At 37.8% G+C, this 264,244-nt stretch overlaps 2 protein-coding genes and 1 non-coding gene across 11 annotated transcripts; all 3 read right to left on the bottom strand.

Annotated features, from left to right (window-relative positions):
• Positions 1 to 4,996: 4,996 nt before the first annotated feature.
• Positions 4,997 to 217,475, bottom strand: PTPN13 (protein tyrosine phosphatase non-receptor type 13). Of its 9 annotated transcripts, XM_061145595.1 has the most exons (48): positions 217,389 to 217,475; positions 168,684 to 168,803; positions 144,141 to 144,322; positions 130,198 to 130,263; positions 127,799 to 127,984; positions 122,600 to 122,687; positions 111,093 to 111,659; positions 95,813 to 95,908; positions 93,434 to 93,527; positions 85,722 to 85,941; positions 82,270 to 82,344; positions 81,977 to 82,151; positions 79,639 to 79,792; positions 79,242 to 79,380; positions 78,359 to 78,511; positions 74,579 to 74,761; positions 71,483 to 71,645; positions 66,434 to 66,851; positions 66,197 to 66,294; positions 64,530 to 64,586; positions 50,567 to 50,656; positions 49,926 to 50,033; positions 49,396 to 49,527; positions 47,876 to 48,339; positions 46,666 to 46,812; positions 45,346 to 45,439; positions 44,427 to 44,512; positions 43,348 to 43,501; positions 41,767 to 41,981; positions 41,563 to 41,661; positions 39,872 to 40,236; positions 38,923 to 39,106; positions 37,027 to 37,185; positions 35,877 to 36,048; positions 35,565 to 35,775; positions 33,576 to 33,646; positions 30,851 to 30,912; positions 27,446 to 27,539; positions 26,612 to 26,749; positions 26,428 to 26,516; positions 18,651 to 18,706; positions 17,307 to 17,410; positions 14,077 to 14,225; positions 13,358 to 13,448; positions 10,987 to 11,324; positions 8,555 to 8,770; positions 7,515 to 7,577; positions 4,998 to 5,680 (listed from the first exon to the last, which is right to left on the bottom strand). In XM_061145595.1, the coding sequence occupies exons 2-48, from the start codon at positions 168,796 to 168,798 to the stop codon at positions 5,585 to 5,587; spliced, it is 7,476 nt and encodes a 2,491-aa protein (XP_061001578.1). In that variant the 5' UTR covers positions 168,799 to 168,803; positions 217,389 to 217,475; the 3' UTR covers positions 4,998 to 5,584. The 9 variants fall into 9 exon arrangements, with proteins under 9 accessions (XP_061001581.1, XP_061001578.1, XP_061001577.1 ...); XM_061145594.1 differs by lacking the exon at positions 217,389 to 217,475 and having other exon boundaries at positions 46,681 to 46,812; positions 144,141 to 144,319; XM_061145592.1 differs by lacking the exon at positions 217,389 to 217,475 and having other exon boundaries at positions 144,141 to 144,319.
• LOC133058942 (U6 spliceosomal RNA) lies at positions 12,264 to 12,370 on the bottom strand. Its single transcript, XR_009693450.1, has one exon. It is a non-coding gene; the product is annotated as a U6 spliceosomal RNA (small nuclear RNA).
• Positions 176,107 to 176,611, bottom strand: LOC133058728 (uncharacterized protein C15orf61 homolog). The gene is given in 2 exon segments (XM_061145602.1): positions 176,107 to 176,377; positions 176,380 to 176,611. Coding segments are annotated over 2 exon segments (471 nt in total). The 3' UTR covers positions 176,107 to 176,138.
• Positions 217,476 to 264,244: the final 46,769 nt, after the last annotated feature.

Here is a 264,244-nt window from a genome sequence, read left to right on the forward strand (position 1 = left end):
AATGAATATCAAAGACCCCACATACTGAGACTAAGACCCGGCACAGCCAAATAAATAAATATTAAAAAAAAAAAAAAAATGGATGAACACGGTGAGAAGTTTAACAGAGAGCTAGAAAATATAAAGAACCAAACAGAGCTGAAGACTACAATAAAAGAAATAAACATATACACTAGAAGGAATCAGCAGTAGATTAGATGATATGGAGGAATGGATCAGTGAACTAGAAGACAGCAGAGGAATTCACTCAAGCTGAAAAAAACAAAAATCAGTACATTCAGGTCCAGGAATCACAGAGTCCCAAACAAGATAAACCTACTAAAGAGAATCACATTAAGACACACTGTAATTAAAATGGCAAAAATTAAAAATAAAGTGAGAATTTAAAAGAAGCAAGGGAAAAGCAACTAGTTATGTACAAGGAAATTCCCATAAGATTATCAGCTGACTTTTTAGTGGGTTGCAGGCCAGACGGGAGTAGCATGATATATTCAAAGTGACGGAAAAAAATGTACACCAATACCCTACCCAACAAGGCTATCATTCGGGTTTGAAGGAGAGAGAGAATTTTACAGAGAAGCAAAAGCTAACAGAGTTCGGCACAACTAAATCAACTGTATAAGAAATGTTAAAGAGATGTCTCTGGAAAAGAAAAGGCCAACAATAGAAGTATGAAAATTGTGAAAGAAGTCTCATTGGTAAAGGCAAATATACATAAAGGTAGTAGATCAAAGTTTAAGTTTGAGAAACTTAAAAAGATCAAGTTTAGTTATAAAGCTAGTAGGAAAGGTAAAAGACAGAAGTAGTAAAATCATCTATATCTAAAATAATTAGTTAAGGATAGACAAAACAAAAAGATGTAAAATATGTCAAACACATGAAATGTGGGGAGAGGGAACAAAAATGCAGGGTTGTTACAAATGCACTTGAACTTAAGAAATCAACTTAAATATACACACACAAAAGAGAAAGGAGTCCAAACATAACACTAAAGATAATCATCAAATCATAAGGGAGGAAAGCAAAAGATGAAGGAACAGGACTTCCCTGGTGGGAATACCTCAGTGCTTAAGACTTCACGCTTTCACTGCAGGGGGACATGTTCAATGCCTGACTGGGGAACTAGGATTCCACATTTGCACAGTAAAAACACAGTAAAAAGCACAGTAAAAGCAAACAAACAAACAAACAAAAAAACAAAATAGAGCTTCAAAACAACCAGGAAACAATGAACAAAATGCCAATAAATATATACCAATTATCACGAAGTGACTAAATGGATTAAAAAAAAAAAAAAAAAAAAGACACACATATATGCTACCTACAAGAAACTCACTTCAGATCTAAAGACATACACAGACTGAAAGCGAGGAGTGGAAAACAACAGAAAGCTGGGGCACCAGTACTTTGAAATCAAACAGGATAGACTTTAAAACAAAGATTGTAACAAGAGAAGGACATTACATAATGATTACATAAGATATCAATCCAACATAAAGATATAACAATTGTAAATATATATGCACCCAACATAGTGGCAGAAAGTGAAGAGGAATGAAGAGCCTCTTGAGTGAGGACAGTGAAAAAGCTGGCTTAAAACTCAACATTCTAAAACTAAGATCATGGTATCCGGTCCCATCATTTCATGGCAAAGAGAAGGGGAAAAAATGGAAACAGTAACAGATCTTATTTTCTTGGGCTCCAAAATTACTGCAGACAGTGACTGCAGCCATAAAATTAAAAGACGCTTGCTCCTTGGAAGAAAAGCTATGACAAACCTAGACAGCATATTAAAAAGAAGAGACATTACTTTGCTGACAAAGGTCCGTCTAGTCAAAGCTATGGTTTTCCCAGTAGTCATGTACGGATGTGAGAGTTGGACCATAAAGAAGGGTGAGTGCCAGAGAACTGACGCTTTCAAATTGTGGTGCTGGAGAAGACTCTTCAGAGTCCCTTGGACTGCAAGGAAATCAAACCAGACATCCTAAAGTAGATCAACCCTGAATATTCACTGGAAGGACTGATGCTGAAGCTGAAGCTTCAATACTTTGGCCACCTGATGTGAACAGCTGACTCTGGAAAAGACCCTGATGCTGGGGAAGACTGAAGGCAGGAGGAGAAAGGGAGGCAGAGGATAAGATGATTAGATAGCATCACCAACTCAATGGACATGAACCTGAGCAAACTCCGGGAGATAGTGAAGGACAGGGAATCTGGATAGGCATGCTGCACTTCACGGGGTCACAAAGAGTCAGACACGACTTAGTGACTGAACAACAACAACAAATAAGACCTGAAATCATAAAGCTTCTAGAAGAAAACATAGGTGGTATGTTTTTTGACACTGGTCTTAGCAATAATGTTTTGGATATGTCTCCTCAGGAAAGGGAAACAAAACCAAAAATACACAAATGGGACTACATCTGACATCATCACACTGTAGAATCAATCCCGGCAACTGTCTACTTCTGAACTTGTTTTCTTAAAGAAAAAAATCTCTAAATTGTGTAAGCCTGTTGATTTAGTTTTTGGTTGGTTGCAGTCAAGTGCAACTCCAAATTGATATATTAAAATTTAAATTGACTTTAAAATATTATGCAGGTCAATGCATAATTTGTTACATTTATCTCGACCATAACAAAGTACCTTGAATTATATAAAATGGGAATACATTCTTTCACTATCAAGATATCTGACTGAAGGGAAGCTTTTGTAAGTTGTTAATTTCTTGGATGTATTGCATTGCATTTAGGTAACTAGATATTTTAAAACCAAGAGATCTAACAGGCAACCTGGAACCACAGATGTGAACACCTGTCCTTTTCTCAATAACCATTTCTCTCCTTTTTATCGTAATACAGAAATAGTTCTACTAATACATATAACAAACTTGGGGACAAAAATGATACATCCAATCTTATAGTGCTCAGGATCATACTAAGATATACTTTGTAGAATATGCAACTTTAGTTCAGTTTTATAGATTCCATCACTACTTGTGCTTCTCCTTTTGTGTAGAGTTGTCCTGTCACTGGGATCAGCTGCTCAGCCAACTCATTTCGCAGCTTCTTTGTGCTCAGGGATGCTGTTTGACCAGTTCTTGCTGATAGAATGAGTGGCAGAAATGTGCTTTGCTTCCAGGCTGCCCAGCTCAAAAGATCCCCCATAGGCGTCCCTCCATAGCCTTTCCCCCTTTTCTGGCTGGGGGTATGGAGATGATTCTCACGATGACCTTGGAAACTCTGTGTTGATTACAGAAACTCCATCAGCCTGGGCTCCTACCAACTGGAGGGAGGAGAGGTAGTCTGCCGAGCTCTTCGCCTACCCAGAACTCTTAGATAAACTTCGGTTGTGTCTGAGCCATTCTGTTTGGGTGTATGTGTTCTGGTACTTAGCTATCTAACGTGTGTTAGGAGCCGCGTTGTAGTTATTCATTCGTTTGCTGAGTGCTTCCACGTGCCGCCCTGGTTCTGTGGCCTCAGCATGCTTTCTAAAGTGAAACTCACATTATCTTCCCCCAGTTTGCATTTCCTAGCTACGTTCTTTCCAGAAAAAGCATCCTTCTCCAGCTTTCCCCCGCCCATCTCTGTGGACTTCGGATGGGAGCTAATCACCGCCAGCTGTCCTGGCTCCCGGACCCCGCTGGCCTCCTTTCCTGTGCTTATTATGACCGGAAAACAAGGTCTCATGATTCCAGCCCACTCAGGAGTTTCCAAATAGCTTTTAAAGCAACAGAAACCCCCCCAACCCCCGACTCCAAATCTTTTACTACGACCCAGTCTGTAGAAACTGTTCTGATGGAAGTGGGAATGATGGTGATGAAGTATGCTTCTCTTGCTAGATTCAGAGCTACTTTCAAAAAGTGAAAGTGAGCTGAAAGTGTTCACTTTCAGGACTCTTTGTGACCCCATGGACTGCAGCCCACCAGGCTCCACTGTCCATGGGATTCTCCAGGGACGAATACTGGAATGGGTTGCATTCCCTTCTCCAGGGGATCTTCCTGACCCAGGGCTCGAACCTCGATCTCCTGCATTGCAGGCAGATTCTTTACCTTCTGAGTCACCAGGGTAGTCCTGCCACTTGTGAGGTAGGACTCAAACCTGCTGCTTGGTGAGGACTCAGCCATATCCCTGTGGACTTTCGCGCACTTCCTGATGTTGTCTTCTGCCTTTAAATAGCCTCAGCTCTTCAGGAGTAGTTCCCAGTAGATCTTGGGTAAGATCAGACATTCCAGTTAATTAGCTCAGAATCGGTCAATCCTATGAAGAGGAACCAGTTTCCAGGGTCTTGGGATGCTGTCACTCATGGCAGAGTGGAGGAATGCTGTCAGAACTAGGAGTTAGTGAAACACGTTCGGTAGCGAGAATCGGAAGTGGGTCCTTCAAAGCCGATCTCTTCCCTTTGTGCAGCATGCTAAGTCGCTTCAGTCATGTCTGACTCTTTGCGACCCTATGGACTATAGCCTCCCAGGCTTCTCTGTCCACGGGATTCTTCAGGCAGGAATACTGGAGTGGGTTGCTATGCCGTCCCTCTTGGGGGATCTTCCCCACTCAGGGGTCAAACCCAAGTCTCTTATGTCTCCTGCAATGGCAGGCAGGTTCTTTTCCACTAGCGCCGCCTGGGAAGCTGCTTCCTTCAGGCAGAATCAATATCAACCTCCCAGGAAGCATGATACTGTTTTCTTTCATTACCCCTTGTCAGCAAAATATTCTGAGTTTTGCAACAACTAGGACTTGAAAATTCTGATTCAGGTATCAGTTAGGCTTATGGGGAGGAGGCAGGAAGGGAGACTGAATTTCTTAGCCACTTTTAGTCAGTACCTGACTCTCACATCAGAAGCCTGCAGAAGATCTCCAGGGGTTCCAACAATAATCCCAGTCTCTGTGGTTGGCATGACTGGGACCAAATGGGGAGATGGGAAGTTGGAGTCCAGAAGTTCCTGCCTTCACAGGGTCCTAGATGTTGTTAAAAAACAGCACACTGAAAATGTTAGACTTGTTTGCACACACTTTTGGCTTGTTCATGTTTTAAGGTGTATTTTTATTTACAAAGTGAGCTGATGTATAACATGATGCAGTTACAAACATATTTGGTATCTCTATATTCATGGAAAAGTATATAAATATATTACAGGAAGTTCTAGATAGTAAACATTAGAAATTGATACAGTAAACGTTTGCTACCTTTTTTTCTATGCCAATATTACTGTCATTTAAAGCTTAAATACTGGCTTCAAGTATCCCCTATAAAATAGCTCTAGTTTTTAAAAAAATACTGGAAAATAATTTTGCTATAAACAAGATTGGTGCATGAAAAATAGACTGGATATGTCTATAATCAAATGCTGCCTTAATCATCCCTAAGATCTGCATTATTTAGTTAGTGTTAAAAAAATCTCTGATACTTATCACAGGTTGAAGCAGCTGTAAAAATACAGCATGTCACCATTATTTACTGTTATTAAGAACACCCCTCTAAGGTAGAGGAGAATAAGCATAATGAGGTTCTATGGACTTGCTGTCCTGTGACCTTTAAGTAGAGAGCAAAGAAAGGGACAGACATCCAGAAGGCTGTTCTTCTCATGTCATTTCAGAGGCTGGGGCTGCTCTTTTTGCTCTTCTTCAGCTTGAAGACGTGTCAGGACATAAAGGATGACTTGATAGCAGAAAATATATTGATCCTAGAGCCAAAAAAAAAAAAAAAAGAGAAGGAGAGCAGACTTTAGCTAAATAGTCTGAATAGATGATATATAGCTTCACCACTGTTGGAAGCGATGTTTGAGTAATTTTGAAAATATGGAAAAGCTGTGTTATAAGGTTGAAAGTAAAAGCAGGATACAGAATTGTGCAGTGTCATGAAAATGCCAAGGAACAGAAACCCGACTGACAAAATGTGGAAGGAAGAAGCCTGGGGGGCGGGTTGGGTGAGTGCTAACTGACGTTGTCTCTGATGGGTGGGCCACCTCTATTTTTTGTGCTTTGGTGATACTTGCGGTCCTCTGGTTTCTAACCCTGCACCCTCCTTCCCAGCAGCAGCCGGAGTGGTCCTTTAAGATGGGAGTTAGCTCACATCATTCCATACTGACAATCCGGTGATGCCTCCATCTCACTCAGACTTCGGAAGCCCCAAGCTCTGGCCCCATCACCTCCTCTCACACCTCCCCTCCTGCTCCCTCTGCCTCAGCCACACGGGTTGTGACTACTCTTGAACACAGAAGACACGCTCTGGAAGGTGATTCTGTCTGCCTGCAAGGTTTTTTCTCCCAGACATCCACATGACCGCCTGCTTCACGTCCTTCACATCTTTGCTCAAGGGGTTACATCCTCAGTGGTACCACTCTATGTAAAATATCACCCAGCCTGCCATGACTCATCCTCTACTCCACCCTTTTTCCTTCTAAAGCACTTATCACTTTCAAAGATCTTATATCATAACTTATATCTTAACTGAGTACAGTTAATGGATTTATTATCTGCCTTGTTCATCACCATCCACTAGAAGATCTTTTATTCTGGCAGAAGATCTTTGTTATTCATCTTATTCACTGACATGCTCCAAGCACCTAGAAGAGTGCCTGGCGTATAGTAGGCACTTAATAAATATCTGCTGAACAACTGAACTTCCTGGATCTAAAGAACAATTTTTTTAATATGTTTTTTTACCTAAAAAAAGTGACTATGAATCAGCTTAATATTTAGAAGAACTAATTTGAATTTAAAAGGTATATGAAAGGAAAGGTGGCAAGTTTTAATTTTAAAAATAGTAAACTTTTGTATTCTTTGGGAGGTAGAGAAATATAAATTAATAGATATATGAACACAGCTTCCACACCAGACCGGAAAAAAAAAAAAAAAGAGGAAAAAGAGAGAGAGGAAGAGAAGACCAGATGTATAGTGTGAATATATGTTGATATATATAGCTTCACCACTACTGGAAGTGATGTTTGAGCAATTTTGAAAATATGGAAAAATTGTTATAGGGTTGAATGTAAGACATGGGATACAGAATTGTGCAATGTATTCCCCTCCCAATATAAACAAAAAGGATAGTGGAACTACACAAGTGGACAGACACTCTACGTCATGTAGTCCCTGGGAAGGACCCATGTCTGCAGGTCAGTGGGTGATATAACCTATCTTTTGACTTTAGGTAAGAGAAATGAAAATGACCAAAGCACAGGATAAATGAACTCTTTTCCAAGCTAAGAACTCCAGACCTCCTTTCTGCCTTCAAGTCAATGGGGCTGAATCTATTCCCTCAGGAAAATTCTGTAGTAAAAATATTACCTTCTTTCTCTTTTTTAGGTTGGAATGGGGGAGGAAACGCCACTAATTACATGCTATTTTGTCCCACCTCAAATTTTTGCCCCCAATGTGCCATCCTATTCTCTGTAATCTATTCATTGTTGGTATTGCATTTTCTTGTTTTTTAAACTAAAAGGCTACATTGAAAATAGACAGCCCTAGAAATACTTTCACAAAAATCTTCATCAGAAGGTACGAGACGACACTCACCTCTGTCTGAACCATTCCGTGTCTCTGTAGTCTCATGCAGCGCACTAAGTCAGAGATGTCAAACTGCCAAAGGAAACAGTGTCTGTATGTTATATAAAAATGATAACTGACTTTGAACCCCAAAGATTCACCAAGGAGTGGCTTATATAGATTTCTTCAACCCAATCTCCTTTCCCTTCTATTAGTCTTGAGAAACTCTTCCAGACAAAATAAGTTGGTGAACTGACTTTGCCATCATTTGATAATTTTATTTATGATCTTTCTAAGAATCAGGAAGTTTATTCTATTAGAAAATCCCCAATAGGAATTCTCTTTCCTTTGGAACGTTACTTTCTAGTGTCTCCATTAACTATTTTTCCTATATTTTGCTGCTCAGAATAAAATACCTGATCTTTTTATATTCCCAAGGGAGAAACAGACTATTTTGCTTTGTCCTACTTAAATTATCATGAGAGTGTGAAGAGCAAGATAGTACGGTTCTTGGCAAATTCTTTAAGAGATAATGATTAGTTACACTTTATGTATAGGAAGATATCATAACATTTTAAGCATGACTTATACTAATTTAGGTTTTAAGTAAGATTATACTTATTAACTTTGCTTATTTAGTAGTAATTTGAAAAATCAGGAGTAATTGCTTATAGATAGACAATTCAGTATCAATTTGTATAATAAAGTATGTGTTTCTCACCTATAGGTAACAATAACAACAACAAAATAAAACTTTTTCATTTCAAAGATACACTTTCTTTGGCGCTTCAGTATTTCTGTCTCTAAAAGTGTGATAACAGCAACGAATATCTTACACAAGTCTAAAGACTATACAGAGTAAAAATGCAATACCACATAAGGGGCTTTAAATACATGGTTAAAAAAATCCCAGTAAAACAAATGTAAGTTTGGAATATTATTTTCTTCTTGATTATGCCCTATGCAGTTTTGAAAGTTTACTAAAATACAATTCTATGTAGTAAGAAAACTGTCATTCATACAAACTAATGAATAAAAAATTCTGAGATCACAACACATCCTGTACTCACTTCAAGATCTTGACTGATTAGTCCTAGAACCACATCTATGCATATCAGGGTCCCTGAACGTCCAATGCCCGCGCTGCAGTGTGTGATGATTGGGCCCGATCTGTGAACATGTCTCATGTAGGAGATAAACGTCAACAAGTCGTCTGGCTGGGAAGGTGTATCGTGGTCTGGCCAGGCAGTAAAATTCAGATGAGAAATATGTCGTACTTCTCCTGTCTGAAATTGTACAACAGAATAAGTAGATAAAGGTGTACTATGTCGTTCACATATAATTAATTCTTATTATTTTGTCCTTTTAAATTTTGCCTGGTCTGTTGGATTAGATCCAGATAAAAATGGAAGAGACAAAGAGACTCCATCAGACAACACATGGAGGACCTTTATAAAGGAGGTTACTAGATTGTGGTATGGCAGAAACCCACACAACATTGTAAAGCAATTATCCTCCAATGAAAAATAAAAAAGGTTACTAGATCCATACTTTAAATATTGGTAAAAACTACTTTTTGGAAACCCTAAAAGCAAATTATGTTTTGTTATGAATAACAACCTTTTTTTAAAAAAAAATGACCCCTTTTCAAATTCACTCAGGTAAAAGCCACAGTCATTGCAGGGGCTTAAAAGCCCTACAGATGTGGTCCGGCTTCCTCTCACACCTAACCTCTTTCTCCTGGCCACTTTGCTCCAGCATAGGGCCCTCTTGGTTCTTTAAAAACACTAGGCACAGTCTTGTCTCAGGGCCTTTGCACTTGCTCTTTCTGACTGAAACGGTTCATTCCCCACAATGTCCCCGTGATGGTGTTTTTCTCATAGCATCAGTATCAGTATCATAACATCAGTATCTTATTAGAAATTACTTTCCATGAGGTCAGCAATTTCCTTTGGTTGTATGATTAACTTCTGAATCCCCAGATTCTATAAAAAAGTCTAAGCTCTATAAACGTGTTGATTAAATAAGTCGTTTAAGAAATATCAAACAATTGTGCTAGCATACTGGAGTGGAAGCCTGGAGTGCTGCAGTCCATGGAGTTGCAAAGTCAGACATGACTGAGAGACTGAACTGAACTGGAGTCGATAGCGAATGATTCCCTTCTCCACGGGATCTTCCTGACCCAGGGATCAAACCTGGGTCTCCCACACGGCAGGCAGGTTCTTTACCATCTCAGGCACCAGGCATTACCCCAAGTAATGAGTTCAGTTCAGCTCAGTTCAGTTGCTCAGTCATGTCCAACTCTTTGCGACCCCATGAACCACAGCACGCCAGGCCTCCCTGTCCATCACAAACTCCCGGAGTTTACTCAAACTCATGCCCATCGAGTCGGTGATGCCATCCAGCCATCTCATCCTCTGTCGTCCCCTTCTCCTCCTGCCCCCAATCCCTCCCAGCATCAGGGTCTTTTCCAATGAGTCAACTCTTCGCATGAGGTGGCCAAAGTATTGGAGTTTCAGCTTCAACATCAGTCCTTCTAATCAAATAGGCTGGTGTAAATGAATACAGAGGTATAATCTTTGTAAAATCACGAATTAGAAATCATGAAGGAAATTCTCAGGCTCTGTTTACATGCCACCAACATGAGTCAATAAACTTTGTTTCTATGAAAATAAAATTATTCTTTAACAAAGTTAAAACTCCAATAGGAGACAAATTACTCAAACCAAGTTAGCATTACTGGGTGGAGGAAGGAAAAAATGTGAGGGTGTGTGGAGGTGAAGAAGGAGTAGAAGCTTAACTTCAGGTATAACCACTTATCTAACTCAAGATAATTTGTTCAGTGCTTAGGTGGAGCAATCGGAATTACCTGATTAACAAACACGTATGCTACAATTGTCCCTATATTAAAAGATGTTGTCTTTGTAGGGGATTATTTTCCATGTGGAGATTTTTTTTAAAAAAGTTTTCTTGAGCATACTTAGAGGTTTGACCTTTAAAAAAAAAAACAGAGTTTCTAGCACATAGTTTCTGAGCTGTTCTGTGCTATCACACCAAGCAAAGGATGATGGTTGATTCTGTAAAAGTCCTGCATTTCCATTTTCATTTTAATACAGTATATACTGGAGGAAGGGCTTCCCTGGGGGTTCAGTGGTAAAGAATCCACCTGCCAATGCAGGACATGTGAGTTTGATCCCTGGGTTAGGAAGATCCCCTGGTGAAGGAAATGGCAACCCTCTGCAGTATTCCTGCCTGGGAGATCCCATGGACAGAGGAGTCTGGCAGGCTACAGTCCAGGGGGTTGCAAAAGAGTTGGACATGACTTAGTCACTAAACAACTTATTGGAGGAAACTTGCAGAATTCATGATGAGGGTCACAGTAAAGTTTCTGTTAGATTAAAAATAATAGGTGGAATTAGTTCCACTGAAATGGGACTCAAATCATTAGCTTTTATTCAGAGAAAGACACTGATGTAATCATGGAGAGACTGAACCCACGCACCTGAATGTCTTCCAGGGTCATTGCCCTCACCACGAAGCCCTTCAGCTGCTGCACTCTCATGAGAGCCAGTCGAAGTCTGTCGCTGACCATGGTCGATTTGCCTAGGACGTTAGGCCAATAGCGCTGGCATTTGACTTTTTCCCCTTCTACTTCTTGGGTCATCATGGCTATCACTGTGGAGTTCTGTTCCCAAATCATCTGCCAGAAATCTCCAACGGTTGTTGGGAGAGGTCCTTGGCAGGCGATGTAGACAAACTCTTCTCTCCCCACTGGTATCTTGATGAAGCTGGCGTTGATATATCCACCTTCATCTCCCAGAGGCACTCTGGTAGCATCATCTGTGAATTTCCCATCACAATACACAGTCATCTATATCATGCATTTCTAAACAAGAGCCTCATAGACTAGGTGAGTCAAAGATTGAGACTTTCCTCATAACCATAGATGAAATCACAAACATATTTTACTAAAGGCATATTTTCAACATGTAGGACAATGAAATAATTTTGTACATTTCCCTCATGTTGCAAGTATATTTAAGATGTAACTCAGTGAGTTTCCCCCCAAAGTACTTATTACAAATATGATTGGCACAATTAATGCTTGCTTATCTAATTTTATTCCTTTAAATAAGCAGCCAAAATAATAAACTAATGCAATAAATAAAAAGGTAGGCTGCTTCATTCTCCAGGCATTGTAATTTCATATAGTCAAAACATAAATTTTCAAAGCAGGTTCCCCAGTGAGAAGTTTATATAAGCCATGTTCTTTTTAAAATTTATCTTTTATTGAAGGATAATTGCTTTGCAGAATTTTGCTATTTTCTGTCAAACCTCATCATGAAGCAGCCATAGGTATACATACATCCCCTCCGTTTTGAACTCCCTCCCGTCTCCCTCCCCATCCCACCCCCTAGGTTGATGCAGAGCCCCTGTCTGAGTTTCCTGAGCCAGACAGCAAATTCCTGTTGGCCATTTATTTTACATATGGTGATGTAAGTTTCCATGTTACTTTTTCCATACATCTCACCTTCTCCTGCCCTCTCCCCATGTCCATAAGTCTATTCTCTATGTCTGTTTCTCTATTGTTGCCCTGTAAATAACTTCTTCAGTACCATTTTTCTAGATTCCGTTTGTATGTGTCAGAATACAGATAAATAAGATAAATATCTTTCTCTTTCTGACTCACTTCACTCTGTATAATAGGTTCTAGGTTCATCCACCTCATTAGAACAGACTCAAATGCGTTCCTTTTTATGGCTGAGTAATAGTCCATTAAAAAACAGGGAATGCTTCACGAATTTGCATGTCATCCTTGCTCAGGGGCCATGCCAATCTTCTCTGTATCGTTCCAATTTTAGTATATGTGCTGCTGAAGTGAGCACTATATAAGCCATCTTATCCAAGAGAATTAATTTGTATGTACTTAACATTGGAAGTAATTTCTAGTTTAAATATTCACAAATTTAACTGGTTATTTCTGTGATTGCCAAATTGTACTTTACGTCAAACCATGCTCTATTCCATTTTTATTTTATTTATTCTATTTAAAAATTTTGTCTAAGATTCATTCTTTTTAAAAAAATTTTCTTGAAATGCATTTGATTTATAAGAAATTAAACTCTTAAAGGAAGTTTTTCTAAATGAATTTTGTATCTTCTACCCTGACTGAAAAAATTCAATTGTGTTACCTTTATTGCATGTTTGTCATGATTGGTTCTGTTATTTATCTTTGAAGTTATAACTTCCTGGCAAAGATAAGGTCAATGTGTCATGTGATATAATTAAATATGCCAATATATGTAAACATGACTCCTGATTATTATAAGAAGTTGCTAGATGTTAGTATTTTAGTTATATACACATATTCATATATATTTTTAAAAAGTCACATGTTGATTGGTGAAATGGGATGTGTAAAAAGGATCACTAGTTTTTCCATGTGGTATGTGAAACAATTCACAGGACAATGCAACTTGGTAGTCCCACACTGGCCACATGCACATACACAACTGTTATGGACCACAGACATTTCTCTGTGCTTAAAATGTGGAATATATAGATCTGACTATGATACATGAACTAAGAAATTGCTTATCCAGAAGCCATTTAATACTTTTAGAAAGACCTTAAAAATTCATGAATGTCTGAAGATACATTTAAGATTCCCCTAATCAGTTTTCAGAATACATAGAAACTTTTAAAAGAGTTCACACTATATATATAAATTTATTTGTTACTGATGTAAATCTCTGGATGTATGTCTCTGTGTGTGTGCACACTTATGTGAGTGATAAACTAGCACGTTAAGTTTTAAACTGGTTAAAATTATATTACACATACATTTTATTTGAAACCAAATTGGAACTTACAGGGCAGTATATTTTTATATCGGTTCTTCCTTCTGTTTTCCTTCGTCTGTCCAATTAGACATTGATCCAAAGGTTTTAATTCTTGAAGATTCTGTTAAAAATAGAAATAAAATTAAATTTGAGATAAACAGTAATTCATTGTAACGATTGCAAATGCTTTAAATGTACAGGCAGCAAAACTGACTATTGATTAGGGCAAACTTTGTTTAGAAATTTGTCCTGTTAATACAAATCAGCCTAAAATCCCAGTACTAAATCAATAAACTGTTGCAAATGATGCATTACATCTATAGTGTATTAACTATGAAGTTTAGTGGATGGTTAGAATTGATACTTGGCTTTTTAAAAAAACTCTTCATCTTAATATAAGGATATTCTTCAAGGAGATTTATCAAGCTCCAAAATGTCTAAAGAGATTCCTTTAAATTATTCTATTAGGATTCTAATCAGAAAAATTAATTTACGGCTAGAAATGAATGGCAACCCACTCCAGTATTCTTGCCTGGAAAATCCCATGGACAGAGGAGCTTGGCAGGGTTACAGTTCATGCGGTCGCAAAGACTCAGACACGATTGAGTGACTGAGGATGCTAGAAATGACTAGATGGTGTTTTATAGTTGGAGGTTGTAAAGAAGCAGACATTTTCAAATTTTTCAAAATTTCTCTTAACCTTGCATAAAACTTCGTCTGAGAAAGAACCACTGTCAGAAGCTCATTACCTCCAGCTCCTTAGATGGGATTCCTTGGTCGAGTAAACCCCGCAACATTCGAATGACTGACTTCAGCTTGGCACCAGTGTATTTCCCGGAGGGAAGCACTTTGACGATGGGGAGTGTGGTGAGTTCCTCATTTGTCAGAAAGGGATGCTCTAAAAAGAAGACACCAGTTAATTAAAAAAAATTCCCCCAGAACTAATTTAGCCAATAAGAGAACTAATTTGAGCTTATCCTCACCTCATCTGGTTTTTACAAAAGTTGAGAGTATTGGAATTAATAAGGCAATAGAATTAGCAGGTAGGCAGATATCTACAATAAACAAAGGGAAATCCTGGTCATAGCAAGATCCTTGTACCCAACTTTCAAGGGAACTCCTTGCTGAATGTTTGGAGTTCTTCAGGGCTCTTGACTCTCAATTACTTAAACGTTTCTAAAGGAGTTTAAACTGTTTCTGTTTCTCTGGATTCAAATGGCACTGTTTACTTGATAAAAATGTATTTAGTCCTGTTTTTACTTTGCATTTAAATCGGCTTCCAAGCACATGGAAGAAAAATGAAGAAGGGATGCTCCAGAAATTCCTTACAAGGGAACACTGCCCTGGAAACACTGATTTTTCCTCCTCTACCCATCCCTGGTACTCGGTGCCACTATCTCTGGCATTTGATAGTGTTCTCCGCGCAAATGAAATCCTTAGGGTCTTTAGAAGTTTATCAAACAAGTGATATCAGCGTCTAAGGAAGTGGTGTGTGTCTAATTTAGTATCTGCACTGTCTATGGAAACTGCTGATAACAGAAGACAACTGTTATCTGGGAAAAAATGTAGGAGAGACTTCTTGCTATAGTCTGCACAAGTGTAGCTTTAATTACATCAATCAGTTGATAGGAGGATTTTGATGATGCAGCTACTATGCAAGCAACAGTAATTCCAGGCACTGCCGGGGGATACTCAAGAAGCTTAACGTCTGTCTAGGGTGCAGGCTAGTTGTGAATACAAAATTCAATCATACGAAATAACTGCGAACTTTTACAAGACTGAGTGTGAATGCAACAGGAGCTCAGAGGCTGGAGGGATGAACCTGTGCTACAGGATTTTAGCATTTCCTTTGATACCAACAATCTACCTAAATCAAAAAAGTATTAATTCAACTTCTTTAGTTTCTTTCAACAATGACTTCAAATTATAAAACCATGCTGTTATAACATTTCCTTACATGATAAAAGAGAAGTTTAACACTAGATGAAACTTTATTGCTCTGTTAGCTCAGATTAAAAGAAAGAGGCAGTAAGAATGAGGACAGACCAATTGATTTTTGCTCTTAAACATTTTCCTGTCTTTCAGCTGTTCTTCCTACTTTGCTATAAATAAAAGGTGGTCCTTGACTTCTTATTCCAAGATGGCAAAATTTTGATTTTGTATTTCTATGTGTCTATACAAAAGATCAGTTTTCATTCCAATCCCAAAGAAAGGCAGTGCCAAAGAATGCTCAAACTACTGCACAATTGCACTCATCTCACACGCTAGTAAAGTAATGCTCAAAATTCTCCAAGCCAGGCTTCAGCAATATGTGAACTGTGAACTTCCAGATGTTCAAGCTGGTTTTAGAAAAGGCAAAGGAACCAGAGATCAAATTGCCAACATCCGCTGGATCATCGAAAAAGCAAGAGAGTTCCAGAAAAACATCTATTTCTGCTTTATTGACTATGCCAAAGCCTTTGACTGTGTGGATCACAATAAACGGTGGAAAATTCTGAAAGAGATGGGAATACCAGACCATCTGACCCACCTCTTGAGAAACCTATATGCAGGTCAGGAAGCAACAGTTTGAACTGGAGATGGAACAACAGACTGGTTCTAAATAGGAAATGGAGTACATCAAGGCTGTATATTGTCACCCTGCTTATTTAACTTATATGCAGAGTATATCATGAGAAACGCTGGGCTGGAAGAAGCACAAGCTGGAATCAAGATTGCTGGGAGAAATATCAATAACCTCAGATATGCAGATGACACCATCCTTATGGCAGAAAGTGAAGAGGAACTAAAAAGACTCTTGATGAAAGTGAAAGAGGAGAGTGAAAAAGTTGGCTTAAAACTCAACATTCAGAAAACTAAGATCATGGCATCTGGTCCCATCACTTCATGGCAAATAGATGGGCAAACAGTGGAAACAGTGTCAGACTTTATTTTTGTGTGCTCCAAAATCACTGCAGATGGTGATTGCAGCCATGAAATTAAAAGATGCTTACTCCTTGGAAGGAAAGTTATGACCAACCTAGATAGCATGCTAAAAAGCACAGACACTACTTTGTCAACAAAGGTCCGTCTGGTCAAGGCTGTGGTTTTTCCAGTGGTCATGTATGGATGTGAGAGTTGGACTGTGAAGAAAGCTGAGAGGTGAAAAATGGATGCTTTTGAACTGTGGTGTTGGAGAAGACTCTTTTTTTTTTTTTTTCCATTTATTTTTTATTAGTTGGAGGCTAATTACTTTACAATATTGTAGTGGTTTTTGCCATACATTGACATGAATCAGCCATGGACTTACATGTGTTCCCCATCCTGATCCCTCTTCCCACCTCCCTCCCCACCCCATCCCTCTGGGTCTTCCCAGTGCACCAGCCCCAAGCACTTGTCTCATGTATCCAACCTGGGCTGGTGATCCCTTGGACTGCAAGGAGATCCAACCAGTCCATCCTAAAGGAGATCAGTCCTGTGTGTTCATTGGAAGGACTGATGCTGAAGCTGAAACTCCAATACTTTGGCAACCTCATGCGAAGAGCTGACTCATTGGAAAAGACCTTGATGCTGGGAGGGACTGGGGGCAGGATGAGAAGGGGACGACAGAGGATGAGATGGCTGGATGGCATCACCGACTCGATGGACATGAGTTTGGGTAAACTCCGGGAGTTGGTGATGGACAGGGAGGCCTGGCGTGCTGCGATTCATGGGGTTGCAAAGAGTCGGACACAACTGAGTGACTGAACTGAACTGAACTGATACATCTATTTACATGTATTATTCCAAGCCACTGACAGTTTTATTCTAATAACTGTGCAAAAAATCTGGTCATATAAATGAACGTTGATGTTTGTGTATGTGATTTAACTTTATGTATAGAATCTAATAATGTAGACCTATGGTGAAATAACATATCTATATATTCTGAAAACTAATTCTCAAACACTTATTTTTTCTATCTATTGTTTTGATTAAAAGCTGCTAATAAATTTCTTGCCTTTATTGGAATCTTCATGTTCTGTTGTTTCTATTGGCAATTCATCACTTCCCCATGTTATTTCATCATCCTCAGTCTTCTTTTCTTCTGACTTTTGAATTAAGCTATGACAACAAAAACAAATTTATAATATATTCTTCAGTTTCCGCACCAAAATAAATTTAAATACTATGTCCTTGAACCACACATTTCCACCACAATTATTACTGTATTTAATAATTTTAATAATTAAAAATAATCCCTGGGTTGGGAAGATCCCCTGGAGAAGGAAATGGCAACCCACTCCAGTACTCTTGCCTAGAAAATCCAATGGATGGAGGAGTCTGGTGGGCTACAGTCCATGGAGTCGCAAAGAGTTGGACATGACTGAGCGACTTTACTTTTCACTATTACTTAGTTTACATTAAGAAAGAAATAATATCAGTGACTATGATTTTATAATCCTTCATGATTTCAGAGATTTTAAAATTTCAAAAGTGTTTCCAAGAATTGGGAACATGTTAAAAAAATCTATATGTTAATAATGTTTTCAGTTGCCACTTGAAGAAATTATATACTAATTTACTGTTGTTCCCCCTTCCCTGCCAAACAGGGAAAAGCCTGTGTCTTCTAAATACTGGTAGTTGGCCCAGATATTTGCTAATCTTTTAAGTATAAAACCATGCACTTCTACATTAATAGGGTCAAGAGTCAGATACCACTGAAGTGACTTAGCATGCATTGACTTTACTTAGTGAAAAATTCACTGTCAATTTGCAAATAACTCCCTTCGACTGCTTGGTTATCATTTAACACGAAGTAAAATTCACATACAACCGCTCTGCTGGCCAACAATATATATAACTTTTCCTGATACATCATTTAGTGTTACAAAAAAAAAGATCTTACATTAGAAACTGTTTTCAACAGGAAAAACATTTGTGGGGGTTACTTCTTTTATTTTCTTACCTGCTCTGGTTTTATTAAGGAATGAAATTTGTGAGGTATAGAAAAATAGAGAAGTAGAAAAATAAGCTGCCTATAAATATACCAGGAGAAGATACTATTATCACTGTATCTTCTTGTAGACCCTTCTTGAATTCTTTCTGATGGTGAAGAGAATATATTGCTTTTTTTGGGAGCAATGTTATAATAAACACATTGTCACATGTCACTAGAACCGCCTTGTAACAACATTTTTAAAACATTAAAAATTTTCAACTGTAGTTTCATAATTTACTCAACAAGTCTCATTTTATAGGAGAAGATAAATTGACTTAAAAATCAACATCTAAATGGAAATCTTCAGAGTGCTTCTAAAAAAAGAATGAAATTGTTACAGATACTTGAAAATTATTTTCTTACCTTTCACTTTTACCTTTTTCTTCACAATGCTCTTCACAGCCATTCATTTTGGTAGACTACGATAAAGAGAAATCAGTATCAAAATAGCCTACTATAAAAAAAAAAACTATCTTATATAATGTTCAATTTTTCCCTATTATTTCCAATGTTTCCTGTTATTGTTCATCCTCATGTTACAAAGACAACATGATATTCAGTTAACACATTCCAAACTGCGGCTGAGGCATCCACAGTGGCTCAAGAATTATTGCTAGTTCCATTTACCCATGTTCACATTCATTTTGGTTTTTCATTTCTTACATGGGCGCTATGAATGTACAGAGGTAAGGAAAAAGAAAAAGGAAAACCTAAGGTAATGATTGTTTACATGTGCACTTGTGACATGTTTTTAAACAGTGACCAAAACTATCCTAAAGAAAAAGAAATGCAAGAAGGCAAAGTGGTTGTCTAAGGAGGCTTTACAAACAGCTTAGGAAAGAAGAAAAGTGAAAGGCAAGGGAGAAAAGGAAAGATATAACCAATTGAATGTAGAGTTCTAGAGGACAGCAAGGAGAGATAAGAAGGTGTTCTTAAATGAACAATACAAAGAAACAGAGGAAAACAATCAAATGGGAAAGATTAGAGATCTCTCAAGAAAACTGGAGACATCAAGGGAACATTTCATGCAAGGATGGGCATGATAAAGAACAGAAACAGCAAGGACCTAACAGAAGCAGAAGAGATTAAGAAGGGATGATAAGAATACACAGAAGAACTATACAAAAAAGATCTTAATGACCCAGATAACCACCATGGTATGGTCACTCACCTACAGCCAGACATCCTGGAGTGTGACGTCAAGTGGGCCTTAGGAAGCATTACTATGAATAAAGCTAGTGGAGGTGATGGGATTTCAGCTGAGCTATTTAAAATTCTAAAAGATGATGCTGTTTATGTGCTGTACTCAATACTCAGCAAATATGGAAAACTCAGCAGTGGCCACAGGACTAGGAAAGGTCAATTTTCATTCTAATCCCAAAGAAGGGCAATGCCAAAGAATGTTCGAACTACTGTACTATTATTGTGCTCATTTCACATGATAGTAAGGTTATGCTTAAAATCCTTCAAACTAGGCTTCAGCAGTATGTGAACTGAGCTCTTCCAGATGTACAGGTTGGATTTAGAAAAGGCAGAGAGCCAGAGATCAAATTGCCAACATTTTGGATCACAGCGAAAGCAAGAGAATTCCAGAAAAACACCTACTTCTGCTTCATTGACTACGTGAAAGCCTTTAACTGTGTGGATCAAAACAAACTGTGGAATATTCTTGAAGAGATGGGAATACCAGATCACTTTATCTGTCTCCTGAGAAACCTGTATGTGGGTCAAGAAGCAACAGTTAGAACCGGATGTGGAACAACAGACTGGTTCCAAATTGGGAAAGCAGTATGTCAAGGCTGTATACTGCCACCCTGCTTATTTAATTTATATGCAGAGCACATTATGAGAAATGCCAGGATGGATGGATTACAATTAGAATCAAGACTGCCTGGAGAAATATCAACAACTTCAGATATGCAGATGATATCACTCCAACGGCAGAAAGTAAAGAGGAACCAGAGAGCCTCTTGATGAGGGTGAAAGAGGAGTGAAAACTGACTTGAAACTCAACATTCAAAACTCTAAGAGTTCATTTCATGGCAAATAGAATGGGAAAGAGTGGAAACAGTGACAGACTTTATTTTCTTGGGTTCCAAAATCACTGTAGATGGTGACTGCAGCCATGAAATTAAAAGATGCTTGCCCCATGGGAGGAAAGCTATGACAAACCTAGGCAGCGTATTAAAAAGCAGGGACATCACTTTGACAACAAAGGTCTATATAGTCAAAGCTATGTTTTTTCCAGCAGTCATGTACAGATAGATGTAAGAGTTGGACCATAAAGAAAGCAAAGTGCCGAAGAACTGATACTTTCAAACTGTGGTGCTGGAGAAGATTCTTGAGAGTCCTTTGGACTGCAAAGAGATCAAACTAGTCAATCTTAAAGGAAATCAACCCTGAATATACATTAGAAGGACTGATGCTGAAGTTGAAGCTCCAATACTTTGGCCACTTGATGTGAAGAGCCGACTCACTGGAAAACACCCTGATGCTGGCAAAGATTGAAGGCAGGAGGAGAAGGGGATGACAGAAGATGAGATCGTTGGATAGCTTCACTAACTAAGTGGACATGAGTTTGAGCAAACTCTGGGAGACAGTGGAGGACAGAGGAGCCTGGCATGCTGCAGTCTATGCAGTTGCAGAGTCAGACATGACTTAGCAACTGAACAACAGTTTAAAATCTAAAATTTTCAATGTGTTAAATTACCTTGCCCATTTATTTATTAAAAAATATTTTTTAAATTGAAGTTCAGTTGATTTGCAATGTTGTGTTAGTTTTTGATGTGCAACAAAGTGATTCAGTTATATACATACAAAAATATATATATCTATAAACACATACAAAACTACACTTTTACATATTATTTTCCATTATAGTTTATTACATGATACTGAATACAGTTCCTTGTGCTATATAATAGGTCTTTGTTGTTATGTATTCTATATATAAAAGTCAGTATCTGTCCATCTTAAACTAAGTAATCCCAACTCCCAACCCCTTTCTCCTTTGGTAACCATAAGTTTATTTTATCTGTGAGTTTGTTTCTATCTTGTAAGTTCACTTGTATCATACTTCAGATTGCACACATAAGTGATACCACATTCGCCCTTTTAGTTTTAAAGTAAGGGGTATCTCTCTAGGGAACACAAATTAATTAGTTCATAGCTAGTCCCAGAGACCCAAGTCTTGAAGAAGCATTTTGCTACACTCAGAAGAAGATGCCAAGTGGCATTTTTACATGGTTAATCTTACATCTCAATCTTCATCAGAACAATCTTAAATGGGAAATTCCTTTCATTTCAAGACTTTGCATTGTCTGACTTCTGTCTACCTCTATATTCCATCTGGTTTTACTCTCGCCTTCCCTAACTAGACTTAACTGATGGGCCTTTCTTGAGCTCTTCAAAATCACTCATCTTTTTTCACTTTTTCCTTACTAATGTAAGTGTCTTTATCTTCTGAGGATGTTTCCTACCACCCAGGCTAAACATAGTTCTCCTTGGTTATTCTCTTTTCAAGCAGTTTCTTTTTTAAACTTCATAGACTTTATCACAACTTGTAGTTGCACTGTTACAGACATTGTAGAGTTAAAAAGTATCTATAATTAAGTTACTCTGATATCATTTTCAATTGATCTGAGGGAAACACAGAACTTCTATGGAGAAGAAAAAGATTAGATTGTTTTAAATCCACTGACAGCTAAAAAAAAACAAAGCTTCTTAGATCTTATCTGTTTTTAAGAGTTGAAAATTTTAGTCTGGTCTAAAACTTGTATTTCCAAGTAAAGTCATTTGGATTTCTTATTCCCTACTATAATCCTGATCTAGGAATCTACCATGCGTGCAATCATTTTGCAAAGTATAAAGTCTTTTATAAGAGTAAAGTGTTATTATCAACATTAAAATAACTAAATAAAGCCCAATTTGACATACACTATATTAATACTTGCATTAACTGATTTCTCACTAATTTTGCAAAGTTCATCTATGTATGGTTTGTGTGTGCATGCGTGCCTGCTCAGTCGTGTCTGACTGAGCAACCCCGTGGACTGTAGCCCTCCAGGCTGCTCTGTCCATGGAATTGTCTCGGCAAGAATACTAGAGTAGGTTGGCATTTCCTCCTCCAGGGAATCTTCCTGACCCAGGGATTAAACCTGCGTCCCCTGCACCGGCAGGCGGATTCTTTACCCCTGAGCCATCTGCATGTATACATCTCCCAAACTGACCGCTAGACTGTACAAGCAAAAATTGACAGAAGCCCTGACGCCCCTTCTAACCCTGTTATCCCCCAAATAATCCAACAAGTTCAGTAACAGCTGAAGTGAAGAGTTTTGAAACATTAAATGATAATTTACAGTGAGGCCTATGATTGACATTCATTCCTTCTTTCATAAATAAGACACAGACACTGGCCTGAAGTACTTTACGAAGAGTCACAGTAATCCCCACCTCATCTGAGCAGGATTTGTTCCAAAACCCCCAGTGAATGACGGAAACTGCAGACAGTTTTTCACTCACAAACTGAATGCCTTTTCCATCTTAACTAAGCACTTTTCACGCACTGTGGCCATAACATCTGTAGTCTGAAGTGCAACAACAGACCTAGCACAAATTTCTTTTTCCTTTTTCACTATTTCACAGATTTGTTTGTACTACAGAACTAACCTTGGCATATGATTTTTTTCTTCCTTTATGAAGTCGAGAACTTTCATCTTAAAGGAAGCACTTATGATTTCTTTTTGGTGAATTCAAACTGCCAGCATCACTACTCTGGCACTTCAGGGCCATTATTAAGTGCAATAAGTTATAGAAACACAAATAAGTTACATCACACACTTTGATGCTGTAATGGCTGCTCCAATAACCGAGATGGCTACTAACTGACTTATGGGCAAAGTGATGATTTGTGTTCTGGGTGGGTGGGAGCAAGAATGTACAAAATTTCATCTCACTACCTAAAATGGTGTGCAGTTTAAAATTTATGAATTGTTTATTTCTGGAATTTTCCATTTAACATTTTCTAACTGAGGTTGCCTGTGGGTAACTGAAACCTCTGAAAGTGGAACTGTGGACGGGGGACAGGGAGAGACTACAGTAGTCAAGGGTTGTTTTTGTTCTGTCAGTAACTGGTGTTCGACTCTTTCTGACCCCATAGACTGCAATATGCCAGGCTCCCCTGTCCTTCACTATTTCCCAGAGTTTGCTCAAACTCAAGGCCATTGATTCAGTAATGCCATCCAACCATCTCATCCTCTCTTGCCCCATTCTCCTCCTGCCCTCAATGTTTCCCAGCATCAGGGTCTGTTCCAATGAATCATATCTTTGCAACAGGTGGCCAAAGTATTGGAGCTTCAGCATCAGTCCTTCCAAAGAATGTTCAGGGTTGATTTTTTTTGGAATTGACTGGTTTGATTTCCTTGCAGTCGAAGGGACTCTTAAGAATCTTCTCTAGCACCACAATTTGAAAACATCTTCAGTCTTCAGCCTTCTTTACGGTCCAACTCTCACATCCATACATGACTACTGGAAAAACCATAACTCTGACTATAGGAGCTTTGTCAGTAAAGTAATGTCTCTGCTTTTTAATATGCTGTCTAGAGAGATGTGTCATTATGGCCTTAGTTAAGAGACTTCAGAACATACATTGCAAGGCGTATTTTAAATAGTATTATTAATAAAATATGATTAAGTCAGTATGATTTAAAATATTCAGAAAACCTTTTACAAAGAGCTTATTGCTGTAATTATTAATCTTTTGATAGTACAAAAGAACAGCATCTTATGTAAAAAACACTACAGCATGATATATTGTAAGCTATTCAATATTTGTGTAGCCATTTTTTTAAGGTTAGGAAATACATACCAAACAGATAAATGCTTCCTTTTATTTACACACATTAATTATTTGTAAGTTTTTCATGAAAATAATCAAGTGTCTATGAGACTGTGTGTGGATACATGCATGATAAGAATCCAAAGCAGCTTGGTTTTGACAATTTTGAAGATACTCATTAGGAAGATTAAGAAGACCTGTGAGGGAAATTATCCTCAAACAATGAGCAAGATCAGATTCATATAGATACAATGATGCCTAATTTGAGCAGGCTTACCTATTATTTTGACTATGCTAAAGCCTTTGACTGTGTGGATCACAACAAACTGTGGAAAATTCTTCAAGAGACGGGAATACCAGGCCACCTGACCTGCCTTCTGAGAAATCTGTATGCAGGTCAAGAAGCAAGTTAGAACTGGACATGGAACAATGAACTGGTTCCAAATTGGGAAAAGAGTATGTCAAGGCAGTATATTTTCACCCTGCTTATTTAACTTTGTGTAGAGTACATCATGTGAAATGCCAGGATGGGTGAAGCACAAGCTGGAATCAAGATTTCCGGGAGAAGTAGCAATAACCTCAGATGCAGGTGACACCACCCTTATGGCAGAAAGAGAAGAGGAACTAAAGAGTCTCTTGATGAAAGTGAAAGAGGAGAGTGAAAAAGCTGGCTTAAAACTTAACATTCAAAAAACGAAGGTCATGGCATCCAGTTCCATTACTTCATGGCTAACAGATGGGGAAACAACTGCAACCATGAAAGACTTTATTTTCTCGGGCTCCACAATCACTGCAGATGATGACTGCAGCCATCAATTAAAAGATGCCTGCACCTTGGAAGAAAAGCTATCACAAACCTTGGCAGCGTATTAAAAAGCAGAGACATTACTTTGCCAACAAAGGTCCTTATGGTCAAAGCTATGGTTTTTCCAGTAGTCATGTATGGATGTGAGAGCTGGACCATAAAGAAGGCTAAGCACTGAAGAATTGATGCTTTCAAATTGTGGTGCTGGAGAAGACTATTGAGAGTCCCTTGGACTGCAAGGAGATCAAACCAGCCAATCCTAAAGGAAATCAACCCTGAATATTCATTGGAAGGACTGATGCTGAAGCTCCAATACTCTGGCCACCCGATGCGAAGAGCCAACTCATTGGAAAAGACCTTGAGGCTGGGAAAGATTGAGGGCAGGAGGAGAAGGGGGTAACATAGGATGAGATGGTTGGATGGCATCATCCACTCAATGGACATGAATTTGAGCAAGCTCTGGGAGATGGTGAAGGACGGGAAAGCCTGTCATGCTGCAGTCCATGGGGTTGCAAAGAGTCAGACACAACTGAGAGACTATTTCATGTTTTTTTCTTAGTCAGCTCAATACCCCAGAAGATATGAAGCCTTAGTCTTAAATAAGTTTATCATTACATTTTGAAAATTGTTTCTTTCTCTTTTTCTTCTTCTGGCTTAAGGAAATTTGGATAGTAATACTTTCTCTGGAATGGGATGACTTTTTGTTTGAAACATTCTTTTTTTAAATATTCTTCTCCAGTATGGTTACAGGATATTGAAAACGATTCCCTGTGCTACACATTAGGACCCTGTTGTTTATTCATTCTAAATGTAATTGTTTGGCCTAGGATGACTCTCAAATGCAACAAGAAAATGAATTTAAGATGATTCCAACTTTTGAGTTTTATTTTCTTAAAAATTTTGACAAATTTATATATGTTGAACACTAATTCTTGGACAGCTTATTTTTATTAGTTTGGATCCAACTAATTAATCTAATGTATTATGAATGAGCTAGCAGCCCAAATCTATTAAAACATGTTTCAACTGAAATTGCAGGCCAATCACAGCAAAAGCCATGGAATAACTGAAAAAATATGTTTTCATGATAATTAAGAACAAGAATTCAAGAAAGACAGAAGAAAATAAGCATTCAAGGATAAAAATCAAATTTTCTACCTAGGTTAGGTATTAACTGGAATGGGATCTTGGAATTACCAACTTTTATTTGGTGCAACAATAATAAAGATACCAAAAAAAAAAAAATCAAGATTTTCAGGCACTTTTTTCCTGAATGGAAACCTTCACCAAAAGAGGTTAAATGATTTAAAGGTAAGTTCTTTCTGCAAAATGAGTAAAAGATATCAGTTCTAACTCTGAAGTTACTGAGGTAACCAGCCATCAGAATATTATCTCTAATATTTAGAAGGGAAACTGGTAGGCTGGGAGAGGTAAGACCTTATCAGAGAATTCTAACAAGATACAGCATCACAGAGTGTCTACCTAGGTATTATCCTTACCTCTGTAAAATCTTCAGGTAAAGGGGAACCATCACAGTATGTATCTTCTGCTCTCTCTTCAGATAACTTCCCATTGGCTTTCAATGCACCTGGGCAAGAGAAATAGGCCAAGAGGAATTAAAATGCTCTGTAGAGGCTTCCGGTATCCTTTAGGGTACCAACTTACTCATTCTGGTTCATCTACCTGGAACACAGGCATCTCCTGCTGCATTATTTTGGTTTAAAAGATTCTGAGCTTCCTCATCCACAACATCCAGCAAAGACTGGATAACTTCAGCTTCTTGAGGATCATCATAGTTCTCATCTTCTTGTCCATCAGATTCTTGAAAAACAGTAATCAACATGGGGTTTTACTTTAAAAAATATTGATAGGAGAAAGAGACCATGTGGCATATATAACATGGCAGACACTTCAAATTTTAAGCATTTACTCTGAAAAAGCAGCAATGACAGGGAAAACTTTTTACTTCTAGAACTATTCTGACTCTTAAGACAAAAGGCCACACAAATGCAACTGAATAAACCAAAATCAATGTGTGTGATACACCTTTTCATGAAATATTAATAATTTAATGTTTTATTTCCCTAAACTAGTCCTAAATTATTAATTTATAAAAGAAACTAAAGAAGTTCAACCAAAGAAGTTACAAAGATTATGGATATATAATGTATAATAATAGGGCAGCCCAAACATCTTTAAGAAAAAATTTCTCAGTTATTAGGTAGCTTGTGAATGGCTGCTTCAAAGAATACAAGAAACATTATCAAATAAGGCTGCTCTCTCTTCAAGCAATTAAAAATTGTTTTAATTTTAGAGGTGAGAATGAATACTGGAAATTTGTACAGTAGTATAGCTAATAATATTAATTTTATGCTATTCTTTTATTTCTTTGAACAACAATCTTTCCTTGTAAAATACAGGAGCATGTAAGGCAAATAAGAAAGGCTACCAATATTTCTTTAAAACTTAAATTATTAGGGCACTTAGAGTAATTGGATGGCTGATTTGGAAAATTACCTTTGTACAGAATCAGGTTTGCTGATTCCTTTGTCTGATAAGTAGAACATTTTCCTTCAGGGTACAAAATTTCAATGATTTCCTCTCCATTAACCTAAAGTATAAAAAAAACAAAGCAATCATTAGTTTCCTATTTTACTAACTTCTAGGATTAGGTAGAGACTGCACATTGCCTCTCCATGTCCGTCTCCCTGTCTTTCTCAGTAGAAAATCCTTCTTCTATCTCCCCACATTGCATCAGCGCTTCTAGGAAATACCAATGCAATGATACATGCAAAGGGGATGGGCCCTTCCATCATCAAATATGTCTAGAAACACTAGATTAAACAACATTTTTATTTCACGAATTCTCATAATGCTTACTAATATAAACTGTGAGTTGTCAAAAGATAAATGCATTGTGTACTATTTCCTAAACTTACTTGACTACAGAAATCTCTTTTTAAAGCATATTTTATGGGACTTATCTTCCATAGAATTTTTCAGAAAAGTTAAATAGTAAAAAAAAAAACAAGTTAAATAGTACTACTAATCTTAGAAGTTGAGGGAAATGGAAAAAAAAGTCAATCTTTTAAGTATCTGTGAAGTTGTTTCATGGACACAGTCTTCGATTTAGTGACCTGATCAACTGTTGGCTGTAAAGATTTTCAAATCTAATCTAAATCTCATCTTGGCTCCAGGAAAAGAGCAATGGATTTGTATCTATAAAGTAATTATTAAGTGGAATGTAACTTTTAAAATTTGATGGTTAATTGTGAAGCACTTCATGGCATGCAACCTATAAAAAGAAAGATGATTAGGGGAAAAAATGCAAAATTAAGTGATTTGAATAAATGAAAATAATTTATACAAATAAAAGGTGGTTTGCTCTAAAGATTTTACCTTTTAAATTAAAATGAAAAGGATAGTAGATGCAAGGATAAAGTTATTTCTATAAATAGTGGTTGCTGCTGTTCTTTAGTCACCCAGCTGTGCTGGACTCTTTGCGACCCCATGGACAGTAGCCTGGCAGGTTCCTTAGTCAGCTGGATTCTCCAGGCAAGAATACTGGAGTGGGTTGCCATTTCTTCCTCCAGGGGATCTTCCCAATCCAGGGACTGAACCCTCATCTCCTGCTTGGCAGGCAGATTCTTTACCACTGAGCCATATGAGAAGCCTCAAATAGTGGTTACATAAAGTCAAAAATTTCACTGGATTGTAAAACTCTGTTCTACATGAGAAATTCACAGTACAGACGTTAGTATGCAAGGACAGAATATTGTTTGGGAGCCTTCCTGGAAGATTTTAATTCCAACAAGAAAGTTTGCAATCACAAATAACAAAAGTTCTAATTTCTAGAGTTTTATGTTAATTTAAACAGAAACTCTACCCTTTCTCCCTTTCAACAACATGGTGATATTTACAAAGAAAATAAGCACTACACGGCATGACTAACATTAGAAATACATGGAAATTCATTTGCTTCAGCTATGTGAAATTGGAGACCTTCTGAATAAACAGAACATAATGTGTAGCCATGTCTTAATCTATCAACATACAGACACTAAGAAAGTTTTACTTTTGTGTCCTAATCATATGACATGCTAAACCATATCATAAGTTCGAGACAATGCAGTGAGATGAAAGGCATGGAATTTGGGGCTTCTGGTCAGTAAATTCATTTTCTCTTCCTGCACTAAACCCAGCTCACTGCCAGAAATCTTGTCAAGCTGATAAGATTTTCAGATTACTAGGAGGGAAATGCCTCAGGTCTGGATTTTACAAGGAAAAACATTCAAGTACTGAGGTTCAGAAGAAACTGTACGAGATGTGTCTGAGATAAAACAATTCCACAAAATAAAGATGCAGCTGTGAGCTGTGTACATTACACGTGTGCATGCCTGCTTAGCCGTGTCTTGACTCTTTGCGACCCCATGGACTATAGCCTGCCAGGTTCTTCTGTACATGGAAGTTCCCAGGCAAGAATACTGAAGCAGGTTGCCATTTCCTACTCCAGGGGATCTTCCCTACCCAGGGTTTGAATCCACATCTCTTGCATCTCCTGCATGAGCAGGCGGATTCTTTACCATGCCACCCAGGAAGTCCCATACACTACATGCCAGAAAGTCAAAAGAAATGTTAACCAGACAAATGGGCATACATGTAGCCTTAAATAAAAAGCTGGAAAGTGGAATTTAATTACATATTAAAATATTTTGTTAAATCACCTCCAGATATCTCTATCCTAATCTTAAATGATTTAGGTTCTTTCATTTTACTATGTAGTGAAGCATTTTCTATGTCTTTCAAAAAGCAAGTTTTGCCTCATTAGTAGCAGAGATTCGTCATTTGAGAGTCACTGCTGGTCAACGCTAACCCACTGTTAACTACATTCTTCTCTTCTGGATATCTAGGAGCCAACCAAAAGAACTGTGCACGTTAATCAAAAAATCCCAGGGCTAAAGCTATAGATAAGTAATTAGCCTATTTAAGAGCTGAATGTGTGCCCGATGATGAAGGATTACTTGTGTGTGGGTTTCCACTGTGTGAGTTACTTACTAAATCCTATTGTTGTTCAGTTGCTAAGTCATGTCTGACTCTTTGTGACCACATGGACTGCAACACGCCAGGCTTCCCCGTTCTTCACTATCTTCTGGAGTTTGTGCAAGTTCATGTCCATTGAATTGGTAATGCTATCTAACCATCTCATCTTCTCCTGCCCCCTTCTCCTCCTGCCCTCAATCTTTCCCAGCATCAGGGTCTTTTCCAATGAGTTGGCTCTTCACATCAGGTGGCCAAAGTATTGGAGCTTCAGCATCAGTCCTTCCAATGAATATTCAGAGTTGTTTCCTTTAGGATTGACTGGTTTGATCTCCTTGCATTCCAAGAGACTCTCAAGAGTCTTCTCTAGCACCACAATTTGAAATCACTAATTCTTTGGTGTTCAGCCTTCTATACGATACAACTGTCACATCCACGGGCTCCCCTTGTAGCTCAGCTGGTAAAGAATCTGCCTGTAATGTGGGAGACCTGGGTTCGATCCCTGGGTTGGGAAGATCCCCTGGAGAAGGGAAAGGCTACCCACTCCAGTATTCTGGCCTGGAAAATTCCATGGACTGTATAGTCCATGGGGTTGCAAAGAGTTGGACACGACTGAGTGACTTTCACTTTTTAACATCCATACACAGTTACTGGAATAACCACAGCTTTGACAACACGGACCTTTGTCGGCTAAGTGATGTCTCTGCTTTTTAACACATTGTCTAGGTTTGTCTAGCTTTCTTTCCAAGGAGCAAGTGTCTTTTAATTTCATGGCTGCAGTCACCATCTGCAGTGATTTTGGGGCCCAAGAAAATAAAATCTGCTTACTAAGTACATGTATCTAAAATCAATACATGTATCTAAAGAAGGTGGTCTTTCACTTACCTTGGAGAATGAGTTATTAGGTGTGAGTGAAGGTTTGCCACAAGGCTCCATGATGTGAGGGCCTGAAGGAGGAACAGAAAGAAAAAGATGAGCCACTCAGAACCACATTAGGGACAATAGTGAAAGAAGACCCACAATTTCTATGCATGTTTATTTTTATTAATATACTGAGAGGTCATAACATCATGTGGTTTAAAATCAACTAGATGGGATTAAATGTTAGAGGAGGGTTTAGTCCAAGGACAAAGTCAACTATTTTTCTTAAAAAAAAAATAAATAAATAAAGCTGGTATAAAAGCTCAGTTTGGTCTAAATGTTTCTAGTATTTGAAACTGAAAATAGATTTTCCCAACTAAATGGGAGAGAAATCATAGGTGCTGAACTACAGTCACCAGAAAGATAGCAGATCCTTTATCTCATTTCACAAAGACTATCGAATTACACAGGGAAATAAGTACGGATACAACTGGAGACTATGTTTCTAAACCAAATGCTGACTTTAACTCTTAGCCCTCAGCACAAAAATTCAATACATATATTATAAATGAGATTGTTTCTTCCACAGTTAAAAATGTACGTATTTTAAAAAATTAGATTCATTATTTCTGGGAGATACTTTATTAAACTGCCAGGAAAAATAATTAAACAGGGTACCAAAATTGAACCACTCATTCAAAGGAATCATATTGCAATAGTATGAAACAAATAGTCTATTCGCTGTCACGCCCTCTGTCCTCAGTCAACCACTGATCTGCTTTGTCACTACAGATAAACTTGCATTTTTGTACAATGTTTTATAAACTGAATAATACAATATGAATTCTTTTTGTCTGGATTCTTTAATTCAGCGTACCTATTTTGAGTTTATTTTAATTTTGTTGTTGCATGTATCAACAGCCTATTCATTTTTATTGCTGAGTAATATTCTACTGTTCGAATAAATTATTGGGTTGGCCTAAAAGTTCATTAGGGTTTTTCCATAGGCTGCTTATACAAATGGTTATTCATTCAACAGTTCTTGGTCATTTGAGCGGTTTCTGATTTTGGTAGTTACAAAGAAAGCTGCTAAAAAAAATTCCTGGACAAGTTTTTGTGTCTGAAAATATGCTTTATTTTCTTCTGAGTAAACAAAGAAGAGGAAGGGCTGGATCACACAGTAGGTATGCTTAAATTTTTAAGAAATTGGCAAACTGCTTTCCAAAATGGTTGTACCATTGTACATATTCATCACTGCAAGAGAATTCCTATGAATGATACTATATGATTTTTCAGAATTCATAAAGAAATTAGGTCAGAGAATCCCAGAAAGACAGATTACTAGGTAGTTTCTACAAGGAGGGCAGGGCACAGCTACTTTCCTCAGTCTTGAAAGTTATGAACGAGTCACTAGTCCCAGAGGTCACTAGACAAGTGCTCTCCTGACTGTTGTGTGAAGTAGTCTGACTCTGCTGTGAACCAGAATTATCAGAGAGCAGCAGGAAGAACCCCTAAGGCATCCAAGATAACAACAGAGAAGAAGAGAAACAGATGTGCTTTAGCTTTCAGAAGATAAACCATGGCTGCAACTGAGATTTCTGAGCTGTTTTGGTACTTAGATACTACTACTGGGCTTCCCTCGTGGCTCAGTTGGTAAAGAATCTGCCTGCAAAGCAAGAGACCCAGATTCGATCCTTGGGTAGGGAAGACACCCTGGAGAACGAAATGGCAACCCACTCCAGTATTCTTGTCTGGACAATCCCATGGACAGAGGAGCCTGGTGGGCTACAGTCCATGGGGTTGCAAAGAGTTGGACACAACTGAGCTTCTGAGCATGGTGGTGGCCAAATACCCTAAAAGTCTAGCTCTATTAAAAAGTACTGGATTTACATTTCAAACACTCTAAGTTTGACCACGTTCCCCTGTGCCTAACATTCTTATATGATATGAATACTGCCAATAAAAGCTACATTTACCGAGCCTGATTATGTGAATACAAGCATGGAGTCAGACATCCTAGGTTTAAATTCTGCTTTGACTATTTATTTACCCTTTGAGCTTGGGCAAGCTATCAGACTTTGCAGTCCCTCGGTTTTTGCTTCTATAAAAGGAGGATATAACAGTCTCACAGGGTTGCTGTGAGTATCTGAGCACCTGGAAGAATGCTTAGTCCATAAAAAGCATTAAATTAATCTTAACTGCTGCCACCACTATTAATACTATAATTTCTATTACTAGGCTAGATTATAAGACAGATACTTTGTTTACTCATTGCTATACTCACAGTGCCCAGAACTCTGCCTGGCACAGAAAAGAAATTCAGTAATTGCCTGAATAAATTCCTATGTGACAATCATTCTAATAAATTGACATATTATTGTATTTATGCCTCATTATAACCTTATAAGGTAGATACTTATATAATAACCTTTTCATCTCTCTGGTAGAAAAGAGAGGGTTAGATATGGATCAGGTAACTTGCTAAGGTTACATTGGACCTAATGAACTCAGGTCTGTCTGGCTTTAAATCCCAGGGTCCATGCCGCTCCACTCTTTCCTATCATGCACTGAATTTTAGACAAGCTTTTATTTAAATGTCACTTTTTCACTTAGATCCTGCAAAATAGTCTGGAAGGGCAACAGAACACTTTAGTGATAGTAGCCAAATTTGCTTTTGGGAAAAGATAGTTACCTCTCCATAACTACTTGTATCATAAAAAAAAAAAAAAAAAAATCACTGTATCCTTACCATTGGCTTTGGCTGACTTTGAAGCTGAAAGAGAAGACCTCTTGGAACTGGGAACCACCGGATGACCATCTCTGTGTTGTTTAAAACAGAAAAAGAAAGAAAACAATATTGCAAATTATTTAAGATATTTGCTTAAGTATCCTTCAAACTATCTGTTAACCATTTAGCCTCGAGTTTTATTTTGGATGGGCTTCAGGGGTCTAGGTACTTTCTGAAGCTGTAGACAAGATTTTATCAGTCTTCATCTATATATGCTGGAAGGAGATATTCATGACTGAAAAAAGATTAAGAATCACTTCTTTAAATAATAAAATAATAACTGGCTAGTTTGTAGCTGAAGCAGGATGAAGGGGAAGGTAATTGGGACTACTACTATATCTTTAGTGACTTCAGCAAAGATGAAAGTAGAAAGATGAAAAAAACTGATATTAGATCTGGGGAAAGGGATTTTCTGGTGGTGCAGATGGTAAAGAATCTATCTGCAATGCGGGAGACCTGGGTTTGATCCCTGGGTTGGGAAGATCCCTTGGAGCAGGAAATGGCAACCTACTCCAGTATTCTTGCCTGGAGAATTCTGTGGACAAAGGAGCCTGGCAGGCTACAGTCCATGGGGTCGCAAAGAGTTGGACACAACAGAGTGACCAACACTTCCACTTTCTTTTTCAAGAGATACTCTAGTAATTTGGAGGCAAAAAATTCTAGAATCAGAAAAACATTTTCCCAAGTTGTCCGAACACTTCTCTCCTTCATTAATTAACATTCGGCTATATTTATGAAAATAACACTAGGCAATCAAATTTTTATAAATATTGAGGGAAACTGGTCAGGAATTATGTTCAAGGGGAAAAGTATACAATCTAACTTAAAGGTTCAGAGGAGAAATAGGCTTATGATAAAATGATTTATTAACTGTTTGTACATGGTGGGATACATACTATGTAAAGTCCACCCTGTGTCACAAACACAAATGTGAAGTTTTCTCTTATATAATGTAAGACTGTAATCTAGAAAGCCTGGGTTCATGTGCATGTGGAAGGCAGAGTAACGGCTCAAAAGATGTCTGCATTATAATCCCCAGAACTTTTGAATATGTTATCTTGCATGGCAAAAGGAATTTTGCAGGAGTGAGTAAATTAATGACCTAGAGATGAAGAGATTATCCTGGATTATCTAATGTAATCACAAGGGTCCTTATAAATTAAACAGGAAGGTAGGAATGTCAGAGTCAGACAGATACGATGCCCAAGGGTGCTGTGATCGCTGGCTTTAAAGATGACTGAGGGTTATGAGCCAAGAAAGATGGCCAATGTCTAAAAGGAGGAAAAGGCAAGGAGATGATCTTCTCCTTTGGAAGGGATGCAGCTCTGCTAACACTTCGATTTTTAACCCAATGAGACTATTTTATATTTCTGGCTTCCAGAACTGTTAAGATAATTAACTTGTATTGGTTTAAGCCACTAAATTTGTAGTCATTTGATAGCAAGACACTAATACATACATTAAAAAAAATTATTTCCATTATTAAGTGAAAGAAAAGTTGCTATTAGCATTTCTTGTAATGGGAAATGGTCAGGAGGTATAGTGGATGCGACAGTCTATGCCCCCATTGGTTGTAGACATGAGGTTCTGGTAGGACGGACTGTGTTCCAACTCTGGGAATCGGCCAGGATTGGCCAGGGCCAACCAATATATTCTCATTCCTTTGGCTCATCAGGACTCGCCTGAATTTAGGTCTAAGGCAATTGACATACAGTCCTTGCTTTACTACTATGATCAGTGAGACTTGTCTGAAGATTGGTCTGGACAGTGTGGGATGCACATGAGTCATGAAATTGACACAGCCATTTGACTATGATGAAGGAAACATGTAATCTTTACTAATTCCCCATCCAATTAGTCTGTGAATTACTCATTCAGGAATATCTTTAAGAGAATCTAATGGCCTGAAATGCATGTGTGCAGAAAAATCCATGAATAACTATGGTGTACCTTGTAGCTTTCAGTACCACTGAAGGAAGTGACAGGTCCAATGTTCGCTTAGCTTCCTCCAGAGTCATGCCTTGTGTGCTGACTCCGTTCACATAGTGGATGATGTCTAAGAGCTGGAGATTACCCTCCGTGGCTGCAATTGACCTTGGGTTGATATCACTAACATACACCACTTGATGAAGGCTGTCATGACCTCCAGATAAGGAAAAACCTTCAGGAAGTAGAAAAATATTTGTTTCTTTAGGCTTAACAGTATGTAGTTTTAATCTATCCAAGAAAAGTCACAGTGCCCAAAGTCTGAATTTGCATTACCCAGCTCCTCTCTGTTGCACGTAAATGTGACATCAGGTAGCAAATGAGGCAGCACTGGCATCCCGGGTAATTCCAGAACTCGGCCAAGAACTAATCTGACTGTCCTGGGCGCAGCTCGGAGTAGGTTCACTGCATCTGTGTGAGTCATGTTTGTAACATCTGTATCATTAACCTACGGAAACGAGAAAGGGCCAAAGTGGGATTACAGTTTTTGGAATACAGGAGTTGCCAACAAAATACAGTAATTTCTCTAACTTTTCATACAATCTATTTTAGCCAGTAGGAGATTCACAATGAAGAGTGGTCTCTCGGGACACTTCCCTGGTGGTCCAGTGGTTAAGAATCTGCCTTGCAATGTAGAGGACATGGGTTCCATCCCTGGTGGGGGAACTAAGATCCCACATGCCATGGGGCAACGAAATCCACGCACTGCCACTAGAGAACTTGCACACTGCAATGAGAAGAAGCCCGTGTGCCACAACATGAAAAGCCTGCACACTGCACTGAGCAAAGCCCCACATGTGCTGCAACAAACACCCCAGTGCAGCCAAAAAAAAAAAAAGAGGCTAGTCTCTCGTTTACTTATAATCTTCTTTACTGTGGAAATCATGAGCACAATGACCACGAAATTATAAATGAAATAATAATGTTATTACTATTGCTAATACAGATGATATTACTTTGCCAATACAGAAAATTTACTCTTAGAGCAATTTAAGAAATTTTCTCTTTCTGAGACTCAAGATTGCTTGTTTAAAGTCTTTCCAAACTATGACTGTATAAAGGCATTTATTTTTAAGAGGTGGAGAAGGAAAACATAAACGAAATGGAGAAACAGAGCATTATATCGACTCAACCTTCTAGCTGTTCCTTCTGCAGCACTGGCTTGATCTCTGGCCCTGCTGCAATGCTGTCACCTCAGTCGTGTCTGACTCTTTGTGACCCTGTGGACTGTAGCCCGTCAGGCTCTTGTGTCCATGGGATTCTCCAGGCAAGAACACTGGAGTGGGTTGCCATGCCCTGCTCCAGGGGGTCTTCCCCACCCAGGGATCGTGAATGTGCGTCTCCTGCACTGGCGGGCGGGTTCTTTACCACGAGCACCACCTGTCCAGCCACATTGGCACAAACACAGTCTGCTTAAATGTCTTACCTTGATGAGCCGGTCCCCGGGTCTCAGCCTCCCATCACTTTTGGCTGGATCCTGAATGACATCATGAACGTAACAACCAATGCTCTGATTGCCTTTGGTTACTGTGAAGCCCAGGCTTCCTTTTTCCGACTTATTTAGGGTAATCAGGAGTTCTACCTCCTAAGGAAAGAAACAGTGATTCTATTTTGCTGCACAAAGAGAAAGACAACTATTCTTTCCATTGATTAACACAGGAGAAAACTAAACCTTAAAAGGTTGCTTAACTTGCTCAAGTGAAGAATGCAGGTAAGTATGTCCAGTTCTAGACAGAAGGTACCCCTCCAACCTCCTGCCTGCCAATGTAAAATAAAAGTTGGGTTTAAATTCAACATTATGTGCTTGTCTGGTGATAGCTGACCCACAACTTACTAAAGCTTCCATTCTTATATTTTCAGAATAAACAAGAACAAAAACCCATGCCAAGAGCAACAGAAGAAAGCTTTTCTTGGGTAAAAACATGAAGTCTGGGTGATTAAATATCACAACTTGATGTATTTAGTTGTATGAAAAATTTTTCTTTAAGATTTCAACTGAGGCACAAGGGTTCCTTAGGGCTTATAGGCGTGATGACAGATTTCTAAGGAAATCATCCAAAGATTATTTTCACTCTACTGCTGAGAATGAAATTGAAGATGTAGATGCTACACACACACACACACAATTACAGGGAAACAAAGTGCCTGGAAAGATTAAAGTGTTTATGGGTTTTGACTGGTGATGGTTTTAATCTGTTCCTTTGTTTTCTAACTTTTCTATAATAAGTATTTATTACTTAGATAACAAAAAAAAGTATTAAAAGGGTGACTTTGAATCAGTGTTAAGGATATTATTCTTTTTCTTCAAATTCAAAAAATATTATATCAAAAATTGGAACTACCAAAAAATTTAGAATTCGTAAAATTTTTTTCAAACAATTTTTTTTCACCTTTTACATTTGAAATTAAAAACTCCAAGTGGTCAGACAGAATGACAGAAATGACAAAACTCAGATTCTCTTTTTCTTCAGATGACTGTGCTATCACTGTTTATGTGCAAGGGATATTAGTTTTATTAGAAATGTGACTTCCAAAATGAATTTGTAAGTTTAGATGTTCTAGGGTTATTAGTATAATACAAATGAAAAGGATTCCATTTCAGTTCAGTTCAGTTCAGTTGCTCAGCCGTGTCCGACTCTTTGCAACCCCATGAACCGCAGCACGCCAGGCCTTCCTGTCCATCACCAACTCCCGGAGTTTACTCAAACTCAGGTCCATCGAGTAGATGATGCCATCCAGCCATCTCATCCTCTGTCATCCACTTCTCTTCCTGCCCCCAACCCCTCCCAGCATCAGGGTCTTTCCCAATGAGTCAACTCTTTGCATGAGGTGGCCAAAGTATTGGAGTTTCAGCTTCAGCATCCGTGATTCCATTTAGGCACCCACAAAACAGTGTGGAAGAGAATGAAATTACATTCAAACTTGATTAAAGAGTAAACAGGTAACTCGTCAATTTGGGAAATAATAGGTACTGGGTTAGGTGCTCTACATATGTTATTTCATTTAATCCTAACCAAAATACCATGAGGTTACTAGTCCCATTTTACAGCTGAAACTACTAAAACTCAGAAGAATTAAGTAATTCATTCATAGCATCTGCCAAATTACAGCAAGTCACTGGGAGAGTCAGGACGTGTACCCAGGTCTTTTTGTCTTTTCCCTGAATTCTTAGCAGAGAAACATGGCAGATATGTTGTCTATTTACTGAGCACAGGTATGAGGCTGATCTAAAGGACAGCAATTTCCCTAAAGGGAAGCTGTGTATAACTACATTTCACTTGAGAAAATATAGAATGTTCTTCATACAAAGGAAATAACTCACCAGTTCAAAGTCTTCAAGGTGGTTTTCCAAGTCATTTTTCAAAGATGTCAAGCTTTCTTGTCTAGTTGGTTCAGAAGTGTGATGTGTATGATATTTATCCATTGCATTTATGGAAACAGATTCTGATTGAGATTGACAGCTCTGCCCAGGAGTTACATCCAGTGGTTGAGGGGAAGGAGGGTTACTGCAGAGACAAAGCAAGACTATTTTCAAACACATTGCAATGCCAGTATAGTAAGTTTGTACCACAGATAGAAAATGCTTAACAAACATTTACATCTGCTTTTTAGTGAGGTCATTTTTAGTCTGATTCTGGACTATAAATTTATTTCACATCTGTTATATGCTAATATTACTGAGTTTTATTCTCTGTCAATCGCTTTAAGCTGCACAAATCAGTGAAAAAAGTTAAATATATTTTTGATTCCCAGTTGTTAATTTTGGAGCTGAGGCTGGAGCTAATGTTATCTGAAGCTTAATGTGTGTTTCAACATAATAAGAAAAAAGAAATAAAGAGCCTTACTCTTGTAGTTATTTTGGGTGACATGATAGAAACAAACAAACAAACAATAAAAAACTTGAACAAATACAGTTGGACCCGAATATACACAAAGTGAAAGAAAGTGAAAGTCACTCAGCTGTGTCCAACTCTCTGCGACCCCATGACTGTAGCCCGCCAGGCTCCTCTGTCCATGGGGATACTCCAGGCAGCAATACTGGAGTGGGTTGCCATGCCCTTTTCCAGGGGATCTTCCCAACCCAGGGATCAAACCCAGGTCTCCCGCATTGCAGGCAGTTGAGTCACAAGGGAAGCCCAAGAATACTGGAGTGGGTAGGCTATCCCTTCTCCAGGGGATCTTCCCAACCCAGGAATTGAACCATGGTCTCCTGCATGGCAGGCGGATTCTTTACCAGCTGAGCTACCAGGGAAGCCCAATATCGACAATACCTGCCCTCATGTTCTGACTTATTAGGTATTTTCTGAGGATAGTAAAACATGGTACAAATGGGGTCTTCGTGACTCCTGAGTGTGTCGTGACGATGCTGCGCCTGTGACATCATGCTGCTTAGAGTCTGATGCAAAGCTGAACCCCAGCCAATATCTGGTATCTTTGCCGGAGCCTCCGCTAAGTCGTCCTCTCCACCCCGACTGCTGCCGCTGGAACTGTCTCTCCTGGGTGCGGACGTGCACGGGCTCCTGGTTTTGTCAGGCATCTCATTTTCATCTGAGCTGGTGCCTTGCTCCGCACACGCTGTCTGAGGAGGGTCTTTGCTGTTGTTCAGGGGTACTTGGGCTGGAGAGTGCAGGGGGGTCTGTAACAGACACATTTAAAAAGACCAGAGTGACAACTTATATTAACATATTTTCACTTAGGTGAAAATGAAAAAATTAAACATCAGTACTTCCTGTTAAAATATTTAATTTTTTGATAAAAGTAATTTATGCTCATTAGAGAAAAAAAATCGTATGTAAAAGTAACAACTATTTATATTGTACAACTTGTACTTTCATTCAGAATTAAGAGTCATAGTATATATTGTACTTTGTATCTTGTTTTCAAAATTTAGGTTTCTACCATGAGTATTTTCTGAGATCCTTAAACATGCTTTGCAAACAGCTACATAAACTGTATAATAATCTTACAATTGGCTACAGGTTTTTATTGGATACAGATTTCTTTCTAGCTTTTCACTATTAATAGAAATCTAGAACTTCTTTGTATGTAGGTTTTCACCTGAGTTTCTCATTATTTCCTTGCAATTTTCTGTAACAGAAATAGAATTTTCTATATTCAGAACATAAGATGTTTTTAAAAGCCTTGTTAAATATTTCCAGAAAGATTGTATCAACTTATATCCTCAAGAACTGAAAGAATTTCTCAGTTCTTCCTATCTGATGCCTAAAACCAATGAAGTCTCTTAAAATGCCATTGACAATGCACCTTACAGAAATGTTAGTTTCCTGTTAATGTCTTTATAATACTCCCTCCTTCTCCCCAATATAAGGGTTAAAGTTTCTGGGGCCAGACACTACCGTCTTTGACACCCAGTGATCATGTTCATTGGTAATGGAACACTATTTTTAGTAGACAGGCCAAAGGCTTTCAATTAGATTATTATTCACTTATGTCTGGGTTCCTAACTACCAGTATGCAATTTATAAATAACCACCAAAATAGATTTTGGGCCTTTTAGCTATTCCTTCACACAAGAGAGGGAAATGGATAAACATATTGCCTACTCTGTGATTCCCAGTATTAAAAATTAAGGCAAAAAAAAATCTTAAATAATTCTCATTTTCATCTAAACTAACTCAGAATGAGGATTATATTTTAAAATTCGATTCAAAGAAATGGACAAAAGGTTTTTGTAACCAATATTTAATGTCTTTTTCTACTTATGTTTGGAAAATTAATTCCCCAAATCCTAGAATCAGAAGAGAAAGAAGAGAAAGTGAATTACTTTATATTATAAACATCAAATACACTCACAGGTTATGTGACCCATGTAAGATAATACTCCTAGCTAAAGAATTAACTAGGAAACCCAGGAGATCAATCAACAATGAAACCACTACAACTGAGTTAATCACTCTGTTGACATGCTACAATAGTGTGAAATACTTTTTCTCAGTCTCACCGAAAGAGCAGGGTCAATTTCTGGAAGCACCCCAGGTGGAGGTCTACAGAGGAGCAAGGATACTTCTGGAGACGTTCCCCTGAGAGCAGATATGACCTCCTGGGGGAACCATGAATGAGAAATGAAGACACGGTTAAACCATTTCATTCTGAAAGGCTGATCTGTCTCATTAAAAATGCTGCACTCCACATGCTGGGGGCTCACCTGTTGAGACAGTCCTTTCAAAGAGGCTCCATTCACTTTCAAGATAACATCTCCCACATCAATTTGTCCACTTTCTGCTGCTGGCTGTCCAGGAAAGAGCTTTTTAACCCTTACTATGCTGGTGTTCATTTGCTCGGGTATAAGATTATCCTCTCGAGAAAAACTGAATCCTAGGCCTGAGCTATTTTTCAGCAATTTCACCTCAAATGTATTCTCTGGAAAAAAAGGTATCAAAAAATGTAAATATTCTTAACAGGCTCTCACTATATATGCATGTATAAACATATATACTTTTGAATACATTTTTAAAAAGCCCATTTCCACCATACTCACAGCTTTTTATGTACTTATTGCACTCTTATTCTATATTCAAATCCTAATTCACACTCTGTTATTAAGAAAATTTAACTTATTGAACTGAGCTGCATAAACTAATAGGCTGCTTGATTAGAAAAGTGGGTTCTGAAAAGAAGGTTCTAAAAATGAAACTGTGTCTTAATTCTGTATCTTTTATAAGACTGCAGAATGACAGAGAAAAAGAGAGAAAAATCCAAGAAAGGAGACAGAGAAATTCAGGCATAAAAGGGACAGGTATGATAAGAAGAACAAATGACAGAGAAGGGTTATGGGGAAGTGGATAGGTGACCTAGTATTTAGGTGAGATATAATTTAATTCAGTAAAACTGTAAGGCATGATGATAAAATTCTCATCAACAGAATAATAACCAGGAAAGCATGAAGAAACATATTTAAAGACAAAGTAATGGAAGAAATAATGGAAGAACAGAAGGCAGTAAGATTAAGTGGATAAGCTAATCTTATTTTCATAATCAGGAAAGATGATATAGGTTGGGCTAATATTTTCTTCTTATTTTGGGGATTAATTCAGTGTTGCTGAAAGTTGTATAAGCAAAGAAAAATCTAAAATAAAGACAAAACAATGCTTATGTGCCACCACCACCGTTTATAAAGGACATTTATATCCATCAAAAGGAAGACAGATAAACTTAGAATGAAAAGTACTTCTGTATTATGAATACATTTAACCTTATGAAAAATTCACTACATTAGTCTTGATTTCCTTTTTTCATTATGAGTTAGTGACATACCCAATTTTACTACCAGTTAGCTGGCAAAGTTTGTAAGGAAAACCAGTATCTGGGAACTGTTAGCGACTTTCTATTCAGACTTAGCTTCACAAGTCCATAAAATCAAACAGAAAAATAGAAAATATAAGAGTCAAGGTTTCATATGTGTTTGAAGTCATTCTCAGCAATTATTTATATTTACTTTTTTCTCTTACAAATTTTATTTTGAATTTTACAACTATTTTAGGCACCACTAAATGACCATTATCTGTTTTGTGCCTGATTTCATTAGCCAAAGCCTTTCAGACTTCAAGAGCTACAACTGTGTGTGTTTTTTCCCCCCTAAATTCAGTACAGTGCTGCCTTACATTATTATTTATACTTGACAAGAATAAAGAGATCCAGTATGAATTATGATCCAACATGTAAAGTTCAAATTTTGAATAACCCAGGAATAAGTTTAAAGTGAGATGACAGCCTCCCAAGGTCTGACCTTCAGTAACAAAGCTGTAGTCTTTGACATGAGTCATTTTCTTCATCATTTTTTCTGGGGCTTGACCTTGGGTATCCGGATCTGAGAGGGTACACTGGGGGACATGTTCTTTGGATGCTGGAGACTGTCCTTTTTCTAACAACAGATGAACCACCTGTATAAATAGAAGAGTGCCTTATTAACTGAGAAGAAAGTTACATAAGAAAATAAATAAGTTTTTAGGACTTTGTACAGTTTGTGGTATAAAATCATTTAAAGTAACTCTCTGGTCTACCAAAACACAAGTAGAGGCAGGAAAAAACAGACAAAAGCAAGGGACTGAGAATGTCAAAATCAAGTTTTTTATTATTTTCTGTATAAAGAAGATAAATGACTAGAAAGAAAAAATTCCATTATAAAAATAATATAAACACATTTTAGAAAATTCAGATCCTAATATAAAATCAGATAGCCATTGGGAAGCTGCTCTATGGGCACAGGGAGCTTAACCCAGAGCTCTGTGACAACCTAGAGGGTGGGATGGGGTAGGAGGTGGAAGGGAGGGTCAGGAGGGAAGGGACACACGTGTACCTGTGACCGATTCATGATGTTGTACGGCAGAAGCCAACACAATATTGTAAAGCAATTATCCTCCAATTAAAGATGGGAAAAAAGTCATTATTATCCTAATAGTATAAAGACCATTATAAGTAATTTGGTAAACTCCCTGACTGAAAAATTTATTAGAACAACGTGAATTTATCCTTTGGGCTGAAGGATACCTAGAAGTGAAAACCACTAGGTATCTGTGGATGTTTATGAAAAAAAAATGTTAAGGCAATCTTTCCCCTTCCTCCTGGCAGATCTCTGCTGATATTAGGACTAAACATGATATAGAAAGCCTGCTTCCACAATAAAAATCTTCGTCATGATATTTGCTTCCCAATTTGGAAGGAAAAAAATACAAGTATGTTTACTTACATTAATTAGGCTTTGTTTCTTGACTAATAAATTTGGAGATCTCAGTGAAATTGGTATTATTCACACATTATTATATTCTTCTGAGGTATCTAGAAAACGCTGGTATAATGATCTCTTACCTGTCCTGTATTTCTCAGTGTTTCCACAGCTTGCTTGTGGGTAGCCCCTTCTAGACTAACTCCATTCACAGCGAGGACACGATCACCTATAAATTAGGCAGTAAAGATGAAAGAAGCAAGTCATAAAATGAGGATTCTACATGTTCTTTAATACCTTAAGGTCTTGTTTTGTAGTAATTTGCTTGAGAGAGACTCAGACAAATTCTGGACAAAAGTCTGTCACAGAGTTTCTTTAACATGTACTTAATTCCTTTCGCTATTCTACAGCTAATCTTAGATATATTTTCAAACTGGATATTATATATACTATAAAATCAATTTTAATTATGAAAAAAAATGACCCACTGAGCTACAAATGTAGAGAGATGGGAGGGAACTAACCTAGTTAGTTCTTATTAGAAATGCAGATGTCACTGTTTTTAGAAGGGCACTACCCCTTTCCAATTCTCTGGAAATTTTCTTCTTAAAAAGTACAAAGCATGAACTAAAACAAAATATTTTCTGATACTAGATAGAGGATGGGCTTTCCTGGTAGCTCAGATGGTAAATAATCTGCCTGCAGTGCCTGAGACCTGGGTTCGATCCCGGGGTTAGGAAGATCCCTTGGAGGAGGCCAAGGCAACCCACTCCAGTATTCTGGCCTGAAAAATCCCCATGGACAGAGGAGCCTGGTGGGTTACAGTCCATGGGATTGCCAAGAATCAGAAACGACTGAGCGACTAAGCCCAGCACAGAGGATAAGCTGGAAATAAGAGTTTCTGGAATCATATCAAGGAGATTTTTCATGTTGTAGTCTTAAAATAATATGTTCTTATTTTATATTATGAATAATTTGAATGTCTTCATCAACTTTCCCATTTCTTCTTTATTTGTTGACATGATAATCCTTATGTAATTCCCATACCTACAAACACTCTACCTTTGTGAATTCTGCCATCAGACTCTGCTGCTCCCTTGGGAATAACAGCTTTCACATAAATGCCACCATGTCTGACACTGGTATTCACACCTCCCTAAGTAGAAAAAGACAAATAACGTTTTGTCACATGAAAAATGTCACACTCCATCTTTCAGGTCTGAGACCTAGAAAGTATTTCATTCATCAGCCAAAGCAGCAGCACCACATTAGCACATGCAATTACTTCAACACCCAAGAATATTTCTAGTAAGTTTTCCAAATGTGAATGCAGCTACTTTTTAGGAACATTCTTTATACAGAAAATAATGACATGCCAGATCTTTGCCTGGATGAGCAGGTACTCTTCCTTTTAGAGGTCTATACCATGCATTAGGTACAAACGGCAAGCAAAATCCAGCTGTGCGATATTAGTGTGAGAATATAACTGTCAGAAATAAACAGCATAGGAAGTAATATACTTCAGATCATATTTGCTAATCTGAAAGCAAATCTCATGAGTCAATGGAAAATGTTCTTTTCATTTTAAAAGGTTTTGGTATAGAGGTTGTGCTAGAGAGTAGGTGAGATCTAATGAGTAGATGCTACATCTCTTGTGGATATCCAGCTTTTATTTCCCTTCACAGTAGGAAGATAATAAAATTCTAAAGAAGTTAGGACAAGATAAAAAGGATTACAGTATTGAAAACTGATAGAAAATCAGGTTTTCTTTTGGATCTCTATATGTTAAGAGTGCTATTTCTACCTTATTTCTAAATGGCTTTTCATAACAAACAACATCCTTCAAATATAAATGATAATATTACAGTTTAGGGTATAGTATATTAATAGAATTCTAAAGCAGTTTCATCAAATAGCATATGCTTATATTTTAACTTCTTTAAAAGTATTACACATATTTTTGGGAACTTCTAATATTAAGCTACTAATCATATTTACATGCCAAGATGTATTATGAAGTGAAGGGCCTATAAATATATATTAGACTTTAATTATTTATGATGTAGGTTAAAATTATTCCATGCTGATGTAGAAGCTGCCAAGTATATACAAGACATACTTCTCAATTTTATATTTTTCAAGTCTTGTATTCAGATTAAACAAATATGAAATCTCTGGGGGAAAACAGCATTTGTCTAATTTCTTTTAAACCACAGGAAAAAGTGACTAGAACACGTAAGTTTTTAAAAAAAAGTCTTAAGATATAATTCAATTTAAAATTCTGCAAATATTTGACAAGTCTCCCTTTTGAAGCAAAATAATTCAAAATAAATTGGCATACAATAGGTTGCTGGAAATGGAGAAGAGAAAACATTTGAAAACCTTGTCAAACAGTACCGTGACACTTATCCCCAAGCTGTTATCATTTTTAGCCAGTTCAACCTCAAAGATATCTCCAGGTTTAGGAGGTGATGAAGGAAAAGTTTTAAAATTCATTTTGTTGGATGTATTCATGGAGGAGGAAGATTCCTTAACAAAGAAAAACAAACAAAAGCATTTCTTGTTAGAGTCAAACTGAATTATTAATGGAAGATCTTTCTCTGTTTGAAAAATTAAGTAAAAGCAAGATATTAAAGGATAGAGTAGACTCAAAAATGATGAAGGCTGGAAAAGATCTTAACAGTCATCTAAGCCAGTGCCTTCAGAGTTTAAAACTGAGGAAATTGAGACCTAGAGCTTAAAGGGCTGGCTTCAGGTAAAAAGACATGGCTGAGGGAAGCCCAGAATCCAGTTCAAACCTTGGCTTTTACATAATCCTTATCCAGTGCTTTTTATACACTCAAACTTAGAAAGCATTTCTATTTCCTTTTAAAAAAAATCCATATATATCATATAGTAGCTTTTAACTTGGGCCTTTAGATGAGTAGGCCTCAAGTTTATTTTGCTAATGTTTAAATCCAATACAAACATAGGCACAACAGCTAAGCCCAATCTATAAGAACATAACTCTCTCAGGAGGAATGCTGGAGACATTAATGAGGAATGTTTTTCAGTGAACAAAGGGCTTAAGGTTCTTTTCTGAAACCACTTGTGAAAATGGGTCTAAATTATATCATGTCTAATATTTCTAGGAAATAGTCAATTTTCTATGTTATTGTTCTTATTATCATACATTCAGAACTTCAGAGTAATTTAGGTTGTTAATAGTAAAGTCAACTGTCCATTATATGAATTACTTAGGAACAATTTTTTCAGATATTAAGTTCTCTTATTAATATAAATATTAAGTATGCAAGAGAGAAACAATTTATAGAAAACAATCATAATCTGGTTATTCATTCTTTTGTGTAATCACGAAGCAAGTTTCCAGAATAATAGCCATTTTGGAATTAGTATTCAAAGCTGCTAATTTCTCTGAAAGTTAGCATCAAATGCAGTAGCAGTTAGTAGCATCATACATAAACGATTTCTCCTTTCCAGAATAATGTACTCTGTTCATAGTAGATTATTCTGCTCTATAATACATTTGCTGTTGTTTGTTTTGTTAAGTGGGGGAAAAAAAATAAAAACCAAGATTCAAATTAAACGGTGCCTTTTGTGCAATGTGATGATCCTGACTGCTGGAATAAGTGGCTTCATCCATGTCTGAATCTCCACGGTCAGAGTAATCCGGTGCATCAGAAACGCCTGTATTTTTAGCTTTGCTTCGGTTATTGTCAGTAGAAGTCCACTTTTTCTCCGTAGCTTTGGATATCACAGATGGGGAAGGGCTGCCACGCTGTGAGTCCTGCCAGCTGCGGTCACCTGCATGGCTGGCAAAGAACCCATTGACCTGGCTCTGTGACAAGCTGGCACTCTCAGTCCTGGAATCCTGAGAGCTCAGGCTTCCCTCCCGCAGGCCGCCAGACAGCCCAAACGAGCTCTCTGAGATGTGCCTCGGGGTGCCCCGTGGCCAGCAGTGATCCTCAGAAGAATTTGCAGTGTTGTCTTGCAGGTGGGAAGGCTTTTTCATGTAGCTTTTCATGCCGTTGGCCACGTGCACAGGAGGGGAAGGCACTGCAAAGTCAAAATCCATCCATGAGAATGACAGGTTAGTGACACACGCCTGGGCTTACATACATGTATGATGTTCCCTGTAGCTGCTGGGAGGATTTTACGCAGGGTAACATGTGCACAACACCCGACCCAGGGCTTGGAACCATGACAAGGTCCCACAAACACTGAAGATGCTTTCCGTTTCCTTTGCTTCCTCTTTTGGTCGTTCTTTGGGCAGCTTCTATGGGAATGTATACCCATTTCATCTGAACTCATTTCCATTCCCCAAGACCTGTTTCAAGTTAAGTCTCCTCTGTGAAGACTTTCTTAATTCCCTATTCAAAAATAACTTGAATCTCTAAAAATCCTTGATCCTTGTTGATTGGTTATTTATATACTTGTTTTATACTGTCTTAACAAACTGCATGTTTTAGACTCCAAGTAATTATCAAAGAAGGTAATTCCATACTCCTTACATACATAGTTCTTTTAAAAAGCCACTTAGGAAAGCTTTCCTAAAACAAAAATCACAGGTGACATGTGTAAAAAAATTATAGATAATACATATACGTGGAATCTAGAAAAATGGTACAAAATTATATGGTCTTTTACATATATGCATATTTTACATACATATATCTTTTACATATGTGCCTTTTACATACATGTCTTTCACATTTCTGATATGTTGGCATCCTTTCCCTTTTATAAACAGGTTCAAGACAGGATTTCATAGATAACTGTTATATAAATATATTAATTGGGCAATGATTAAGAATTTTATTTCTGATTTGGCCTAAGATGTGATAGAACACACCAAGTACTTGGAGTTTACTCAAGTGATACTGATTCTGCACAACAAATCATTTTTATGTGTGTAAAGAGGAATGCAACAGAAAATCTTAGAAGTGATGAATGAAAGACTTATACTGATGCATAAAATTAAAGCAATCAGAACTACACATATTAAATTTCCAGAAAGGAAATAAAAGCTTAAATCTAATTTATATGTCAAGGTTCTCAATTTTTGTGGGAACTGGAACAGAATCCATAGCTCAGAGACATCCACAGTGTTACCTTTGGATAGCTTTTCTTTTGGCTGAGAGATAACAAGGGTCACATCTTCAGGTGCATTTTGCAAAATTTCAACTGCGGCATGGTGGCTGACCCCCTCCAGACTGACACTATTCACAGATATCAAACGGTCTCCTGTGAAAACAGACAACCCAGGTCTTCTACAGCAAAGAGAAATTCAGGCTAAATCTTAGAAATGTTACCTCCCCCTCATTATTTTTGTTTTACCCAACTTCTACTTTTGCCATCTGTGCAAATTCACTGTCAATAAATACTTCAAAGTGAAAGTGTTAGTCACCCAGTTGTGTGTCTGACTCTTTGTGACCCCATGGACTGTAGCCTGCCAGGCTCCTCTGTCCATGGAGTTCTCCAGGCAAGAATACTGGAGTGGGTAGCCATTCCCTTCTCCAGGGGATCTTCCCGACCCAGGGATCGAATCTGATCTCCCACAATGCAGGCAGCTTTACCATCTAAGCCACTAGGGAAGCCAGTAAATACTTACAAAATTCCCTAAATTACCTAAAAATAAATACCTGGCTTTAAGCATCCATCCAAGTCAGCTGGTCCTCCAGGAGTAACTGAACTAATAAATACACCTAGATCCAGTCTTCCCATCTTTTCTCCACCAATAATTTGAAATCCTGTGAATCAGCACATTAAAATAAAATGTTCATGGGGAGGGGCAAGATACGGATTAGGAGACTAAAAGGTATAAACTACTATATATAAAATAAATAAGCTATAAGAATATATTACATAGCACAGGAATATAGCCAATATTTTGCAATAACTATAGAAGGAATATAACCTTTAAAAATTGTGAATTACTATGTTGTACACCTGAAACTTACACAGCATTATAAATCAACTGTCTCAATAAAAAAGTAAAAATGAAAATGTCTCATGATATTGGTGCTTTCAAGGACTAATGATGAGTCTGCTGGACACACAGAAGTGTACAGACTCATACTGAATATGACTTAATAGGTAACACATGTGAGACGGGACTTAAATCTGTTGGAAACATTGCTTGTAAGCATTTCATCTTTGGCATTTCCTGACTGGGCAAGTGGGAGAAGGGGACTCAGGTAGGCAGGTTCCTCAATGCCAATGTTATGCAATCAACCTTTTCGTTCTGAATTCTCACAGAGCTTGAAGAATCTCAGTGACTTACCTAAGCCATACTGTGCATCTTTTTTCAGGTTAACCAGGGTGATCTCCCTTTCTGGTGAAGATGCTATGCTCCATCTTTTGTGTAGCACATCTATGGGGAAATTTTAAGATACAATTAACATAACATGGTTAGGCACTGAGACTGTCTGCTTGTTCCAATTTAAATAATAAAGCTCACTATTAGATTGCTCAGTCACTTTAAAATCATGTTTTAAATAAGATGCTATGAAAATAAATAAATAAATAAATAAGATGCTATGATCTATCTGCTGATAATGAGTTACAGTTTACCAAATGATTATGTTATTCATTTATTCCTTATAAATGGTTCCCTGTGAAATCAGTATATTTCAGTTACAAACGCATAAATAGATCTCAAGAAATTTAATGATTTGAGCAGGTTTACTCAGTTAGTACAGGTAAGAACTGAACCTTAAACTTAGGTTGTTATACTCTATGCCTTTTTGTCACATCATAGCTGACCTCCTGAATTTGACAACGCTCAATATGTTATAAAAATCTTCTACTAGTAAGTGGCTGGCATTTCTACTTGTATGAGTAAAAAACATTCATGGTAAATTCTAAGGTTTACGAAGAGACAGGATTAATTCTTTTAAATCTAATGACTTGGCTGCACATTTATATTCTCAAAGGGCTTCAATTTATTTCTTATTTTATTTATGGAACAATCTCACAAGGTAGGCAAAGAGATTTTTAGTCACTTTTTAGCAGATAAGGAATAATAGCTCATGACTTGCTCAAGATTATAGTGGGCATCACTGCCCAGCAAAACACCTTAGGGACTTGATAAATGCTAAATACACTGAGTGAATGTTGGCATCAAAACTAAAATTTATTTTTTCTTATTTCCACCTTTTTTTTTTAAGCAAGTGGATCACTGAAAAGTATCTCCTAAATTAAACCAATAAATATGCCACATAACTGTCATATTATTAAAATTACTTCATTTAGTTAGCAATCAGAGCATGTGAAAACACAGAAATACACACACACACTTCTTGTTATGAGTTAAAATGTGTTCCTCCACCCTTTCCACAAATAAATGTGCTGAACCAATAACTCCTAGTACCGCAGAATTCATAATCATGTTTAGAGACAGGTTTTTAAAAAGATAATTAAGTTAAAATGAGGTGTTTAGGGTGGCCTAATCCAATATGACTTCTTCCTTATAAAGAGGGGGGCTTCCCTGTTGGTTCAGACGGTAAAGCGCCTGCCTGCAATGAGGGAGACCTGGGTTTGATCGCTGGGTTGGGAAGATCCCCTGGAGAAGGAAATGGCAACCCATTTCCAGTACTCTTGCCTGGAAAACTCCATGGACGGAGGAGCCTGGTGGGCTACAGTCCACAGGGTCGCAAAGAGTTAAACACGATGAGCGACTTCACTTTATAAAGAGGGAACGTGGATATAGACATGTGTGCACAGAGAGAAAATCATGTGAAGACAGAATACCTCCATCTGCAAAGTCAAGCAGTGGTCTCAAGAAATCAATGCTGCTGACACTTTGATCTCAGACTTCTAACCTCTAGAAGCATGAGAACAAATCCATGTTGTTTAAGCCTCCCAATCTGTGGGACCGTGTTATGGCAGCTCGAGTAAACTAGTGCATTTCTTAACATCAACTGTAATTTAATAGTTGACACTTGTCTGTGTGTGAGGAGGTGGTAGTGGCCACAAATGAATTCAACACACTCAGAAAGACATCTGCTTAAATCTGCAAATTTATCTCTAAATAGTTTTTAGGCATATTGAAACTTTTTGAAAATTAGAGGTTATTTGCCAACATATGACTACCCGTGGATTTCAAATTGCATTATTATGTTATTAATAATAACATGTTACACAACATGTACTAATGCTTAAACGATGCAAATGTGATAGTTCATATTCTAGAAATAGACTCCTTTAATTTCAGAAAACCACCACCACCATCAGAAGCTCTCTGAAGTGAATTAACCTTGTCCCTTAAACACCAAGGACTAGTGCAAGCTTGATAGCTTCCTCTAGTATACATGTCTCTATTGTGTTGTTTCTTTTTGGCCAAAACTTAGTTATAAACTCAGCTATAATCAACAGAAGTAGTAGTAGTTCAATATTTCTAACTAATGAGATATCAAAAAAAGGAAGAAGATCCCTGGACAATGGTGTGAAGAGCCTTATATATTGGGTTTATACAAATAAAGTTCATGAGTTAGTTATTGTATAAATTAATATTATCTAAGTGGCTGATATGCTGCTACTGCGGCTAAGTCGCTTTAGTTGTGTCCGACTCTACTTTCATCCTAAAATAGATGACTAATTTTCAGCTAGAGTTGAATAAAAAATACAACAGAATGAAACTGATAAAATGAAACAAATACAGGATGAAGTCATGTTAGGTATTAAATGTAAACTTTTATCATCAACATTGTGAAGACAGAGTCCATTTCCTTTATGCAGTGTGTTTCTGCCTTTGATTATAAAAGGGATCAATATTCTGAATGTTTTTAAGCAGTATCTGCTACAAGTCAAAGGTACTGATTCAAAGAATAAAAATGCCATTTCTTTATTTTCATTTCCAACAATATGTACTTACAAGATTGGTTATTTACACTACTTATTTGGCTAAACAATATGTGTGTGCATGTATATAAAACATTTCCTAGGTAAACAATATTGGGATATAAGTACACACATACATACACTAATTATGCATTTTTTTTGGTATTTATTTCTCTAACTAGAAGCAACACATTAGGCTCTCTATATTCAAGGATTCATCAATGAGATTTGAATATTCATTCACTCAGTTATACTTTCAAATTTCAAATATTGTGTTGGCCAAAAAGTTCGTTTGGGATTTTCCAAAACAACAGAAAAACCCAAGTTAACTTTTTGTTTTTTGTTTTTTTTTAAAGTGTAGAGTTAATATTTTATTGTCACTTATCAGATGGCAGTAAGGTATATAATCTTCATACTTGATCTTTCCTTTGTGTAAATAAAAAAAATTACAAGTTTAAACAGCCAATGGCTGGCCATGTCTTCAGAAAACATGATTAGATTAATTCATTAATGGTGGCTTCAAGTTCTTCCTTATTAGCTCCAGAAAATTCACCCACCTTCTGTCCCTTTTTAAAAAACTGGAAGGTTGGCATGCATTTGACTTCACCCAAGTGAACTTTTTGGCTAACCCAACATCTGCTGAATAATATTCCTGTGAAAGTCCCTCATTAGGCAATTGGAGAAAATAAAAAGAGATAATATAAAAAAGTGATAATATATATGAAAACTGCTAGCATAATAAAGTTGGCTCAGATCAGAGCTCAATCTGATCAGGCTAGAAGAACAAAGATTTAGTCTGATTGATTAACAGAATGTTAACCACTCAAAGAAATATTTGTATCACAAAAGTATGAGTCGGACCTGTAAGAGCAGAGAGATTTCTTTCTGCCAGAAATAAAAGACTTCAGGGACAAGTGTGTGCATGTGCACATGTGCACAGTCATGTCCGACTCTTCATAATTCCATGGGCTGCAGCCCACCAGGCTCCTCTGTCCATGGAATTTTCTAGGAAAAATACTGGAGCAGGTTGCCATTTCCTTCTCCAGGGGATCTTCCTGACCTGGGGATCAAACCCACGTCTCTTGCATCTTCTGCATTAGCAGGCAGTTTCTTTACTACTGCGCCATCTGGGAAGCTCCTCAAGGACATGAGGTACAATTTAATAAGTGGATTATGTAGATGGTATACATGTACAACACGTAGAAAGAAAAGAAAGTGAAGTTGCTCAGTTGTGTCCGACTCTTTGCGACCCCATGGACTGTAACCTACCAGGCTTCTCCGTCCATGGGGTTCTCCTGGCAAGACTACTGGAGTGGGTTGCCATTTCCTTCTCCAGGAGATCTTCCCGACCCGGGGATTGAACCTGGGTCTCCCGCATTGCAGGCAGATGCTTTACCGTCTGAGCCACCCTGGACCATCAGGTAAGGCATTAACAAAAGCTGAGATGGATAAAAGGTGGAAAAGCTTCTGGGAAGATGGCACAGATCAGCTTGGCTAAAATACAAGATGAGTCAGGTGGAGTTGAATATTATTTTGGAAAGTGAAGCTTTGCTAACCTACTCTTTATAACAAGGAACCACCCCCGTCGTCCTGACTTATTAACGTGGGGACAGAGGAAGGATGTCAGTGTAGAGCTACATGTTAGTAGCAGTACTGTGCACATACTGAATTTATATTTATCTTGTATTCTATTCACATAGATGTTCAAAATACTTTTCTGTTGGCTTAAAAAAAAAAAAAAAGACAAGTATCTGGAGGTATATAGTACATAAGAACCCAACTAAATTTAAAGATACAGAATTCAATGAGGATTAAATAGAATTTATCAATCACTGAAAGTGAAGAGCCAGACATTTCAAGTACCAAGACATTTCTGAGTTATTTTAATTACTGTATGGAAATAAGCATTAATATTCAAGGTAAATATTTTTTATATCTTTAAAATAATTTTCTTTTTCTGTGGCCACAGCAAATTCTGCAAATATTTTAATGTGAAAAAGAGGCTCAAATAGAAATTTCCACTTCTTTAAGTAATACATGCTGGTGTTATTCCCAATAATGTTTACCTGTGAAATATCTTAAGAACTGATACATGTATAATTTAGAAATTAAAGGTACACTCTCTGCATTAGAGACTGTTTCAGTGTTGCCTTTCTCATCTCTCAAAAGGTTCATGAGGATCTATCAGTTCCCAAGTAGAATAATTGTGGATACTAATGATAGATACATATATGAGTAAGCTATCTGAATTTCCTAGTAAAAACACTTTTCAGATAAGGCCAAGGCCATCTAATTGATTTAAGTGAATCAATAATTCTTTTTCTAAGGAAAATTATTTTTTTCTGGTTACAGATACAGACCCTTGTCAATTATCAAGCAGCTCCACAAAATTGGTTCTAAGAGGAAACGGACAAAAGGTAGAGGATAAATTCATCACTCACTCTAGGGAAAAAAAGATCCATTTCAAACCTGGAGGTGACAGACCAGCAACACTACATTGGTATAAAAACAGAGAGGGGTATTATTCATTGTTATATCACCGTATACACTAACTGCTCTGGTGGTAGAAGCAGAAAATCATGATGGAAACTTTGGTGTTTTGTTTCTGTGACAGCACAAATTAGCTATGTGAAACAGAGCCACATAACACTTCAGGGACATATTTAACCCATTCACAGACTGAAAGGCTTGGATTAGATAAAACTTTTTATATTTTTTTCAGATAAACTTTTAAGTTACTTTCAGTTCTCAATTCATCTGACTCTATATTTTGTTTCTGGTTAATTCTCCTATGTGTTGAATTCTCTGTGAGCACTTTGGACTTTTATTTTTCATAATCTTCAACTATGTACGTATCCTAATTAAACTTTAGGTGGAAAAAAAAACCCCTAGCATTTAAATTATACTGGTCCTTGATATCTGACTAAAAAGTAATCTTTTAATCTCAAATAAACAACGTAATCTACCAGATTAAGAAAAAAAATTCCCCTAACCTACTAGCTAAAGGGAACAGAAAAATAACAAAGCCCAAAGTCAGCCTAAGGAAGAAAATAATAAGGATCAGAGAGGAAGTTAAAAGAGGAGAAGCAACTAACACTGTGCGTGCTCAGTTGTACCTGACCCCTTGGCAGTATCTGAATCTACGGTCCTGTGGACTGCAGCCTGCCAGGCTCCTCTGTCCATGGGATTCTCCAGGTAAGAATACTGGAGTGGAATACTGGACGATCCTTCAGGGGATCGTCCTGATCCAGGGACTGAACCTGCATTCCTTAATGTGTCTCCTGCTTTGGTAGGTGGATTCTCTACCACATGCCACCTGGGAAGCCCACCAGAGAGATACAAAAAAATCAGAAGGGAATATTACAGTTAAGTGCCAACAAGCTAGACAACGTAGAATAAATGGAGCAATTTCTAGAAACATACAGACTGCCAAAATTGAGTCAAGAAGAAATGGATACTTTGAGCAGACCTACCACTAGCAGGAAAATTGAATTTGTCATTAAAAAATTCCCAGCAAAAAAAGTCAAGTGAACTGGAGAGTTCACAGGAAAATTCTATCAACACATAAAGAAGAAATTACACCTATGCTTTTCAAAGGATTCCCTCAAAATGAAGATGACAAAATACTGGCAAATTCATTCTAGGAGGCCACCATGCATTATTACGGTATGAACCAGATAAAGACACTACAAAATAAAGAAAATTACAAGCCAATATCTTTGATAAATACAGATGCAAGCATCCTCAACAAAACATTAGCAAGTCAAATGCAAAACTATATAAAAAGGATCATACACCATGATTTATTCCAGGGACACAGGGATTGTTCAACTTTCACAAAACAGTCTGTGATATACCACATAAACAAAGGGAAGGATAAAAAGCACATGATCATCTCAATAGACACAGAAAAGCATCTGACAAAATTCAACATCTATTCATGATAAAAACTCTCCAGAAAGTGGGTATAGGAAGAACATATCTCAACATAATAAAGTGTGTGACCAACACGCTGGTCACAGCTAACACCATATTCAACAGTGAAAAGCTGAAAACCTTTCCTCTAAATTCAGAAACAACACAAGGATGCCCAAATCTTCCTACTTCTATTCAACATAGTACTGAAGTCAGTAAAGTTGCAGGATATGAGATTAACATATAGAAATCTGTTGTGGACGTCCCTGGTGGCAAAGTGGATAAGAATCTGCCTGCCAAAGCAAGAGACACAGGTTTGATTCCTGGTCTGAGAAGATTCCACATGCTGCGGAGCAACTAAGCCAGTGCGCCACAAATACTGCGCCCACGCTCTAGACCCTGTGAGCCGGAACTATAAGGCCAGTGTGTCACAACTACTGAAGCTCAGGTGCCCCAGAACCTGTGTTCTGCAACAAGAAAAGCCACCACAATGAGAAGATTGGGCACTGAATCCAAGAGTATCCCTTGATTGCTGCAACCAGAGAAAGCCTGCACACAGCAGTGAAGACCTAGTGCAGCAAAAAAAAAAAAAAGAAAAAATTTTGCTTTTCTATGTACTACTAAGGAACTATCAGAAAGAGAAAGTTAAAAAGAAAGCATGCAAACAACAACAAAATTCTCCTTAAAATCACATCAAAAAGAATAAAATACCTAGGAACAAGCTTAACCAGGGATGTAAAAGATCTTCACTCTGAAAACTACAGTGGCCATACTGCTCAAAGCACTTTACAGATTTAATGTAAAAATACGCATGACATTTTTCACAGAACTAGAAGAAATAATCCTAAAATTTATATGGAACCACAAAAGACCCTGAATTGCCAAAGCAATTTTGGAAAAAAAAAGGATAAAGTTATCATCACCTCAGACTTCAGATTATATCACAAAGCTACAGTAATAAAAACACCATGGTACTGGCACAAAAGCAGACACATAGATCAATGGGACAGAGAACCTAGAAATAAATTTATGCACCTATGGTTACTTAGGGCAAAGGCTAACAGAGTTTTGCCAAGAGAACACACTGGTCATAGCAAACACACTTTTTCAACAACACAAGAGACGACTCTACACATGGACATCACCAGATGGTCAATACCAAAATCTGATTGATTATATTCTTCAGCCAAAGACGGAGTAGCTCTATACAGTCAGCAAAAACAAGACCAGGAGCTGACTGCGGTTCAGATCATGAACTCCTTACTGCAAAATCAAACTGAAAATGAAGAAAGTAGAGAAAACCATTAGGCCATTCAGGTAGGACCTAAATAAAATCCCTTATAATTATACAGTGGAAATGCCAAATAGATTAAAGGGATTAGATCTGACATTACCTGAAGAACCATGGATGGAGATTTTTAATGTACAGGAGGCGGTAATCAAAACCATCCCCAAGAAAAAGAAATGCAAAAAGGCAAAAGGGTTGTCTGAGGAGGCCTTACAAATAGCTGAGAAAAGAAGAGAAGATAAAGGCAAAGGAGAAAGGGAAAGATACACCCATCTGAAGTTCCAAAGAACAGCAAGGAGAGATAAGAAAGCCTTCCTAAGTGATCAATGCAAAGAAATAGAGGAAAACAACAGAATAGGAAAGACTAGAGATCTCTTCAAGAAAATCAGAGATACTAAGGGAACATTTCATGCAAAGATGGGCACAATAAAGGACAGAAATGGTATGGCCCTAACAGGAGCAGAAGATATAAAGAAGAGGTGGCAAAAATACACAGAAGAACCATACAAAAAAAGATCTTAATGACTCAGATAACCACAATGCTGTGATCACTCACCTAGAGCTAGACATCCTGGAATGTGAAGTTAAGTGGGCCTTAGGAAGCATCACTAAAAACAAAGTTAGTGGAGGTGATGGAATTCCAATTGAGCTATTTCAAATCCTAAAAGATGATGCTGTTGAAGTGCGGCACTCAATATGCCAGCAAATTTGCAAACTCAGAAGTGGCCACAGAACTGGAAAAGGTCAGTTTTCATTCCAATCCCAACGAAAGGCAATGCCAAAGAATGTTCAAACTACCGCACAATTGCACTCATTTCACACACTAGCAAGTGAAAGTTGCTCAGTAGTGTCCGACTCTTTGCAACCCCATGGACTATACAGTCCATGGAATTCTCCAGGGCCAGAATACTGGAGAGGGTCACCTTTCCCTTCTCCAGGGGATCTTCCCAACCCAGGGATGGAACCTAGGTCTCCCACATTGCAGGCAGATTCTTTACCAACTGAGCCACAAGGGAAGCCCAAGAATACTGGAGTGGGTAGCCTGTCCTTCCTTCAGCGGATCTTCCCAACCCAGGAAATGAACCGGGGTCTCCTGCATTGCAGGTGGTTTCTTTACCAGCTGAGCTAGCAGGGAAGCCCTTGCCAAACACTAACAAAGTAATGCTCAAAACTCTCCAAGCTAGGCTTCAACAGTTTGTGAACTGAGAACTTCCAGATGTACAAGCTGGATTTAGAAAAGGCAGAGGAACAAGAGATCAAATTGCTGACACCTGTTGGATCACAGAAAAAGTTACAGAATTTTAGAAAACCATCTGCTTCTGCTGCAATGACTATGCTAAAGCCTTTGACTGTGTGGATCACAACAAACTGTGGAAAATTCTGAAAGAGATGGGAATACCAGACCACCTGACCTGCCTCTTGAGAAACGTGTATGCAGGTCAAGAAGCAACAGTCAGAACTGGACATTGGCCATCAGACTGGTTCCAAATAGGAAAAGGAGAACGTCAAGGCTGTATATTGTCACCCTGCCTATTTAACTTATATGCAGAGTACATCATGAGAAACGCTTGGCTGGAGGAAGCACAAATTGGAATCAAGATTGCCAGGAGAAATAACAGTAAGCTCAGAGATGCAGATGACATCACCCTTATGGCAGAAAGGGAAGAGTAACTAAAGAACCTCTTGATGAAGGTGAAAGAGGAGAGTAAAAAGCTGGCTGAAAACTCAACATTCAGAAAACGAAGATCATGGCTTCTGGTCCCATCACTTCATGCCAAATAGATGGGGAAACAACAGAAACAGTGAGAGACTTTATTTTCTTGTGCTCCAAAATCACTGCAGATGGTGACTGCAGCCATGAAACTAAAAGACGCTTGTTCCTTTGAAGAAAAGCTATGACAAACCTAGACAGCATATTAAAAAGCAGAGACATTACTTTGCCGACAAAGATCTGTCTAGTCAAAGCTACGGTTTTTCCATTAGTCATGTATGGGTATGAAAGTTGGACCATAAAGAAGGCTGAGTGCTAAAGAATTGAAGCTGTTGAACTGTGGTGTTGGAGAAGACTCGTGATAGTCCCTTGGACTGCAAGGAGATCCAACCAGTCCATCCTAAAGGAAATCAATCCTGAATATTCATTGGAAGGACTGATACTGAAGCTGCAGCTGCAATACTTTGTCCACCCGATGAGAAGAGCCAACTCATTAGAAATGACCCTGATGCTGGGAAAGATTGAAGGCAGGAGGGGAAGGGGACGACAGAGGATGAGATGGTTGGATGGCATCATTGACTCAATGAAGATGAGTTTGAGCAAGTTCTAGGAGTTGGTGAAGGACAGGGCGCCCTGGCATGCTGCAGTTCATGGGGTCACAAAGAGTGGGACACAACTGAGTGACTGAATAAGAACATGTCAATTATTGTATAGCAAAGGAAGTAAAATATACAATTGAGAAAAGACAGTCTCTTCAATAACTGATGCTTAAAAAAACTGGAATAGTACATGTCAAATAATGAGATTAGAACACTTCCTCATACCATGTACAAAAATAAACCCCAAATGGATAAAAAACCCAAAACCATAAAAGTCCTGGATGAGAAGATAGGCAGAACCACACCTTGACATAAACTGTAGTAATAGTTTTTCTGGATATGTCTTCTCAGGCAAACGACATAAAAGCAAAAATGAACAAATAAGACCTAATTAAATTTAAAAACTTCTGCAAAGGAAACCACTGACAAAATGAAAAGATAATCTACTGAATGAGAGAAGGTATTTTGTAAATATGACCATCAAGGGATAATATCCCAAATATATAACTCATACAACTCAATATAAAAAACACAACCAAAAAAAAAAAGACCCAAAGGCCTGAAAAGACATTTTTCCAAAAAAGACATACAAATGGTCAACAGGCACATAAAAAGATACTTGAAATCAGTAATCATCAGAAATGCAGACTAAAACCACAATGAGCTATCACCTCACACCTGTCAGAATGGCTACATACAATAAAAGTCTACAAAAATCAAATGTTATTGGGGGTGTGGAGAAAAGAGAATCCTTGTACACTGTTGGTGGGAATGTAAAATGGTGCAGCCACTATGGAAAACAATATGGATGTTTCTCAAAAACCTAAAAACAGAACTATCACATGACCCAGCAATTCCACTCCTGGGTATACATCCAAGAAAAACAAAATCACTAATTCAAAAATACACATGTACCCCAAAGTTCATAGCAGCACAATTTACAAATATCTAAGATACAGAAGCAACCCAAGTGTCCATCAACAGAATGAATGGATAAAGAAGATGTGATACACACACACACACACATACACAAATACACAATGGAATATCACTCAGTTATAAATAGGAATGAAATTCTGTTATTTGCAGCAATTGTGGATGAACCTAGAGAATAAGAATACTGGGTTTAGGGAAATAACTCTGACAGAAAATACATATACTATATGATATCAGTTATACGTGGAATCTAAAATATAAAACAAATGGATATATATAGCAAAACAGATTCACAGGTATAGGAAACAAACCAGTGGTCATCAGTGGGAAGATGGAATCAAGGAGGGTTGGTAGGGGTATGGGATTAAGAAACACAAACTATCATGTATAAAGTAGATAAGCAACAAGATATATTGTACAGTACAGGGAATTATTGCTTTGTAATAACAATAGACATTGCTTCATAATAACTTTTAATGAAATATAAAATACTCTTTACTATGTTGTACTCTAGAAACTAATATATTATAAATCAACTCATAATTTTTAAAAAAGAAAAAAAGGGCTATTGTATGGTGTATCTTTTTGACAGGTTAAGCAACCTTCTTTTGGCGAGGTGGTAGAAATTACAGTTAATCAAAGGACTAGAATCCTTTCCATATTTGTTTCATGAGATTGGAAGACTCTTGCCTTTTTTCTTTTATCCTCTAAGTTTCACACTCTTTATGGGGCTCTGAAAGTTGTGAAAGGTTAAGATTAAATTTTATTCATTGGTTCTTATATTAAGTAATAAATAATTCAGTATTAGTTAATGCTCATTTCTAATTTTCTCCTAACAGTCTTGATGAGCAAAGAAAAACACTGAAATTAGAATCAAAAAGTCCTATATTTGACCAATGGGCAAGTAACTTCTTAATTTTCAGTTACCTTAATTGGAAAAACATGTTTGCCATGCTCTATTATGTAAAAACTCAATTCTTGACATTAATTAATTCAGGGCTACTTGGAGAGATTCAAGGAGAATCTTAAAGAAAATATAAACTTGTCTGTAAGCCAACACGGGAATGCCTCCATGGGAAGGTGGATTGGCCCTGCTATAGGGGGCAGGTGGGAAAATAAAGGTGCCCAGAGCTTTAAACATAGACCCTACTGTCCACAGGCTGTTCATTTGGTATTCAGAATGTAAGTTCACATTCTTTTCTGTTAGAATCTAAGTAAAGAACACATTTCAGGTTCTCATCCTTGAATAGATTATTATCCAGCTTCTTTCAAAAGTTTAGCTGGGAAAAATAATACCTACAAATAATTAGGCATTATTTTTCTAGGAGACAGTCTAAAGGGTGGTTTAGAGTGTGGGCTCTGGAAACAGACACCCTGCATTCGCATCACAGCACCAGCTTTTGCCAGCTCCATGACATACTGTGCACCTCAACCTCTTTGTTCTTTGGCGTCTCATATGTGAAAAGAAAATAACATTAGACCCACCTCACAGGACTGTTGTGGGGACTGAGAACTAAACATAACACACTTAGAAAAGTGTTTGGCACATAGTAAGCACTAAGGAACTGTCAGACAATAAGTACAACCATTATGGACATGTTAATAATTGAGCTCTTTTAGGTATAGAGGTATTCTAACTTTAGTCCATGAAAAACAAAGAAAGAAAGCTATATAATAGATTTTTGGTTACCAAAAAGCTATACAACAAGGTCTTAGTAACTTAGGCCCAAGTATAAGTTGACCAACTTTTTCTTTAATCGTATACACTCAGATTTTTTGAGGATTGATACATTTAAAACTATGAAATGAAAAAAATCTTTATTTGTTCTGAGTATTTAAGATATTATAAAAGTAAAAAGAGCTACTTTGGGACACAATTTTGCTTCCAAGAAAAATGTTCTCTTGCATGTGTATTTGTATTTCTATTACAGAATGAGAATTATACAAAATAATTTACTGGGGTCTGACAGTTTTGGCCTACAAAAACACGTTTCATATGGTTCAACCAATATTCATGCCTTTATTTTTGCCTTGGCTCTCAGGAAAATGAGAACAAAACTTAAAAGTTTCATCAAGTTTAACTATATTAACACTTTTTTTTTATATTAACACTTTTGATTAGCATATTTGCTTCCTTCTCATCAGGCTTCTGATTATTTCAACCTTAAGAATTTAAGGGTAAAACGTAAACATTTTTGGAGAAAATATAGTGTATACATAGTGATAATAATATTCTTTAGACCCATGAAAGTTGTTAGAAAAATAAAAATAATGTACATGAAAGTAAGCTAAATTCTAAACATTCTGAACCTGAATTCTGAATGACTTTCAAATAATTGCACAAAGTTTTTTTTCTTACAATTCTGTTTCTTCTCAGATTCTTTCTAAACTCTTTACCTCAACATTTAAAGTCTTCAGATTCTTTCCAAAAGATTTATGGTAAGATTCAATGACAGTCCACATTTAGTTCTTGACCTTCACCTTGACCCCAACACACCCCCAGTCTGAGATTCGTACATTTCCTTGAATCTGGTTATCTTCTCCCATGTCTGCATGTCTTTGATCACACTATGTCCTTGCTCTGAAATACTCATCTATATCATTCTGCCTGAATAAATACTCCTTTTATTTCAAGATTCAGCAGAAGCATCCCTTTCAAATAACTACCTCAGTTAAAGCTCTTTTCAATCAAAATTATCTCCCATCTAAGCTATCTTAGCTCCCCAATTAGTGTCCTTATCTCGAATTTGTCACTTCATAGTAGTCTACATTACAGGTCCCTTCACATCATCAAAATGCTGAAAACCAAAACTCTCCTTTGACTCCAATGTAAGGCAAGGCCTAAAATCCTTGGCAGGGAATTGAAAACTATTTATTAGTAGGTCCATGACGCTCTTACAAGGTACAAGAGAAAAAATATGATGGCAATGAGGGGAAAAACATTTTGTAAACCTACCATTTTCTTTTAAGGGTACTTGGGATGAAGAATTTCCAGAACTATGCAAAGTCATTCCTGTAGTATAAATTAAATTATTAGACAGTTTAAAAATGGTCAGATATTATATATAGAAGAAATTTCTTCTGATAAGATAATAAAAATCAATAAAACATCAAGGCAGCAACAATTTCTGTTATTTACACTTGAAAAACATGTCTTCCCACAATGAACTTTTAAAAAAACACTACTTTTAATGTCCAAGTTAAGCACATCAACTTGTTCTGCAGAATAAATTGAAACACAAATGTATTGTTTCTGACAATGACATTTTGACATGTCATATATGAAATGATGAAACTAAAATGATTTTTAAAGGTGTCTGTTCAAATTTTAAAAGGAAGTTCAATATTCAAAAAGAATGAATAATCAATCAAAAACAAATACAGCAATTTTCTTTCATGGTTGAATTTTACTTGTGCTTTTCTATGGAATATTTACTACTCAGCACCTGATATGTGATGAATTTTTATGATGAACAAAGCCTTCCTAAAGAAAATAAGAGTCTGTAAGAGATCTCATTATACATGAATACACTTCAAAAATTACTTTCTAAAAGATTGAATTGGTGGCTTTTTAGGCTATTTTCAATGCATAGGGTAACCTATAAGATGGAGTCTTGTCTTTCAGCTATTTAAAGTTCTTTTTTAACCAATTCAATTTAAATTATTGATAGTATAATCTCTGAAAGTTGTAGAAATCTATATTAATGAAGTAATGTGACTTTCTATAAATATTTAACAACTATAGTGTACAGTTCTCTTTGACTTCATTTATTGCACTTATCCCCAATCCAATTACAGGGTGAGAAAATACTTTTTAAACTCTGTGTGCTTAGGGCTAACCAGTCAAATTCAGTTCTAAGGGGGAGTTAATTAGTATTATTTAGTAAAACAACTGCAGAGGGCATCTCTGTTGATCTCTTGTCTCCCTAGTTATTTATGCTTAAATATCGAGTCTTCAAGATGGATTCCCACGTTTTTCCCTTTTAAGATGCACAGAACAACGGGAATCCTTAACTGTTTATAAGGTAGTGTGTGTATGTATGAGCAACACAAATGACTTTTGTCTAAAACAGCTCATAGCTAGCTGGGAGAATCTGAGAAAACTTAAATCAACTAGGAATTTATACCTAACAACCACAGCACAGTTCATAAAACTTATCTCTTTTTAGGGACAATTCCATTCAGAAGGTACCCTAAATAAACTTTTGTCCATTGTCTCCATTCAGAAAGTACCCCAAATAAACTGCTCTTTAAAACATGGAGCATTAGTGGAGTCTACACTCACAGGCTGTAGGGAAAACTCAAAGGCTAGCCAGAGCCATGGCACCAGACTGTCTGGGTTCTCTTGGTAAGACTGTCACGACTTTGAACTGTCAACCAAGAGAAAGCAAACAGCCCATGCTGTGAGGCAATCACCTGTTAAATCAACTTTTTGATTTGACTTGGTGCTTTTTATTTTTGTTTGGGTACTTCTTAGGTAGTCTGAAATTTTATATTCCCAAAAAGTTTAGACAATTAGGAAACAGGACCCCAAATTCTAGTTTCCTGGTAATTAACATTGTCCATTCCTTTCAAAATGAGCAAGGGGTACAGGAGAAAGAAGGTAAGCTGGTTTGTGCTGACCTAGAACATATGCTTGACCCAGGTCTTCAAAGGATGAGGAGTCTGATTCCTGTTTCCTCCTCTCGGGACTTCTATTTAAACTTGCAACAGACTTTGAACTAAAGAGGGAAAAGCAAAGGTGGGAAGGAGGGAAGTGTCAATGTAAAAAAAAAAAATATGGTGAAAAGAAATCATCAAAAACAAAAGTATGAAATGCAGAATTTACAAGTAGGTAGTTTGGCTTAATTATGTCCTTACTTATTGAGTTTTGTGACTCCTGCCAGAGATTCTGTATCAGATCTCGCCATCTGGTGAAGCGGTTTTCCTACCAACTCCGCCATGGTTTGTGGTGGGGGTTCCGTGTTAACACTGACATTTTTCCGGTGAGGGTAGAGAGAGGCCTGACTGAGATCGTGGTATGATTTACTCATTCCTCTAGGCTTTTCCTCCCATGCAGTTTTGCCACTCTTCTCCTTTGCACTGTTTTGCAATGGCTGGTAAAGCGACCGCTCTGAGCAGGAGAGCCTCTTCAGGATCTCAGCTTGAATCGACAGAGGTCGAACGGCAAGTTTGTTCAGGGCGCTGCTGGCCAGACTACCAGTGCTGACTGCTCGTCCCACATTGAATCCTCTAACGGACTCTGCTTGGAGGTTCAGGCTCCTAAACGAAGCTCTCTCTACAAGGAAACAGGATTGCTTTACGTGATCGAAACACCATAGAACCTTCAGGAGAAGAGCTATTTTAAGAAATAGAAAAAACAGCATGCAGTTTTTACTCATTTTGATTGCCCGCGGAAGTAGGCAGCTTTGAGAGTGGCAATCGAGGGTTTTAAAAAGCAGGTGGGAAGATCCTGATTTCCAAACCATCTCTCCATCCCTGTAGCTTTCTCACAGCCAGGGAGGGGCCTGGTCAGCCTTTCCAACTTCAGCTAGTGATCTCGGATTTACTAATGTTTGGGGTTCATTCAGGCTCATTGACCCTGAGTTTCCAATTACAGTGCTCATTTAGAAAAGAAAATGACATTTGACAGAGAATGGCATTTAACCCTAGGAGTGCCTCTGTTAAAACACCAGGGAACCAAGGATGGGGAGAGGGAGAGATCAAACCTGGATACGCCGATATGGTGCGTTCATGCCTGAAAAAAGTTGTGCAGAGGAGAGTTTTGCCCAGAGAAAACACTCTTATTATAATTTTAAAAGCTTATGGCAGATTGTGGTGATACTTGCACAACTTGGTTAACTATGTGGATATATGAAAAAAATCACTCAATTGTGCACTTTAAGTGGGTAAATTGTATGGTATGCAAATTAGATCTCAATAGAACTATTACTAAACAAAACAAAACAAAACCCAAAAAACAAAAACCAAAAAAACCCAAGACAAAAAACCACCCAAAACAAAACAAAAACCTTTTATGGCAAATTTTCTGTCATTTCATTTCAATGTCCATACCACCTTCCCCTCTTGTTGACTTTTTTCCTCACAGGTTATGTTTCTGTTAATTAACACATCAATGAGCTGGGATTCTCTTTATGCTTAAATTCCTTTCAGTCTTAAATATATATCCAAGTCTTCTCTTTGGGGCTAAATTTAGGGATACTTCCTAACAAGTAACTGACCATTCTCTTTTGTGACAGCCAACGTCATGTTAGTAGTTGAACATTTGAGGCTATAAATGAAAGCAATGAATCACAGAATTCTGGCATCAAAATCCTTTCATGTATATAAAGGATCAGGAGCACAGAATTTCAAATGATTTGGTTGTTCATGCATTAGTAATCCATATCACAAGGCACACACACTGGTCCCCCCATGGAAAGTACCAACCCTGCTTTGCACCCTGCAGGGAATTTACAGCTTGACCACTATGTAAACAGTCGCAAAAACTTGTTTTTAAAAAGAAAATGTCAAATGCTGTTGATTTGGATCTTTAGATTCTGTTTCATTTATCTTCTAATTCCTAGGAAAATTAATAATCAGTATTTCATCTCAGGCATAAACAGACAGGAAAAACACTGAAATTCTTTCATGTTCATGCATCAGAATGAAGTTTAAATAAACATGTCTCACTGTCACTGGGAAAATTCATCATTTTTTCTCTGAAGTAGAAGTGAACAGCAAGTTAAAATACGATAGTAAAAAAAAAGACTGGTTTTAAAATTACCAGAATAATCTTAAGCTTAAGCTTTTTTTCCCTTAGAACAGATAACATTAATTCTATTTTCTTTGAAAGCAGACTTTATTCAAAAATACAAAACTGAGTCTTATACAGATTCAGCTGCTGGGAAATCCCTCTCTACCAAATACATTTCCTTACCCTGAAAGAAATGTAGACAAATTTTAGCAGGAATAGGATTAGACAGTTCAGCTTAGGTTATGTCTGTTTTGTAAACATACCAAGGATGATGCTATTCAAATCCATTCATAGCTCATTCCTGGGCAGAATATGGCACATATTCATGGAACAGAATAATAAACCAACCACTTATCTACTGTCCTACTGCTTTTCACCTGGAATAGACTCCAACAAGCATAGCCAGGATGGGAAGGACATTAGAATGAACCTACATCCTATTACTAACGTTTCAAATTTGAACTCAAAGGCCACATTCAGTCTGCAATCTACATGATTCTATTGCTTCTTGTACTTGTTTTGCATTTCCTTATATCATCAACTTAATTGTATGCTCTTTGGAAGAGACAGGCTTCATTTATTTTTGTTAACCCATAGCACCTAGCATACTGTCTTATAAGTAGTTAAGTGCTCAGTAAATGATTATTAAGCTTAACTTAATTCCATGCAAATTAGTTCTTTGGAAAGTTATCAAAAAGAAAGAACACTGGATTAGGAATTAAGAGATCAGGGTCCAGTCTTCTTTGACCTCTAACTATGAGGTGAAGTGAGACACTGTTTTCTCTGAACCTGTTTCCTCAGCAGTAAAAGTTTGGGCTTAATGGTTTGTGAGGTTCTAGAAAGAACCCATATTCTATGATGCTAAAAAAGCAACATACACTTGTGAGCCCCCAGTTGTAAACACTAGATTACATCAGTTATTTTCATTTGTCTAGTACAGACAGTTAAGTAGGCAGATGGTTACTTCTAAGCTGATTCCAAACAGAAAATAATTCCTTTGAAAGCTTACCAAAATCAGGGAATAGATGTAGCGAATACCACCTTAAAGTCCTTTAACATTTGAGTTAGGGATACACAGTTTGTGTCCCAAGGGGCAAAACAGATTCATTGAACATACTTCACGGTTGAAGAAAACAAGACTTTAAAAAGTCAATTACTTTCCTAAGGTCATTCTACTACTAGTATTGCTGCTACTACCAGCACCACCATCATTACTAGTGGTGAAGGGAAAGTCACTCCGCTGTGTCTGACTCTCTGCATCCCCACGGGCTGCCATGTCTGTAGCCCGCCAGACCCCTCTGTCCATGGAATTCTCCAGGCCAGAATACTGCAGTGGGTAGCTGTTCCCTTCTCCAGGGGAACCTTCTCAACACAGGGATTGAACCTGGGTCTCCCGCATTGCGGGCAGATTCTTTACCATCTGAGCCACCAGGGAAACTCCTTTATTAGTGGTAGCTGTGGTAAAACAATGTTGAGGATGGTGATGAAATAATGATAATATTTATTCAATACTTATTATTCTGTGCCAGGCACTTTTACATGTATGAATTAATTTCATCTTCACAATAACCTTTTGATGCCGGTATTACCACTATGATAATCATTTTACAGATGGGGAACTAAGGCAGAGAGTTTGAGTGGCCTGACCATGGTTTCAGAGCTTGCAAGTTTATAGAGTGCGGTTTGAACACTGGCAGTGTTGTTCCATAGTCCATGCTCTTAACTACAACACTCTATCGCTGAAATATTGAGGGTGGACGGCTGGCTTTATGGTTTTGACTCTTCACTACAGCACACTGTACCACCATCTATTATGATGCAACCCTCAATTGTTGCAATTCTGATTTGTATTGAATAGAATATTAGTCCAAGTAGGAATACGGGTAGCTCTGATAAGTTTGATATTTTACTATCCTTTGAAAATACATAAGCGCATACACACTTTTTAGCAGAGCAAAGTAGGGAAAGAAAAGGAACAATAAGATCACAGTAGTAGTAGTTATCATATTTTAGCATGCATAAAAATCATTACAGAGGAAAGCCTGTTAAAATGCAGATTCCAGGAACCAAATGCCCAAAGACTGCAATTCACTAAGTTTCAGGTTGGTTTCTGGAATCTTCATTTTTAATAAGTATACAGTCCCTACCATCTTGATTCTGAAAAGATGAGAAACATCTAGTCATAGGTTGCCATCACCCAAGTCTAACCCTACAGGGAATATATCTTTCTGTAAGATTTTAGGACAGGAGAAAGTTTGGATAAAGAATTCATAGGGCTCTACTGCGTATTTAATTTTTTAATCAAATTCTTCAGAATGCTTCACTAAAGTCTCTAAGAACTGACTGTGCAAACTAGACTTTCTATAACCTTAATCTCTACACGTGGTCTTGGAGCGTAAGCTTTAAATATTTCAGCTCTGATTATTTTCTTCTGCTGGTTTCTTCTGCTGGTTTTCTTCTGCTGGTTCCTTTTCAAAAGGAAATGAAATCACTCCCCTGAGCGCTCACGTTGGGCACTGTAAGTTATTCACGTCAGTCTCAGAACAGGGATGTGACCAAGTTCAACGGAAATTGATCATCCCCAAAACTGTTATGGTACGTAGCTTCCCTTGCTCCCCGCCTTGTTTCCTATGTTTTTTCCTCATCTGGAGAGTCCTTCCATTTATTTTCGATCTACCTAACTATTTTTGTCCTTCAAATTTCAATTCAAGTGCGACTACTCTCATACTCTCTCCTTTGATCTCCCTCTCCTCCTGTAATGTAGATCACAGAGGCTGTGCGATATAACCTGTTCTTAAAACTCTGACCCTCTCATATGTATTCCTGTTTCATGTATACTGATCTTATCTTCCCAGTGTGTAAGCTTACTATGGGTAGAGAATATGACTGAAATTTATACAGTATTTATTGATACATCGGCTAGCCTATCGATAGCCTATTAAGCACAAAATAGTTCAACAGGTACTCCCTGACTCATCAGGGCTGTTTGTTTTCAAAATATCCATGAAATTGATGCCTCGGCTTCATTTATGACACCTTTATGAATTCGACTCAGTCATTTGACATCTACGTACCTTGTCATTTTCATCCTAAACATGGAAGTCCTTTTAAAGTTTGTGGCAAAAATCATGCATTTACCCTGGAGTCATCTGACACAGTTTGCTCCTCCTTACCAATATCCTGGGCATCTTGGTTGCTCTGTCTTGCTCTCAGTTGCAGCTGGAACTTGTGCTGGGAAGAGCAGAGGTGCAGCAGATACTGGCATATCTTACTGTTGTCTGTCTGGAAGGCGTGCTTTATTCCATCTGAAGTATTTTGCAACGTGATTTTCTTTTTCTGCAATATTAATCAGGGGTATTAAAAAAATTAGGGTATTTCCCTATCTAAAAACAATTCTAGAAACAATAATGAATAAGTTGAGACGTTATTTTTATTTCACATTATTAGGCATGCATATTCATTGACCTCTATCTAATATAGAAAAATATAATCCTGTATTGTTAGAAATTCAGAAAACAAATGAAATTAATATAGTTTGCCACTATTAGAAACTGTAGCTTGAGTCAGACTATATAAACTGTATGCCAGCCATCAACAGAGGGCTTCCCAGGTGGTGCAGTGATAAAGGACCTGCTTGCCACTGCAGGGGATGGAAGATACGTGGGTTGATCCTTGGCTTGGGAAGATCCCCTGGCGGAGGAAGTGGCAACCCACTCCAGTATTCTTGCCTGGAAAGTTTCACAGACAGATGAGCCTGGCAGGCTACTCCATGGGGACACAAATAGTTGGACACAACTGAGTGACTTAGCATGCATGCATGAAGCCATGAGCAAGGGGAACAGATTCCTTTAAAGATTATTGATATTTTGAGTTTACTGCCATGTTTCCAAACACCAGAACTGTTTGAAAAAGAAATGACAAGAAATATATGTTCTAATCCTTTGGATAAAGAAAATGAAGTTCATCAAAAACTGGTATAATATCCAACAATAAGAACTGTGATTTAGTCAAGAAAAATCTTGGTGGCATAAAGGCTGGGCTGGAAGATGTGGGAAATTATGGAAAATGTTGGAATATAAAAGCATCAGATAACGTAACTACTGGGCTCAGAGATGAAACACATCAATATTTAGAGACAGTGATTCTTGCTAAATTCAGGGAAAGGAAGAGAATCACAAATCATTTGTACCTCCCTGTTTCTTAAAAAATGAATGTCACACATATAAAAGGACATCTTAATACTGTGACCTATATGCTGGCTTGCAGTGATCCATATGCCTTAAAAGATGCCGTAAAGATGAGCATTCATCATGTCAGGGATCTAAGACTAATGTCTCTGGAGAATGGCTCGAGCCCAGTTAGATTCTGCTGTAGCTCCCGGCTTCTTCTACTCTATAAATTATTCCCTCTATTTCATGTCCTTTGTCTTTATGTCAAATGCAGAAATATGTTCAGACAAGTCAAATTTCACAGGCTCACAAAAGATGTAACAGAGTATTACTCAAACTCTGTTATGAAGAGATGGCAAGTGCCATCTCCATGATTCCTGGGTCTTAGAAACAAAATAAGACTATTAAATTCTTGCTAGATGTTGTTACCAATGAGATCTGGGGGACCCTGTTTACTTTGTTAAAAAGAATAAAAGGAGGTAAGCAAGTCTTAGAGAGGAGTTCAAGACACAGTAGCACCAAACTAGCAGGCTGACTACCAGTAGTCTACATAGTAACTCTTCAAATAGCTGGGGAATTTTCTTCCTAACAAACATTGCCCTTTACCACTACCAAGTAATTCCCAAGGATGTTGAACTCCACTGCTGTACGGGTTTGAAACAAATCCTAAGAGTATTGGTTCTAAATGTTAATTGATGGATGGACAAGAAATGTGCCTAGGGGAATTCAGTGGTAAGAGATGAGAAGGGAAAAGGGTGACTATTCCACCTCTCCAAAGGCCAGTGGAAGAAAAAAAGGAGAGTTTAAAAAGAGAGCTCTGTGCTAGCGAGAACTTCATGATAAACAAGAGCTGTTGAAGATGGGAATAGTTTGTGGGGAAATGTGGCTTATTCTTTATTACTAGAGATCTTTAAAAATGAGCTCATCAGACTTTGTTCTATTTTTATTGCAGGGCTGATGTGACAACTGGGAAATGACAGAGTGCTGAATGCTGGATGATTATTTGATTTGTTGCCTTTTCAAAACTGGTCCAAATTAGATTTATTTTTAATTAATCTATGGTTTCTTCTAGGCACTTGCTCTGCCAGCATTTCCATTGGGGAAGGTAACTTAAACCGAGGTAATTTCCTGGTCTTGACACTGTTGGGAAGATGAGGATGGTCTGGGCTTTCCTGAGTGAATACATTATTATCTGGTTATCTTAGTGGTAACTTTGGGTTTCACAGGAAATCAACCAACTAACCAGACTGAAATCTAGAACTGATTTCAAAGTTCTAGTTTGAAGATTATCCAGAGTCAGTTGGGACCTTCATATTGCATCCTTATAAACATTGCTCTTCTGAGACCATTGTTGTCCCTAAGTTGTGTCTGACTCTTTGTGACCCCATGGACTGCAGCACACCAGGCTCCTCTGAGCCTGAGACCTCAGCCCAAATATATACTAAAGATGTCAGTAGTCCCTGAACACTCTTAAGGAAACAAATACCTGAACAGAGTTTTGGTTTACCTCTGGGGTTTACTAATGGCACATCAATGTTCAGATTTTCCATCTACACCCCAAACCAAATATGTCTCACTATCTTTCATAAACATGCTTTTCTAAAAACCACTTTCTTAACTTTATCTCCAGAGACTATACCCTAAAACTGAAAACTGTAGAAAATCCGGAAGCTAATTTTAAAAGTCAGTAAACCTCTGGACCACTGAGACTCAAATACAGTTGTTGTGAGGGGCCAATTACTGAGCTAGACGAAGTTCACTGCAGTTGAGGTAATTATCAATCTTAAATACATTAGTAGGTTTTCTCCACGTGAGAAGTTCTGAATTAACAGAGAAGTCAACTTGGTTGTAATTTAACTAAAGTTAACTGAGCATATAACCAGCTAAGAATTCTGTTAAAAATCACCTCCTGGGGAAACCAAAAACAAAATCTCAATAATACTTCCTACGACCAAGAAAGAAGAGTTAAATAGTATTAAGACATAAAGATAAGCCCTACTGAATGCTAGAGTCATTTAAGGAAAGTCAATTAATATGTTACATTGGAAATCAGCAGCACCTATTTAAATGTAGAATCAAAAGAGGTTAAAATGGACATACAGAAAAAGAAATCTTCTTGGTTTCCCGCCACGGAAAGCGAAGGACCAGTGTGCGAACTCCATTGTGAACCTCAAACACGAGGACACCTTTAGAGCAGACTCCAAGCAGTATTCCTGTTTGTGACTTTTTCTCAGGGTGTACCCGGTGAAAATGAACTCCGTATTCTGTCAGTCTTTGGCAGACCTGTTGGAACAATACCATAACAGAGCAATGCACCTTGGCAAAAGGTGACGGAAAGAATCAGTAGTTGTATTAGTGTTGTTTAATATGGAAAGGGTAGTATCCTAAACAAATGTTGCTGGAATTGGAAATTCACATGCCAAGAAAATGAATCTTGACCCTTACTTTACCAATACATGAAAATTACCCCCAAAAGGATGAGACTTAAATATATGACAAAATTTATATATTAGTTATAATTTATAGCTAAAAACCATAAAATTTAGAAAATCTTCATGGCTGTGAATTAGACAAAGATTTCTTAGATGGGGCATAAAAAGTAGGAACCATAGAAGAAAAAATTGGTAAACTGAAACTTCATTAACATTAGAAGCTTCTGTTCTTCGAAAGTCATAGATAAGAAAACAAAGGTAAGTCACAGACCAGGAATATATATATGTAGAATATACATCTGATAAAGGAATTGCATCTACAATATACAAAGAACATGTACTTCTCAACCAAAAAACACATATCCAGATACAAAAATGGGCAACAGATTTTATTAGACACTTCAACAAAGAATATATATGAACAACAAATAAACACATAAAACGATGCTGAAAATATCAGTAATTAGGGAAATACAAATTAAAACCACAATTATATACCTCTACTCACCTACTTTAATAGCTAAAAAGAAGAAAAAAACCTGAACATACCAAGTGCTATTCAGGGTACAGAGCAACTGGAAATTCCATACGTTACTGGCTGTAGTGCAAAACTGTACAACCACTTGAGAACAATTTGGTAATTTTGTAGAAGTTAAATACACACATACCATAGATCCCATCAAACCTAATGTTAAGTATTCACTCGAGAGAAAAAAACAAAACAAAACCATATGTTCATGCAAAAATCAGTCTATGAGTATTGACATCAGCTTTTTATCCATTAACTAAAGAAACGGTAAACAAAAATTGCTGCTTATCTGTACAACAGAAAACTACTCAGTCACAAATGAGCAATCTACTATATACACCACGGGTGGTGGTGCTAGTGGTAAAGAATCCGCCTGCCAGTGCAGGAGATGCAGGAGACTTGGGTTTGATCTCTGGGTCAGGAAGAACCCCTGGAGGAGGGCATGGCAACCCACTCCAGTATCCTTGCCTGGAGAATCCCATGGACAGAGGAGCCTGGTGGACTACAGTCCATGGGGTCGCAAAAGGGTCAGACACAACCAAGTGACTGAACACCACACACACCACACCATAGATGAACCTCAAAAACATTATTTTAAGTAAAAAGAGGCACACAGAAGACCAGGTGATACATGATTCTTTCAGTGAAATCCTAGAAAACAAAAAATGATGGTGATAGAACACAAATCAGGAGTTGCCAGGGGTTAGGAGTGGGGGAAGGGACTGACTAGAAAGCAACATGAGGGAATTTTCTGGTGTTGGAAATGTGTTATGTTGGGGGCTGGCAAACTTTTTATTTAACGGGCCAAATATTTTAGGCTTTGTGGGTCATATGATATCTGCTGTAGATACTTAACTCTGCTGTTGCAGTGTGAGAGCAGATACAGGCCATATGGAAACAAATAAGTTTGGCCAAGTTCCAATAAAGCTTTACTTACAAAATAGGCAGGCCACAGTTTGCTAACCCATGCTCTTTATCTTGATTGTGGAGTGGTTGCTCAACTGTATGTTGTTGTTGTTTAGTCGCTAAGTCATGTCCAACTCTTTGGCAACCTCATGGACTGTAGCCCGCCAGACCCCTCTGTCCACGGGATTCTCCAGGCAAGAATATTGGAGTGGGTTGCCATTTCCTTCTCCAGGGGATCTTCCTGACCCAGGGATTGAACCTGTGTCTCCTGCATTGGCAGGTGGGTTCTTTACTGCTCAGCCAGGAAAGCCCTGCCCAACTAACTGTACGTGTATCTTCAAAACTCACTGAATCGAACATTTAAAAGTGGTCAGTTTTATTATATGTAAATTATACCTCAATAAAGCAGATTTACAAAAAGAAAAATTTTTTCAAAGGCAATATGATATGTAACAGAAGGGTAACCTTGGAAGGGTATATTAATGAGATTAAAAAAATTCTTACGCTAGAAGAAGCATGCTCAAGCTAAAGAGAAAAGGAGGAACAGGATACATTATTAGAAGGAGAAGGACAACCTACTATGCACTAAGCACCTTACTTAGAGGGCGACAACGGAAACTCAGAGAGGTTTTCAGTACATTGTCCACATTCACCCAGCTGGCTGAAATAAGAATTCAAATGAAAGACTGTCTGAAAATCCCCACGCAAAATCGTTCCACTGTGCTAATGTCTTCTACCTTTGTTGACAAAAATCTAACTTGATATTTATTTCCTGCAAGTGTAAAAAATGTAATAACTGAGGAAAAAAAATAAGCACATAATGTAATGTCTTTAAAAGTAGACTCACCTTAAACGAAACAGACCATGAATCCTAGATTAAATGTGATGTGAGTCTGTGAATGAAACCCTTTCACAGGTATTTGTAGGGCTGGGAAACCTGGCTCCCTTATCACAGAGCAGCAAGGTTAAGGAACACTGTTACATCCTGGGGAGCAGTAAGACAAGAATGCTCTGAAATTTCTCTTCCTAATTGAATATTATCACGTATTTGTTATTCATATTGGAAGCACTATCTTTTCTAATCATAAATGCACTATTATACTACATATAAATATATATATATATATATACTATATATAAATCTGATTTCCTCCATGGCTCAGCAGTAAAAGAATCCACCTGCAATGCAGGAGATCTTCCTGGGTCAGGAAGATCCCTTGGAGGAGGGCTTGGCAGCCCACTCCAGTATTCTTGTCTGGAGAATCCCATGGACAGAGAAACCTGGCAGGCTACAGTCCACGGGGCTGCAAAGAGTTGGACACGACTGAAGCGACTGAGCAAACACACACACACACACACACACATCTGAGGTCTTACAGGTAGCTGGTGGCAGAACCAGAGATATAAATCACTCTTTCTAACCCCCAGTCCCCTGCATGAATTAGTTGGCATTAATGGAAAGGCTACTTTTTAGAAGATTTAATTGACTCTTAAGCTTTTTTTTTCTCAAAAAAGCAAAACAACTCTAGAATTCGTTTGAACTTGTCCCTCTTATTCAGATAGTCACAAAATTGTTTATTCTTTACAACATATCTTGATTTTTTTTTATTTTTTAAATTATGAAAGTATGATAACACATTTACAGGAGACTTGGAAAATACCTAACAAACTTACACATAGTTTCACTATTTATTACAATATATATCTTGATTTTGAGAGTATAAAAAAGGATAAAAGAATATAATCCCTACAGATAGACATGGGTTCAAATCACAGCTGTGATCCACATTCCAGGCACTGACTTTGGGAACACTATGTCTCTTCTCTGACCCTCAGGTCCCTCTTTAACAAAATGAGAATTAAAATACTATGGTTTTAGCCAGGAATAAATAAGAGGAGATGAAGCACACAGCCTCAGTTATTGGCACCTGAGTTTCTAGATATATGGCCTCCAACATTTCTTGTTTACTTTGAAAAAATACAGTTTTATCATTTGTAATCTGGCATGCTTACCTTTAAAAATTCTAACTCTGTCTCTTTTTCAGAGGCTCCCATGTAGGTATTGTGCAATTTGGGTAGCTCTTCTTTAATATAGGACAAATCAAGTTTATCCATCACTCGTGGAGGCAAGTAATGTTCCAGTCTAAAATATGACACACCATGAACCTAGAAAGGAGAGTGGTTTGGTAAGAAAGTCTCTTTGCTCGCTTCCTCCAGTCTTAAAGCTCTTGCCTCAACCAAGAGATCAAGGACGCCTCTTCACACTTCTCTCTGAGGAGTGAGTTTTAGAAAAAGTACAGTGGTCTTTCTCTTTTATTCAGTGAGGCAGAAGAGAAAGACTGAACTGACTGGTAAGCCTGAGGAAAGCCTGACAACCTCAGACCAAATGTCCCTAAAGTTAAGGGTTACTGTTGTGACAGGTGCTACTGGAGTGGCACAGTCTCCTCCATTTCCCTGCTTCCTCTCAGGTCCGTGTATATTCAGGTGCACTTGGCCTTGAGCATGTGTTCCCACACAGAGAGCTCTGCTAGGTTCTCAGCCACAAGGATCCATGGGCAAGGCGGAAGACCCCTCTGATCCAGATTTGGCTGGAAACCCTTATGTCTAGTATCTGTGAGTTAGAAATAGGGAGCTAGGAAGGTAAGTACTAGATATCCCAAAACTCTGAAATGGGATAATTTTAAAAAGAAAGAAGGAAAGAAAGAAAGAAATCCCACACTATATGATTTTAAATAACCAATATACATGGGGAACTTTGTCATTCTGAGGCACTGGACTAGCCTCAAAAATCTCTGGATCTAAACAGTAAACACTCAACCAGGTTGAGTCTTTAACCATGCCAAGGATAAGAACACCAATGCAAAATATTTGTCCCACAGAAAAAAATAAATCGTACCTCCGGTTGATAATCCCCATACTCAGCTTGGAGAGCCAAGGATGCCAGCAATAAAGAAGTCTCATCATCACAGTGTATCCTCTCCTCCAAGATGTCTTTTCGCAGCTGAAGATAATACTGATGACAGGTCAGAGTGTGTCTGGGAAAATAAATACACACACAAACATCCAGGCTATTGATCTTGAAGCCTGGGTGACTTTTATTATTGGCATATAAGTTTAGTTGCCAAGATGGCTTATGATTTAAGCATGAGAAATAAATAAATGATGTGGAAATATTTCTTTTATGATAAAGAAGACTTTATCATTGGTCAGAAGCAAATAATTCAGTATCAGTAAATTCAAGGGTCAAAAGACCAGGGGCCAAAAGAGAAACAGAGAAACTCTTGTGTACTCACTGTATCAGACTAACATCATCCATGAAAAATTTAATTCGGAAAAACAAAGTAAAGTTAACGGAGGCTTTGCTCTTTTTCTTTGGTTCTTCTTTCCATCCCTCTGGGGCCACTTTGGTTAATTTTAGATCAGAATCAACAAAGAAATATTCATTATCTAGAACAGAATGAGAGATACTCAGATAAAATAAAAACACTTTCATGTTGCCTTTTACTTTCTTGATTTTGTGGTCAGACTTGCACAAAACAGTTTCACACTGTTAACAGGATTGTTAAGAAGCATGGCAGGGAATTCTGATACACTGCTACGGATGGCAGGTGGTATGGCTCTCTTGAAGACAGAGAGACTTGGATTCTACTCCTGGCCACATCATTTACTACCTGTGAAATACTAAGTAAATTATGTAACCTATCCAGACATCAGTGTTCTTGTCTGTAAAATCAGGATAGTGTTAATTTCTGCTTTTTAGGATTGCTCTAGAGATCAAGTGACATAAGGATATAAAACATTAGGTAGTTTAAAGCATGTGGCAAGTGGTAAGCATTCAATAAATATTAGCTAGTATCTGTTATACTTGAGTTACTATTGAACTGAGGAGGCACAATAACCATCATTTTTAGCTTTCATCTCATCATTTAGCTTGACTCTCCTAATAAAAGATTAGTCAGTAAAATCTGATTTATCCAGCATGTTTAAGAAATTAGGTACAATTTAAATAAAAATTCTGACTAATTGAATATATTTATATAGATAGTATTACATGTTTATGTGCTTTCCAGGTGGTGCTAGTGGTAAAGAATCTGCCTGCCAATGCAGGAGATGCAAGAGACGTGGATTCGAACCCTGGGTGGGGAAGATTCCCTGGAGTAGGAAATGGCAACCGACTCCAATATTCTTGCCTGGAAAACTCCATGGACAGAGGAGCCTGGCAGTTAACAGTCCACGGAGCTGCAAAGAGTTGGACTCGACTGAGCTTCTGAGCACTTTTTACATGATTAATCTAAAATTGTAATTAGTAAAGTGAGAGAACATCAGTACACACTAACTGAATATTTATTGGACGATTTTACAAAATCAATTATTTGTTTTTAAGAAACAAGAATTCAATAAACTAAGTTGAAAGACATTTCTTGTATGAAGAAGACAGTGTTACCCTAATCTTAAAGGGTTTCAGGGTGATTTGATCCTTCAATTGTAATTTATTGTACTTTGTTGTCAAGCTTTTTATTTTGACGTAAACAGGAATCTGAAATATTGAAGAGAACTTTATAAATATAGTAACTTATTAAAGAAATATTTAGTAAAACCCAACTCCAAAGGGTTTCTTATTGCTATGGTAATTCTAATTGATAAATAGCAGCAGCTTCTACTGAATCTGTGTTCTGAGACCACAGTGGTTGTGAATGTCAAAGGTTAGCAGATGTAATGTTTAAAAAATGTGAAAAGACTTAGTTTCAGTCATCAACTGATAACATTTAAAAAAGAGACTGTCTCCACAGGGAGCAAGAGTGAGAGCAGTGAAAAAGCAAATGTAATAAATTATTAACACTGGTGGAATCTGAATAAAGAGTACTGGGGAATTTTTTGACTATTCTTGAAAATCTTTCTCCATGTCTGAAATTCTGTAATAATAGCAAAAAATTTTAACGCTGTCTTTGTGAATAAATTATTTATTTCTAACAAATACTTAAATTTGTGTCAAAAAAAAAAAAAAAATAAGAAAGGCATTGTGTGTTTCTTGGAGAGTAAGCTGAAGCATCTGACATGGAGATTCGGAAATAGGGTCTTGCTATATATTCAAACTCATATTAGCAGGATGCTGATTTCCAAAGTACATATATTGGTAAAATAATGATCCCCAAAATATAACAATTAAAATATATTATATCGCCAATGCCAGAGAAAAATCTTCATGGCTGGGTACAGAAGATGCTAAAAACACACAGCTATTAAGACAACACACCAAGTTAGGAAAAGAGAGTTCCTAACTCCTACTTCTCAATGCTGACATATCCATGTAGTTAGTATTTCCCAAGGGCTTCCTTGGTGGCTGAGTTGGTAAAGAATCTATGTGCAATGCAGGAGACCTGGGTTTGATCCCTGGGTCAAGAAGATCCTCTGGAGAAGGAAATGGCAACTCACTTCAGTATTCTTGCCTAGAAAATCCCATGGACAGAGGAGTCTGGCGAGCTATAGTCCACAGGATTGCAAACAGTTGGACATGACTTAGCGACTAAACCACCACCAATATTTCCCAAAAGAAAGTTAGGTTGAACAGGTATAGGAGGTCACTATTGACAGGTTTCCATATTCTGCCCTGAATTTAAAATGTCTTGGTACCTTTGAGGGTAGCTAAGGCAAACAAATGATGTTCCACTAAGCCAATATGGGCCACAACCATATCAAACACATCTTTACATATTGTTTTGGTATCACAAGTCAGTTCCAGCCTCTGTCCATTTAGAAGCATTATGTTTACTTTTCTTCGGTTATCTTCATTCTTCCCTTTCTTGGTCTACAATTGAAAAAAATGAATGGCAGTTATCAGTGTGAAGATTATAAGAATTTTAACTGTTTAAAAAATCATTACCAAAATTATTTTCTCAGAGTGACAAAGTGGTTTTATTACTTACGAGGATAGACCGCGGCAAATCCAAAGATATAAATGGTTCAATTGTCATTTTCACAAACTCAGGACCAAAAAAATTCTGTGAATCATAGAAGGGGAATCAATAGTTATTATCACTTATTCTAGCTCTTTCCTTGAAAGGAAAATAATGTAATAATAATAATAGCAAACTACATGTAAGGTCATCATATTAGAACTAGAGATCGGAAACAAATGTATAACTTCCGATAAAGAAGTACAGTGGAATTATCAAAACAAGGCTGGAATGTGCCTTACACTGTAAATAGAAGTTTTATCAGCTTCAAATTCTACCAGAGGTGTAAGATATAAAGCCTGGCTTTATACTATTTTACATAAATAAAGCTTTTCATGTTTTGGACTCCAGGTAGACCCAAACTCTCTCTCTCTCTCTCAAAAAAAAAAAAAAAAAGCAGTCTCATTTATTGAAGTAATATAGGGTTATCAAGTTTATATAAGGACTTGATTTTCTATTGCTAATGTGAAAAGTAATTGAATAGAATCTTATTATTTCAGAGAGTGACATTCAATTTGTCCTAAAAAAAGTCTTCTATTGGACCACATCTGCTGTGTGACTACAAAAGACACATTCACCTATAACCAAGTTCTCAGAACCCTGTATTCTTTTGTTCTAATTAGTGGCAATCAGGGATATCATCCCTGGAGAAGGAAACGGCAACCCACTCCAGTATTCTTGTCTGGGAAATCCCATGGACAGAGGATACTGGTGGGCTACAGTCCATGGGGTCGCAAAAGAGTCGGACATGATGGAGTGACTTAGCATGCATGCAGGGTTATTATAGGTGTCATGGTCTCTGCTCCACACTGCTGCCTCTACTACAAAAATAATATCTCAGGAGCTAGGAGAAGTAGACTCCACACTCTGCATTTACTACTTTTCAATCTACTCTTTCCCTTTATGTCTTGTACATCCAGGGGGTTTCTGCCTAGAGGGAAGAATTGGTTGAAAATATAACTTAAAACAAGCTGGACTCCAAGCGGGGAGCAGGATTCAAATAGACTGAAACATGACATCCAAAGGGGAAAAAAAGTAGAATGAACACAGGGCTAATCTTGAGGCCAAAAGCAGGTGGTCTGTGTGTTTGTGTGTGCGCGCCCATAAATATATGGAGATTTATTTTTGTTGGTTTCTTCTTTGTATCTTCTCTGTACAGTTCATTTGGTTACTTGACATGGGAATTCTATCCAATCAACGGAGTGTGGAACATGTGACCAATACCACTTAGGTAAAAGTTTAACCTTAAGCATTTGTTAATTTTCAGTGAACCAGCAGGACACATTTTAAATAGGAATAGAAATAGAATAGAAGAAATGACAATGGTCTGCCATGTTAGAGGAAGAATCTGATACAGATCAACTAAGGCAACTGAGTATGAACACTAAAATGCGTCTACACCAAAAATAATCTAGAAAAAATAAAAAGTTATGTTTTAGAAAAGAATGTTAATTCAATTGTGAAATCATTCCTCTGAACACTAGAACTCTTTTTTCAGCCTCAGAAATGTATCCTTCCTCCTTTATTTATTTGGCCACACTCTGCAGTTGAAGTGTGGAGTCCCAATCACTGGACCACTAGGGAATTTTCCCTTTTTGTTCATTTTTTTCTTTTTCTTTTTAAGAAAAAATACTATGTGGTTCTTCAATGATCAGCAGTTCAAATTCTCTAGTCACTGAAAAAAAAGTATGTATTTTTTAAAATAGCCAGACAGCACTGCCTAAAAGGAAACCCAAGTTTTTAGTGAGATGACACATAACAGTGGTATACTATAAAGGTACAGAATATTACTTATGACTCTTTAATGTAACAAAATTCTGTATTAGTTCTCTGAAACTATGATTTAGGAAAACGATGTGTATATATGTGTGCCCCTTATGCTTTATGTGTGCCTTTAATTATTGGTAACCCATGCTATCCTGACTACTGATTAATTTTGACAAATGTATTGGTTATAATGATAAATTGATGAAGTCTTATGGAATTTCTTCCTCTTGGCTTAAAATAAATTTGAGTTATATATTATTGAAATCTAATAACTTTAAAACTGGAATCTGTCTTATGAATTACAACTCAATTCCACATTTTAAAAACTGGCATAGTGAGACACAAAACAGTTTTAAAATATGCATAAAGATATCATATTAGAAATTGAATCCAAGTCTCTTAATTTGTAGTTCAGTGTAATTTTCACCACGCAACACTTTTCTTCTTAGAAAACTAGGAGGAAAAATTTGAATTCTGTCTATTTCATGGTATACAAATTTGCTTTTCAGAAGATTGTTTGAAATAAGCAACAAAACCCAAAATGGAATAGGATAATATACTTTCTTAGCATAGGACTAGAGAGAAAAAAAAAATCACTTTAGATTTTATCACTTTTACTATTATTTACTTTGCTTTTGAAGAATTATTTGTAAAGCAAGAGTACAAATGAGATATTGCCTCATCTATCAAATTGGTGATGATAAAAAAAAGAATGATACTATGAGAGTCAGTAAGAATATGGTGAAACAGGCACGATCAGAGGAAACATAAATTGGAAGAAGTTTTTAAAGGGCAATTTGACAATATGTATAAAATGTCTAAAAAGGTATTTGCCTTTGACTTGGCTATTCTACTTGGAGGAAGCTAACTGCAAAGATTTAGTTATCAGGATGTATGGTAACTACAAATTAGAGGGTTTTAATTTTAAATGTTCAGTATCTGGAAAATGATTAAATAAATTATGGTACATGGTAAGTTCACATAATAGAGTACCTCATAGCCCTTAACAATAATATTATAAAAGTTGTAAAATGTTTATGATATTTTATATGAGAAAAGACTATGTTCATTTTGAGCTTATGTTTTTAAAAATACAGAGGACATATGATGAAAGAAAAATAAACCAACTAAACACATAAAAGAACACTCCCCCACAGATAACAAGATTTGTTCTTTCTTATCTTTGAATACTGTAATACAAGGATATGATACTTGAAGCTAATGCAGTCATCTTTTAACTATAAAGAGAATTACTGTTGAAATTCTGAGAATGGCAGAGCAGAAAGATGGAATGTACTTGATAGACTTCTTGAGCTTCTGAACCAACCTTGAACTCTCTATCTCTGATCTTATTGGTTTGTGGGATAATAAATATTAAAAAGTAATCCACCATAATACTGAATAAAGTCAGTTGACTTAAGGATTACAAATATACTTTTTAAAATATACAATTAAGATATTGTAAATCCATCTCATGTTATTGTAAAAATGAAACCATGAAAAGAGCTAAATATTTCAATGTCAACCAATTAGATACTTAACATCAATGGAAACTTAAATATGAGATTTCAGAATTATACAATTTTTTAAAGTTCTTTGCATAACATTTCCCTATAAGACCAAGTTTAGATGCAGTAACCTGAGAATCAACTTACTCTCAGTTTTCTTTGGGTCATGGCTGTTTCTAGGGCTATTTCTCTTAAGGGATCCCTGGTGATGTCAAGCATGGAAGCTTTGATAGTGTCTCCTGGATACAGGCTCAACCGAGACTGTCTAAGGGCCATTCTGGCTTGCAGCTGTATCATTTCTTCTTCTTGCCGTTTTAGCATGATCTCTTGATTAATTAAGTTGCCTTCAAGGGGTGTTTCATATTGTCTGCCATATAGAAAAGAGAAAAGTGGATTGAGAAAAAAACATACTAAGTCTAACCAAGAAAAAAAATCATGTTAAGCAAGGTATCAAGAACTTAGACAAATTTTATCTTTTCATTTCAAAAGAACCTTTGCAGTAACACCTCAGTCCTATTTTTAATGTATTAGTATACTGTGGTGTCTCATTTTCAGTGGGTAGATCTATATCCTCTACCTCTTCTCTGAACAGCTCAACGTCTGAAACTGTCCCCGCTGTGGCTATCTCAGATGGGGGCTGTTTTAGGCTCATAATCCTGCACCAGTGGGCCTGGATATGAGACAGAGATTTCCTCGGATTTTTATTTCAGCTTCCAGATCATTACTGACTCCTGCCCCAAGAGCCCCCAGCTTCCTTGAATTGAAAGTGTTAGCTGCTCAGTTGCATCTGACTCTGACTGTAGCCCACCAGGCTCTTCTGTCTGTGGGGTTTTCCAGGCAAGAATACTGGATTGGGCTGCCATTTCCTTCCCCAGTGGATCTTCCCGACCCAGGCATCAAACCCAGGTCTTTTCCCTTTCCTTGAAATATGAGCTATGAAATCAAACCATTCACTGATCTGCTTTGCTCTCGACTTGGTTCTGTTGGCCAACTCTTCTCTATGCATTACAGATGTAAGTGCCTGATGCAGTGGTCTTCTCTAACACCACTGTGGTCATCATTCATGGTGGTGTTACAGAGACTGGGGAGACTTCCAACACCCTGGCTTCCTCCATCTCAGCCAGAATTCTGCTCCCATGACAAGTCACAATAAGTGTGCAGCCTCTAGAATGTCCTATTTCTATCTTCCAAAACCCTCTATATCTAATCTCCTTATTTTTTTTCTAGCTCACTTCCTCTAACACTCTCCATCAAACCATTCATTAACTCTATCAGGAATTTTAGTTCACTGACTTGACCACTTCCTCTCTGTTAAAACTTTCACTTTTTAAAATTTTTTACTTCCTATAAATGTGATATATTAATGCTTTAGAAATCTTGACTTAGAGTTTACGCTTTTAATGTCATGTTAACTAATGGATTAGTTTATGATCTGAAATTAGACATGTTTATCTTCTAGACCACACTGCTTTATCACATACTGGTATTACAAGTATTATGGTTCAGGGTACACTACAGTCTTCAGTAATTCATCTGAAAGATGTCATTCCACTTCTGTCATAAAACCAGTTAGTACTGGATAGCCTGAAAAGTTAGAGGTTTTCCATAAGAAGTTAAATTTTCTATACCTGTTATACATTAATTCTATTAACCCCCTCTAGCCCTCATGTTGCTGAAGTTGTATAGCCCACCATGAAAATAATTTCTTGGCATACAACCTGAACTCTCATGAAACTGCAGAACCATGCTGACTAATCTCACTGGGTTCTCAGTACTTCGTGGTGATTCATTTTCTTAGAGAACTATTTCATATTTTTTTCCTTTTCTTTTTTTATCAAAGTTCTTTCAAAACTTCCTCCCTCATTCTCTCTCAACTGATGACTTCTCTTCAAATTTTTTTTGGTGAAATAAGAAGCAAACAGGAAACAACTTCTTATCCTTCTACCAGGAGACTTTCCAGATCTATGTTCTGCTCTTCTCTGTTACAATGGATAGATCTCCTGCATACTTACATAGGCCTCAAATCTTTATTGTGCATGGAGTTCCGACTGCCTTCGCTATCCAGAGACTTCGCTCCTGCAGTTACCCTATCACATGCATCACCCATCTTGTCCACTAGGTTATTCATGTTATACAAACATGCTGTACTATTTTCTACTTAAAACAAAAAAATTCTCCTTTGGTTCCATATCCCCTTTTAGATTCTATTTCATTTTTCTGCTGTCTTTTAGAGTAAGTTTCTTCAAAATTGTCCTTTAAATTTTATCTCCACTTCATCTTCCACTTTCTCTTGGACTCAGACCCATAGTTTGACTCCTTACCAGTTCACCAAAACCAGTCACAGAAAAGATTGCCTTCAGTGTCATCAAAGCCAAAGGATAATTCTTAGTTTGCATGTTACTTGACCTCCAAGCATCATATAACATAGTTATTCAGTCATTAAACATCTGACTTCTGAGGCTTCTGGCTCAGTGGTTAAGAATCCTGCCAATGCAGGAGACACAGGTTCGATTCCTGATGCAGGAAGATCTCACATGCTATGGGGAACCTAATATCGTGTGCCACAACTACTGAGCCCACGAGCCACAACTACCGAAACCCAAGCACCCAGGAGCCTGTGCTATGCAACAAGAGAAGCCACTGCAGTGAGAAGCCTGTGCACCACACCCAGAAAGTAGCCGCCACCCTCGCCCAACCCGCTGCTGCAACTAGAGAAAAGCCTGCACAGCCATGGACCCAGCACAGCCAAAAATAAATATTCACTGGCTCCTCCTTAGTCTTTTTTTTTTGGATCTTCCTTCGTTTCTAATCTCTTAATGTTAGACTGAGCACCGAAGAATTGATGCTTTCAAATTGCGTTGCTGGAGAAGACTCTTGAGAGTTCTTTGGATAGTAAGGAGATCAAACCAGTCAATCCTAAAGGAAATCAACCCTGAGTATTCATTGGAAGGACTGATGCTGAAGCTGAAGCTCCAAACACTGGCCACCTGATCTGAACAGCTGACTCACTGGAAAAGATCCTGATGCTGGGAAAGACTGAGGGCACGAGGAGAAGGGGGCGACAGAGTATGAGACGGTTGGATGGTATCACTGACTCAATGGACATGAGTTTGAGCAAACTCCGGGAGATGGTAAAGGACACAGAGGCCTGGTGTGCTGCAGTCCATGGGGTCGCAAAGAATCAGACACAACTTAGTGACTGAACAACAACAACAACAACGTTAGACTACAACAGTGCTCAGACCTCCAGATTTTTCTAGTCTCCATATACAGTTCACACTTACCTGGTCTCATGTAGTCACATGGCCTCAGTTACCTTATATTTCCATAACTCCAGGCTCTCCCTTGAATTGATTCTAGTCACCTGCTAAGGTGAGTGTTTTACTTGGATGTGAACATGCATCTTTAGCCTAAGATGTCTAAAACCAAACTCTTGATACTTGTTCCTTACGTGCAACCTTCTCTCAATCTTCACTGGTTGCTTAGGACATAATCTGAAGTCATTTTGATTCCTTACAAATCCAACATTTGAATGAGCAGTAAATCCTTAAGGGCATAATCTTGAAGAAATCTATTTCCAACTCTTCTCTATCACTTACAACCTAGTCTGTGCTGTATGCATCTCAAATGGAGCACTGTAATCACCTCCAAACTGGTCTTTTACTTCTACAATCTGTTTTTCAAAGAACAGGTCAGAGTAACCCCATTACAATGTAAATATGATCATAGCTCTCTATGCTCTCAACCATCCAATGGATTCCCATTATACTCAAAATAGTTAACCCTAATCCTAACCCTAACCCTTGGGAGAGGCCTCCTCTGACCAGCCTACCTAAGTAAACTAGAACTTGGACATCATACCCTTGGTACTCTCTATCTCTTTAGTGTGATTTATTTTTCTTCCAAGTACCATCACATTCTGATGGTGCATTACTTACTTTTTTTTTTCAGTGGTTTACTGGATGTCATTCAGCCCTATAAAATCTCTGGAGGGAATTTTTTGGTCTTGTTCATAATCTCATTTCCGGTACATAGAAGTACCCACTACAAGGTGGGTATTCAATAATCACTTATTGAGCCAATGATTGAACATGATTTTATGGCTTACTCTCACTTAATGGGGGTCAAGGAAAATGATAAAACTTTGAATCTATACATTTTAACCCCCACCTTTCATTTTCATTAAATATATTAGCCTTCTTGTTCAAATTCTTTTCTACCAGAGCAACAAACAGGTAACAAAAATGACTGATCATCATTTTGTGTCCCATCACAATATCTGACTGCAACGTTTGAGAGGCTAAACAAAAACGAACAAAATATAGACAAAACACATGCAAACAAACAAGAAACTCACAAAACCTAGATGATTTAGGAAAGAATAAACAGGTTCTTTCAAGACAAAAAAAGGTTACATCATTAAACAGATAAACATAGAAGCAGTAGGAATAGCACTACGTAAAACCGTACTTCAAAAGTTAACACACACACAAAAATTTAGAGATGCTTTTCGGAAAATAGCTTTGAATGTCTTTTTTTGGTCACTGAAAGACACTTTTGATAGTTCAAAATCCAAAATTACTCAGTCTGCTGGATCTGACTCATAACTTCCTGTTAATCTCCCCCCACCCACTATGATACAAATCAATAGCATTGTGTGGATCTGTTTTTCCATTTCATTCTAGATAAAGGAATGGAAATTTTTATAAAGAAGCATGCAACATATCTAAATACAGAACTATTTATAGATCTCACAAATACGTGACCTAAAGAACAAACAGAACATCCTGATTGTGTACTGGCATGTTAAAGATATTATCAGAAGACTTTGTACACATACAGAAAACTCTGCACTTGAATAAAGAATTTAGACAATACCTCAGTTAATGTGTTTTTCCTTGGACAGGAAGAGATGGGGTAGTCTAAAAGAAGTAGACTTTAGCATCTTACATTAAATGTAACAAATACACAAATCTGGAATCAAGATGGCCGGGAGAAATATCAACAACCTCAGATATGCAGATGATATCATTCCAACGGCAGAAAGCCAAGAGGAGAGTGAAAAAGTTGACTTAAAATTCAACATTCAAAAACTAAGATCATGGCATCCTGTCTCATTACTTCATGGCAAATAGATAGGGGAAAAGTGGAACAATGACAGATTCAATTTTCTTGGGTTCCAAAATCACTGTGGATGGTGACTGCAGCCATGAAATTAAAAGACACTTGCTCCTTGGAAGAAAAGCTATGACCAACCTAGACAGAATATTAAAAAGCAGAGACGTCACTTTGCCAACAAAGTCAAAGCTATGGCTTTTCCAGTAGTCATGTGAGAGTTGGATCATAAAGAAGGCTGAGTGCCAAAAAATTGATGCTTTTGAACTGTGGTACTAGAGAAGACTCTTGAGAGTCCCTTGGACTTCAAGGAGAGCAAACCATTCAATCCTACAGGAAATCAACCCTGAATATTCACTGGAAGCTGCATGCTGCAATACTCTGGCCACCTGATGTGAAGAGTCAACTCAGTGGAAAAGACCCCGATGCTGAGAAAGACTGAGGGCAGGAGGAGAAGGGGGCAACTGAGGATGAGATGGCTGGATGGCATCACTGACTGTATGGACATGAGTTCAAGTGAACTCTGGGAGACAGTGAAGGACAGGGAAGCCTGGTGTGCTGAAGTCCAAGGGGTTGCAAAGAGTTGGACACAAGTTAGTGACTAAACAACAATAACAGTCAACTTCTCCTTGAAAGAAATATTTTTGTTTCACCTATATCTAGTGCAGATGTTATGAACATCAAGTTGTGTTTTTTTTACCATCTTAAAGTGTGAAATAAAAGCAGCTTATCACTAAATTATGATCTGATGAGCTAACGCTTTAATGTTATTGTTTCCTAAAAATAAACTGCTGCTGCTGCTGCTAAGTCGCTTCAGTCGTGTCCGACTCTGTGCGACTCCATAGACGGCAGCCCACCAGGCACTGCCGTCCCTGGGATTCTCCAGGCAAGAACACTGGAGTGGGTTGCCATTTCTTTCTCCAGTGCATGAAAGTGAAAAGTCAAAGTGAAGTCGCTCAGTCGAGTACGACTTTTTGCGACCCCATGGACTGCAGCCGACCAGGCTCCTCCATCCATGGGGTTTTCCAGGCAAGAGTACTGGAGTGGGGTGCCATTGCCTTTTCTGAAAAAAATAAAAAAATAAATAACTGGAAACAGTCGAAACTAAGATTCTCTTATAATCCCCATGCTTTTGAGTTACCTTATCAAGAAAACTGAAGTAAGTCTCACAAAATGATTTAACTTTGTTTGGAGGAATATGTTTTCTAAATAACTAGCAAACTGACTATGAAATCAATCAATTTTAACATATAATTCCAACAATTCTTATATTGCTCTCTATTCCTTCTTCTGATTAAACTAAAAAGGCATCATATTAACTATGAGCTTTCTCCAAATTACATATATAGAGAGGAGTGACTTCCTCAATTCAACACAGACCTTAGTGCAACTCAACATTTGCTTCTTATTGCTGGTCATCTCCAAACAATTTTTCTTCTTTAATAAAACTATCTACTATCAAGCATAGATCTATCTTTGTCTCTAACCTCTTTGATCAAAATTACCAAAATAGGGTCATTGCAATTACTATTCCCACAATGGGGTTATAGTAATATACAGTGCTATTATGTAAAGATTGCATCACTTTAGACAAATGAATACTGATTAGAACTTTCCTCATAGAAAGTATCACGGACATTTTAAAAAGGAACATGAGAAAAAGACATAAATTTTATAAAAACTGGAATATTACAGAATAATTTTAGTGCAATGTATGTAATTACTTGGAGTGTTAACCCTGATTAAACTGTCTGTTTTAATCACATGGGTAGGGTTACCTGGACTATTAATAGTTTGGGTATGAAACATTTGCCTGCCAGAATTAAATCAGCTAACGGGCAGGCTTTTGTTAATTCCCAAATGATCCTTTTGTATATAATGGTACCTAAATCAAATAAACTGAGATATGAAATTTAAAAGTATTACTATAGTTTGGTAGTAAATTCTGAAGCAACCTCTGATTCTCTAATATTACATTATGAATTTCAAATTAATGCTTAACTTTAACAACATGCTTCTGTTCATGTAAGGGACCTGTGCACACATAAAGAAGACACATATTAATATATTCAGTACTGAGTTGACACATTTCCCCTCAAACAAATTAAATCAACCCATAGTTATAATACCACCACCCTAACCCAAGCACAAGAATAATTGCCATCTTGTGAGTACACTGTTTCAGTATGAAAATGAACTCTAAACAGTCCAAACTGGGCTTAAAAATAAGTTTAAGTACAAGATAGCTGCTTTTAATCCAGGAAGATGTAGTGAAAACTTAACTTTTCATATAATAGATTTCACATGATAGGTTACTTAGTAGTAACCTACTAATTATTCATTCAACAAACAGTACCGAAAGCCTACTTGTTGAGCCCATGTAACCTTTTGAAAAAAAGCATTATTCTTTTAGAAATCAAAGTTTATATTTTCTCATAGATGTTTAATGCTCTACCTTCAGAACTTCCTTACTGTTAGTTATTTTATATTCATATTGGCAATTTAAAAAAATCAAGCACAAACTATAAATAATCAGGGCCAATTCTAATTTTAAAAGATTCCAATAACTCAAACAACTGTAACATCTTTTATATAACTGAATTTGCAAGAACTTTAAAGAGGAGGGAAGAAAAGGAAAATGGAGAAAACAGAGGGAAGAGAATTAAAAAAATACTCCTTGATTCTAATGAAGAAAAAAACCACATGCAACTGGAAATATATTACCATTTTTTCATATTACATACCTTGGTCTCTGTGACTGGCCTTGACTTGGGGTTTCATCTACACCTGGGAGACCACTGTTGGATTCAAATCTCTTTGAAGTTTCACTTTTTCTCACTAATTGTGAATGGAAAGGAACAGCACAAGTCATAAACATATGAAATAGTCTTATTTGAAACATAAGCACTCAGAAAACACATTAAGATAATTTTTACATATCATATTCAGATAATCAAATTAATGATATAATGTCATTAAACTCTTTAGTGGCACTCATTTTATTTTTGAAGACAATGAATTATGTCCTCTCATATGAAAATGACTACACTGCTATTTGATGAAACTGCTATTAAGCTCCTATGGTGGTTTTAGTTACTAAATCATGAATCATGTCTGACTCTTGTGACCCCATGGACTGTAGCCCACCAGGCTCCTCTGTCCAAGCGATTCTCCAGGCAAGAATACTGGAGTGGGTTGCCATTTCCTTCTCCAGGGGATCTTCCTGATCCAGGAATTGAACCCACGTCTCCTGCACTGCAGGCCGATTCTTTACTGACTGAGCTATACCGGAAGCCCTTACGTACCTATAACAGTGTTAAAATGAGTAATTGGAAGCTTTTTGTAATTTAAAATTTTTATAAAGAATTATTCTTTTCACACCTTGCATCTGAACACTACTGAAAGAGAACAAAAATCATAGCTTCTTTTTTAAATGTTTTTTTTTAATTGTGGAAAAAGTCACATAATATAAAATGTACTATTTTTAACCATATTTAACTGTACGGCTCATTGGCACTAAGGACATTCACATTGTTTTGCAACACTCACCATCATACATCTCCCAAAATTTTCACCTTCCTAAACTGAAACTCTGTCCCCATCAAGCACTAACTGTCCATTCCCTGCCACGGCATCTACGAACTTCTACACATCTGCCTAAGGTGGGGAATGAGCAGAAGAACATCACTGCTGCTGAGATAGATTCCAGAGAAAGAAACTGTTTTCCCCAGAATACTTTGAACCTGTTTTGGGGACAATGTTCATATCATTAAACTATGGTCAAAATGTTAAAATAATCTGGGGAAAGTGTTTCTTAAATGGTGTTATAGTTTCATATTCATCTTTTATATATGTCTTGTAGTGTTAAGTAAGACTTCTTTTAATTAATTACCTAATTATTAAGTTGGCTAAAAAGTTCATTCAGGCTTGTCCATAAGATTGATGGGAAAACCTGACTCACTTTTTTGCCAACTCAATACTAAAATGCCAATGTTTGCTTGTATCTAACAATACCATTGATATTGCATTTGTAAAAGAATATGAGTATGAAAGTAACCACATAATTTATAAGGTAAAAATGAGAAGGCTTCAAAGACTTGAGTACTCTGGTTAGGTTTCTGTTTTTTCCAGATGGAATGGGTTGGGTCTATTAAGGACTAAGGAGAAGAAGATACTGGTAAAAATTGTCAGTGACTAAATATTCTAAAAGAAATGCAAAAAAAATTTTTTTCAAGCCTTTGGCTATTCAAAGAAGCAAAATTGGTTCTTACATGCATGTCATTTGTGAGAATTTCTAATGAATATCATGAATAATTGATTTGGGGCTAAGCTTTCCATTAACTTAATATGACATCTAGGAAAGTATTCTATCATTGCCAAAACCTGTTGCAGTAGTAAGGCCTCCTTAAGCAGTGAAATCTTAAGATGAAATTTTCTCTTTTAAAGTGGTTCATAGGGTGGGGGTGTGGTAGAAAGCTACTAGTAATTCTCTGCTCTTTGGTGTCTATATGCTCTAGACCAGAGTAGACTGGATTGAGAAATGGACTGGTCTAATTCATTATGACCTTTAAGTAGTATTAGGTTGTTCAGTAAAGCATTAGGAGGGCCATTCCCATCATAAAAGTAACATTAAACAGCCTAAAGAGGAGAAATGGCTTGAATTTTTCATCTTTGGCTTGATCGGGCTCTAATCATGTAGACACAGCTTCTGATAGATTGCAACTGTAAGCAAAAACTTAAATATGGTTAAATACCTGGTTTCCCTTGGTAAACAGATTAAAAATATCTGATGTAAAACATTTAACAGGAGAATTCAGGAATGTGGGATTTCTCTGACTTGCAAATATGATATATCACATGGAATATTATTATTTTTTTTACTATTTGTACTTACATAATGAAAACCAATTCATTTTATATATCAAATTATTTTGTAAGTTGTAAAAACAGCAGTTGCAGTTTTATTATGAACTTTTCTCAATAAACCAGGTGATCTTAAAAAAAAAAAAAAAAGAACTTTCTGACAGTCTTAATTTGACTATTCTAGGTATCTGGTATAAGTGGAATGAAACAGCACAATCATGGTTTCTTATGAATGTTTTGCTTGTTCAGATGCTTCTTACCTTGCCTGAAATCCGATTCAGAGGAAATAATAGATGGAGTTTCACTGGACGTACTAAAGAGATCACTGTGGTAAGTTTTGTATCTTTGAACTGGTTCTGAAAGGATTAAAACAAAAACATTAGAAAGCAGTCTTATTAGCTGTTCCACAATCATATAAAGCACTACATTTACTCTTGTGAGACCAGAACATCTATTGCTTTAAGTTTACTAATCACTGGACAGTCATTTAAAAATGTGACTACAATTTTGAAGTGGTTTGGCATCCTGGTTAGGGGCCTGGACTCTGAAGTCAGATTGCCTGGGTTTGAATCTCAGGTCTACTACTCACCAAGTGCATGATTTTGGGGATGGTATTTAACTTTCCTGTGACTCTTCTTCAATTGAAAAGAGGGTATAAGAGAAATGCGCATCTCCTAAGGTTATTGTAGCATTAACTTAACTCATATGCAAAGCTCTTAGAATAGAGCAGATGCTATATAAACTTCATTCTCTGTTTCAGGTGCTATGAGGGACAGAAAAATCCAGAGACACAGCCCCACGCTCAAATAATTTAAAATGCAGAAGTACAACGCTGCTATATTTAAAATGGATAATCAACAAGGACGTACTGTGTAGCACAAGGAACTCTGCTCAATGGTAGCCTGGATGGGAAGAGAGACCGGGGGAGAATGGATTCATATAAATGTATGGCTGAGTCCCTTTGCTGTCCACCTGAAACTTTCACAACACTGTTAATCTCCATTGTTAATTGGCTATACACCAATACAATATAAAGTTTATTTTTTAAAAAAAATGTAGGAAAAAAAAAATGTAGAAATACAAAATACTCAAGATGGGACATTTAGTCCCACCAGAGTGGGATGAGTAAGCACGGGGAGTGGGCGGGGGTCTGTGCAGTATGTGCTCGGTATGAGGGGGGAAGAACTCCACTGAAATCTGAATTCTACCTTCTCAATGTTTCTGCCTCAGCCCCTCATCTTCACACTTCTACGATCACTACCACAGATGATAACTCTAAGATAAGACTCATGCCTGGATAACTTAACTGTCCTAGATTCTCCTTTCTGCAGTCTTGCTTGTCTCATATTATAACGCACATTAGAGAGAGTGAACTTTCCAGAAACAAAAATCTGAGCACATTGCTGTATTTTTTAAACCTCTTCAGACTAGAGTTTTTAAGATATAGTTTAGTGTCTCCTTAGCATTCACAGCCTTTCTAAGTTGATCCACGACTACATTTACAGCAATAGCTCTACATGCTGTGAAGATATAGGTTCTGACTTAGAATCAGATGAAAAGCATAGACCTCTCTCCTCCTGCAGCCCCAAAACACACAGGCACACAAACATTGACAGAGAACTTGAAAAGCTCAATCCAGGGAGAACCCTTGTTTCAGGGCATCATCACCATCCAGTTCTCCAAATTTTCCACTCTTGCTACTGAATTTACAAATAACCAAAAGCATATAAACTTTGAAATTCCTTCCTCACATACTCTTCCTGTTAGAATGCTGTTTTTCCTCTTTTTTTGGGGGAATACTTTTTCTTTTTCCTTTAAGAGAAGACTGAAAGGAAAAAAACCTTTTCTGTTCACAAAAGCTTTCATGACCACCTGAAGACTGAGTTATACACCGCTTCTGATACTTTCATATCACCTTATGTTTAATAATTGTGACTCTTCACTGCTTTATAGGTCTTTCCCTACCTGCTTGTTTTCCTCGACCTAAATCACAAACTTAGGCAAAAAGGACTGTGTCTGATGCATAGCAAACACAAAAAAAATATTTTCTGAGTGGATATGAATAAATGAATGAACAGAAGAATATAAGTGATACACAAAGGTCACTGATGATCTTTAAAGAGGACTATTTCCATTGCACAGACAGGTGAGAGGCCAAATCAGGCTGGAAGACAGGAAACTGAGAAAATGAGTAACACTATTCTTTCAAGAAGTTCGAAGGTTTGAGAAAGGAAAAAGATTTAAACAAAAATAAAGTAAATGAGACTAAATGAGTTATTAGGGTCTTTTTGGCAGTGAGAAATGTTTGAGAATGTTTTTAGGCAGGGGATAATAAGCCTGTAGGTTGGAGGAGACTGCAAATGATGGTGGGGAATACAGATGGAAAAATGTGAAGGAAAAACAGGAGATGGGAAAAGACCCAACATACATAAGATGGCTAATGTAGGAGGAAGGAAACAAAGAAAAGAGCAAAAAACCAGAGGGACTCCTAAGAAACCTGTATTAGAAACATGCCTTACTCCTGGCAAGGAAAGTAAACCACTTCCCAAGAAGACTGAAGAAATTCTGCTGTGAAGAATGTGACAAGAGTCAGCAAATACACATGAAAGCTTTTAAGCAGCAATGAGAGTTTAGATGAGGCTAGAATGCATGAATTTTACTGAAGCCAATCAGAATGCTTGTGTGGCTTTTTCTAGGCACTAGAGAAAGCAGACCATGGGAAATACCCGAGGAGTGGTGTGGGATGCAAGGTAACAGATGATCAATGTATGTGAGGGCTTCTTTTTTACTAGAGGGTTGTAAACTTGAGGGCAGGTATTTCACAAAATGAATTATTCCCTTGTGCTAGAAGGTATTTTAAGAGAGCTTATTAAAAAGAAAAAGAGAAGAATGAATGAAACAATTAAATGGTACCATAGAAAGCAGGCTTGTAGAACCAGGATGGAAATGATGGGCTGGAAAAATTGGGAGGTCATGCTGAGGCAAAGGGTAGACGTCATGTGGGGAGTAGGAGGATAAATGGCCATGGATTTGATGGAGAGGATATTGTGTATTGTTCTTACAACAATGTTTACCCAGAGAGGCAGGTATAGTATGGGTGACTCCTACTTTGTCCAGCTTTGTATACAGTGAATGTAAGTGTCAAATAAAACTATTAAAAGAGCTTTGGAATTGAAAATACAAATACTGACCAGCACTTAAAGAATTCCATGCTACCACAGGAAGTGACATGGTAAAAAAACAAAAACAAAAACAAATTCCTCTGGTATAAGATGAACATGATTTGAAAGGATTATAGAAGATGTCAAATAATAGCTTTATTTAATACTACTTAAATTTAATGAACATAGTTAAATGATTATGTAAGAAGAACCACTATTTTCAAGAAGCACCAAAGAACTTTTTCTTTTGTTGTACAGAACTTCCATGGAAAAGTTTTGAGGGATTTTCCCAAGGTAACTTGACCAAATGCCAAACCTGGCATTGTACCGTATAGGACAGTAAAACCAACAAGGCCAAAGAGAAGACCCAAATGGATGGAGGCAATATAGTTTTATCTCACAAAGAAAGGTAGAAAGTTACAATAAACCTATTCAGTAGACAGAGTAGAGAAAGAACCTCAGTCACCTGAATCTATGCTATGCAACAACAATTTCATTAAATGAATTTACTGTTTCATAACTATTTCTGCAAAGTGGCTGTAAGAGAGTAAATTTTAATTTCAATTTCTATTCTTTGGTGGTGCTTTATAATTGTTCTTACATTATTTCACAGGTCCGTATTCCCTGTTTTCAGCTTGCCTATATTTTGTTTCCTGTTTCCTTTTTGACAACACTAGCAAACTGTTTGCAACCCTTGGGTTCCTCTGTAAGACAAATTAATGTAACTTTGACAAACCCTCTTACAAATATAACAATAAATCATCTTCCCTAGATGAACTGTTGGTCTTTAAAGGTTCTCAGTACCACACTTGGGGGAGGGAGGACATAGCCTTATGATGATTTACCACTTCAGAGTAACTGGGCTCAAGCACTCCAGAAATATGAACTGGATGACTAGCTTCGCAGGACAACTGAGGGTAGGAAGACCTGTCTTTTCCTCTTCTAAGTCAAGAGGGGTGTGATGACCTAGAGGGGTGGGATGGTGGGAAAGGAAAGAGGCTCAATAGGGAGGGCATACATATATAATTATGACTGATTTGCATTGTTGTATGGAAGAAATCAACAACACTGTAAAGCAAATTTCCTCCAATTAAAAAAATAAATTACAAAAAAACATTAAACTCAGATTAAAAAACAAAACAAAACAGGACAGGAGTGGTGCATCTATGTTAATTAAGTGGTAGGGGTCTTTTGTGAGCTTCTTGTATTCTGGAATGTACCTTTAAAAAAAAAATGTTGTTAGCCATGTTCCTTTCATGCAACGGCATGGCAGATCTAACAATATTAAAGTTCCCAGGCAACATTTATTACTCAGTCATGCTTATAAGAAGGCTATAATCAGATTTCAGTTTTCAGTCAAAATTTACTACTCAGTTGTGCTTATGAGAAAGGTTAGCCTTACAAGCTTTCCATTTCTGAACAGTAAATGTAACAGTTTCACAAATTATTAATAAATTACATCTCCTTTACCAAGATCATCTGCATTGGTGCATATGGAGTGGCATATTTTCCAGATCATCTGGAAAGAAACACTTCTTGACTTTCTGATGGCCTACACAAGAGGCACCCAGTAGACACTACCTCTGGGCTCTCCTGGTGGCTCAGACGGTAAAGACTGCCTGCAGAGAAGTGGCTTCAGTCCCAGGTAGGGAAGATCCTCTGGAGCAGGGAATGTTACCCACTCCAGTGATCTTGCCTGGAGAATTCCATGGACAGAGGAACCTGGCGGGCTACAGTTGATGGGGTCGCAAAGAGTCAGACACGACTGAGTGACTAACACTAAAAGATACTAACCAGACAGATACAGGCTTTATTCCTCTGATCTAGTCGGCAAAAGAAGGGTAATCTCTAATTTCCCACAAGATCCTAACATTATTAATAACTTCTTTTCGGAGGATCCAAACAACACAGATATGTTTTCTGTCTACACTTAGATGTATAATATTAGCATTTAGGTTTGGTCCAGATCCAAGGAATGTGGTATTAACCAAGTGATTAAAAAAAAAAACAAACACAACTTTTTATTATGAAAACTTAACAGACATGAAAACAAAGAGTATACAAAAGTCTTCATATGTGCCCATCTCCCAGCATCAACAAAATCTAATAATTGTTATTTCAATTAGAAAGTTTTAGAATTCTTTAAAAAAAAAAAAAAAAAGAGATGCTCCTAAGTATTTATAGGTCATTACAAAGTTTTCTGAATGCCAAAATTCTTAAGTCATGTGCAATGAACCTGTTAAGAATATTCAAATACCCATTTTATAAAATACACATGTAGCTACTTTCATAGCAGTGCTAAAACTATAACAGCAAAATTTTAAGCTGTCTCCATTACAACTGGAGAACTGAATTTATTTGACTTGTAGGGTAAAATTAGATTCAGTATCTAATTTTTGGTTTGCAAACTTCTCAGCTAGTAAATATTTAAATGAAATCTACATTGTAGAAATCAGTGTACTAGAATTCCTTTAGGATCATGATTATTCCTGATTTCACTACATGATTTCCGTCTCTTTGACTTCCTACAAAGATAGTTTTTAGACATGGAATTTGAAGTTGGAATTAAGAATCTTAACGTAGAAATAATAATGAGTGAAAAGAAAAAAATGGGAGAATAAAATTAGCCTGGATACATGTCACCAAAAAGGCAGCACCAAATTCAGTGTGGGCATGCACGCGTGTGTGTGTGTGTGTGTGTGTGTGTGTGCGCGCACGCGCGCGTGTGTGTGTGTGTGTGTGTGTGTAAAATGTAGGTACATAAACACAGAGGAATACAGTGTCTCCAGAAAGCAATTTGTTGAATAGTGGTGAGAGGATGAGAAAAATAGGGACTGCAGAAGAATGGCTCAAAGAATTAATGTAGAGAAAAACATGTGGATGTGGGGGTACTAAAGGGAGGGTGGGATGAATTGGGAGATTAGGACTGAGCATATATAGGACTTCCCTGGTGGCTTGGATGGTAAAGCTTCTGTCTACAATGTGGGAGACCCGGGTTCGATCCCTGGGTCGGGAAGACCCCCTGGAGAAGGAAATGGCAAATGTGCTATAAAGCACAGGACATTCACCTTGGTGCTCTGTGATTACTTACAGGGGTGGGATGGAGGTGGGAGGAATGTCCAAGAGGGAGGAGATATATTTATACATATGGCTGATTTACGTCATTGTCCAGGAGAAATTAATACAACATTGTAAAGCAATTATATTTCAATTAAAAAAAATCTGGATAAAAGTCTAGTTATAGAGATTCTGTAATCATATATTCTCTGACAATATCTTTTTATTTCTAGTATTTCTAGTATTAATTTACCATAATTAAGAGTATACCATGTTTTTGCCAGATTACAATGTATAGAAATCTGACAAATATTTTACTATCCTTTAATCTGGATTCTCTAAACTCCAACTCTAATAGAGCACTGACTCCACTTTTACATAGCAACATTAAAAGGCAGCTTTTCAATAGGTTAGCATTCTATCATAAATTGTTGACACTTAAAAGCCACAAATTCCACCAACTCTTAACACACTCAACACTTTAAACATACAAAGTTGTGACACAGGGTTAGGAAGACTTGCATGATACACAGCGCTTACGCAAAGCTGTTTTAGAGGAAACACTAAAATCTACAATCTTCACATTAAAATGAACCGAAGCCAGCACAAAGTGTAATCGAAAGGCACCATTTACAAGTGACACAGATTCAAGCTCAGACAAGTAACACCAAGAAATTGAGACTCAGGCAGTTGCAACATCAGGAATTAAATAAGCACTTTAAACCTGGCATTTCTTTACCTCCTTTAATACATGGCCCAAATTACAGAAAAAAGTTTCAAACAGAAATGCACTAAGATGGTTGGTTTTGTCGCTAGAATTGTTGGGGAAAAAAAAAAATTAAACCCCTGCATTTTGATAGCTATGGTTCCTAACAAATAAAACATTTCAATATTCAAATAAGCAGACAAACAAAAGTAAGAACACTGTGTATTCACGTGCCAAGTGTTTTTCTCTAGGATTTCTTTTTAGAGGGTTAACCTCTGGAGATTAGAGATTGTACCTTCTTTATGATCAATAGAGTCCAATGTATTATATATTACACCACACTGCATGATACAAGAAGATAACATATCCTAAAATTCTTTGAGAGCTAGACATGATCAATAAAATTTTTAACAAGGAGGAACGGAACTCATGTAAGTATGAATATATATATATATATATATATATATGTATAAACAAGGAAGGTAAGAGAGGAATATTCTGTGAAATATAAATGACTTTATAGATGGAACATCTGTGCAGAGTAGGATTGCTACAAGAGTGAACAGTTCCTCCACAAGGGTTTTCTATAACATCATAGCCATAAATCTAGGCCAGCTATACCACTTTTCTAGCATCCTCTAGCATCCTTTGTTGTCATGACTTCAACTGCCCCCTTTAAAGCTTTCAAACAGCACAGAGCTCTAAAGAAAATGATTGCATCTGCTGTTGATTGGTCAGGCTGTGACTTGTGATTTTCTCTTAGAGCTGGACAAAACAGGAGACGAAGATGAGATTTCTCTTCACTATATAGTATAACTCAGAGAATATTATTGTATTCTGTATCTGAAATAGCACCATCGAATACACTAAACATTTAGTGTTAAGAGCCGTGTTGCAATATTCAGCTTAGATTAACTGAGTATCTATTATACGTCAGGCAGAGTGGTGGACACTAAGGATATAGCCATGAATTAGAGCAGGGCAAAGTTCTGGTGTCTACAAGAGGAGAAACAAGCTCCTCAAAACAAGTAATTTCAGTGAAAAATACAGGCCATCATCCTGAAGTGTGAAGATGAGAGAAAGCTTAAAGTCTTAAGGCAGAAAGCTGCATGAATAAAATCATGATCATATAAAATGGCATGTATTGGGGGAGGAAGCGGGGGAAGGAAGGAGAGAGAACACATATGTTGCTGGAGCGACTTGTGAGATGGGAAATGCAAAAGGGTAAGACTGGAGAGGAATGATAATGGAGATAATGGAAAGCCTTAAATGCCATAATCTAAGGAGCTTGATTTTATCCTGCTCAACTGATGAAAAGTTATTAACTGGCTGGATGCAGAGAAGAAATGTATTCAAATCTGCACGGCAGGGAAATGGAGGACAAATTATAGCTGAGAGATCAATTTAGAAAGCTAGTTCTATAGTCCATGGACAACAGAAGGAACTGAGAGACTGGGATGAAGTGAAGAAATATTTTGGAGGTTAAAACTGTTGGGGGACTGTCTTGGTGGTGTAGCGGTTAAGACTTCATGCTTCCAATGCAAGGAGTGCAGGTTTACTTCTTGGTCGGGGTACTAAGATTTACCACATGCCATGTGACCAAAAATAACAACAACAAAGAAAAAACAAAAATAAAAACCCTGCATTTGGGACTTTCCTAGTGGCCCAGTGGTTAAGATTCTGAGCCCACAGATCCCTGGTTGAGGAACTAAGATCTCGCATGACACACGGTGTGGCCAAAAAAACCCCCCAAACTGTTGGGTCTTAAAACTTGTGTAGATACTCATTACCAGTAAGATCTATTTTAAATCTCCCTTAATAAATATCAGTCCATGCTTTTCAGAAGGTTTCTATATCAAAGCCAAACTGGGTCTATGTTAATTATGTATGAGTTAGATTTAAATTATATCTCTAATTTCTGATAAAGTAGCCAGGGATTTCTGTGGACTCCAAAATCAGTATTATGTTACTATGAATATAGACATTGGAAAACTTGCTTTGGTTTCATTTTTAACTTTCCTTAGTGTTTAAAAATGCAATTTCATTCTTCCACTTGGCTAAATCAAAAAAGCAAATGTCTATTCTCTGTTGTTCTTAAGCTAAAGAATAACTTACTGTGTATCTCTTTTCAAATGCTTCTCAAACCGATTTTTCCTCCATCGAACACTGGTATTTTTTACTGGACAAATTCTAAATGAGAATGGTTTGAAGCTGCCCTATGTTGCTATGTAATTTAAAATATTCATTTCCTTAGTTGCATTAGCCAGAAAGCACTTGCTCAACAGTAACCTGTGACTGGTAACTTCAAGTTACAAGTCTGGTCTACTTAGCTGGAATTTGTAGATGTAGGACATCTCCTACACTGAAGAAGTTCTACTGAACAATGCCGGTCTAAAATATAAATCTCAGGACTTCCCTGCAGTCCAGTGTTTAAGACTTTGTGCTTCCAATGAAGGAATGGCAAGTTCGATCCTTGGTTGGGGAACTAATATCTCACACGCTGTGGGGTGCAGCCATAAATAAATAAATAAAATTTAAATTTCATCAGCCCTGGAAACACAGTGGGCACTTGATTTTTTCTGGCTAAGTCGCTGAATCCATCTATAAGTGCTCTTCAGAGATGCTAAATGTATTTGTATCTCAGTGTAATTATCCAGTCATTAATACTTAAACACATATGATATTTGACTAATATCATAAAATCCCTGTTTATTCATACTTACTTCTATGGAAACTGATTATTTAAATTATTTAAGTTCAGGGAGTACTTTTTTTTTTTTTTTTTGAGGGGAGGGGTGCTATCCAGAGGGAAATACAGTGAAGGAAATAAAAAACTGAGTAGTTCATCTTTACCAGTTCAGGCTCTTAGAAAAGAAAGATAAAAATTTAAAATATTGAGACTGAAAAATTGAATGTGAAAGCATTTCTCTCCATGAAATGTCATTGTACTTAGTCACTCAGTTGTGTCCAACTCTTTGTGACCCCATGGACTGCAGCCCGCCACGCTCCTCTGTCCATGGGGATTCTCCAGGCCGGGAGTACTGGAATGGGTTGCCTTGCCCTCCTCTAGATCTTCCTAACCCAGGGATCAAACTCAGGTCTCCCGCACTGTAGACGGATTCTTTACCATCTGAGCCACCAGGGAAGCCTATAAAGTGTCACCAGTAGCATCCAACACGATGAACTGTAACATTTATGAATCCACCCTCTTCCTTTTTTGAAATGTAACTATAAAAATACATGCGCTTTCAAGTTCAATGGAATGAACATGAATGGAAAGGAAGTATTACGATGCCTCAATAATGAGAACAGCCTCACATACTTGAGTGTTTACATACTCGAGTTGCACAAGAGAGTTTAAGCTGCATTCACAGAGCAGTCATAAAAGAGCAAAACTAGGCTAGACCAGAAGACACAGCATTGAAAGAAAGGAGCTGACACTTAATTTAGACAGGATGTACAATGGGTTGACTTTAAACTCATGAAATAAGTCCTATTTATCCATAGTCACTTTTATAGAATTTAATTATATCTGTTGTTTACACTCTTCCTTCTAGTATTGCACAGAATGCAGGGGAGTTTTGACTGTTGTAAGCAAAATGCTATTCACGGTCCCCACCCAGGGCGTGGAGTGCTGTTCATACTAGACTCACAGTACCGGTTCCAAGTCAGTCTCTCATAATCAGGAATGTGCCGCCAACCCACAGAGCAATGGACAGGGAGTGTGTGGTAATTACCCCACAAACAGCACAGGGACAGAAACTCTCATTAGAAAGCAGGCGATTTCTCAGGTCTCGAGATAGAACAGAGAGAGGTGGAAAAGAAAAGCCTGGAATCAAAGAAAGAAAAGAGTAGAATAGGACAGTCCTATGCTGAGGTGGAAAGAGTGAAATGAAAAGAATAAAGAAAAAAAAATAGGGAATGACATCAAATTTTAAAACTAGTTTCTATGTGAGAAAGCTGTTATGTTCCTTTCTGCCTTTCCTCTACTACTTTATGAATGTTGTTCAGTTGCTAAGTTGTGTCTGACTCTGTGACCCCATGTGCCAGCCTTCCCTTTCCTTCACTATCTCCGGCAGGGCCACCCAAGACAGACGGGTCATGGTGGAGAGTTCTGACAAAACACGGTCTGCTGGAGAAGGGAATGGCAAACCACTTCAGTATTTTTGCCTTGAGAACCCCATGAACAGTATGAAATGGCTTTATGAGTGTAGAAAATGATTAATAATCTTAGTAATAATCTTTTATTTATAGTTTTTAAAGTTCAACTACAATTTATTCCTTGGAATCTTTCTCGTTCTTAACTTTATTTTGTTCCCAAAGAAATCAGAGCACTTAATACTAACCGTTGCTTTTTGATAGCTTACTCTCTTATCTCATCAGGTACTGGATAACCATTTTACAGATCCTGCAATAAAAAAGCCCCATCAAAACACTACCCCAAAAAGGAAAATAACCCCTCTGTCTGCTACATGGTTAAATGGAGCTCCATCTCAACCCCTCACCCAGTATGGTTTACTGAAGGAAGACCCAAATGAGCCTTTATTTCATAATAAAATATTGTTGTATTATATTAAAAATTATATAATGTTATTAATAAGAGACCTAAGGGGTCTGATGATGCCTGAAAATGAGATGTTTAAAATGGTACCCAAATTCCTTCCAGCACCACTCCATGATTTTAAAGTCTGGTCTCCCTTGTGCTAGTTGGCTGGTTGGTTTTGTCAGCTGAGGAGATGCTGTGGAGGTGATTTAGGTACAGGTTCCTTTCAAGAGGATGGGGCCTGGGCTAAAGGAAACAGCTATCCATTTGAGGTTGAAGGAGACAACAGTCTTTTCCATCAGTTCATGAATGTTCATGTGCCCCAAAGAATGAACTGAAATTTAGCAATTTCTTTTCTTCTGATTATTTATTATCCCACTGGACACTGTAATACATTTTTTAAAAATTAGGAGGTAACATGTAGTGGGAAATCCTTAGACTGGAATGCCAAATCTGTGATGGAAATTTACAATCTCCCATAATGATGGAAACTTTATCATTAACCAGTTATGTGATCCTGGGTATGCTATTAAATCTTCACATGCCCAAGCACATGCGCTCTAAAACCTCATCTAATTCTAAAATTACTGATCCTCAGTAGCAACTTTCAATTGTAAAGATCACAAAAACTGTATGGAGTATTATAACTTTTAAATGCTTTAAAATAGGAATGTTTCGAAAGAAAGGTATACAAGAAAATGGGCATATGAATAATATCCACTGTTCTGCTTGATCTGTCACACATAAAAGGGATCCAGGAAGCCTACTTTTCATAAGAATTAAATAAGTGATTTGTTCTTTTCCACTCTTTTTTCTTCTTAGTATACTATCTAAACTCTTCATATTAACAATCTGTACTTTGCACAGCCAACATAAATTATTTTACCTTTACAAAAAGACAGCACAGCATAAAACCAGCAAGTTACTTAACTAAATAACTAGTAAGAGTTATTGCTTTTGAATTCCAAACTTCAAACATTCCTTTCAAACAATGCTTTTAGTCAAAAGCAAACATAATTTATTACTACTTGCAGGTTACTATATAATAATGGAGCTTATTTAACACGGTACAAGTATTTCCATAGTAAACCAACATTTTCAAGGTGTTCTATTTTGTTTACTTAAATTTGGTTATGAAGTATACTCTAGGGAAAAAATTGGTAGATATTTTGTGGGAGCAAATGCTTCTGAAAACTCTTTTAATGCCAAAGATAGATTTCAGGATAAAAATTGTCCTACATCAAATAATTGAAAGCATATTTTATCTTACTTTTAAAAGGAAATCTTTTCCTTTTCTTGTATCTCTTATAATAAACCTAAAATTTTTCAATTCAGAATTTTTTTTGGGGGGGTAACAAGTTAGTATTTTGAACAAATAAGGGTCTATCTTATAATATACTTATAATATAATATAAGATTATATTGGGTTGACCAAAAATTTCATTTGGGTTGTAACCTTATGGCCAACTCAATGTATTATCTTTACAGATATATATGCATATCTGAAAACAAGTTGATCTATTTGAGTTTCTTTACACTTACACATACATGTATGCACATGCAAACCACGACAGAGTTTTGCTTATAGGAAATTCCTATAAATTACATATTCAAACAAAACATGTTAAACTGACTATTTACTATAATTTTAAAAAATATTTTCACCAAAGTTTTGATTTTTTTACTATTTAACTCTCAACCAAGGTTCAAATGTAAAAACACTTCTCTCAGACTTGACATATCCAAACTACTACTTGCAGAAGGGGGCGGCAAATGGTTAGCTAGCATCACCAACTCAATGGACATGGATTTGAGCAAACTCCACGAGATAGTGAAGGACAGGGGAGCCTGGTGTGCTGCAGCCCATGGGGTCACAAAGAATGGGACATGACTTAGCTACTGAACAATAACAACGACAATTTTAATATTCACATGTTAAGAAAAGATACCACTGAACCTCTTAAATGTTAGAAAGCCATCTAAATTGGTGTGTATATTCACTCCTTATATTCTGAGATGATCATGGTTTTATCTGTTTGAATCACTGAAGGATTGTTCCCCGCCCCGCAACAATGGGCAGAAGTTATTTACATAAATGTCTCCATGAGGGAATGCTCATAAGAATGTGAAGCTAAATCATATTCATATGTTAGCTGTGGTATAACACTAAATAGTCATAAAATACAACTTCTGGCCCGCTGGCGTAATAAACTGCACTCCACTAAAAAAAAAAAAAAAAAACTTCTGAAAAGAGAGACTTTATTTTAAGCTACAAAGTGACTACTTTTTGCTGTCACAACTCTAAGACTTAAAGAGTGAAATCATGCATAAAATAAATTTCTAAGTTTTCATTTTCTGTCTTTGAAAGCTTTTAAATATTTATTTACTTAACTTCACCGAGTCTTAGTTGAGGCATGCAGGATCTAGTTCTCTGACCAGGTATTGAATCCCGGGCCCCTGCATTGGGATCTCAAGAGTCTTAGCCACTGGATGACCAGGCAAGCCCCTGATTTTGAAAATTTTTAGATCTAGGTTATACTCGACTATCTCATAATGCTGGCTAATGCTTATAAAACTACAATTATATACAAACCTATAGTATTAATGGTTCAATAATTTTCTCCATAATTCCAATTTCCTCACTAATATGCAATTCCTACGTTGAAAAAAATGCAAGGCTTCGTTTGTGAGAATTAAAGCAAAATGTGGAATGTATTTTCAGCTCTAGAACTATGCTTGAAACTTAAGTAACAGGACAAACCTTTAGCAGAGTATTTTAAGGGCAACCTATGAATTAAAAACATTCAACTAGGACATTGACTTTAAAAATACTGAACGAATATGACCCTGCATTATGTTACTACTCTCACTGAACTAGAAGCACCTTAAAGCCCCTTAATCAGTTATGTCCCAGGGGTCCAGTGATCAAGGGGCATATATAAAACTTTAATCTTCAAAAATGTAGAGGATGAGATTGAAAACACTTATTTTGCTTTCTGTTCCATCTATCTGTACTAAAAGTAGCCTCTATCCATATGACTAGAACACAATTTTATTCTATTCAATACACTGTTCTTTGTGCATCAATCAGGTATTTTTGAAAGAGCATTCCCCTATAAATAGTAAGAATTGGTAATTTATAAAGTCATTTTATGCTCCCATAGTAATTTCATAATAATTTAATTTATTAATCACCTTACATTCATTACCAAATTAATTTATTTTTATTAAGCCCATTTTATATACATGGGCTTCCCTGGTGGCTCAGACAGTAAAGAATCTGCCTACAGTGTAGGAGACCTGGGTTCAGTCCCTAGGTTGGGAAGATCCCCTGGGGAAGGGAATGAAAACCCACTCCAGTATTCTTGCCTGGAGAATCTCATGGACAGAGGAGCCTGGTGGGCTACAGTCCATGTGGCTGCAAAGAGTTGGACAAAACTGAGTGATTAAGCACACACACACATACAGAGTCTAACCTATGACCTGGCATGATTAAGCCCCACTGCTAAAGTAAGGATCACGTAACCGCTGAACAGGGTAAATAATTCAAGCCTAGGCTACCTGACTCTAAACTGATAAACCTAAATACTATGATTTCAAAAAACAGAGATATAAACAAAAAGAAATAAAAACATGGATCTAAGCATCATTCCAGGCCACTGCACTATCACCAGGCTAAGCTGCACTTGGATAGCTGACTTTGATTAACTGTATCTCATTTCCATGAACCAGTCCTTTACGGAAGCCTCCCACAAGATGGTGCGTGAAAGACGATGCTGTGGAGGATTAAAAAGCAATTGAAAACATGGCCCCTGCCTACCTAAAATACTGAGAGACCATAAGGTGGCTGAACCGGGTCTGTTTAGCAGAGGTGACTTTTGCAAACAGCGTACTTTAGTTAGGGTTTCCGTGGGAGGAAGAACAGAAGCTGATAAAGAAGAAAGAGTCTGACTTGGGTACAAAGGTTTGGCAGTGGAAATAAGACTTATGGAATGGTTTCATAACCCTTCTTTATTTCAAAACACAATTGTAAACAATTCAATTCTCTCTCAAACACACACAAAATTACTAACCTTCTACATTCATGGCTTCTCTCAGAACCTGAAGTTTCTTTTGTCTTTCTCGGATTCGGTCCAAAGCACTTGATATTGCCGAGGAGGTGGGCAATTCCCGTGTGTGAAATGCTGGGTCCATTTTCTGAGGGCCAAAGATATCCAAGGCTAGGCTTCCATCCGAGTATCTTGCCTCCTTTTTCCTAGGAGTGGTTGAAGTCCGCACCGTAACCGCCTTAGGAAGACAGTGCTGGTATCTGTCAGTCTCCCCAGAAGAGAAGTCTCTGTCACCTGTGCAAAGCAGGTCCATGGACGAAGCCCAGATCTTCTTTTTGGGAAGCATGTCAATGCCAGCGACAGCTTTTTTTTCTGGGCCACTAGATTTGAACGGGTAAGGGTAGCAGGAATTTTCCGAATCTTCTTGTCCAGAGTTATTATCTGATGAAAGGTCCTTGAAATAATCTTCCTCATCTTGTGTGTCTTTGATAGATAGAAATCCCATGGATTTACTAAGCCCTTTGTTAAGAAAGGCCTGATGACAGAATGGAGACTTGTATGTGTCTAGAACATCGGAAGTAGAGCTTCTTCCTGGAATGATAAGAATCTATCATGTATGCACAGAATTTTCAGAAAATAACTGGAATGTAACCTTACTACTGACAATGAAAGTGGTGGCATTTTCCAGTTCTCCAAATGGAGAATCAGAGATGAAATGGGATGGTGATGATGATAAGGGAACTGGAAAAAAAACGCTATGTTTGTTAGTTGGATGCTATGTTTCAGAGTTCAATGTTTCTTACCAAATGTTATCAGTAACATATAGAACTTGGTTTTTAAAGTAACATTGTTTTATATTCAAAGGTGAATTATTTGGGTTTAAAAAAATAGATAAGATATTCTGATACTATCCAGTTTGGTAGATATTAATTATTCATAAAATGATTTGGAGTTAATAATAGAATACATAATATACTCTTTTAATGGCTAAAGATACAATTCAAATATGTATTATTTCAATATAAAGCCCTGCCATTTTCTGGTCATTCAAATAAATGTGCTCAAAGAAAAAACAAAATATTCCTGCTGTAGTATTTGGAATTATTGAGTATCAAAGTTTTATTAAGACCATATATGTTTCCAGAAAATTTGATTATGTTTAAAATCCAGGCAATTTGATTGTGTTTAAATTATGTAAGAAACTTAATTTTTTTATAGCAGACCATCATGTCCTGAAATAGTTTTTCCTCTCAAACATTATGCATCAATATTTGTCAACTGGAATAAATTACCCATTCTTATTTACACTTTGGTCCTTGACATAGTTAAAACCAGTAAGTCATTCTAATATTTTTTTAAGGCAGCAGTCTATTAATGCATTGAAGAGGAGCAAAAATGCCCAGCCAGAAACTTTTTGAATTCACAGATTCAACCACAACAAAAAATCACACACATATATATGGCTCCACTATTTAAAAGAGAAATGTAGAAAAATACTTTATAGTTACTAACATCAATAACCCATAAACACTGAAGATTTCCTGAATGACCATCTGTGATCCTTCTTTGATAAGCTATTTGCTATGGATACAATATAAAATGATAACTAAAACCCTTCCCAGTAACAATAAATTATTTATTAACATATTTGAATAAGTCAATTGCCTCTTCGGGGTAACAACTATTAGCTTTCTTCCCTCACCACACATTTTACCTTAAACATCATAGTCAAAATTAATTTCAGAATGGCAACACATAACTGCTTGAAAATTAGATTCAAATGTTTTGCTTTTCTTGGAACTCATCTTCCCCTGGACATGAATCCACTCAAGTGCAAGTAAGGATACATCATGTATCCAGGGCTCAGAATACTGGGAAATAGACCATCCCACATCTGGATGTATAGATTGCCACACACTTTGGATCCTAATATAAAATAATTTAAAACTGATAAACATATGTCTATGTTACAGTACTTCAGTGGTGAATTACATTCTTAAATCACATATTAAACTGAGTTATTTAAAATTGTATTAAAAAATAGAGAACAAAGATATTCTTAAAAGTTTATAGAATACAACAGATAAAAAATAGGAATCGAAAGGATTTAAGAATCATAGAAGCATACATGAGCTCAACATTCTGCCTCCTTTTACTATCTTGGCTATCAAGCTGAGCCAAACCTTGGAGAAAATCAAACAAGTATTCTGGCAGCAACATAAATTCATGGTCAACCATGATGGATACTCAACATCATTCACTTTTCACAATGACGGATTCACGTTTCCTCCTTTCCCACCTTAACTCTCTATCTGATGGTCTTGTCTCATATTCCACCAAGAAAAAAGAAGTTGTCAGAAGAGAGCTCTTTCATTGTTCCATGACTAATTCTATATATCTATTTGTCTCGGCAATCTTTTCCCTACTGTCCCAAAGGGTGAAATTTCCTACCAGTTGAAGGCCAATACCCAGTATGTGTTCTATTCCCCCCTCCTGTTACTTTTATCAATGATTTTGCTTCTTTGGTTAACTTCTGCCTGCTCTGCTTCCATCCTCCTCGTCTCCCATTTCTACTGAGTCATTCTCATTAGTATACAAATGTTCCCTTATATCTCTGTCACAAAACAAACCCTCTCCCCTCTGACCACATTCCCCTCTAGTTACTGCTGTCTCCAATTTCTCACTTCCCATTCATTATTCTACCCACTTTAGTCAACTTCCAGCTCCTCTCCAACCTGGTAGCTCCCATCATGTTATCACTAATGGCATCCATATTACCAAATACAGTGGACACTTTTGTATTCATATTTTACTTCTCAGTGACAACTAACAGTGAGAACAATCTCTTGAGGAATCCCTTTCCTCTCTTTACAAGCCTGGTTTCCTACTCAGACAGCTCCTTCTAAGTCTTTTATTTCCTCCTCTACTGGATATCCAAGTGTTGGTTTTCCTCAGATGTTGCTTTTAGAATCTTTATGTTTTCACTCTATTAACAAGGCTTTAAATACTATCCACATATTGACAACTCCCAAATTTATATTCATGGCACTGACTTCTTCTGGGAGCTCCAATCTGAAACAGAAACTGGAACTTCTATTTGTGTATCTCAGAAGCACCTCAAAGCGAACATGCTTAAAACTAACCTTATGCCTCCCACACCCAGAGATGTCCGTTACCCCACTCTTTGCAACTTGGATCAGTGGTGCCATTATTCAACTGATTGCTCGAAACAGAAATATGGGCACCCTCCTGAAACCCTTCATCTTCCTCATTTCCCATATTAAATTCATCAGAAAGTGCTGCCTACCTAAATTCTCAGATATGTTACTCCATGTGATTATTTCCAATTCTACTGAAATCCCCTTATTCCTAATTAACATTACCACTTGACTAGATAACTGCAATGGTCACCCTGCTTCTTTTTGCATCCACTATATTCCACTCAACAGCCAGAACCATCTTTTAAAAGCGCATTCCATGATGTCACTATTCTTAATAAGTTTCAAAGGCATAATTATTGCACTCCAAATACAATTTAGATTCCTTTTGGGTGTGGAACTTGAATCTTTTTTAGGGATTCATCTCCACTTTCTTTATTCCATCCAGGCCACAGGTTTTTCTCTGTTAAGGTCTCTTATATGTTAGGGCCTTTGTATATCCCACTTTATCTTCCCTGAGCGGTCTCTTCTAGACCTTTTTTGTGGTTAGTTGTTTCCCATTCTAAAGTTTTACTTATGACTTCTTCAGTGAAGATATCCTGACCACTACTGACATATCATGAGACTATTTGTTAACAAGCAAATTATCATCCCCTTTTAGGACATTAGTATTTATTAGCAATATATAAAAGGGCCATGGTATTCTAAAAGAACCATGTCTTCTCACTAGCCATATGAAGTTTAAAACTAAAAGCTAATTAGGTGGCTCTTAGATTACTACTACTTTATAAATGCTAACTTTTATTGTCTTCATGAAAATTGAAAATGAAAGTGAAAGTTGCTCAGCTGTATCCAACTCTTTGCAACCCCATGGATTATACAGTCCATAGAATTCTCCAGGCCAGAATACTGGAGTGGGTAGCGTTTTTCTTCTCCAGGGGATCTTCCCAACCCAGGGATAGAACCCAGGTCTTCCATATTGCAGGCGGATTTTTTTTACCAGCTGAGCCACAAGGGAAGCCCTTATGAAAATTAGTAGATATAGAAATATTTCCATTCATGTTTATTAAAAAATTCAGAAAATTATTATTTTAAATTCTGTAGGGTAGTACAAAATTACAATGAATATAATTCACTTAAACGTTTACACAAATATCAATCTTTGATTTATTTTTTAAAAAGTTCACACTAACTTCCTACTTTGTTTCTATAAAATAAGACTCATTTTGCTCTATATGTTTGAAAATCATATTATAGCTAACCTAAGATCTCATGACTATTACTTATAAAGGATGATTCTGAACCACAGATAAGGTCTCTTCTAGGAGCCAAGAGGACAAAGAAAGGCATGATGATACAGGAAGTGGAATGAGAAAGTAAGATGGTGGGAAGGGGAGGGAGAAGGCATTGACCACTCTTCAGGAAAACAGGCAAAAAATTGTGGGGGTGTGAAATAAGGTCCAAAGTGATCCATATATACTTGTTACAGATGATCTAAAGTAAAATTGTAAGAGCTATGAGCTACAAAAATTATTAAAGGGAGAAACAGTGTGGGTGACCTGTTGAAGGAAGAAATAGGAAGTGGTAGGAAGAGATGTTTTGAGCTAAGTGGTTTCTCCAGTGAACCTTCTAGCCTAGGACAGCTTCTGTTTGCTTTTTGGAAGAAAAAGGAGATACATCTTTAGGTAAGGACACAGAAAAGTGGGTTTCAGCTGGTTACAAACATACTAGTCTTTAATCACATATTCCCAATGGGCAGGAGTCTTGATGCGTCTTGTTATGTCAATGATGCTTGCTATCTTCAACCACACGAGATATGTAATTGCCTTATTAACACTTCACAGGTAGATGAAATACATATGGCATCATACATAGCAGAATAGCATCATGGCTGTGGTGATGCTAAAGTACTTAGCGAAAAATTTTCATTAATCTGAGAACTCAAAATTAGAGCTTAAATACAGAATCTGGCCATACAAATGAGGAGAATCATGGCATTCTAGGCCTGTGTATTAAATGCTTAAGTCTACCACCCCAGTGAAAACCACCTCCCATATCTGATACTATATAAAATGCAGTTTCTTCAGCTGCTTTCCAGAGCCTTCTAAACATGTGACCAAGCTATTATAATTACTTTATCAACAAGCAATAAACAGCACTGAAATCATTAATTAAGTATACCTAATAGCTATCCTTAGGCTTCCCTTGTGGCTCAGCTGGTAAAGAATCTGTCTGCAATGCGGAAGACCTGGATTTGATCCCTGGGTTGGGATGATCCCCTGGAGAAGGGAAAGGCTACCGACCCCAGTATTCTGGCCTGGAGAATTCCATGGACTATATAGTCCATTGGGTTGCAAAGAGTCCAACCGAACTGAGTGACTCACTTTCAATAGCTATCCTTACTATCATTTTGATCAAAGGAAACTTAACTAACGGTATTTCTGAAAGGAATACCCATTGTAGTTACTCTTAAAAGATCTCAAGAGGAGCTTTCTGTGGTATTTTCCCATTCTGGTAGAGTTACAAGTTCCTTCACCTAAACTCACAGAGCATGCTGGACCTCTATGAAGACACTTTTCTCGCTATATTAAAATTATACATTATATTCTGTATCTGCCATCATTCCTACTCATTTTCTCACCTCTACCCCTAACTGGAATAATAACATAAGGGACCACGTCTTACTTGTTTTTGTATTTCCAGTTCCTGATAAAAGAAATTTCAAAAGAACGTTTGTAGAATAGAATGAATATTTAACTTATGAAATCTTTTTAAGCCAACTTAGGTAGCACAATCTACCAGAAAGATTACTGTCAAAAGATGGGGTTTTAATTCTGGCTTTATCATTCAATCCATGAGCTTGGGCAAGCCACTTAATTTCTGTCTCTCACTTCCTTCCTCTATGAAAATGTGGATATAATTTGCTATGCCTTCTTAGAGATGATAGGACAAATAAACGAACCCATTTGAACGATCATAAGCTCTTCTGAACAAGTAGCAGCATAAAATTCTAAATTTTGCCTCTTTGGCTTCTGCTTTATTTTTCTCAGCATGTAATTATCTACTGAGGGAGAATTTAAGTTCCTTTTGAGAGAAAAATCATAAAAACAGAAATCAAAAGATCTCCTAGAAAAGTTTTCGATTCTATAATAAAAAAATCAAGTTATTCAGAACAAGTAGTCACTATAGGTAGATTTTTCCATTTCTTAAGGATGTTTTGAGTTCAGAGAATTTACGGACAGCATTAGATTACACACAATTATAAGTATTCAAATTTAGAATGAAACCACAAACATTTTCCTTTCAGAGAGTATGTAGTTTGCTAAAAAGTAAAGAGCAAACAATAAATTTTGAAGAGGTATGAATAAAAGATTTTAAGATCATAAAGAGTATTCATAATATAACATATTCCACTTATTAAATTAAAAAACCTTCCTTGTAGAGTACACTGTTTTAACTATTTTTGTTATTTATGATTAACATTATCCTTAATGGGATAGCATCATTTATCTTTCCCCTCACACACAGACTCAAATTCATAGCACCTCTTAGAAGCTAACTACAAAATGACATTTCAGTATTAAAAGAGGCTCCCTGATTCCCCATCTGTCCTCACAAATGTGATCAGGTATGAAAAAAAAAAAAAAAGAAACATGATATTATCAATATGCCTGAGATCTGGAGCACTATCGTGCTGATCTGATCAAGGTGTAGGTTTCTACCTTAAGCTCGCTTGGCAGGAAATGTTTGATTTCTTTCTGCTTAGTGCAGCCATTTTACTTAGTGCAGTGGTGGTATTAAATAACAAAGTAGGGACACACAGCCCACTAGTTTAGGCCTTAGCTTCTGTAACAGATCTCAGAGGTAAGATATAAGGAGAGACTTTTTAAGTTCATTCACTCATGGATGAAAAATTTTATTGCTATGTTTTAAATGAACAATCAAATCACTTAGATATGAGGCATTATCTCTAAAATTGTCCACTTCTTTTAATCTAATTCTATGTCTCACTGGAAAATGTCAAATCTTAACATTTTATTTATCGAGAACGGTGGTCAGGAACCGAATAAACTACAGTTATCACTACATGAAGGTTTTAGGTTCATCTACATCAAAGTGAGTGCCTTACTACCAATGTAATATGACAATGTTGCTTTGCCCAAGTGATCACTGACAGTTAAGAACTGGTACTGCCCCCAAGTAATACCTCTATCATAGAATAATATTTCTTCTTTATGAGTTAATTTTTAAAAAGATTTATATTATATAAGTTTATGCCACTTAGCTCCTAACTTCTTCTGTCTGATAATACCTATAAATTAGTATATTAATTCCGTCCTTGAGATGTGGTTTTATAAATTTTTAAGGATAAATTAATAGAGCCTTTGAGCATTATTACTAGGGTGGTAAGCAACGGCTAAGATGACCTGAGGAATCCTCTTCCATTATAGCTGATCCAACAAAGGCTATCCGCAGGTGGCTCAGTGGTAAAAGAATCCACCTGCCAATGCAGGAGACTCCAGAGGGTTCGATCCGAGTTGGGAAGATTCCCTGGAGTAGGAGATGGCAACTCCCTCTAGTATTCCTGCCTGGAAAATTCCACAGACAGAGGAGCCCAGCAGGCTACAGTCCATGGGGTCGCAAAGAGTCAGATCCGACTGAGCATGCACACACACAGTCCCAAAAAAGGCTACTGTTTCTTTAAATACAAGAACCTCTAATTCTACCATAAATTAGAGGAACTCATTCAGGTTTATTCTGTGTGACAAACTGTAATTCCTTACAAATTCTCTTGAGTTTTGATATTGGGGACATTTATTCTCCAATAAGGAGACAGGATTATAAGAGAATTAAAATCAATGGGCAGGCTATTTAAAGATTTCTCTGTGAATTTTCTTAAGTTATTACAGTCAATTCTAGATTATCTGCATTCAACAGTCTATTAGTCATAATAATTCTAAAGCACTATTAGACAATAATACTGTTTTAATATTATAAAAATATAATAAAATATATATAATATATTATAAAATATAATTTAATATAATAACTAAAATGGCGAACTACAGTTTACTTTTTACTTTGAATGCAACTTAATGTTTAAAATAAGTTATCTAAAAAAATAATCAGAGTCTCATATATTTATTTTTGGAACCATTAAAATTATATTATAAACATGTTATTATATCTAACCTTCTCATACTCATTCAATCAACAAATATTTATTTAACATCTACAAAAAGTAACATGCTTAATTTGGTAGATTTTCCTCATCTCTAGTATATACATGTCTAGAAAACTTAATTTTGTATATGGCTTTCATAAACAGTGTGGCTCAGCTGGTAAAGAATCTGCCTGCAATGTGGGAGACCTGGGTTTGATCCCTGGGTTGGGAAGATCCGCTGGAGAAATCCATGGACTATACAGCCCATGGGGTCGCAAAGAGTCAGACACAACTGAGTGAGTTATCTAAGATAAGTAAATAACTGGCTATTTAAAGTATTGGGTTGGCCAAAAAATTTGTTCAGGTTTTTCTGTAATGTGGAAAAACCTGAATGAACATTTTGGCTAACCGAATATGTTATAAATAAAACAGATAGCCAGCAAAGACCTACTGTACATACAGCACAGGGAACTCTACTCAACACTCTCTAATCTAACCTAATGGGAAGAACCTAAATGGGCAAAGAATTTGAAAAAAAAGAGATACATGTATATGTATACCTTTGAATCACTTTGCTGTACCTCTGAAAGTAACATATTGCAAATCAACTATACTCCAATATGAAATAAAAATTTAAAAAACAGCTAACCAGAAAAGGAGAAGGCAATGGCACCCCACCCCAGTACTCTTGCCTGGAAAATCCCATGGACAGAGGAGCCTGGTAGGCTGTGGTCCATGGGGTCGCGAAGAGTCAGACGCGACTGAGCAACTTCACTTTGACTTTTCACTTTCATGCATTGGAGAAGGAAATGGCAACCCACTCCAGTGTTCTTGCCTGGAGAATCCCAGGGACGGGGGAGCCTGGTGGGCTGCCGTCTATGGGGTCGCACAGAGTCGGACATGACTGAAGTGACTTAGCAGCAACCAGAAAAAAAAGTATATTGTAGAGTAGGTATAGATTCAATTCAATCTCTATTGCTACTTCTAAAATATTATGTAATAATTAAACTAAATTATATTAACATTTGTTAGTTTTCAAAATTTGATAAACTAAATATGACAGAGTGATCTTTTTCTTTAGACTCAATAAATTCATGATGCATAGAGATAGAATGAGGGATCTCATATTTATAGGAACATTTTTTATTCTTAAAGAAACTAAGCTTGTTTTAGTTTAAAAAAAAAAACTATCTTTAAAAGTTAATCATCAATAATATAGCATTAAAATGACTAAATCAACAAGCAATATCCAAGCATACAAACTTCAATTTTATAACATGGCCACTTAGAAGCAGGAGGTGAAGGGAACTACAAAAAGAGAAAGTATATAAAAGAGAAATAAGAAAGCAAGGAGCAAGGGAGAAAGGGACGTAAGAGAAGGGAGAAGGAAGGAGTAAGAAATAGAAAGATAATAAATAAAAAAATCATTTCTTTTAAATCTAATGTTCACTTATCAAAGTATTCATCATGACCCATCAAAAAGGACTCATTTATTCCTAAAACAGGGGACTGATTGAAAATTTGATGGACTAACAAAGTGTTGCTATTTTTAGCACCAAGGTTCACACTATATCTCAAATCCTAGTATCCTTAAAGACAAAAGAAAACAGACTTTTTTACCTATGAGAGGAAGGTGTGTCTATGTATCTATACACACACACATACACACACATATTTGAGGAGTATTTATTTTTATTTATGTAAATATTTATATTATATATATATATATTTGAGGATGTAAGTATAGTAAGAAAACAGAAAAAAGGTTAAAAATACTTGTTAAAATTTAAAGTCTGCCTTCTTTTCTGACCTGTGCATAAACTAATAATGTATGTATTAGAAACAGAACTTTATGCAACTCGAAGTAAATTAATTATATAGATGACATGAAAGCTTGGTGCCTTTTCAGAAAAACAATCCCTATTCACAATAAGTAAAATGAAAGCAGCAGAACAGATACGTAACTGACAGCACCATGACAGAATCACTCCATACAGTTCAGTCGCTCAGTTGTGTCCAACTCTGCGACCCCATGGACTGCAGCAGGCCAGGCCTGCCTGTCCATCACCAACTCCCATTAGAAACAACTGTATTGCTTTTCTTGACTTAAGGTAAGCAGTACACTTGCTTAGCGCACATCTGTCCCTCTCGGACACAAGAGTTCTGAATTCTGCAAAACACTTAGTCCAGATAATCAAATGTCTGTTTTTGGTTTTCACAGTGAGAGTTTCTCATAGGTTTTAAATAAGACAGCTGAGTTCTGATGATCTAATTAAATAGTTAAACGTCTTAATTTTTAATCTGACTATATCAATTAGTGTGTTATAGTAGAATATATTTAAGCAATATTTACATTTACTTTACTCCAGCTCCTAGACTTAAGACAAAATATGTCACTCACAAAACATTTTTGTTAATGTTTAAATGACCATGATTATCAATGTTGCTTCATGGGAAGTAAAGAGAACAAAGATAATCAGCAAAAACAAAATTTCATTTTATAAATAAACCACACTTGAAACTTAACACTGAAAAATAAACTTTCATGTAAAAAAATGTATTTTTTCTACTTTTACTTCATGTGTTTTGAATCTGATTTTGTATTCATTTCCTTAAAAAAATAAATGTAATAACTATGTAGACCCTATAATTATCTAATGCTATTGGCAAATAGCAAAACCACTCTTCATCAGTTTTTACTTACTAAGCATTGTATAACCTAAGACACTATTTGGTAACTGCAAGTCGTGAAATTCATTGGTCATGAAATCAATTTAGTGGGCTGAGATTAGCATTTAAAAAAAGAAATAGAAAATAATAGTATGCAACAAAAATAATGTTCTTTTCTGAAACTTTTGTTTTAGTAACATTTATGTTCATAAATTTGTGTTTTATCATCCTTTAAAATGTATTTTTAATATAAAATATCACGATAAAGTAAATAAAGATATTATTGCTATAATAACAATATCGGGAAAGAAATGATACACTGTGGGTGTCCTGACTGTATTAACATTTTCTGCATAACGATCAAGGATTTATATATTAATACATCCAATGTTCCTACCTGTTCAATGCCTCCACTTTGCACACTTATGATTATGATCATAATTACCAATTTCCAAGCTAGGTTAACCTAGGTTAACTAAGATTTTGTAAAGGAAGTAACAATTGTAAAGTCTAAAAATTTTCTGTTAACACACTCTTACCTGTTGGTAATCCTTTTCCTCTCAATCGGTCTCGGATAGCCTGGCTTCGGTCAGGCTTTTCCTCGCTGCTACGGGAAAGCTGATCCGTCTGTACACAGGTAATCAAAAGTCAAGTTTGACAAAAGAATCTCCCTTTTGTTTATGTTAAGTGTCTACAGAATGACACCAGCTAGATAGTTTTTGGAAGCTGTAATATTTGAGTAAAAACACTCCATATATGCTATTGTTAATATATATTCCTTGGATAAGATTTATGTAGCTTAGTTCTGGCCAATTCATCTTCAGGAAATACAAGCCAAGAAACATCTATCAAAGCCTAATCTGCTAACTAGGGAACAAAGTTAGCCAAATTAAAGTGGTTAAAATGAGTTCCATTTCAAAGCAATAAACTTGAAGTATTCTTTTTTTCCCCAAACTACTTTTATCTCTCAAGTGTGATTAAAATTTTAAAACCACATTAACTCTGGTATAATAAAGCTTTCTCCTGATTGTAACTATGCATTGAGGGTGCTGATTTAAATTATTTTTGAAAATAATTTTCTAGATTTTGCCTGTCAGAAGTTACATTTGACATACATTTTAAACTAAATGGATATATTGAGGGATAACAATTAAATTTAAATCAATGCTCTTTTGATACTCTTTTAGAACTAAATGTTTAAGTAGACTTAAACTTTAATAACTTCAACCAAGGGTACCTGTTTAAAATAAAGCACGTCAAATTAGATCAAATTCCACATTACAAGGGCTGAAATGTTAAGACTACTACAGTTTATTCAGATGAGCAATTAGAATAGAAACTTCAAGAAATAAATGTACGAAGAGAGAATGGTAAAGAAAAATTACTTAACTCTGACACCAAGAGCATGCAGACTTATCTGTTTATACATACACAATACATTTTAATATTTCTCCATGAGTGGAACTTGTTTAAATATGAATTTAAAATCCATTTAAGGTAGTATATTAAAGGAATTGTGCTTCCTTCCTATAAGAAGACTTAAATGGAAATATTTTTGAAATGATGGTGTTTCAATTATATATTAGTTCACATTGTATTGTATTATCAGTAGCAGAAGAGACAATATCCTGTATCATCTTTGGGAATTCCTGCATGAACACTACTATTAATAACAGTTCACACTGACTGAGCAATTACTATAAGGCAGGTACCACCTTAAGTGCTTTACATACTTAATGTTGTTTAACTATCAAAAAACCTCATGTGGTATACATTATTAACTTCACATTACAATAAAGGGAGAAATAGCAAATTTCTAAAGACCTTGAAGCAGCTCATCAATATTGAAATAATTATCTTTATGACTACTAATATGGGTGCATGGTATGCACTATTACTACTATTTTACAGGTAAAACTGCATTCAAACATGTCATAAGATTAAATCAGTGGAAGAACGCTGACAAGTAAGCTGGCCTACTGACTTTTACTCTAGCCTTCCTCAGCGATCAATGCAAAGAAATAGAGGAAAACAACAGAATGGGAAAGACTAGAGATCTCGTCAAGAAAATTAGAGATACCAAGGGAACATTTCATGCAAAGATGGGTTGGATAAAGGACAGCTACTGGGGAGAATGATAGTCTCAGAGGCGCATGCTGGCTAACAGCATGGGCTCCAGGGTCAGAGAGATCCAGATTCCAATTGTGTCTCTGTCATTTGCCATGTGTGTGGCCACGGCAAGTTATTTCATCTATTTGAGCCTCAGTTTCTTTTCTCTAAAAGGAGGATGAAATTCTCTCTTGTAACTTGGGGCTATTTTGGTGAATAAATGTGAAAAAATCACAAGTCATGCAGCATAAAACAAACTAAACATTTAAAAGTGGTAGCTGTGAGATTCACTTCTGTCCGGTGATGTCCAGGAGACTCTCAAGGGCATTGCATGAGGGGAGCGTTATTATTTCTACTTTGAAATCTGCCTCTGAAAAGGCGAGTTCTCTCCCTGCTGACTCCAGCTGACCGCTCTACGCTCCTCTCCCACTAAAAGGTCCCACAGCATCCTGTGTCAGACTTAGCGCTGTTCCTTGAACCTCCTGCTCTTTCCCATCTCAGGGCATGGATCCAAGTTTACTTCCCTCTGCCTGGATTACCCTTTCTTTCTATCCAGTCTCTAGGATCTAGTTTACAGCCCACTTTTTCAACATCGTCATTACTTGTATCCTTTCCCCTCAAACTCTGAAAACTCTTAAATCCCTGACTGATTAATAGAAAATGGAAGTCCCATAAGCTTTGTGAGTCTCAATTTCTTTAAGAAATACATAGGATGCCCCTGGGCATCCAACAGATAGGAATCCGCCTGTCAATACAGGAGACATGGGTTCCATTCCTGGTCCGGGCAGATCCCACATGCTGTGGGGCAAGTAAGCCCACGTGCCACAACCACTGAACCTTCGTGCCTAAAGCCCGTGCTCTGCAACAAGGGAAGTCACCCCAATGAGAAGCCCCCACAGCATAACAAAGAGTAACCCCCTTCTGGCCCCAACTAGAGAAAAGCCCACACAGCAACCCAGCACAGCCAAAAAAATAAAAATACATCTTCAAAATGTTTTTTAAAAAAAACAAACAAAAATAGAAATAGGCAAATTATAAAGTGAAGGAGTTAGTACAGATCGTTCCTCGGAGTTTTCACAGAACATCAATATTATGAGAAGATCTGTGAAAGAAGGCTCAAATAAGTTTGGGGAAGGTTTCACCTATGTGCCTATCCCTCTTGAGGGTTAATTAATACAACCTACTGTATTAAAGGCTCTGAGAAGTTCTCCAGTGAATATACATTTATTGTTCCTTAAAGAGTTTTCCCTCGACTCTATTTGAATATAGAGAAACTTTTTTAAACAAAAATGTATTTCAAAATATGTAGGAAAGTTTGGTCTGAATGGAGCAGGGGTCCCAGGCTCCAAGATCTAATTCCTGATGATCTGAGATGGAGCTGATGCAATAATAATAAAGTGCACAATAAATGTAGTGCACTTGAATCATCCCCAAACCATCACTCTCCCCACTGCCTGAGTCTGTGGAAAAACCTGTCTTCCACAAAACCTAGTGCCAAAAAGGCCGGGAACCTGTGGAATTGAGGGTGCTCATAAGTTTTTAGTATCTTTATTAAAAAAAAAAAAAAAGTCACACACAGAAATATAAACAAATAAATCAGCCCCATTTAAGAAGGAGAAACACACAGCCAAGAACCCTCTTCACTCAGCCTCTGCTACCTCCATCCCTCTCACTACAGAATCGCAAAGGCTCCTTGGAGTCCAGTTTATAAACCATTTGCCTAGAAGACTTTATGAACCTGTTTCTTATCAACTGGCAAAGCATGCGGAATTTGGATATATCCTGCCAGCCATACAACATCTCGGTTAAGGTTAGCAGAACTAAATCCCTAGGGATGAGAAATTAAGAGGAAGCCAGCAAAAACTGTGTGGCAGTGACCAGCCTATCCAAAGTCTACATAAAAGAGAGGAACTCGAGGTTCCATGACTGCAGGGGTAAGGGCAGATAAAGTTCAAATCTAGATCAAATACCAAAAATCAAAAGAAGGCTTCCCTGGTGGCTCAGTGGTAAAGAATCCACCTGCCAATGCAGGGGACATGGGTTTGATCACATGCCGTGGAACAACCAAGTCCCTGAGCCACAACTATTGAAATGCACATGTCCTAGAGCCCGTGCTCAGCAACAAGGGAGGCCATCGCAATGAGAAGCCAGTGCGCCACAACTGGAGAGGAGCTGCTGCTTGCCACAACTAGAGAAAAACCTGCACAGCAACAAAGATCCATCACAGCCAAAAATAAATGAATAAATAAAATCATTTTAAAAAGAGAGAGAAAAGAATTTTCTTAAAAAACAACAACAAAGGATGTCCAATCTACGGCAAATAGGATAGAATACAGCTTAAGAAATACAGTGGAGGGATTTTTAGATATACAAACTGTTAGCCTTGGGATTCTTCATATCTAAGACAAGTGAGAAAATAAAGGAGCCCCAGTTTTGGACTAATCTAGTAGGAATACAAGCAGGTATCTCCCCTCACACACCAGAAGCCAATGTCCAAATATGGTGGGGAGGGTGTAGAAATACTTAAGAGGTCTAGACTAAGTGGGCAAGAAAGAGGTCTAAAGCAACAGAAAATGCATATAGAGGACTTTAAACCCCATGCTGCATGTCCATATGGCCTTCACAGTGGACAGACTCACTTACTGAAAGCTCCATGGGGAAAAAATTAAGAGAAGAGGCAAGAAGACACTTTTAGCTTTAACATGCTGTGAGTCTATACTACTTGCTAGAATAAAGTTCTAAAAAAAGACTATTCAAAAAGACACGCACCCTACTGTTCACTGCAGCACTATTCACAATAACCAGAACATGAAAGCAAATCAGATGTCCACCAACAGATGAACGGTTAAAGCAGTTGCGGTACATTATACAACGGGATATTACTCTGCCATAAAAAGGAACAAATGTGAATCAGCTGAACTAAGGTGGATGAACCTACAGCTTGTTACACAGAGTGGAGTAAGACAGAAAGAGAGAAACAAATACTGTGTATTAATATACACATATAGAATCTAGAAAAATGGCACTGATGAAACTGTTTGTGGGGCAGGAATAAAGGCACCGATGTAGAGAAAGGACTTGTGGACACTGCGGGGAAAGGAGTGGGTGGGATCAACTGAGAAAGAGCACTGACATTATATATACTACCATGTATAACACAGACAGCTAGTATTATAGTTACATAACACAAGGAACCCAGACTAGTGCTCTGTGATGAACTAGAGAGGTGGGAGAGGTTAGTGGGGTGTGTGGGAGGGAGGCTCAAGAGGGAAGGAATAGGTATATATTCCCTCCCTATAACTATATGCATATATAGTTACGACTGATTTGCGTTGTTGTACTACAGAAACCAATACAGCATTGTAAAGCAATTATCCTCCAATTAAAAAAATTTTTAATTATAAAAAATAAAAAAAGACAAATTCTCATAAAATCTAGGCGACTAAATTATTGCAGTGGGCTTTTATTTTAAGTACTGTTTCAAATAAACAACTAACATTAGAACAAGGAATTCAGTCTCCTGTTCCTAGTCTTCACAGAGAAACGCTATCCATATTTAAAGAAAATCTGGTGAAATGCTACTGAAGTTTAAAGTATGAGTATATGTACCGTTTGGAACTGTGGCTTACCCCAGAAAGATTTCCCAGAACCAGTTTTACCAACTGCTTCACGTAGGAAAATGAAGGTGCACAATTGCTATTCCTAATGTGGGCACTGCAAGCATCCAGGACAGTCCGAACAGAAACCCGAGCATAAATCACATCCTCGCACATTCCAAGTAGTATACTGTTGAGATGATCTCCAAGCTTGATAGGCTGAATACAAAGAAAGAAAAGGTCATGTTGATCAGTGAGGGTAAATCGAACGAATGGGAGACAAACCATTTCCAGAGTCACAGGAACCATACCAAATACACTTCAAATACTTGCAGGAAGTGAATTCCTTATGTAGTAGCATAAACGTTTGACTGCATTTTACCTTTTTATAACATAAAATTGTATTAGCGGAGGATGGTTAACATGTATCTCCTAAGAATAGGAGTTATTAAAAAAAAAAACCTGGGGTTTTTTGGTATGCTTAAGAAATGGAATGTTTTGATTAACCAAGAGTTTTGGTAAGCAGTTTATATATATGCATATACATGTATACATATACATAAACTGCTTATATACATATATATGGGCTTCCCTGGTGGCTCAGATGGTAAAGTGTCTGCCTACAATGTGGGAGACCCGAATTTGGTCCCTGGATTGGGAAGATCTTCTGGAGAAGGAAATGGCAACCCAATCCAGTATTCTTTCCTGGAAAATTCCATGGACGGAGGAGCCCAGTCCATGGGGTTGCAAAGAGTCAGACACAACTGGGCAACTTCACTTTCAGTTTCACTTCACTTATACATATATATAAACATTTCATTTCATACACATTTCATTTCATGCACACACACACACATACACACACACAGAAACACAAGTGTGCTCAGTGGCTCAGTCATGTCTGACTCTGTGATCCTTTGGATTGTGGCCTACCAGGCTCCTCTGTCCACGGGATTCTCCAGGCAAGAACACTGGCGTGGGTAGTACTCTCCATTACCCTCTTCTCCAGGGGATCTTCCCAACTCAGGGATGGAATTCGGGTCTCCTGCACGGCAGGCAGTTTCATTTCCCTTAACACAGCATTTATCACACTGCATTGTAACTGGTTAACTGGTTGTCCGTACCCATGATAGGACTCCACAGGCATGGGACATTATTTTCCTGGTGTCTGGGACAGTGTCTGTCATAAGGTATGTGCTTAGTAAATACTTTTGAATTAATATTAAATATTTCTCCAAAACAATTAATGATATCTGATAGTAAAATACAGGTAAAAGTTTATATACTTCCCTTCCAATTTACACCTTATAGATACTGACTTTATTTTCAGTTACCAGAAAAGAGAAAGTGTTAAATTATAGGATATGATCACATTTTACATGTAAGTTAGGTTGAATAAAATATGACACTATTATTTCCAGTAATAATTTAACTTTCTTATTTATATTTATAGAATTGAAATGAGGAGAGAAAGTAAATATACAGTATTTTTCATGATGTAAAATGAAAACCAAAAGACGTTGAAGACTAGCATTTGTCTTTCATGGACCTTAAGATGTCTGAATTTTAGAATAAAAGCCTAAAATGCTTACTGCTTCTTAATTTGATTAAAAAAAGACACACCTAGTTATTTTCATTTTGAGTTCTAAATGTCAAAATAAAACAATTCTATATGCCATATCTTTGATGAAATATAGCTATTTTAAAAATTTTAATTACATTTACTACTATGTATTGCATCTTCAGGAAATCAGTTATTTTAGAAAATAAAGACCAGAAGCTGCCCAGTGGTCATCAGAGCCTAAGACCCCAGAAAGTGTCACTTTAATATCTGTGTCTGCTGCTGCAGGGGTAGTGAGGTATGATTTTGAAGTTACAAGAGAAAAAACTAACGAAGTAGAAACTCTGAGATGTAGTTAGAGCTGCTACTATTCCTATAGTTTTTGTCTCAGAAGAGGTTATCACTTTCTGTTCAAGAATGAATCATCAGAGACATTTACAATTCCCCTTTATCAGTCATTAAATTAGAAGAAATGAAGGGGACTCCTATTTCTCTTGCTATAATTTTGAAGAGGCTACTATATTTCACTGAGTTGTTGAAACACAGGTGTGTATTTGTGCTTAGTCCCTCAGTTGTGTCCAACCTCATGGACTGTAGCCCACCAGGCTCCACTGTCCATGGGGATTCTCCGGGCAAGAAAACTGAAGTGGGTTGCCATACCGTCCTCCAGTGACTTCTATATTTCTAAGCACATTCTCAGAAAAATAACTTCTTTAGTACTTTATTATTTCATTCTGAGAGTAGACATTATTAACGTGAACAACCAGTACAGAAATGCTGGTGTGCCTGACAACACACTGAGGAACACCTAAATACACAGAAGAGCTTGTTAAAAAGTATAACATTGTACAAATTCGATGACTTGACTTACTTGGCTCTGAGGTACTTCATGATCAGCTCCCCAATACAATGTCATTCCGAGAGAATAAATATGGATCTAGGAATAGAATTAAAAAAAAAAATCATTTTATGGTAAAAAGTTAATCTAGCAAGTACCATATATTCATGACTTTTTGCTCCAAAGCAAATGTAACACATGATTTGAGAAAACCGTCATTTCATACTTTGCACAAAAGAATGAGAGAGCTTACATTACCATATGTAAAACAGATAGTGGGAATTTGTTGTATGATTCAGGGAGCTCAAATCTGGTGCTCTGTGACAACCTCTGGGGTGGGATGGGGTGGGAGGTTCAGGAGACAGGGGACATCTGTGTACCTGTGGCTGATTCATGCTAATGTATGGCAGAAACCAGCACAGTGTTGTAAACCAGTTATCCTCCAATTAAAAATAAAAGCAGACGAATGGATAAGGAAGCTGTGGTACATATACACTATGGAATATTACCCAGCCATTAAAAAGAAATTCATTTGAATCAGTTCTAATGAGCTGGATGAAACTGGAGCCCATTATACAGAGTGAAGTAAGCCAGAAAGATAAAGACCAATACAGTATACTAACGCATATATACGGAATTTAAAGAGATGGTAACGATAACCCTATATGCAAAACAGAAAAAGAGACACAGATGTACAGAACAGACTTCTAGACTCTGTGGGAGAAGGCGAGGGTGGGATGGTCAGAGAGAACAGCATTGAAACAATGAGACAAGTGCTCAGGGCTGGTGCACTGGAAAGACCCAGAGGGATGGGATGGGGAGGGAGGCGGCAGGGGGGATCGGGATGGGGAATACATGTAAATCCATGGCTGAATCATGTCAATGTATGGCAAAAACAACTATAATGCTGTAAAGTAATTAGCCTCCAACTAATAAAAATAAATGGGAAAAAAAATTTAAATTAAAAAGGTATGTGAGAGCTTAAAACAGAAAATAAGACTGGAAATGTTCAGAACAGATTTTATCTTCCAACTCCCCAGCCTGTCTGCTATGAGTAATCATTTTTATTAGTTCTTTTTTTTTTTAAAACTGTAAACTTTTTATTTTGTATCGAGGTTAACCAATTAACATGTTGCGATGGTTTCAGGTGAACAGCTAAGGGACTCAGCCATACATTACATGTATCCATTCTCCCCCCATTTCTTATGTAAAATTTCTTTATGCAAACTCAAGAAAATATGAATAAACAGTTTGACTTTCCATTTCTGTTACAAAAGGTCAGAAATTAAAAAAAAATTACTCGATACCTTGCAGTTTTAATTTAACAAGACAGGTTATGAATGTTTAGAGATGGCACTGAATCTCTTTAGCTTTGAATCTTTTAACTCTTTTCACTGCTGCATAGAACTATATTTTGTGGTTACTGTATTGTTTACTTAACTGATCTGTCACTAATCAGCAATTAGAAATTTCCTAAACTTTTGCTATCATAAATAAAGTTTTAGCAAACAGTTTTGGATATGTCATTTTGTACATGCAAGTATTCCTCTTGAATTGACTCTAACATTATGAATAAAAGTGCAAATCATCTGTAGTTTTGATACATTTTTGTCTGATTTCCCCCCACAACATTTTATCCTTTTGCATTTCTACAGTAACATATGAGACTTTTTTTCTACAAGCCTTATCCATAGAATGTGTTATGAAGATGTTTGCTGAACTGAAAAGAGAAAAAAAATCTCATTACAGTTTGATTAGCACTTTTCTTACCAAGAATGGGTGGGGTAGTAGCACATGGAGAAAAAAGCTGGGTCAGAAAAGGTTCCTTTTTCATTGTCTGTTTGCTTCTTAAAGATTGGAAAAATGACAACATATTTTTATGCTGGTAGTATGGATAAAAGAGGGAAAACTGGAATTGCAGGAGAGAGGAGACAGCTGGCAGAGCCCTGATGAGTAAGCAGGAGGAAGTGGAGGCTAACGCACAGATGAAGGAGTTGGCTTCACAGAGGAGCATAGTCAGTTCTTATGAAGCAGGGAAGCAAAGAATATGAAAATTTATGTGGGTCATCTGGTCATGGGATCTTGGGAGAAGTCTCCTGATTACTTCTACTTTTTTCCCCCTGTGAAACAGGAAGCAAGATTATCGACCTAAAGAGTGGACAGTTAATCCTTTTCCAGCTCTCCTGTTAAGAGATTCAAAGCTAAACTTTCAGCCAGCTCTCCCAGTACTGAATAAACTTTGCAAACAAAATAAACATTTTGTTTGCAGCCATCTTACTGCAGTGTCATCTCCAATGTATTTCTTTTTTTCCATTTTGCTGTCATTTTCTCACCTGTATTTTTTAATTATACAAACTGTCTCAAACCTCTTTAGATATACATTGAGATAAATCCATATAAAACTGGATATCCTTAGAATTTCACAGCATTTAAATTACAGATTAGAAAAAATTTGTTCCTCTTTTTAAATATTTTCATGGCTTCCAATTTTCAAAATTCCAAATTCTTTATGATACACAAGGCTCACTCTGACTTGCCTCCATCTCCATTTTCCAAACAGATTTTTCAGTCTTCCTTCTCTTCTCACTCCTTTCTCTATCACACCTAAACACTTCAGAACTAAAAGATAATTCTCTGCTGGCAAACCAATCTTCCTCTTTCCCAGCTTTTTTTGAACAGTTCCCCCTACCAAGAATTTCTTTTTTCATCTGTCAATAAAAGTTCTACCCATTATTGATAGCCCAGAGATGGTGTTATCTATTATGAATGCTATATATTTATCTAAGTCTTTTCCAGTGGTATAAAGCATTCTCTCTTATATGATACAGTTTTCATTTTATTTGCATCTCTAATGAAAGAGTTAACTAATACTACCTGCAACAAAGTTAGGATGTTTGCTTGTTTGTCTTCCTTGAGGGAGCCTCATTTTTTATACATCTTAATATCCCTCTTAGCAAATGACACAACTTGTACACAGTAGATATTCAATACATGCCTGGTGAATTCAATTAAATGTGCATGAAGTTCAAGGCAACATGTTGCAGACTATTTGTATCACATTTCTATTTAGAATTCAAGGAACCTCATATGGGAACACCTTTTCAAAGAGCCTCATACGTGAAAAACATCATACCTTTAGCAGAAATGACTAATTGCATACTCAAATATATGTCTTTTAATATATTAATTTTGATTTGTGGTTCTTTGAGATGCTGGTAGTACTTTATGATCCTTTATTATATTTACTTGTCAGTATGCAAATTGAGTTACTTTATTCTAATAACTTATATAAAACTATATGAGATTAATGACATTACAAAATAGATTATAAACTTAATACATTTGCTGATCATCTGTATAGTATTGGTTAATTTTATGTGTCAATTTGACTGGATGCCTAGATATTTGGTCAAACCCTATACTGGGTATTTCTGGGAGAGTGTTTTGGATGAAAGTGACACTTAAATTGGTAAAATGGGTAAGACAGATTGCTCTCTTCAATAGGGGTTGTCCTCATTCAATCATTGGAAGGCCTATATAGAACAAAATGGTTTACCCACCCCCAGGTAAGAAAGAATTCTTTCTGCCTGACTGCCTTCAAACTAGGACATCAGCTTTTTATTGCCTTTGGACTTGATCCAAAATATCAGCTCTTCCTGGGCTCCAAGCCTTCTGGCCTTCAGAGTAGAACTACACCCTTGGTCCTCCTGGTTCTCAGACCAGAACGACAATGTTGCTCTTCTGGTTTCCAGCCTGCCAGCTCATCTTACAGATCTTGGGACTTGTCAGTATCTATAATCACATGAGCTAATAAGTCTCTCTTCACACACACACACACACAGCCCCGACTGATCTGGTTTCTCTGGAGACTCTTGCTTAATAAATACCTAAATATGATATATATATATATGAGAGAAAACATGCAAAAAAGGTTAATTGCTATTTTATTAGGATAGTGCATTATGAGCTTGAAACTTCTAGTATTTTTTAAATCAGTTAAAATTGTTATAAATAACTCCAGGTACATCAGATCTTGTTAAAATAATGTACAATATTTGGTATCTAATACTGGAGAAATATTACTAATAGTGGAGGGAAAGTTCTTACATAACACAAACAAAAATGAATCACTTTTACATTTATTCCAAATAGTCTATAACATAAAAGTGGATAATATTTCCATATGTATTATTCATAAGCCTTGAGTTTCTACTGCTTGTATAACCAGAAACGACACAAGCAGAAAGACCAGGGACACCAAGGTGTAATTAAATTAATACAATAACACGGCCATATTGCTAAGAGCACTTAGTTCAACTGGTTGATAAATAGCAATAAATGGGTTCTAGTTTAGTTACAGTCATTGAATAGAAGGGAGAAGGTCATAGAAGGAATGATTATTAAAAGGTATTTGGCCTTCATACTTGTCTCTGGTTTTTACTTTAGCAGAAAAAAAAGGAGAATATGATAGCCTACAGAGTCCAATTAACATATACGTTCTATTAAAGATCAGCAAGCCCAGGGACTAAAAGAAGTCAGGAACTAGATGTCTAAAAAAAAAACCCACCAAAACAGGTTTTGATCTGTCTCTTATTTCTACTGCATATTTATTTAGCTTCCAAGGGAATTTTTGGTTTTCTGATCTTTGCTTAGGCCCTATTTGTATCAGAGATCTTGGTATCTATCAGTTTCTTGTGGATAATGCGGAGAACATCTATTCCCCTCCCTTAGTACAATAGCAAGCCAGGATTTTCTTATAGAAGTGGGTGCTTTTGATCATGATGTTTCACACCCAGGGTTCCATGAAAAGATAAAGGAACTGGTTCTAGAAGATAGCATTTATAGAAGAGCTAATTATCCATTTGGTCATTCAACATTTTTTCTGAAAGTCACTAAGCTAGGGATTGTGGCAAGATACAAGTATCTCATCCCAGTATCAGTAATACTACTACCATATACTAATATATAAGAATATTAACAGCAGGCAGGTATGACCTTTTCATTATAGGGGACTGGAATGCAAAAGTAGGAAGTCAAGAAACACTTGGAGTAACAAGCAAATTTGGCCTTGGCGTATAGAATGAAGCAGGGCAAAGGCTAATAGAGTTCTGTCAAGAGAATGCACTGGCCATAGCAAACACCCTCTTCCAACAACACAAGAGAAGACTCTACACATGGACATCACCAGATGGTCAACACTGAAATCAGACTGATTATATTCTTTGTAGCCAAAGATGGAGAAGCTCTATACAGTCAGCAAAAACAAGACCGGGAGCTGACTGTGGCTCAGATCATTAACTCCTTATTGCCAAATTCAGACTGAAACTGAAGAAAGTGGAGAAAACCACTAGACCATTCAGGTATGACCTAAATCAAATCCTTTATGACTATACAGTGGAAGTGAGAAATAGATTTAAGGGACTAGATCTGACAGAGTGCTTGATGAACTATGGATGTTTGTACAGAAGACAGGAATCAAGACCATCCCCAAGAAAAAGAAACGCAAAAAAGCAAAATGGTTGTCTGAGGAGGCCTTACAAATAGCTGTGAAAAGAAGGGAAGCGAAAAACAAAGGAGAAAAGGAAAGATATATCCATTTGAATGCAGAGTTCCAAAGAATAGCAAGGAGAGATAAGAAAGCCTTCCTCAGTGATCAGTGCAAAGGAATAGAGGAAAACAATAGAATGGGAAAGACTATAGAGATCTCTTTAAGAAAATTAGAGATACCAAGGGAACATTTCATGCAAAGATGGGCTCAATAAAGAACAGAAATGGTAGGGACGTAGTAGAAGCAGAAGATATTAAGAAGAGGTGGCAAGAATACACAGAAGAACTATACAAAAAAGATCTTCACGATCCAGATGACCACAATGGTGTGATTGCTCACCTAGAGCCAGACATCCTGGAATGTGAAGTCAAGTGGGCCTTACGAAGCATCACTACGAACAAAGCTAGTGGAGGTGATGGAATTCCAGTTGAACTATTTCAAATCCTGAAAGATGATGCTGTGACAAAGTGGTGCACTCAATATGCCAGCAAATTTGGAAAACTCAGCAGTGGCCACAGGACTGGAAAAGGTCAGTTTTCATTCCAATCCCAAAGAAAGACAATGCCAAAGAATGTGCAAACTACCATACAATTGCACTCATCTCACACGCTAGTAAAGTAATGCTCAAAATTCTCCAAGCCAGGCTTCAGCAATACGTGAACCATGACCTTCCACATGTTCAAGCTGGTTTTAGAAAAGGCAGAGGAACCAGAGATCAAATTGCCAACATCTGTTGGATCATCGAAAAAGCAAGAGAGTTCCAGAAAAACATCTATTTCTGCTTTATTGACTATGCCAAAGCCTTTGACTGTGTGGATCACAGTAAACTGTGGAAAATTCTGAAAGAGATGGAAATACCAGACCACCTCTTGAGAAACCTGTATGCAGGTCAGGAAGCAACAGTTAGAACTGGACATGGAACAACAGACTGGTTCCAAATAGGAAAAGGAGTACGTCAAGGCTGTATATTGTTACCCTGCTTATTTAACTTATATGCAGAGTACATCATGAGAGACCTGGGCTGGAGGAAGCACAAACTGGAATCAAGATTGCTGGGAGAAATATCAATAACCTCACATATGCAGATGACACCACCCTTATGGCAGAAAGTGAAGAACAACTAAAGAGCCTCTTGATGAAAGTGAAGGAGGAGAGTGAAAAAGTTGGCTTAAGGCTCAACATTCAGAAAACTAAGATCATGGCATCCAGTTCCATCACTTCATGGCAAATAGATGGGGAAACAGTGGAAACAGTGGCTAACTTTATTTTTCTGTGCTCTAAAATCACTGCAGATGGTGACTGCAGCCATGAAATTAAAAGATGCTTACTCCTTGGAAGGGAGTAAGGTTATGACCAACCTAGACAGCAGATTAAAAAGCAGAGGCATTACTTTGCCAACAAAGGTCCGTCTAGTCAAGGCTATGGTTTTTCCAGTGGTCATGTATAGATGTGAGAGTTTGACTATAAAGAAAGCTGAGTGCTGACAAATTGATGCTTTTGAACTGTGGTATTGGAGAAGACTCTTGAGAGTCCCTTGGACTGCAAGGAGATCCAACCAGTCCATCCTAAAGGAGACCAGTCCTGGGTGTTCATTGGAAGGACTGATGTTGAAGCTGAAACTCCAATACTTGGGCCACCTGATGTGAAGAGCTTACTCATTTGAAAAGACCCTGATGCTGGGAAAGATTAAGGGAAGAAGGAGAAGGGGATGATAGGGGATGAGATGGTTGGATGGCATCACTGACTCAATGGACACAGGTTTGGCTGGACTCCGGGAGCTGGTGATGGACAGGGAGGCCTGGCATGCTGTGGCTCATGGGGTCGCAAAGAGTCGGACACGACTGAGCGACTGCACTGAACTGAACACAATGTTTACTGTGTGTCAAGCTTACATTTTAGTTCACTCAGTGTTACAGAGAGGAAAAGTAATTTGTCCAAGGTCACACAGCTAGTTAAGTGCTAGAGGCAGGATTAAAATTCTAGCTCCTGAGCCATACTCTTACTCTCTAAACCAGGTCTGACCATCCACAGCAATACTGACCTTTGGGATCTTTGCTGTGGAGAGCGGTACTGTGGATATTTATTCTGTGTAGATAACAGCAGCATCCTTGGCCTTTACTCACTAGATGCCAGTATACTACCTTCCTCCTCCTCCCACCAGCCCCCACTAGCTATGACAACTAAAAATGTCTCCAGAAATTGCCAAATGTCCCCTGGGAGGTAAAACTGCCTTTGATTGAAAACCACAGCTTTAGTCTGTATTACCAGTCCTAGAATCAGAAATCTAAGAGGAAAGACATAGGAATATATATGTGTGAATCAATTAAAGAAAGTAGTGGTAAATTTGTACTAGGGAAATTCAAAAAAGACATGATTATTTCTGATTAGGGAAGAAATTTAAAGTAGGGGGAGTTTGAGCCAAGGCTTGAATACAGGTTATGTGTCCTCTTTCTGTGTTTTCTTAATATTTTGTACAGACTTACTATCTTTTATTTTCATTATTATTATTATTAATTGCTTTTTGTCTGTCTCTCCATTACTGATACTTACATTACTACTTGCCCTTTGAGGACAAAGACTATTTCTTATTCAATATCTCTGTAAACCTATGGCCTAATATAGCATTGAATATCTAAGTCCTCAAGAGACGGTCATTGAAAGAATGGTTGGTACATAGGATGTGAGTATGCAGAGGCGGAACGGCACTCTTATACAAAAGAGTGAAGCCACAGAGCATAGAACCTGTCTAATAATCACTGACTACAACTTGTGCATATGAAAGAGAGGAGTTGAAATATAGTTGGAATCAAACTCTGGAGAGGTTTTCTAGGTTTTGCAAAGGAATCTGTACTTAACTGGGTAAAAAAAGCAGAAGGTTTTTGAAGAAAAAAAAAAAAAAGACATGCTTAGAGAGGTTAACCTGATAGCAGTTGGGTAAATAGTCAAGAAGCAGAAATAAGTTAGGAGATTATGATAAAAGTTCAAGAGAAAGGAAATGGGGACCCTACCACAGCCCTGGCAATAGGGCTGAAGAGGAGAGGATAGAATGGCTGGACTTAAGAAGATGACTTGAGAAATTTAGGCAATTAAGTGGATTTATGGAAAGGCAGGAGTCAGAGATAAAGATACAAGAAAATGTGACATTAAACAAACAAACAAACAAAAAACACCACACAATAGAGTTGAGGAAAGAGAAATATGTTTTTTGTCTTTACAGTTATAATGGGCTGGAATATGAACTCTGTGAATGAAATGACTTTGTCCTATCCATCATTTTATCCCAGGACCTAGGACAGCACTTAACAGTGATTGATAATGCTCAGTGGGTGCTTACTCTATGCTGGGGACTGTTCTAAGCAGTAAACAGGTATCATCATATTTAGCTTTCGGCTCTATACCAGTGGTTCTCAAAGAGTTATTCCCCAGTCAGTAGCATCAGCATCTCCTGGGACCTTGGTAGAAAAGCGAGTTCTCAGACCCTGCCCCAGACCTACTGAATCAGAGATTCTGCAGTCTGTGTTTTATCAAGTCCTTCCGGTGATTCTGATGCAGGATAAAGTGTGAGAACCACTGTTCTATACCTGCTATCTATACCTTGCTTCAAGTTCTTTTGGATATATACCCAAAAGTGAGATGCTGTATCACACAGTAGTTCTATTTTTAACTTTTCTGAGGAGCTGCCATGCTGTTTTTCATAATGACTATACCATTTTACATTCCCAGAAATGTAAACAGAAGCTCCAGCTTCTCTATATCCTCACCAACACATGCTATTTTCTGTTCTTTTGATAGTGGTCAGCCTAGCGGGTGTGAGATGATATCTCTACAACCTTAGCATTTAAATTTTTAATTTAATTCTGTCATTAAATATTGGACTCTGCTACTAGATAGCCCTGGAACTTCTTCAAATACCTGTGTATAATAGCTATACTTGTCAAATTTAAGGATAAATGGGAACAAATGGGAAGAGGGGAGAGAGGATGGATTAATAAGAATTAATATAGAATAAATGTAGTATAGTGTGGTTAAAGGCATTTGGTATTTATTTTTGGTCTTCAAAACTAGTTCATTTGAGGTTTCTGCTAAGTTTCCTCATATTATCCTTCTAAAGATGACTCTAAAGAAATATAAACATGGTGAAAGTGTTAGTAGTTCAGTTGTGTCTGACTCTTTGCGACCCCATGGACTGGAGCCTGCCAGACCCCTCTGTCCACGGAAATCTCCAGGCAAAAATACTGAAGTGGGTAGCCATTCCCTTCTCCAGGGTATTTTCCCAACCCTGGGATCCAACCCAGGTCTCCTGTGTCTCCTGCATTGCAGGCGGATTCTTTACTGTCTGGTAGGAACCACAATTACTGATACTTACACTGTAAGTTTGTGGCGATAAACACTTAACCTAAGATCCCTTTAGTTCACCAGGAACATAGTACAAATCCCTGGTGCATGTCCAATAATCTTGAAGAGATTTTTCTCTTCAAGACGAGAATTTGATTCAGGTTCTAGTCCTAAAAAAATTTCAAAATTTCAAAAGAATTGCCAAATTAACCATGTGCCAAGCAAGTAGGAAGTAAACAATTACTCACTGAAGGGAAAAGCCAGAGAATCAAAAAGCTTCGTGTGACCTGTATAAACTTGTCTAGTTATTTAAATAAAGGGGCATGCTATCTGGAAAAGTAAAATTTTAGGGCAAATAAATGCAAAGTGTCTATGTTATACAGCTGGTGGTAAGGTAAAGTTTTTTTCATACAACTGAATATATACAGTTTACAAAACAAGTTTCATTGAATGAAGGAAACATTTTCATGGGTCAAGATCTTACTAAATATTCATTATTATTCATAAGCTAGACTTTAAGTATCATATATTTAAAAAACAATTTCATATACTATCAATAGCAAGCATTTGTTGAGAACAAGTTAAAAATGGCATATCCGTAACTCAGGAAACTATGAAATGCCTTTACCATCCTCTTTCTCAAGATGTCAGAATATAGTTGGCAACTTTGTAGGAATGGAACAATGCCCATCACATCCCCAACACTTGATTCTGAACACCTAGCCTAATAATAGGGAGGCTTCAATCACTTTCCCAAACTCAGGATCTAACAGTTGTACCTAAATACATGGGAGGTTTACTGTCTGGGTATTCTGATATCACAGGGCAAACTGGGAGAGCCCTCAGCAAGTCAGAAAAGCACTTGTGCACCTATTAAGCGGTTTTTCAATTGAGGATTTTAAATACCTTGCAGAAAGAATTCATAAACACTTGTGCAACATTTTTTCTTAACTAGAGAAAACTTACTTATAATTCAGCAGCAGTTTTTAAAACTAAGACACTTGTGACTCTACTGCAGTGACTCTTAGGTCACCAGACCCACCTGAGAGACTGATAACCCAGTCTGAAGGACACCCAGCCCCCAAAGTGCTCAGACACATAAAACTTAGTACATCATTTCATTGGTTTGTAGATATCCTGAAGCTCAGTAAAGATTCAGAAATCTCAAGGGTTAAATAATTTACACACACATCATGCCTATCTCCAATATTCCAATTAACTTCTATCTTTAAAAATCTTATTATTAAAGGAATGACAGAATATACAGAATGAATGCACATTATTTAAATATACATAGCTATATATATGCTATCTAGTTTAATAAAACACTACCAGTATAAATACCTTCATGATATAAAACTACCAACACTACATACTGTGTTAAATAAAGTCCTTTGCAATAAATAAAGCCCTCTTTGCACATAATGGGAAATTTCTTAGGGTTAGTGCCTTAGGCATTACCTCCACCTCACACCTATAGTTTCTATTCACTGGTTGCTTTGCATGTACCTTCCCAAATTCTTAAGCAGCTCACGGAATATAAAAGGTAGATAAAACTGGATCCTCTACTAATTCTCATTAGTCTTATTTCAGATATATAATCAGTGGCTCAAATCAAGAGGTCTTCCTCACATTAGAAAATCTGTGTAAAAGGCAGGCTTGGTTTTCTGGATCAGTGGTTCTGCATCTGCAGATTCAACCAACTGAGGATCATGTAGTACTGGAGTATTTACTATTGAGAAGAATATTCACAGAGTGGGTCCACGCAGTTCAAATCACAGTTGTTCAAGGGTCAACTACATGTGAAAAATGTAAATGCACATCCTCTGATTTAACAGTTTTACTACTAGGAAACCATTAGGTTAGTTTTTGCACTTATATGCACTGATGTATGAGAAATGATATCCATAGCCAATTCTGAATTCTTCAAAGTTCCCTACCTACGTTATCACAGCTTGGGAATTCCCTGGTGCTCCAGTGGTTTGGACGCTGTGCCTTCACTGCCAAGGGCCTTGGTTCAATCCCTAGTCAGGGAACGAAGATCTCACAAGCCAGACGGTATGGCCGAAAATAAATAAAAATTATCACAGCTTACTACACATAATACACACATTTATTCCAAAATTTTCTTTTCAGAGCCTTGACAATGAAATTAGATCTTCAAATATCAATGGCACTGCTGTCCTCAGACTGGATATTCCTATCATAAACATTTCCTTCTTCATTGTTTCATCAAATCAACTATGAAACTCTTTTAGCTTTGCTTCCACTATAACCCGATCATCCCCACCTGATATCCCCAAAGCCTTATACAATTTTTAGTTCTTTCCCTCAGATTATTAAAATGCCCCAGTTAGATTCCTACATAGTTTTTCATCTCATTTATCCACTTTCATCAAACTTGGAGGTAACAAATCACATCACATCACTCTCCTGAAAATATGTCCCAGAAGAAAGTTTTAGGTTCTAGTATTCACTGTCTTTTTCATTCTGACCTGTTGTCTCCCTTTAAACACAGCCTTCCACGGAGCGGATGCTCGAGCCTAACCAGTCTGACCAAACATTCCCCATCAGAGGGCACATCTCCTACTCCCAGCACAGCAGCCCTGAGTGGAATCCCCATTCCTACCTATTTTCAATTTTCTAAATTCTCAGTTCAGTTCAGTTGCTCAGTCATGTCTGACTCTTTGCAACCCCATGGACTGCAGCATGCCAGGCCTCCCTGTCCATCACCAACTCCCATAGTTTACTCAAATTCATGTCCATTGAGTCAGTGATGCCATCCAGCCATTTCATCCTCTTGTCATCCCCTTCTCCTCCCGCCTTCAATTTTTCCCAGCATCAGGGTCTTTTCCAATGAGTCAGTTCTTCTCATCAGGTGGCCAAAGTATTGGAGTTTCAGCATCAGTTCCTCCAATGAATATTCAGGACTGATTTCCTTTAGGATGGACTTCTAAATTGTAGTCACTCTTCATATGCCAACAGAAATGCTACCTTCTCTGCTGTACCATTCTAAATAGAAAATTGCTCCTCTTCTAAACTTTATCCCTCTATGCAGCATTTATTCATATTTACCTTATTGTTCTACATACAATGATCAGGATCCATCTTCTAGTTATTTTTGTATCTTCCTCACAAGCCCAGTGTTTTATACATAGCAGGCATTTAATAAGAATTTTAAGCCTTGAATTAATAAAGGCTCACATTTTTTTTCATGTTTTTTCTTAGGTCTATACATTTTTATAAAATTACTTTGAATTCTTAAATATGAACTTATTGAAATACACGGCCGTTTTATTTTTCAGTTGAAGCATCATATAATACCAGGGGGCCTCCCTGGTAGCTCAAAGCCCTTTTCCAGGGCTTCCCTGGTAAAGAATTTGCCTGCAGTGCAGGAGACCCCGGTTCAATTCCTGGGTTAGGAAGATCCCCTGGAGAAGGGAGAGGTTGCCCACTCCAGTATTCTTGGACTTCCCTGGTGGCTCAGCTGGTAAAGAACCTGCCTGCAATGCGGGAGACCTGGGTTCGATAGCTCGATTGGGAAGATCCCCTGGAGAAGAAGGCTACCCATTCCAGTATCCTGGTCTAGAGAATTCCATGGATTGTATAGACCATAGGGTCACAAAGAGTCAGATACAACTGAGCGACTTTCACTTTCACTTATAATACTACACCATATTATGTAAGTTACAGGTGTGCAATATAGTGATTCAGTTTTTCAAGGTTATGCTCCATCTATAGTTACTATAAAATATTTGGCTATATTCCCCATGTTGTATGGTATACCCTTATAGCTTGTTCTATACCTAATACTTTGTAACTCTTACTCCTCTCCCCTTTTCTTATCCCTCCCCACTTCCCTCTCCCCACTGGTAACCACTAGTTTATTCTCTGTATGTGTGAGTCTATTTCTTTTTTGTTTTATTCACTAGTTTGTTGTATTTTTTAGATTCCATATATAAGTAAATTTCATGATTATTTAAAATTCAATGAGTTTTTCAGAGGGTTGATGTAGGGTACTCCAGTGTCTATTTTTCCTACACCCACCAAACCAAAATCAGCCGAAAAGAAAAAAAAAAACACTTAATGTTACCTTTTCAACATCGGAGAGAGAAGTGAGTGATTGACTCTGAAGAACCTCTGGTGCAGTGAATGCACGAAGATCCTGATTGGAAATATTTTCATCTGTAAATGACACACTGCCAGACGGCAGGAGCAGCAGAGACCATGGAGAAATGATGAAGCCAAGAGCAGCAGGGTCAGCTATGCTTACTGCTTTGTAACCGCACAGAATGAAAAGGAAAAAAAAAAGATAGATGTTTAAAATTAAGCAATTATAGATCACTTAAATGAATATCCCAGCATAGTCATAGATACGTGCAGTTACATACACTAAATCAACATGCTATAAAAAGAGACAAGGTTTCATGCATCTACTACTGTTAGCATTATCCACAACCATGGATCTGGATCTGACTTAGCCTTTCAAACTTAGACTAGAGGGGCAGATTTTAGAAACTAGAGAACATTCATTGTTAGTCTAAGATTGAACTTGGTTCAAATACTCCGTCACAGTGATACAGAGATATGAATAAGAATCAATAGTCCTTACATGTTGGTGGTAGGGGAAGGGATCATGGATTCCTTTGAGGATTTGGTGAAAACTATGATCAAGAAACCCTTTCAAAGAAACTGCCCATAAATATAAAACCCTATAAACAAAAGGTGTTCATAGATCTCCTTAGAGCCCATTTCTGGATACCAGGTTGAGCCTCTGATTTACAGTATAGAGCCCTGAAACTGACAGAAAATAATTCCCTTGATAATTCATCAGATTTACAAATAGTAAAGTTTCCAGCTAAAATGAAAATCTCTTTTTTGCATCAATATGTATATTTGTCTAGTTTCCATTTGTTCATCACTTCAGGAGAATTTCAGGTAGCTTTTATGCTACCAAATGGGATCCGTGGGGTCGCTAATTTTGTTTTGTTTAGATGTTTGTTTATATTGGCACCTAAGAGTTCAGTTTAAGAGTATTTTTTTAAAAATCCTTAGATTTTAGCAGGCCTCCTCTAAAAGTAAAACTATATACACTAGGCTCAATAAAACAGACTTATTACAGGGAACTTTATTTTTGACCTCTCATTTCAAAAGGAAATTAGTACAGGTTTTAAGGTAACTGCTAAATGAAACTGAGTTACAGACTCAAGAAATCTCTATAGGAAAGTCACAGAAGGTCTCTGACAGACAGTGATGTTATTATTCGATCTGAATGGGTTATACTGCTATCTAACTGTATCATAAGAAACTGACAGAAGTCTATGGAATAGTTTATCAAATAAACAATAAATATACTTTCCTAAAAACTTCTATTAGAAGAGAATCATTGATCTTTTCTGACTTTTAAACCTCTACCTGTGGTCAAGATTCTAATCGTCAGAATTTGACTTATGTTGATAAAAAAGTAAACTATTAAAATTCATTTCTCCTTTGAAGGTTAAAAAGGCAACTACACATTTTCCTGCATTCTTATGAATTTGAAACATGTCTTTTATAATTGCGTCAAGGAAAAATGTTTGAATGCATCTTTATTCAGTCAGTGTACCTTGTATTGCCCCGAAGTCCAGTTACAGATCAGTGGCCCTCATATTCCAACTCAACCACACATCAGGTTGCTAAGAACAAGACTCACAACTCTCATGGCAAAACAGTTTCAATGAATCATCATAGCTGTTAAGCCCAGGTATACTATTGCTTTTCAGCCACTTTACACATTTTCTTTTTAAAGCTTCTTCTTGGGTATCTCATGCACAAATACCACAAAATTCAGCCAGAGAAGAACTCAAACCAGGCAGAACAATATTTTCTTTGCCAAACGTTGCTATTCATGATATTGAGATTTCACGTGTGTCACAGACATAATAAAATAGCCTATGAGCAATTCTTTTCAAATTAGCAACTAAAGGCCATTCCCTTCTCCAGGGGATCTTCCTGACCCAGGGATCGAACCTGGGTTTCCCACATTGCAAGTGGGTTCTTTACCAGGGAAGCCACCAGGAAAGCCCTAAAGGAACAAACACGAGAACAATTCCGAAGGCAGTGTACTGATACCTGGTGTAAGATGATGCTGGCCTGGAACCACAGTGGTAGTGAGAACCTGTTAGGACGCGAGTGTATTTCAGAGACACTTACAACAAGAATTTCTTGACAGACTGGATGTGGAGTGAGAGAAAGAGGAGAATCAGAATGACTCCAGCACTTTGGTCTCAGTAACAGGAAGGATGGTGTGTCATCAACTGAGATTGAGGAGACTCTAGGAATAGCACAGGTTTCTGGGGCAGGGGCTGGGAGACAGTGGTAGGAATTCAACTTTACTTTGGGACCTATTAAGTTGAAGATATCTGTTACATATTCAAATGGAGGTGTCAGGTAGGCAGTTGGATCTCAAGTCTAGGAGAAAGATCTGAACTGGAGATATATTTTGGGAGTCACTGCCCTAAGAGATGGTACTGAAAAACCTATAACTGGATGAGATGAACAAAAAGTGAGTTGAGATTGAAAAGAAATCAAGAACAAAGATTGCGCCCGGGGCTACTCCAACATTAAGACCAACTGCTCCTTCTCAGTCTTTCCTTCCAGCTTGCTGTTCTTTTCTGGGGCATTCACACAAGTATGGTGTCACACTTTCTCTCTTACAATTCTTTCGTGTAACACTGTCAAGCTCCACTTCACCACTTTAATTTTTTATTTAACAGTCTTTCTATCAACTGGCCCAGCATCCAATCCTGAACCTAAGAGAGGAAGTTGAAATTCCAACTCTCTTGCGGAGTTCCTGTAAGCCTTATCTGGGGCCAGAATTATGATTCCTGGTATACTTATTGCCATTTGAATTTATAAACTATTAGGGATCACGGCTAATACAGAAGGAGGAGTGCCATCCAGAAGTCTAAATGCTCTGTCCTGTCCCGCCATTCTTGGTGTCGGTATCCACTCAGACCTCTGGTGGCTCAGTGGTAAAAGAATCTACCTACAATGTAGGAGCCTGCCTGCAATGCAAGAGACATGGGTTTAATCCCTGGGTCAGGAGGATCGCCTGGAGGAGGGCATGGCAACTCACTCCAGTATTCTTGCCTGGGAAATTGCATGTAGAGAAAAGACTAGCGGCTTACAGTCCGTAGGACTGAAAGAGTTTGACATGACTTAGAGACTAAACCTCCACCACACTCTTCCTCCCTGCCCCAGGCAACAGACCGACCCTACCCTCTTCTCTACAGGGTGGCACCCCATAGAGACTGCTGCAGGTAGAAGTTATCTACAATTGCTTATAGCTTTGAAATTAAGAGGTTTTTTTATTCACTTATCAGCACAATGAAGGTCAAAAAAACGACACTGACAAGAAATGCGTCTTTCAATTTTTGCTTTAAACAATAGATTTTTGTTAGTTTTTTACCGAACATCTAAAGTATACCATCATTTTAAGTAGTATATATATCTAAACAGCTCAGAGGGTAAAGCGTCTGCCTGCAGTGCAGGAGACCCGGGTTCAATCCCTGGGTTGGGAAGAAGGAAATGGCAACCCACTCCAGTATTCCTGCTTGGAGAATCCCATGGATGGAGGAGTCTGGTAAGCTACAGTCCACGGGATTGCAAAGAGTCAGACATGACTGAGCAACTTCACTTTCACTTTTTATATCGAAACATAATATTCGCAAAATTTCAAGTCATTTGCTCATAGTTACTGTTGTTTAGTCACTAAATTGTGTCCAACTTTGCGATCCCATAGACTGCAGCACGCCAGACTCCTCTGTCCTCCACTATCTTCTGGAGTTTGCTCCAATTCATGTCCATTGCTGAGAGAGTCCATAGTATTACTGGAAAGATAAAAGGTATTAAAAAAATAAAAATAAGATAGAAAGTATAAGGTATCTAAAAGGGAAAAAAGAATATAAAAGAGGATTTAGAGGAAATTACTTCAGTAACAATGAAGAGAGAATTAATTTTTTTTTTGTATGTGCCTTTAAAATGAGTACAATTTGACCTTGGCTAAGGGGGAGATTCCAAAAAGAGGCAGCCAAAGCAAAAGCATGTGATCAGGAAATTATTAAATTTGTACAAGGAACAGCAAGAACGTGGAGCAGAGGTATGGTAGAGAGCAGTGAGAAATACAATTACCAAGCTGGGTCATATTTTTACTTGTTAAAAAACACGCATACAAAGAAATGACACAAATATTATCACTGTTCTCAAGTGCAATTTTTAAATGTCTGGTAATAAAGTTAAAGCAGCTATGACAACAAACTACACTGTTGTCAAATTCCCAAAATACACACACAACATCTAAGCACTATGTTCTTTAGAAAACAAACCACAAAATCTATTTTTCAATAATTTAAACGGTTATGCAAACCTTCGTGTGAGGAAATTTAGAGTCCTGGCTAAAATCTAATTCACCCTCCTTGTCTAACTAAAAGAGAAGAATTTAAAGCAAATGTATTCAAAATCCCTCAAAGAATGCTAACAAAAGAAGATTTAAAAACAGAATTCCAGAAGCTTGTAATTTGGTGTTCCATAATGTTTTAGTTGTGTGATGACTGTCCTCAAGAATGCTTTTGTTATGAAAGAGTAAACCTGATGTGAATCGATTTCAGTACTCAAATGATTCTATTTAAAGACTTTCACCAACATTCCACAGAAAAAGTTGCTTACTCAAAATATTATGCAGTTAGAGGCAAATTTAGAAATAAGCAGAAATCTGATATGCAAAGAAATATCTTAGCACTTCTTTCTGATGTGCCTTTAAACTAAGACATATCTACACATCTTTCCTGCACTGAGGGAACTTCTCATTTCCTTTAGATTGTCCACTTCATTTTATTTTTTGGCCTTCCAATTACAGTATAAAATTAAAGAAATGATCATAACTGGGCAACAAACATGATTAGGCAAAAAAACTGAAAGTATCAGGAAATCATCTAAAAACTCAGAATAACAATGAAACCATTTTGACCTGAAAAATCCTTTGGTCTATTTAAGCACATATTATGAGCTTCCCTGGTTGCTCAGTGGTAAAGAAGTCCCCTGCCAATGCAGGGGACACAAGAGATCCAAGTAGGATCCTCGGCTCTGGAAGATCCTTTGGAGTAGGAAATGACAACCTGTCCCAGTTATTCTTGCCTGAAAAATTCCATGGACAGAGGAACTTGGCAGGCTACAGTCCATGGGGTCACAGAGTCAGACATGACTGAGCAACTGAGCACACACATACATGTTCTATTACAGTACTTGGCAAAAATCTATGCAGAGTCCACTGTTTCAAACTCTGAAGGATCTGATGAAGTCATTCTATCACACAGAATTCACTCATAAACTCAGTTCATAGGTGCATAAAAAAGACACACAGTGTTAAGTCAATGGTCTGGTGTAAAACAATGCACAAACAGAAAAATACATAGGTTAGAATAAATCCCCTATATTTTAACATTTTCTTAATAGTAAAGCTTTGTGATTAAATCATTTAAGATTCACTGGAACAAAAAAAAGGATGGGGCAGAGGATTCAAATAACTAAAATTAGGTACGAAAGAGAAGTTGCAATTGATACCACAGAAATACAAAGGATCATAAACAACTAGTCCAATAAAGTGGACAATCAAAAAGAAATGGACAAATTCTTAGAGAGAGACAACTTTCTAAGACTGAACCAGCAAGAAATAGAAAATAAACAGACCAATAACAAGTACTGAAATTGAAACAGTAATTAGAAAACTCCTAACAAGCAGAAGTCCAGGACAAGAGGACATCACAGGCAAATTCTATTAAACATTTCAAGAAGAGTTAACATCTATACTTCTGAAACTCTTCCCAAAAATTGCAGAGGAAGACTCCCAAGCTCATTCTATGAGGCCACCATCACCTTGTTACTTAAACCAGAAAAAGATACCACCAAAAAAGAAAACTACAGGCCAGTATCACTGATGAACACAGATGCAAAAATATTCAACAAAATACTAGCAAAGCAAAGCCAACAACATGTTAAAAGAATTGTACACCATGATCAAATACAATTAACCCCAGGTATGCAAAGATACTTCAATATCTGTGAATCAATCAGTGTAATACATTAACAAACTGAAGAATAAAAAAACCATACAATCATCTCAACAGATGCAGAAAGTTTTTAACAAAATTCAATACATTTAAGATAAAATCTCTCCAGAAAGTGGGTATAGAGGAAACCTACTTCAACGTAATTTGAGAAGGAAATGGCAACCCACTCCAGTATTCTTGCCTGGAGAATCCCATGGACAGAGGAGCCTGGCAGGCTACGGTCCATAGGATCACAAAGAGTTAGACACAACTGAAGTGACTTTGCATGTACGAACCTCAACATAATAAAGGCCACATATGACAAACCCACAACTAACATCATTCTCAACAGTGAAACGCTGTTGAGAAATCTTCCTTTAAGATTAGGAACAAGGCAAGGATGTCCATTGTCATCACTTTCATTCAACATAGTTTTGGAAGTCCTAGCCACAGCAATTAAAGAAGAAAAAGAAATAAAAGGAATCCAAATTGGAAAAGAAGTACAACTGTTATTGTTTGCAGATGACATGATATTACACATAGAAAATCCTAAAAATAGTTCCAGAAAACTATCAGAGCTCACCAATAAATTCAACGTTTCAGGATACAAAATTAATATACACAAATCTCTTGTATGCTTACACACTAACATCAGAAGATAAGAAAAAGAAATTAAAGACATAATCCCATTTACCACTGCATCAAAAAGAATAAAATACCTAGGAATAAACCTCCCTAAAGAGACAAAAGACTTCTCCTCTAAAAACTATAAGGTGCTGATAAAAGAAATTGGAGACAACACAGATGAAAGAATATACCTTGTTCTTGGATTGGAAGAATCAATATTGTCAAAATGGTTATAATATCCAAGGCAATCTACAGATTCAAAGCAATCCCTATCAAATTTACCAATGACACAATGAGAACAAAAAATTCACATAATGAGAACAAAAAGTTCTAAAATTTATATGGAAACATAAAAGACCCCAAAGAGCCAAAGCAACCCTGAGAAACAAACAGAGCTGGTGGAATCAGACTTCCTGACGGAAGACTATGCTACAAAGCTACAGCAATCCAAATGTTATGGGACTGGCACATAAACAAAAGCACAGATCAATGAAACAGAATAGAAAGCCCAGAAATAAACTCATGCACCTACGGTCAAGTAATCCATAACAAAGGATGCAAAAATACACAATAGAGGAAAAACAGTCTCTTCAATAAGTGGGTAATTACATGTAAAAGAATGAAATCAGAACACTCTCTATCACCATGCACACAAAAATAAACTCAAAATGGATCAAAGACCTAAATGTAAGGCTGGTTACTGTAAAACTGTAAGAGGAAAACAGACAGAACACTCTTTGACATAAATTGCAGCAATATCTTTTTTGAGCCACTTCCTAAAGTAATGGGGAAAAAAAAACAACACAAAAATAAGCAAATGGGATCTAATTAAACTTAAAAGATTCTGCACATCAAAGGAAGACATAAACAAAACAAAAAGACAGACAACCCTCAGAATGGGAGAAAATATTTGCAAATGAAGCAACAGACAAGGGATTAATTTCCAAAATATACAAACAGCCCATGCAGTTCTAGGTCAAAAAAAAACAAGCAACCCAATCAAAAAATGGGTGGAAGACCTAAATAGACATTTCTCCAAAGACAACATTCAGATGGCCAACAAATACATGAAAAGATGCTTAACGTCACTAATTATTACAGAAATGAAAATCAAAACTGCAACAAGGTTATCACCTCACACCAGTCAGAATGGTCATCATAACAAAACCTACAAACAATAAAGGCTGGAGAGGATGTAGAGAAAATGAATCCCTCCTACAACGTTGGAGGGATATAATTTGGTAGAAGCCACTGTGGAGAACAATATGGAAGTTCCTTTAAAAACTAAAAATACAGTTACTATCAGTTCAGTTCAGTTGCTCAGTCATGTCTGACTCTTTGCGACCCCATGGATTGCAGCACTCCAGGCCTCCGTGTCCATCACCAACTCCCGGAGTTTACTCAAACACATGTCCATTGAGTCAGTGATGCCATCCAACCATCTCATCCTCTGTCGCCCCCTTCTTCTCCAGCCTTCAATCTTTCCCAGCATCAGGGTCTTTTCAAATGAGTCAGCTCTTCGCATCTGGTGGCCAAAGTATTGGAGTTTCACCATGTGACCCAGCAATTTCACTTCTGGGCATATATCCAGAGAAAACTGTAACTTGAAAGGATGCATATACACTGATGCTCACTGCAGCACTATTTACAATAGCCAGGGCATGGAAGCAACCTAAATGTTCATCAACAGAGAAATGGATAAAGAAGATGTGGTATATATATATATATATATATACATATATATATATATATATATATATATAATGGAATATTACTCGGCCATAAAAAAGAATGAAATAATGCCATTTGCAGCAGTAAGGATGAACCCAGAGATTGCCACACTAAGCGAAGTCAGACAGAGAAGGACAAAATCTCATATGATATCATTCATATGTGGAATCTAATTTGCTTAAAAAAGAAACAGAAACAGAGATATCAAAAAGAAACTTATGGTTACTAAAGGGGACACATGGGTGGGGGAGGGATAAATCAGAAGCTTAGGATGAACACACAAACATACTACTACATAAAAGACAGATAGTACAAGAATCTACTCTATAGCACAGGAAAAGTGAAAGTGAAAGTTGCTCAGTCATGTCCGACTCTCTGTGACCCCATGGACTATACAGTCCATGGAATTCTCCAGGCCAGAATACTGAGCTCTATTCAATATTCTGAGATACCTATATGAGGAAAGAATCTTAAAAAGATAATGAACATATGTATATGTGTAATTGAAATACTCTGCTGTACACTGAAAACCAACATAATACTAAATTAACTATATTCCAATTTTAAAAAAAGATTTATATATATGTATATATAAAATCACTTTTGTGATTACTTTGGCCACCTGATGTGGAATTGACTCACTGGAAAAGACCTTGATGCTGGGAAAGACTGAGGGCAAAAGGAGAAGGAGGGGCAGAGGATGAGATGGTTGGATAGCATTACCAACTCTGTAGACATGAATTTGAAAAAATTCCTGGAGATAGTGGAGGACTGAGGAGCCTGGTGTGCTACAGTCCATGGGGTCACAAAGAGTTGGACACAACTTAGTGAATGGACAACAACAACACATATGCACATATATATAAGATATACATATAATCTATATTAGTAAAACTATATTGATTATAACTATTAAAAGCAATAGGGCTTAAATGACTGAACAATATGAAAAGGCGGCAGCAAGTATCAAAGGATTTGTCCTCCTTTTCAGCAAATCTCCTTGGCCACCTGATCAGCATTAAGGAAACAGCTGTAGAAACATTTTTCCACTGCATTCTTATCATATTCTGAAGAAACTGCTCATGTTGTTCCTTTAGCATATTAACTTTCCCCTCTCTCATTTTTCTTCAGCATTCACCTTTCCCACCAACCTTCTTTATCCTCATCAATAAAAACTGCACACCTCAAAATTATATGCCAGAATACTCAACATAATGCTTTTGTAACTGTTTCACATACTTCTTCTAGAATATAAGAGGCTTAAGAATAGGAAATATGAATTTCCAAAAAATCAGGTATAATAACATTGTGATAAGGTAATTGCAATACTTAATATGAATTTGTTTACAATGCTAACTCTAGACCATAACATCCTTCTGCCCTGCTCTCTGACAACAACTTAACAATTTATATTTTGCAGATCACAAAAATAAAAATTATTTTGACTATTATAAAGAAAAGTTTTCTTTCAACTTTTGAACATCAAGAACTCTAACTCTGCATCTTCTTTTTATTCTCCAATCTTTATTACTTGCAGTTACATTTTCAAGTGTGAGGAAACGAAGTGTCAGCTTTTTTGACAAACAGTCACAAAGTCTTCGATTTTGAGGGCTTTGAGGTAACTGAGAAATCACAGAGGCCTTCTCTTTCGTAATACACAGGATTTTTGTGTGAATTCTGGAGACTGGGCACAGGATTCTACACAGTATTTTCCAAAAGCTTCCTGGGGATTCAGATGGGCACATCAATCTACCCAACAGACAAATAAGAACCAATGCCCTTATTAGAGTCAATAAAATGGTATCATAGCTCAAGTAAGTTGCAACTTGACCTTGCACATGGCTCCATTTCTATGTTAATTAACTATTACTAAGGATACCATGGGATAGAATATGTATGACTTTATATCCTTCCTTAGTGCTCAAATTTTTTTTTCACTTGCTGCTGCTGCTGCTAAGTCACTTCAGTCGTGTCCGACTCTGCGTGACCCCATAGACAGCAGCCCACCAGGCTCCCCCGTCCCTGGGAATTCTCCAGGCAAGAACACTGGAGTGGGGTGCTATTTCCTTCTCCAATGCATGAAAGTAAAGTCACTCAGTCGTGTCTGACTCTTAGTGACCCCATGGACTGCAGCCTACCAGGCTCTCCCGTCCATGGGATTTTCCAGGCAAGAGTACTGCAGTGGGTTGCCATTGCCTTCTCCTATAAAGCCACAAATAAAGCATTTAATAAAAGATATGGTAAGCCAGAAAGTTTTACAAGTAACTATTTTTATCAAATTATAATAAAGTCACTTTGATTTAGAAAGGCATAATGACTATCAGAAATAATTTTAGACTAGAAGTGAGGCTTAAACAGCTCTTCTCTATTTATAAGGAGGAAGCTGAATAAATGGCACGGAACTGAGGATGTCATTGAGAACTTAGAAATAAATTGCCTTATGCAGCTAATAAAATTATCTTTATTTGACTTTTTTCTATCTTGTTCCCAAAGGAAAGCCAACTACAAATGAACTTCTGATGCACTTTGCTTCTTTTCTGATACTTGCTTACAGCCAGTGAATATCTACGTTGTATTTGTTCAAGGCTTGGGGTGAGCCACTTTGATCTCTTCTACCCTGTCTGAAATGTCAATGTGGTATTAAGCACACAACCAGTACATGGAAAAGATCCTGGGATTAATACCAATTTTTATTTCCCCAAGGAGAGCTTAAACTTTGAGAGCAAAACTATTTCTTATGTCTGTGTTATTTTAGGCTGTAGACTTCCAAAAGACACATTTGCGTGAAGGTGGTTTCTTTCTTAAAATGCACAAGTCATATCTTATTTGAATATTCCATTCAACAGTTGTAAAACTGTTAATCCTGAAGGGTAAAATCTATTTAGATTTTTATTGCGACTGATTTTTATTGCGAGTTTAGCAATTTTGTCTCTGCAATCTTGGAACTAAGTGCTAAGTTGCTTAAAGCGCTGGTGCTTGTGCTGCCACCTGACAACTTCACGACAGCCTTTGTAGATCACACAACTGCTGCACTGTTTTGCCAGACAAAATAAACCATAACTGAAGAAATCAGCAATAGATGTAAGTTATACAGTAAAGGCCCTTTACACAGGAGCAGGTTTTGGGGTTTCCAGCCAATACAAAGTTTCAGGTTAAAGATCTTCTACCCTTGCTATTTGCATAAAGCCAGGAGGAAAAAAGAACACAAAATTTAAAAGATGAACTCTGCAACTTCTCTTTAGGTTTGAAGGACCTGGAATTTATACAAAGACTGAAAAACCAATAATTTCAAGGGTGACTGTTATTTATTTTATTTTTGAAGAACTAGATGAAAGGGTCAATGAAGATTACTGTATATTTTCAGTCTGCAGTGGAAGGAAATATATAGTGTTTCAGAGAGGAACTGGCTTTATTTATGGTGACATGATTCCATATAAGCATGATCTGTAGCTACTTATAAAAAATATTTTATGCTCACTATTTATGCTATTCTCTGTGGCTCTTTAGATGATCACCCTCCTATTTGAAAGAAATTTTCCTTTTCAAAGGGAAAGGAGGGAGGAGGCTTATTTAAATGGTAAACATCTATTTTTCAAAAAGAAATATTAGAATCTATTTCTTATAAAAATATTAATCATGACTGGTACGCATCACCCCAACACAGAAAAAATCTTTACTTGTCACCAAATGATACAAGCATAAAGCCTCCTAATTTCTTTATTTGAGAAAAGAAATGTGAGAATTGCAAAATGTTTTCCTCAAAAAGTTTAGTACATAATGTGGAAAAACCTCTGTCAAAATGTTGAGTGAAAGAAGTCAGACACAAAAGAGTCCACACTGCGTGATTCTATTTATAGGATGCTTAAAATTAGATTTTTAAAAACTTATTTATGTCATAATGTTGATTACTCTTGGTAACCAAGAACTGATTAAGAGGAAGCAGGAGAGAAACCTCCTGGGGTGCTAGAAACAATTGAGGCTGTGGTTATACGACTATGCACATTTATAAAATTCATTAGACAGCACAATTAAGAATAATGCTGCCAACTATACCTGACTGAAAAAATTCTTGTATTGAATTAAAACAAAAAATATAGTAAATTTATATTTGTCAGCAAAGAGGGGGCTAGAGAGCATGACCTGTAGCTGATTTCATCCTAAATGTATGACTCTTTAAGTTCATAAAATGGCCTGTTTTTCACATCTAGAGTCGAAAGAATTTCAAATCAAAACACAGTATATTGACAATAGTTGTGGAGGAGGGATGGTTTAATACAAGGGCCTTATACACTTGCTAACCCACATTATTCATTTTAAGAATGCTAGATACTAAATTAATTTCAGGTTTTAATAGTTTGTTTCCAGGGAACATATGGGGTAATTGTATCTGGTTCAAACACATTTAACTTGAAGAACCTGTTCATTCTGGCTTTATGAAGGCAGGACAAGACATAGCATGTCAAAGACAACTAGTAAACCCTGTTAATCAAGAAAATTATGAATGTAAATAATTAGGAATGTAATATAGAGAGACAAGTTAGGCTTTGGTCTTTTAAAAGCTGCAGAGACTACATAAAGATTTACTCAAAAGCTTTTAATCCACAAAACTTTCCATATTTCTTATAAAGGCTTAAAGAAACAAACCCAACCAGTAAGTCAGTTTGAATCTCAGTACTTTGTCCCCCTTTTCAAGCACTGAGTTACTTACTCTCCTTTGATTCCACCAGATTGGAAGTTCCACATTTTTTCTATTTTTGTTTTGTGATTACCATTACAAACTTTAAGGTCAAGAAACCAACCATTCTCAAATAGAATCAAACTTGTACGCTGTTTTACTCCTACCATCTATCAAAGTCTAAGTCTTACTATTTTATTTATAATGTTAAATTTGACATCATGATGGATGTTTCATACAGCCAATGTTTATTTAGAATTATTATCAAGTTGACTAATTTGCTTTCAATCCTTGAAGCTTTCTTCTTCCTTCTGAATTAAATTTCTTACATCCTGAAATACACCTTTTAGCAATTTGCTCAGTGAGGCTTTGCTGATGGTAAATACACTTGAGTTTTTGCCTGAAAATGTGGACAAAAAGGAGAGACATTTTTCTCTTTTAAAAAAATATTTATTTATTTGGCTGTGTTGGGTCTTAGCTGTGGCGCAAGGGCTCAGTAGTTGTGGCATGTGGACTCACGCCACTTGAGTTCCCTGACCCGACTCTTAACCACTGGACCACTAGGGAATTCCCTTTTCTTGAACCTCAGTTTAGTAGGACATTAAATTCTAACTGCATATTTTAGTAGCCACTAGCCACAGGGTTGCATAGAATAGTACACAGCTGAGCAACTGAACTGAACTGACAGCCACATATCACGGCTATTGCTGTTCAGTCACTAAGTCATCTTCAACTCTTTTGCAACCCCATGGACTGTAGCCCACCAGGTTCCTCTGTCCATGGAGTTACCCACACCAGAATACCAGAGTGGGTTGCCACTGCCTTCTCCAGGGGATCTTCCTAACACAGGGATCAAACCTGGTCTCCCAGGTAACTCACTGGAAGCCCTGCTGGCTCAGTGGTAAAGAATCCACATGCAATGCAGGAGAGGTGGATTTGAACTCTGGGTTGGGAAGATCCCCTAGAGGAGGAAACACTTTCATCATTCTTGCTGGAAAAATCCCATAGACAGAGAAACCTGGTGGGCTACAGTCCATAGGGTTGCAAAGAGTTGGACATGAGTGAGCAACTGAGCAGGCACGCACAGCCACAAATGGCTTTTAAGAACTTAAATGTGACTAATATAACTGAGGGATTAAGTTTCAAATTTAGAGTATTTTTATTTTATCTATTTATTTTTTTACTGAAATATAGTTGATTTACAATGTTACATTAGTTTTTGGGGTATAACAAAGTGATTCACTATTATATATATATGTATACATTCTTTTCCATTGTGGTTTATTACAAGATACTGAATATAGTTCCCTGTGCAACACAGTAAGATCTTGTTGTGTATCCATTCTATATACAACAGTTTGTACCTGCTAGTCCCAAACTCCCCATCCAAGCCTTCCACCTCCCCGCTCCTCTTGCAACCACAAGTCTGTTCTCCATGTCTGTGGATCTGTTTCTGTTTCATAGACTTGTCTGTGTCATATTTTAGGTTCCGTATATAAGTCATATCGTATGGCATTTGTCTTTTTCTTTCTGACTCACTTTGCTAAATCATCCCCAGGTGATTAAGATGGATCATCTCCAGGTCCATCCATGAGGCTGTAAATGGCATTATTTCATTCTTCTTTTATGGCTGAGTAATATTTTATTGTGTGTGTATTTGTACGCATGTATACACATGTATCACATTTTTTACCCATTCATCTGTCAATGGACACCTAGGTTGCTTGGCTATTGTAAATAGTGCAGCTATGAACATTGGAGCATGTGTATTTTTTTGAATCAGAGCTTCTTCCAAACATATGCCCAGGAGTGGGATTGCAGGATCATATGGCAATTTTTAGTTTTTTGAGGAACCTCCATACTGTTCTGATAGTGGCTGTCCAATTCACATTCCCACCAACAGTGCAAAGTGTTCCCTGTACTCCATACTTTCTCCATCAGTTGTTACTTACAGAATTTTTAATCATAGCCATTCTGACTGGTGTGAGGTGGTATCTCATTGTAGTTTTGATTTGTGTTTCTTAATAATTAGTGATGTTGAGCATGCTTTCATATGTCTTTGGCCATCTGTATGTCTTCTGCCTTATTGACTATGCCAAAGCCTTTGACTGTGTGGATCACAACAAACTGGGGAAAATTCTTAAAGAGATGGAAATAGCAAACCACCTGACTTGCCTCCTGAGCAATCTGTATGCAGGTCAAGAAGCAACAATTAGAACTGGACATCGAACAACAGGCCGGTTCCAAATTAGGAAAGGAGTACGTCACGGCTGCATATTGTCACCCTGCTTACTTAACTTATATGCAGAGTACATCATGCGAAATGCAGGCTGGATGAAGCACAAGCTGGAATCAAGATTGCTGGGAGAAATATCAGATATGCAGATATAACCACTTATGGCAAAAAGCAAAGAAGAACTAAAGAGCCTCTTGATGAAAGTGAAAAAGGAGAGTGACAAAGCTGGCTTAAAACTCAACATTCAGAAAACTAAGATCATGGCATCTGGTCCCGTCACTTCATGACAAATAGATGGGGAAACAGTGGAAACAGTGAGAGACTTTTATTTTTGGCAGCTCCAAAATCATTGCAGATGATGACTGCAGCCATGAAATTAAAAGACGCTTGCTCCTTGAAAGAAAAGCTGGGACAAACCTAGACAGCATTAAAAAGCTGAGACATTGCCAACAAAGGTCCATCCAGTCAAAGCTATGGTTTTTCCAGTAGTCATGTATGGATGTGAAAGTTGGGACTATGAAGAAAGCTGAGCACCGAAGAATTGATGCTTTCGAACCGTGGTGTTAGAGAAGACTCTTGAGAGTCCCTTGACCTGCAAGAAGATCCAACCAGTCAATCCTAAAGGAAATTACTACTGAATATTCATTGGAAGGTCCAATGCTGAAGCTGAAACTCCAGTACTTTGGTCACCTGATGTGAAGAACTGAAAAGACCCTGATTCTGGGAAAGATTGAAGGCAGGAGGAGAAGGGGACAACAGAGGATGAGATGGTTGGATGGCATCACTGACTCGATGGACATGAGTTTGAGTTAAGCTCCAGGAGTTGGTGATGGACAGGGAAGCCTGGCATGCTGCAGTCCATGGGGTTGCAAAGAGTCAGACATGACTGAATGACTGAATAGAACTGAACTGAATGCCTTTTTTGGAGAAATGTCTATTTAGGTTGGTCATTTTTAAATTAGGTTGTATAAGCTGTTTGTGTATTTTGGAAATTAAGCTCTTGTCAGTCACATCATTTGCAAATATTTTCTCAGTCCAAAGGTTGTCTTTTTACTTTTATTTATTACTTCCCTTGTTTTGCAAAAGCTTATGAGTATTTGATTAGGTCCCTTTTGCTTATTTTTGCTTTTATTTCTTTACTACACACTAAAGAATCAAAGCCATATGTTTCAGTAGATGCAGAAAAAATTTTGATTCTTAGAAGCATAAAAGTTCTAGAAGAAAGCATGTTGTTGTTTAGTTGCTGTTATATCTGACTCTATTGTGACCCCATGGACTGCAGCCCTCCAGGCTCCTCTGTCCATGGGATTTCCCAGGCTATACCCGGAGGGGGTTGCCATTTCCTTCCCCAAGGGATCTTCCTGACCCAGGGATCAAACCCGTGCCTCCTGCATTGGCAGATGAGTTATTTACCACTGAGCCACCAAGGAAGCCCAAAGAAAGTATAGGAGACACTAATTGTGACTCTGAGTTGGACAAAGATTTCTTAGATATGACATTGAATGTATGATTCATAAAAGAAAAAAAGATAAGTCATCTTTATCAGAATTTGTAACTGTAAGCTAAAACTTCCAACACAGCAACAATTTCATTTCTAAAGATTATCCAGAATGCATGTGAGAACAGTTTTGTTTTTAATTATCCAGAACTTAATTATCATGAGCCCCTGCATGAGTTCATCCATGATGTAAAAGCTAAAATCTTAAGTATGTATATATTTTCAGATATAAGCTTTCCCAATCAATTAATAAGATGAACTGAGAAATATATATATAATTAGAAGTCATGATACAAGTGGACCTCTGATTATGAAATTCCTCCAGAACTTTTATTTCCATGGCCACATTTAATTTCCTAATTAAGAAATTACTGAGGCAAAAAGGTAAAATTCAGCTATCTTATTATTTACAAGTGCTATCTAAGTTACAATACAAATTATTTGAAAATTAAGGAAGGATAAAAAACATACTAGGTAAATGGCAAGGAAGAAGAGGTGACACTATTAAGAGCAGAGGGATAGGATTTTAGGCGATGAGTAGTAAAAATGGGAGAGGGGGAAGTTTATTTTACAGTGAAAAAAGATCCAGTCCATTTAAATTAGTCATCAGCCATTATATGTATCATAAAATAGCACAAAAACATGAAATAAGAAGACAGACAAAAACATCATTATAGTGAAAATTTTAAACTTTCCCTAAGAATTTGACAGAGCAAGAATGCCAAGCAATAAGGATATAGAAAAAAATTCAAAAGCACAAACATCTAACAAGCTTAAGTTATACCTTAGAAATAGAAAAAACACATTCTTTCCAAATTCCCACAAATATCCTATAGGATATTACAAAAACTAGATCATGTGGCAAGGCTGTGACAAAAATCTCAAAAAACTCTAAAAAGTAATCACACTGATCTTGTTTTAATATTCACAAGACAGTAACACTAAGGAACTTATAACAAAAGAACCACTTATCATCATCACCATCATCAAGATGTTTGGAATCACATTTGAATATGATATCTTTCAACAAGGTCATGCTTAGATATCATTATTCTATAAATATTTACCACAACAGTTTTGTTTTTAAAAAGGACTCAAATTACTAGAAGTCTCAAGAACATGAAGAAATACTTTTCTTGACCTTATGTTCAATAATCCCCCAGTAGAAATGCTTATTTTCAGCCTTTATTTATACTAATAGGAATGTCAATTTGCACTGGAAAAGACACAGTAGCAACATACAAGTTCAACAAAATAAAGGGAAAAAAAATCCATAAGAACTAAGAGATTACATAACAGACACAAAAGGACAAAGAAAATCTAGAGGAGAAAACACAATATAAAAAGAACAAATTTCAAAAAAAAAAACAAATTTCTTGGAGACCACTGTATTTTACCTGCTTTGTTCCCCATAGTGTTCTCAGCATTATTCAAAAGTGTGTCTACCAAGACAAACACCAGTCATCCACAAAATAAGCAAACAAAAGTTATTTTTATTTCAGTTTGTTAAAACAGTTAGAAGAAGAACTTGTGGCAAGAAGACACTGCTAAAAAAAAAAAAAAGACAGTGTGCTACCAAATAAAAGGAATGAAAAACCAGAGATTTCAGATGTGCTGTGCTGAGTCACTCAGCCGTGTCCAACTCTTTGAGATCCCATGGACTGTAGCCTGTCAGGCTCCTCTGTTCATGGGATTTCCCAGGCAAGAATGCTGGAGGGGGTTGCCATTTCCAACTCCAGGAGATCTTTCCAACCCAGGGATCGAACCCACATCTCCTATATTGCAAGTGGATTCTTAACTACAGGGCTATGTGGGAAGCCCTTAGATTTCAGATAAACTAAATCAAATAAGCACGAGTTTCCTCCAAATAATTAGAAAATTCCAACTGGCAATCATAAGAGTTGGTAATCTCCAGACTGCCAGAGAACACAAATTCAATTTCTCTGTATCACTGATGTTATTCTGTGAGTTGAACAGAAGGCTTTATGATAACGAGATCCCACTGGGCAGTGTTTAAGATATAGCTGCCTCACAATTAATTTTATGAATACATCCAGTAAATCTCTTTATTGTAATGGGCCAATATGTTACGCAATAACTGCATCTCAATGACAAAGACTTAATATTCAGATGTTTGATCTCTATTGAAAGTGCAAGTGTTAGTTACTCAGTCGTGTCCGACTCTTTGCAACCTAAGGACAGTAGCCCACCAGGCTCCTCTGTCCATGGGATTCTCCAGGCAAGAATACTGGAGTGGGGAGCCATTCCCTCCTCCAGGGGATCTTCCCGACCCAGGGATCGAACCCAGATCTCCTGCAGCGCAGGCAGATTCTTTACTGTCTGAGCCACTGGGGAAGTTTCAATCTCTATTAATGTTACAAAATTTGAAAGAAGGAAACCTTTAGGTACTCACAGTGTGCCAGATGCTTTATATTCTGAGTCACCGGCAGGGCAGTGATCTCCCTATTAGCATAATGAAAAAAGGCATGATTTCTCCCTCCTCTGAACATCCCTAGTACTTCCTGTCTCTAGCACACATCTGGCACACTGCTTTTGAAGTCGTAAACTTTCCACATGCACCTGGCTATTCGGTGCGTATCCCTTAAGGGCAAGCAACACCCTCTACTTATTGGAATCTTCCAAACAATACCTCACAAGTAGGAGATGCTTTTTCAACATTAATGGACTGTTGTTAATTAGCTGAGTAATGCCACCAACATATCCTTCCTTCAAAAACACCTTTGCAGCAGAGCTACCTGCTCCATACTCCAGAGGGCCAATACTTTTCTGAAAATTCTCTGAAAAATTAAAATGAAGCAAACAAGGTCCACTGAAAATAACCAGGTTCTAAGTAAGTCGTGTTAGATAAAAGGAATAAATTTCCTTTAAATGAATCCTAACTCTAATCAAAGATTGTCAAATCTCTAGGTTATAGAAGAACCGTCCTCCTGTGCTTAGTCGCTCAGCTGTTGTCTGACTCTTTGAAACCCCATGGACTATAACCTGCTAAGCTCCTCTATCTACCCACTGAATTTTCCAGGCAAGAATACTGGAGTGAGTTGCCATTTCCTACTCCAGGGGATAAAAGAATGGGGTGGGTCCTAACCTTGTTTTAAGTTCCTGCCTCTGGATTGGAAAACGACAGCAGCAAAACCAAAGCATCACCATCTACCCTCACTCTTTCTCTGTGCTCCTGACTTTCCTTACTCAATCAGCAGCCACCTAACCTCTAGACCTTTCAAAAGGTTCCCATGGCTCCTGGTCTTCAGCAATTCAACTGTATAATGGCCCTCAAACTTTAACATGCATCAGAACATCCTTAAAGATTTGCTAAAACACAAAAGGCGGGCCTCCACCCAGAGGATTTCCTGTTTGGTGGGTCTAGGGTGAGCCTAAGTATCTGCATATTTAACAAGGCTTCAGGTGACACGGGTGTTACCCCTCCAGGGAATCCACTTTGAGAACTTTGACTATCCTCAAATCCTCCCCTATTTCTGTTACGATTTTTGTGCTTAATTAACTGTTTTTGTTGTTCAGTCCCTCAGTTATGTCTGACTCTTTGCTACCCCATGGACCATAGGACGCCAAGCTTCCCTGTCCTACAATATTCCCCAGAGCTTACTCATACTCATGTCCATCAAGTTGGTATGCTGTCCAACCATCTCATTCTCTATCACCCTCTTCTCCTCCTGCCCTGAATCCTTCCCAGCATCAGGGTCTTTTCCAGTGAGTCACCTCTTCGCATCAGGTGGCCAAAGTATTGGAGCTTCAGCTTCAACATCAGTCCTTCCAATGAATATTCAGGACTGATTTCCTTTAGGATTGACTCATTGGATCTCCTTGCAGTCCAAGGGACTCTCAGGAGTCTTCTCCAACACCACATTTCAAAAGCATCAATTCTTCAGTGCTCAGGTTTCTTTATAGTCCCAACTCTCACATCCATACATGACTACTGGAAAAATCATAGCTTTGACTACACACACCTTTGTCAGCAAAATAACGTCTCTGCTTTTTAATATACTGTTAGGTTGGTCATAGCTTTTCTTTCAAGGAGAAACCATCTTTTAATTCCATGGCTGCAGTCACCATGTGAGGTGATTTTGGAGCCCAAGAAAATAAAGTCTGTCACTGTTTTCATTGTTTCTCCATCTATTTGCCATGAAGTGATGGGACTGGATGACATGATCTTTGCTTTTTGAATGTTGAGTTTTAACCCAGCTTTTTCACTCTCCTCTTTCACTTTCATCAAAAGGCTTTTTAGTTCCTCTTCACTTTCTGCCATAAGGGTGGTGTCATCTGCATATCTGAGGTTATTGATATTTCTCCCAGCAATCTTGATTCCAGCTTGTGCTTCATCCAGCCCAGCATTTCACATGATGTCCTCTGCATATAAGTTAAATAAGCAAGGTGACAACATACAGCCTTGACGTACTCCTTTCTGAATTGCAACCAGTCTGTTGTTCCATGTCCAGTTCTAACTATTGCTTCTTGACCTGCACACAGATTTCTCAGGATGCAGGTCAGGTGGTCTGGTATTCCCATCTCTTAAAGAATTTTCCACAATTTGCCTAGATCCACACAAAGGGTATGGCATAGTCAATGATGCAGAAGTTGATGTTTTTCTGGAGTTCACTTGCTTTTTCTATCATCCAACGGATTTTGGCAATTTGATCTCTGGTTCCTTTGCCTTTTGTAAATCCAGCTTGAACATCTGGAAGTTCTTGGCTCATGTACTGCTGAAGACTTGCTTGGAGAATTTTGAACATTACTTTGCTAGCATATAAGATGAGTGCAACTATGCAGTAGTTTGAGCATTCTTTGGCATTGCCTTTCTTTGGGACTGGAATGAAAACTGACCTTTCCCAGTCCTGTGGCCACTGCTGAATTTTCCAAATTTGCTGGCATATTGAGTGCAGCACTTTCACAGCATCATCTTTTAGGATTTGAAATAGCTCAGCTGGAATTCCATTACCTCCACTAGCTTTGTTTGCAGTGATGCTTCCTAAGGCCCACTTGACTTTGCATTCCAGGATGTCTGGCTCTAGGTGAGTGGTCACACCATATTGGTTATCTGGCTCATTGAGATCTTTTTCATATAGTTCTTCTGTGTATTCTTGCCAGCTCCTCTTAATAACTTCTGCTTCTGTTAGGTCCATACCATTTCTTTCCTTTATTGTGCTCATCTTTGCATGAAATGTTCCCTTGGTATCTCTAATTTTCTCGAAGAGATCTCTAGTCTTTCCCATTCTATTGCTTTCCTCTATTTCTTTGCACTGATCACTTAGGAAGGCTTTCTTATCTCTCCTTGCTATTCCTTGGAACTCTGCACTCAGATGGGTAAATCTTTACTTTTCTCCTTTACCTTTCGCTTCTCTTCTTTTCTCAGCTACTTGTAAGGCTTCCTCAGACAACCATTTTGCCTTTCTGCATTTCCTTTACTTGGGGATGGTTTTGATCACCATCTCTTGTACAGTGTTATGAACCTCTAGCCATAGTGCTTCAGGCACTCTATCAGAGCTAATCCCTCGAATTTATTTGTCACTGCCACAGTATAATGTAAGGGATTTCATTTAGGTCATACCTGAATGGCCTATTTCTTTCAATTTAAGTCTGAATTTTGCAATAAGGAGTTCATGATCTGAGCCACAGTCAGCTTCCAGTTTTGTTTCTGCTGATTGTATAGAGTTTTTCCATCTTAAGCTGCAAAGAACATCATCAATCTGATTTTGGTATTGACCATCTGGATGTCCATGTGTAGAGTTATCACTTGTGTTGTTGGAAGAGGGTGTTTGCTATGACCAGTGTGTTCTCCCAGCAAAATTCTGTTGGCCTTTTCCACCACTTAATTTTATACTCCAAGGCTTAACTTGCCTGTTACTCCAGCTATCTCTTGACTTCCTAATTTTGCATTCCAGTCCCATGTAATGAAAAGAACATCTCTTTTTGGTGTTAATTCTAGAAGGTCTTGTAGGTCTTCACAGAACCATTTAACTTCAGATCAATTAATTAAAATAGATTTTAAAGTTGAATTCTTTCTTTTTTTTTTTCCATTTATTTTTATTAGTTGGAGGCTAATTACTTTACAATATTGTAGTGGTTTTTGCCATACATTGACATGAATCAGCCATGGATTTACATGTATCCCCATTCCAATCCCCCCTCCCACCTCCCTCTCCACCCGATCCCTCTGGGTCTTCCCAGTGCATCAGCCCTGACCACTTGTCTCATGCATCCAACCTGCGCTGGTCATCTGTTTCACCCTTGATAATATACATGTTTCGATGCTGTTCTCTTGAAACATCCCACCCTCGCCTTCTCCCACAGAGTCCAAAAGTCTGTTCTATACATCTGTGTCTCTTTTTCTGTCTTGCATATAGGGTTATCGTTACCATCTTTCTAAATTCCATATATATGTGTTAGTATACTGTATTGGTCTTTATCTTTCTGGCTTACTTCACTCTGTATAATGGGCTCCAGCTTCATCCATCTCATTAGGACTGATTCAAATGAATTCTTTTTAATGGCTGAGTAATATTCCATGGTGTATATGTACCACAGCTTCCTTATCCATTTGTCTGCTGATGGGCATCTAGGTTGCTTCCATGTCCTGGCTATTATAAACAGTGCTGCAATGAATACTGGGGTGCACGTGTCTCTTTCAGATCTGGTTTCCTCGGTGTGTATGCCCAGAAGTGGGATTGCTGAGTCATATGGCAGTTCTATTTCCAGTTTTTTAAGAAATCTCCACACTGTTCTCCATAGCGGCTGTACTAGTTTGCATTCCCACCAACAGTGTAAGAGGGTTCCCTTTTCTCCACACCTTCTCCAGCATTTATTGCTTGTAGACTTTTGGATAGCAGCCATCCTGACTGGCGTGTAATGGTACCTCACTGAGGTTTTGATTTGCATTTCTCTGATAATGAGTGATGTGGAGCATCTTTTCATGTGTTTGTTAGCCATCTGTATGTCTTCTTTGGAGAAATGTCTGTTTAGTTCTTTGGCCCATTTTTTGATTGGGTCATTTATTTTTCTGGAATTGAGCTGCAGGAGTTGCAGAATTCTTCCTTTAGATGAAGTTTAGATGAAGTTTGGTTTCTTTATCTATTATTCTAAACTAGAGTTGGACATAAGGTATAAATGGCAAACACCATCTTCGTGTGGAGCTTTTCAGCACAGTATCAAATGGTTTTGAAGAAATAAACGGTGATTCACTCTGTAAATTTTCTAGTTCCAAAATGTCACACAACCATTTGCACCAGGTAACCACCTCATCAGGCAGCATCATACTAGTTATTCAGTTTTCATTATTCCGGGGATGCACATATAATTCTTCCTGCCAGGAATGTTTTTCCCTCCCTCTTGCCTGGTTAACTTTTCTTTTCTCAGGTCTAAGCTCAGGGGTGACTTTTACAGGGAAGTCTTCTTTTGCTTCCTCTTCACCAGGTCAAAACCTCCTACTCTAGGCTCTCATAGTCAACTGACTTCCCTCCCTGGTAGTCCTTGTCATGATTGCATTTTTCACATTTGTTTATATAAGTATTTTATTAACAGGTATTTTCCACACTGGACTGTAAGTTCTAGAGAGATAGGCAAGATTTTCAGTTTTAATCACTATGATATTTTCAGTGCTTAGCATACAGAAGATGTTCCAGTGAAAGCAGAGAAGATCTGAGCTTTTTCAGTCCTAAGAGAGATAAAAGAAAGCACTGCTTTCTACAGTCTGCCACAGTAGCTGCTTTTCTGCGACCCTACACAAACACACACACACACACACACACACTTACCTTTTCTGAATAGTTCTTGGAGGCTTTCGGCACTTTGATTTAATACAGCCCATATTTCTTCCTCCTGCAGTGGTCCACCCCGAACTTCCAGGGCCTCAGCTAGTGACACGTGCATATTACCTACAAAACAAAGGTAACAGATGGTCTACACATCAGCCACTTCACTGCACTTGCAGTAGTGAAAGTTCTCTATCGGTAATGAGTCTATGAAGTCCCTGTCCATCTAAGTTCTCAATATGGCCTTCAGTATATATACTACATAGTCCTGTGGCTTCAAGTAGTAGACAGAAAGGAGTTAGAGGAAAAGAACTCTCAAAACAACCGTATGCCCTAGCCCAAAACAGTCAACTTCAGAGACAGACCTGAAGAATGGTCATAATGGTGTTAACAGGAAGAACAAAATCTGACTCCATGTTGGATCTGTTTCTTTAACTTTAACCTTTGCTTTTTGTTATGTTTGTTACTATAATCACTAGAAGGATGTTGTCTATAGCTAAAAGCATACACAATGGCCTGCCTCGAGGAGTCCCGCCCCTCTGACTGAATGTTAAACTAAAGTGCCTTTGTTCAGTTCACAGGGAGACATTCTGACCCTGCCCACCTGTAAAAGGCTGCAGAAAATAAATTAACACATATCCTCTCTGATGCTGGCCAACCCAGGAGATATTTTGCAAGAATTATGGCTTTCTAATTTTACTTCCTCACCTCCTCCCCCTTTCTTATAAAAGAAACTGGCAACCAGACCCTGATAAGATGGTACTGGAGGACGCCAGTTTGCCATCTTTTCAGACACCTGGCTTCCTGAATAAAGTCGCTATTTCTCCTCTCCTGATTTACTGGCCTGACATGTGGCAAGCAGACCAAGCCTGATTTGGTGACAGTGGTGACTACTTCATGTGAGAAGAGAGACTCAAAGTACCAGAGACACTAAAAGTACAAACGATTAAATCAAAGTAACCAGACTGGAGTTCCAGGTTTCATTCTATCCATCCCAGGTAAAAAGAATAGAGAGGAGACCCAACAACCATGGTGGAAAAAGTCATAAATCAGATGGACAAATTTTTTTTCATTCACTGATTTCTATATTTCTAAAAATATGCTACAATTTTGCACTAAATAAACTTAAATATTTCTAGATTCAGCTTTTGCTGCCAACATACCATTTGCCCCTGGGAAAGTCATTTTACATCTAAACTTCAGTTTTCCATATGTGACATGGGAATAATAAAAAAACAGTAACAATAATGCCATTTTGAAGTGGCTGTGGCAAGCAAAGAAGCTAGGCCTGTAATCACGCTTTGTAATCTAAAACACTATAGAAGTTGAATTAACAGAAAATCAGAAAGGTGCCTCTGTTGTGACATTTTTGTAAGGTCAGTTTTTTTTAAAGCATTCAATGTGTAGGCAATATACTGATGAAACAAGACTTTCCATGGAACTCAATAATCCTTTCTTTCACTTTGGAAGAGGGAAATGCAGCTAGTCAAAATCTTCCTTTATGAGTTTTCCTAAATTAACTTTCCTTGAAAAGAAAATTGCTCTTTGTAATGATCACTGAGATTTCTACACTAACCAAACTAAATTAAGAATAATGTATATCTATTGATAGGCAGAAGCAGTGGGTTTGGAAAAGAAACTAGAAGGAGTAGAAAATGTTAAATACTTATTTTCTGTAATTATATCCTTCATTAAACTTTAAGAGACGTTTTAAAAATAAACATCTTTTTCTGATAAAAGTTGACTTTGTTTACTCAGCTATCAATAAAACCTAATATTTTCTTTTAATTTACATTTATGATACTTTAACCCAGATGGAAAAACATCAACTACAGTTCTATATACATGAGGCCAGCTTTGTCCTATTACTTTCCTTTTCACATGTTTACTATAGCATTTAATTCTTAGAGTCTGCCTTGAGGGGTGTCCACTTAAATGAGCAATGTGGTGGTTAAAGGGAAGATGTAAAACAATGCTTTGAAAAATTCACAGGGGTTTTATCCAGCTTAAACAAGAAAGGGATCATTTATTCAGATCCCCTCCCCTCCAACTCTTAAAGTTTCTCATGTACTTTATTATATGATAGCACAGTAATGGCACAGTTATTGAATTAAAAAAATTGAAGCTTCATTCCTTTCTAAAAGGTATCTGAATAATCTTCTACATAAAACATTATACTAAATTGGAAATTTCAACAGAAGATAACTATTAGCCGTCAGATACCAATGTGACTTGTGAGAAAGACTAGTCTATGGAACTAGCAAAGTTCCAAAGCAATATGAATGAGAACCAGTTAGATAGCTCTAAAGGCTACACACAGGGTATAAACAGTAGGAAGAAAATTGCATGAAGAGAATTTCTTTGAAGACAGCTGTACTGATTCTCATGCCTCTTCCAGAGGGAGGGGGTGAGAAGGGGCCTTTTGGTGTTTGGTATGTGTTCCCTGGAGGTAGGGAGGACACCATAGACTTGAGCTTGACACTTGAGGAATCTGAAGGCTTAGGCGATCACTCTGAGACAGCAGTCAGAGGGAGCAGAGGGCACACAGGAGAGCTGGGGGAGGAGGCAAGCTCTACTGGGAGCGCGCAACTCTGTTATTGGCCGGGTAGGGGAGGGAAGGCTCCTCTGTCCATGGGATTCTCCAGGCAAGAGTACTGGAGTGAGTTGTCATGCCCTCCTCCAGGGGATCTTCCCCACCCAGGGATGGAACCCGTGTCCCCTGCATTGGCAGGTGGATTCTTGACCACGGAGCCACCTGGGAAGCTTAGAGATAGGTTTTTAAAAAATATTTTTTATTGTAAAAAGTCACCTAATATAAAACATACTAATTTAACCATATCTAAATGTACAGTTCATTGGAGAAGGAAATGGCAACCCACTCCAGTATTCTTGCCTGGAGAATTCCTGGGACAGCGGAGCCTGGTGGGCTGCTGTCTAAGGGGTCACACAGAGTTGGACACGACTGAAGCGACTTAGCAGCAGCAGCAGCTGTACAGTTCAGGGGCACCAGGTACATTCACGTTGTTGTGCAACTCTCACATCAACCATCTCCGAATTTTTCACCTTCCTAAACTGAAACTCTGTCCCCATTAAACACTAACTCCTCATTCTCCCTTCTAACTCCCTCTCCCAAATCCTGGCATCTACCAACGTACTTTCTGACTGTATGAATTTAACTATTCTAGGTATAAAGAAATTGGTTTTTAAAATAAAATTTTCCCATAAATAAGAACAAGAAAAATTAAAAGTAACTATCAGACAACAGAATTTTTTCTGTCTACAAAAATTATACCTTTATTGCTTGATTTAGTGAGGTCTGATTTATGTTATTAATCTTCTTTAAATTTTTAAAATTTTAAAATTTGCCTATTTAGTGTAAGAGCTATATGTATCTCTGGTGGGAATTTGTTAGTCCACCAAAACATAGAAGGAATATATGTCTTTGGACTTAATATTATCTAGCTAACACAAGAGATTAGACACTTTAAATGTATTAACTTTGCTAGAAAAGAGGTTTACTGTTTTAAAAAACTGCCTCAACCCTCTAATCACCCAGTCTCAAGATAACGTAATGTTAAAGTGGTTTTCTAAAATTCAAACAAATAACATATAACTATAGCTTATAAATTGTCTACCATCACCAAGTTTGGCAACTGCATATCATCATCATTTCTCTCTCTGTTATTTTTATTCACCTTTACTATAGCTCTCCACATCAGTTGCTCTGAAAGGAAAGAGAAGAAAGGGAATGAAAGAGACGCAGAAGTGGAAGAGGGATGCAACAAAAAGGAAGTAGAGAAAAAAGAAATATTAAGAGGGGAAAAGTTATGAACATTCTAAAGAGTTTATTACTTTAATTGCTTCCTTTGGACACATTATGTGACAACTTGGGGTGCAGATAAATGACTGGCATTATTTTACTATCAAAAAGGTCTTGCTTTACAATACACATAAGCATAAAATTCACTTTCCTATCCTTGAAAGTGGTAGGCTACATGAGAACCACATTGTTGGAAAGACTATCAAATAAATAATCAGAATTATCATTATGTTTTTGGTTAACATAGGTATTATTGTCATGACCTTAATATTGTGCCCACAGAGTTGGATAAAGCCACAAAAAGATTCTAATGATGTCATTTTAATCCTGAAGGATTTGTGGCACTCAGCAAATAGGAAACATATAAAAGCATATAAACATTCCAAAAAGAATGAAACAGTAAACAGATTTGAATCCACTCAAGTGATATGACAACTTGTCTGGGGATTGACTGATGAACTAGGACCATTTAAATAGATTCTAAAGAAACAGAACTATAAGAGTACATTACCCAGAGACAAATGAAAACAAAAGCTCAACAGTCCAAAACTTATGGGATGCAGCAAAAGCAGTTCTAAGAGGGAAGTTAACAGCAATACAATCTTACCTCAAGAAACAAGAAAAATCTCAAGTAAACAACCTAACCTCACACCAAAAACAACTAGATAACAAAGAACAAACAAAACTTAGGCAATTAGTAGAAGGAAGGAAATCATAAAGATGAGAACAGAAATAAATGAAATAGAGACAAAGAAAACATTCACAAAAATCAATGAAACTAAAAGCTGGTTCTTTGAAAAGATAAAATTGATGAACCTTCAAGAAAAAAGGGAGAGGACCCAAATCAGTAAAATTAGAAATGAAAAAGAAGTTACAACTGACTACACAGAAACACCAAGGATCATAAGAGACTACTATGAACAACTGTATGCCAGTAAAACAGCCAACCTGGAAGAAATGGACAAATTCTTAGAGAGGGATAGTCTCCATATTGAACCAGGAAGAAATAAAAAATATGAACAGACCAATCACAAGCACTGAAATGAAACCATGACTAAAAACCTTCCAACAAAGTCTGGAACCTGACGGCTTCACAGGTGAATTTTATCAAACATTTAGAGACGAGTTAACACTTACTATGAAACTGTTTCAGAAAGTTGCAGAGGAAGGAAAACTTCCAAACTCATTTTATGATGCCACCATCACCCTGATATCAAAACCAGAGAAAATACCACAAAAGAAGAAAATTACAGGCCAATATCACTGATGAACATAGATGCAAAAATCCTCAACAAAACATTAGCAATTTGCATCCAATGATACATTAAAAAGATCATATACCATGATCAAGTAGGATTCATCCCAGGGATGCAAGGATTTTTCAACATCTGCAAATCAATCAGTATGATACACTACATTGACAAATTGAAGAATAAAAACCATACAATCATCTCAATAGATGCAGAAAAAGCTTTTGACAAAATTTGACACCATTTATGATTAAAACTCTCTAGAAAGTAGGCATAGAGGGTACATACCTCAACACATAAAGGCCATAAATGACAAACCCACAACTAGATCATACTAATGGTGAAAAGCTGAAAGCACTCCCATTAAGATCAGGAACAAGATTAGAATGTCCACTCTTACCAGTTTTATTCAAAATAGTTGTGGAAGTCCTAGGCACAGGGAATCAGAGAAGAAAAAGAAGTAAAGGGAACCCAAACTGGAAAAGAAGTTAAATTGCCGCTGCAGATGACGTGTTACTATACATAGAAGATCCTAAAGATGCTACCAGAAAACTACTAGAACTCATCAATGAATCTGGTAAAGTTAATACACAGAAATCTGTTGCATTCCTATACACTAACAATCAAAAATCAGAAAGAGACATTTAAGAAGCAATCCTATTTACCACTGCATTAAAAAGAGTAAAATACCTAAGAATAAACTTACCAAAGAAGACAGAAGACATGTATTCCAAAAACTATAAGATGCTGATGAAAGAAATTGAAGAAGACATAAACAGATGGAAAGATATACCATGTTCATGGATTGGATGAATCAATATGGTCAAAATGACTATACTACCCAAGGCAATCTACAGATTCAGTGCAATCCCGATCAAATTTCCAATGACATTTTTCACAGAACTAGAACAAAAAAAATCTCAACACTTATATGGAGACACAAAGGACAGTGAATAGCCAAAGCAATCTCCAAAAAGAATAACAGAGCTGGAGGAATCAGGCTCCCTAACTTCACACTGTACTACAAAGCCACAGTCATCAAAACAGTATGGTACCAGCACAAAAACAAAAATATAGATCAATTGAATAGGATAGAAAATCCATAAATAAGCCCAAGCACCTACAGTCAGTTTATCTATGACAAAGGAGGCAAGACTACTCAATGTTGGAAAGACAGTCTCTTCAACAAACTTTGCTGGGCAAGGTAAACAGCCACAAGTAAAAGAAAATGAAATTAGACCATTTCTTAACTCCATACACAAAAATAAGCTCAAAATGGATTAAAGACCTAAGTGTGAGACCAGACACTATAAAACTCCTAGAGGAAAACATAGGCATAACACTCTATGATGTAAATCACAGCAACATCTTTTTCAATCCATCTCCCAGAATAATGGAAATAAAAGCAAATACGAACAAACAGGACCTATTTAAACCCAAAAGGTTTTGTACAGCAAAAGAAACAATAAACAAAATGAAAAGACAACCCACAGATTGGGAGAAAATATTTGCAAAGGATGCGACTGATAAGGGATTAGTTTCCAAAATTTACAAACAGTTTGACACTTAATAGCATCAAACAAACAATCCACTCAGGTGGCAGAGGAGAAGGATGTGTGCTCATCTCCTGCGAAAGCACCAAAATTGCAACTACCTATCAACCAACCATTGAAAGGAGGACACAGGAACCCACCAAAAAAAGATACCCCATGTCCAAAGACAAAGAAGAAGCTGCAGAAAAATGGTAGGAGAGGTGCAATCATGATAAAATCAAATTTCATACCCATCAGGTGGGTGACCCACAAACTGCACAATAATACAAAAAATGGGCAGAAGATATGAATAAACATTTCTCCAAAGAGGATATACAGATGGCCAATAGGCACATGAAAAGCTGTTCCACATAACGAGTTATTAGAGAAATGCAAATCAAGACTACAATGAGATATCACCTCACAACAATCAGAATGAAATGAAAGTGAAAGTCACTCAGTCATGTCCAGCTCTTTGTGACTCCAGGGGCTATACTGTCCATGAAACTCTCCAGGCCAGAACACTGGAGTGGGTAGCCGTTCCCTTCTTCAGGGGATCTTCCCAACCCAGGGATTGAACCCAGGTCTCCCAAACTGCAGGTGGATTCTTTACCAGCTGAGCCATGAGGGAAATCCACAAGTAACAAATGCTGGAGTGGTGTGGAGAGAAGGGAACCCTCCTACACTATTGATGGGAATGTAAATTAGTACAGCCACTATGGAGAACAGTACAGAAGTTTTTTATTTTTTATTTTTTTTGTGTTTGCAAAGTTTTATTTTAAAGGATCAAAAATAAATATTGCACATACACATGAGAAAAAAATCTATTGATATTTATGTCCTTCAATGCACACTTTCAGTACATGGCACCTTCATCTTCTTTATTTAGAAAATAAACTGTTATTGGTCCATAACTGGTGTGCACAGTCTCTGTGACTCTAGCAAATAACCAGGAGCCAAGTCCATATAATAAAGTTGGAATACCGAGGTTGACGACCTTCAGCGCCGTGAAGAACAGGTCCTGCCTGGCCAAGTCCTGCCAGGGAGCCTTGGAGCAGTGGTACTTGATGAAGGGGAAGCAGCCGGTGCGCAGGAGTGGTAGTTGGCGCCCTGCACGGGCCAGTTGAAGTGCGAGAGGCCGAACTGGTCGTTCCGGACTGCGCTGTAGGGCACGCAGAAGGAGGTCCAGTGAGGCAGGCGCCGCTGCAGCAGGTGCCGCGTCAGCACCTCCGAGGCTCGGGGCTTCGGGCGGGAGGCGGCGCCCGCGGCCCAGGGCCGGCACAGCAGCAGACGAAGCATAGCCTCGTGGGCCCTCCGTAGGGCCTCCATGACCGGCCTCGCCCGCGCCCCCCGCCCCTCGGCCGCCTTACGGGCGCGCGCCCCTGGGGGCAGGGCCAAAGGGCACGCGCGCGCCCGCTCTCCGAGGCTAGTAGCGGGACGCCCAATGGGCGCCGTGCGAGTGCGCAAGCGCCCCCGGGGCGCGGCAGCCCAGAGGTTCTTTAAAAAACTAAAAATTGAGCTACCATATGACCATGAAATTCTACTCCTGGGCATACATCCAGAGAAGAACATGATCTGAAAGGATACTTGCACCCCAATGATCACTGCAGCACTGTTTACAATAGCCAAGACATGGAAGCAACCTAAATGTTCATCAACAGAGGAATGGATAAAGATGTAGTCCATATATACAGTGGAATATTACTCAGCCATTAAAAAGAAGGGAATAATGCCATTGGCAGCAACATGGATGGACCTAGAGAGTGTCATATTGAGTGCAGTAAGTCAGACAAAGGAGGAGAAATACCATATGACATCCTTTATATGCAGACTCTAAAAAGAAATGATATAAATGAACTTACTTAAAAACAGAAAGAGACTCACAAATTTAGAAAACGAAGTTATGGTTGCTGGGGGGAAGGGATAATTAGGGACTCTGGGAAGGTCATGTACACACTGCTATATTTAAAATGGATAACCAACAAAGACCTATTCTAGAGCACATGGAACTTTCCTCAACCTTATGTGCCAGCCTGGAGATGGGAGGGGAGTTTGGGGGAGAACGGATACATGTATATGTTCGGCTGAGTCCCTTTGCCGTTCACCTGAAACTACCACAACATTGTTAGTTGGCTATACTCCAATATAAAATAAAAAGTTCAAAGTTTGGGGTAAGAAAAAAAAGAAACAGGACTGTCAGAGTACCTGTTTCAAGAACAAAGCAACTATAAAACAAAGGTCTGTGTGTGCCACTAGTTTGGAGCACAGAGACACTCATCGTTGTGTCTAAGGACTAGCTAAGGTCATTAAGAAATCACAGCGAGTTGAGAAAGCAATCCCCAAAGTTACAAACATCTTTAATTCAGGAAATTTTACAATGAATTTCATAAAATTTTAAGAGAAGAAAGCCCATATATTAGTATCTGTACATATTTGATATTTTAGCTGTTTATCTTGTTTAAGAAAAATAGGTCAGAATAACAGATTTGTTTGTGATTCCAATTTAAATAATGTAACTGAGAAAATAAGTTCAGGCTTATATAAAATACCACAAATACCACTGGAACATAAAAAAAAAACCTTAAATCTTAGCATATTTACAAGTTTCCATTCATTAGAGACTTCTTTAAGTACTCAAGAAGAATTTTTTTTGGGGGGAGGTGGTCAGTCAGACAACTGAAATACTTTTAGAAGTCAAAATTTTTTAAATAAAATTTTCGGGGATTGAATCCATGCCCTCTGCAGTGGAAGCTCCAAGTCTTAACCTCTGGACAACCAGGGAAGTCTCTAGAAGCCAATTTTTAACTGTATGAATGCAGTTTAAAACAACCGAGGCATTTTAATGAGTTAAGTTTGAAAATAGTATTAGATACTCAATCAAAAGTTCCCCTAAAAGTGACTACTAATCTTTTCTACAAGTAAAATAAAATAACTGACCTTAGAAACTTAACAACTAGGTTTCAGAATTTGTAATTCAATAAGAATATTCATTTAAAAATAATTTTCAATAAGCTTGGCTATATACAGTATGTATTTTTTTTTTAAGTTAGCAGAAAAATCATTGTGATTCTGGATCAGGAAAATTTTTCTTAGATACATCAAAATTATAATTAAAAAATTGTCATGAGTTTGAACTTCCCTGGTAGCACAGTGGATAAAAAGAGTCTGCCTGCCAACACAGGGGACAGGAGTTCAATCCCTAATCCACATCCGCATCTACTGAAGCCCATGCTCCTAGAGCCTGTGCTGTACAAGAAGACAACTCCAATGAGAAGCCCATGCACCACTGACTAGAGAGTAGCCCTTGCTCTCCACAGCTAAAGAAAGCCTGCAGCAATGAAGACCCAGCTCAGCCAAAAACACATAAATAAAAAATAAATATAGCAGCATGTACATGTTGCTCTCAGGCAAGAGTTTAAAAAAAAAAATGTTAACACTTCCTCAAAATGAAAACTTCTGCTCTTTGAATATAATTGTTCAAAGAATAAAAAGAAAAGTCACAAATTAAAGGAAAACATTTACAGATCACATAATTGATAAAAGATTTATAACCCAGAATATATAAACTATCAAAATAAAATAGGAAAACAAAAAATGCAAATTTTTTACATCAAATTCACAAAAGATTTGGACAGGCGTTTCACTGAAGAAAGAAAATACATGGATGGCAAATGAGCACAAAAAGATGCTCAACTTCAATAGTCATTAGGAAAATTAAAATTAAAACAATGAGCTACTGCCACACAGCTATCAGAATGACTAAAACAAAAACAACTGACCATACAACTGACCATACTAAGTGTAGCCAAGGATGGGAGAAACTGGAACTCACACACTACTCATGCAAATGTAAAATGGTACCATTGGGAAAACTAACAGTTTCATAAAAAGTTTAATATAAGCCTACTTACTATATGATCCAGCCATCCCACTCCTAAGTATTTACCCCAAAGAAATGAAAGCTTATATCTACACAAAGAGAACAGTTCTCAAAACTTTCTGAGGTGCTCTTCCCAGGTTATAATCCTCAAATTCGTCTTAAAACATTCAATTTCCTTAAAAAAATAAAAATAAAAGATTATATACAAATGTTTATAACAGCTTTATTTGTAACAGCCAAAAACTGGAAACAAGCAACTGTCAACAAGTGCATGGATAAATTGATCTTAGTACATTCTCACAATGGAATATTAATCAGCAATAAGAGGAATGAACTAGTATTGACGCATGCAACAACATGAATCTCAGCATAATTATACTGAGTAAAGGAAGCTAGATTAAGAAAAAAAAAGAAAGAGAGAGTATGTGCTTTATAATTACACTTGTACAAAATTATAGAAAGTGACAACTATAGTTATGACAAATAGCTCAGTTGCCTAAGGATGGCATTGCCCCATGAAGAGGCAGGTGGGAGTGACTACAAGCAAGCGTGAGATAACATTTGGGGATAATGGATACATTCCCTATCCTGACTGTGATGATGGTTTACAGGTAAGTGCACACATAAGTAAAAAAACTCAGCAAACTGTACACAGTACGTATAGTCTATTATATGTCAGTTATGCCTCAATAAAGCTGTTAAAAAGAGAAAGCAAGCTAAACCTGACCAAAGCCAGGACAGCATTCCTTTTCTTTGTCCTGGGAAGCTAACTGCATTTTTTTCCCCCAGAAGAAACCAAGCCCCGACAACAAGCAACACATGCTTTAAAAAGAAAAAAATTTTTTTTTCTAAAACAGGTCCTGGGTCACACAGCAGGATGTGAGTGGCAGGCCAGAGAGTAAAAGTTTCATCTGCCACTCCCCATCACTTGCCTTACCACCCTCTCCCTCACAACTGTCTTCCATAAAACAGGTCCCTGGTGCCAAAATGTTTGGGGACTGCTATTCTAAAAGTTAGGAAGCCCTGGTGGCTCAGATATGCAGAAGATCCGGGTTCAATCCCTGGGTCGGGAAGATCCCCTGCGGAAGGAATCTTAAAGTTAATTTCTCCCATTAAAATAAAATCTGTTAGACAAATCAAAATCCACGGCTAGGCTAAATCTAAGATTTTCCCTGCCTTAAAACAGCCAAAGCATATCTAAGATGCTGTGTAGCTTATATTATTCACACTAGAATATAACACAATAAGTTTGTAAAAACCTTTATTCAAGATAGCAAGCTCTTGTTATTATCTCAACTTCTAATTTCCTAAAGCATTTAGACCTGAAAGTATAATTATGAAAATTATAGGCCATTTGAAATAATGTGAAATTATTTCTACCTTTTATCTGTCAATCCCCAAAAAAATGGTCAACACCAAGCCAGATGTACACAAAGTAGAAACAACAAAAGCACAACTAGATCTCTCAAAGACTTAAAGCTAATCTCCCTAATTAAAAAAAAACAAACCAGAATATTTCTCTTCCATTAGAGCATATGTACAGACCAAATAGTAGAGAAAAATGTTACTGCCCAGTGTAATTAGAAAAAGACTAAGAAAAAATTGAGATTTTAAGGAGAAAAAGAGATAAATGTCAGTGAAGTTTTCATTGGACATTGCCTCAAGGTAGAAAACAGCATGTGTCTAAACATTTTTATTGATGTTAGAGGAAAGCTTAATATTTGTCAACTTTTCCATTATACTTTTCCAGTGAGAGAAGAGAAACTAAAACAAACACACGTCTAAATTGCCTTTCTGGGCCTCTGGCTCAAGTCAACTACTTATCTAAATAGAAATCATATATGCCTATTCCCTGTTTTTCAAAGGACAGCTTCAAAAAACCAAAAGAAAAATTCTGGAACTCTTTCATCTCTCTGGATCATTTAAATCTAGGAGAAAAGTAAATTGAGGAGAAAAATCTCTCACATGTGTTATACTTTTTCTCACCAACTGGGGTGTACCAACAGAAAACAATGTAATGGCAGAACTTTAGTTTTGAAGTTTGGTTTTTCTACATCACCTCTCCTCTCCACCCACCGACTTTCGTTATGATCACTGCTTTAGAATACCTACTGGTTGGTCGTCTTCAGGAAATGCAGACTTCGGGGCTTCCCTGGTAGCTCAGTGGTCAAGAATCTGCCTGCCAATGCAGGAGACAAGGGTTCCATCCTTGATGGGGGAAGATCCCACATGCCAAGAGCAACTAAGCTCGTGCATCACAACTATTGAGCTGTGCTCTAGAGCCCAGGAGCCGCGACCCCTGAGCCCAAGTGCTGCTACTGAAGCCTGAGCACCTAGAGCCCATGCTCTGCAACAAGAGAAGCCACAGCGATGAGAAGCCTGCTCTCTGCAACGAGTGAAAAGCCTGAGCAATGGCAAAGACCCAGCACAGCCAACATAAATAAATAAATAATTTTTAGAAAAAAGAAATGTAGACTTCAAATGCCTCAGGATAAACAGCCAGGAAAGGAAACAAATACGACAAGGCACAAAAGTCCAAGGGAAAAAATTCCTATTTGCTTTTCATATTGTAATAAACAAATCAATGCTGCAGGCAGAATTCAGAGATTGTCCTCAACATTCTTTTCACGTTGTGCATTGCCTATGGGGAGGTACAAGACCAGGAGCTGGGAGTGGCCTCCAGGGGCTGATGGGATACTCCAGCCAACAACCAGCAAGACAAGGGTCCTAGGATCACAAGAAACTGAATTCTACCACCAACCAGTGAATGTGTCATGGGACTGTGAGTCTCAGATGATACCATATTCCCAAGCTGACACTCTGATTTCAATCTGGTGAAACCCTGAAAAAGGGAACAGGATCATGTGTACCCAGAATCCTGACAAACAGGAAGTGCAAGGTAATAAGTGTGAGCTAAATTTGTAGCAACTGAAAGTGGGATTCCACTATGAATGAAAGTGTTGGTCGCTTAATTGTGTCCAACTCTGCAACCCCGTGGACTGTAGCCCGCCAGGCTCTTCTGTCCATGGGATTCTCCAAGCAAGAATACTGGAGTGGGTAGCCATTCCCTTCTCCAGGGGATCTTCTCTACCCAGGTCTCCTGTGTTGCAGGCAGATTTTTTAGAATCTGAGTCACCAGGGGACCCTGGGATTCCACTACAACAGCAACTAAAAATGGAGGAGAGGCTTTGGAACTGTAGTGAGCAGAAGCTGGAAGAATTTTGAGAAAGTCTGATTTGCCTCAAATAGATTTTTAATAGATGACTGGACTTCAACCTGAATATTGTTGGTGAGGGCTCAGAAAGAAACAAGGAACACGTTATTAGAAACTGGAAGGGGAATCCTTATTACATAGTGGCAGAAATCTTATGACATTGTGTCCTACAGTTATATGGAAAGCAGAACCTCCAAGTGGCAAAACTGGACATATGATACGAAGGAGATTTCCAAGAGAAGTGTCAAATATGCTGTCTGGTTTACTCTTGCTCTTTACAGTAAAATGCAAGGAGAGAGAGAGAGAAATAGAGGAAAGTCCTGTTAAAGAGGAAGCAATCAGGACTGAAAGCACCCAGCCTTTCCAGATAGCAAAAGATGCCAAAAACCAGAAATGGTTGCCAAAAACACAATAGACAAAAAATGACCTTCTGCTAAAATTTCAGAAAGGTCAAAAAGTCAGAGGATTCAGTCACAGAGAGGGCCCTGTCAAGATTTTAAGGGTCTCTGGTAAGCTTTAGAGTTTTCCCTTAGCCATCTCAGGAGGAGGCAAAAACAGAAAAAGGATTATTTTGAAAAGAAAAAAAATAAAAATTCACAGGTGTAACTTCTGTCTAATGTAGTGAATCCCTGTGAAATCCACATAAAACCCAAAGTTCCTGAGAAAATGGTTTCAGCATAAACACTGCCAGGTTGGACTAAAAGAAAGAATATAAAATGGAAGGAGGCTGTTGGATGCAACCTCAGTTCTACTGCCAGGACAAAAGCTGGTTGAAAGAAACCACTCAGCTGCAAATATACACTACCGTCCTAGAAAAAGGAAGACTGATTCAGAAGGCAGAATTGAAACTCAGAGGGCAGAGTTGAGAGCCTTGAAGGATTATTCCCAGGCTTTGAAACCCAAACAAACAAAAAAAAGCCAATCTGCCCATCTGAATCTCAGAGCTGTTATGGACAGTGGGACAGTGATGGACAAAGACTCCATTTTGACCTTCCATCCTGCTGTTCTCCCTTCTGGACCAGAATGTCTGCAATAGTTATCCCAGGTGTGTCCCACCATTTTATGCTGGGAATATTTGGAACAGTCTCTTCAGTTTCATAGTTTTACAGATTCACGGATAAGGGACACACAGGAGCCTCATCTACACCTAATGTGGATGATTTAGATGAGCCTTTGGGCTTGGAGCTGATGTTTTAATAGGATAAGAACTCTGGGAACCAGGGGTATATATATGATATGAAGTCACTCAGTTGTGTCCAACTCTTTGTGACCCCCACGGATTGTAGCCTACCAGGTTCCTCCGTCCATGGGATTTTCCAGGCAATAATACTGGAGTGGATTGCCATTTCCTTCTCCAGGAGATCTTCCCGACCCAGGGATTGAACCCGGGTCTCCCGCATTGTAGGCAGACACTTTACCCTCTGAGCCACCAGGGAAGCTCGGGAACCAGGGGAGGGAGTGTATTTTGCTTGTGAGTGAGTGTATGGGCTCAGAGGCAAAACTATGGTAGGCAGAATTATGATATAGCTCCTTAAATTCCTGCCCCCTTGGTATACCTTGGCATATATCTTAGTGTATATAATCATCCTTTGCATATGGATGGGTCCAATAAGTATCAAGGGATAGCAGCCCACCTGACTCAGTTGTGATATAGAACAGTGGTCCCCAACCTTTTTGGCATCAGGGACCAGTTTCCTGGGAGACAATTTTTCCACAGACAGGTTTGGGGGGATGGTTCTGGGATGATTCGAGCATATTACATTTATTGTGCACTTTATTTCTATTATTATAACATCAGGTCCACCTCAGATCATCAGGCATTAGATTCTAGAGGTTGGGGACCGCTGATATAGAAGACTCTGTTGGAGCAAACCAGAAAGGAATTCAAAGACAGGGAGCTTTCCCTTGCTCACCCTGATGAAGCCAACAATCATGCCATCAACTGCCCATAGAGGGGACCACATGGCAAGGAGTCGATGGTTAGACCACTCAGCCGAAAGCAGACCTCAGCTGACAGCCAGCAAGAAAATGATAAATTTAGACCTTACAGCTGCAGGGAATTGAGTCCTATCAAATAACTAGAGAGCTCAGAAGAAGACCTCCAAGCCTCAGGTCTTCAGATATTCCTTCTTTAGATATTCCAGCCTGGTGTGACCTTGAGCAGAGGACCCAGCTAACCTGCACCTGTGTTCCTGACCCACAGGAACTCAAGATAATAAATGTGTTGTCTGCGGTTCCCTGGTGGCTCAGTGGTAAAGTATCTGCTTGCCCATGCAGAAGACACAGGTTTGAGCCTTGATCTTGGAAGATCCCACATGACTCAGAGCAACGAAGCTCCTGAGCCACAACTACTGAGCCCATATGCTGTAAATACTGATGCCTGTGCGCCCTAGAGGTCATGATCCACAACAAGAGAGGAGCCCCCACTTGCTGCAATCAGAGAAAAGTCCTCATAGCAGTGAAGACCCAAGCACAGCCAAAGATAAATAAATAAAATTAGACTATAAATAAATGTGCTGTTTGAAGCTACTAACTCTAGGGTAATTTGTTATACGATAGAAACAACAGAAAACAAATACAACCAGGGTACAGATGTTGAAGAAAATATAAAAAAGTAAGTCCCCTTATTATACTTCTAAAGTTTTCAGGATAATGCTTTCAGACCATTAAAGTGGATCTTATAAGAGAGGGAACATGCTGAGTAAATTAAGCTTGTCTTTCTAGACATCAAGGTTTATACAAACCTGTTACTTCATGCTTTAATTGACAAAGCAATGTGCACTGAGGTGCCTTTATCATACACTGTTTGGGAGATAATGTTAGGTGATCCAGAAAAGTGGACCAAAGCTCACCAGACTCAGAAGTGAATGACTAATATAAGCAAGACAAATGCACTATTTGTTTATTAAAGTTTATTAAACTTTATAAAAGTTTATTAAAGAGGCTCTTGCTATATAAGAGTTTATTAAAGAGGCTCTTGCTATAATATTTTCCTGACTTTCTACTAGTTAGCATTCTCAAGATCAGGAAATACTTCTACAGTTACAATCTAAATGAGCAGCAGCGAGAAGTCAGCTATTAGAGGTGTTAGAAGGCAGAAGGCAACAAACTCTACCTAATTGGCAAACAATAGGTTGGCCAAAAAGTTCTCTTGGGTTTTCCCCTACGATCTTATGGAAAATCCAAACAACCTCAATATTAAAAGTTGAACACTGAAGGAGAAAGTGATGTTTGTCTTCTCCTCCTGACCTTTCTTACAAATCTATCCAAATCTACTGAAACTAAAAATCGGGAGGTAAATCTATACTGCAGTATGAAATAAAGCAGTAGATGTCATTCTGTATTAACATGGACAAATCAACTTTGACTCTAGATAAAAACAAATGAAACAAGAGTAAGCCCAAATAACTACACAAGTCACAGATGAAGCATAATAAACCTACGCACGCTCCAGTAATTACAAAAGTAATTTCAACTTGATGTTTGGAGACAGTCAAAATTCTATTCAAATTGCTCCATCCTAAAAGGGATTTTGACATTACCAATTTCCATTTTGAAACATTTAAAAAATTGAAATGTGGTATATAAAACATCTAATTACCTAAAACAATAAATTCAATAAATCTAAAAACCAAATCTAAAATACTAAGCAACGACACAAGAGATATTCATATTGAGTACTGCTGTTTATTATGCCATTTTTATTTTATCTAATATCATTGTGACAACTAGATGAGATTATTGTTTGTAACTGAAATAATGACATGACTTAAAAATACTTATCAACCCAATCCCATGTGGTTTATACTATTCTTTTATTTTGTGGCAATCCAACTAACTCCATAAAGATGTGTTTCTCAAGGTGTAGTTTCCATATTTAATTTTTATTTTAATTAACTATACAGTGCTCTTGTGCAACTGTCATAAAAAAGGATCACTAATATGCAAATGCAGTGGAGCCTTTTTCACAGGAGAAGATAAAGGAATTCATGCTTATAGACAAATAATGGTAAAATCATTTTGGGTAAATTATTCAAATTGAATACTAATGTGTTACAGGTTAGAATAACCTAGAATAATGCACTCCCCTCTACAAGTCACTTGTCAAAATTCTGAGTTTAATTTCAGATTACATCACACCATCTCTTTTAACACTAATCAATGCCACTCAACATCAAAATTAATTTTAACTCATATAATCTCCATCTACTCTCATAAAGCTAGAAGTGTTCTCTACATCCAGTTTTTATTGAAGAATGCATCTGCTGCCAAGACTTCACCTAATCACCTCAGGGCAGATTATTCTTAAATCTGTCTCCAGCCTTAAGAAAGCCCTGTTTCAAAGTCTAGATTTTTAAATTTAACTATGTACTGTACTTTTTTTTTTTGGCCTGGGTACTCTTGTATCAAATTCAATACATTTAGGGAGTCCCCTGGTGACCTGGTAGTTATTCTTTCACTGCCATGGACCAGGTTCAATCCCTGGTCAGGGAACTGAGATGCTGCAAATGGAGTGGCCAAAAAACCCTAAAATAAAATAATCTTTTCCTCCAAATCAGCCAATCTCATTATTCCAAGCAGATTAAGACTAGCAGTATTCCTCTAGCTAGCAGGCTCCAAGTCTCTCTCGACTTTTTTTTTCTCTCTTTCACCTTTGTCTCCTCACTAAGAACTGCTGCTTATTCATTCTCAATCTCTCTCAAATTAATCTTTCTTTCAAGTCTCATAAAGTGGAGGAAGGCAGCTGAAGAAGATACAAGAGTTAGAGTTAAGATCTTCCAGGCAAAGGAACACCTTGTAAACCTGAAAACAGATAAGAAACAGAGGTGGTGTTCAAATTCTGTAGATTATCTAGAGAATGGGGAAGCGAGACATGAGGCAACAGCAGTGAGTAGGAGCCAGATCACGGAAGGCACTGTGTGGTTTGGCTAAGCAGCTTGAATTTTATACTGCAACCTATGAAGAGGCAACGGCAAATATCAGGACTAGGTGTAAAGTGACAAAATTTGAATTCTCAAAGGATCATTTTAATTAGAGAGTGGAACCAACAGAGGTCTTGAACTATAGGTTGGGAAATGGTTAATATGTAAATGATAGACAAAATCATGAGTTTGGATAAAGTCACCCAGGAAGAGGGACTTCAAGAAAAAGAGGCAAGTACAGAGACCTGGAAGGCACTAGCATTTAAAAACTATAGGAGGGAAAAGAGCTCGCAAACGTACCTGTAAAAGAAACGGCTAGAGAAATAAGAAGAGAATCAAAAGATGATTATGTTAGGGAGGATGAAAGAGAAGTCTCAAACAGGAGCTTGGCAGAATGCAGGATTAAGAATGTGAAGTTTTGTGCCATGTTGTCTGGATTCAGATCACTGGTTCTGTAACTTTTGGCAAATTAATTATTTCTAGGCTCACTTTTCTTTTTTTTTTAAGTTAATTTTTATTGAACTATAGCTGCTTTGCAATGTTGCGTTAGTTCTACCATACAGCAAAGTAAATCAGCTATGTGTATACATAGATCTCCTCTTTTTGGGATTTCCTTCCCATTGAGGTCGCCACAGAGCCTTCAGTCGGGTTTCCTGTGCCATACTGGAGGTTCTCATTAGTTATCTATTTTATATACAGTATCAATAGTATATATATGTCAATCCCGATCTCCAAATTCCTCCCCTCCCTTCCCCGCTTGGTATCCATACATTGATTCTCTAGGTCTCTGTTTCTCATTCTGCTTTGCAAATAAGATCAATTTTCTTCTTAAAGCAAGTTATAAACAATTCCTATCTTAAGGGAAATTGGCCTAGAGTTAAATGAGAAACATAAGGCTCAGGACCTAGTATGCAGCATTAATAACTGCCCTTCATCATTGTCCTTCTCAAACCACATAGGAAAGTCATGCAATGTGAGAACATACATATTTGGCTCTCTGGATGTCATAAGTAACTTTATCTTAAGAAGTTTTAGTCCAGTAGGATAGGAAGCAATTGATGCTGAATTTTAAATGTAGTCAAATTTCTAGAAACTTGGTTGGTGACAGAAGTAAAGTTAGGATGATAAATTTGAAGGTGAGGATGGATGTTTGCTCTGACTTTAAATTATAAGGGACCCTGTGTATATGCTGAGGGAAGAACCAGTCAAGAGGCTGAAGATATATATAAGAGGAGGTGCGTAAGTAGTAGGCAAGGTCACAAAGGAACTGATTATCCTTTAGATGTTTCATCAGGTCCATCGAAGTCAAACGGAAAGTAGCATGTGAGCAGACAGATAAAGCTTTAACTCACAGTTCCAATAACTCCTATGATCATCCTGAAATTAATCAATTTTAAAAGAGGAGCAATTAGTGTTAGGCTTTCCTGATGAATCAAAGATCAGCCAGTTGAGTACTTCCTTGTCAAGCTAATCCTAGATTTCTAGCAATTAGAGCTCTTTAACTAACTAATGACAAAGGGCTATTTTAGGTGAGACCCTTTCAGTGTAGAAAATTAGCAAATCAAATCAAAGCGACTGCAGGAGTTGCAGTCTCTGAATATAGGATCACACATCACATCATAACGTGAATAGGGGTCCCCAGGTGTCTCTTCCATGGTTATCCCTGGAGTCAGAAGTCAGCTTCTCAATAAACTAGTGAATACCACAAAAAAGAAACAGACATACAGATACAGAGAATAAACTCATGGCTACCAATGGGGCAAGGGAAGGGGGAGGGGACATGACAAGGTTAGGAGATTAAGAGGTACAAACTACCATGCACAAAATAAATAAGCTACAAGGATATACCACACAACACAGGGACTAGAGCCAATAGTTTGGAATACGACTTTTGGAAACTGTGAACCACTATGGTTGTACACCTGAAACCTGTAAAATACTGTATATCAACAAACCTCAATTTTTAAAAAAAAGCTAGAAGACAGTCAAATACATTGGGAGAGAATGAGATGATCCATCAACTAGATTATGTAACCACTCATTCATTCATTTATTTAAACATTTATTAAAACTATTATGTGCTATTCATTGGTAGGTGCTGTATTTTTATTCATTAAATCAACAAATATTTATTGAGTCCCCTCTATAAGCCAGATATTCTTTTAGACACTAAAGAAACAGCAGTGAATACAACAGACAAAAACATCAAGTCCCATGGAGTTAGAATATTAATATTAGGGGAGAGACAATAAGTAAACAGAAAAGCATATAGCTATAAAAGTTATAGAGGAAAGTAACTCCACAAGAATGGCTAATGCATACCAGCAAGGTTAAAGAGTACATTTTATGAAATGGTTTATCCAAGAACACACAGTAAATTACTGACTCTGTTTAAAAAAAAAAAATACATATATCAACTCAAATCTCAAATGTTACATATTCATAAGAATTTTGGTTATACTCATAAGAACTATGAGTATTACATACTCATAACAATCACTAAATTTTGGTTCTTTCTACTTATAACTCTACAGAATAAGGAACCTGTCAAAATGCCCAATAAGAAAACTTTTTTCAATATCTCCAAAAACAGGAAAAGAGAATAATCTTTAATCCTGTCAGTCCTATTGTACAAACTTTACAAGTTTTTTTCTCTAATGCAAAAAAAGAAACAAAAACAACAAAAAAAAACACACACAAAAAAACCACCCCCCAAAACCAAAATACCACAAAAACTTAAAAAACAAAACAAAAATCAAACCAGTAAAGATTTGGCTTCTGAAATGAGTGAATGGACAGACTGAATATATTAAGCTAGAGACACTTAGCCCTTTAACAACTCTGTTGGGTGGCACAGGAAAGGACTGTTGTTGCAACAATGCCGTGAGGTAGATGCTATGACTATTCCACGTTACATATGAGGATCTGCAGAACGGAGATTAAATAAATTGCTGAAGATCATACAGCCAGTAAATCGTGAAGTTGGGATGTGAACTCAAGTGCTATGATTTCATTTGAAAATGGGAATTGCCGAGTTAACATACATGAAACAGTCTTTGAACATGTGCCTGGCACATAATAACTGCTTAATAGATGTTACTTATTAGTATCAAAAGTTAGATTAGTGAGAGATTCCATTGAAAGAAATACAAAAAACTGAGCTGGATTTTTCAGTCTTTCTGACAGCTCATGGATGGAAATTTCATAAAGAAAAGGAGAATGTACGCTGCATTTACAAGTATACTAGCCACTAGCCTGAGATGGGCTTACCCTACAGATGAAGAAAGAAAATTCAAGTTCTTTGATCTTTTAAATATCTAATACAAAGGAAAAATTTAACCTGAAAGAGGGAAAAGGCAATGCTTGCTGTTTTGGGTAAGTAAACATGCTGAAATGCCCTTAAAATTCAGATAAGGAAGAGACAATTCTGGAAGCCTTCCATATCCTAATGGCTTTCATTTCTTAGGAGGAGTGGAAAGACGGCAATAGGAAAAAACCCAAGATTCACCTTCTGTCACCATATCACATTTCTATCAACATGTCCCTAAACATCTTTTCTAACATCTCTGATTACTACATTTGGATGAAGCAGAGCTTTTCTAAGAGTAATGCTAGTGGTGAGAGAAAGTTTGCAGCTGAATTTTAGGAAACTGAATTTCACAGCAAGTAAGTTGTTCTGGCTGTTTAGTTGCTACACACGCTAAGTCACTTCAATCCTGTCTGACTCTTTGTGACCCTATGGACCGCAGCCCACCCGGCTCCTCTGTCCGTGGAATTCTCCAGGCAAGAATACTGGAGTGGGTAGCTATGCTTTCCTCCAGGGGATCTTCCTGACCTAGGGATTGAATCCGCATCCCTTCTGTCTCCTGCATTGGCAGGCAGATTCTTTACCACTAGAATCACCTGCTAAGTCATGTTCAGATCTCTGGGATTTCATGGACTGCAGCATGCCAGGCTCCTCTGTCCTCTACCGTTTTCCAGAGTTTGTTCAAATTCATGTCAATTGAGTCTGCAATGCTATCTAACCATCTCATCTTCTGCCACCTCCTTTCTCCTTTGGCCTTTAATCTTTCCTAGCATCAGACGCTAGGTCTTTCCTAGCATCTAGCTTCAGCTTCACCTACCACCACTTTCCCTAAAAGGGCTTCCCTCGTAGCTCAGTTGGTAAAAGAGTCTGCTGGCAGTGCAAGAGATCTGGGTTCGATTCCTGGGTCAGGAGGATCCCCTGGAGAAGGAAATGGCAACCCCCCTCTAGTATTCCTGCCTGGAGAATCTCCATGGACAGAGGCACCTGGCAGACTACACTCCATGGGGTCGCAAGAGTTGGGCACGACTTAGCGACTAAACCATCACCAGCTTCAGCTTCAGCCTCAGTCCTTCCAGTGAGTATTCAGGATTGATTTCCTTTAGGACTGACTGGTTTGATTTCCTTGCAGTCCAAGGACTCTCAAGAGTCTTCTCCAACACAATTTAAAAGCATCAATTCTTCAGCACTCAGCCTTCTTTATGGTCTGACTCTCATATCTGTACGTGACTACTGGAAAAATCATAGCTTTGACCACATAGACCTCTGTCAGCAAAGTGATGTGTCTGCTTTTTAATATGCTGTCTACATTTGTCATAGCTTTTCTTCCATGGAGCAAGTGTCTTTTATGGCTGCAGTCACTGTCCGCAGTGATTTTGGAGCCCAAGAAAAGAAAATCTGTCACTGCTTCCACTTTCTCCTCTTTTATTTGCTATGAAATGATGGGGCCAGCTGCCATGATCTTAGCTTTACCAAATGTTGAGTTTCAAGCCAGCTTTTTCACTTTCCTCTTTCACCCTCATCAAGGCTGTTTTAAATTCTCTTTCAGTGTTCCTGATTAGGTCATGGAGAAGGTTCCAGTTTAGTACGAGTTAGTTTGTTTTATTTGCTAATCTCCCCTTTCAACAAATACAGACATGTCCTAAGTATGGAGCACTGCTGCACAGGCAGGCCACTCTATTATAGCTTGCATTTAATGACATTATTATGTTTTCATGTTTCAAAATGATATAGACTTTTCCACTCAGTCTCTATTGGCAGGACATTTGACTGGTTTTTCATTTAAGAAAATAATACAGATTTAAGATTTCTTTTTTAAAACAAATTCAAACATAAAAATGAGATATTTAAAAATATTAAGTAAAGAGCATTCAGTCAGTTAGGATATGACAAAGATTATGATGGTAGTACTCAAATGAATAAAGCACAGGAAACACAAGCTTAAACAAATTCTGTTCTTAAGGAAAAATTGAAGACCTAGATGGTTCCGTTAATGGGCTCATTAACATTTATGGGTTATCTGTGTAGGAGAACAGAGCAAAAACATTCCAGAACCTCTTTCTCCAGATTTCATGACTCATAACTAAACTTCAGAACCTCCTGGCTAAACAGTCAACATTGCTGACATTATGAAACATAAACTATACCTCAATTAAATTCAATATTACAATTACATCACAAAATAGCTATTTATATACATTTTTTGATTCCCTATACAGTAGAATTTTTACAAGATGCTTTCCCCTAAATCAATGCATAACTCTGTCCTCTTTAGGGGGTCCAAATTCAGGCAGAGCAGTTTCACTTCTGGGAATTACAGAAAGAACTGAGGTGAGGCTCACAAGAGAGAGAGATGTTGAATCTCACTGTAACTGAATTGGCCGTATCATGTAGGTAAGAGGTAATTCTTCCTAATTATCCCTTGTGTCCAAGGCAAAAGTAAAGAAATGGGAGAAGAAGAACCTGAAAGCGGCTCTTCCATATTTAATGTTACACTGGAACTCCCACCACTCCTTTCTAATTATGTGAGACATGTATCTGGGTTTCCCTCCTCAAAATTAAAGAAAAATAGGGGTTCAGCCATAGAAGGAGTACATGGTCAAGGCAATGGGGGCATCTTGAATTTTCATTTAATGCTTTGGAAACTATAGGCAGAAAAAAATGATATACTGTGTACACTTTGAATCATTGATTCAAATAATAACAACAGAATTACATAACCTGAAGCACTAATAACACATATTAAATCTTTCAGTTCCCATCTTTGTTTCTATCACACATTACACTCCTGCTTCCCTTCTCGCCTAATGTTTTGGAGCCTAGGTCTCTCCAGGGTTCACCGGGACAAAATGGGTCTACCCTTTTCTATATTTCTACCTACATAGCTCAGTTGGTAAAGGATCTGCCTGCAATGCAGGAGACCCTGGTTCAATTCCTGGGTCGGGAAGATCCTTGGAGAAGGGATAGGCTACCCACTCTAGTATTCTTGGGCTTCCCTTGTGGCTCAGCTGGTAAAGAATCTACATGCAATGTACGAGACCTGGGTTTGATCCCTGGGTTGGGAAGATCCCCTGGAGAAGGGAAAGGCTACTTACCAACTCCAGTATTCTGGCCTGGAGAATTCCATGGACTCTATAGTCCATGGGGTTGCAAAGAGTTGGACACGACTGAGTGACTTTCACTTTCACATCCTACTGCTCATTTTCTGAGTTTGATTTCTTCTACTTTGCTTCCTCTGGTGCCTTTGCTCCAAGGATCATTTTTAAAAATTGACTTTTTCTAGAAACAGATGCTCCCTCATCTGTTCTCCTCTTTATTGTGCATACATGCTCAGCTGCTTTAGTCATGTCCAACTCTTTGGGACCCTATGGACTGTAGCCAGCCATATGGACTGTAGCCCACCAGACTCCTCTGTCCATGGGATTCTCCAGGCAAGAATACTGGAGTAGGTTGCTGTGCCCTCCTTCAGGGGATCTGCCCAATCTAGGGATGGAACCCATGTCTCTTATATCTCCTGCATTAGTAGGCGGGTTCTTTACCACTAGCACCACCTAGGAAGCCCTTTAATATTTTAATTTCTTTACTGTCATTTAAGCAGAGACTTAAGATATTAAGTTGATAAATATGTTCAACCTTCTTCAACTGAATGTAATTCACACATAAACAACTGTATTCTCATTTTAGGAAAAGTACACAGACTTAATTATCACAGGGCAAAGAATAAAAAAATATTTTGAAAAAAAATTTTAAGGGTATTAATGTCCATGTTGCCAAATTCAATCATCCTCATCTTATACTCTCTCTAACAGGCACCAGTTCAGTTCAGTTGCTCAGTAGTGTCTGACTCTTATATAGCCATGTCATTTATCAAATCAAAAACTGAATTTCATCTACTAAACCTCTTCTCCAGTGCTCTCCATTTTGAAATGGAACTGAGCCAATTACTCAGGCCACAAACTTGGGAGTCACCCGACTTCAATCTTTCCCTCATATTCCCACATCCAATCAGTTAGAAAATCCTGTTAGCCTTCTTTCAAAATATATCTTGAATATATCTGATAAGTTTTCTCTCTATTGTTTAGAACAGTGCTGTCCAGCAGAACTTTCTGTGATGATGGCTATTTCTTATATTTGTGCTTTCCAGTATGATAAAGTCAACTGCCACACGTGACCACTGAGCCCTTGAAATGTGGCCAGTGCACAAGTGGAACTGAGTTTTTATTTACTTATTTTTAAAGTAAATATTCACCATTCCGCTTTTAGAATTTCTCCTATTTAGGTAAGTTTACTTTTATTATTAATCATGTCATTAACTGATATTAATAAAATTTTTTGATGTGGACCAGTCCTTTGGACAGCAAGGAGAACAAACCAGTCAACCCTAAAGGAAATCAACCCTGAATAGTCATTGGAAGGACTGATGCTGAAGTTCCAATACTTTGGTCACCTGATGTGAAAAGCCAATTCATTGGAAAAGATTGAGGGCAGAAGGAAAAGCAGGTGACAGAGGATGAGATGGTTGGCTGGCATCACTGACTCAATGAACATGAGTTTGAACAAACTCTGGAAGATAGTGAAGGATAGGGAAGCCTGGTGGGCTGCAGTCCATGGGGTTGCAAAGAGTTGGACACAACTTGGTGACTGAACAACAACTAAAATGTATGTTAGCATTAACATGCAGTTCAGTAGGATATTCAAGCTTGTTAGTGAATAAAAAACTGGATGACAATCTCTTACTTCCACAAGTAATTAAATCTTAAGTAAGCAGTGCAATTATATTCCTAACAGATTTCTTTCTTCATTCAAAAATGAAGAATAATTTTAAAGTCTGTTTATGAAGAATATTTCAACTTTCTTAAAACCTACACCTACATTTTAGCAGTCTATTGTCAGAGGCATTTCCAAAATCAGCAATCCCTTATTGGAATTTCATTCTTCATTAAAGGACTATTCTGTTTTAATCCATGGCCAACAGCACATGGTCAGGAATGGCGGCTCAGACAGTAAAGAATCTGCCTGCAATGCAGGAGACTGAGTTCAATCCCGGGGTCGGGCAAATACCCCACAGAAGAGAGTGGCAACCCACTCCAGTATTCTTGCCTGGAAAATCCCACAGACAGAAGTGCCTGGAGGACTATAGTCCATGGGGTCGCAAAGAGTTGGACACGACTGAGCACCTAACAACATACTACAACCGTCATATCAGGAAGTGAATTATGATGACTTTTGTTCCACTGTAAACTCCCAAAGTGATTACATTTATCCGATAATTCCAACTGGTTTTTCACTTGAATTGACTATGTAATTGACCATGACAGAAGTATTCTGTCAAACATGAAGGAAATTCATAAATGTCAAACCAAAAAATAATAACTTCACTGAGAAAAGATGAAAGCTCTTATGGTATTTAAGGTGATCCTTTTTGAAAAAGAGTATCAATTTGGAAAATCAACCATATAATAGTATAGACAAAGACTCTTGCGTGAAAAGAAATTTGCAATATTACAACCATAAGCAACTCCTGTAAACTAATGGATCCTGTGTGATTCCCATGGGAGAGGACTCTCAGCAGTTTGCCCCTGGTTTCCTCCAGGCTTTGTCTCACTGCCTTTTTCCCCTTTGTGGATTTTGCTTTGCACCCTTTTGTTGGGATCAGTCTATTCTGTCGAGTCCTGTGAGCTGTCTGAACACAGCATGGAACTTGGGTTGATCGTGGGAGCCCCCAACACATTAGCCAGTGAGGTGTCTACAGGTAATATCTGGAATTGTGGCAGCTATATTTATGGCAACTACTGGAGTATAAGCCTTAAGGATTCGAGATAATATTCAACAGCAGGCTGAAAAAACAAAACAACCCCAAGAACCTTATAAAATGCATGACTGAGCCACTGAACAAACCTTTGAACCTTCTATCTTATGTTTGCGAGCGTGCTCAGTCACTTCAGTCGTGTCTGACTCTCTGACCCCATGGACTGTAGCCCGCCAGGCTCCTCTGTCCCTGGCATTCTCCAGGCAAGAATACTGGAGTGGGTTGCCATTTCCTCCTCCAGGGGATCTTCCTGACCCAGGGATCGAACCCGCATTTCCTGCACTGCAGGTGGATTCTTTACCCACTGAGCCACCTGGGAAGCCCCCACCTCATGTTTAGTATTTTAAAATAAATCATCATTTGTAAGGGAAAGAATCTATGTAAGTACTATTCCAAGCTTTCTAAAGAACTGCCTAGGTAAAAGTAAAATAGTTATCTGAAGACATTACTCTTGGGAGGTTTTAAATTTTAATTTCTCTAGGAAAGCACAAAAGAAATGCATCAAAGTGGTCATTTTTTTTTTTTTTTTTAAACCTGAAAGAACTTCTGGGCCAATCCAATAGCAAGGTTTGAGACAGCCTATATTTCAGTAGATTTCATTGTCCATTTCAAGCTGTTGAATTTTCTGGCATAAAATCATCGATGATATTCATTTATTATTCTTTCATTAAGAGCAGAATCTGTTGCAATGTCACCTCTCTCATTACTTACATTGGTAGTTAGTGTCTTCTCTTTTTCCTGATCAGTCTGGCTAGAAGTTTATACATTTGCTTGGTTTTTTCAAAGAATCAACTTTAAGTTTCAGTGATTTTCAATCCTTTTTTTCCTTCATTTTGTTTGATTTTTCCTCTGACCTTCATACTTTCCTTTCTTCTACTTAGCTTACTACCATTTACTACTTTACTTTTTTTTCTATGAGAAAGCTGGTCTGAGATATATTGTCTTTTCTGTGGTTGGTATTTAATGCTATAAAAGTTCCCCCAAGTTTTGCTTTAGGAGCTTACATGCCATGCATTTTTATATACTGTGTCATCATTTTTATCCCAAATAATATACTTTCTCATTTCCTCTCTGAGCCATGGATTATCTAGAAGTGTGTTAGTTTTCAACTTCTTGAGAATTTCCCAAACATTTTTTTTTAACTTGAATACATTTAAATGCATTAAAACTTGTTTTGTGGCCCAGAATATAAACTGTCTTGGTGATTATTCTATGCGCACTAGAAAAGAATGTGTTGGTTCTCCTGTTGTTGGGTGGTGTGCTCTATAAATGTTAAGTTAGTTGACTGTGTTGTTAAAGCTTCTATTTCTTACTGATTTTTTGCAGGCACACCTCATTTTATTGAGCCGTGCTTTATTTATTAAACTTCAGATTTTGAATTTTTACAAATTGAAAGTTTGTGGCAATCCTGTATCAAGCAAGTTCATTATTTTTTAATTAAGATAAGTACATTGTTTTTAGGACATAATACTATTGCTTACTTAATAGTTAGTGTAAACATAACTTTTATAAGTACTAGAAAACCAAAAAATTTGTGTGGATCACTTTATTGTGGTGCTCTGAAACTGAGTCCCACAATAGCTCCAAGGTAACTTGTACTTATTTTGTCAACTCCTGAAGGAGACATATTGATCTGTAGCTACAGTTGTGGGTTTGTCAATTTTCACTTGTTCCGTTTTTGTTTGAGTATTTGGAAGCTCTGTTATTAGGTATATAAATGTTTAGAAGTGTTATATTTTCTTAATGAATAGACCCTGTTGTCATTATAAAATGGTATTTTTTCAAATCTGGTAACATTCTTTGTCCTGAGATGTACTCTGTCTGATACTAATATAGCCAATTTTCTTTTAATCAGTATTAACATGGTATATCTTTTCCATCCTTTTACTTTTCTTTTTTTTTGGCTACACTGCACAACTTACAGGATCGTAGTTTCCTGACTAGAGATTGAACCTAGGCCATAGCAGTGAATGTGCTAAGTCCTAATCACTGACCCCTCGGGGAATTTCCTTTTTTTTTTTTTAAATTCCCATTCTTTAACACGTGAACCGTGAACTTCCAGATATTCAAGCTGGTTTTCAGAAAAGGCAGAGGAACCAGAGATCAAATTGCCAACATCTGCTGGATCACCAAAAAAGCAAGAGAATTCCAGAAAAACATCTATTTCTGCTTTATTGACTATGCCAAAGCCTTTGACTGTGTGGATCACAGTAAACTGTGGAACATTCTGAAAGAGATGGGAATACCAGACCACCTGACCTGCCTCTTGAGAAACCTGTATGCATGTCAGGAAGCAACAGTTAGAACTGGACATGGAACAACAGACTGGTTCCAAATAGGAAAAGAAGTACATCAAGGTTGTATATTGGCACCCTGCTTATTTAACTTTTATGCAGAGTACATCATGAGAAACACTGGGCTGGAGGAAGCACAAGCTGGAATCACGATTGCCGGGAGAAATATCAATAACCTCAGATATGCAGATGATACCACCCTTATGGCAGAAAGTGAAGAAGAACTAAAGAACCTGTTGATGAAAGTGAAAGAGGAGAGTGAAAAAGTTGGCTTAAAGCTCAACATTCAGAAAACTAAGATCATGGCATCCGGTCCCATCACTTTATGGCAGATAGATGGGGAAACAATGGAAACAGTGACTGACTTTATGTTTCTGGGCTCCAATCTGCTTCTCCATCTGCTTCTGCAGATGGTAATTGCAGCCATGAAATTAAAAGACGCTTACTCCTTGGAAGGAAAGTTATGACCAACCTAGACAGCATATTGAAAAGCAGAGACATTATTTTGCCAACAAAGGTCTGTCCAGTCAAGGCTATGGTTTTTCCAGTGGTCATGTATGGATGTTAGAGTTGGACTGTAAAGAAAGCTGAGTGCCAAAAAATTGATGCTTTTGAACTGTGGTGTTGGAGAAGACTCTCGAGAGTCCCTTGGACTGCAAAGAGATTCAACCAGTCCATCCTAAAGGAGATCAGTTCTGGGTGCTCATTGGAAGGACTGATGTTGAAGCTGAAACTCCAATACTTGGGCCACCTGATGCGAAGAGCTGACTCATTTGAAAAGACCCTGATGATGGGAAAGATTGAGAGCAGGAGAAGGGGATGACAGAGGATGAGATGGTTGGATGGCATCACCGACTCGATGGACATGGGTTTGGGTGGACTCCGGCAGTTGGTGATGGACAGGGAGGCCTGGCGTGCTGCAGTTCATGGGGTTGCAAAGAGTCAGACACGACTGAGCGACTGAACTGAACTGAACTGAATCAATTAAGATTGGATTTAAAAATCAAGACCAAATTGTAAGCAATGTGACAAGCTCTGCCTTTTAACTGGGGTGTTTTAACTATTTACATTCAATGTGATTATTAATATAGTTGGATTTATTGTTTTGCTATTTTTTTAAAATTTGTCCCATCTGTTTTTCTTCTCACCTTTTTTTTTCTTTTCTTGCCTTTGGATTAACAAGTTTTCATGATTCCATTTTATCTCTTTTGTTAGCTTTTAGCTATGACTTTTTGTTATTTTAACCTCTGCTATACAGTATATAGCACACATTTTTTACTTATCCCAGTCTATCTTCACATGATATTATACCATTTCATAAGAAGCCACAATGTACACAGCTGACTCTCAAGCAACACAGGGGTTAGGGCACTGATCTTTTGTGCAGTTGAAAATCAGTGTACAGTCAACCCTTCATATATGTGGTTCCCCCATATCTATGGACTCAACCAACCACAGATCACATACTGCTATAATATTTATTACTGAAAAAATCTGCATATAAGTAGACCCATGCAGTTCAAACTTGTGTTATTCAAAGGTCAACTGTCTTTCATTGTTCCACTCTCAACCTGTGGGCCAAAGCCATGCATTTTATTTTTACATGTATTTAACTTCCACAGTGAAAAAGTGAAAATGTTAGTTACTCAGTCATGTCCAACTCTTTGCAACCTCATGGACTGCAGCTGGCCAGGCTCCTCTGTTCATGGAATTCTCCAGGCAAGAATACTGGAGTGGATAGGCATTCCCTTCTCCAGGGGATCATCCCAACCCAGGGATCAAACCCAGGTCTCCCACATAGCAGGCAGATTCCTAACTGTCTGAGCCACCAGGGAAATCTCATACTACAACCTCCATATTACAGCCATACTCCATACTATAACCTCCATACTACATTGTTATTTTGTTTAAAATAAATTATCTCTTAAAAAGGAAGTTTACTACTCATAATAAAGCACATTAAAAAGTACCAATCTTTATCCATAGGTATTTTTAAACCATTCCCCGGTGACTTAATCACTGTTACTACTAGCACAAGTCAAATTAGTTTTTCTTCTGGCTAGCTGACCTTGTTGGAGAAGACAATGGCACCCCACTCCAGTACTCTTGCCTGGAAAATCCCATGGACGGAGGAGCCTGGTAGGCTGCAGTCATGGGGTCGCTAAGAGTCAGACACGACTGAGCGACTTCACTTTCACTTTTCACTTTCATGCGTTGGAGAAGGAAATGGCAACCCACTCCAGTGTTCTTGTCTGGAGAATCCCAGGGACGGGGGAGCCTGGTGGGCTGCTGTCTATGGGGTCGCAAAGTGTCAGCCACGACTGAAGCGACTTAGCAGCAGCAGCAGCAGCTGACCTTGTAAGTGTTAAAATATTACAACTGTTATTTAAAAATGAAAGAGAAAATTTATTAAATAACTTGGGCCTGTAGCCCAGCCAACTGGTGAGAACTACTTGAAGTGATACAAGAGCTGGCTGCCTGAACAGAGAGGTTCATCACCCCTCTTCCATAACTCCAGAGGGCACGTTCTGAACTATGTGAAGCTAAAAACAAAAGACATCTGAATTCACTGGCTCCCCACACCTGTGTAAATTTTACACTAAAAAAATATTAGAAAAAGAAATATTAGAGTTAAAAGTGCCACCTTAGGGCTTCCCTAATGGTCCAGTGGTTAAGAATCCTCTTGCCAATGCAGGAGACCCAGGTTCAATCCCTGCTCAGGGAACTAAGATCCCACATGCTGTGAAGCAACTAGTCCAGCACACCACAACTACTCAGCCTGCCTGCCACAGCGAGAGAGAAGCCTGTGGGTCACAATGAAAAGCCTGCCTGCTGCAACTAAGACCTGATGCAGCCAAATGAATAAATAAATAAAATTTAAGAAAAGTGCCACCTTGAGTGGCCTTGACCATCTAACTAGAAATAATCAGCGATACATACATAAGGAATTGGTGATATCTGCCAAACTGTCTGCCAGCTCCTCTTTATTCCTTCCTCCTTGACTCCTTCCTCATCCTCTTTAACCTGTGATCACATGTTCTATACTCTTTGCTCCTTCCCCGGGAAGGCAGTGTAGGAAAATGGTGAAGTATCTAGGCTTTAGAGTCAGAATGAATTTAAGTTCCTGCTCATTCATTTAACAGTTGTGTGATCCTGGACAAGTTATTTCAGCCTCCTAACAATCTACTTTCCTCAAGGTAACAACAATGGTACTTAATTAAAGGACTGTTAGATGGATTAAAAGAAAAACGATATAAAACTTCTTGCCCATAGTAAGTGGCCAAAATATGTTAGTCATTATTATTTCATTTTTGCATTTTGGGATTCTTATGTAGAATGGGCCTACGAATCTACTTTTCTCAGCCTTTTATAGATTACCTTTAAAACATATTTAAATAACAGGAAAAATATCACATATATTTACCAGTGTAGTTAGCATTTTATTTTCTATCCATTTGGTATCACTTGCCCTCTGCCTGAGGAACTTCATTCTTTGATCTGCTGGTAATGAATTCTTTCAGCTATTTTATCTCTAAAAAGTCTTTATTTAACCTCAATTTTGAAAGATTTTCATTGAGTAGAGAATTCTAAGTTGGCAGTTTCTTCCGGTACTTTAAAGATGTTGCTACACTGTCTTCTTGCCTGCATTGTCTCTGCCAAGAAATATATGGTCACACTTATCCTTATTCCTCTTTGTTTTTCTGGCTGCTTTTAAGACTGCCTCTTTATCACGTTTTGAACAGTTTGAATATGATGTGCCTTGGTGCAATTTTCTTCATGTTCCTTATGCTTGGGGTTCATTAAGATTCTGAACCTGCATGCATATAGCTTTCATCAAATTTGGAAGTTTCGGCCATTATTTATTCAAGTGTTTTCTTCATCATGGCCTTCTCTCCTTTAGGGACTCAAATTTCATGTGTATTAGGCCACCTCAAGTTATTTCACAATTGATGCTCAGTTAATTTAAAAACTATTTTCCTTTTTGTGTTTCACGTCAAATGATTTTTATACTGGTACGTCTTCAAGTTTACTAATCTTTTCTTCTGTAATGTTTAATCTGCCATTAACCCCATCCCATGTATTTTTCATCTCAGACATTCTAGTTTTCATATTGAGAAGTTCAGTGTGTTCCTACTAACTTTTGCACATATGGAATACAGTTACAAAAACTATTTTAGTTACATGGAATTCAAATTTCTGTGGACATAAATAAAGTTTTATCAGAATACAGAAAAAAACTATTTTAATGTACTTTTCTGCTATTCTAACCTCTGTGTGCAGTCTAATCTATTTTCGTTGTCATTACAAGTCATGTTTTCCTGCTTCTTTACAAGCCTGGAAATTTTTGATTGAATGCCAAATACTGTGAATTTCATCTTGTTGGATACTGAATGTATTTATACATATTCTTGAGTTTTGCTTAGGGATGAAGTTAAATTAGTTGGAAACGTGTAAGTTCGATCCTTCCAGGTCTAACATTTAAGATGTGTTAGTCTGGCCCAGAGCAATGCAGGTCTAGGGCTCGTTTGGTGGGGTGAGTTCTTCTGTGTACCCTATCTAACACCCTATGAACCCTGAGGTCTTCCAGCCTGGTTTGTGGGAACAAGCACTATTCCCAGCCCTGCCAGCATCCACAAGTACTGCTCCTTTTCTTTCTTCTGTGTGGCTCCTCTACAGTCCCTAAGTTTTCTCACATGCGTGTGTTTACAGTACTCAGCTGAACACTCAAAGAGGACCCTCCGCAGGGCCTGCTGTAGGAAACCCCTCTGGGCTTCTCTCTGCTCTGTTACTCTGTCCTGGTAACTCTGGTTGCCTTAGTCTCTCCAGACTTTCCACAGTAAGTGCTGAATTCAGGGTGTCTACCATTTTCCACCTGGTTTCCCATCCCTGCACCACAGCCCAGAACCGCTCTCAAGTTAGTAACCTGAGCAATCCGAAGGTTCACCTTAGTTCTCTCTCTCGTGGATATCACTGTCTTTCACTGCCTGATGTCCAGTGGCTTAAAAACGGTTGTTTCCAACATCTTGTTCGTTTTTTAGCTGTTGTGGACAGAATCTTGTCCCTGTTACTCCATCTGGGCTAGAAGTGGAAGTTTTGCTGCTTTATTATGCTTATTTCTCTGTACTGAGCCACTGTAAATGGCATCTCAGTTCAACCATCCCTCCTGATGGCTTGGGGTCAAATCTTTCATGGTTATGAGCCTGCCCCTCTAGACTGATTCTGTGTGAGTCTTTTCACTAACTGCCTTAAAGGCAGTCATTCTTCTGTTTAAAAAGCACATTTGAAAGGAATAGTACTAAGGCTATGGAATTTTAATGCTATAGTGAAGAATGTCTAGAAGTTTGTGCAGCTTAAGTCAGTCACAGAATGATTTTCATTCTGCAGTTTCTATACGAAGAATTTCTTTCATAATTCTTGTAAATGAAAAGAACATTCATGGGAAGAGTATGAAGATACTGGATGTGCAGGCAGGCAAAAGGAAGAAGGACAGACTAAGAAAGAAAGGGACTGAGAACCAAATTTTTCTAAGAAACATCATGGAACCAAGTCTCTGTCTGATACATTTACACAGACACTGTCCTTGACACATTTTAGAAAGCAGTCTTATTCTTTCCTTTCTTCTAACGCGAAAATCCAATGTTTATATGACTAATATGCTAAAGTGAAATATTAATCAAGGCAGACAGCTGGAAGCATTATCATCATTATTATCCCTTAATAAATATCAAAACAAAATATGGCAAGTTCATACAAGTGTAAGGTAGTTAAAAGAATCTAGGGCATGGGTGGCATACTGTGGCCCACGGGCTTTATTTGGCCTGCAGACTTGTGTTTCTCCTGGAAAGCAATGGCCCAGGCCATATTTTCCAAAGTGTGAAACTGTGTCAGTATTTATAAACTGGAAAACTTCACAAATTAGAGAAATGTCATATAGAAATCTTGGGAGAAAAGGAGATGGGGCAGGACTCCAGGTGGGGAGCAGATGTCCATGTTAGCTACAGTCTGAACCCTTTCCTTCATCACAATATCTATCATTCATTACTGTCTTCCTCTCCCCCTCAACTATCTCTGACCCTTCTTGGCCCTACAGGTATGGAGGCTAGTGATACCTACTGAAGGGTATGTATAACATTATCCCAACAAATTAACTTATATTTTTTAACTTATTAAACAAATGTATAAAAGCATGGTGAAAATGTTTTTTTTTTAAAGGGGGAAGATAGGATTCCTAAAAAGATACAATAAAAAGCATATTTATTTTCTACCAATTTTAGGAAAGCTGTATGTTTTTAAACTATAAATTCCTGGGGGTCTAGGAAGCATCCCAAAATGTTTATTTTAACCAATTCATAAGATAATTCAGATACAGCTTGCATTTAGAAACTAAAATCTACCCTATGTTTTTTGCCTGTTTCAAAAGGTACACATAAAAGACAGCATAATTACAAAGAGCTAAAACAATGTTATCAGAAAAGTATGCTCTTACTTTTTCTGCCAATGCACTCTAAGCAGGTAATAAATTTGAACTTTGGGTATAAAGTAAGAGTCCATATATAGTCTTCAGTTTTCATGCATCAACCAAGAAAACCAGAAGAATAAGCAAATTTCTATATACCAAACATTACTATATACTAGGGTTTCTTTGTAACTCAATGCTCCATAAAAGAACTGAAATACATTTAAGTTACCCTTTCAACTGCAAAACGATCCAACTTCAGCTGTACCAAATATTTATCAACCTCAGTTAAAAGAAAATGTTCAACTTAACAAACAAAATGGTATGTTAATGGTAAAACATTCAACTATGCTTTTACTACTAACAGATTTCTAACTGGTAATAAAAGAATGGAGACAAACAGGTCAAAAATATGAGACATGTTTGACTAATGAGGTAATTGGGGGCAGGGAGAAAATTTAAAAAATAAAATGAACTGTTAAATATATAAAAAAGGAAGACTTTCTATAAATTATTTTCAAAAGCACAGAACTTTTTAGCGTACTAAGAGAGTGCACGTAAAGCTTCCCGTTAAGGAAAACTAAACCATCTGTTTGGTATATCATTCATTCATGTTTCCTCCTGGCTCTGATGACATTACTGATAATGAAGGTTACAGCAAAGCACCCCAAGAGGGGACCTGGAGACAGGACTAGAGAGATGACTGACTTTTTAATGTTTGTACTTTTCAATCTTGTTCAATACGCATGTTTTGCCTCTCGGAAAAATAAGATACCTAAAAATAATAAAGCACACTTTACCTGCTACCGTAATTAAAGCCTGTGGAGCAACAAAACTTTTCACTGAGTGAAAAACTGTATGATCATCTATTTGCATGAGAATGCCATGCAATTCTTAAGTGGAAAAAAAAAAAAAAAAGCTGTGAAAACAGTTAAGGGAAAGGGTGAATAGAGATTTTATGTTTCAAAGAACTCCAGAATATAAATTCCACTTCTCCAAATAAAGCAAATGTCAATCAATTTATATTGCAAATGAATTTTAAAACTGTATGATCAACGAAAATTTAGAAATTTTGGAGTTCTCTTATCTCCCTTCTACAGCACCACATACAAGGCATGCAAGCCTACTGAAAGAGTCAATTCAAAGGAGAAGAAAAGAAACTGTCAGCAGTCACCAAGAGCTTGGGGCTTGGTAACCACAGCTGTCAACCAAACCAAAGGACAATTTTTAAATGCACTAAGAATGGAACGGAGAGTGGGTCATAAACTATTCTTAATGACCACACCTTAATAAGATCATTACTTCTAACCTTAAACTAAAAGTTACAAATGATCTTCACTATTAAAATTATCTAGTGAGTAGGTCAGGAAGATCCCCTGGAAGAGGAAATGGCAACTCACTCCAGTATTCTTGCCTGGAGAATCCCATGGACAGAGAAGCCTGGCAGGCTACAATCCATGGGGTCACAAGAGTCAGACATGACTCAGCAACTTAACAACAACAAATGATACACCATGCTTGCTCCCAGATAATAATAATGTCTCCAAGACAGATCAATCTCTACCCAAGCGAATCCTTCGACTGAGCCACACTTTCTTAAAACTTGTAGTGTATTACTTGTTTTGTAATATAATGGTTTCCTATCTTTATTATTTGTTTTTTTTTTAAACCTATATTTTAATTTTTTTTGGTAGGAACCATTTTCCTTTCTTTTTTTAGTATTTCTCAATGCTGTTGTTGTTCAGTCGCTAAGTCATGGCTGACTCTTTCGAGACTGCAGCCCACCAGGCTCCTCTGTTAAGGTATTTCCCAGGCAAGAATACTGGAGGGGGTTGCCACTTTCTTCTCCAGGCGTTCTTCCCAATTCAGGGATCAAACCTGTGTCTCCCGCACTGGCAGGGAGATTCTTTACCACTGAGCCACCAGGGAAGCCCATTCCTCAATATACCAAAAACAGTTCTGAACACAGAGTGGTCAGTCAAATGTTTCACAGCTGTATAATTAGTTTAGTTAAGAAACAAAAGACCACTACAACAAAAATTTATACTACTTGTAAAACATTTTAAATTGCTGCTATTTTAACTATTGCCAAATAATTCTGTGGGTATTTTTTCTACCAGTTTCCATAGTTTTCACATATTCAAGGAGACATGGCAGATTTTCCCATTTTATTTCCCTTAAGATGTCAACCATTTTAGCTTTAAAGGGACCAGTGTGTAGCTACTATGTCTAAAAAGATCTTACTTGGAAAACATCTGATAACCAAAGCATAGTCAGTGACCTAATCAAAACACTTCTGAGGCTAAAATCTGCATGGAGAAAGAGATAAGCCATGCTTTTTTCTCAGTATAATTAGTCATATTTCTTAGTTTGCTATTTTGTCCAATATATATAGATGAAAAGGGTGGTGAAAGGTAAAGAATTCTTATTAACTGAATCAATGGGTTGTGCCCAACCATTTTATGTATGTAATGACTCAGGAATAAACCTCATGGAACTTTCTGAGGTAGATATTATTTCCATTTTATAGATCAAACAGATTGGATAAATCACTTACCCCAAATGACTCTAATTACTAAAAGATCTAAAATACATACCAACGACTATCTAAACTTAAAATCTGTGCTCTTTCTACTATACTATGATTCCAAACTTGTTTGAATGTGAATAGCAAATTATGACACAGCCTATATTTAGTTTTCACAAAAGCTAAACATTTAAGAATGGACATAAATATCTTAACTTTGTCCTGTTAAAGGTTAGTGATATCTCAATTTAATATTTCAATGGTAGGTTAAATAATAAAAATTGTATGAATGATTCATATTTATTACAAGGAATTAAGTATCAAACCACACAAAGTATAAAATACTAAAAAATCTCTGTGAACTAGCCTCCACAGACAGTAAATCCAGTTTTTAATTATTTTCTAGGTCAAGGCACTTTAATTAGCATAATAGATGTGTTAGCTATCAAGCAATAAGTCAGTAAAACCAAGTCTGGTATTCACCCCAAAACCTAGCATAGGACCTATAATTTATCCATACCTACTACAACCAAATTCCATAAGCTGGAAACAAATGGAGATCAGGTGTCAGGAAATCTGAAGAAAACAATAACTGAATCCCCAAAATCTACTCTCTTCAGTTGTCAGGTTGGGGACAATCAAGTGCCCAGTGAAAAACAATTTCCAGCATCCCATGATGTACAGCACTGGGTAAAGAATTTAAGAAAATTTTTTGAGATCTGACTCAGCTGGCAGGCACACTCCCCTTTTGTTATTTTTGCCATTTCCTCCATTTCTTCCATATTTTGTCTAACTAGAAGGACAACATTTTTAATAGAATGCTAGCAGCCATTTTGTCACCATGAGGGCATCGTGAGGATGAAAGCCATATTATAAGGAGGTAGAGAAGAAAAAAAAGATGTCTGGGTTCATTGCCATTTCTTGAAACAGTCATCCAGCAACTCTGGAGTACTATGCCAAGATTTTACGTTACAGAAAAAAAAAAAATCCCAATCTTCTTTAGGTCACTGTGATGCCAGGTCTCTGTACTAGCAACCCAATGCAATTTCTAGTTGGAAGAAGCAAAACAATTCATTGCAGTGGTCTTGGATAGGGCAAACACACAGAATATTTCCCAAATCAGTGCCCCTGTTACGAGAGATGCATTATGAATTCTGCAGTTAACTTGTCAAAGAAATGAAAATGATAAACAGTTGACCATCTGTAACCACAGGTTCCACAACCACAGATTCAACCAACCTCGGATGGAAAATATTTTGGGGGAAAAACATTTCAGAAAGTTCCCAAAAGCAAAATTTGAATTTGCAGCATGCTGGCAAGTATTCACATAGGATTTATATAGTATTTACAATGATTTACACAGTACTTACACTGTATTAGATATGATGAGTAATTTAGAGATGATTTAGAGTATGTGGGGGGATTTGCATTGGTAATATGCAAACACTATGCCATTTTACATAAGGGACTTGACTAGCCACAGCTTTTATATCCCTATGGGTCCTGGAATCAATCCCCTGGAGAATAGTAAGGGACAACTGTATATGTTATTATCTTGGCGATTCATAAGGTATATTAGAATATTAAAGGGTCTAAAAGTGCACACAGTAACAGGATAAATATCCAGTAATATTTACTCAAGAATTTTACGTTATGTTACAAAATGCTTACTCCTAAGTGCATAACAACATGTTGTTCAGTTGCTAAGTTGTGTCCAACTCTTTGTGACTCCACGGACTGCAGCAATATCTCTGTTTGTGTGACTGTGAACAATTTACATATCTTGAGAGTGTTAACTTTCAAAATAGACACTTTGGGAGGATAGATACCTTTGGCTTCAAACACAGTATTATCAGAGACATTTCTGGGACTCTCCTTTCTGGACTTTCCTATAGCTCAGATGGTAAAGAATCTGCCTGCAATGCAGGAGACCCAGGTTCGATCCTGGGTCAGGAAGATCCCCTGGAGAAGGAAACGGCAATCCACTCCAGTATTCTTGCCCAGAGAATCTCACGGACAGAAGAGCCTGGCGGGTTACAGTCCATGCGGTCACAAGGAGTCGAACAGGACTAAGGGACCAACACACACATTATCAGAGACATTTCGAGGACTCTCCTTTCTAATCATGTTCACAGTCTCATTTTAAAAATTGCTCCTTTTACTTTATAATCATTTTCCAATTTAATTGAAATTAGTAAATCCTCCTTAATCATTCACCTTACTAGAATATGAATGTATTATTTAGCTGAATCAGATCCGTTCTCAGAGAACAGATATGCCACATGTCACACGATCTAAAAAGTAACTTCAAAACAGATGTAGGATCCTAAAAGTGAGTAGTTTACAGACTTCCAAGGTGGTCCAGTGATTAGGACTCTATGCTTTCACTTGCATGGCCCAAGTTCAATCCCTGGTCAAGAAACTAAGATCTCACAAGCTATAAGGCATGGCAAAAAAAAAAAAAAAAAGTAGTTTGAAGAGAATGACATTTATTTTCACCACGAAGTGTGTGAAAGTTAGGCACAGGTAACATATATCAAGTCCACGTAATGACTGGAAGAAACAGAAACATGTAACCCAAGCAACAAGCAGGGCCATGAACTTTGAAACAAAAAAATACATTTAAGTTCATATATTACCTTTACCCAATGTTTAAAAAAAAAAAAAAACTGCTATAAGTAAAATGTAAGTATATCAAAAATAGTAACCTAACATTTATTAAATACCCATATGCATTAGGTGAGAACCCCATGGAGCCTGCTGCGCTGCATCCATGAGGTTGCAGAGTCGGACATGACTTAGCGGCTGAACAACAACATGTATTAGGTACTGCTTTGTTGCTTTACATGTTTTAATGAACTAATCATTTAATCCTTACCACAAACCTATAAAAGAGGCTTAGCTATAATCCTTATTTTGTAGATGGAAAAAAGGCGAAAATTTGCACAAGGCCATAGAGCCTGTATACCAGAGACAGAAATTAATACCCAGGCAGCTTGGCTCCAGAGTCCATGGTTGAAATTCTGTGCTATACTCTCTCTAAATCAAAGAGGGATGGTCAACACCATGCACAAGTGCATCTAAAAACAATTTATGTCTATTCAAATCAGTTTTCAACTGATTTCAAATCTATTCAACCCAGATGTTTGTAAGGTTTTCACATATCATTTCATTTTTATCTTCACAACTCTTCTGTGTCAATATATCCTGTCAATCCTGTCAACAGGCTGGTTTACTTGGCATGATCTCAGATGATTAAATATCTGTGGGCACAGACTATTCCATTTATCTGCAGGCTTGGAAATGTGACCTCTGTGTATCACCAGTGGCTAGCAGAGTGCCTGGCAGAGGCACTTACTGAACTTAATGTAATGTACACTTACTGTACTCAATGTATACTTACTGAATACAGAAAAACTAAAAAGGGAGCAGGTCATCACAATAAGGTTATCACTCCAGATTCATCACTGTTGCTATTAGAAAAACACTCAACTGGCTTGGTCCATCAACAGTGATTCTTTAAAATCCCTTTCGGTGGAAGAACAGTATCATATATTTTTAAATTAAACCTCAGGACCTCAATACAGCCTTAAAATACCTTTGAATTTAGACAAAGTCTTTACGCACAAACAGAAAGATTTAGATGAAATCTTTTTTTTAAAAAATATAGCTCTGCTTTGTCTTTAGTTACACAAGTATATGTGATCACATTACTATATTTTCTTTTATTTAAAAACTGAAAATTTCCATTAAATTTTAACAATGGAAAGCAATACAGTCTAGATTTCTCTGTAAGTGTAAGAACTATGCAACAATGAACACTGAAGTATGTGTTGACTTGAATTATAACTGAAATAGCAATACTGCCATGTATCAAGTAATAACACATCCTAGTTATTATTTATTTTTATATACCTCAAAGCACTGCAAGAATTTCAAAGTTCTGACTGAACTCAATTGAATGGTATATAACCACAAAACAGTTTTAGATAGCTTACATTTGATAATCAAATATTCCTAAATTACATTTAAAATTTTTTATCAGCTTTTTTAATCTAAAATGTTTTAATTTTTTTAAACTCAAGTATAGCTGATCAGTTTTTTTTTTTAACGAAACATCTATTTCAGCTTTCATGAAGTACAGCTACAAGGATACATTTTAGCTTTTGTAAATTTTCACACAGTACCTAGAAAACTGATATACTTTACATCTGAATCATTGTCTGAAGTTCATTCCTTCACTTCTAGAAACTAGCCATAAGAGTTAAATCAAAATAGACTGTGTGAGGAATGGCTTTAATCAATTGCATTCAAATAATCCTAAGAAATCATACCTCCAAGTCAAGAATATGAAAGACTCTGAGGGAATGAATTTATCATTCAGAATCTTACGATCAGGTAAACTCCTGGGTCAAAATACTGATTATTTCTTCACTTCAACACTATATATTCCAGAGAGGTATTTTACTACACTAAGACCTAAAATAAATAATCCCTTAATAGTTTAAATGTTTATTTTAGAAATTACATTTTTCTAGAAAAAGTGCCTAAAACCCTAAGTAAGCCAATAAGGAAAACTGACTTTTTTTGGTGCGGGGTGGGGTGGGGGTGGGGGGAGTGTGCAGCTGAGATGAACTAAGCGTAGTTTGCTCTAAGTTGTGCATCAGTAGTTAACAAGTGACAAATACCACTAAAACTGATGACATAGCATTAGCTTTCAAACATCTCAAACTGTTTAGGAACCTCGTTTTTGTTAAAGGGGATTTTTTCCTTTGGGGAAGAAAAAGTCTCTCATGCACGGTCATGTTAAAACTAAAGATGATTTTCTGTTGGAAAATTCAATCATATCATATGACAACTAAGAGACTTCATTTGCCAAAGGAAAAAAAGAACCTCCTCCAGAAAGAAAAACCTTGAATCAAATTCCAGCACTTAGGCTGAATTGATGAATTCCTCTGTTTCCTAAAACTGTTTAGATTCATAGCATACTGATATAAATGACAGACAAGGACACTCAAGTTCCTCCTTTCGGTTAACTTGGCGAAAGAAAACCTCACAACTAGGTACAAGAACCTGAAGAAAGAGGAAATATTAGCATCAAAAAATGGGGCATTGCTCTTACAAAAACTCTCAAAAATAATACTATATATACTTTTAATTATAAATCTGACAGAAAAGACTATATATATGTCACATATATCTCATTTCAAAGGAGAAATTGGAATACAAATTTCAAAATCTCTAAGTAACACAGAACTTTCTGTGGTGACAGAAATGTTCCATAGCCGAGCTGTTCGCTACAGCGGCTACTAGCCAAAAGTAGCTACTGAGCCCTTAAAATTTGGTTAGTGAGGGGAGGGAGTTTAGGATTAGCAGATGCAAACTATTATAGGATGGATAAACAACAAGGAATGATACTTACTATTTGCGATAAACCATAATGGAAAAAAAATGAAAAATATATATACAATTGAGTCAGAAACTAAACACAACACTGTAAATCAACTATACCTCAATAATATGGTTTAAAAAAATTGTTCAGTGAAATAAGGAATTGAACTTTAAATGATACCTAATTAAATTAATTTAAATTTAACATGTGCAGCTTTAAGGAACTGGAGGGAAATATTTATACCTTACATTCTGATTCAAATAGTAAAAAGCCTGTAGATGGGTATATACACAGAGACGTAAGTTTATTTTCTTTAAATTCTTGTGATTTACGTAGAAGAAAGTACATAATATAACAACACTGGTGCTACATTTGTGAGAATCGAATTTTCTATGCTAACCTTCTAGAGAGGACTAGAATATTGGTTCACAAGTTGGCTCCACATTGTAATTTCTTAGGGAGCTTCCAAAAATATGTATGTCTGGGTCTTAACCCCAAAGTTTCTAGTTTAATTGGTCTGAATTGAGTCCTGGGCATTAAGATTTTTAAAAGCCACCCAGGTGATTCTATCATGCAGCCAGAGTACCACTAAACTAGAAAGAAAATAAGAAACTGTTTATTAAGCACAGATGCAGTATGCAACCAAAGATATTTTTTTGCTGGTAGGCAAGAGGGCCTTTCAGCAACCTAGATTCAAGTTCACCCTGAGGACTATGGTGAGTTACATGTTCTAAACATTCAGGAATAATTTGGGTGTACCATCATAAGTTTTTGCTATTACTGAATGTTGTTCAAATATATAAAAGAGATTAAAAGAGGAGGAAATAAACTACTGTCAATTTGTACTTGCCACTTTTATATATATTATTAATTTCATTCTCAAAATACTATGAGAGGTAGGTATTATTAAATTACAGATGTGGAAAATAAAGATAAAGATGTTCCCTAGGATTTGGGCACATGTTTCTCAAACAGTAAAGTTCACATTCTTTACACTATAGCAGAATTCTCTCTGAGGAAGTCTGTTTCAATAAATTCTTATACTGGAATCAAAGAAAGAAAAATGAAGAAAAAGCAGGATTCAGTGGTGGAGCACAGGCTAAGGCAAACATCTTTAAACAGGTGCTTAAACCAGTTCCTGTATTTCCTAAGCACACCCTGGGGAAAAAAACACATTCATCTGTGGTTCACATCTCCACCAGCCTCTGCACTAGGCCATGTAGGAGTTGCTGTCCTTCTACCTTAAGAAGTTAAATAATTGGTCTCCTACTGCCTCACAAGCGATTAGCTACTGTCATCCAGCCTTCATACAGGCTGCGGAGTCACAGGGCCTGACACTAAACAGTAATAAGACAGGGGTTTTCACTTTGCCCCCTAGACTCACAGGATTACTGGAACTCTTCCTGATAGAGCAGTTTACAGACCAGTTTTTTGTTTTCTTTTAACTTTTTATTTTGTATTGGAGTATAGCCAATTAACTATGTTGTGATAGTTTCAGGTGGAAAGCAAAGGGACTCAGCCATACAAATACATGTATCCATTCTCCCCCAAACTCCCCTCCTATCCAGGCTGCCACATGACATTGAGCAGAATTTCCTGTGCTACCCAGGAGAACCATGTTGGTTATCCAGTTTAAATACAGCATGTGTACATGTCCATCCCAAACTCCCTAACCACCCCTTCCCTCATCCTTCCCCCTGCAACTGTAAGTTCGTCCTCTAAGTCTGTCAATTACAAACCACAGTTTTGATGGGACATACCTACAGTAAGTCTGTTCATAGGATTTCCTGGGCAACAATAAACAAATTTACACTGACTATGTTACTTTTAATTTAACTCAGACTATTTAAGGTTCTATAATAATTTTCATATTAAAAGCTTTTTAAATGCACTTCCTGGGTTGTTCTTAAGTTTCAAATTAAGAAAAGCTGTCAGTGGAAAAAATGGGAAAGCGCGCAATAGACCCTCACCTTCCCCATCAGCGCTAACTCTTCAGTCCTGAGACCCAATATCCTTTCTCCTTTTTCAGGCCCCAGCCTTGCCAAGGGACATCAACTCAAAGTAGTCACACTTGGTTACATCAGAGGCCTGACAGGAGAAAACCTTCAACTCACTCTTCTAATTCATGGCACAGACTTCTCCCAAAGCATGTTCCAAAATAAGAAAATGTTGACAGGATTTAACTCCTACATGCACAGGCTTGAGGTATGACACTGTTTCCCTTCGATTTCAATGGTATTAATTACAACTTAGTTGCACCACAAAAGTGTTTTGTAGTTTATTTTAAAATTACAAACTCTTGTCCCAAAAAATAAAAAATAAAAAGGAAGCAGCAGCAGAGGCTTATCCCCGGCAATCCCTTTCTCTAGTAAGTCTGGGCTGGGCCATAAGATGAGCTGAAAAAATACACACTCAACTGATACAGGAGAAGTTACAATGTTCCTCATTCCATCCTTGACCTACTAAAGTAGAATAAAGCAAGGATTTGACCTGTTCTTCTTAATTAAAAAAAAAAAAAATACATAAATTCTATTCAAGACTGATACCTATCATTTACTGAAAATAACTGATTAGTTAATTCTCACATTCACTTTTCATTTGAGGCATGCCTCCAGAAAAAATAATGTAGGTTTTAAAACTTTTGATCCCATTATAGTATCAAAGTCCATCCTTGCAATTGACACTGGTTTTTATGGTTTGCGTATGTGTGCTACTTGTGACACGAAAAGCCATTTATAAATATTTTTAAATGATGGTAATCACTCTCCTAAAAATAAGTGGGCTTCTCATGCAAGTAAAAGTTTTGGTGGAACAAATGTTAATCCAAGACAAACTACATAAGAGCTAAAAAATAAGTTCTTGTAAAAGTGAAACACACTACAAATTAGTTCCTTTTCTTAATAACTAACCTAGATGTTTTTTCTATTTAACTCCTGCTTCCATTCTGCCATCTCCCCCCCACATACTCCCACAAAGCCGCTAGAACATCAAAGTTAGAACACAAAGTTATTATGAAAAAGGTAAACTAAACTTAAAACTGGATCGTAAAGCAGTCCATTAGCCTCTGTGCGAATTTACTGAATCAATACATACAAGAACTTACTGATGCTGATGATAATAACACAAGAAATAATCTGTATCATAGCACAACACAAGCGAGCAATGAGCATGAAGCAAGTTTTCACGTTGACCCTGCCAACCCAGTCATCAAGAATTTGGGAAAATACCAAGGCTTGTTTCATAATGCAATAACTTCTTTCTTCCCCCCGCCCCCCGTCCCCCCAATCCTTTAGTAGCCTCTGTAGATCTAAATTTTAAAATCGTTTTAATTAGTTACCTGCGCCCATCAACCCACAGATCAGGTGTCCTACATTTTGTTTAGGTCCCCGCCTTGAAAACAAACCCGATTGCCCCATTTTCTGAGAGGTAAACTCAGCTCCAGGAAGCTCCCTATGAAGTCACCGCGTTTGTTGTTTCAAAGATGCAATTAAACGAAAATGACACAGGCTGTGGAACAGATGAGCTGCCCAAGTGCGTGGAGGAGTCGATCATCTCTGTGTAAGGCCAACGAAAACTGCATTGCTGTAAATCTATTTTAGTGGTAATATTTCTCCCAGTTCCTCCTTCTCCAACATACTTACAATACAGGGAAATTAAACTTCGTAAAAACTTTCTTGCCTCTACCAAACTTTAGCTTCCCAGCTTTCGGTACTACAGCATCTTGCAAAGAGCATAGGCAGGGAGGCGGGGGGGTGGCGGGGAGAGGGGTGGTTAACTCCAGAACGCAGAGAAGAGCAATAAAAGAGCTTGCATCAGGCAGTGTCCGTCCCTCTGCTCTCTGTTCCCCACCACCCCACCCCCTCTTCTTCGAACCCTCACATATACACATTCTTCTGGGCGGCCTCTAACCACACCACGTCCACAATCATTTACAGAAATGAGAAACAGACTCCGGGAGCCCTTCCCTCGGCACGCACAGAGCTGGCGTAGCACGATGCGGGTAATGTCACTCTCGACTGCCCCACAATCTCTGTACTCATCCCCTCTGGGGTTTAATTCCCAAGGATCCGGCTTTCCTCCGCCGAGAAGGCGGATCTACCTAATTCACAAGCAAACAGCATCTCATCCTTCCTACCCCCACCAGGCCCACCAAAGAAAAGTTCCTTCCACCAGGGCCACAGAGAGGCTGATTTTGAGGAGCTGGAGAAAAAAAAAAAAAACAGAGAGGAGGAAGAGAGATCGCGGCGCACTTTGTTTGGCAGTCTGCGCCCCTCCAGCCCAGCGCCCAGGGCAGCGCGCGTCCTTACCCGCTTGTCCGGAGACCCGGTCCGGCTACTGGCGCACGGGGCAAGGGCAGCCGGGACGCGGCGTCGGGGCGGGCCGCGGGCAGCCGCCGCGGGCGCCGAGAGCCACCACCTCCTCTCCCCCAAGCGGCTGCGGGCGTGGGCCGAAGAAGCTGGAGAAGGAGCCTGGGGAGGGGGGGAAGAGAAGCAGCATCTCCTCCTCCTCCACGCCTCCGAAACACCGCTCCGGCGGCGACCCCGGCCGACCGCCAGACCCTGGAGCGCTCGCGCACCCTCGGCTGCCCCGCGCGCCTCCAAGGGCTTCCCCAAACCCCCCGGAGCCGGGCCGCTCAACTCTGGCTGCCGGCTCCGAGCGCTGCCGAGATGCGCCTGAGGCAAACAGGGAAGCCGGGGAGCGCTGCTCGCCCGCCACGACTGTCTCTCGGGGCGGTAATCCCGGTGTGTCACCCTGGCCGCGCCGCGGCTGCGGGAGCTCCCGGCTGCACTCCGGCTCCACCTCTAAGCGCTCGCCCGGTTCCGCCCCAGTCCCTGTCAATCAACCCTCCTCGGACTCCTGGAGCCCCTCGGATCTCCGATCCCGCCGTCCCCTCGACCTCATTGGCCCGACGGCCCCTCAGCCCCGCCCCCTCCCTAGAGACAAGGTCGCCGAGGAGACCGGCGCCCAGGTTCCTATGACAACCGGTGCCTTGGGCCTGGCTTTTCGCGAAGTTCTGTCCTGCCAGAAGCTCAGGTTGATAGCCCCGCAGGAAAAGTTCCTAGCCCCTCCGGGGTGGACTCCTAATTTCAGGCCAAGTTGAAAGTGCCGCCGACCGCCGCCACACTTCCAACTTCGGAAACAGAACTTTATGGCCCTGGGGAATGCGAGGGAGAATGGGAAAATGCCCTGCTCTTCCTCTGTGAATCTAAATAAACCCCTCCCCCTCTCTTTGCCCTCCCCTATCTCCAGCCTTGTTTCCATATTCTTACCGGGCGGATTTGGGCTTTGAAAGGGTGAGGAGAAGAATGCGAGAAAGAGCGGGGCTATGCCAGTTCCCTGCAGCAATATTGCAACTTGGAAATGGCGGGGTCGACGAAAACAGCTCGGTGAGTTTCCCCAGAGTTGTAAAGTGATCTTCAGAGATGCGGTGGAACACTTGGTCAACCCCAGATGCCCTCAGGAAAACTCACATTCTCATCTTTTTGAAATAATAATAATAACAATCAAGTATGTAAAATCTTGTTATTTTCCTTCTGAAGTTCAGATAATCCTAAAGTTAAAAAAAATGAAGAAAAAGTTTGACATAATGGAATAAAATAAAGACACCCATTTTTCTATAGAACTACATACTACAGCTTGGTAAAAGTATGTCCTAGCAGCTATGACCCTCCTGAAAGCTAAAAGATTTAGATGTCCACAGTTTAACCAGGAAGTCTTGACTGAATTCATGAGCAAAGGATATCTTATCATTTGAGTTTCAAAAGTTTGGGTTTACTCTCAGAAGTAGAAGGTAAACCCGGTACAATTGGAACTGAAGGTTAAGTTATTCTTGGACCCCCGGTGTTAAGCCCTAGATGAATCTGAACTTCTTGGCTGGTTCCAAAATGGAGAGATCTGAAGCAAAATAAGAGCTGCAATCTTTAGGTTCCTTAGCCCCTGAGGCTGCTGTACATGTATGATGAATGAGGGAATTAATAATAATGATTTACCTTTGGCGAGCACTTGCGTTTTCATTATCTTATTTACTAAATGAATAACTGTGGTGGATGTATTCAGTCGAATATGCCTTGCAAATGTGGGCTGAGTGTGATTACTTACAGCACTAAACACAATAGAAAATGCACAGCAGAATTTTAAGATAAGGACCCTGCCCTCAGGGAGATAAACGCAAAGCCTAAGAAAGAAAACTAGCATTCTTGAAACAATTTGAGATTATAGCCAGAATGTGCAGCCGGACACTGAATGCAGCACAGTAGTCAACGAGAGCAAGTCTGTGGTATGTCGAATGGGCTGGATTAGTCAGATTAAGGAGGAAAGGAATTTAAATTGGACTTGGAAGGGTAGGGAGTGGGATGAAGGAAGCAAAGCTGAGGAAAGACATTTATTTGCAGGAAAAATGTAAAACCAAAATGCAGCAGTGGGAATAGAGTGGTGAAAGTAAATAACAATGAGAAGATCAGGCCAGTTGACCTAGAGACAGAAATGAAGGATTGGAGCAATTCCCTAGCCCTTCCCTCATTTTCTGAAATAGGAAGTTTTAAATGTTCTTGCTTAAGTATGGGCTAGGAAGGTCCAGTGGGAGAGGTCGTTTTGTGAGAATAAAAGCTTTCATGGAACACCTGCCTCTGCTTTGCTACTGAAAGAAAAGTTCTTGCATTTATTAGAAAGAAAAGCAATATCCATAATACTTGGGATAACTTATGCATTCATGTCAGAAAGAAGGTATAAAGAGTATGGTTTGGAAATTTTCACAAAAATAGTTAGAAAAACTAAAGTGTTGTGAGTGTCTGTGTGTGTGTGCATTAAGGCCTTTTCAGGTGGTTGCCCTCCAGGCTTTTTCCCAGTGATCCTTGTGTTTTATATGAGCTGAAAGGCTGGTTTTAAAAATAAATGACTGTGACGCCAGAACCTGATAGAGTACACAAAAGAGAAATCTATAGTTTAATCTCCTTTTTGGATATAATGTAAAATTAAAGTACAATATTAACAGAACTAGAACTATATTACAAATGTATGCCAAAGTTAAGAATTATGCCAAGTATATAAGAATGATTCTGTAATAGAAGACTTATTTATGTAGTTGACTATATTAAGTCAACAATTAAGAAATTGTGTGCTTTAATTGATACTGCAAAGGATTTTGTAAAATCCAGCATCGTTCCTTAATAAACAGTTTTGAAGAATGTATATTTTACATCAAAGTCAGAAACTTGCTAAATAATGAACCACTATGCTAATTCCTGCTGGAGTCAGGAGCAAGGCCAAGAATGCCCACCATCAGTCCATGTAAGGAAATGATAGCCAATGAAATTAGACATGGAATGTACTTAGTCACTCAGTTGTGAACAACTCTTTCCCATCCTTTGGCCTATAGTCCACCAAGCTTTTCAGTCCATGGGGTTTTTCAAGCAAGAATACTGAAGTGGGTTGCCATTTTCCTCCTCCAGGGTATCTTCCCAGCCTAGGGATCTAATCTGAGTCTTCTGTGTCTCCTACAATGCAGGTGGATTCTTTATTCACTGGTGTGGAATAGAAACAAGAAATTAAACACTGAAAATGTTAGGATTGTCATCTGTTTGCAAATTATATGCAGACTCTAAGGACTAATAGAAAAACTTTCAGAAGCAATAAAAGATGAGTTAGAGAAACATTTTACATTTTGATGGACAAAGCCAAGAAGTGGTACAAGTTACAGTCATCCTAATACAGATGGAAATTTTGAGAGTGCAGTCTGTTTCTTCACATCCTCATCATTAAACTTTTTTGAACTTTGCCAATCTAATAGATACAAAATGCTGTCACATTACATCTGTACTTCCGATTCTCTTATGAGCATCTTTTTGTATATCTACAAGCCAGTCTATTTTCTGTTACCAAAAATATTATCCCATATTTTCTTCTAGAACTTTTATAGCCTTCACAGTTTATTCTTTGATCCATATGGAATTTATTTTGTGGTAGCAGTAACTACCCATTTGTCCCCCAAAACCTTAAAAGAATTTGTAAATTTTAGGGATCGGGATGGGGAATACGTGTAAATCTATGGCTGATTCATATCGATGTATGACAAAACCCACTGAAATGTTGTGAAGTAATTAGCCTCCAGCTAATAAAAAAAAAAAAAAGAAAGAAAGAAACATGAAAAAAAAGAAAAAGAAAAAAAGAATTTGTAAATTTTACTACATAACCATGTAAAGGTTCTATAGAGTAAAAATGCAACAAATAGGAAATTTACAAAAGAAATTTTAAAAAGCAATAAATATTTTAAAATAAAACAACTGTATAGAGAAGTAAAACTAAAAAATATTTGTAACTATTGAATTGGAAAAATATTTTTAAAGATGTAATGTCTGGTATTGGTGAAAACACGTGAAATAGATACTGTCTCATCATCGTTGGTAGGATTATAAATTGGGTTATTCCATTTGGGAGTGCAGTTGCAGTGTCTTTCATAATTTATGATGTTTGTATCCTTTTACTAATTTTTTTGAAATTTATCCTATAAAAATATTTATACCCATGACCAGAGATATGATCTCTTTGTGGGACCTACCTGATGGCTCAGTGGTTCAGATTTCAGGCTTCCAATGCAGGAATCACGTGTTTGATCCTTGGTCAGGGAGGGAGTGAAGATCCCACATGCTGTGTGGCAAAAAGAAAAAAAAAAAGAGAAAGAATATTCTTTGCAGTATTGTTGATAGTCATAAAATTTAAAAACAAAATAAATGTCCATAATGGTGGAATGATTAAGTTAACTATGGTTACTCAGGTATATTACCTGGTGACAAAATCAAGTGGCCATACAAAATGATCTTATTTCTATTCAAAAGTACATATATCTATGTATTGATATATGGCAATATTTATACTGTTACCAATGGTTTCTACAAGAATTAGAAATCCAGAAAAAAACTGCATTTCTGAAATGTTTTAATTTAAAATCTTCACAAGATTCTTCACTTTTGTATAGAAAGCTAAAGGGATTAAAAAAGGCAAACTGCCCACTATAAAATAAGTCATGGGGATATATAAATTCATGGGGATATAATGTATGGCAAAGGTACTATAGTTAATAACACTCTATTGTATATTTGAAAGTTGCTAAGAGAGTAGATCTTAAAAGTTTTCCTAATGAAAAAAAATTTTTTGTAAATTTTAATTAAATTAAAAATTCAGTTCCTCAGTCGAACTAGTGGTGTTTCAAGCGTAGCACAGATACAGAGCAGTAGAGACACAGAAGATTTCGATCATGGCGAGAAGTCCTATTCAGTTGAGTCGCTCAGTCATGTCAGACTCTTTGCGACCCCATGGACTGCAGCACGCCAGGCTTCCCTGTCCATCACCAATTCCCGGAGAAGTCCTATAGGACAGTGCTAATTCAGAGGCTAGCATACCTGATTTTTCTCTAAAAGATGAAAGAAAATCTCTTTCTCTTTTGCTAGTTTCTATTAAAACTTATAAACAAAAAGGTCAACATAGTGTATCACTACTAACAATAAAGAAATTAGATAGCTGGCCATAACACAAATTTAATTGGGCTCCCACATGGTCCAACCCTGAATACTCATTGGAAGAACTGATCCTGAAGTTGAAGCTCTAAAACTTTGGCCCCATGATGCGAAGAACTGACTCACTGGAAAAGGCCCTGTTGCTGAGAAGGATTGAGGGCAGGAGGAGAAGGGGACGACAGAGGATGAGATTCTTAGATAGCATCACCAACTCAATGGACATGAATCTGAGTAAACTCAGGGAAACAGTGAAGGACAGGGGTGCCTGGCATGCTGCAGTACATGGAGTCACAAAGGTTCGGTCACAACTTAGCAACTGGATAAGGACAACATGGTCCGTGAGCCTCAGAATGTTCATTACTTGAGGATCATCCTAAGAAATATGTTCTGTAGGACCCGGGGATCACCCCATAATAGTCTCCTTGAGGCTGTATTCCAAGAATGTGTGTTTTGTTTATTTGGGAAAGTGTCTAATAAACATTTCAACAAATTCAGAAAAGGATATATATCTCTCCAAAATTTTGCGATTATGTGCTTTAAATGCCAGTGATTTTAAAATATCACCTTTTAAAGGTTGTAATGAATCTAAAAGGTTGAAATGAATTCTAGGCTAATCGAAATCTGTAACTGGCAGTGTTTTCCCAGCTGACTTCTTGTGTTCATCTCAGTATGAAATATTTGTGTTCTGGCTTGTACCAACTGTGTTAGTGTTTTTTCCCCCTTTAAGCCCAGGAACATATTATCCTTTCTTGCTTACAAAGTAAGGACTGTGATGGGAACTTTGCTCAGGTGAGAAGCAGAAGCGAGATAAGTAATCCACCAAAACATGAGCAGGTAATTGGAGCACAAACTCTGACAGTGTTTAAGGAAGACTTTGTGAGGTAGTACTAACACCTCCAAGTGAAGCAAGAATTAGCTAGCGAGAAAATGCAGTGATGGAAACCAGATAGGACTACAATTACCCTCAGCTCCATTAAATAAGCAGGTTGTTTTCTTTTGGTGGTAGCTGAACTCTCTTTAAAATGTGAGAATTCCCCTAGGATGAGGAGTTACATGACAGCAATGGCAAAGGTAACTCTAAGCATTGGGAGGCAGCCTGGTAGCTCAGTACAACAGAAGAGCACAACATTTGCACTTGGAAGACTCAAGTACAAATCTTGGCAAGTTACCGAACTCATTTGAGCATGATTTTCTTCCTCTAGAAAGTGAAGGAAATAAGAATAGCTGATGTGTTCCACATGTTGTTCAGTTGCTAGGTCATGTCTGACTATTTACAACCCCATGGACTGCGGCATACCAGGCTTCCCTGTCCTTCACTATCTCCCGGAATTTGCTCAAACCCATGTCCATTGAGTACTAGCCTGTAATGCTCTTTCAATGTTCAATTGAAGTAAATGAAATACGTGTATGAAAGCTATTTGTAAACTTTACAGCACTGTTTTAAAAAATCAAATAACAGCAACAACCAAAACGGTACAAATATTTGCAATTAGTGTTAAACTTAATGAGACAGAAATTATAAAAAATCTCTTTGATTCTGAAGAGAAACTTTTGAAAGTATTTATTAGGTGCTAGGGTCAGGTAGCCCTATGAAGGATTGTCAGAAAAATGTAATTGTGGTGCTCCTGTAACTTCTGCTTTTCTTCGCCAACCAGATTCTTGGTTCTTTTCTAATTTCCCCCTGTACTGTTTGGTTGTAGCTGGAATCAAGATTGCTGGGAGAAATATCAATAACCTCAGATATGCGGAGGACACCACCCTTGTGGTAGAAAACAAAGAGGATCTAGAGAGGCTCTTGATGAAAGTGAAAGAGGAGAGTGAAAAAACTGGCTTAAAACTCAACATTCATGCCAACGGCATGCCAGGCTTCTCTGTCCATGGGGATTCTTCAGGCAAGAATATTGGAGTAGGTTGCCATGCCCTCCTCCCCAACTGAGGGATTGAACCCAGGTCTCCCGCATTGCAGGTAGATTCTTTACCATCTGAGCCACTAGGGAAGCCCAAGAATACTGGAGCGGGTAGCCTATCCCTTCTCCAGGGGATTTTTCCGACCCAGAAATCTAACCAGGGTCTCTTTACCAGCAAATTCTTTACCAACTACCAGGGAAACCCTGGCCCCGAAACTTGACCACGACTTATTAGCCACTCAGATGAAGAATGGTACCATGTTAGGCTAAAAGCATTCACTTCCTCCTACTTGATTTGCCAGGTGCTCCACCTGACTCAGAATAGTTCTCTCCCCTGAATGCCTCAGCTGGTAATTCTCACTTTTAGTCACTAATGAGTTAAACTGCAAGGTGTTAACTTTAGAAGTGTAAAGTTAAATTTGCTTTCCCTTCCAACTTTCTCTCTTCTGGCATTCCTGTGATTGATTTATCAGATTAGATAGCTGTCACTTTAAACCTTGAGGGTGAGAGAGACTGGGGAGGTAAATTTTAATTAGTGAAGGGGAAAGAGGAATGAGGGGAAGCTAGTTTCAGTGTGAGTAGAAGAGGAACGGTGAGAGAGGAATTTGGTGGGGAAGAGGTATGCGGTGTGAGGGTGACCCTCAGGGCTATTGATACCAAGGGAGGGGCAGAGAAGAATATAGTACTCAAGGGGTGTGGCGCTGAAGTCAAACTGCCTAATTCACAGTTTTTACCAGGGCCTGTCCTCTCTGACTCATTTCTACTACTTGTCCTGGCAAGTTTTGGAACCACCTCTTCACTTTGGTTGAAGGGAGTATGGCAAATAAGCATAGCCCTTCTGCTTTTTGAAACTTGGCCATGTCTAAACACACACAAGGTAATTTAATATGAATATACTGTCATCTAAATCTGACCTAAAGGACTTGCCTTAGGGTTCATTACTGTTAATCTTGATTTTTTTTTTTTTTTAAAAAGTGTTCCCAGAAATGGAAACCAAATCAGAAGTTAAGCTTCCTAGTTTATGCTCTGTCTCAAAGAACATAAACTAAAGTCTAATGAGAGTGAGCCACTGTGCAGGAAAGTTGATCATTAAAGGCTTTGTTAGGTGGAATCAGAATGTTTAATGAAACAAAGCATCACTTTGTAAGAAATTCCTCAAAATTTGATTGCCTTGATTTTTGCATTCTCTTCTGTAATGTTTAAAAGAAAAAGTAAGAGGAAAAATGATCTAATTTATGGAAACTGGTTACCAGTTTAGGGCCCTCTCACGACTTAGAATATCATGTAGTGGGAGAAACATTGAACCTGCCACACTTGACAACCACACGAAGAGAGGAAGTTTATCTTAAGAGTTGAAGCTGAGCAGTCCTTTAGTTCATCAACAAAGTTAAAGTAGGAAAGTGTAAAAAAAATTATACATATATAATTTAAGTGCTTTACTTTTACTAAAAAAAATCTGTCATTATACATTCATTAGCAAATCTTTTGATCCTGGGCCAGTCTTTGATTCTGACCCTGAGTTCCAGGTTGCCTTCTTTACATAAACTCTTTCCAAATGCAAAAGCTACAATTTTCTGTTTTGTTTTATGTTAAAGGAAACATGGAACCTAAGGACATTAGCACAGTAATATGACTTTAGAGTACTTCTATATTTGTCTAGTATATTCCAGTTTTTTTGCTTCTGGTAATTTGTGGCAACAATTTGTCTTTCTGTAGCATTCAACTTCCTTTTTTAAAAATTATGGTAAAATAGACATAACATAAAATTAACCATTTTAAAACTTCAACTTGATTTTCAATAGGAAAATGTCTTTTACACTTAAGTATATAAAAATTAAATTACCTAGTTACATTAGCAAGAATAACTTACATTAAGAGTTTGGAAAACTAAAGCAATTGATTTTTATGTAAGCTTGATTAAAGTAGGATTTTTGTCTGTTTTATTCATTGCTATGTCCCTAGCTCCTACAACAGTGCCTGTCACATAATAGGCACTCAGATACTGTGAAGGGAATGAATGAATGGCTTTTGGTTGTTTTAACTCAGCTGGAGGAAGGATAAATGTTCACATCCCATGGTTTGGCTCATTAGTAAACATTCAAAGGCAGTGGGTATCAGTCTATGTGTCTTACAGAGGAAATGGAGAACATCAGTTAATCTTGCGGTTTGACTAACTGAAGGTCATTTAATAGTGCTCCTATTTTATTTTGAAAAATCCTGGTATAGTGCTTAGCACAGTATCTTATACACCAGAAGTATTCAGGAAATATTAATCTTTGTTGGTTGTTGGTTGATACATTTATTCTTGTCAGTCTATTGAGGGAGGGAGAGGGGAAAAGGGGAAAGGGCAAATGGCAGAGATATTAATATTCTATGTATAGTGTTGGCGTGTGGAGGGAAAAGGGACTTTTCTCCTTTCTCAAAACAGTTACATGGAAGAAGGACCCCTGTTGCCTTTGATCAGAGAATATACTCCTGTTACTCAGGTTTCCATAAACATTCTCTTACTTCATTGTACTTTGAACGATCTTCCTTTCTCTCGTCCAGTTCTCTTAATGGGAAAGTCTTCTCAGTCCCACCATCGGCAATTTGAATTACCTGGATTATCTGTTCGCTAACAATTGAATAGCCAAAAATCATTCTTTAAAACTCTCACCAGCCTAGGGTATGAACTGAATTCCATGTATATGTAATAAAAATTTAGCCCCTTCTGCTTCCGCTGGGCCCCTAGACTCCTGAAAATGTCTCACCTCTTTCCCATATTTCCAGGATTCTCCAAGAGACTGATCCTATGTGCTCTGTAATGTTGTAATGTTTGTCTTTGTTCTTGTCCTCCAACCTTCTCCTGAAAGTCTAGTGCTGAATATTGCTTGCTGCTAATCTCCTCCATGAGGGAATCCATGCCGGGGTCAAAGGGATTATCTCTCAGTGCTTCCAAAGCTGCTCACCAAGAGTAAGAGTGGGACTGAGCTCAACTGCAGGGCTGAGGCCACCTCTGTGCCACACTTTGCCACCTGGTTCTTGACACTGCTTATGTTCATTACATCACAAGGTCTCTGACGAAATTATTTCATGTGGATGGAGGTAAAGAGAGGCAGTCACCATGCCATGCCTTTCTCTTTACTGCCATCACCCTATCTACACTCACACACATACTACTCTTTCCCTTCAACAGAAAGTAAAAGCACTTTTGTGCAAAAACTCATTCAAGGAGATGTTTTGAAAGATCACCAGCCCTCCCTTTCAGCAAACAGCCAGTGGGTGGTGAGAGAAGGGTGAACAAGCATACAGCTGTAGTAACAATGAGTTTTTCCACGGCTCTTTCAGTAAACAAGCAAGAACTTTATGAGCTATTTCAATGTAAAACAAATTATAAATGAATTATCTGTATTTTAATAATGCAATATTTCATAAAATAGGAATTTTTGTATCACCTCAACAATTGTATTAATAACATGTTCAACTATAACTACAGTAGTAAAATTAAAATGTACATGTAAATTATCAACTAAAATGTAAAAATCTTATAAAAGAGATTATTTTAATTTTTGGTTTTAAAAGAGTTTTAAAGTATCCTTAGTTTGTCTTTGTTTGTTTATTTTCTTTGTTACTGTGGAAAATTTCCTATCAAATTACTAGTCTTTCAGGGTCCACTGGTTTAGTTCCCAAGGTAGCTCAGATGGTAAAGCGTCTGCCTACAATGCAGGAGACCTGGGTTCAATCCCTTGGGAAGATCCTCTGTAGAAGGAAATGGCAACCCACTCCAGTACTCTTGCCTGGAAAATCCCATGGACGGAGGAGCATGGTAGGCTACAGCCCATGGGGTAGCAAAGAATCGGACACTACTGAGCGACGTTACTTTCACTTTCAGTGCCAGGTAACTGCCTCTCTCTTCCCCCACAGTGTCATATAAATGGTTTTTTTTAAAAGATAAAGTGAAAGTCACTCAATCATGTGCAACTCTTTGTGACCCCATGGACTATACACAGTCCATGGAATTCTCCAGGCCAGAATACTGGAGTGGATAGCCTTTCCCTTCTCCAGGGGATCTTCCCAACCCAGGGATTGAACCCAGGTCTCCTGCATTGCAGGCGGATTCTTTACCAGTTGAGCCACAAGGGAAGCCCAAGAATGCCGGAGTGGGTAGCCTATCCCTTCTGCAGCATTATCTTCCCGACCAAGGAATTGAACCTAGGTCTCCTGCATTGCAGGCGATTCTTTACCAACTGAGCTATCAGGGAAGCCCTTTTTAAGATAACATACATGATTATTTCAGTCTTGCTATAGATATAGATTAAACTAAGTAAAATATAATAGCTTTGAGACACAAGAGGCCTGTTTTAGAGGGGAAAACAAAGAGCCAAGGTAGTTATTTTGATATGATCATGAATGAAATTAACACTCGTATAGTTTTTGTAAAACCAAAGTCTTGACATAATATTTGTATTATATATGCAAAAACCTGTTGCTTACTACTATTGCTTAACTACAAGAGTAGTTACTATTGCAGTAACTACTCTGTTACTACTGCTGCCTGTTCCACACTACTACTGTAATCATTCTCTGAAAATCATATATTTATATTAGTAATAACAGCATGTTCGGTTCAGTCGCTCAGTTGTGTCTGACTCTTTGTGACCCCATGGACTGCAGCACGCCAGGCCTCCCTGTCCATCACCAACTCCCGGAGCCTCCTCAAACTCATGTCCATTGAGTCAGTGATGCCATCCAACCATCTTATCCTCTGTTGTCCCCTTCTCCTCTTGCCTTCAATCTTTCCTAGCATCAGGGTCTTTTGCAGTGAGTCAGTTCTTTGCATCAGGTGGCCAAAGTATTGGAGTTTCAACTTCAGTGTCAGTCCTTCCAACAAATATAACAACATGTAGCCCTTGAAAATAATATAAACTTTATAATGTACTTCTAAGGACATAAATATGCATTAAAGTTAGCTATTTTGCCTTGGACATTTAAGTCTCTTCTTCCCAACAAACACTGCTTTTGACTTTGAAAGAGCTGAAGATTACTTTTGGCTTATTTTTTCATAAATGGTTTTCATGTTTGCTATTACCTTCACAGATGATAAATATTTCTTATACTTTTGAAGAGAAAGGGAAAAATTGTCAATTTACTATGACATTTCTGAGAATTCCTCTTATACTGGATGCCTGATTAATGATATTTTAATAGAATTAGTTCCTATTTTGGCATCAGTTGTGAAAATCATTTGGTTCACATGCTACTTCAATGTTTGAAGAATGATTCATTGTATTTTCATAATTTCTAGAAGCTTATCAATGCCAACTAGTAACATGCAAGAACATTCAGTTCAATTGTTAAGTTATGCCTTTATTCCTATTAATAACATTTTAAAAAATTATCTCTTCAGAGCTTCATGTTTATGGATTATATAAAGAATTTCAAATTCTTACATCTCAATCTTCAACAATAAAGGACACATACTAACAAAGAAAGATAAGTTGACTATGCTAAACTGAACAAGAGTGAACATACATATTTGTTCAGATGGAACACCCTCTTGGAGGATTTGATGCAATTGAAATATCATTGATGGAGTTTCAATAAAGTTCTTACTGTTTTTCTTTGTTTTAAATGTCCTGCTTGTGAATATACCCAATTTTTAATGGATTTAACTTTCTGAAATAGAGAGCTGATAAAAATCTATATTTGACAGTTTTGTCATATTTTTGATAGGACTTTTTTTTTTAACCTCTGGGAAGTTGTAAGGGGTAAATGCCTTCTTTGCTTATAGTAGTGATTCAATACATCTTTCATTTCTTTTAGTTGTTTTACTTATGTTGACATTTTTTCTTTCTCTGTTTTAAGGCATGGAGCTAATCTCCTTTCTTTCTGTACTCTTTTATTTGAAACAAGCCTATGTCCATATGCCTTAAGAAATTCAAACAGGTGTGATATAATAACTTCTGACTGTCTGCTAGGTCACCTCTCTATTTTCAAAATAATTTTTTTTCTCACTCGAAATAAAAGGGGCCCATGAATTTAGTATATACTCCAAAAATAGTATGAATTTGCATTGGAATAGAAAACCATTTATTCAAATACCACTCACCATAGAAGAGTGATTTTTCTGGTGAATATGAAATAGGCTTTGCTCTTGGAAAGAATCTTGGAAAGGCCACAGAGAAACTCACACACTCCTTATTTCACAGTTCCAGGCTAAATCTGCCTGACTGAAGCAATTTGGAGAGGCATATTCTTGAATTAAATTGCTTGCTAAGTTGCTTCAGTTCTGTCCAACTTTTTGTGACCCTATATACTGTAGCGTGCCAGGCTCCTCTCTCCGTGGAATTCTCCAGGCAAGAATATTGGAGTGGGTTGCGATTTTCCTCCTCCAGGGAATCTTCCTAACCCAGGGATCGAACCTGTGTCTCTTATGTCTCCTGCATTGGCAGTCAGGTTCTTTACCAGTAGCACCACCTGGGAAGCCCTGAATTAACTTGGTGGATGGTTGTTATATCCTGCAGTTTTCTTTCACTTCTCTACCAAGTCTCCATTCTGAGCTCCACTCAAAGAAATACGTTTCCAACTGAGCAGTCCAGGTTACATAGAGTTGTGAGATAGGAAATATTGGTAGAAAGAAAAATGGAAGTGTTTAATTATTTATACAGTTCTAAGACCCTTAGCTTCCCATTAAAATATTGTTGAATAATATTTGAATTCAGTGTATTTACTTAAGCTTTCGGCATTTATTTTATGATCTTTGACTATACCGAGTGGTTTTTTAATATAAGAAATTAAAATTTGTGATAAAGAGGCACATTTTTGAAATTTTAAGTAATTACTATTTAGCTGTACAGAAAATGCTACAAAGCATAGCCAATTTAAAAGCACTGACTTATTTTTATACAAGGAATATTGTTAGATCTTATGAGGACTTTGTTTCTAAGCACAGTATTTTGTTAAAGTACAAATTTTTATTGAGTTGGCTTAACTAGTAACTCTTTAAAACTTTTAAAGACAGCCTAAAAACATAGACAGTATATATTTGATTTTACAAATATTTTTCTTTTAGTGTACCGGAGAACTGAGAAACATTTTAAGACTGTTAAATAATTATTTAGTAGTTGTTAAATAATTGTTAAATATAATTACATCTCTTTAATAAGATGTAATCTTCTTGGACTTACATTTTCTCATTTGTTATAGGATGAATGTTTCTAAGATGGCCAGGCTTTAACATATTAGATTTTATTTAGAGTATTGCTATGTGAAAAAAAGCAAGAAATAGAACAAGGCAGATGAGAAATATATGCATATATGTACATAGATTTGCTTGTATTTACATAAAGAAATGCTAAGAAGACCCATGCTGTTACAAATAGTTACCTCTAGGGGACAGGGAGGAATGGACTGAATGAGGACAGCAGCAGGATTAAGACTTCTTAATGCACACATTTTGATGTCTTTTTATTTTTTGAAAATGTGAAATTATATGGTCGGGGAGTGGGGGGAGCACAGATAGAGAACCTCAAACAGAGATAGCCAAAGAAAGAAAATAGAGATGTGGGGAGAAAATAGAGATGGGGAAGAGTCTTGCTTTTGTTTTCTCTGAGAATAGAGTGAGATAATCTGTTGATCCAGTCTGTTGCTCTGGTAGTGACGTGAACTTGGCATCTTCTTTTTCTCTGCAGTATATCCTCTGTTAAAAATCTACTGTTACCAGTACAAGCTACTGGGGGGTTGATGAATTTCCAAGTTAGATTTGTATGTTCTGTACAGATTTTTAAAGATTGCACAATATTTATGAATTTAAAAATAGTTATTAAGAAAAACAATCGTCTTTCAGCACTTTGTCTGCTGGGACCTGGGTTCAATCCTTGGTCAGGGAACTAAGATAACATAAGCCATGTGATACAACTGAGGGGAAAATAAAGAGAGTAACAGTCATCCTTATTTCACCTACTTTTCAATAAAAAAAAAAAAAAAACTTTGTTCTTCCTCTATTATGGATGCTTTTATATATGTAATGATAGAGTTGATAATCTCTCATTATCTAGTAAAGCTATTTTTTCTTGATTGCTTATAATTACATTTGAAATAGCTTTTCCGTTAGGAATCTGGACCTTCAGGTTTTTCTGTCTGAAATGCTTCATTATGTTGCAAGTTGGAGCCTGATATGCAAGATGTCAATCAAGATGGAAGTTCTCTTTTTGTATATTCTGTCCTTCATAAATATTTTTACTTCTTTTCTTTCATTCAACTAAAATTCACCGAGAGAAAACTCTTATAAACTGCATATTACTAAACATTTCAAAAATACGAGAAACAATGGTCAAGCTAAAATTTGTCTATGATTTGAATATTATTAATCATTTGAACATTTAAAAATAAATATAATTCAAGTACTTCTTCAGGTCTTCTTAAAGAACAACAAAAACCAGAAACCAACAGCAAAAAACATGCACAAAAATATTCTACTGGCCTTTTTTCCCACCCGGTGTTATACCTCCACAGAAGCAACTGCTTTCAATTTTTCCAGCTCTTTCTTCTGATTTTGTTGTTGTTTCTGTTGTTCAGCCGCACAGTCCTGTCCGACTCTTCGCGACCCCATGGACTGCAGCACACTAGGCTTCTCTGTCCTTCACCGTCTCCCAGAGTTTGTTCAAACTCATGTCCATTGAGTTGGTGATGCTATCCAACCATCTCATTCTCTAGCACCCTCTTCTGCCCTGAGTCTTTCCCAGCATCAGGGTCTTTTCCAGTGAGTCAGCTCTTCGCATCAGGTGGCCAAAGTATTGAAGCTTTAGCTTCAGTATCAGCCCTTCCAATGAATATTCAGGGTTGATTTCCTTGAAGATTGACTGGTTTGATCTTGCTCTCCAAGGGACTCTCAAGAGTCATCTCTAGCACCACAGTTTGAAAGCATCAATTCTTCGGCACTCTGCCTTCTTTATGGTCCAACTTTCACATATGTACATGTCTACTGGAAAAACCATAGCTTTAACTAGATGAACCTTTGTTGGCAAAGTGATGTCTCTGATTTTTATCATGCTGCTTAGATTTGTCATAACTTTCCTTCCAAGGAGCAAGTGTCTTTTAATTTCATGGCTTCTGTCACCCTTGTTGCGAGGAGCTATCCTTGCATTGTAGGTTATGTAGCAGTGTTGTTGGTCTGTACTCATTAGATTTCAGCAGCACTCTCCCCCTCACCTATAATAACTAAAACTATCTTCAGGCATTGGCAAATGTCTCCTGAAAGGGACAAAATCACCCCCAGTTGAGAACCACCGATCTTGGGAAAGTTAACTAAGTTTTCTGTCACTTGGTTCCCTCACCAGCAAATTGTAATTAATAATAATACCAACTCATAAAGCCAATATGAGGATTGAATGAATGGCATTTGTGAAGCATTTATTTCCTAGCACATAGTAAGTAGTCTGTGGTGGTGGTGGTTTAGTCACTAAGTTGTGACCAACTCTTGGGACCCCATGGACTGTAGCCCACCTGGCTCCTCTGTCCATGGTATTTTTCAGGCAAGAATACTCAAGTAGGTTGTCATTTCCTACTCCAGGGGATCTCACAACCCAGGGATAAAACCTGTTTCCTACATTGCAGGCACAAAAAGGTACCCACATATCTGTGGTCAAATGGTTTCAACAAAGATGACAGGATGATTTAATGATGCAAAAGATTTTCCACAAATGGTGCTGGCACAATTTAACATCATATGCAAAAAACTAAACCTGAAATTCACTTCCACTATATAAAAAAGGGGATGATAGAGGATGAGATGGTTGGATCGCATCCCTGACTCAATGGACATGAGTTTGAGTAAGCTCCAGGAGTTGGTGATGGACAGGGAGCCCTGGAGTGCTGCAGTCCACAGGGTCACAAAGAGTTGGACATGACTGAGCAATTAAACTGAACTGACTGATACAAAAAAGTTAAATTGAAATGGATCATAGAACAAAATGTGAAACCTGTAAAATAGCTAGAAGAAAATTCTTGTGACCTTTGGTTAGCAAGGATTTCTTAGGACATAGAAAGCATGAACCATAAACAAAAAAAATTGATAAATCTCATCAATATTAAAACCTCGTGTTCTTCAAGAAATATTCTTGCAAAAATGAAAAAACAGGCCACAGATTCAGTTCAGTTAAGTCGCTCAGTCGTGTCCCACTCTTTTGCAACCCCATGAACCGCAGCATGCCAGGCCTCTCTGTCTACCACCAACTGCTGGAGTCTACCCAAACCCATGTCCATTGAGTCAGTGATGCCATCCAACCGTCTCATCCTCTGTCGTCCCCTTCTCCTGTCGTCAATCTTTCCCAACATCAGGGTCTTTTCAAATGAGTCATCTCTTCGCTTCAGGTGGCCAAAATCTGGAGTTTCAGCTTCAACATCAGTCCTTCCAATGAACACCCAGGACTGATCTCCTTCAGGATGGACTGGTTGGCTCTTCTTGCAGTCCAAGGGACTCTCAAGAGTCTTCTCCAACACCACAGCTCAAAAGCATCAATTCTTCGGCGCTCAGCTTTCTTCACAGTCCAACTCTCACATCCATACATGACCACTGGAAAAACCATAGCCCTGACTAGACGGACCTTTGTTGGCAAAGTAATGTCTCTGCTTTTAAATATACTATCTAGGTTGGTCATAACTTTCCTTCCAAGGAGTAAGTGTCTTTTAATTTCATGGCTGCAGTCACCATCTGCAGTGATTTTGGAGCCCCCCAAAATAAAGTCTGACACTGCTTCCACTGTTTGCCCATCTATTTGCCATGAAGTGATGGGACTGGATGACATGATCTTAGTTTTCTGAATGTTGTTCATTAAGCCAACTTTTTCACTCTCCTCTTTCACTTTCATCAAGAGGCTCTTTAGTTCTTCACTTTCTGCCATAAGGGTGGTGTCATCTGCATATTTTAGGTTATTGATATTTCTCCCTACAATCTTGATTCCAGCTTGTGCTTCCTCCAGCCCAGCGTTTTAGGAGAAGATATTTGTTAAAAACATATCTGATTAAGAATTTATATTCAGAATATATTAAGAACACTTAAAATTCAAAAATGAGAAAAAAACAACGTTTAAAAATGAGCAAGTGTTTTTTGGCATTTAAATCTTTATGCTGCTGCTACTGCTAAGTCACTTCAGTCGTGTCAGTCTCTGTGCCACCCCATCCCTGGGACTCTCCAGGCAAGAACACTGGAGTGGGTTGCCATTTCCTTCTCCAATGCATAAAAGTGAAAAGTGAAAGTGAAGTCACTCAGTCATGTCTGACTCTTCACGACCCCATGGACTGCAGCCTACCAGGCTCCTCCATCCATGGGATTTTCCAGGCAAGAGTACTGGAGTGGGGTGCCATTGCCTTCTCCGTATATCTTTATAGATAAGGGTAAATAGTGGGTCTATTTGCAAGTCAGACCACTTAAAGCCATACATCTATAAAACCACATTACATATGTATAGGTGTTTGTGTATGCTCAGTCATCTCTGACTCTTTTGCAACTCCATGGATTGCAACTTGGCAGGCTCCTCTGTCCATGGGATGACCCAGGCAAAAATACTGGAGTGGGTTGCCCCTCCCTACCCCAGGGACAAATGAGCAAAAGTTTTTTAACAAACAGTTCACTAAGGAAGATATCCAGGAGACAAACAAGTACATAATTATTCATGAATTACAATAATGTACTGATTAATGAGTAATTAACATAGTTGTTCACTTGGTTTAATGTTCTACTGTGGCTATCTTGAAATTCTTAATAATTTTATCTCAGAACTTGTGTTTTATAATTAAAGTCTGTTGAAACAGTGGAACATGTGCAATATATCTGCCATTACCTGCTGTCCCATTCACGTATAGTGTTTAGGATACCTTGTAAACACATATAATGCCCTGCATGAAAGTTTAGTTAGACTCAAATGTGGTAGAAGCAAGCAAGTCACATCTACGACTATCTAGGGGACAGATATCCCCTAGAAGTCACATATTTTCTTTGAACCAGAATTGTTTCTAATGCAGAAGGAGGGCAATGGCATTCTAAGAAATAGGAATGAGAAAAAAAACCTTGTCATACCCTTTCTTACTCCTGTTACTTTCTAGTATCAGTAAAATACTAATGGTGAAATTGATGGTACTAATAAGCCAAAAGCAGAGAGATGGTAGAATGTTAGTAGCATGTATGCACATGAAGACTTGAAGTAAATAATTGAATTAGTTTTATGTATTTGTTTCACTGTTTTCATAAGAGCAAACTACAGATGCATGTATAAGCTACAAAATACAAATTAAATAATTTTGATGATTCTCTGTATGAATTAAATGTTCTCATATTTACATTTAAAACTGACACTGTACAATGTAAAGATGAATGGTGAAAATCAAGCTAGCAATTTAAATTAAAGAGTTTTCTTTCCTTAAAAAGTATTAAATAGCAAATAAAAACACCGTACTACTCTGCTGGTGGCTCAGCGGTAAAAGAATCTGCCTGCCAATTCGGGGGACACAGGTTTGACCCCTGGGTTAGGAATATCATCTGGAGAAGGAAATGGCAATCCACAACAGTATTCTTGCCTGGGAAATCTCATGGACAGAGGAGCCTGGTGGGCTACAGTCCATGGGGTCACAAAGAGTCAGACATATTAGCGACCGTCACAACCATCATACAAAAACACCATAGCAAGTTGACAGACTGAGAAAAATAGGAAAAAGTTTTATATTTTAGTATTTTTAGTGACTCTTTTTTTCATACCTGACACATTATGTAGCTGACCATGTAAAAAATTTGCATTTAAGTTGTACATTTAAAAATTTACGAATTAAATTATACATTTACTGTATGACCAAGAAATCAATTTTTGGGGCTTCAGTGAAGAGTTATCAGGAGATAACCAGAGAGATATCACAGAATGCTACCAACAGTGCTCTTGGAGCTAAGTAGGAGAACAGGTAAATCCTCATCAATCAGAATACAGATTTTTAATTTAATTCACCTGCTTTTAGTATGGCACACTAGCCCTACTATCTGTGTTAAGTAACCTCAAGTCCAGAGTCCCTCTGGCTCAAAATCTTCAAAGGGAGCACCTCTAGTCTTCTGCTGAGTAGGGGAATGTGGTCAGATTGCTTCAGAAGGTGGTCAAGAGATGGGGAACAGAAGGAAGGGGCCTGTTCCTCGTTTGAACTTTAAACGAAACCTCCAGTTTGTGACTCCTGCTGGTGCCTCCAATTCCTGAGGCCTTCCAAGGTTTTGCCAAATGAATGAGTTTTTGTCTTAATGTTCCCAGATACAGGCCCTTAGCTTTCAGCTTCCTCTGGTCTGCTAAGAAGTCAGTTACCACTTACCTGGTCATATGCTTTCCAGATTCTAACCTATTTTTTGACAGTTTTCTCTGCTGTTTTCTCTTCACTTCTTATTTTGTTTGAGGATTTGTCTCTTTAAACACTCCTCTCCTGCCATTATTTTTGTGATGAGAGAGAAAGGATAAGTATATGTTGCTATTTAATCGCTAAGTTGTGTCTCACTCTGAGACCCCATGGGCTGTAGCCCACCAGGCTCCTCTGTTCATGGGATTTCCCAGGCAAGAATCCTGGAGTGGGTTGCTGTTTTCTTCTTCAGAAGATCTTGCCAATCTATTTATCAACCCACATCTCCTGTATTGTCAGGTGGGTTCTTTACCACTGAGCCACTCGGGAAGCCCTGGATAAATATATACATGTATTCTATGCACAAGCCATTACTGAAAATAAGTAAAATTTGGAGGTCACTGTAAAGACTATTTTTCAGTTCATTTTATTCTCTACAGACCTTTGTCACTAAAAAATTTATTTTACTTTTTGTATAAAACAATGCAACTTTTAAAAATGAATAGTGAACATACTAAAGAGATAAGAGAACATATAACATGTACCATATCCATAGGAGGAATAGAGACTGGTGTCTTCTCAGTAGAGATCCCTGCTCCCACTCAAAGAGCTCTTTTGCAGCTGGTTATATGCACCATCAGGCAGCTGGTTATAATTGAAATCTAGTCCATGGTAGGGCATAGAGTTAAGCACCATGAACACCTAAACTAATCCCATGAAATCCCATCTGGGCATCAGCTTATCTGAGGACCTGAACTAACCCACCAGTACACCTTGATGACCCTTCTGCTCACCACTCTTGTTTACTTTTACGTACTTTTTCAGATTTAGTCCTATTGCTTCTACTCCCAGAAGTCTACCCCGAAACCATGGGTTGACCAACCAAAGTACCATATTAAAAATCAGAGATATCACTTTGCCAACAAAGGTCCATCTAGTCAAAGCTATGATTTTTCCAGTAGTCATGTATGGATAGGAGAGTTGGGCCATAAAGAAAACTGAGTGCTAAAGAAATACTTTCAAACTGTGGTGTTGGAGAAGACTCTTGAGAGTCCCTTGGACTGAAAGATCACACCAGTCAATCCTCAAGGAAATCAACCCTGAATATTCAGTGGAAGGACTGGTGCTGAAGCTGAAGCTCCAGTAGTTTGGCTACCTGATGAGAAGAGCCAGCTCATTGGAAAAGACCCCGATGCTGGGAAAGATTGAGGGAAGTAGAAGGGGGCAACAGAGGATGGGATGGCTGGATGGCATCACTGACTCAATGGACATGAGTGTGAGCAAATTCCAGGAGATAGTGAAGGATAGAGAAGCCTGGCATGCTGCAGTCCATGGGGTTGCAAAGAGTTGGACATGGCTTGGCGACTGAAAACAAAAGCTAACTTAGGTGTTTTCTCAATAACTTAAATTCTCAAGTTGCAGTCTCTATCACTGTATCTACCACACTATATGTTTCATTATTTCAGAAGTCAGCACACTGCTTCTGTGAAGTTTATGGTTGGTAAATATTTTTAGCATTCAGATCAAGAGACAAACTCTAAGATATGATGTAGGTACTTATATATAAGAGAGAAAACAAATTTTAATGACTTTTACTGAAAAAATAACAATTGAGTACAGTTTTGGTGATACAGATAAACATCAGAATAGAATTCTTTTCGAAGGGATAACATTTCTCTTAATTATAGTTCAAACTTAGTGTTCTCATTTATCAAATTGATGGCAAGTATTTTTCTGTAAAGATCATTCTTAGCTTGTAAGCTTGCAAAAACAGGCAGTGAAGTTTTCTGACCTCTGCTCTATTTGTTTAACTCTTTGTCTCTACTCTATTTTGAGATCCAGAACCTTGGTAATATTTATCTTTGAATTCCAAAGCAGTGAACTACCTGACACATTATAGGTGCTTAGTAACTTAAAATTTTCTTTTCAAGCAGTGAAGAGATTTGCTTTTTATCTTAATGAACAATACTTTGACTTTATGTGTTACCTTTCATGTAAGGATTTTCAGATCTATTGTCTCCTGTCTATTATCTAATATGCAATAAGAAAAAGATTGGTTTTATTGTTCCTATTTTACTGATGGAAAAGTGACACAGAAGTATAGCCAAGACTAGAATTAACAAATTCTAGTCTCAGCTATAGAAGGTTTTCAAAGGATTACAGTACATTCTCAGTTGTATATGTCTCTTGTCTATTTCAAGAATTATCAATTATCAGAAAATTCAGAAGTGTAAGTAAACCCTATGGGCTGGTATAGACAAGGAAATTACTATAGCATTTAGCGGGGGGAAAGCGCTAAAAATCTGACTATAACTTAAAATTCCTAGAAATAATGTTCTGTGCTGAGTTTTCAAGTGGGAGACATCATATTTTTGAGTAATATTTTTATGTATAATATATAATTTTGAAGTGCAGTCTTAAAAGAGATATACCAAAATGAGTGTAATTACCATGAAGAAATGAGCAAACATGTGATTATTAGTCAAAACATGGTATAGGTTACTTTTATATCTGGTGAATTTAGCAAAGGAATAGGGTGTTTTCATGTTTTTGTGGTCAGTAATTTCCTAAGAGATTCCACCCTAATCTTTGTTTGCCATAAGTCCATTATCATCACATCAACATTATTATAGGGAACCCTCCTACGCTGTTGGTGGGAATGCAAACTGATATAGCCACAATGGAGAATAGTAGGGGGGTTCCCCAGAAAATTGTAAATAGAGCTACAATGTGACCCAGTAATCCCACTCCTGGGCATATATCCAGGAATAAACCCCAAATTTGAAAAGATTCATGTACCTCAATGTTCATCGCAGCACTGTTCACAATCACCAGGACATGGCATGTCCTAAATGTCTATCGATAGAAATGGATAAAGAGGATGTGGAACATTGTTATCTGTAATGGTATTATTATTATTTTTTTCCTTTAAAAGATTTGTTTTTATTGGAGTACAGTTGCTTTACAATGTTTTGTTAGTTTCTACTGTAGAGCAAAGTGAATCAGCCACACATATTCATACATCTCCCCTTTCTGGGGGTTCCTTCCCATTTGGGTCATCACAGAGTGCTGAGTTGAGTTCCCTGAGCTATACAGTAAGTTTTCATTCAGTCCAGTTCAGTTCAGTTGCTCAGTCGTGTCTGACTCCTTGCAACCCCATGAACCGCAACACGCCAGGTCTCCCTGTCCATCACCAACTCCCGGAGTTTACCCAAACCCATGTCCATTGATTTGGTGATGCCATCCAACCATCTCATCCTCTGTCATCCCCTTCTCCTCCTGCCCTCAATCTTTCCCAGCATCAGGGTCTTTTCAAATGAGTCAGCTCTTCGCTTCAGGTGGCCAAAGTATTGGAGTTTCAGCTTCAACACCAGTCCTTCCAACGAACACTCAGGACTGATCTCCTTTAGGATGGACTGGTTGGATCTCCTTGCAGTCCAAGGGAATCTCAAGAGTCTTCTTCAACACCACAGTTCAAAAGCATCTATTCTTCAGCGTTCGGCTTTCTTTATAGTCCAACTCTCACATCCATACATGTCTACCGGAAAAACCATAGCCTTGACTAGACAGACCTTTGTTGGTCTCATTATTTACCTATTTTATATGTATCAATAGTGTATATAAATCAATCCCAATCTCCCAATTCCTCCCACCCCACCTCCTCTCTTGGTGTCCATATATTTGTTCTTCCCATCTGTGTCTCTATTTCTGTTTTGCAAATAAGTCCGTCTATATAATTTTTCTATTTGGATTCCACATATATGCATTAATATGCAATATTTGTTTTTCTCTTCCTGACTGACTTCACTCTGTTTGACCCAGTTGGTCCATCCAAGCCTCTACAAATGACCAGATTTCATCCCTTTTATGGCTGAGTAATATTCCATTTTATATATGTACTCCATCTCTTTTATCCATTCCTCTGTTGATGGACATTTAGTCCAACAATATTATTGAGTACTTTTTAGTTCTAATTTCTGGGGGTAAAAATAGTTGACCTGATCCTTGATCTTGGGAAGAGGGAATAAATATAGGCAGTATAGCAATAGATGGAGGCGTGAAGTAAAGACCAAAAGGTAGTCCAATAGTACTTGTCAGAGGAGTACAGGCCAGAGGATGTTCCGCAAGGGTGTGAATGTGTGTGGATTGGTTGGTAGCGAGAGGGTGGGGAAAGGCTTCCTGGAAGAGGTAACACTTAAACTGGGTCTTCCAGAAAGATAATGGAGGGACTTCCCTGCAGTCCAGTGGTTTAGAATCCATGCTTTCCAAGGTGAGGTGGGGGGTGGGGGGTGAGCTGGCGACGCACACAGGTTTGATCCCTGGTTGGGGAACTTAAGATCCCACATGCTGTGTAGTTTTGTTAGCACACTGACTGAAGTTGCCCACCCTGGTCAGGCACCCTAGTAACCATTTGTGTGAGTTGTTTTACGACAGGAGGTCCTGGTAAGGAACACGGAACTAATAAGCCACTACCAACCAGAAGAGTTCGGGAAGGTCAAAAGGAGACACCACGTATCTGACCACCTCTCAGAATCCTTCTTGCTGGCATCCATCTTGGCTAAGCGATGCATGCACCACCAGGAAAGACTCTGAGTCAAAATGATTGGCTAAAGACAACTGGTAAACTGATCCCATCAACATAAAACCCGAGACTGCAAGCCAAGTGGCAGAGCGGTCCTCCTGGGTTCCCTCACTTTACTGCTCTCCACCCGGGTGCCCTTTCCCAATAAAATCTCTTGCTTTTTCAGCACATGTGTCTCCTCGGACAATTCAATTCCGAGTGTTAGACAAGAGTCCACTTCCGGGCCCTGGAAGGGGTCCCCCTTCCTGCAACAGTTTGGACAAAATACTAAAAAAATTAAAAAAAAGAAAAAAGTAATGGAGAAGGGATAAAACTCATGGAGAATGGCTTGAGCAAAACCACAAAGGTAGAAAGAATGTGAATGATGTGTTCAGGAAACAATAAATAGATCAGTTTATCTTGAGCAGAGGTTTATGTAAGGAAGTAACTGGAACACATTTGAAGTGTTAGGAATGTGAGGAGAAAGGCCAAATAAAAGAGAAAGTTTATCGGAGGAAATGGTGAGCTGTCAAAGAAGTATAAACAAGAAAATGGAGATGTCATAGGCAACAAGCATTGTAAACAAGCTGAATCTTATCTCTTCCTAGACTGGAGCACTGAATACTGGATTATTTTTGTTGTAGCATGTGCTACATAAAAATGCAACATTCATGTCTTTGCTTTTTCATTGTGCTTTTTATCCAACAGAGTTGGTTTTCGAAAAAAACACAATTTTATCTGCAGTGATTCAAGAGGAACTTGAAGATCTTTCAAGTGCTTCAACTCTGTGTCCCATTTTGGGATCAATTATGATACTGTGGATGAGCTGAAGTACAGCTTTAGAGAAAATTTGTGTGACTGAGAGCATTTTAATAGCTCGTCATAATGTTAGGAGATATATGACACCTTCTGCATTTAAGATTTTTGCATCCTGTTCACTTTTTAAATACCATTGCAAAGCAATATTTTAATAGAATTCCTGGGAATTAAAGCTTTCAGTTTATTTTAACGTGGATTTGTTTTCCTGAGCAAAGTGAGAAATAAGTTATATGTGTACTTTGAAAATATACTCTGGATTTACTCAGTAAAAATGTTGCTCTGACTATTTAGAAGACGAAGTTGTGTACAGATGAGCTTGATTTGATGAAGGTGTTGTGGGTGTCCAGTCGGAAGCTGACCCATCTTCCCTCTGTCCCCACCACCTCATATTCTGAGTTAACCGGGGAGCCATCTGGCTGCCACATGTGCGGCCAGTTGCGTTCTCAATAGGAGTGGGAAATGTAAGAATTCTCCCAGAAGCACACTTGTAGAGTTCGACTTCCTCCCGCTAGTGTGGAGAAGTTCTCAGGATGCCAGATCGTTAAGCACACTTTCCAGTGTGGGAGGCCCTTGAACCTCCCCCACTCTCGCTGGCTTGAATAAATTCAGATTGTTCCGCAAGCCTAGGCAAATACTCCATTGTGTTATTCTCCAGAGTAGTTTGACCTTGTACGCTTGAAGAATTCCTCCCCAAGACTTTCTTGCCCTCCCGGAAATTCACCCTTTTCAGAACTTTGAGGCCTAAATCCAGCCTGAAGAACGTGCACCCTGTTTCATCTCCTCTTAAGGTGGTGGTGGAAGAGGGGAAAGGGTCACCCCCACACACACAAGCTCCAGGCCCACGTGGGGTCCTGCAGAGTAGAGAGGGCAGGATTCATTGGGTGGCATCTCAGCACTTCTTATTTGCATCCATAGAAAAATAAACACTTTATACAATAATTTCTTTCCTTCTTTCTGTGGTCAGCTGACATTCCTTTTGAATCAAGTGCTGTATCTTAAGGGAGGGGAGAAAGATGCCATGGAGAAGCAAGCAAGGGGCTCTGAAACCAGCTGCTTTGAGGGAAGGCAACTCCTGTCCTACTTCTGACAATTGCAATCCCTTTCCTCTTCTCTCCTTGTGTTTATTTCTTTTTCAAAACACTATGCATCTTTCTAGATTGCTTATGTATGCGTTAATATATGATATTTGCCTTTCTCTTCCTTTAATTAAAAAAAAAACTTTAAAAAAATATAAAAAACCACTATGCATCTAATACCTTCTAATGGTCAGGAGACTCTTCACATTAAAACTATGAGAACCAGGGACTTACCCTGGTGGTTCAGTGGTTAAGAATGGGCCTTGCAATCCAGAGGCCACGGGTTCAATCCCTAGTTGGGAACTAGGATCCCACATGATTTGGAGCAACTAATCCTCTATGCTGAAATTGCTGAGCCCTCCTCCACAACTGGAGAGTCTGTGCACCCCAGCGAAAGATCCCGTCCCGCATAACACACTGAAGATCCCATGTGTTGCAACTAAAACCCAATGCAGCCAAATAATCAATAAATATTAAAAAACAAAACAAAACTGCTAAATGAGCCAGAAGGAAGTAGGTTACATATATCAAATAATCAGAAAAGTCACTCCAGTCCCAAATGGACCTACTTACCATGTGAAATGAAAGTGTTAGTTGCTCAGTTTGTGTCCGACTCTTTGCCACCCCATGGACTGTAGCCCGCCAGGCTCCTCTGTCCATGGGGATTCTCTAGGCAAGAATATTGGAGTGGGTTGCCATGCCCTCCTCCAGGGGATCTTCCCAACCCAGGGATCAAACCCGGGTCTCCACACTGTAGGCAGATTCTTTACCATCTGAGCCACCAGGGAAGTCCTGACACCATGAATACAGAAAACAAAAAAGTAAACATATTTTAGCACGTACAATCTGGTCACTTAATTGCCTGGACTACAAATAATGCTGCTACCATGGACACATTTTCTTTCAGGTATTCTGAATTTCCTCTTTCCTGAAATTTTCACAATAATTTCACCTAGCGACTTTCACACTTTTTTGTACCTCCCCTGTATCTTATAAATGAATGAAATGCTTCTGTGAGAAGCTGGAACTTTCTTGTAAGGAAACAGTAAATCGACACAATTGTGAATAAAATTCCTTTCTTCAATATTAAGCTCCACTTCTTTTACTTTTTACAGAGCTTCCTATGACATTGGTCTGCACCAACATATTTGCTCTCAGGTCTGGTACACTTGTTCCTCTCACTGTATCTGTTCAGCACCTCATTATTTACTAATCGCTCAGTGTATGTGACACATGCCAGGAGTTATGTGGGGGTCTTTAATATGTTTGAGAGGAAGAAAGAAAGAAACATCACAGTACAAGGCAGTATTTGACTGGTGCCATAAGAGTGATACAAAGAAGTCAAAGCATTTAGATCTCACACACACACACACACATGCACAGAAGTAGGAGTGGCTTGGGGGGTGCCTGCATGAGTAGTTTCACCTAGAGGAATTCTGGGCAGGCTTTATGGTAGAAGTGGAACATGAGCTTAACTTTAGATGGTAGGATTTCAACAGAGGGAATTCTAAACAAAGGAACAGTGTTATCCAAGGTAGGAATATGGAAATATGGGAAAGAATGTGTCATATATAGGGAATGATTTGCTGTATAGTTTAACTTATAGTATGGGCATATTACAGCAGTTAGGACTGGTGAGTAGATTGGCATCAGATTTTAGAAGTGTTAAGAAATTAGAACTTTATTCCAAAGGCATTAATTCTTAAGCTTTTCGAGCAGGATTACACCATCCTGCATTAATATTATTATTATTTCTTTTAAAAAAAAGGAGAGGTAGAATGAATAGGCAATCCAGGAAGGATCAAATAGGGGGCTTTACCAAAGGCTAAATCAGTTTAGCCTCTTTTTTGAGACCATTGTGGTGATCTAAGCAGGAAGTGATAAGTGCCGAAACTAGAATGATAAATATTAGAATTGGGGTGGCGGGGATGAGTGATCCATCATGAACTGCAAAGGAAGAAGCAATTTCTATTTACTCTAACCAGATTGTCAGTTCCTGATAGCAAGGATTGTGTCTGCATTTTGCCTCCCCAGTGCCCAGTACATGGCTTGATCCAGAGAAATGTTTTATGGTGAATAAATATCCTCCTTTATTATCTCCTTCATCGGATTTCATATTTTCTGCTTTCAAATAATTATGTCTTCATAAGCTACTAATTAATATATATGTACTTTTCCCCCCCTAGCAAAGCTAGTTTTTTGTAAAGAACAGAACTCCATAATGTTAGAGCAGCTTTTCATTCACTGTAAATCAAAAGAGAAACAACAATGAAGAGCCGATTGTGGAAAAGAGGGCGGAGGTTTTGGTGAACTGCTCTCAGTAAAAATAATGAAAGCGCTTTTGAAACTGAACTCATTTGCCTGGAGCACATGTGAGTCTGGTTTATTAAGGCAAGATAGAATGATTATTAGAAAGACTACCACTGCTAATAATAAGTGTCATGTTATTCACATTATATCCTTAAAAGTCATGATATACAGCAACAGAGAGTCACCTAGGAGACTGAACAGGGTTTTTACTACAATGAGAGAAGAATGTAACGTGCTTTGCTCTATTTCTGATGTGAACTCAGTATAAGAGCAAAAAGGTTTCATTCCTTCTTGTTCTTTAGTTGCTAAGTTGAGTCCGACTCTTGTGACTCCATGGACTGCAGCCCACCACGTTCCTCGGTCCGAGGGATTTCCCAGGTAAGAATACTGGAATGAATCTCCAGGGGATCTTCCCAGCCCAGGAATCAAACCTGTGTCTCTTACATTGGCAGGCAGATTCTTTACCACTGAGCCACCTGGGAAGCACCCTTCATTCCTTGCACACTTCATTAAGTATACTCCGTGATGTTTTAGCCCTGCACAGGAAAGGATCCACTAACAGTATGAAAATGGTTTTAAGTTTATTTTGAATTGAAAATAGTATACCAAGCTTTCTACCATGAAATCAGTGAGAATTATTGCATGTTATTGGGGTTTTTTTTTTCTCTTCTGTTTTGTAATGCTTGCTGCATCAGTTAAAAAGAGGAATGTCAATAAATTACTACTTAACTACTTCAGATTAGCTGTTAGCAAGATAAGGGTGCTGAATGGTGCTTAGCTCCAAACGGTGAAATTGACCTCATTTAAGCTACCAAATAGAACAGGCGGATTTATCAGGTATTCCCTAAAGTAAGTATTTAGGAGTATTTGACAAGTAGGTATAACTGATTCTATCCAGCCCTTACAATAACAATTCCATTATAAGTTGCAATAAATATTGAAAGAAGATGTATCCTTCAATTGAAATATTTCATTTAAGGAAAATAGAATGTATTTCTATTTTAAGAGGGAAAGATTATTTTATAACATATCTAAACTGAATAGGTACACACTGGTGGACTTTGGAAAATATTTAAAATATCTAGCAATTGAGATTTGCTAACTACAGGATTCTATCAAAACTGAGACTTAGAGTAAATTATTCATTCAAATTTAAAAGTCTTGCTATTCTTCTTGAAATGTATGTATATATATTTACATGAGTTTCCCAGGTGGCTCAGGGTAAAGAATCTGCCTGCAGTGCAGGAGATGCAGGTTTTAATTCCTGGGTCGAGAAGATCCCCTGGTTAAGGAAATGGCAACCCACTCCAGTATTCTTGCCTGGGAAAGCCCATGGACAGAGGAGTCTGGCAGGCTATCATCCACAGGGTCACAAAAGAGTTGGACACAACTTAGCAACTAAACAGCAACAAAAATATATGATGTACATATGTGTATATATACATGTTTTATACACAATATGGTGATCTTCAATTTATTATAATTTAGTAGAGCAGAATTTTTTACTCTTTTTAAAATATTTTTATTTTATACTGGAGTACAGTTGATTAACAATGTTTTGTTTCACGCACGTCGCAGGGTGATTCAGTCATACATGTATTTATTTCAAATTCTTTTCTCATTTAGGTTATTACAGAATATTAAGCAGAGTTCCCTGTGTAGTATAGCAGAATTTTGAAACAAAATGTTTACTGCTGGTAACACATGATTGTGTGTGTGTGTTAGTCATTCAGTCATGTCCAGCTGTTTGCTTCCCCATGGATGATAGCCCGCCAGGCTCCTCTGTCCATAGAATTCTCCAGGCCAGAATACTGGAGTCGGTTGCCATTCCCTTCTCTAGGGGATCTTCCAGCCCAGGGATGGAACCCGGGTCTCCCACATTGCAGGCAGATTCTTTACCTTCGAGCCACCAGGGAAGCTTTATCATATGATTAATAATGTCTTAAACTTAAAAACTGGTGGTATTATATAAGGAAAGTGAGTGGGCATGAAAGGCAAAGAGCAGAACATGTTTGAATAGTGTAGTTTCGAAAGCTTCAAAATTAAAATGGTGTGTTTTTCCCATTCCTCTATTTACTTTTTCCTCAACGGTAAACACTGCATTATATTTTATACAAATGATTCAAAGCTGAGCAGGGAAAAGAAGAAGAGTTCAATCTGAAGAGAGACCATTTGTTGGAAGCATGAGGCTCTGGTATGATTTAATGGGCTGGTAGGACAGCACAAGAAAACCAAACTTGGAATAAATCTAATAAAAGAGATATCTCCCAATAAGCATTTCCATCTAGACAAGACATTTTTGTTTTGAAAGATGGGCATTACCTCTCTTAATAAGACATGCTAGTCATGGAAGAGCTAGAAAAGCAAAGCTGCTGGATTTGGTTAAGTCTGAAGATAAACTTTTTGGAATGTCTCAATGGAAAAAGGAAGGGAAAAAAGTGTTCATTTTCTTTTTCATTTCGCTTCAGTAGCAGACGTGTGCCATTGGGCTCTGATAGAAAAACGGACACGCACATTTTACTTTCACAGTCAATGTGAGACATAATGCAATAGACAGAGAAACTAGTCATAACTGGGTTTATGGCAGACCTTCAGTTCACAAAACGTACAAGCCTGAACAAGCCAAGATGAGTCGCTTCATGAGGTCGTATCCTAGTATTACATACAGATTTCTGGTGAATGGCCTCTGTGGACTCTAAAATATCCCTATAAATGATCAAAAACTGTATGCTAGACATTTCCTGAAAGTTTTATATCTCCTTGAAAGTAAGGCATACTCTATAATTTTCTCAGGGTATCAAGTTGTACATTTAGTTGCAAAATATCAAAAATATACTTTATAACAAAAAGAAAGCAGTAAAATAAATCTTCTAAGAGGCGATGTAAATTTTTCAGAATGAGAAAGTGGTTCAGCTTAACTCTGATAAATGAGAAACTTTTTCTGTGCAGGTTAAACCACTGATGCTGATAGGAAGGAAAAATGAAGAGCCAACGGCTTGGTTATCTGTTGAGGAGTTTTGTAATCACCCCGAGTGAGTCCCTGGTTTTTCCTATGTCACTGGGCAAATCTCATACTAATCTCTTTTTGTCTTCATTTCCTCAGCTCTAAAAAGGGGATAATAATACCAGTCTGCTTCAGAGGGGTGTGGTGGGAATCAATTAAGGCCCATAAAGTGTTTCAAAGGCCAAAGATGAAAGATACCATGCTAAGTACAAAGCCTTGTTCTTGGCCCTGCAGTTGATGGAATATAAAAACTCATTTAATGTTGACAAAATTATGAAACATCTAAATTTTCAAGTAAGAATTCTGAAATAAGAGTATACTTTCCCAAACCTATGTGACTTAAATATATGAATTAATTCATAAGTGTGATTTATTTAAGTGCCCTATATTTCATTTCTCAACCTAGGCTAATCAAAGACTAGAAGACTGGTTTGAAAATAGCAATTATAACCAGTTAGAATTTTTAAAATACGTTTTGTTCATTTTTTGTTTCACCTCTGTATGTTCTTTGTTGTTTATTATTTAGTTGCTAAGTCACATCTGACTCTTTGCAACCACATGGACAGTAGCCCCCCCAGGTTCCTCTGTCCATGGCATTTCCCAGGCAAGAATACTGGAGTGGGTTGCCATTTCCATCTCCAGGGTATCTCCTGACCCAGGGATAGAACATACCTCTCCTACATTGCAGGTGGACTCTTTACCACTTAGTCACCAGGGAAGCCCTGTATATTCATCAGTAAGTTAATCAGTTATTCATTTCCAAAGAATGACCAAGTCGAGAGGAACATCTTTGGTGGTGGTGGGCGTGGGGTACCTGGAAGAATGAAACATTTAATGTGTTGCCATCATATAGCATCAAGACAACAATGATTCAGCTTCGAATAAAGTTGTTATTAAATTCTGCCTGAGTCAGGACATTTAATCAAGGAAAATATATTTTCTCTAAATGTTTGAATTTAAGAGCCAATTTAGAAAGAGTATATGAAAACAGCCTTTTTCATTTTCAGAAATATGGCTCCTATTGCACCACCTCGCATGATATATTAAGTTTCTTGGATGCTAAATGGCTAATGTGAAAACAAAGACTATGATGAATCAGTTACCTCTATGTTCTGTATTAAGAAAAAAATACTTGTCACCTATTTTTAATGAAACCGAAATTGCATTTTGGTTTCATTTAATTTCAACCAGTAGCACTAAGTAAATGAACAGTTCTACTCTTTGAAATATCCTTAAGTTTATCAGTAGTTTGTAAATGATTACAACTAGAGCCAATAAGACTCTCAAGATATTATTTCCTAATTAAATAATTGCTCAACTGGATGAAACCTTGGATGATATAAATTAGCAATGAAACTGTCATACCTCAGAGTTCTACCTTTCTTAGGCATTTAAAAATTAGTATGAGCCTTTAGTGACAATCTTTCCTTGGGTTGATTCATGGGAAGAATTTCTTACTGATGTTTATTTTGCTTTGGGTTGGGCTGTAAAACTACTCTACAATAATATAACTTAGGAGGTTGTTATTTTAGAATTATTATATCCTGTGTTGGTTGTGGTCAAGAAAAAGACAGGCTGAAAAACAAGTAATATACCTTTAAAAACATTTACTATTGCCATCAAAAAGAAGAAAAAAGATTTAGTTTCTTTCCAGTTAGAATGTCATTAATAATTCACTTCATATAATTTTTGCCATTGTTGTTAAAAACTCATTTATCCTTTACCCCAAATTCTGAATGTAAACATTAACTGTCAAGGTTGATAGCCATGCAATTACCCAGCTTAATTTTGGCTAGAAGATGAATGATTCACTGCTTTCTTGTGTGTGATGAGTGCGCAGAGCTCTGTATTTTAAGTGGCTCTCTCCCAGAGGGCAAATCTTGTGGGTTTCACTGCCCAGCCCATTCAGAAAAAAATAAAACTCATGGAGGTTACGGCTGAATACTGACCGAAATGACATTGGAGGGACATCTTATAACTTGATGATTTTGCCAGTGTTATTAAAATGGTTTTTCATTTTTCACATTGTTAAATTTAAATTTTTTAAGGATTTTTCAGGCATTAGGAAATATTGTCAAGGTTATCTTTTGGTTTAGTTATTTGTTTTGCATACCCAAAACTTTAAAAGGCTCCATAATAAATAGACACCCTATTTTTGCTTTGCCCAGCATCTAGCTCTTATTGTATTCACAGTTCTGTAGTCTGTGAAGCAAAAATGTTTCTCCTTTCCCGGGGTCTGTTATGTAGTATCTCTTTTAGTTGACAGAAGTAAACTGTTTTTATCTCCAGTGACTGAGTCAGCAATTATTCTGCAGGTCCCTCTGCCCAAAAAGTGCTTAAAAACATTCCTCTATTTATTTCTGCTAAATAATATACAAGAGTAAAAGCAGATCTTTTCATTCTTTTTGATGCACATGTGTTTTGTTATATCAGATAGTTGATGAGTATGCCTTATTAGAATATCATCTAGAATTTTGTAAAGAAAGACTGAAGCATTCCGTTTAATACAGTTCAGCAAAGGTGTATTCAGAATGATTCATCCTGAGAGGAGGAGGGATAAGTAAAAGTTCTCTGTCCTCAAGGACCTTGATGTGTTTCTGAGATAGCACAGGAGGTATTTGTTCAGTTTGAAGAAATGACAAGCTCATTATTGCTGTAGACCGTAAAATGCTATGGCCCAAACCAATGAAATCCACACTCAGAACAGAGTATAATTTTGTATACAGAATAATCTCTTGGGATCTTCAGATTAAATTCTTTTATTTTATTAATGAAATTCCAGATATTATAAGGAATGATGTGATCAGTAATACATTTGTATCTAGTCAAATGGTCACATTCTTGATTTTTCATGACCCCAAGGGATGCAAAGATAATTCATAGATACTCCTCATCCTTAATTTAGCTAATAGCATCTGTATTTTCCCTTCCCAAACTTCTTAAACTTTTAATAATGAATAAAATTTAAATGTGTTTTTTCCCCTATGTGATAGTTACTATGTTTGTTTAGGTGGTAAAGAATCAGCCTGCCAGTGCAGGAGACGTGAGAGATGTGGGTTTCATCCCTGGGTTGGGAAGATCCCTTGGAGTAGGAAATGGCAACCAACTCCAGTATTCTTGCCTGAAAAATCCCATGGACAGAGGAGCCTGGTGAACTACACTCTATGGGATTGTTGTGTCAAAGAGTCAGACACAACTGAGCGACTGAGCAGGAGCATGAAGTAACCTAAAGAATAAAGGGTTCCAAGAATAAAATTTATGTAATATAGAATATGGAAAATATATAAAATAGCAGCATTTAATTGCTCAAGAATTGACTGCAAGCTAAGGCATTCATTGAACTCTGATTTAACATAAGAAATTGTTATTAAGCTAATGAGCAATTTTTGAGCCACATTCAAGACCTTATGCATAGGTGTTTAGGACTCAAAAATGAAAACCTATGATCCTTACTCTTAAAGAATTCAGTCTAGTGGAAGAGGTAAATGCATGAGGAAATAGATTGAATACACAAAAATAAGTGCTGTGGTAGATGCTGAGAACATCAGGGATGGCTTGATAGAGGAGGTGAGTCCTTTTTAGAAAAAAATGTTTTCCATTTCTTATTTTATTTCTCTTTTTAAAATTTATGTTTTAATTGGAGAGTCACTGCTTTACAATGGTGTGTTGGTTTCTGCTGTATAACAACACAAATCAGTCATAATTAGATAATCTATTCCTTCCCAACCCCCTATCTCATCCCTTTCAGTCATCACAGAATGCCAGGCTGGGCTCCCTGTGTTATATAGCAGCTTTCCACTAGCTATCTGTTTTACACATGATCATGTATATATGTCAGGGCTACTTTCTCAGTTCGTCCTACCTGCTCCTTCCCCCGCTGTGTCCAAAAGTCCATTCTCTACATCTGTGTGGGAGGTGAGCTCTTGATATTCTTGAAGATAGTATGGAAATTTGCTGTATGTAGCAGAGGGAGAAAGGGCATTTCAGGCAAAGAGAACAAAATGTGCAAAGGCATCGCATTTTGAAAAGATATGTGAGAAGTTCATTGTGGCTTGGACCTTGGGGTTGTGGTAGGGAGTGGGAAATGAAATTGGAACAGCATATTGGTTACACCATGAAGGGCATCATACCCATACAAAAGAATCTGGGCCTTTATAGAGCAGCTAGTGGGAAATCAAGGGAAACTGTTAAACAAAAGGAAGGATGTAATCGCATTTGCTAAGAAGATAATTGTGGCAGGAAAATGGAGTGGAGGTGAGATTGAGGTGGGATTGAGAGACCAGATAGAGCACCGTCTCATTAATTTGGGATAGAAATCAGAAAAGCTTGTATGTATTAGTGGCAGTAGAAATGGGGGCTAATGGTCATACTTTGAATGTATTTCTGAAAGAAAATAGATAGGATTTTGGTGTAGATGGTTAAGAAGAGGAGGGACTCCAGAATCAGTTTTTTGCTTGAGAGATTTGAGGATGTTGATTCCATTAACCATGAAAAGAAAGGAGGGAATGTTTTCATTTAGTTATTCAGTCATGTCCGACTTTGTGACCCCATGGACCATAGTCCGCCAGGCTCCTCTGTCCATGCGATTTCCAGGTAAGAAGACTGGAGTGGGTTGCCATTTCCCTCTCTGGGGGATCTAGGGATGGAGCCCAAGTCCCCTGAATTGGCAGGTGGGTTCTTTACCGCTGAGCCACCTGGGAAGCCCAAGTTAGGAATGAAAAGATATACTTATTTCAGGTTATTTTTTAAGTGCCTGTTGAAATAGCCAAGTTGACAGGCATTTGAAAAAACTGGTCTGGGACTTGAAGACAGGATAGAACCGGAGATACAGACTTGGGAACCATGAGCATCTAAAATGGCTTCTAGAATGTGGATGAAATCATATATCTAAAAGTGTAGAAGCTGGCAAAAGACAGGAGACTCCTAAGTCTGAGAAGGAAGACTATTACATATAGCACATTAGGCAGCACAAGCTTTGTGTTCAGGTCATTTGTGCTCCCACAAGCCTTAGGGAGCTGATGTGCAGTGGTCCAGGCGAATACTACACAAGCAGGAGGGGTTCCATCACAGCGGAGGGACCCTGAGTTTAGGAACCCCCAATCAGTTATAAGGGACCTGCAACCTTTGCCCAACATTATCTTAATTGTGCTGTGCAACAAACAGATGTGCCCTCTGCTCTAAAGAGACACACTCCTTCAGTCTTTCAAGGTTGTTCTCTTACAAACATCCTTGAAAAGATTATCCGGTGGTGTGTGGGTCAGGGGAGTCAGTTCCTTTGCTTGCACAATAGGCAGAAATGTGAGAGATCCATGGAAGACAGTTTCCCAACAAGTAGTTTCTAAGTATTCTTTTCTTCCTGTCTCTCTTAAACCTTCCCTGCAACTTTTTTTTTTTTCCTTTTCTTGGCCACACTGCGTGGCAAGCTGACCAGGGATCCACCCCGTGCCCCTGGGTTGAAAGTGCAGAGTCTTAACCACTGGACCACCAGGGAAGTCCCTAAACCCTTCCTTTTTGTGTTTCTTATTGTCTCCTCTTTATTTGCTCTTAAGATATGATTTAATCCACCAGAAGTATTTTTCAGTAATAGGTATCTCTAGTGACAAAATTCAGTAGAAATAAAAAGTATATCTTTAAACTAAAAATCCAGGCCCCAAAGTGTTACGGCAGCAAAGGGTTGCAAAAGAAGTATTTTTTGAATGCACTATTGAAGTAGATACTTCACCGTCTTTAATAAAAATTCAACATCAGGAGCGATTAGTCTTTTAACATTTTTGTTTGTTTAATTTATTTTTGGCTGCGCTGAGTCTTTGCTGCTCCAGTGGACTTTCTCCAGTTGCTGAGAGCTAGAGCTACTCTCTAGTTGCGGTGCATGGACTTCTCATTGCTGTGGCTTCTCTTGTTGCAGAGCGTGGCTCTGGAGTGCCAGGGTCAGTAGTTGTGGCCCATGGGCTTAGTTGTCCCATGTGGAATCTTCCTGGACCAGGGATCAAACCTGTGTCCCCTGCATTGGCAGTTGGAGTCTTGACCACTCGACCATTAGGGAAGTCCAGGAACGATCTTCTTGACAAAATCTCATCCACTGTTTATGATTAAGCTTAATTACAGTTATGCTTTGAGTAAAGGCAATTTCTAAAATCACGACAATATTATGCTTAGTGAAATGTCAGACACAGAAAGACAAATACTGTACCTATCATTTATCTAAGTCTAAATCTGGAATCTAAACATTGAAACAAATGAAACATAACAAAACAGAAACAGACTCATACACGTAGAAAACGAACTAGTGGTTACCAGTGGGATGGGGGAAGGAGGGGGAAGTAGACGTAGGGAACTTAGAGATACAAACTACTACGTATAAAATAAATAATCTACAGGGATATATTGTATATCACAGAGAATACTGCCAATATATAGAGGAGTATAATCTATAAAAATAGTGAACCACTATGTTATACACCTGAAACTAATGTAATGCTGTAAATCTACTATACCTCAATAAAGATATTCATTAATTAAATTACTAAATAAACTTTAAAAATGAGTGTAAATAATAGGTATAAAAGTCTGCCACACAGTAGATGCTCAAGTGAAAGTGAAAGTCATTCAGTCATGTCCAACTTTTTGTGGCCCCATGGACTGAATAGTCCATGGAATTCTCCAGGCCATAATACTGGAGTGGGTAGCCGTTCCCTTCTCCAGCGGATCTTTCTAAACCCAGGGATTGAATATTGCAGGCAGATTCTTTACTAGCTGAGCCACCATGGAAGTTCATAGATGCTCAAGTGTACTTGTTAATATTATTGTTGTGACTGATTTGTGTTATTGTGACACTCTTAAGTAATTTCCAATAATAAAATTAGTATTATAAAAAATAAAGTCACAACAAAATTATTTTATTTGGTTTTGCCTTAGTTACAAAATTCATAGGCAAAATCAAAACACAATAAAATAATTATTACTAAATTTAGTAATATGTGATGTGGTCATTAATAGTACAAGTCATAAACTTCTATAAGATAATGTCAATGTATTAGTTTTACTTGATGGACACACACACATAATTTTCACTGTAAATATTAGAAGATTAGGGTCAAACTACAAACTGTCCCAAATTTGGATGACTATATTGCACTGTGGATAGCATTAATGCTATTCATTTAGTTATTCATCTCCTCTATTTTTAGGCAAGCAAGAGCATTGCGCTTACCTACCTCCTTGAGATGAGGTGTAGCCATGTGGTTAGCTTTGACTTACGTAACTGTGTGTGGAAGTGATTGTATGTTACTCTCAGGAGGAGACGTTTATCACCAGTGTTGTGGAAGCATATGCTGATAAGGAGGTGTCATAATACCAAAGCGGAGTCTAGAAAGTGGACCACAAAGCAAAGCAAGCCTCAGAGGATTTCATGTGGGCAAGAATTAAACTTTAATTCAACTAAAGCCATGACATTTGAGGTTTTGCTTTTCTTTTTCTTTCTTCTTAGCTGAATATCTACTTTATAATGATGCTACTGCATTTTTTTTTATTCTGAATTCTGATGCATATTCAATGCTCTAAGAGTCTTGTAGATCTAATGCATCCATGCTTGTTCCCCCTGCCCCCCCAATTGTCCACTGTCATATTTTAATGCCACTGGATTTTACTGTGAGATCCAGACTCAGTGGTATGAACACTGGCTATGTATGTTTCTGCTTCTGAGTCCTGAATGAACTAGTTCACTTTGGGCCCAAGCTCAGAATGTTTGTAAGGAAGATGTCTCTTAGTGTATGTCTATATGGAAAAGCTTTTGTCCTTGAAGTAGATGGTAAATCTATATACCAGGCCACTGTGGTGACTTAAATGCAATCCTTGAAAGGTACTGATAATAATGCATAATAACCTATAGATTACTTCTGAGATTTATTTATTTTCTTCCCTGAGAAGTTCTGAGATGCCTGACTTTTATAGTATAATATGTCTTATGCCTTTTTTTTTTTTAATGTGCTCTTCTTTGGTAGAATATAGTTTTTGAGGAAATTATTTTATTTAAATAAGCCTAAATGAACTTAAAATGCCATGTTATATTGCTTCTGATTCTTTTGTATCCTAAGTATTTCAAATAGAATATTTACAAATGAAAAAAATAGATACAAATTCATTAACTCTTTTCCCTAATCTTTACTGAGTCCTTCTTGGTGTTCAGTTGCTTGGTCATGTCCGACTCTTTGTAACCCCATGCACTGTAGCCCGCCAGGCTCCTCTGTCCTTCACTGTCTCCCAGAGTTTGCTCAAACTCATGTCCATTGAGTCAGTGATGTCATGCAGCCATTTCATCCTCTGTCATCTTCTTCTCCTGCCTTCAATCTTTCCCAGCATCAGAGTCTTTTCCAGTGAGTCAGCTCTCCCCATCAGTTGGCCAAAGTACTGGAGCTTCAGCTTCAGTATCAGTCCTTCCAATGAATATTCAGGGTTGATTTCCTTTAGAATTGACTGGTTTGATCTTCTTGCCGTCCAAGGGAGTCTCAAGAGTCTCCTTTAATACCATAGTTCAAACGCATAAATTCTTCAGCACTTAGCCTTCTTGATGGCCTAACTCTCACATCCTTACATGACTACTAGAAAAACCATAGCATTGACTATATGCACTTTTGTCAGCAAAGTGATTTCTCTGCTTTTTAATATGCTGTCTAGGTTTGTCATAGCTTTTCTTCCAAGGAGCAAGTGTCTTTTAATTTAATGGCTGCAGTCACCATCCGCAGTGACTTTGCAGTCCAAGAAAATATCTGTCACTGTTTCCATTGTTTCCCCATCTATTTGCCGTGAAGTGATGGGACTGGTTGCGATGATCTTAGTTTTCTGAATGTTGAGTTTTAAGCCGCTTTCTCACTCTCTTTCGTCAAGAGACTCTCTAGATCCTCTTTGCTTTCTGCTGTAAGGGTGGTGTTATCTGTGTATCTGAGGTTATTGTTATTTTTCCTGAAATCTTGATTCCAGCTTGTGCTTCATTCAGCCCAGCATTTTGCATGATGTACTCTGCATATAAGTTAAATAAGCAGGGTAACAATATACAGCCTTGATATTCCTTTCCCTATTTTGAACTAGTCTGTTGTTCCAAGTCCAGTTCTAACTGTTGCTTCTTGACCTGCATACAGATTTCTCAGGAGGCAGGTCAGGTGATCTGGTATTCCCATCTCTTGAAGAATTTTCCACAGTTTGTTGTGATCCACACTGTACAAGGCTTTAGTGTAGTTGATAAAGCTGATAAGATGTTTTTCTGGAATTCTCTTGCTTTTTCTTTGATCCAACTGATGTTGGCAATTTGATCTCTGGTTCCTCTGCCTTTTCTAAATCCAGCTTGTATGTCTGCAAGTTCTCACTTCACGTACTGTTGAAGCCTAGCTTGGGGGATTTTGAGCGTTACCTTGCTAGAATGGGCTTCCCTGGTGGCTCAGGTGGGAAAGCATCTGTACCAGATGCAGGAGACCCAGGTTCAATCCCAGGATCAGAAAGATCCCCTGGAGAAGGAAATGGCAGCCCACTCTAGTACCCTTGCCTGGAAAATCCCATGGACAGAGGATCCTGGTAGGCCACAGTCCGTGGGGTTGCACAGAGTCAGACACGACTGAGCATCTTCACTTTCACTTTGCTATAATGAGAGGTGAGTGCAATTGTGCAGTAGTTTGAACATTCTTTGGCATTGCCCTTCTTTGGGATTGTTATTTTTAGCCAAGAATTGTGCTAAGCACTGAGAATACAGTAGAAAACCAAAACAGACACTGTTGCAATTTTCACAGACAGACATAAAGTGAATATATAGTTATAAGGTATGACTGTCGTCTAAGAGAGAGAAATATAATTCTGTGAGAATATATAATGTTCATATATAATATACAGGAGGTCAGAAAAAGCTTTCCTAGTTTCCAGAGTATGAATGGGAGTCAACTGGGCAAAGAGAGGATGAAGGGAAGGCCCTGAAACACAGATGGGGAGAACCGCATAAGCAAAGGCCCTCTGACATGAGAGAGCATGGCACATTTCGTGTGGCAGGAATGCAGAGAGTAAGGGATGAGTGGGCTTGACGATGTAGAGTATTATGGCCCTTTAAATGGAGACTGGCTTTTATCTTAAGAGCAATAAGAAGCCATCCAAAGTTTTTAAACCTGAGGCTTATGTGACCAGATTAAGTTTCGGAAAAGAACATTCTGTTGGCAGCATGAGAAAGGTCCTGGGATGAAGAGGCTGGATGAGACTGTCATAGCAGATCAGAGTAGAAAGGAAGGGGTGTGTGTGTGTTCTGGTTTGTCTGACTCCTTGCAGTCCCATGGACTGTAGCCCATCAGGCTCCTTTTTCCATGGAACTTTCCAGGCCAGAATACTGGAGCCGGTTGGCATTTCCTTCTCCAGGGGATCTTCCTAACCCAGGGATTGAACCTGCATCTCTTGCATCTCCTGCATTGACAGACAGATTCTTTACCACTGTGCCACCTGGGAATATTCTGGAAAGGAAGATGGTTAAGACTAGAGAATGGTCATGGTGGTGGAGTAAAGTGGACTAGTAGAGAGATACTTCAGATTCACTTTCTAGAACTTGATGATGAATTGAGCATTCTGGGTGAGGGAAAAGGTGAATGTCAAAGAATACAATACATAGTTCCCTGGCTTGTATAACTGGATGGATGGTAGTGATTTCACTGAGAATACAGTGGAAGAGAACTGGTTTGAATGTGGGTGTACATAGGAAAGGATCACAAATACAGTATGAGACCTGTAGGTTTCAAATGCCTTTGAGATAGCCATGGTGAAATGTTAAGTAGATGTTTGGGAATATATATCTGGAATTCAGATGAGAGGTCTGAGACGTGAGACAGAATTTTTAAAAAGGTATTTGTAGATAATTTGTTATGATGAAGTTCAATAGTGAGTGACAGAAAATTCAAAATAACAAGGGCTTAAGAAAGCAGATTTTTCCCCCATAGAAGTTTAGTACAAGGCTGTTCAATAGAAGGACAGTGCAAATCACATATGTAATTGAAAATTCTCTAGCAGCCATGTTAAAAAGGTAAAAAGAAACAGGTGTAATTAATTTTAGTGATATAGTTTAGTCACTCAATGTATACAAAATATTATAGCTAGACATGTAACCAATATAAAATTATTGAGATATTTTACATTTTTTAAATAGAAGTCTGATATGCATTTTCCATTTTCAGCCCAGCTTGAATTTGCTGTATTTCAAATGCTCGATGGCCACACATGGTTGAAGAGTAGTGTATGGAACATTGCAGGTCTAGAGGTAGGAGGTCCAGGCATGATGTAACACTTGGCAGTGTTGGAGACCCAGACTTCTTCTGTATGACCTTCATTCACAAGGTCACTTCTTCGTCCAGAAGAGCTGATGCAGTTCCATTCACTAGGTCTGCATTCCACTAACAGAGAGGAAGACAAGGAAAGAGAAGAGTATGTCTTTTCCCTTTAAGGTTGCATCTTAGAACTGTGTATACCACTTTTATCTGCACCTTTTTGATAAGAATGTAGTCACATGGCTTAAAGACCCTGTGCTTAACTACAGGGAAGTCTGGAAAATGTAGCTTTTATTTCAGGTGGCTGAATGAGTAGATACAAATCAAGAGTTCTCTTGCTACAGAACCTGTTGGGGAACAACCATCAGTCTTTGCCAGTGTCTGCTCTGTACATCCTTCTTCCTGTGTAAATAATACATTCGCTGCTGTCTTCTAAGAGAGATAATTTCAAAGTCTCAGTCAGATCAAAGGCCCAAAGTCTAGGATCTGAATGATGTACAGTCTTTTCTACCAGTTCTAAATGTGGCTCCTCTTGGTTCAATGAGCTACAAACTGAAGGATAAGTTATTTGCTTCTCTTATCTTATACCATGGTGGTATAGGAGCAAGATAGCTAAAATAGAAACACCCATTTGCTAAAGGGAAGAACCAGTAAACCCCAAATTCCAATATACAGAAATAGGTAAGACTGTCTTCTCTGGGAGGAGGGTAAGTTCTGGATTAACCCCTCCTCACCCCACCCCCTATGCAATTCCTGGTTCTGCTTCCCTGGAGGAACTCCCTTGCCCACCATCCTCTTTAGCCCTGCCACTGCCCTCTGGGAGATTCTTCGTTGTTCATTATCTTCCAGTGAGGTAGCCGTTGGAGAGGCAACTGTATCCATTACTTTCTGTTGGTTCAGATTTAGATGTCCAGTGTGTTATTGGAATTGAACAGTCTCAGCCTTTTGCAAGCTGGTCTTGTGGGAATTCTTTGGCAATAGAGTACTCTGTAATCTAGTACGCTTCCAGTCTATTTGCCACTGATCAGTTGCATATGTAAGTAGTGACAGCCAAAATATTTGTCTAGACATAATATTTTTTTGCATGAAAATTCTGGTATCTCTTGGTAGCCTTTGAGTTCTGTTCATTTCCCGTCACTCAGCTAATGGTAACTAGGGAGTCAACTAAAGCAATGGACAGGTTGGAGAAGGCAGAAGTCTTAAATCCATCTCTTTAGCAACTTTGGTAAGATAGGGTATATGTACTGTTAAGATTGTGATTTCTAGGCAGTGAAAGTGTTAGTTGCCCAGTCGTGTCTGACTCTTTGTGATCCCATGGACTGTAGCCCACCAGGCTCCTCTGTGGAATTCTCCAGGCAAGAATACTGGAGTGGATTGCTTTTCCCTTCTCCAGGGGATCTTCCCAACCCAGGGATCGAACCCAGGTCTCCTGTGGTTTGTAAGGCACTGCTTAAAACTATTTCATTTAGGGGAGAGAAGGCTTGGCTTTTTAAATCTTCACACATCACGTTAGTCACTCAGTCGTGTCCGACTCTTTGTGACCCCATGGACTGTAGCCCACTAGGCTCCTCTGTCCATAGACTTACCCAAGCAAGAATACTGGAGGGGGTTGCCATTTCCTACTTCAGGGGATCTTCCCAAGTGAGGGATCGAACATGGTTCTCCCGCACTGCAGGCCGACTCTTTACCCACTGAGCCACCAAGGAAGCCCTAATTGATCAGATTTTCAGTTCCCTTTGTTTGCAGGCTCTCAGCAGAGTAGCTCTCTCTCAGCAGAACTGAAGTCCTTTTCAGCTTTGCTTGAAGTCTGGCTAGCTGTAACTGAAGCTTGTAAGAATTAGACATAGCCAACAAGGATTCTTATATTTTCTGACCATTTTCCAAGTACCACATTCTTAATTAGCAAGTGGTCTACATTCTGAGTTATTGTAAGTAACAGTTTTATTAAATATTTTCTAAGACCAAAGAGGCTTCTTTGATGGCTCAGTGGTAAAGAATCTGCCTGCCAATGCAGGAGATGTGGGTTGATCCCTGGGTCAGGAAGATCCCTGGGTTGGGAGAAGGAAATGGCAACCCACTCCAGTATTCTAGGCTGGGAAATCCCAAGGACAGAGGAATCTGGTGGGCCACAGTCCACGGGATCACAAAAGAGCCATTTCTTAGCAACCGAACAACAACAAAAGCCCTAAGAAGGGTTGCTACCTTCCAGCCCATAGGAAGTGTTCCAACTACTTTCCCTGAACCGGTGCCACGTAGTTCAGGTTCTGTGTTTGAAGCAGCATACTTGGTACACAGAATTTTGTCTTATTACCTTGACTGTGTGTGGCAGAAAAATCTCAAATAACCTAGAAACGACCTAGAAAAAGTATTTTCTCTCTTGTAATTGCCTTGAAATAGTCAATTCAAGGCTGGTTTGGCAGTCCCCTGTGTCAGGGATCCAAGGTCCCTTTATCTTGTTCTATTGAGGGTGAACCTCCATCCCCACGGTTACTTCATGACCCAAGCTGGCTGCTCTCAGAGTATGAAACATGAGTTGATGATGGGGATGCTTTGTCGATGGTGTTATGTTCTTTGTCATACTGTTGCCTGGTCTTAACTTGGAAATAGTTCTTGATTGCTCGTTGATCAGAAACTTAATTATGCTAATTCTAACCTCAGGTTTTTTATAGTACAGTATGTTTCTACTTTTCTCAAGGATAACCTTTGAATTCCCAAAATAAAGCTAACTTTTGTATATACGTGAGAGATTGGGTCACCACAGCAAATGAACCATAACATTGATGGCAAACCTGGTGTTTGGTAACTGCCACTCTTTGGTGTAATGATATTTGTAACCCCCTTATTGTTGTATAGTCACTCAGTCATGTCCAACTCTTTGCGACCCCATGGACTGTAACCCCCTACATATTGATTTTTTTTCTTTTGCTTGTGTGATAACAGTGTTCTATTGTTTTGGAAAAATTATTGTTTTTCAAAAAATTTAATTTAACTCAAAAAAAATTATTGAATCACTTATGATTTGAGATCAAGAACAATGACCCCCAAACTCAATTTATACAGAAAGATAACTACTCCAGACAGGTTTGTGTTTATGAGAGTCTCAATGAGGAGTAACTATAATGTAGAAGTGGGAAACTTCTATTTAAAAATTAATTTTTACCCCCAGTGCAAAGATTTTCTGTACAAATGGAATGTAAAAATACTAATTTTGAAACTGATACAGCTCTATTTGGGAATCTTCATTTACACATAATAAAATTCAAGAAAATGAAGATGAACTTGAAATATTTTCCTTTAAAATATCAGTAAAACAAGACAATCATTATCAATCAAAACATTGTAGTCTCTGAAACA

This window comes from Dama dama, chromosome 6 (assembly GCF_033118175.1).
Source record: "Dama dama isolate Ldn47 chromosome 6, ASM3311817v1, whole genome shotgun sequence".
Taxonomy (NCBI): domain Eukaryota; kingdom Metazoa; phylum Chordata; class Mammalia; order Artiodactyla; family Cervidae; genus Dama; species Dama dama.

Excerpts from the sequence above, each read along its gene's own strand:
- PTPN13 (XM_061145595.1), bottom strand. The coding sequence starts at position 168,798 with ATGCACGTGTCACTAGCTGAGGCCCTGGAAGTTCGGGGTGGACCACTG. Across the intron at positions 44,513-45,345 it reads TGATGGCAGAATTCACAAAG|GTGATCGTGTCCTCGCTGTG; the intron begins GTAGAGTGTTTG and ends CCTAATTTATAG. Across the intron at positions 33,647-35,564 it reads GTGGTACTGAAAGCTACAAG|AGATGGTCATCCGGTGGTTC; the intron begins GTACACCATAGT and ends TAAACAACACAG.